Below are 281,215 nucleotides of genomic sequence, written 5' to 3' on the forward strand. Positions count from 1 at the left end.
TATACCGCAGGCTCTGGGAGCAGGGCAGGGGGGCAGGCACTGAAGAATTTTAAGGAGGGATGTCATGGTTAATCTGATGTGTCAATTCGACGAAGCCATAGGCTGCCCAGATATTTGGGCAAACATTATTCCGAGTGTGTCTGTGAGGGTGTTTCTGGATGAGATTTCCATTTGAGTCAGTAGACTGAGTAACGTAGATTGCCGTCCCCGACATGGGTGGGCCTCATCCCATCAGTTGGAGGCCTGAAGAGAACAAAAGATGGAGGAAGGGAGAATTTTCTCTCTGCCTATCTTCCGCATTTGCATTGGAATTTACACCATTGGTTCTCCAATAATCTTGCACTCAGCAGATCTTGGGACTTCTCAGCCTTCATAATTATGTGAGCTAATTCCTTATAATAAATCTGTCTATCCATCTCCTATCTCTCCTTTGGTTCCTCTGGAGAACCCAGACTAATACAAGGTGGAACATGGCCAGTTTTAGAAAGATCTCTTTGATACCTTTTAACCCAATAATTCTACTTTTGTAATTTATCCCAAGGGGGAAAAAATTCAAGATTAGCATGGTATTCGCATAACAGAAAAGTAACAAATGGTTACGTTCTTCCTTTTCCTAAGGCAGAGAGCAGGGGGATTTAGCTCCCCAGCCCAGCCCAGCGCAGAGCTTGGAGAGCCCCCACCTGCTGAGGAGCCACACCTGAACCATTTCTTGGAACCCACGGGAGAGATTGTCCTGGCCTCCGCGTGCATTGTCCTGGCCTCTGCGTGCACACAGGATGAACTAACAGGGAGGGGCTAAGTGCTACACGAAGCTCAGTGCAGCCTAGCAACGCAGAAAACTTTTCAATCGATTTATTTACTCCTATGGCTTTATGGACAGTTACACCCTCTTTATTTCAATAATGATTTACCTCTTTGGAATACAGCCATGTGAAGCACAGTTGGGGTTTAAGTTAAGATCTCTTCACGCTAACGTACACAACCTCTCTGGGTAGGTGTGCCTTTAGCGTTCATCGTTGGATCTCACACACCACAGCACATAGCAGGGAGACCTGCTAGCAGGTGACGGGGTTGAGAGAAGAAGGTGGGCTGGGCCGGGGTGTGGTAGCAGAGGGGGCCAGAAGGGGCCAGATGTGGGGCACAGTTTGAAGGTAAAGCCAATAGCATTTGCTGAGGACGTGCAGGTCAAACGTGAAAGCCAAGGAGAGGTCAAAGCCGACTCTGGGGTTTTTTGGCCTCAGAGAACAGAAGAGTGACATTGCCATATCCTGAGATGCAGGAAGACCAGGAGAGGAACAGGACTGCCGAGGAAAGTCAGGAATTTGATGCGAAGCATGTTCTGTTTGAGATGTCCCTTAGACAGCCCAGGGAAGACAGTGAGTATGGATGGAGCCCATGATTCTGGGGTTCAGAGGGAGATCACGCCTGGAAGGCTGTCAAGCCATGGGCCTGGGTGACACATCTATGGAATAGTGAATAGAGAGAGATACCCAAGCCGTGGGCCTCTCGAATGTTCAGGGGCTGAGAAACAAGGCAGATCCATCAAAGGACATTGAGAAGGAGTTTCTAGAAGTTAAGAGGGAAACCAAAGAAGAATCTGAAGCGGATACAGACTCAAGAAGGAGAGGGTGGTCAGCTGTGCCAAATGCTGCTGAGAAGCCAGGTAAGAAGGACCAGGAGCCGGCCTCTGTGTTATCAACACGGACATGAACGGCAGCCTCACGGGGAGGCATTCCAGGGAAATGTGAGGGGCGGAAATCTGAAAACAATGGTGCCAAAGAAAATGGAGAGCTCTAGGATCCTGGGGGAGAATGGGCAGGAGATGAAAACAGTTCACAGAAGAGGTGTGAGTGACCCAGACATGTGAGAAGATGCTCATGGGTCACAGCGATGCGCACCTTCGCACTGGCCACGCTGTCTCCCTCCGACCATGGAGATCCTTCTCCCAGCCCTCAGATCGATGTCCTGGGTGTTCCAAGTGATCTGACCTCAATACAGCTGTGTTCCAGGGACAAGGAAAGCCCAGGGTCCCCCTACTGCTCCGCCATTTTAACTCGTCCCCCCAGGAATGCTCACCTTCACTCTGAGGAAGCCCACACGGGTATACCATTTGTAAGTCTTAGATTGACGAAAATAATAATAATAATAATAATCGTAACATCATGTGGGCAAAGCTGAAGAAACAAGCACTCCTACCTTGCTGTTTGGAGTACAAAATGATAACACCCCTACAAAAGTGAGTCTGGCAGTTTCCATCAAAATTACAAGTATGTGCACTCTGGGATGCAGCAATCCCACCACGAGCAATTTTTCTTCCCGTCATGCTTGCACACCGCCAAATGAACGAGCCTGCCTAAAGCTATTCATTGCGGCACTGGGTGACAGCAAAAGATTGGAGAACACCAAGTGTCCATAAATAGGAAACTGGTGAAATCAAGCAGCGCACAGCCCGAGCATTGGACGCTGTGCAGCTGTAGGAAGGATTCTCCTGATGCACTGATATGAAAAGGTACCCGTGAGATTATATAGGGAGAATGCAACACGCAGAGTAGGTTAGCATTCATAAAAAGGGACGGGAAGGAGTATATATTTACATTTGCTTATGTTACATTAAAAATCTCTTTAAAACCTTAAAAACATTTAAAAATACACAAAAACCTAATAATAATAGTTAACTGGGTGAACAGAGAAAGACTTTCGGTCTTGGTGCCATGCAACAGGTCACCTATTCAAGAATGAAGTTAATTTTCAAAATTTAACGCACACAGGGAGAAAGCATATATCTGAGAATCTGAGGGGAGAGGGCTTCCAATTTCTAGCTGTGGGAGATTTCCCTGCAGGTGGGATGGCTGGACAGGATCTGTATATTCTCAATTTCACAGAATATTGCAATGTTGCTTTCTAGAATGATCGTACCACAGTGTGCTCCCGCAACAGGATTCATGGGTCCCCAAATCCTTGACAAGACTTAGCATCTCAGGATGTGTTCTGCTGCAAGATATGTGCACCAAAATGAAGAAATAAATCAAGAAAGATGATGAGGATCAGCCATTGTAGGATCCAACGCAGGAAGAGGACAAGGGAAGTCCTAGGGGGACAAATGGGCAGTGTCAAGAGAGGACCCGGGATCGACTGGAGCGAGCAGGGGGCTCCAGGCTCCGGGAAGAGCCTAGCACTGAAAGAAGGCTGGCAGAGGTGACCATCCTAGCCATCAGTCCAGACTGCCTCTGGCCAGTGGAAAAAAAAAAAAAAAAACAGGGGAGGGAAGACGAGGGATGACTGGCTTCTGTTACAAAGCCTTTAACACTGGGGACGCCTGGGTGGCTCAGTGGGTTAAGCAGCTGCCTTCGGCTCAGGTCATGATCCCGGGGTCCTGGGATTGAGTCCCGCATCGGGCTCCCTGCTCAGCAGGGAGTCTGCTTCTCCCTCTGCCTGCCGCTCCCCTTGCTTGTGCTCTCTCTCTCTCTGTCTCTCTCTCTGACAAATAAATAAAATCTTTAAAAAGAATAAAACAAAAAAAAAGCCTTTAACACTGAATTATTTTCAAGTCAGACCTTGATTTTAAATTTTAATTTTAAAAATAATTTCTAAAGCCAAATCATAAAATTCCATTCAAGCATTTTCAAAGAATTACAGTAATTCCCAGTGGGAGGTAGGGTCGGGTTTGCAAATCTGAGAGGTCTGCACCCAGAGGAATGAGCAGGGCCATGGGGAAGTGCAGGGACAGCAAATGATGGATAGATGTCTCAAAGGTTATCTCCTTCCAAAATAATATGATCCCAAATGCACAGGGCTACCAGGAAGAACACCTGGGGAGGACAGGGAGAGGTGACCAGATAGATGCTCTACTCCAGGTGGATAAGACCAAAAACACAGGGCTCCCTCTCCCCACCCCCCACCCAGATCAAAGTCAGGGGTTACCATATCTCCTCAAGAGGAGCAAACTGCCTTCCAGCTACATGTTGCAAAAGGTAAGGCTTGAGTGAGTGCTGCTGAGTGGTTGGGGACCCCTTCCCTCCACCTAGTCCCCGTTCAGAATGGAAACTCTACCCCAGGGTAGAATCAGGGAATATTGAGGCCCAGATCCACCTCAGCCCAGCTGATTGTAGGGTGTTCTATAGTGGGAGAAGCAAGCCAAGAAGACCAGAGGCTATACCCTGTGCTCTGCTCATGAGGCAAGGATGTCATTCTGAGAAAGTGAGCCACTGTCCCACTATGGAGTGGTGGCTCAGAAGTTTTGTTCAGTAGGGAGAGGCAAGCTGTAAGAACAGAGAACTCCCAAGCTCTACCCAAAGAAAATGACTTTACTTGAAACAGAGTGTAGGGGAGCTCCAACTTAAGGGTACTCTCGAAAACAATAAATTTTGGAGGTAAGCAATTAATAGGAGACTGGTAGCTTCTTGAGAACAATCTAAGCCATAAATCAGCTAGCTTCCCAGAGAGAACCATGGAAAAGGACAGTCATGAGTCTTCTTTTCCCCAGCCTCCAGTAGTAGGAAGGACCTCACTGTCCGTCGGGTGCTCATAACCATATATCGTCAAGGCCACCAACCACTCCCAAAGCCAAAGTCACATGTTTCAGGCTTCCACTGAGACAGTGCCCCACTTCCCACAAACTGACATTTCGTGCAGTTAGCTATTGCTACATAAGAAATCACCCCCAAGGGCACCTGGGTGGCTCAGTTGGTTAAGCGACTGCCTTCAGCTCAGGTCATGATCCTGGAGTCCCGGGATCGAGTCCCGCATCGGGCTCTCTGCTCAGCAGGGAGTCTGCTTCTCCCTCTCCCGCTCCCCCCTCTTGTGCTCTCTCTCTCTCTCTCTCACTCTCTTTCTCAAATAAATAAAATCTTTTAAAAATAAATAAATAAATAAAAATAAAAAATAAAAAAATAAAAAATAAAATCACCCCCAAAATTAGTGGCTTCCTAAAAACAATCACTTTATTTTGTCTCACACTTTTGTTGGTGGTAAATTCAAGGGCTCAGTTGAAGATTCTCCTGCTCCATGCAACATCAACAGAGGTCACTTGGTGGTATTCAACTAATAGATGGGTTGGTCTAAGAGAATCTCACCGTAAAAGGAAAAACCCAGATTTTTTCTTCCTATGTAGGGAAAAACCCAGTTCTTCCCTACCATGAGTTTCTTCCCTATGAGTCTCCTTCACTCACTCACACAGAACACTTTACTTCTGACATTTCTGGTCACCAAATGTATGGAGGTTTTTCCCCACAGCAAGCAATTCTCTGTGACACCAGCTGGGTGTCCTACAAATTAACTCAATTCTGACACTATCTACCAGGAGATAGTGTTAGATGACACAGGTTAAGGGCTCAGTCCCACGAGACTGTCCCCACCATCACAACTTCAGGTGTGAAATTGCAAGACCAGGTTGTGACCTGTGCTTCTGGCCAATCAGCTATAGATTGAAGATTCCAGTGACCCCTTCCCTGAGTTCTATTAATTTGCTAGAGCAGTTCACAGAGTTCAGAGAAATACTTGCATTTACCAGTTTATTAAAGGATATAATAAAGCATACAGAAGAACAGCCATATGAAGAGATGCATAGGGTGAGTCTGGGAGGGCTCTAAGCACGAGACCTTCTGTCCCCATGGAGTAGGTGTGTGTCATCCTCCCAAAGTGGATGTACTCGCCAACCTGGAAGCCCTCTGAGCCCCCTCCTATTAGAATTTTATGGAGTCTTCTTCCTGTAGGCATGATCAATTATTAAATCCATTTCTAGCTCCTCTTCTCTCTTTGGAGAACGGCAGGGGTGGGGGTTGCTGAAAATTCCAAGCTTCTGATCAAGGGCTTGGTCTTTCTGGTGACCAGCCTCCAGCCAGGAGCCATCCAGGAGCCCACACAGAGTCACCTAAATAGAACAATAGATGCTCCTAGAGCTCTTATCACTTAGGAATTTGCAAGGGTCTTAGAAGCTCTGTATCAGGGATGGAGTCAAAGGCCAAATATTAAAACAAGAGATATTCCTAGTATCCTTATCACTGAGGAAATTACAAAGGTTTCAGGAGCTCTGTGCCACGTACCAGAATTAGAGACTATTTTCTGTTATGTCACACTCATTCATATGACTAGCACATTGGTGGGGGGAATGACAGTAAGGTTGAACTCAGTTGAGACTATTAACTGGAGCACCTATGGTTGTCCTCTATGTACGATTAGCTCAACACTCCTCAGAGAATGGCAATCCCAGGGTGATCAGGCTTTTTGCATGGTGGCTGAATTGCTCCACAGTGAGAAAGTGCCTGATTTCTTATGACCTAGCCTCAAAAGTCCCAGAATATTACCTCCACAGCATTCTGTTGCTCAGGTGGGTTCTAAACCCAGCCCAGGTGCAAGAAAGGAAGAGGAATAGATTTTAATTCTTTTTTTTTTTTTTTTTTTTGAGAGGGGGATCTAGGGTGGGGGGAACAAAGGGAGAGGAGAGAAAGAGAATCTTAAGCAGGCTCCATGCCCAGCATAGAGCCCAACACAGGGCTGGATCTCATGATGCTGAGATCATGACCTGAGCCAAAATCAAGAGTCAGACGCTTAACCAACTGAGCCATCCAGGCGCCCCAGAATTTACTTCTTAATGGAGAAATACCTTAGTATTCAGGGCAGGAAATAATTAATGATAGACATCATGGAGACAAATTACCACAAATAGAAAATATCCAAATTGAAATAGAGATTTTTTTTAATGAAAGAAAATACAGAAAGTGTAAGAGATATGTGGAACACAGGAATGAAAGTAAAACATGAGAATTAGAGTCCTATAAAGTGCGGAGAGAGAAATGGAGCAGAAGCAATATTTGAAGAGATAATTATTGAGAATTTTCCAAAATTAATTAAAGACATCAAAGCACAGATTCAAGTAACACTGCAAACCCCAGCAAGATAAATACAAAGAAAACCACACTTAGGCACATTATAGTAAGAATGTTAAAACCAAAGGGAAAGAAGTGGAAATCTTAAAAACATTCAAAGAAAAAGGATATGTTGCCTTCAAAGAAACAAAGATAAGACTGATGACTGACTTCTCAAAAGAAATTACGAAAACCAGAATATAATGAAACAACATCTTTAAAACATTGAAACAAAATAATTACTAACCTAGAATTTTAGAGCCAGAGAAAATGTCCTCCAAAAATGGAGGGAAATAGGGGTGCCTGGGTGGCTCAGTCAGTTAAGCAACCGACTCTTGATTTCCGCTCAGGTCATGATCTCAAGGTCATGAGATCCAGCCCCAAGAAGGGCTCCGCACTCAGAGGGAAGTCTTCTTGAGGTTCTCTCTCTCTCTTCCCCTCTGTCCCTACCCCCACTCATGCTCGCTCTCTCTAAAATTAATTAATTAATTAATTAATTAATTTTTTAAATGGAAGGAAATAGACTTTTCAAACTTACAAAAACAGAAAGAATTCACTGTCAGTGAACTTATCGTAAAACCTAAAACCTCAAAAAAATTCTTAAAACAGAAGAAAAGTGATCCCAGAGAGAATTACAGAATTGAAGAAAGGAATGGAAAGTACAAATAGGGTAAATATATGGGTTAAAATGAATGAATATTGACTGAGTAGTGACTACAAAACGATAATGGCAATGTCATGTGGGGTTAAAAATACATGTAGAAATCAACTGTATTGCAAAATCCAGAAAGAGTCTATGGAATGGAGATGTTTTGTTTTGTTTTAAAGATTTATCTATTTATTTTTAGAGAGAGAGAAAGAGTGGGGAGAGGCAGAGGGTGAGAATCTTTCAAGCAGTCTCCCTGCTGAGCATGGAGGCTGACATGGGGCTTGATCCCACGACCCATGAGATCATGACCTGAGCTGAAACCAAGAGTCAGACACTTAACCAACTAAGCCACCCAGGCACCCTGGAATTAAAATGTTTTAAGCATCTAACATTAATAGAGAAATGATAAAAAGTAACATTTTGTATTAGGAAATGGTAAAAAGTAATAATTTGTAACAAGAATGCTTGTTGCAGTCTCTAGGTTAAAAGAATGATAAAAGAAATATAGCTAACGATAAAATGAAATAATCAAGAAGATTTAATTAGTCCAAAAGAAGACAATAGAGAAGAGAAAAAGAAATATAAAACAAGTAGGTCAAAGAGAAAAAAATTAATAAAGTGGTAGATATCAACACAATTATACATTAAATATGAATGAGCTAAATATTCCAAGTAAAAGATCACAATTGTCAGACTTGATTTTTAAAAATCAACCTTATACTGTTATAAAGAAATAAACCTTAAATATAAGGAGACTAAAAGGTTGGAATTAAAATAGTAGACAAAGATGTATTAGGCAAATATTCACCAAAAGAAATTTGGTCTAGCTGTACTAATACCAGACTTAGAAGAATTTAAGGCAAAAAAGCATTAGTAAAGGTAAAAAGAGATATATATAATGTCTAAATCCATTCAGGCTGCTATAACAAAATTTCATTAACTGGGTAGATTACAAACAATCAGAAATTTATGGCTGGGAAGTCCAAGATCAAGGCACCAGCATGTTTACCTTCTGGTGAAAGCCCCCTTCTGGGTTCATAGATGGTGCCTTCTCACTGTGTCCCCACATGGTAGAAGGGGCAAGGAATCCCTTTGGAGCCTCTTTTGTAAGACGTTAATCCTATTCATGAGGGTTCCACCCTCATGACCTAAGCACCTCTCAAATGCCCCACCACTTAATATCATGATCTTTGGGGGTTAGGATTTCAACATATGAATTTTGAGGGGACACAAATATTAAAACTATAGAGATATAATGATAAAGAACTCAGTTCAACAGCAAAATATCATAATTCAAAATCTGTATGAATCCAATAACATAGCTTCAAAATATAAAAAGCCAAACTGGAAAGAACCAAAAAGAGAAATCCAAAATCATAGAGGAAGACTTTAACATACCTCTCTCAATAGTTGATAAATACATATATAAGGTCACAAGAAAGTAAGAGAAATCCCCCTTGCCCAATCCTTAGCTTAGTGCCTTTTTAGATTTTGCTCCTAAGGTGAATCATCCCATTATTACTTATCCCAATAAAGCATTCCTAGAAATAGGAGAGAATAAGACCAAACATTCCAACAGAAAAATGGACAAAGAATGAACAAACAATTCATACATAAAAAGGAGGAATGAGAGGCCCTTAAATATATGAAACAGTGCACATTCTCGTTCATGATAAGAGAATTGCAAAGTAAAGTCACAACAACATATTTTCACCCATAATATTGGCAACACACTTTTAACAACTTGTCAAGTTTGTGGGGAAATAGGCACTTATATTAGCCTCCTCAGGCTGCCATAACAAAACAACATAGACTGAGTAGTTTAAACAGTAAAATTTGTTTTCTCACAGTTCTGGAGGCTAGGAATCTAAAACCAAGATGCCAGTTGATTTTGTTTCTGGTAAGATTCTATTCTTAGCTTGCAGGCAGATACCTGCCATCTTTCTGTGTGCTCACAGACCCCTTATTTGTGCACATATCTCTTCCCTCATTCCTGAAGTCCCGTGTCTCCCTCTGGTATCCTTTCTCTTCTACCCAAAGAACTTCTTTTAGTATTTCTTTGATTGTGTTTCTGCTGGTGACAAATCTCGGTTTCCTGAGACATGCCGGGAGCCCAACACAGGGCTTGAACTGATCCTGAGATCAAGACCTGAGCTGATATCAAGAGTCAGACACTCAGCCTACTGAGCCAGCCAGACGCCCCTTCCCTTCAGTACTTTAAGGATGTTGCCCCGCTGTCTTCTGACCTCCATGGTTTCTGATGAACAATCCACAATCATTTGTATTGTTGTGCCTCTGTATGCAATGTGCTGCTTTTCTCTGGCTGTTTTCCAGAATGCATTTCTTTTTTTCCCACAATTTTATTGAGTACAATTGACATATAACATTATGTTAGCTTAAGGTGTACAACATTATGATTTGATACACGTGTATACTATGATGTGATTACCACATTAAGGTTACTTAACACATCCGTTACCTCACATAATCACTCTTTGTGCATGTGTATGTGGTGAGAATACTTAATATTTGCTCTCTTAGGAGCTGTCTAGATTATAATACAGTATTATTAACTATAATCATGTTGTACATTGGGTTCCTAAAACTTACTCAAACTGAAATTTGTACCCTTTGACCAACATCTTCCCATTTCCTCCCACCCCCGGTAACCACCATTCTACTGTTTCTGAGTTCAGCTTTTTTCGATCGACATATGGTTTTTGTGTAACATATGGGTTTTTACTTTCTCTGTGTGACTTATTTCATTCAGCACAATGTCTTCAGTGTCCATCCATATTGTCAAAAAACAAGCAAGATTGTGGCACCTGTGTGGCTCAATCGGTTAAGCATCCAACTCTTGATCTCAGCTCAAGTGTTGATCTCAGGGTCAGAGTTCAAGCCCCACATACTGGGCTCCACACTGGGTGTAGAGCGTACTTAACAACAACAACAAAGGGGCAAGATTTCCTCTTTTATGCCTGAATAATATTCTAATATATATATCACATTTTCTTTATCCATTCATCCTTTGATGGACATTTTGGTTGTTTCCATGTCTTGGCTATTGTGAATAATGTTGCAGTGAACATGGTGGGGGGCAATGCAGATATCTCTTCAAGATACTGATTTCAGGGCGCCTGGGTGGCTCAGTTGGTTAAGCGACTGCCTTCGGCTCAGGTCATGATCCTGGAGTCCCTGGATCGAGTCCCGCATCGGTCTCCCTGCTCGGCAGGGAGTCTGCTTCTCCCTCTGACCCTCCTCCCTCTCATGCTCTCTGTCTCTCATTCTCTCTCTCAAATAAATAAATAAAATCTTTAAAAAAAAAAAAAAAAAAAAAAGATACTGATTTCATTTCCTTCAGATATATACACAGAAATGGGACTTCTGGATCATATGGTGGCTCTATTTTGGAATTTAAATGAATTTTTTGAAGAACCTCCATACTGTTTCCCATAGTGGCTACACCAATTCAGAGTCCCACCAAAAGTGCTCCATATCCTCACCCACACTTATTTCTTGCCTTTTTTTATAATAACCATTCTAATAAGTGTGAGGCGAGATCCCTTTGTGGTTTTGATTTGCATTTCCCTGATTATTGTAATGTTGAGCACCTTTTCATGTACCTGTTGGCCATTTGTATGTCTTTGGGAAAATGTCTATTCGGGTCCTCTGCCCATTTTTTAAAATTTGAGTATCTGGGGTTTTTTGTTTTGTTTTTGTTTTGCTATTGAGTTGTGTGAGTTCCTTATGTATTTTAACCCCTTATCAAATGTGTGGTTTGCAAATATCTTCTCCCACTCTACAGGATGCATTTTTATTTGTTGAGTGTTTCTTTTGCTGTGCAGAAGCATTTTAGTTTGATGTAGTCCCACTTACTTATTTTTTGCTTTTGTTGCTTGTACTTTTGGTGTCATAGCCAAAAAACTGTTGCAAAGGCCCATGTCAAGAAGCTTTTTCCTATGTTCTAGGAGTTGTGCAGTTTCAGGTCTTATATTCGGGTCTTTAATCCACTTGTTGTATAGTACAGGAGTCTAATTTCATCCTTTTGCATATGAATATCCAATTTGCCCAACACCATTTATTGAAGAGACTATCTTTACTCTTTGAATATTTTAGGCTCCCTTATCAAATATTAGTTGACCGTGTAAGAGGGAGTTTGTTTCTGGATTCTTGATTCTGTTCCATTGGTCTGTGTGTCTGTTTTTATGCCACTACCATATTGTTTTGATTACTATAGCTTTGTAATATAGTTTGAAATCAGGAAGTTTAATGCCTCTGGCTTTGTTCTTTCTCAGAATTGCTTTGGTTATTCAGGGTCTTTTGTGGGTCCACACAAATTTTCAGATTGCTTTTCTGCTTCTGTGAAAAATGCTACTGGAATTTTGAGAGGGAATGCATTGAATCTGTAGGTGACCTTGAGTAGTATGAATATTTGAAGAATATTAGTTCTTCCCATCCATTAACGCAGCATATAAGATTTACTCCTTACTTTTAGTTTTCATTGGCTTGACTATGATGCATTTGAGCGTAGTTTCCTTTGAGTTTATCCTATTGATATTTACTTAGCTTCTTGAATCTGTAAATGGTGTCTTTCATCAAATTTGGGAAAATTTCAGCCATTATTTCTTTAATTTTTTTTCTCTACCAATCACTTCCTCCTCTCTCTCTGAGACTCCAATAACATGAATCATGAACCTTTTAATATTATCCCACGTTCCCTCAGGATTCTTTTGTTTTGCACTTTCTGCTTCTCTGTATTATTCAAATTGGATCACTTCTAGTTGTCTACCATGAAATCCACTATTTCCTCTGTCATCTCCCTTTTGCCACATATCTCATTCAGTGAATTTTTAATTCAGAAGCTATAATTTTTTGGTTCTAAAATCTTCATTTGGCTGTTTCCATTTTTTTCTGAGAATATCTATCTTTCCATTTTTTTCAAGAGTATTTACTTTTACCTCCTAGAGCATAGTTCTAATAGCTGCTTGAACATCTGGGTTATCTGGGGGTTGGCATCTTTTGTTGGTTGTCTTTCTACTTGAGAATTGGTCACATTCTCCTTGTTATTGATACTTGAACAAATTTTGGATGGTGTCCTGGACATTTTGAATATCATGCTGTGAGATGCCGGGTACTATTAAAATCCCTTGGAGGATGAATTTTGTTACAGTGGTTTTAGCAATCAAGCAATCCTGGTTAGGTTCAGACCACAGGATTTGTCTTATCTTCTGTCACTAGTAGATTCAATGTCACCTTAGTTTTCAAAGGCTTTGCTTGGTGGGAATGTGAAATGGTACATCTGCTCTGGAAAATAGCTTACCAGTTTTTTATTTTTATTTTTTTATTTTTTAAGATTTTTATTTATTTATTTGAGAGAGAGAAACAGCATGAGAGGGGAGAGGGTCAGAGGGAGAAGAAGGCTCCCTGCTGAGCCGGGAGCCCGATGTGGGACTCGATCCCAGGACTCCGGGATCATGACATGAGCCAAAGGCAGTCGCTTAACCAACTGAGCCACCCTGGCGCCCGCTTACCAGTTTTTTATAAAACTAAATATGCACTTACCATATGACCCAGCAATTGCATTCTTGGGCATTTATCTCAGGGAAATGAAAACTTATGTTCACACAAAAACCTGTACATGAATCTTCACAGCAGCTTTATTTAGAATAGCCTCAAACTAGAAACAACCCAATGCCTTTCCTCAGGTAAATTGTTAAATTTACAACCATTCAATAGAATGGCACAACCATTCAATAGAATGCTGCTCAATGATAAAAAGGAACAGGCTATTGATACATGACACAATCTGGATGGATTTCATAGGAATTACACTTAGTGGAAAAAGCCAATCTTAAAAGGTTATGTACTGTATGATTCCATTTATATGACATTCTCAAAAGGATGAAACTACAGAAACGGAGACAAAGTTAGTGATTGCCAGAGGACAGGGAAGGGGATGGGGGTGGGTGCAACGGTAAAGGGACAGCAGGAGGGGGTTTATTTGCAGCAATGGAGGCATTCTGTGTCTTGATTGTGGTGTTGGTTACACAAATCTATACATGGGATAAAATTGCATAGAACTACACATACACACACTCACACACACACACATGTGAAAGCTGGTGAAATCTGCATAAGGTCTATAGTATGGTTAATAATATTGGACCACTGTCAACTTCCTAGTTATGATATTGCACTACAATTATTTAAGATGCACCATTGGGGGAGCTGGGTGAAGGGTACACTCCTATGAATCTATAATTATTTCAAAATAAAAACTTAAAAAAAAAAAACTTTGCCATACTGCTTTGGATCTGCTCTGTGCAGCTTGGAGGTGCACCTGGGATTTGTGTCAGTTCACCCACAGAAATAGGACTCCCTCTTCCAATTCTCTTCTCTCTAGGATTCACCCCATATTCTCTGGCTCACATGGGTTTCCTCTCAGAAGTGTAGTGTTTGTGCTGCTGGTACCATAGTGTAGCTCTTCAGCTGGGGCTGTCCTCAGGGCAGAGGCAAGAGAGGAAAGAAAGATGAAATAAAGTGAGCTCAAGGATTTTCCTACACACACTTCATCTTGCAGAGGCCCCTATCCCAGTCCTCTGGCTAAAGAGATGGTTTCTCTGCACATTCTATCTTGGAGCTGACCTCTATTCAAAACTGGGAAACTAGGGGCGCCTGGGTGGCTCAGTCGTTAAGCATCTGCCTTCAGCTCAGGTCATGGTCCCAGGGTCCTGGGATTGAGCCCCGCATTGGGCTCCCTGCTCGGCGGGAAACCTGCTTCTCCCTCTCCTACTCCTCCTGCTTGTGTTCCCTCTCTCACTATGTCTCTGTCAAATAAATAAAATCTTAAAAAAAAAAACAACTAGGAAACCAGGGAGAAAGGAGAAACTTGGAATCTCACCCTATTGACAGGTCATTCTTTGAGTTTTGGTTCTTCTCTCCAACCTGCCTTCCATTGTTAACAGGTCAAAGTCCTCAGCTGGTTACTTGTTTACTTTGTTGAGAGTTCTTAGTTGTAATCAGTGGGATAGATAGATTGCAGTGGTCTTATTTCATCTTGACCAGCATCAGAACCCAAAAATACAACTTTCAACGTTCCCAAGTACCACGTTAGATCAATATTAATTCCTTTATTTTAAAGATAAAGAACTTGAGGCTTAAAAGAGATATAGCCACCTGCCCAAACCAATGTAGCCAATGCTAAGGTGAAGTATATACACTATTAAAATTACGTCATGGAACAGGCATGTGGAGTAGAGTTGGAAAACAGGAGAAGGCAAAAAAAGCAGCAGGAAGTGGAAGAATAGAGTGGTGGGGAAAGAGAGGCTGAAATGGAAGAGAAACAGAAGAAGAGGCAGAGAAGGAGAGAATAGGGAAGGCAAGGAGGTCTCTTCCGCATGTCAGAGCAGTATTAAGCAACAGCAGCTCTGCACTGAGGGTACCCACCCAGAACTCACCCCCCCTTATAGGCAACCCCTTCCTCCATGAAGTTAGTGCAAGCAAATCACCAGTCAAAGCAATGATGTAATCCTATCTCCCTTTCCCATCAGGACCCAGGCTTAACCCAATGAGCTTTGGAATTTCCTTGTTAACCTTATTTGTCCAGGGGCAACTGTGCAGGTCACCACAATTGGCTGAAGATGAGGATTTTTATTCTACAGTTGAGGGAATGTTTTCTGTCTCCCCACCCAACAGGAACAAGGAAATATGTTGTTCCAGTTATCACGGGCGTTCATCTACAGCTAGGAGAGAAGAGAGCCTGGGGACAAAGCCCATGCAGGACAGCCTGCCAGGGACCTCCTTTTCCTCCAGATTTCCTTCTCGAGTGAGGCGGTTTAAGTCAAGGCTTTTGTTACTTGCAGCCCAAAGCATCTTAATTGACCCCTCCCAGCCTGAGCTCCTCTGAGATGTGTGGCAGGAGCCACCTGTCCCTAGGTTGGTGCTGGAGAACAGCCTGACTCTGTGCCTAGGATAAGAGCAAGCCTACCTCTGGTCACAGGTAAGGAATCCGTGTGCATCTATTATTGTCCCTGCCCAGACCTGTATCCTATATGCTTGTAAGTGCATCCTTGGGAAACCTCTCTGTGCTTGTTTGTTTGTTTGTTTGTTTCCACACCAATAACCAATTCTTCAACTCTCTGGACACCAACCAACTGGGTGTCCTATGGTCCAATTCAACTCTGACACTAACTACCTGGAGTTACATCAGGCTCCACAAGTCCAAGGCTCAGTCACACAAGACTGTCCCCACTTCAGATGAGTCACAAGTGTCAGAGCCCAAGGTCACCCACACTTCAGTCTCACTTGGCTACAAAGTCAGGTGTTCCCACAACACTCCTCTTCAGGTTTAATATTTTGCTAGAATGACTCATAGGATTGGGAATATACTATTACTAGTTTATTATGAAGGTTATAACTCAGGAACAGCCAAACGGAAAAAGTGCATAGGACAAGATATGGGGACATGTGCGGAGCTTCCATGCTCTCTCTAGGTGCACTACCCTTCTAATACCCCGATGTGCTCACCCACCTGGGAGCTCTCCAAACTCTGTTGTTTAGGAGTTTAATGGAGGTTCCAGTATGTAAGCATGACTGATAGAATCATTGGCCATTGGTGATTAACTCAATATCCTCCCTGGAGGTTTGTGGGGGGTGTGTGTGAAAGTTCCAACACTTTAAACATGCCTTCGTCTTTCTGGCAACCAGCCCCCATCCTGAAGCTGTTTAGGGGCCCCCAGCCATCTCATCTCCTTAGCATACAAAAGACACTCTACTAGGGACGCCTTGGTGGCTGAGTCAGTTAAACGGCCAGCTCTTGTTTTCTGCTCAGGTTGTGATATCAGGGTCATGGGATGGAGCCCCATGCGGGGCTCCATGCTCGGTGGGGAGTCTGCTTGAGATTCTCTCTCTGCCTCCCCCTGTGCCCCTCCCTCTCGTTCTCTCTCTCTCCAAAATAAATAAATAGGGGCACCTGGGTGGCTCAGTCAGTTAAGTGTCTGCCTTCGGCTCAGGTCATAATCCCAGGGTCCTGGGATCGAGCCCCGTGTCCAGCTCCCTGCTCAGCAGGGAGTCAGCTTTCCCTCTCCCTCTGCCCCTCCCACCCTGCTCATACTCTGACTCTCACTTTCTCTCTCTCTCAAATAAATAAAATCTTTAAAAACTAAATACATAAATAAATCTTTTTTTAAAAAAAGATTCCACAACTCTACAGATGCCAATGGTTTTATGAGCTGTGTGCCAGGAACTGGGGACAAAGACCAAATATTTATTTTTTATTATACACATTTTCATTCTCAGTCCACAGCATTGGGTCAAGGAGACTCCATCTGCCTCCAGGGGTAAGCATATGGTAAGGTCTGGCCAGTCAGAGCATTTTATGCCCTTGGTCACAGTGGTTGGCTTAGTGTTGAACTCATGATATGAGGTGGACCAATGAGACTCAGAATACGGAATTGAAAGTCCACTGAGAAAGAAAAGGACTTTCTCTCCTGCTGTGCTCTTTTGGGATTCTGGAAGAACAGAATAGAATGTACCCCTTGGATCTGCTGGGCGGTATCTTGCATCCATATGGGGAGAGCCCACCTGAAAACGAATGAAGGAGAACAAGGTCGAGAGAGGGTCAGAGGAATCCCAACTCTGATTACTTGACCTCCTAGATTCATTTGTGCCTGAGCAACCCCTGACTTTTCATAAGTGACCATATATAAAATTCTCCTTCACATTGAGTTGGGACTTCTGATACTTGCCACTAAAATGGCCCCGATTAGTACATGCCACCCAGTGACTACAGGGCCACCGACTGCTGCAGGGCCCTCCTCAAACTTCCGTCTTCACATATACCCCAAATCCTAAACTCCTTCTTCATTCTTAGAGTTGTGTCCCCTCCATCAGGAGGAGCTCCCTTCTCTAGGCAGGGCTTAATTTGGGAATCTTTTAAAATGAACTGTATGGGGGATATTTCAGGATGCCAAGACACCCAGAGCCCAGGAATAAAGTTTTACCCTGCCCCCTCTTCTCTCTCTCTCTCTCTCTCTCTGTGTATGTGTATATATATACATATATATATGTATATATATATATCAGTTAGGGCTTCATTCAGATGCAAATAAGGGGAAATCTTTCACACAGTGGTTTAAACAAAGAAATGCAGAAGGCAGAGGGCTCAGACCCACACTCCTTCACCCTAGCTTCTCCATCACCCTTGGTGTGTGGTTTCCATGCTTATGATCCCATGTGGGCAGGAGGAAGGGGAAGATGTGGTAACAGCAACCTTCCATCCCAGCATACTGGCCAGAAAGGCATCTTGGCTGGAATGTTTCCTGAGGGTGGGGATCTTTGATTGTTTGCTTAGGTATTCCAAGTGCCTAGAACTGATACCCAATAAACATGCAGAGAGAATGAGTGGATGGATGGGTGGGTGGATGGGTGGGTGGATGGATGAATCGGTGGATGGGTGGGGGGATGGCTGAATGGGTGGGAGGATGGGTGGATGGACAGGTGGATAGATAGGTGGATGGGTGGATGGATGAATGGGTGGGGGAATGGGTGGGGGGATGGACAGGTGGATAGATATGTGGATGGGTGGTTGGATGAATGGATGGATGAGTGGATAGGTGGATGGATGGATAGGTGGATGGATGGGTGGATGGAAAGGTGGATGGACGGTGGATGGATGGGTGGGCGGATGAATGAATGGGTAGGAAGGTGGATGGGTGGATGGGTGGGTGGATGGATGCCCTTAAGGGAAAATTGACTTTTTATCTCCTTATAGCCCCTGCCATGGAATCAGGCAAGAGAAGGGACTGGAATGGCCACTGAGTGATCCCTCACATCATCTGCTCCCCAGCCCCCACACTGGCATATAGTATCCTGGAATTCCTCATGGGCCTTCATCCTCCACAGGCAGGATCTCCTGTAAGAATTCTTTTTTCACAAGACAAAACCAGGGAGGGAGACAAACCATAAGAGACTCTTAATCTCAGGAAACAAACTGAGGGTTGCTGGAGGGGAAGGGGGTGGCCGGGATGGGGTGGCTGGGTGATGGACATTGGGGAGGGTATGGGCTATGGTGAGCGCTGTGAATTGTGTAAGACTGATGAATCACAGACCTGTACCCCTGAAACAAATAATACATATGTTAAATAAATAATTTATTTAAATAAATAAATAAATAAATAAATAATTCCTTTTTCATATATCTGAGCAGATCTGGCTACCCCCACCCCAATCTTTCTTAGGAGATTCTTACCCACCACAGGGCATATGCTTCACTAGGGAGATGTATTCTCCACTTTTTATAACTTCTCCTGGGACACAAATGATGACAGGAATGAGATCCAGCTGTGACTCCAGTGGGGGTAACGGGCTGGCCCCCTCTGCTTTCAGTAACAACAAGCTGGCATCACTTTTGAGCAAAGACTTTTTATAAGAACATCGCCACCATTCATATCCATGAGCTGCCATAATGCGAGATTTCTTTTTAGCAATCCTGCATACAGTCAATAGGCCAAATTTATGTCTATTTTTTCCCCAAGAGATGGGGATACAATCATTAAATGTATACAGAATATTAGGCCTGTAAAGGAGAATTTGAGGGCCACCAGGAGCCACCCCCCCAATTCTGCCAGCCTGACCCTCCATAATACTCAATCTCCCTACAGTTGGCTCCACCTGCCACAGTCCCTACTACTTCAAATAGGTTCCTCAGTGGTCTCCTGACGGATCACCAGAGAGAGCTTCGTTATATTTGCAAAAAGAACACTGCATTTTTGGAGAATAAAAAAAAAAGGAAAGTAAAAACAGTCACCCATAATCCTCCAAACAAACCAAACTCTTTTCAGCTTGCTAGTTCCATTCTTGGCCTTATTCACATATGTGGACTCACTTTACAGAGTGACAGCCAGAGATTTCTTTTTTATTCTGCATCTGCACTCAACAGTACATCATAAGTGTTCTTCCCACTGCCACAGCTTGTTTGATATATTAATAGCTGCATAATCATCCTCAAATTTGTTGGGCCATAATTTACGTAACAAATACATGAGTTTACCTCCAACTTCTTGCCTCTGTAGCTAAGGCTGCAATAAACATCCCTGGGCACATAGTTTGTTTTCTTGTTCTTGTGTGGAGTGTTGGTTTAAAAGCAGCATGAAGGCTGGTGTCAGCCCTGGGCTGGCGGCTCGTGGTGCCTTGCTCCCCCTGAATCCCCAGGCTGCTGGCCAGAGAGAAGCTGCTGAGCCTCCACCGTCAGTCTCTTCGCTGGCCACAAATGAACTGGAAGCAGCTCGTCCTCCCACTCGATGACATGTCTGCAGAGAGCGGTTTGGAATCCCACCTCTACCTGTGAAAGAAACCAGCGGGGTTCACCTGGCAGGAAGGGGGACCTGGCAGCCTGTGTGGGATCCCTGGAGCAGACGAGCTGTCCCTGCCTCCCATGCTTACTGGGCTATGTCAGTTCTTCGGTGCTATTCTCCCTCCATCAGATGCTCCCAGACAGGCTGACAGTCAAGGTCAGTGTGTTTCTAGGATCAAGGTGTGGGCACCTGACTCAAACTAGACAGGTCAGATGCTTTCTTTCCGGAGGAAAGCAGCAACACTGATTCAGCCCAACAGCTGGGCCCTGATGAAGTCACTCCTCTGTTCCAGTGCCCAGATCCCCAGAGCCAGCTGGGTGCTGTCCTTTTCTGAGCCCAGCCTTGTCACCTTGCCCTCACCTGCAGCCTTCCAAAAGAGTCTCTTTCTGTACATGTCTCTCCACCTGTGAACAGAGAGCCCTCCCAGATACAGCCAGCCCCCTTGGCAGAGGGGCCCTGGGGACCTCAGGGACCACCATTCCAGGTCAGCCTGAGGGTCAGCAGTCAGACCTGTGGGCCAGCCTGCCCCAGCCAGCTCAGCCCGGCCAGCGCCTCCTCTCTCGGCTCTCTGGCTCAGTAATTCATCACTCTAACCAAACAAAACCTGACAAAGGACAAAGTGATGCCTTCGATCCTGCTAAGAGGCAGCCATCCCAGCAGCCTGTGCCCACTCAGCATCGGCCCCAAGCCCCACCCGAATTCCTGGACAGAGCCTTTGGCTTCCCAGGCTGGCTAAGTATCAGGAAATTGAGACGTCGCCAGAATCCTGAGCCTGGCGCCAAGTAGCGGGAGCGAGATGAGTGAGGGGCCTGGAGCCCATGGGGACTGGGCTTCCACCCCAGCACCACGGCTCACTCCTCATTAGCTGGAGCAAGTTCACTGGGCAAAGTGTTCACTCCTGAACTTCAGTTTCCTCATCTGCAAAATGGGTGCAAGAATCCCTATGCCTGGGGCTCGGTCCTTGGAGAGAGTTGCATCCCAGCGTCTGGACCACGACAGATTCCAAATCCAAGCCAATTTGTCTCTCCTCGTGCCTCTGTTGACAGGAGTTTTCACCATGACACCTCACTGGACCCCAAGCCTGCTCTCACCTCGGTGGGCTCCAGGCTGGGAGGACTGCCAGCGCCACGGGCCCACACTCCCCATGCCCCCCCCACGACTTCCCTAATGCCATACCACCAGGAGAAGGGGGGGAGGGCATGGCATCTGCTTCCTTCCTCTAGTGCGCCCAGAGTGGGGAGGAACCTGGGTTACTTTCATTTTTGAGCTTCCCAGTAGATTAAAAATGAGGAAAGTTGCAGTAATTTTAGTGTAATTTACGTGTCTACACACAAAAAAGTATGAGACAATGTAGCTGCGGGATTGACAAGCTAATGGCAGAACTCAGTCCATTTTCTGGTGAACTACTAGGGGTGCTGTCTGCAAGGGACACAAACTCAAAGTCGCCCAACAGCCACCTACTTGTGATCTGCAGGAGCTGGGGTTGCACCCTCAATGACCGAGTTTCTAGAAAAGAAACATCACCAAATCCAAGGCAGAACCCTCACTGGATCCCATTAAAAAAAAAAAATCTGTGGTGGGGGGACATTTTTAGATGTTTGGGAACGTATGAATAGGGTAGGATATGGGATCGTTTTACAGAATTACAGTGCATTGTCTTGTTCGTGGTCATACAGGAGAACAGCCCAAAGGGTCATAAAATGGTTCAGAAAAAAAATTCTAGAAATAAAAGCAATAGGCAGGTAAAGGATTTATGACCAAATGTGGACCACAACTGAACCCAGGTGGGTTCATTGTGCCATTCTTTCTACTCGAAGCTTTTCATTAAGCAAGATGAAAAGGGGGTGTACCTGGGTGGCTCTGTCGATTAAGTGTCTGCCTTTGGCTCACGTCGTGATCCCGGGGTCCTGGGATTGAGCCCCGCATCGGGCTCTCTGTTCAGCAAGGAGCCTGCTTCTCCCTCTGCCTGCAGCTCCCCCTGCTTGCACTCTCTCTCTGTCAAGTAAATAAATAAAATCTAGAAAGAAAGAAAGAAAGAAAGAAAGAAAGAAAGAAAGAAAGAAAGAAAGAAAGAAAGAGAAAGGGAAAGGAAGAAAGAGAAAGAAAGAAAGAGAAAGGGAAAGGAAGGAAGGAAGGAAGGAAGGAAGGAAGGAAGGAAGGAAGAAAGAAAGAAAGAAAGAAAGAAAGAAAGAAAGAAAGAAAGAAAGAAAGAAAGAAAGAAAGAAAAGAAAAAGAAAGAAAGAAAAAGAAAGAAAGAAAGAAAGAAAAGAAAAAGGGAAAGGAAGAAAGAAAGAAAGAGAAAGGGAAAGGAAGAAAGAGAAAGGGAAAGGAAGAAAGAAAGAAAGAAAGGGAAAGGAAGAAAGAGAAAGAAAGAAAGAGAAAGGGAAAGGAAGAAAGAGAAAGAAAGAAAGAGAAAGAAAGGAAGAAAGATGAAAAGGTTGGAACTGCCAATTCAAATGTTTTGTACATTTTTCTAAATAAGATGCTATTACGTCGTGTCCCCGCTGGCTGTGAGGCACCTCCTGGTGCCTGAATGTGCAGGACGCTGGCCGGCCTGGACATCCACCCATCCAGGACGACCTGCTTTGGGTCATGTCTGGTTGGGGTGGGAGGTGCACTGCAGTCCTCACTCAGGCCACCACTCAAACCCTTCACGGGTCCCTGCGTGTCCAGTGACAGGTCACAGGGAAAGGGGGAGTGACGGTAGTAGCTACAGCTTCTGGGCACCCATCATCCAATTTGCATGGCAGAGCTAGAGAGGGAGAGGTCATTAGGTCCATTTCGCAGAGGAAAACTGACCCCAGAGGGGTCATGTGTCACAAAGCAGGGACCTTCTAGTAAACCACCCTCTGAAAAATAAAAAAAGGAGACAGACACAGTTGGAGGGGTAGGAAGGTGTAAATATTACCTACCACAACGGTCAATTTCAAGGGATCAGTGGTTTAACAAATGACTTGCAAAATTCCTGAACACTTAACAGGCACCATGGATTTGAACCCGGTCCTGGGCATCTATCTCAGAAGCCCCCACTATCTTCTCTGTCAGCATTTGCTACACCTTGTTCATCTACTCACCACTTGTACAATTTTGCCATACCTGTGTTCCACCTATTATTAAATATTTTTCCCTAAGACATCTCACTTTCAAAAAAAAGATTTTTATTTATTATTTATTTGAGAGAGAGAGAGCAAGCACATGCAAGGGGAGGGAGCAGAGGGAGAGGGAGAAGCAGACTCCCCGCTGAGCAGGGAGCCCGACGTGGGGCTTGATTCCAGGACCCTGAGATCATGCCCTGAGCTGAAGGCAGACACTTAATCCACTGAGCCACCCAGGTGCCCCAACACCTCACTTTTTAAAGACGGTTGACATTACTACGGCTGAAAAGCAAAATCACTTGCTATAAAGAATAAGGTAATACTAAAATGAACATTTAATTATTAAAATAAAAACATTCTTTGCATTTCCCAAAATACCGTTTCCATGTGCTGGCCCGGGTGACCCAGAGGCTGCACTCTGGGGACCTGGGACCTGTCTTTCTGCCACCTTCCATAACAGCCATCATATGAAAGGGCTATGGCATGTCACTGGGTCCTTCAAAAGGAGGAGACAGCAAACTGATACGAATGTGAAAATGCTCAGCCAGTGTTCAGACATGTGTCTTATACAGTCTTGATGTCCCCACAGGGCTCTTCACCTGCAGCCTTTCTTAGGACCTCAGGATCCTCTAGGAGAGCCTGCCCCCATGGGGATTGGACTGGGTTTCCATAATCATTTCACCTGCGGCCACCGTTTGGTGGGAGGGAGGGACAGGGTATTGATCAGCAGCAGCGGTGGTGGGTACAGTCAATACAGACCAAGACCTCCAAGGGACAGAGCCCCAGGGAGGAAACAAAAACAGAGACTCCTACAGAGGGCAGCTAGTACAGGGCTAGTATCCACCAAGGCTAGATACGTGCCTACCCTGCAAAGCAGCCATTCCATTCCAGAACATATACTCTCAGAGAGGCGTGCACATGTTCACCAAAAGACACACAGAGTCTTCATAACAGCTCTGCTCATGGCAGTCCCAAGTGGAAACCAATACACATACCCATCAACAGGAAAATGGACAGATTAGTTGTGGAATAGTATACAGCAAAGAAAAAGGGCGCGCACACACACACACACACACACACACACACACACACACACAATTACTATATGCAAGGAAGGAAAGAATCTCACAGACATAATGTCAAGAAAAAGAAACCAGACCCCAAAGAGTATGTGTTGCGTGGTTCTATTTCTATAAAGTCCAAAAACAGGCAAACTCATCTATGGTTAAGAGAAATCAGAATATGGGGTGCTAATGACTGAGAAGCCCAGGAAAGCTTCAGGGGTGCTGGTAAGGTTTTCCACCTTGATCTAGATGGTGGTTACAGTTATGTTCACTTACTAAACATCTGTTGAGCTGTATATGTAAGATTTTTTTTTTTTGCGCTTTAGTATAGGTATATTATATTTCAATATAAAATGTAATAAATAAATATAAGAAGAAGGTATACAAAATACCAGCATAGCGCTAGATGACGAGAGTAAGAACCAGAATGCCATCTGTAACCAACACTGTTGAATAATTAAGAAGCCCGTGAACATAAAGCCTACCACACATTTTGGGAGAACACAAAAGATATACATTAAGCACATTCATATAGTTGCCTGTGGGGAGGGAATGGGAGTGAGGGGTAGTGATAAAAGGGAAACCATAAATAATAAAATAGGATCAGGGCCTCACTAGCACCAGAGGGATCCCATGCCATTTCATAAAGAAAAGGAAGAAGAAGAGGGGAAGGGGGGGGAGGAGGAGACATTAAATTTTGGACAATCCTTTGAGGTTTCCAACACTGCCCAAGGAACCCAGCTTGGGCTCTGATCCCTGGAACCCCCCCAGCACCCCAGTGCTAGGTAGCATGCTTTACACACAGGCTTCCCCTGTTCATGGCCCTGGGAGGATAGACATTGTTCCCAGAGGAATCAGATCAGTTTCTGAAGGACTGAACCCCTTCCCAGGACCTGGAGCTGGGAGACTGGCACGTGGGCCCACTGGAGATCTGAGGAGAAGGGGCATTTCAGATGGGGCTCACAGGTGACCTGGAATTTCTCAGGAGGTGGGAGATGAGAGCAGGGGTAAGGGAGAGTCATGTGTGGTGGAGTCAGAGCAATAGAGGAGGGAGGCTGGAGGCTGGTGGGCAGCTCACTCCCAGACCAGCGTGGCCCTCAGTCAGCCCTCAACACATGTCCTTCATGAGATCTGCCATAGCCAAGTACCACCTGTGCTTTTACTAATACTTTTAAGCAAAAAAAATTTTTTTACTTAAATGTTTTAGAAGGTAGTTTTGTCCAAAGGGTTGATGTGGATGTGGAGAAATGGAGCCCTGGTGCACTGGTGGTGGGAATGTAAATGCTGCAGCCACTGTGGAAAATGGTATGGCAGTTCCTCGAAACATTAAACATAGGGGACGCCTGGGTGGATCAGTCGGTTAAGCGTCTGCCTTCAGCTCAGGTCTCAGGTCATGATCCCAGGGTCCTGGGATCGAGCCCCACGTTGGGCTCCCTGCTCAGCGGGGAGCCTGCTTCTCCCTCTGCCTGCCACTCCCCCTGCTTGCGCTCGCTTGCTCTCTCTCTCTCTCTCTCTAACAAATAAATCAATCTTAAAAAAAAAAAAGTCAAACATAGAACTACCCTATGATCCAGCAATCCCACTTCTGGGCATTTATGCAAAAGAACTGAAATCAGGATCTTGATGAGGTATTTAAACACTCATGTTCATTTGAACACCCATGTTCATTATTCAGAATAACTAAAAGGTGGAAGCAATTCAAGTGTCCATCAATGGTTGGATAAGCAAAATGTGCTGTATACATACAATGGAATATTATTCATCCTTAAAAAGGAAAGAAATTCTGATACACGCTACAACGTGGATGAACCTGGAGGACATTATGCTAAGTAAAATAAACCAGTCACAAAAGGTCAAATACTAAAAACCAAACCAAACCAAACCAAAAAACCCCAAAAGGTCAAATACTATGTGACTCCACATATGTATGTATATAAATGACTGTATGTATACACTTGGAGGAGTGAAATTCATTGAAACAGAAAGTAGAGTGGTGGCGACAATGGGCTGGGGGAGGGGGCCGGGGGAACTTATTATGTAATGGGTACAGAAATTCAGCTTTACAAGATGAAAAGAGTTCCAGAGATGGATGGTGGTGATGGTTGCACGATGGCGTGAATATACTAAATGCCACTGAACGCTTAAAAATGGTTAAGATATAAATTTTGTTTTGGGTGTTTCATGGCAATTTTTAAAAGGTAGCTTTGTGGGGCACCTGGGTAGCTCAGTCGGTTGAGCATCTGTCTGTGGCTCAGGTCATGATCTCAGGGTCCTGGGATCGAGTCCCACATCATTGGGTCCCTGCTCAGCAGGTAGTCTGCTTCTCCCTCTCCCTCTGCCTCTCCCCCTGCCTGTGCTCTCTCACTCTCTGTCAAATAAATAAAATCTTTTAAAAATAAATAAATAAAAATAAAAAGTAGCTTTGTATCACTACTATAAATGAAAAAACTCTTGCGCTAAAGGAAAGATGTCCATAAAATTAAAAACAATTACTAATTGAAGGCAGTGTTAATGTTGCCCTAGATGCTGGTATCTGCTGAGGCTATGCATGGAGACCTCATCCCACTCTGTAGCCCATGCTTTGAAAGACCCTTGTAAGGACAAAGGAGAAGGGGGCATGAGCATGTCAGGCAGAGGCAGGCCAGGGCATGCCAAGTAAGAAAAGCAGAGCAGAGAGACCCCCACCAGGCCCGGGGCTGTCTGGGCAGGGAATTCCAGGTCTCAGGTGCCTGAACATGGGGTACCTTAGTTCCAAGAACTTCTTAGTCTGTGAGGAGGGGGTTCTGCAGCAGGAGGGCTAGAGTAGATCCCTCTTTAAGCGCTAGACCCAGGGAGAGGGCCTGGTTACTTTGGTCTAGGGGCTGTACTTTCTGGAGACAAGTAAATAAATACATCCAGCCTCAATATGGCCAGGGCATAGACAGATGATGGCCAGTGAGGGTGGAAGGGAAGGGTCTAGAGGGAGAAATTGTGAAGGCTGTTGCTAAGAGTCACCCGTGGACATCTTGATATTTTAGCCAGCACTGCATCCAGACCCTTTTCCTGGAAACAGTGCCTCGGTTTTCCTTTGAGAAGCTGCCTATTTCTGGGATGAATATTCAGTACATTTTGTTGGGCAAGGCTGACTCCACCCCTACCCACTATGGGATTCAGAGGATCCAGGCCTGGCCAGTCAGAAGATGCTATCCTTCCTCCTCACCTCAGAGCAATAATGACTCCAGAGCTCCGAAATACTCTATAGCTCTCAATACTCTCTAAGCTCCCGGATTCAGCCACACCTGACGCAAGCACCTCCCCTTCGTTTATGCTTTGGAAGGGTCCTCAGCTTAACTGACAAGGTGTGTGTGCTGGGGGCTGGGTAAGTCTCACCACAATCTGCTCCTTGTCCAGGGACTCCGGAGGTTTCATCTAGTCTGTAGAGATCCTTCTCGAGCACACAAGTGCCTTACAGTTCTGGGTGTTGCGGGCCCCCCCATCCGCTTACGGAGACACATCCCCTCGCCCGCGCTCCATGATGTCAATTACATGACTTGCAGCTGACCGGCTGAAATGTGAAATCTCATAGACATTTTTTTTAATTAATTGTAAAGTTTTAACTTTTTCTTTTGCATTCTCGTTGCAAGCTTTTCCACAGCCTTTGGAAAGCTCCCAGGCTCCAGGCCCCGTGCCCACGACGCCCGACGCACGGACAGGGCCCCGCGCGCCTCGGACCCTCGTGCAGGCGGGCGGGAGCGGGCTGGGGCTCGCACGCATGCGCGCGGAGGCGGGCCTGCGCCCCGAGGCCTGCGCGTTGCCGTTCGGCCGCCGGGGAGGGGGGGTTTGGGTGGAGTGGCAGCGAGCGCGTGCTGGAGGCGGCCGCCGGGCTAGCGAGACTTTGTGCTCCACAGACCCTCCTTCGGGCGCATCCTCCCGGAGCCGCCCCCCAAACCCCCGCCGCTTCCAAGCAAGGCGCCCCCGACTCGGCGGGACCGGCCCCGGGGGATGGAGCGGGCCCGTCCCCACGGCCCCAGAGGGGCCCCGAGGAGACGACCGCGCGCGGCCTGACCCGCCGTCCTGGCCCAGGGGCCCATGGGCGCGTCCCCGCGGGCGGGCCGCGGACGTGAGGGCGGCGAGCGGCGGGGCCGCGACGCCGAGGAGGGCCGTGCTCGTGCCCGGCCCCGCGCAGGCCGCGCGCGCGCGCTCCCGCCGCAGCGCCGGCCGCGCCCGCCCCGCCTCTCGGCGCCGGCCCTGGAGCCCGGTCCGCGAGCGGCGGCGGCGGCGGCCGGAGGGACGATGAGCGGCGCGGCGCGGGCGGGCCCGGCCCGGCTCGCCGCGCTCGCTCTGCTGACCTGCAGCCTGTGGCCGGCGCGGGCGGACAACGCGAGCCAGGAGTACTACACGGCGCTCATCAACGTGACGGTGCAGGAGCCCGGCCGCGGCGCCCCGCTCACGTTCCGCATCGACCGCGGGCGCTACGGGCTCGACTCGCCCAAGGCCGAGGTCCGCGGCCAGGTGCTGGCGCCGCTGCCCATCCACGGAGGTGAGTGCGGGGCCGCGGAGAGAGCAGCCGGCGCGGGGGGCGGGCGGCGGCCCCCTGGGGAGCCGGGGCGCGGGGGCGGCGGGCGCGGCGCCCCCACCCCGGCCGGGCTCGCCGCTGCGTTCCGCGCCGCTCGGCCGGCGGCCCCGGGGCCGAGCTTTCCGTCGTGTGCCCCCGGCCTGCTCCGCGGCTGGCAGGGGGGCTCCAGACGCGTCCGGGGGGCTTCCTCTTCTTGTCGGAGGACTTAGAAAACGTTCCTTTTCGTTTAGGTAGCTTGTTTACGGGAGGGCATTGCACTGCGAGTTTGCGGGGACAGTTGAGACAAAGGAGGTGGCGGAGGAGCGCAGAACTAATTCATGGTGGATGAGGTTCTAACCTGTCTTTTGGGGATCGGCAGGTTTGTTCCCGAAATCCCAGACTTAACGCTGCCTTGGATCTCGGAGGATGAGGCCCTTTTCGAACGGGAAAACGTGCCGTTTTTCTTAAGTGGCAAGTGGGAGGAGGGTGCAAGAGGAAAATGGGCATCTTCCCTGTTGCTTTTGGCTCTTGTTCTGCCCCAGTAGTTTGACTGTAATTTGACTCCTGAAAAATCTCACATTATGAAGAATCTGATACCGATTGGGACTAGGAGCCAAGTCTTCAGGGCACCGGTGCTGAGCAAAGGGGAAATGGATAAAATTTTCAAGAATTGTCTTATCCTCATGTCTTCCTAAAAACACGGGTTCTGTCTCATTATTTGGTATAAAACATATATTTGTATACGTCACTGGCCATGTTTTAAAGGAACCATTCTCCCTTTTGATATTTTCTGTGGGGTTTTTTTTTTTCTTTTTCTTTTCCCACTGCTAACTTTTTGGAAAATGTCTGCTATCTTCTCCACCCCCACACTCATCCTGAGAATGCTGAGAGGGTTGTTTTTTTTTTTAAGCTGCTATTCATGTTAAAATGACCTAAGCAAGGCAGCCTAAATAAGGTAATGGTGTTTGTTTTTATACTCTAAATATTAAAGCATCATGCCTCTTCTGAGATCTGTATTTGTGATCTCAGATCTGCTGAAGTGCTAAGCTGTTTGTATACTGACTGAGGAAAGAGAATCCTGCAAGGCTTTCACTGTAGCTTGCCCCCAGTGTAGACCTGCCCTTTAAAACTTCATTTGTACACCAACAATCAGGTGCTTAAAGGGCATTCTTATCTCCACTTTGTTAAAAATGGCAGTTAGGGTCCCAGCGTGCCCGCAGAAACGACTTTGGTCTTTGGTTCATTTAGTAAATGTTTGTGTCCCTGTTCTGTGCCAGTCACTGGAGTTGGATCCCATCGTGTTGCCAAACTATGGCCCTAACAATGGTAGCCTCTTTTCTGGTGCTGAGAACCAGGAGGGTCACGGGGAGGGGAAGGAAGAGGAAGAGAGAGAGGCAAGCTGTTGTGGAGCAAGAGCTGGCCCTGTGCAGTGTTTTGAAATCTGTGGTTTTTCTTTGGGGCTTGGTTCCCTCTAGCACCCTAAATCCATGATCCTCACTTTTAGATTCTTGCCTCCAGAGTGTTCCATGTTTTAAAACTACTTGTTGCTTTCCTGTCACCCCAAACAAAAGCCCCCTCTTTGAGAAAGCTTGTTTTAGGTGTTGGAATAGAAGGGTATTGGGAGCTCACATGCAGCTGCTGTGTGGATGAGGGTTAGTCCTATTCCTTTGTCCCTGGGGAGGTAGCATCACTGTGGGATTCAAGGTTCTGAGTCCTGCTGTACATATACATACTTTGTGACACTAGGAACGTAAATTGGCTGCGTAACCTCAGTTTCATCGGCAAAGTGGAAGGATGACAGTAAGGTTGTTGAGGTATAAATGGTTCCTGCTTTTTTTTAAATTTTTTTTTAAGTAGGCTCCACGCCCAGCATGGACCCCAACATGGGCCTTGAACTCACGACCCTGAGATCAAGACTTGAAATCAAGAATCAGATGCTTTTAACGGACTGAGCCACCCAGGCATCCCCTGGTTCCTCCATTCTTAAAAAGACCAGACTTGTTAACCTAAATGAGTGTCTAAATTGGTGAGGTTTTAGACACCCTGTTGAAGTGAACACATTGGGGCAGTGTGTAAAGGCTGGGTCTGGGGTCAGTTTCCTTAAGTGTCTGTCTTCCCCTTCTCCATTCTCTAGGAGCTCATTTTCTTTTTGTACGTGAGATTGCTCTACGTTCTCTCATGGTGTGAGAGGTGAGACCCTACAGGTGGTTTGGATCTGACTTCCTACTAAGGGATCTGCAGACATAGGTGCTTTCAGTCCGGCAAATACTAATCGAAATCCTTTACCACTGGGGAGACAGGGGTAACAGCAGTGAACAAAACAGATAAAAATCTCTCTTCCTGAAGTGCTAGTAAGGGCCTTTATAAATCAGTTCACCTGTAAATCGTGAAATCCAAGGCATTTTCCTGCTCTTGTAGAAGGAACTTAGGAATGTATCTTAAAAACAACAGTGGTGGTATAAACCTGTTAAAATTACTCATGTTTAAGGAGTAGCTTACATCAGTTATACCTCAGTAAAAAAAAGGAGAGAGAGAGAAAATGGCTATTCTTGATTTAGTGAGTTTCAAAATTTTATATTTTAAGAAAAAATACTGCAATTCTAGTGATCTTTATGCCTTATAATTTTGAATTGAAGAGAATTCTTAGCATGTTTGTGGAGGACTTACTGTGTATTGACAGTAAACAAAGTGATATTCAAATTACACATACAAAAAAGTTACGAGACAGAATTCCTGGCAAAAGCAGCTGTGGGCAGTAGATGTGAATCAATCTTCCTGTCCTTTCCTTTTCCTTTCCTTTTCCTTTTCCTTTTCCTTTCCTTTCTTCTCTACACCCAATGTGGGGCTTGAATTCAACATCTGCTCCCCCCCCCGCCCCCCAGCCAGCCAGGAGCCCCTAGATGTGAAATTAATGAAAATGCATTTTGAGGATAAATGTTTGGTAGTAATGAACATAAAGACAAAATAACTTCGCATTTTCCTAGAGCTTAACATGGTGACTCATTTTATATCTATGACTTGATGGGTGAAATATTAGAAACCTTTCATATTTTGAAGTGCTACTATCAATTAGGCATGTATGAATTTCTGAGTAAAATTTATTTGCCTTATGTCCTTAAAGGATAAACAGGCAACTTTTTCTTTAGATGCTTTGGTATTTTAAAAGTACATTTTGGGGGCGCCTGTGTGGCTCAGCTGGTTAAGCCTCTGCCTTCGGCTCAGGTCATGATCCCAGGGTCCTGGGATCGAGCCCCGCATCCGGCTCCCTGCTCGGCTTGAAGCCTGCTTCTCCCTCTCCCTCTGCTCCTGCTTGTGTTCCCTCTCTTGCTGTGTCTCTCTCTGTCAAATAAATAAAATCTTAAAAAAAAAAAGTACATTTTGGAAAGTGTTAAACTCTATAAAACAGTAAGTGTTCCACTTTGAAAATCCATTCTTTTTCATTAAATAGAATGCATTTGTAAATGGAGATTTCATTTGTCTGGTGCTAACGAATTTCACATTTTAACTGAGAATTCATTTGTAGATATGGGCTTTTGAAGAGACGTATTTATTTGCAGATTCCAGTAGCTTTCTTACTACTAATTTACTCAAAGGGGGAGCTTAGAGCTAGAAACAAATGTAAACCAGCTAGTGCCTACTGTGGAGCAGACATTGTAACTGCTCTGTGCGCGCACACTAACTTTTTGTCTGAGCCTGGAGTGGGGGGTTGGGAAGGAGAAGGCCCTGTGTTGATGATGTCATTGTGTCTGCAGATGGGGGAAGAATCTGGTGTCAGCCACTTTTTGCTTTGCATAGAAATTTTGAGGATTGGATGTTTCAGCCTGAGAGAACAATTTTACCAAATGTTCAGCTTGGGGGGGGGGGGTGTTATCTTACCGTACAGATGCAATAAAAAATTTTTTTAATAGCTTAGGTTTAAGAAAGTGATTCTATGGGATGAATCCATTAAACCTGAACATGGTTTTTAAAATTCTGATAGAGTGAAGGAGATTGATGTGGAAATAAGACCTTGGCTGAAAGCGGTCATATACTGTTGGAATTCATTCACAATGGCAAAGGCAGGGGCTACTGGAGATAGTTAGAGATTTCAAAATATTCAGAGAAAAAATAGGTATGATCCTGGGAGCAGGGACTCTGAAAGGAAAGAGAATTCAAAAGGAGCTGGAGGTTCTAAAAACCAGATTTTAACATAATTAAGCAAGCAAGCAGATAAAGGAGATATATACAATAAATTATATTTATATTGAATTTTACAATTTTTTACAGATTTTATTTGGGAGAGAGCAAGAGGGGAGGGGGAGTGGGGGGAGGCAGACTCTCCATTGATCAGGGAGCCCAGTGCAGGGCTCGATCCCAGGACCCTGGCTGGGATCATTACATGAGCTGAAGGCAGATGCTTAACTGACTGAGCCACTCAGGCGCCCCTATATTGAATTTTATAATTTAGAAAATGGTTTTACATACTCTATTTTTCCTTCACTTTTGGATGATCCATTGGCATATAAATATTCGAATATTTTTTAGAAAACATTTGACCTTCTCACCAAATATCCATCCTGCTACCATTCCATTTCTCTGTTTCTCTTCAGTGTTTCCTCCTGCTGTTCACATTGTGGGGATCTTTGATTGCTCTGCCGGTGATGTTGATAAAGAATGGCATATTTAAAAGATTTTTTTTTAAAGATTTTATTTATTTATTTATTTGAGAGAGAGAGAGAGACTGAGAGAGAGAGCACATGAGAGGGGGGAGGGTCGGGAGGGTCAGAGGGAGAAGCAGACTCCCCGCCGAGCAGGGAGCCCGATGCGGGACTCGATCCCGGGACTCCAGGATCATGACCTGAGCCGAAGGCAGTCGCTTAACCAACTGAGCCACCCAGGTGCCCAAGAATGGCATATTTAAATGATGTATTGGCCTACAGAATCCCTAGGGTCTCAATGTGTGGAATGGTGGATTGGAACTAAGAAAAAAGTTAATAGGAGTGAATAAATAGTCCTGAATTCCAGTAAAACAAAACAAAACAAAACAAAAACAAAAAACCCGCCCGCATTAAAAGGTGTTGAAGGGAGATAAGGCTTAGCTGCCTTTCGCAGGATGGACCCTCTCTAGTTTCCATGCATCTGGGCACCTGGATCCTGGCCAGCGCTGGTCCTGCTTCGTAGAGGCCAGGCCCACCTCTAGTTTATGTTTAGTTCTGCATATGAGTTTTAAAAGGTGGACAGACCACAGAGCATTATTTTGAACATTATAAAAGAGAAACCCTTCATTTGCAGGAAGGTCAGATTAAATGACTTCTCAGATTCCTCCACCTTTATCAAAGTGTGACTGCAAAGTAGTAAGATAAATCTTTTTGAACAAACCTGCCAGAATACACCTATGAAGGAGAGTGATTCTTTTCACACCAGTCCCATGGCTTCATGTGTGTACATATATATACACACATACTGCTTAGTGATGAAAACATACGTTGAAACAATTTTTAGAATTTGTAAGATTATCTTTTCCATTGAACAGTTTTAAAAAAGATGTGCAGTGTATCAAATCTTTGTCTTTCCTAGTAGATAGATTTGAATTTTGACAACAATTGAAAGTTATTTTGAGGCAGTTCTTTTTTATGTGCTCCTGAGCTCTCTCTTTAGGTAATTCTCAAGAGAGAAAATCTGGTGTGTTTTAGGCCATGTCCGTGACATCTGTGGGATGAATGGGTGGTCCTCAGAGCTGATTCTTTTGAGTATTTAAGTATAACAGTCTTGACTTATTTACAAAATAAAACTGCTCTTTAAGATCATCAACATTTGTTTTATCATCTTTAGAATATTTTATACAGTAGACATTATTTTCCATAAATGTATAGCTTTCTTTATTGTTAGAAGCAGTTTTGAATAAAACAAAGGGAGCTCTTTAAATGCAAAATGGCATAAGTACAAAAGTACTTAAGTACCTACTCTGGGGGCCCCTGGGTGGCACAGTGAAGCGTCTGCCTTCGGCTCAGGTCATGATCCCAGGGTCCTGGGATCGAGCCCCACATCGGGCTCTCTGCTCCTGCAGGAAGCCTGCTTCTCCCTCTCCTCCCTGCCTATGTGCTCTGTCGCGCTAGCTCTGTCACTATCTCTGTCTCTCTCAGATAAATAAAATCTTAAAAAAAGAAGACCTACTCTGTGCTTGTCCTACAGTGTGTGCGGAAGGTGCAGTATGCACTTCCCGCCTGGGGGAGCTTAGCCTTCTTGCTGAGGTCACCTTTGTCTGGGTGTGCCGTTGTGCAAGATGGTGCCGGCTGTCTTCCACCTATCGGTGGGCGTTTTTCTAAACAGGGGTCTGCAGACTACAGCCACCTGTTACTGTGAACAGATAATGGAAGACGACTGTGGCCGTTTGTTCACATGTCTTTGGTGGCTTTTGAATTGGGTGGTTGTGACAGGATCTGTGGCCTGCAAGCCTAAACTGCTTAGTCTCTGGCCCTTTAAGAAAACGTTTGACAATCTGTGTTCCAAAAGTTCATTTATACCTTAGTTTTTCCCTTGAAAAACCATGTTACGGATTTATGGATGAGGGTTTGATTCCTAAATGGCCCCAGACTATGACTCCTGGCAGTTAGGGACAGTGTGTTCTTTGTCTCAGCCCGGCACCTACGACTGTGCCTGGTACTAGCTAGCAAGCCACTGGAATATATGATTGCATTTAATCCTGTGCTGTTTGGTCTGGTAGTGGAACTGATGGCAGGCTTTGTAAGAAGGTGGGCGGGGGCGGCGGGTGACGGACAGAGTGTACTGTAGGGCCTCTGTTAGTGTGCTACGTTGTAAATGGCACGAAGACCAGAAAAACAAAAAAATGGTTTGGACGTGTAGCATGGAAAGGTTTCGTTGAAAATGTGGAATTTGAAGTCAACCTTGATTAGTTCTCTTTCCAGCCATAATGGAGTTAAAAGGGACCAGGTTTACATCCCCACCTAAAATGACTAGAAAACCTGACAAAGTTATGAAACAGCAGTTTTAGAAATAGGTCAACAAAGAGTACAAGACAGTGATCCCTGAGAGAAAGGAAATAAACAGTGGAGCCGTATGACTGCCCCAGCTTACAGCCTGGAGAGTTCTGTGTTGCAGTGCAAGGAAGGGGAATCCAGAAGGAACCCAGTGGGCTCCTTGAGTTGCTGAGACAGAGGTCAGAGCTCAAGGAGGCCAAGGCAGTTGGAATGGGCTTGGATATGCAGGAGGTAAAGTACCAGAGAGGAGGGAGCACCACAGAGCGTGAGCTCTGCAGAGCTGCAACGGCTCCCCTCAAGTCTTTGGTTGAGTACTGATCTGTACATTTTACAAAGAACGGTCAGAAATGAGCAGATGGAAGAACTCTCAGAGTTCCCACGAGGCTGGGGATCATTCATATTCTCATCGATCAGTGTAGGGAGACCCTCTAATGCACAGGGCATGGAGCGAGGCCACATTAGCCCTAAATAAAAACCTGTTCTGGACCCTACCTAACAAAGCTTAGAAGCACACTTTAAAAGGATCAGACTGATTCCAAGTAACTGGTCCAGAACAAAGCCCAACAATATTTAAAGGGATGCAACGATATCTGGGTCCCAAAAACATAAAATCCAAGACCCAATATCCAGTCAGAAATTACCAGGCATGCTAAGAAACAGACAAAAACGATCCATAGCAACAGGCCCAGAAATGGAACAAATGAGAGAGTTGCAGATAAGGATGTTAAATCAGCTATTACAGATCTACCCAGTTTGTGCAAGGAGATAAAAGAAACTATGGACACGATGAGGAGAGAAATGGATACAGAAAAGACCCACGTCAGACTTCTAGCCATGAACTCAAACTTGAAAAAGTGTAGGGTTTATATTGATAGAGAAGAGAAGAGTAATGAGTCTACCAAGAGGATGTTTGCTGCTCTCATGCTCTCAGCGTATCCCAGGCAGAGACGTGTAGTTGACACACGCTGTGTCCCACACTGTGGACTGAGGATGGGGCTGGAACTGTACAGCCCTAGGTGGTTACGGGTTTTGGGAATTTGGGGTTCTCCAGTCTCTCACTTAGTATCCTTCTTTAGAGCCCTCTACGCAGTCGGAAATTATATTTCTGGTTGGTTTGTTTCTGAGGGCAGGGGTGCAGTTTCTGTGTCCACTCTTGTATACTCAGTGCTTAGTGTGGTACCTGGCGCAGAGTAGGCTATCAGCGTTGGGTAGTTAGCGCTGGATGGATTAAAGTGGGTGAGGGAACCCGCCAGCCGTGTGGCTGTAGGGATTCATCAGAGCTGGGATGTGATGTAGGTCTCTCTGACTGCAGCATCCATACTTTAACCACTTTTTTGTACTGCTTCCCAAGTGGGTTTAATAAATTATGATCTGTCCACTCAGTGGAATGTTACACAGCCATTAAAGGGGATCGTGAAAGTTGTGTATATCCTACAAAAATAAATGTGCAGTGATTGAACTGTGACTGTGTAAAATCTGTTTACAGTGGACAAGGACTCAAAGTAATGTGCAAAAATAAAACCGGTTGGGTTATATTGATTGGATGGTGGGTGATATTTCTTATTTTCTTTTCTCTCTCTTTTTGTGAAATCGTTAATTTTCAGTACAAAACCTTCATAGGGGAAAGGCACTCCCCAAAGGGAACAAGTCCGTGTCAACAGGTTGGTTTTCTATTTGTTTATTCCCTAGTTTCAAGAAGAATGGAATGAATTCCAAGCCGTGGTCAGAAAGAGTAGGAAACTAGAAGATACCAGCCATATATTGAAAAGGGCATGTTTTGGGGCACCTGGGTGGCTCAGTCATTAAGCGTCTGCCTTCGGCTCAGGTCATGATCCCAGGGTCCTGGGATCGAGCCCCACATCGGGCTCCCTGCTCAGCAGGAAGCCTGCTTCTCCCTCTCCCACTCTCCCACTCTCTCTCTCTCTCTCTCTCTCTCTGTCAAATAAATAAAATCTTTTTTTTTTTAAGATTTTATTTATTTATTTGAGAGAGAGAATAAGAGAGAGAGAGCATGAGAGAGGGAGGGTCAGAGGGAGAAGCAGACTCCCTGCTGAGCAGGGAGCCTGATGTGGGACTCAATCCTGGGACTCCAGGATCATGACCTGAGCCGAAGGCAGTCGCTTAACCAACTGAGCCACCCAGGCGTCCCAAATAAATAAAATCTTAAAAAAAAAGGGGGGGAGGCATGTTTTTCCCTAGTAAGAAAAAGGGAACTCCAAGACCAGATGTGAAACAAGTAAAATGTGGCATGATTCTGAACGGTTAGCAGATCCTAGGAAGAGAAGTGGAATCCTAGCACCGGGCCCAGCTGTTCTGTAACATTTCTGTAATGATGATGTTAACACTTCAGTGGTTTTGTTGGTTTTCACTGTTTAAAACGAATCTGCAGTTAAAGCATAGAAGGCTCTATTAGTTGTAGGACAGAAAGTAAACATTACCAACCTTAAGAACATACCACTATAAATAGATGACAAAGGTGGAGAAATGGAAGAGAGAAAAGACGTATCAGGAGCAGGTGAGGACCCCTGTCTTCGTCTCTCCACACAAGGTAAGCATTCAGGAGGGCGTCTGGAGTTGTAGCCACCGGGAGGGTTTAACCACAAGAAAATCAGGAAATAACAAAATCGATGGCAAAGCCTCGGTGAGCAAAATCTTGATTTGTGACCTCGTAAATCCACGGTATCTAACGGTGACATAATAGCTGTAAGCCTTCCTGGAACCGTGGAGGGTAACCACCAGAAGAACCAGAAACAGAAGTTAAAAGTGGATGCCTTTTGGGACTTGGGACAATGGGGTGGATGGGGCAGGTGCACTTCCCTGTATGCCATTGGGTGAATTTTTCTTTGCTGCGTGTGGACACTGAGATCCCCACTCTTTCCCCTGTCCACACTACAAATGAATTCTGCTCCCGCCCCTTTTTTCCTTTGCTGAAACTCCCTGCTTTCCCAGCATCTGCGGTCTTCTGCAGCTCCATGGCCCTGCTGTAGAACGTAGGGTTCTGCAGAAACCAAGCACTGTCTCCAGAGCGTTCCTGCTTCGTTGGCACCAACAGACTCTGAAATCGGGAGACACTACCATTGAATTACCTGATTTTATTTCATAAGCAGCTCTACGTCTATAGACCCTAAAGTAATTTATTACAGTAGCTGTTACATTGGCTCATCATATTTCCCTTTTCTCTGGCAACTACCTTCCTCCTCAGTCAGTTGTAATGAGGCCTCATCATTGATTGAGCATAGGATGACCCCATGCCTTGGCCCCTATTGGAGCTTTTTCAGCCCCCTTAGGGCTTCTCACTTCTCTCCTTATTTGATGTAGATTCCATGAGTCTTCATGATAATCACCCCTTTTTCCTCTATTCTATATCACACTCACTTGGCAGAATCTCAGTCCTGGGTGAGCCACGTATCATTCATCTTCTCTGCGCTTCCTGTCGCCCCACAGCTGAATGTTGCTAGAGAAAATCTGAACAGCCCAGCGGACCAAGGTTTGAAAACATAAAATTTAAGCAAAAACAAATGGGCACTTAATGTTCAGTAATCCAAAAACATTTTTTTTTTTAAGTTTTTTATTTATTTAAGTAAGCTCTACACCCAACATAGGCTCAGACTCATGACCCTGAGATCAAGAGTCACACGTTCTTCCAACCGAGCCAGCCAGGCCACCCCCCCCCCCAAAATATTTTCTTCTAAAGAAGTGAGACAGCTCTCTGAGGCAACAATTTTCTCTCTCTGCAGTGCCTGCTATTGTCTCTTTCTCTTTACCATCAGCCTGGTCTTCTCTTCTGAGCCCTGGAGTCGCACATTCAACTCTCCCTGCTTGGTATCTTCAACCTAAATGTCTCAAGGACATCTCCGGGTTGAAGAGTCTCAGATGGAGCTTTTGATATATTTTTTGCCTTCCTGTCTGCTCCCCCTGCTCCCTAGTCTTCCTCATCTCAGTAAATGACATCACTGTCCGCTCTTAATATTTAAACAAATTTAGGAGTCATCCTTGCTGCTTTTCCTCACATTCCACATCGGATCTTTCCTCCACAGTTCACTTTCAGGTCTTCAGAATATACACATCTCTCTGTTGCTTGCCATTCTCCCTCCTGCCACCCCAGTGTAGGCAACTCTCACCTCTTACCCTTTCCTGGTTTCTCTGCCTCTTCTCTTCTCTGCCATCAATCTTTTCTCCCTGCAGTAGCCCAAATTATCTTGAAGCTTCTACACGAAATCATAACACTCCCTGTGTAACCCCCTTCAGTGTCTTCTCGTCGTCCTTAGAATGGAAACCTGAACTCCGTGCTGTGGTGTGCTCCCTTCACTCCTGCCGCTCAGCTCACCGCTGGTCACCATGCCGAGGCTCTTCTGATGTTCTTTACTTCCCAGAGCTTCTGAGTTTTCTTCACAATGTGTACCTCCTGGCTGCCGTCCCACCCACCTCCACTTCCTACTCCCCCATACGGTGTTTGCCGTACTAGTGGAGATTTACAGTTCTTTGGTTCTGTATAATGGCCGATTAAAGGGGCAGACAGAGGCACGGGAGAAGAATTACAGAGTGTCCGAACTCAGTGGTCGCCAGTGATTCTCAAGTCTAGCCACCCATCCAAAGCCTCAGCATTCTTGTCTGGTGATTGTACAGCTCCGGCGTGAACACATGAGCCACAGAAATCCACCACGTTCAGCTCTGGAAAACAGTGTTAGGAAGTTTTTCAGCTGGGAAAAAAAATTGGTTCACATATTTGTAGGCAGTAGTTGATTTCCTTGTTTGACTCAAATCCTCTAACCCTTCGGCTGTATGTCCCTATTTCTTTGGACCATTCTTAAGAATATGGTGTCGTAAACGTCAAAATGCATTTGTCTGTCAGTACTCCACTTAAAGGATGTGGTGGGCTGAGTAGTGTCCCATAAAAGTTCATGTCCACCTGGAATCTCGGAGTGTGACCTTATTTGGAAATAGGATCTTGACAAATGTTAAGTAGTTACGGATCAAGATAAGATCCTAGTGGTTTGGGGTGGGCCCTAAATCCAACGTGGGCATCCTTATAAGGAGAGGAGAGGATTCAGAGAGGCACCGAGGGAAAAAGGCCACAGGGAGAGAGAAGGAAGCAGGTCACAGTGACGCTGCCACGGCCAGCCGAGGATCGCTGGCGAGCCCCAGAGGCTCAGAGAGACGTGGGACCATCGCTCCCTGGGAGCCTCCAGAAGGAGCCAAGCCTGTGACCCTTTGATTTCAGCGTCTGGCCTCCAGCACTGCCGGGCAACACAGTTCTTGTTTGAAGCCACCAAGTCTGTGGTCTTTTGTTCTGGGAGCCCTAGGAAATGGGTACACGAGAAACCCCCGACTGGGCACAGTAAATGTGTTTGCTGTCACCATCTCCGTACTGCTGGACACCTGCCTCCAGGCCCATAACTTGTCTTGGCTCTAATCACTCACTCATACTGAGCTTACCGTTGATTAAACCTTCTGAATCTTTTTCAGTGGCTGCCTTGAGCTGTGTGATTTTATCTTCACTGGACGCAACCTGTTCACTCAGCCTTTCAAGATACTCTTTGAATCCTGATTTGTCACCCACAGTCTTTACTCTTTCCAGCGGCTTTGTGTCAACAGTGAATGTGATGAGCATACTTTCTGGATCTTCATCTAAGTCAGGTCTTAACCTTCCGGGCTTATGGATCCCCTTTAAGGTTTTAATGAAAGCCATGGAGCTTTCTGCCAAAAAATACATATTTATGTAGATAACACAGAAAATTTTTTAGTAAGGTTTAGAAGGTTCAGATACCTCTTGAAGCCCCAAGTGGTCCACGAACACAAAGTTAAGGATCCCTGCTCTATGTAATTGATGCAGTATTGAAGGATGTGAATGAGCAGACCCTCATAGTGTGTTGCTCAAGACCTTCTAAGATGGTTGACCTTGTTCCGTTCATCAGCACTTGGCCCGGGCACGCCACAGAGTTTTCTAATTTACTTCGTTGGCTTTGCATTTGGTGCTGTTTCTTAGTCTTATGATATCATAAAAGACATGATCAGGTGTTTTGATGGAAAGAACAAAGGTATTTATGGACTCTGTTCTGGATTTGCTAGGTCAGGAGCTATGGCAAGGAAGGAAAAGAAGTGGCTCTTTCATGGCTCCACCGTAGTATGTTAGTTTCCTGTTGCCACTGGAACCAATTGCCACAAACCAGCTGGCTTAAAACAACAACAGATTTATTGTCTTATAGTTCTGGAAGTGAGAAGCCCAAAATCAGGTCTCACCAGGCTAAAATCAAGGCACTGGCAATGCTGCACTCTTCCCGGGGGCTCTAAGGGAGAATCGGTTCTCGTCCCTTTCCCAGCTTCTAGAGCCTGCCTGCATTCCTTGGCTCATGGCCCTTCTTCTGTCCTCAGAAGCTATAGTGAGGGTGAGGCATCTGCCTGCTCGCTCTATCTGATCTCCTGCCTCTCTCTTGCACATTTCAAAGACCCCATGATTACCTTAGGCCCACACACGCAGTCCAGGGTAATCTCTTTATTTTAAAGTCAGCTGAAGAGCAACCTTAATTCCCTCGTGCCGTGTAACCTAACATATTCACAGGTCCCAGGGATTAGGATGGGATCATGCAGGGGAGGGGGGGAGCGGCATTAGTCTGCCTTTCGTACATCATGGACTTGTGCTAGCACCCCATGATTACACCCTTCTCTTCTCAGGCTCTGCACTTACTCTTTTAATAATAACTTCTGAAATTTTGCCAAGGATCAGCAGTTCCCTACCACGTCCATAATTTGCACAATCCACCTTCATCACTTTGTAAACATTGGAGTGCTATTTACCTAGGTTACTTTTCTAATGTCACTCGTCCGGGATTCACCAGACTGTGATTCATCCAGATCAGAAATCCTGAACTCAAGTCGGGCAGCTGCTTCAAACACTCATTCAGCAAATACTCATTCAGTACCTACTGTGTGGCAGGCAGGGACAAGAAGGTCCTGCACGCTGTCTGGGCGGGGAGGCAAGGTGAGTCAGCACCTGTGTATTGTCCAGTGGTGAAAACAGACATTGAACAGATGCTAACACACAAGTAACTGTTCATTACTGATTCTTGGGGAAAGTACCAGGATGCCAAGAGGGCATAAATGAGAGCTAACCCAGTCCAGGATGGTCAGGGAAGGCTCCTCTAAAGAAGTGTTAACACTGAGACTAACGCATGAGCAGATACTAAACTAAGAAGGGGCACAGAAAGGAAGCCCATTCCAGGGCCAGGGATCCTATAGAATCCTATATGAAGACCGAAAGGTACAAAAAACCCTTGGTGTGCTGGAGGAACGGAAAGGAGTAATTTAGAGACTAAGGGGAAATTGGTGTACAGTAGAGGTGAAAGGGTGGGTCAGTACTTTCTAGGCTGTGTCAGGATTTTTTACTTGATCTCAAGAAGAATAGAAAACTTTTGAAGGGTTTGCTGGTTTGTTAAATGTTTGGTTATGGTAAAATACAGAGAATACAAAACTTACCATCTTAACCATTTTTTAAATGTACAGTTCAGTAGTGTTACGTGTATTCACATTGTTGTATAACCGATCTCTGGAACTCTTTATCTTGCAAAACTGAAACTCCCCGTTTTTCCTCCACCAGCCCCTGGCAACCACCCTTCTACTTTCTGTCTCGAAATCTGACTGCTCTGGGAACCTCCTATAAGTAGAATCACACAGTATTTGTCATTTTGCGACTGACTTCTTTTCACTTAGCATAATGTCCTCAGGGTCCATCCATGTTGTGGCGTGTGTCAGAGCGCGGTTGCAGGGTTTTAACCTGAGGAGTGAGCTAGCCAGATTTTTTTTTTTTTTGAATTAACATTTTTAGCTATAACCTACACAGAAAAATACACAATCCTAATTCTGTAGCTTGATGAGTTACCATAGTGTACACGCTGATGTAACCCCAAACCTGGTCACGAATGCGAGCATCACCAGCTCCATGGGGTTCCCCAGAAAGCCCCTTCCAGTCCCCACACCCCCTCTCCCCCTCCCCAGACTGAACACCACAGATGGCGCCAGTCGTTTCACTTTATGCACATAGGTCTTGGCATGCGTGCTTTTGTATTCCTGGGACGAGTTTTCTTTGCTCCCATCACTAACGTGTGAGGTAAACTCACGTTACTGTCTGTAGAATGGTTTTGCCAGTGGCAGCAAACGTGAGTAGGTCACAGTTTATCCATGCCTCTGTGGATGGGCATGTGGATTGCCTGCTTTGTGGCTGTTAAACTAATGCTGGCGTGCACACGTTTTATGGGGTGTGTGCTCAGGAGGGGGCTGTTCACTCCCTCTCAGTTTTCTTTCAGGCCCAGTGTGTCCGAGACAGTTCACCGTCTCTCCTCCAGAGCCCTGTTCCTCCTCCGATGGGTGCTGTTTCAATCAATAGCACCGCACCGCCTTCTACCCAGGCTGTTAGGCCAGAAACTGAGACATCTTCGTTAGGCCTCCAGCCCCCGTATCTAATTACTTACCACGTCCTGTTGATCCAGATCCCTAAGTGTCTCTAAAATGTGTCCACTTCTCCCCACATCTACCGCAGACTACTCTAATCTCCTATCTAGACTGTGGCCTCCTGACAGGCTTCCTTGTGTCCGCTGTCACCCACTCTAACCCATTCCCTATGGAACGGGAACACGGACTCTCTTGGTTGCGCATATACATGTATCCCCGGTATTATACTTATGAATGTTACGCCGTGCCCTTGGAGTGCTCTGATAGAGCATCTGAAGGCCCAGCACTTAGGTCAACAGCTGTAATAAATCTGTATTTCTAATAGTCTTCATGTTAATTTCTAACTTTTTTGCTTTATTTTCCAAATCCGATTAGTTGGGTTTTGGGTTTTTGGGGGTTTTTTTTTGTTTGGTTTTTCCCCCCCTTTCATGGTGACTAAGAAGAGCTTGCACAGCAGTAGAAATGTCAGTTCTGCCAATTTTTTTTGTTTTGCTTTTTTTTGCAGGGTTTTTTTTTTAAAGGCATTTGTCTACTATTTGAGGGACAGTTTAGTTAAAAGTAGATGGTCTCATCTGTAAATCCATGTAACTCAGCTGTTTTACAGTAAAGTGAAAACAAACACGTGTGCGAGGGAGTCCCTGCTACCCTCTTTACATTTGTGGGATCCCACTCAGGACACCTCAGATACAGTAGGAGACATGACAGTGAGACGCGGATTGGGAAAAGCAGCCAGTGTTAATCCATAATGAAACATCAGTAAAGCTTCATTTCTTATTACCTATAACAGAATGATTTTCTTTTTTTAACTCAAGTAAACTTAGGTCAGTGGATATAAGATCAATTCAAATACAAAGAAGAAGTTAATTGTGCTTCTATATGCCAAGAACAAGCAATTAGACAATAAATTTTTTAAAATACCCTTTAAAATGGCATTGGCATCGAAAACCACAAAACATTGTCACAAGAAATTAAAGATCTAAATGAGTGGAGGGTCATCCCATATTCATGGATCCAAAGACTTACTACTGTTAATACAGCCAGTTGACCTTCAGGTTCAACATGATCCTAAGAAAACACCAGCTGGATTTTTGCAGAGATTGACAGGCTGATTCTAAAATTCACAGGGACCCTGAATAGTCAAAACAATCTTGAACAAGAAGAACAAGACCAAAGGGCTCCCATTTCCCGATTTCTGAACTTACCACAAGACGGTGTGGTGGTGCTGGCCCAGACCTGCAGATCAATGGACTAGAAGTGGGATCCAAAAAACCTTACATTTGTGATCAATTGATTGTTGACCAAGATGCCAAGACAATTCAGTGGGGGAAAAGAACTGTATTTTCAACAGAAGGTGCTGGGAAGACTGGACAGCCAAGAAGACTCCGAGGGGGAGAGAGGAGGCCAAAGAAATGTGCATTGTCTCAGAGTTAAGTGGTTCACCCCCCACTGACACTGCTGAGGAGGGTGAGGAGGGTGTGTGCCGAGGCCTGGAAAATTTGCTCTGCATTTGGTGACGTAGAAGCACAGTGACTGGAAATTTGGAAGAAAGCAGCTGTATTATTTTCTAAGTTCACCAACCCCAGGGCAAAGAAAGCTGGGTAATTACAGATCATCTTAATGGAATGAGAGATTTCTTGAAGAAATGAGCATGAGTGCACCAGGTACAAAGCGGTTTTACTGAGATAAGAGTGTGTCACAGAGAAGCGTAACCTGAGGATCTGTAGATGGGCTTTCTCACAACCTCTGCACCCAGTTGCAGTGTCCTTTAGTCTTACTCTGATGGTCGCCCTTCTCAGGTTCTTCTCCTTGATAGAGGAAACGAAAGCAAAAAAAAGGTTTTGGGAAATGTTTTCATCCACTGTTTTGTTGACCCTGCAATAGACCCATTTCTTTCCTACTTCTCTTGCTCTGAAAAAAAAACTTGTAAGGAAATCTTTTGGGAAGGGGGTGAGAGAAGCCACTTTGCTTGTTCCTGTCGTTATTTGCAATCTTTAACTCTTCCTCGGCTTTTTAATTTTTGGAAAAATAATTTATAAGTCTGCACTGTCATCCTGCATTTGCCTCTACAGCTTTTGTGTGAGTCTTTCTTAAAGTTTAATTTATCTCGTGCATTCTTCCTGGTTTCATTATCTTTATCTATCAGGATGATTTGTAATTGCCCAGCTATCTTTGCCTGGGTTTTGCAAACTGTAATGATGGGTTGCTTTCTTCCAAGTTCCTAGTCACTCCGCATTCTGAGCATGTGTTGGGTTCTGGGTCACAGTTGCCCCTGGTTATCCCTAGCCATTATCTTGTTGCAGACAAAGCAAATGGTAAAGCAGATCACGAACTTGTTAGACACCCTGCTTTTAGCTGAACAAGATCTCTGCAGTCCTGCAGGTCGTTGACACCCATCAGTACTCTCTCTTGTCTGCCGGCTCGGTGACCTGGTAAGAACTTTCGTATTTACTCTGTTTGGCTGGTGACATAGGTATATTGCCCCCATCAAAGTTTCATTTCTGTCTCTTAGACAGGTTCTTGAGTTCTGTTCTCTTGGATTTCCCTAAAGGACGTCTATTATCTTGATACAAAATATCTGCTTCTTTTTTCCCTCTGAATAATAGTTCCTTAGATATACTTTTCCATCATTACAGCCTAATCTTGAGATCGACTTCAACAAGTCCCGTTGATTAGTTGTTATTTAAGGTAAACTAAAGGTTTTTCTTATTACTTATATTTATTAGTTTACGGACATATCAGATTATGAAAACTTTAAACCCATTCTCAATTTGTTCATGTGAGTAGTCTCTCACAATGGGGTTTTTTTTTTTCCCTAATTGTCCTCCACAAGGACTGACTTCATGATTTTTTTTTTCATGTTCTCCTACCTCCTTCCTCAGCAGTTAGCTATTCCTAGCCCATCATTTTTTTTTTTTCCCATACGGATGAGTCATTTCTTTTAACTCACATATTATTTATTCAAAGGTTAACAACAGCATTACACACTTAGCACCTGTCAAATGTAAGGAATGGTGGAGAACTGTGTGGATAGAAATTTGCATAAAGCAAGGACCCTAAGATGAAGAAATGTTCTTGCTGTATTTGTTCTTTATATATTTTGCATATTAGCTCCTTATCAGATAGATACATGAATTACAAATATTTTCTCCCATTCGATAGGTTGCTTCTTCATTTTGTGGATGGTTTCCTTAGCTGTGCAGCAGCTTTTTACTTCGATGCAGTCCCACTTGCGCATTTTTGCTTCTGGTGCCTTTACTTCTTACTCAAATCCAAAAAGTCACCACCAAATCAAGGAAATTACTGCCTGTGTTTTGTTCTAGGAGTTTTGTGGTTCCAGGTATTATGTTTAAGTCTTTAATCCATTTTGGGTTGATTTTTGTTTATGGTATAAGATAGTGGTCCAGTTTCATTCTTTTGCATGTTGCTGTCCGTTTTTCCCAAAACACCATTTATTGAATTAGGCCATCCCTTTCCCGTTGTATATTATTGACTCCTTTGTTGTAAATTAATTGACCATATTTGTGTGGATTTCTGAGCTCGCTATTCTGTTCCATTAATCTGTGTGTGTGTGTGTGTTTGTTTTGGAGGGGAGTGCAGGGGGAGGGCAGAGGGAGAGAGAGAATTTTAAGCAGGCTCCACACCCAGTGTGGAACCCAGTACAGGGTTCAGTCTCACAACCCTGCGATCATGACCTGACCCGAAATCAGGAGTCAGATGCTTAATTGACTGAGCCACCCCGGTATCCCTGAGTGTCTGTTTTTATGCCAATACTATGCAGTTTTGATTAGTATAGTTTTGTAATATAGTTTGAAATAAGGAAGCCGGATATCTTTAGCTTTGTCTGAAGATTGCTTTGGCTATTCAGGCCATTTTGTGGTTCCATGCAAATTTTAGGATTATTTATTCTATTTTGGTGAAAAGTGCCATTGGAATTTTGATAGGGATTGCATTGAATCTGTAGATTGCTTTGGGTAGTATGGGCATTTTAACAGTATTGATTCTTCCAATCAGAATATCTTTCCATTTATTTGTTTCTTCTTTAGTTTCTCTCATCGAGGTCTTATAATTTTAAATATACAGCTCTTCCACCTCTTTGGTTAAATTTATACCTTAGATATTTCATTCTTTTTTTTTTTAAGATTTTATTTATTTATTTGAGAGAGAGCGAGCAGGAGCAGAGAGGGGGCAGAGGAGGGGCAGACTCCCTGATGAGCAGGGAGCCCGATGCAGAACTCGATCCCAGGACCCCAGGATCATGACCGGAGCTGAAGGCAGATGCTTAACGACTGAGCCACCCAAGTGCCCTATTTCATTCCTTTTGATGCAATTGTGAATGAGATTGTTTTCTTAACTTCTATTTCCAGTAATTCATTATTAGTGTCTGGAAATGCGACAGATTTATGTGCATTGATTTTGCATCCTGTAACTTTACTGAATTTGCTTATTAGTTGTAACAGCTTTTTGGTGGAATCTTTAGGGTTTTATATATATAATGTCATGTCCTCTACAGATAGAGACAGTTTTACTTCTTTTCAGATTTGGATGCCTCTTTTTTTTTTTCTTGTCTTATTGCTCTGGCTAGGACTTGCAGTGCTATATTGAATAAAAGTAGTGAGAGTGGACATCCTTGTCTTATTCCTGATCTTAGAGGAAATGGGTTTAGCTTCTCATTGTGGAGTATGATGTTAGCTATGGGCTTGTCTTATATAGCCTTCATTATGTTGAGGTACATACCCTCTATACCCATTTTGTTGAGAGTTTTTATCATAAATAGATGTTGAATTTTTTCAAATGCTTTTCTTGCATCTGTTGAGATGATCATATGGTACTTCATTTTGTTAACATAGGGCATCACATTCACTTGTGGGGGTTGAACCATCATTGTATCTGTGGAATAAATCCCACTTGATATGGTGTGTGATCCTTTAAATGTATTGTTGAATCCATTATTCTTATGTTTGAAAGTATGTTTCAGGGGCGCCTGGGTGGCTCAGTCGTTAAGTGTCTGCCTTCAGCTCAGGTCATGATCCCAGGGTCCTGGGATCGAGCCCTGTGTCAGGCTCCTTGCTCGACGGGAAGCCTGCTTCTCCCTCTCCCACTCCCCCTGCTTGTGTTCCCTCTCTCGCTGTCTCTCTCTCTCTGTCAAATAAATAAATAAAATCTTAAAAAAAAAAAAAAGAAAAGAAAGAATGTTTCAGATAACCTAGTCTTTGTTAACACTGTCACTGTGTCCGAGTCATTAGTACTGTAACTACTAGTACTAGAAGAAAGAAGTGATAAATAAAACAGGAATGCTTCCATATCCTTTACTTTTCTGCCCAAGGATTTTTTTTTTTTAATTTTATTTATTTATTTGAAGGAGAGAGAGACACAACGAGAGAGGGAACACAAGCAGGGGGAGTGGGAGAGGGAGAAGCAGGCTTCCCGCCGAGCAGGGAGTCCGACGTGGGGCTCGATCCCAGGACCCTGGGACCGTGACCTGAGCCGAAGGCAGATGCTTAACGACTGAGCCACCCAGGCGCCCCTCTGCCCGAGGATTAATGATGCCTTCCAGTGTTGCCAGCTTTCAGTTATAAGATGAATAAGTTCTGGCGATATACGTACAGCATGTGACTAAACCTAATGATACTGTAGTGCATACTTGATATTTGCTAAGAGACTAGATCTTAAGTGTTTTCACCAGATATAAAAAAAGTAAGTGAGGTGATGGATATATGAACTCACTTGATTGTGGTAATCATTTCACAATGCATATCAAATCACAGTGTATACTTTAAATATATCTAGTTTTTATTTGTTAATTACACCTCAGTAAAGCTGGGGTGGGGGAGGGAATAATGCCTTTCAAAGACTCTTCTGCCCAGCGGTGTCCTTACGTCCTCCTGTGCATCAGCAGTTTGAGCTATAGTCGGTGGCTTTGCTCTGCCCTGGTGGGTTTTTGGTGGCAGCCAAGAAAACTGAACACTATTTAGTCTTGTCTCTTAATCGTCACTTCCTTATTTTTCAACAGGGATTTCAGTCTTGTGTGTTTACGTAAATGATGATGCTGTCGGTCAGGAATTCCATAGTGGGAAGATCACATTTGAAGGGGGAAAATAATGAGTTTGAGATACTCAGTATTCATGGAGAAATATCTAGCAGACAGTTGAAAATTACAGAATAAAACACAAGAGAGAGATTTAGACATTACGTACATACAGGTGATGGTTGAAGCCATGGGAGTGGATGAGATTGGCCACTGAGAAGAGAGGGCCCAGGGCAGATGCTTGATGAAACCCCTCCAGCTAAGAGGCTAGCAACGGGAAAATGAGAAAGAGTAGGCAGAGAGGGGAGAGGAAAGTGTGGTGGACCGGAGTCAACAGAAAAGAGAGCTGTAGAAAAACTCGTACTCAATGCTGTAATGCTTTGGTGGAATGAGGAGTGGTACGGATTAAATGATTAGCACCCCCTTGGGCTGCACTGTGGCACCACTTCTGTGCAGGGACCTAGCACGCTTCTTGGTTACCTGGATTTGTAGCGTCTCTCTTGCACTGAAGTGTTGGTTGTATCAGTTGTAGTAGAAAATATTTCTGAACGTGACTTTTCAGGTGAAGTGAATTGTATTAGCCATCATTTAAAACTACTTCTAAGATGCTTTTTATTATGTCATGGAGAACATCCAGCAGATATATTTAAGTTGTGTAAGGATGTGAAAAATAATCAAAATCCATTTGAGATATACAGTGACTATAGAAGACAAATGATAATGGATAGCTATTGACAATTGAACTTGCTGACCGTTCGGCTACGGATGACCCTTCTTGCAATGCTGACTGATAATATCCAGCACTCTAGGTGAACAGAAGAGATCTTATTGTTGCCCTCTTGTTAAAAACTCTATACTAAAAGGTAATGACTTGTAAAAATCTGTTTCTTTAGAATAAATATAACCAAAGAAGTAAAGCTTGCCAGTTAGGAGAAAAATAAGGGACACATTTTACTTTTTAAAGATACTAGATTCAAAGCTGAAAAGTGATACAATAACATTTGAGAACCTAGTGAACGCGCCCGATCTCGTCTGATCTCAGAAGCTAAGCAGGGTCGGGCCTGGTTAGTACTTGGATGGGAGAACCTACACAATTAAAATGTTTTCTTCAGATTCTTCTCTTCATAAGAGGCAGAAGACAATGGAATAATATCTTTAAAGTGCTGAGAGAAAAGTAACTGTCTAGAATTTTTTACCTAATTAAGCTGTCATTCAAGAATGAGATCATATGGAAGATGTTTTCAGATATAAAAAGACAAGTTTACTCAAAAACCTGACTTTACCCTGAACAGATCCTCATTTGAAGGAACATCAAAGGGATGTTATTATTCTCATAAGGAAGGAGGAAATGAAACACAGAAGGAAAAAGTGAGATGTGAGGAGGACAGTGATGATTAATTTTTTTTTAAGATTTATTTATTAGAGGGGCACCTGGGTGGCTCAGTTGGTGAAGCGTCTGCCTTCGGCTCAGGTCATGATCCCAGGGTCCTGGGCTTGAGCCCGGCGTCAGGCTCCCTGCTCGGCAAGGGAGCCCACTTCTCCCTCTCCCTCTGTCTGCCACTCCCCCTGCTTGCACGCATGTGCGCACTCTCTCTCTCTGTCAAATGAATAAATAAAATATTTAAAAAAAAAAAAGATTTGGGCGCCTGGGTGGCTCAGTCGTTAAGCGTCTCTGCCTTTGGCTCAGGTCATGATCCCAGGGTGCTGGGATCGAGTCCCACATCGGGCTCCCTGCTCGACAGGAAGCCTGCTTCTCCCTCTCCCACTCCCCCTGCTTGTGTTCCTGCTCTCACTATTTCTCTCTCTGTCAAATAAATAAATAAATAAAATCTTTAAAAAAAAAAGATTTATTTATTAGAGAGAGCACGGGCACATGCGAGTCAGAGTGAGTGGTGGAGGGAGAGAATCTTCAAGCAGACTCCCTGCTGAGTGCAGAGCTTGACGCGGGGCTTGATCTCACGACCCTGAGATCATGACCTGAGGTGAAACCAAGAGTCAGAGGCTTAACCTGCTGGGCCAGAGGGTGTCCAGATAATTTGATCAGATATTCTGGGTGTTTCTGTGAGGGTGTGTTTAGATGAGATTAACATTTAGGTCAGTAGACCGGATAAAGCAGGTCAAAGTAGATTGCCATCCCCAATGTGGGTGGGCCTCATCCAATCAGTTGAAGGCCTTCATGAAACAAAAGAGCTGATTTTCCTTCCAGTAAGAGAGAATTCCTCTTGCCAGACTGCTTTTGAATTGGGACATTGGCCCTTCCCTGCCTGCAGACTCAAACTGAAACATTAGCTCTTCCTGGGTCTCAAGCTGCTAGGCTTTGGCCTAGAACCACACCATCAGCTCTCCAGCTTGCTGACTTACCCTGGAGATCTAGGGACTTGTCAGCCTCCATAATCCCATGAGCACATTCCTTACACAAAATCTCTTTATACAGACACGTGTCTTCTTGGTGTGTTTCTCTGGCGATCCCGGATTAACGTAAAGACTAATAAGAATCTGTAGGTAACATTTAACAAGCACTGACCGTATGAAACATTAACTATTAGGGATGGGGTAATTAGAGAAAGGTAGAACTGAGTACTGGTAATTACACATAAGATGGAAGGGGTGGTTGGAGCTCTATTCGGCAGTAGGTTGAATGGTGGCCTCCCAGAAGATGTGTCCATGCCCTAATCCCCAGAACCTGTGAATGTGGAAACCTTATTTGGAAAAAATGACATTTGCAGATGTAATTAAATTAAGATCCTGAGATGAGAGCACCCTGCATTACCCAAGTGGGCCTTAAATCCAACAGTAAGTGTCCTTAGAGACAGAAATGAAGGCACAGACATGGTGGAGAAGGCCACATGCAGACGGAGGAAGAGGTTGGAATGATGCAGCCAGAAGCCAAGGTCACCTGGGGCCACCAGATGCTGGGAGAGACAAGGAAGGGTTCTCCACCGATGCCTTCAGAGGGGACGTGACCCTGCCAGCACCCTGATTGCAGACATCTGTCATTCACAACAGTGAGAGAATCAATTTCTGTTGTTTAAGCCACCAGGTCTTATAGGGCTTTGTTGGGGTAGCCGTATGAAACCAATACATATTTTAAGAGCCCGTGTTCTTCAGGAAGGAACTAGAGACATTGATTAAATGTAAACTCTTTATCAGGTATGCATGTTAAGAGAAAATGTGATCACTGCTTTCAGAAGTAGAGAAGGATGGGGGAGAGTACAAAGAAGCTTAGGAGTAACAGGATACATGAGAACAAAGTAAAGTAATAGGAACGGACCCAGGTACACCCTGTAAGTGAGGCACGTTCACGGAGCCTGGCGGTTGATCCTCTTGCAGTCTAGTGGAGGAGAGACCCTCAGAGTAGTGATAACGTGCAGAAGTAAATGAGTCTTCTGAAACGCAGGAGCACTATTTAAAATAACTCGGCTTTCTTATGATCATATTAAGTAACAAGATCTAGCAGTGGGTCTGATCATCTTGATTACCAGTGTTGGGTCTACGAAGTTTAATCGCGGGTATGTTTTCATGTGTTTCCGAATCTGCAGTAGCTAATGTTAGTTACAGAGGTGCAGATGTTTTGTTGCCTACCTTCAGAGGGGAAGAAAACGCTAGATTTCATTTAGTGTAGTGAAAATAAAGATGGTTTTCCGTCATTCAAATTCCACCAACCTTTTGGGTTCTGCCTACATGGATGCTTCTCAAGAGTCCTTGCTGGAGATGTTAGTCTTCCAACAACTCTCCCCTCTCCCAGATACATACCACGTCCCTTAAGTGAGGGAAGGAGGCAAAGGCTTGACGTCCTGGCTGCCTCCCTGTGTCAAAGGACTTTCCCAGGGACGCTTTCTCCTTAGGTCTGGTCTTCTTCTTGGTGGGCTTGCGTAGCCAAGCGTGGATCTTTGTGGACTAAGAAAGCCCCTCAGCAGGGATAAAGTCCCCAACTCAGTCATTGCTGCTTGATACACAAGAAGCGTGAATGCTCCAAGTAACAAATCCCCACTTAGATTGCTTACAGTGTTTTGTGTCAGAACTGGAAGGTCAAAGCTAGGGCCGCTTTCAGGGTTCAGGGATTCAACACTTAGCAGAGTTACTAAGGATCTTGTTCCTTTTGATCTCTCCCCTTTGCCATCCTAGTTTTAACTTCATCCCAAGATTGCTCCCTCTTTATCACAAAATGGCTGCCAGCAGCAGCTGTAGTCACATGTCTCCTTATTCGCTTTCCTGTGGCTCATCTTAGAGTGGACGTCTACTTTCCTCCCCCTGGAGTTTGAGCTCAAATAGGTGTCACTGAAAGCATATGGTTGGGTAGAGGTGGTCTGTAGATGCCCAAAATAAATAAGGTCTCTGTTTTTGTTTTTGTTTTTTGGGGGCAATTAACAGAATCTACTCCAGACCCTGGGGTGATCCCATGGTCATGCCTGGAAGCAGGGCAAAGTCACCTAGAAAGAAACAAACCAGAAAGAGTGACAGTGTGTCCACACCTGCCTCCCTCCCGTGCCTCACTCCATGTGAACCAGTGGAGACATTCAGAAATGCCTGTTAGCTCATCAGGGTCAAGTCCAGTTTCTGCTTGGAGTGGGAGAGAAAGGACCCTTTCCCTGTGTATAATTTTCCATATTTCTCTCCTGATTCTTAGCATGCTGTCGACCTGCTTTAGTTGAATATACTGGAAACTGCGGATTTATAGAAGTAAAAAATGAAAAATAGTTTTTCAGGAAAGGGCTGATTGGCACAAGATGTTAGTAAACATCGTCCTTCCAGTAAGAAAACATACCATCAGTGTGGGGAGAAATTCTAGCCCTGGAGAGTCCTCGACCTACATCGGGGTGGGGTCCCAGTGCTCGGTAACGTCAACACTGAACATTCAAGTGTAGGGAAAGGCGACCAGGGAGGAGGAGGAGGAGGAAGGGAGGAGGAAGGCCAGGAGGCCGAGGGCCCTAAGAGCCAGGAGAGGAGAGTACTCAGCTGAGGTGGATGTCACTGAGAGTCAGTGCAGAGGACACAGTGTCCCAGCAAATGCAGAGGCTATTGGTGCCTTTTAGCCGGAGCGGCTGGGTGCAGAGATGAAGATGTGATGTGTGAGTGGACACTGAGGAGGTGGGAGCAGAAGGAACAGGCAGCTCTTGACAACGGTGACGGTAAGCGGGAGACTTTGGACATATCTGCTTTCTTTTCTTCTTTATTTTTAAGATGGAAAGGACCGGCAGGTTTAATTGAGAGGGAAAAAGACAAAGAGGGAATGATCATTAATATAAGGTTCCTGAAAAATCAAGAAAGGCTGGGGTCCGTCCAGATGATTTTTCCTGGCCGTTATGACAACAAATCCTACCAGAAAAGAAAAACATGAACAGAAGTGGAAGGGGGTGGGGGGAGGGGATAAGAAAATTAGAGGAACAAAGTAGATACAAGGTTAAGAGAAAAATTGAACTAACAAGTGAGTTAACAAGAAATTAAGACAAAAGGAAAGCAGAGCGTTTCAACAAGATTAAACAAACACTGAAGATAAGTAATAATAAAAAGATGTTAGATTTAAGTGAAAGTATAGAAGTGGTAAGAGAATAAGTTATCTGTGGATGTGGATGAAGGGATGAAAGCTAGACATTTAAATCCAGTCACTGAACATTAAAAATTAAGAAACTGGCAACACAAATAAGGAATTCCCTTTTGTCCTTTGAATCATAAAATTAGAATTTAACAGAGGGAAAATAAGGAAAGTCGGGATAAGAAGCAGGAAACCTAAAGATGAAAGAGATTATAATCTAATGTGGAACTAGGAAGCAAGGAACCTACCTCTTTCGTAGGGACATCACGCCAGGAGAACATCACCCCCGTCAGAACACTGCCACGGTAAACAGTGGTCTTTGGCACGGACTCGTTCTTTGTGTCAGTTCTTGCTCAGTCTCCCTCTGTCATTCTCCCATTTCTCCCTTCACCTGGGAGGTCAAGTACTTCCTCTGTGCCACACATGCTGGAGGACATTCTCACACATGAGGAGAGACTCAGAATAAACATCCAGTTGCTGGTACAGTAGGATGAAAGCTAAAGTGTGTGTCATCTCGGGCTGCCATGGAAACACAAAGCACCCAGCTCAGCCTCGGGAGGCCGGGAGGGTGTTCCGGGGAAGATACTTTAGCAGAATCCTGAGGTTTAGGAGGTGGTCAGCAAGGAAGCGTTGGGCTTGGCATTTCAGTTGGAGGAGCCAAGACGCCCAGGCTCTGAGAGCGTGAGGCGCCCCGGGGGAGCTGGGCTGTGCCACGGCTGCAGATTGGTGGTTCTCGGCCGTGGAAGGAGACATGACCCACACAGTAATGTGGTGACCACTACACGCTAGATGGGGTGTTTGCGTTTTCATGCAATGAGGTCTAAGTCAGGTGAACCAAAGTGGGAGTTTCGGGCTGCTTGGGGAAGAGAGATTTTATTTATTGACTGACTTCTTCACTCACAGAACCCTTTAAATATTTATATACTCTGTGCCAGAATATTCTTCCTCTGTTCCCATTGCAGATGGGTTCTTCTTTTTAGAACTTGATTATCTTACATTGGTATAGCATTGTAACTTGGGTTATGTGCCATCTTGATTTTCGTGAGAGTTCGAGAGAAGGGCTTCGTCTTTGTTCTCTGTTCTCGTGCTGGTCACTTCTGCACCCCCTCCTCTCTGGCTAGTGGTTTTCCAGCGTTCCATCTGGGTTTCAGCCCCCACGAGACCTTTACCATCCTGTTGCTCTTTTCCTGGATTTCTAAGCACCCTTCATGTTGGTAAGGTATACTACCAACCAGTATTGCTGAGATTTCATTTCTGTGTCAGGCATGGCCTTCTCAATATATTTAGAGGTTCCTTAACATTCAAGACCAAGGTGTTCAGTTGTTGCTGAGCTTCTGTGTTCGTTGAGGTGAGGATTCCATAATTGTTCCTGTCGGTGATTGTTTTGGTTCTTGTCAAGGAATAAATAAAATTCTCGTTACTGTTTCTGGATTCAACAGGAAAGGCCGTACAGAAAAAAAAAAAACTGATGTTCAGCCTCTCTGTAATATAACATTTTTTCAGGTTTATCAAAGTATAATTCACAAAATTGTAAGATATTGTAATACAGTATTGTATATCATCTGTAATTTCACGTTTTCATGATAACTTCCTAGAAGTTTTTCCTGACACCATAACTAATAAATGCAAAGAAGTCAGAGATGAAGTCCTCCTCTAGATTTGGCAGGTTAAAAAAAAAAAGAAAATGATTTTGAATTTGAGCAAAATTGCTATTGATAGATTTTAATGGTTCCTAATTGCATAGATATTTTATGCCATACTGCGTCTTCACTTAATAAATTGCTTCAAGTATAAACAACTGGTATTAAATTGCGAAGTAGGGCCACTGAACTGGTTCATCTTCAGTCCTCTTGGGAAGTTGTTTTAGAGCTGTTCACATTTTCACCGTTCAAGTTATTTTTTAATTATAGGAAGGAATGAATAGACAAAATAAACATGCGACCAAGTGGTTATGGAAACCTCTTATTTTCTTTTTCTGAATAATGGAAACTCCTTCCTTGAACAGGAACTTGAATATCTTATTCTCGCTTATTATTGCATATTCTTGCTGACATAAATGTTTGCAGAGACCTTCTATGGATGATGACTTGGGTGAAATTTGGGAATAAGGACATTCTTCCTCTCATATAGTCTGTTGTTGGAATTTATTTGGATCCTGCGTTATGGGTAGAATCTGTTCTTAGTGGGTGGGGATTCCTTAAGAGAATTTTAAAGTTCTCCTTCAGTATGTTTGATAGATTTTGCTCCGTGGTTGCATCCTTTCCCGTGTCTTTTCGGTCTTGGAAATGATGACTGTTATCTTCTAAGAGGATGATGACCCTGTCAGCACAACGGGGAGAGGGAACAAGACGGGGACGGGAGGTGTTAGGAGCCGGGGATGTGGGGCAGACATGTGCTCCAAGCTGTGGGTGGATTTCACACACATCGGTGCAGAAAACCCCCACAGCACCAAACTGGAACACTAGGACCCGATAAGATGAAACCCATAAAACTAAAGAAAAGGGAATTGATTTTTTTTAATATTGTACATATGTATGTATGGATGGATGGATGGATTTATTGAAAGCACGCACATAAGCGGGGGAGGGGCAGAAGGAGAGGGAGAGAGAATCTCCAGCAGACTCCCCACTAAGCACAGGGCTCAATCTCACGACCCTGAGATCATGACCTGAACCGAAATCAGGAGTCAGACGCTTAACCGCCTGAGCCATCCAGGCGCCCCAAGGGAATTAATCTTTTAAAGCACTTAAGAGTAGAGGAATTATTATAGCCTTTTGACATATAAAACTCTCGTGAGGTAAGAATTTTAACTTCGTCTTAGTAAGTAAAAGTTGAAGATGAGATCATTGAACCCAGGCGGTTGTTCAGCTAGTGAATAATTGATCTAGAATGTAAGCCCCACGTCTTCCTTATTCCATGACCATTGTGTTGCTTCCTCCTTACTGCCCTCTGAATATGCATGAAATCATAGGGAGCACAGGATAAGTCACAGAAAAATGATTATTTTGCTGAAGACAAGTGTACACGTCCTTTTGGGTATTCTTGATTCTGCGTTTTCTTCCAGGGTTTGTGCAGCAGTGTGTTATGAAAAATAACAAATGAAACACTTAAGACCAGCTCTTTGATTGCTCTCTGTATATAGCATTGGAGGTTTTTCCAAGACACTGAGGTTATCTTAACACTTAGCCTAAATGCTTCTATTTTAAAGCAGCATAATTATCTGGGAAACAGCACTGCAAGTAAACAGTCTGTTTCAGGATTTCAGAGTTTCACAATGCCTTCAATGTGTCTTTCAATAAATAGTTGACTTACTGGGACGCCTGGGTGGCTCAGTCAGTTAAGCATCTGCCTTCAGCTCAGGTCATGATCCTGGGGGTCCTGGGGTCGAGCCCCGTGTCGGGCTCCCTGCTCATCGGGGAGTCTGCTTCTCCCTCTGCCCTTCCCCCCACTTGTGTGCACATGCACGTGTGTGCTCTCTCTCTCTCTCAAGCAAATAAAATCTTTAAAAATAAATAAAATAGTTGGCTACTAAAATTATGATATAGGCTTTTTTTTCCCGCCCATTTGAGAAAGGACTAAAGTTTCGGAGTGCAGAATTCGTTTAAGGAAAAGGGTGATAGTTGTCAACAATATAAATCATGACGTGAAATTATTTATGTTTCAGTTGGGTCAGGAGACCTCTGGTAGCAAATACACTCTCATTATAATCCTTCACCGCGATAGTAAGAGAATTCGGGGGAAAGATACGGTCTAAGTAGGAAAGATAGCTGTACCATTTCTCCGAAGTTAGCTGGCATCGCTACACCGTGCAGTTTAAGTAGCGTGAACGTTTCTTCTGCTAAGTAGGTGTATTTCTGGGGTGTGGAAAGCATGTATTTCCCCACTGGTGTCATCTTTTCCTACAGTCTATTATTAATACTGATCTGGTATTTTTATTATTTATTTGCTTTTAGTGTTCCCCTTTGTCCTCCCCCCGCCCCAGCCAGTGCAGAGCCTGGGTCTGGCCATCCTCTGGCACTGCGGATGGATGGCGGTCTGCGGACTTCACCTCTGTGACTCCTTCCCGGTCTGGACCACCCTGCCCATTCACTTTCACCTGTTAGAAGCGTGACGCGGTGGGGAGAGGGAAGAGCTGCCGGCGGGGCTTCTTTAGACTTGCGAAAGGGGACAGCGCTTTGATGACCATGTCTGCAGACTGGGATAGAGGAGCCTGGCCTTACATAAAGGTTCCCGTGTACTTACGGGAATCCGGAACAGACTGTCCCCCACATCCACAACAGTGGCCCTGTAACTAGTGTCCCCAGGGAGTGTGCTGGGGCTTCATCTTGTCAGACAGGTGCATATAGTAAAGTTAATACGTGTATCTTAACGGGGAATTGTAGTTTTTACCGGTAAATGTAAATTAGAGGAATAATCTATTCTAGTTTCTGGTTTCATGTTATTTTAACTATTTGAACTTCCAGTACAGGCCAAAACTTACCTTTCTGATTTCCTTTAGACACTTACTAAGAAATTTGTTCAAACATGCTTGAATGTCAGCAAGCCACTTGGTAACCGAAGCAAAAGTTAGTTTGGCTGCCTTGTTTACCTCAAGCAAAATCAGTCTCTTTCAGCAACGTGGGGGTGGGGTGAGAAGGGGTGGGGGTGTGGGGATAGGGTAGGGGTGTGGAGAGAAGAGTAAGTGCAATGAGCAGAAGTCAGGGGTAGATGAGTCACCTGGGTGTTGGGGGACGGGGGCGTCTGCGTTTGCTTTTTCGTCCTCCTCTCTTAACCAGACTGCACTGCGTATTGTCAGTCTGTGAAGTTAAATGGGATTTTTCACGGTTTTCATTTGCATCACAGGTAACATGTTAATGGAGCCTCTCTCTCCCTGTACAGATACGGGTTCAGGTTCATGGGTATATTCATTGCTCTGCTGGCCCCGAGCTGCTCGAAGTGCTTTGGATACACAGAGTGTTCGGGAAACAGTTGAGCACTTTGATAAAGACTGATTTAATTTATCTTGAGAAAAAATGTTTTTTTTTCTTTTCTATTTAGTTGCTGATCATCTGGGCTGTGATCCTCAAACACGGTTCTTTGTCCCTCCTAATATCAAACAGTGGATTGCCTTGCTGCAGCGGGGAAATTGCACATTTAAAGAGAAAATATCACGGGCTGCTTTCCACAATGCCGTTGCCGTAGTTATCTACAATAATAAATCCAAAGAGGAGCCCGTCACCATGACTCATCCAGGTAAACAAAACAAGGGGGGCTTGTAAATTTTGTTTTTCCTTCTAGAAATTAGTGCTTTGTAGGTAAGCATTCTACCACCACTGAACCACATCATTCACAACCTAATTCTGTGATTATATTCGTTTTTGATGTTCATTTTTGGTATTACCATTTGTTTCTTGAGATGCATGTCTTTTTCCTTTAGTGGAATTTGTTTCTTAAATAAGAGTCTGTAAAACTTGCACTTACTAAATAACTGGCTGTGACCGAATCCTGAGTCATTTTGCATTTCTACATTCCACTTAATAACTTTGAAAAATAACGTGTTCCATTGAGAATCATTCGTCTAGGTTATGGACTCTCAAGGATGACCTCTTCGAGGAGGATGCTTTTTATCTTATCAGGATAAATGTCAAAACGGACTCAGTAGTAACTGTATTTCTTCATTTCTTGTGGGAGCATTTGAGGATATCTCTAATTTAAACTGCTTTAATAACAACAGTTGCAATTTATTGAGCACTTACTATAAATGCCAGGCACTGGACTATGAGGTTTTGGGGGGTGGGGGTTAATAGGCTTTATTCTTTAGAGCAGTTTTATGTTCCCAGCAAAGTTGAGTGGAAAGTACAGAGATTTCCCGTACAGCCCCACAAATGCAGAGCCCCCCTCACTATCAGCGTCCCCCTCCAGAGCGCGGCATTCGTTACAGTTGGTGAACCTACAGTGACCTCTTACAGTCACCCACGGTCCCTAGTTTACTCTGGGGGTCACTGCCGCTGTTGACCTTCTGTGGGTTTGGACAGATACGTACCCACCGTGACGGTATCATACAGAGTATGTTCACTGCCCCAAAGATCCTCAGTGCTCTGCCTGTTCACCCCTTCACCCATCCCTCCCATTTCTCCACCCCTTGGCAACCACTATTTTTTTTTTTGGTGGTGGTGTTTTTTTTACTATTTCCATAGTTTTGCCTTTTCCAGAATGTCCTGTAGTTGGAATCATACAGTGTCTAGCTTTTGTGGCCTGGCTTCGTTCACTTAGTAATACACATTTAGGTTTCCTCCTTGTCTTTTCATGGCTTGATAGTGCATTTCTTTTGAGTGATGAATAATACTCCATTTTCTAGATATACCACAGTTTATCTGCTCACCTACTGAAGGACATCTTGGTAACTTCCAAGTTTTGGCATTTATGAATTAAGCTGCTATAAATATTCATGTTTTTGTGTGGATGTAAGTTTTCAGATCCTTTGGGTGCGTGATTGCTGAGTTGTATGGTAGGAGCACGTTTCATTTATAAACTGCCAAACCATCCTCCCCAGTGACTGTGCCATTTTGCGGGTCTGCCAGCAATAAATGAGAGTTCCTGTTGTTCCACGTCATCTCCAGCATTTGCTGCTGTCCGTGTTCTGGATTGTGGCCATTCGAATGAGTCGTTTTATTTTGTGTTTCCCTGCTGACCTGATGTGGTGCTTTTCAATACATGTTTTCATAGTCCTCCCCACAGCCGTGCATGGTGCCCTTCTAGACGGGGAGAGCGCAGCAGGGGTCAGACCAGCGGGCTCACCAGTGGTCTCTCCTCTCTCAGGGTTGAAACCTAGATAAAGTTAAGTTCTGCGTTCATAAAGCTTTTAAAGTTTAATGACATGTTTGAAGAATGTTAATGACATACTCAGTTTTAGACATTAATCTTGCAAAGGCCTCTGCACCCTAATTGAGGGTCACCTTTTGTGTCTATTTTGACAGAATAATGAGATGGATTTAAATTTTATTGTTAGGTGACTTGTTTTCTTCCTTTCAAATTAAGCCTTTTAGAACAAAACTATATTTTTTCTAGTTGCAAAAGTAACACATGCTCACTGTAGAAAAACTGAAACAATAGTAAAACACAAGGAATAAAATAGAATGAGTGATTTTCACTATCCAGAGATCACTGGAGTCCTGTAGCTTTTAATTTCTTCAGGGAGACCATAAGGAGATTAAGGGACAGTCTATTTCAGCTGGCCATCGGTGTGGGAACACTGGATCAGAGACAGTGGCTTTTCTGCTCTAGGTCTCAGAGCAGGTGCTAATTTGTTCTTGGATGTTTTAGAGCGAAGAGAAACTATTTGAAATTTTGGACCTGATCTTCCCGTACTGATTTCTTCTTACTGGAAACATGAAGAAACCTGGAGAGGGAGAAATTCATCTGAGCAAAATGTATTTTTCTTTCCTGGTGGTGTTATTTTACATACATAAAACTGCAAAGAAGTAGCTAGAATGAGCCTTTTAGATATGAGACGATCTGGGGAATATAAGAGAGGAAATTGATGTTCTTTTTTTTTTTTTTTTTTTAATGATTTTTGTTTTAAAAAGGAGGGAGGCCTCTATAAATTATCACAGATTTCCCCCCATCTGTATTCCTTAAAACATTAATATATTCAGATCTGTTCATAGATGACCCATGGCCAAAAAAAGGTAAGTGGTAAAATAAGTTTAGGAAAATGCTTAAAATGTAGTCTACTTTCAGAGGCTCCTGAGAGACATACTGAGATTCTGAGAGCTTTAGGATTAAGACCTTGTTCTACGTAGATTAACCTGTGGTTTCCCAAATTCATTTGACCATGTAACCCTTTCATCACAGCTTAGTGTGTAACAGCACAAGGGAGGAACTTTAGGGCCAGATTTGGGGATATAGTGTTAGGAAGTGGAACCTTAGTGAGGCAAATGGAATCAAAGCAGACATGAGAACAGTGAGCAATGGCTTTATGTTGTAAGTAGACACATAAAAAATCCGAGTAATCTGGGAAACTAAATTGGTATAGTACTTTGGAGAGAAATTTGGCATTATGTGGTATCATTAAAGAACTCCTACATTGTGATCCAGGAATTTCATGCCTGTATGCATCCTCTAGAGTACTTCCCAGGCTCTAGTGTGCACGCAGTACAGAGCACCTGGGCATTTTGTTAAAATGCAGATTCCAATTCAGCATATCTGGGGTACAGCCTGAGATTCTGTATTTTTAACAAATTCCCAGGTGATGCTAATGCCTCTAGTCCACAGCTATTGCTTTGAGAAACAAGGAAGACAGGAAACCTAGGTTTCAGTCCCCGATTTTTCCACTGACTTCTTCGGTGACATAGGACAAGTTGCCTCCTGTCTAGGAAGGCCTCTTGTGACTCTAAACCTCGGTTCTGTGGAAGGCCTTGAATCCCCGTCGTGGAGGACAACCACTGTTAGCCCTTCCTACGAGATCTCCCACTTTCTGCCTCCAGCCGTATGGGAGCCAATGGGGAGATTTCATGTACTTACACAAGCATTTGTGGCCCCTCTCTGTCATCCTCCAGGCCCTTGTTACTCTTGTGTGTGCATGGGAAACACACAAGAGTATTCATGGCAGCATCGTAACAGCAAATTACTGGAAATACCCAGCTGTCCATCCCAGGAGAATGGAGTGATTGTGGTGTATTTATTCAGCAGTTAACGGTCAATGAATTAAAGCCACATGTATTTACATGACTAAATCCCAAACACATAATAATGAGCATGAAAGAGTAAGTCGTAGAAGAATATGTACAAATAGCATTTGAATGAAGTTAAAAAATGCAAAACAGTAGTTGCCATATAAGCATATATATATATATATATATATATATATATATATATATATATATGAATAAAATAACAAAAGCATGTATTAGATTAACAAATACCAAATTTTGGAATAATGGGTCTTCCTGGAAAGGGGATTTTTGGGGGAGGGGAATTTAGGACCAGAGAGAAGTAAATGAGGCGGTTCGGACATGTCTGTCATGTGTCACTTCTTAAGCTGAGGGTTGAGTACATAGATGTTCATTACATTCTCTCTAATTCTTGGGCTTTGAAAGATTCCAAAGTAAAAATCGTAAGAAAACCTCTGTAAAGGATTAAAAAGTAAACAGAAGAGTGGCACTTCTGGGCTGTGACCAAGCGAGGAGATCACCGGATTCTCTTCTCAAAAGAAAGCAACTCTAAAACTGGACAAAACTGACAAAGCAACCACTTCAGTGTTCTGGAAATCAGCCAGAGGCAGACAGCAGTCTGAGGCTCATTTATGCCTTGAACAACTGCCAGACTTTGGGTAGGAACAATGAGAAGCTGTGGTGTTTGGCCCTGGGCTGCTTCCCACACGCCCCGAGCCGTGTCGTATGGAGTTTCTGCCAGGGCAGGGTGGGTGGCAAGGACGGAGGGCTTGCCCTGCAGTGACGGAAGGGTGGGTGACACCCGTGCCCAACATTGTTGTCTCTAGAAGTGATGTCTCAGGGACAGGAGGGTGGAGAAAGGCCAGGGTCTGTCTCTCCCAGCCCAGGGCTGCAGCCAAGTGTGTTCTTGTCTGAGACCACATGCTCCGTGGTGGTCTCGGAGCTGAAGCTGTTTACACCCCTGGGTGACCTTGAGACTGTGTGCATGCAGGTAGGAGACAGATGGGACTTGCAGAAGTAGCCCAGGCGGGATTGGAAGAGGCCACAGCTTTGAACACTGTTCTCTCCCTACACCCAGATCCATTAGCAGATGGTATCAGCCTTACTGATCAGAGATGTTTGAGCACCCGTGTCCAGTAACTGGCTGACAGCTAGTCTTGAAAGAATATTAAATAAACGGAGCAGAGACATCATCGATGGCTGCACACGACAGAGGAAGCAGACCTCACAGGTCTAACCTGGCCATGCTACTAAACAAAGCAGGCAAACAAGGTAACAGCAACAAACTTAAGGGCAAAAAATGCAGAGTTGTGACATTTTATTGTCTGAAATGTCTGGTTCTCAGCAAAAGATGACAAGCTATACAAAGAAATATGACAGTGTGACTCATACTCAGAAAAAGAGTCTGCAGGGGCAGGTGGCTCATTCGGTTAAACATCTGACTCTTGATCTCAGCTCAGGTCTTGATCTCAGGGTCGTGAGTTCAAGCCCCTCTTTGGGCTCTGCACTGGGCATGGAGCCTATTTAGAAAATAAATAAATAAAAGAAAAGTCGGCAGAAGCTGCTGCTGAGTATTCCCAGATGCTGAATTTAGCAGAGAAAGACCTCAATTAATGTATGTTCAGAGAACTAAAGGAAATGATATTTAAAGAATTAAAAAGGAAAATATGACAACATGAATGGTACCAGAAGCCAACACTTAGAGATTCTCAATAAAGGATAGAAAAATTATCGAAAAGAGCCACATGGAAATCATGGAATTGAAGAGTACAATACTGGAAATGGAAAACATCACTTGAGGACTTGAACAGTGGATTCAAAACAGCAGAAGAATCTGTGAGTTTGAAGATAGAGCAATAGAAATTATTGCTCTGAAGAACAAGTAAAAAAAAAAAAAAAAACCTGAAGAAAATGAACAGAGCCTTAAAGGCCTGTGGGACACTGTCACATCCCAGAGAAGAGGAGAGAAAGTGGCAGAAAAAATATTTCAAGAAATAATAGCTGAAACTTCCCAAATAAGATGTTTTGTAGACATGGGTAAGGTAATCCTAAAATCAAAGTACCTAGGATAGCCCAAAGAATTTTGAAAAAGAACAACGTCAGAAGACTTCATGCTACTTGATTTCAAAACTTCAGTAATCAGGGCGGTGTGACATTGGCGTAAGGATGGGCACATAGACTGATGGGTCAGAATTGAGAGTCTAGAAATAAATCCTTCTTTTATACTCAGTTGATTTTTGGCAAAGGTGCCATGACATTTCCGTGGGGAAAAGACAGTCTTTTCAACAAGCAGTGCTAGAACAGTTGTTCTCCAGATGCAAAAGACAAAAAAGAACTAAGACCCTTACCTTACGATGTGTAAGAATGACTTCACAATAGATAATAGACAAAAATGTAAGAAGTAAAACTACATAAACTTCTAGAAGAAATCGTAGGAGAGACTCTTAGTCATTTGGGACAGAAAGTTCTTACTCCAAAGACACTATCCATAAAAGACAAGAACAGTGTTAGTCTTCAAAAGTAAAATACCTTGTTATTCAGAAGACACCATGAAGAAAATGAAAAGATAAACCCACAAGCTGGGAGAAAATATTTCCAGCTCATAGATCTGATATATGACTGGTATATGAAGAATTCTTAAAAATCAGTGGTAATAAGATAACTTAATTTTACAATGGGCAGAGGATGTAATGACTTAATATTTCATCAATTATTAGAAAACAAAACAATGAGATATTACTTCACACTCACTAGAATGACTACAATAAAAAAATTCAGATATGACCATGTTTTGTTGAGGATGTGGGTAAACGGGAATCCTCACCCGTTGTTGGTAGGAGTGTGAAATAGTACAGCCAGTTTGGAAAACAGTTAGGCAGGGTGTTTTAAAGTGGGGCACGTATTTACCATATGACTCCGCAGTCCTCCCAGGAATCTACCTAAGAGAAATGAAAAGAATGAAATGTCCACACAAAAACTTGTGCATGAATACTCACTGCCTTATTTACAGTAGTCCAAATAGTGGAAACAACACGAATGTCCGTCAGTGAGTGAGTGGAAAAACAAAACTTGGCCTATCCACAGAATACAGTTCAGCAGTTACACGGAATTGACTACCAATACCTGCAACAACATGGATAAACCTCGAAAGCCTGACGCTCGGTGAAAGCCGGCAGTTAGAAACATCTGCCTGTGGCATGATTTCATGTATGTAGAATGTCTAGGGAAGTCACATTCATAGCGACACAAGGCAGGTTAGCAGGTGTGCGGGCTGGGGGCTGGGTATGCAGATCACCTGCGGTGGGTACGAGAGAACTTTTGGGAGTAATGAAAACATTCTAAAACTGGCTTGTGGTGGTTGTACACCCCCTGTAAATTTACCAAAATCATTGAATTTACACTTACAGAAAGTGAATGTTACGGCATGTAAATTAACCTTTCATTAAACTGTTGTTCAAAAGTGTGATGTGGAGGCACCTAACTGGCTCAGTCAGTGGAGCATGTGACTCTTGATCTTGGGGCCATGAGTTTGAGCCCCACGTTGGGTGTAGAAATTACTTTTTTTTTAAAAGTGTAATGCAGGCTAAAGTTCAGAAGCAGCACAAAAATTCTTAAACTGGAAGCTTCGTTTGAGTTGTCTGCCCCTAACTACTCTTACTTTGAGAGATTTACAGCAAGTACTCATGAGGTGATCTCTTGTGACTTTGGTTCTCATCTTAAGTATTCAGGGCAGAATGATGTTAAAATGTGAGCAAGAAAAATGTAAAAATAAAGACAGTCACTTGCTTTATGATGAGTAGAGACATGCTAAGTGCCCGTGTGTGTGAGACGGAAAGATTAACTCTCAAGTCATGACGTAAACACAGAGGTTAAATATTTTAGAATTACGAAGTCTCTGTCTAAACCAAACTGCTCTAGGTTGGTGCGGCTTATTTTATTTAACCTGAAAAGTTACACAGATTATTTAAATGAAAGCATGGATGTATTGTTAACAAAAGCAATGGAAATAAATCCATTCATTGAAAAGATTTCTGAAATACACTTTTAATTTTTACTTTTAATTAGAGAAAAATTAAAATGCCATTTTGTTTGGGAATTTGTGGATTATGTGCAAACAGGCTCATTTTAGGGTGTGAAAGGGTCCGGGTTGTTTCTTGATAGAAGAACTTTTGCCCTTTCCTCTTTGAACCCCTAAGCTATTGTTCATCATCTCCTGTTTTCCAAGCAGAATTCTGTCTTGGTTTCAGTCTGTTCTCCGTGGTGGTGCACCTGTTAACATATTCATCACCCCAGAAAATTGTCATGGAGTATTTTGTCTGGCTCACAGATCTCTGCTTCTTTAGCAATCCCACTCTGTTCTGCTTTCTGCATCTTTCAGAATCATACTTAAGGGTGTGTCACTGACCTGTAATTTGCCACAGGATTCTGCATCATCTTTTTAGTTATAAAAACAAAATTAAATCTCTGTCGGATAATAGAGCACCTCTAAAATAGTGAAAAGAGTTTGGCGTTGACAGTCACAAGGCTGGAATTGGAATCCCAGACCCAGTGATGACTAGCCTTGGGACTTTAGGGGAATGAGTCTTTAAACCATTGGCTCTCATGCGAGAGCATCTGCCTAATTGCCTGACAGGATGATTTTAACTTTATTGAGATAATGAATTTGTTAAGTTGTATAGTTGTTGTTATTTATTATTCTTGTGCCTTGAATGAGCACTACCTCTTTTATAATTATGGAATCAGTTGTACTTATTTTTCTAACTTTAAGCTAGTACTTATTTTTTTTAATTTCCAAATATACTTTTTCTTTGTTCTTCTGGTCTTTTTTCCATATGACGTAATTGTTTCAAATGCATTTAGTGTAAAATAGTTCATCAACAGGCATTAAATTACATGTGCTCTATGTCAAGCATTCTGTGAGAGACCCTGTAGGGATCTACAGAAGAAGTGTATGCGAGTGCATGTCCTTAAGGAACATTTTACTCCAATAGGGAGACAAACATGCGTGAAATAACTGGGACCCACACTGAGTGCTGACTTAGCAGGGCAGGCCTCAGTATTACCGAGAACGAGTTCCTGACTCTGAAGGCTGGCAGGAACTAATCAGAGGACTTCGCAGAGGAGGCTTTCATTGTGCTGGGCCCTACATCGTTGTCAGGATGGGACCAGAGAAGACCCTGTCCGTGGGGGAACCATGTGAGTCAGAGACCTGCTTGGAGGGGCAGGAGTCTGAGGGTGAGGGTAGAAAATGAGGCTGGGTGGGGTGACAGCAAGCATGGGGGTTTGGGTTCCATATGCTAATTCGTGAACAGGTATTTTTTTGAGCTCCTGTCAGGTCTCCAGGTGTAAACAAGGCCCACGTCATAGCTGCGCGATACCTGCTTTCGTGGAGTTATAATCAACATTGAATCAGAAATGATAATTATGAAAAGATCTTATGAAGCATACCTAGTTCCACGGAGTCAGAGAGGGCTGCCTGAGGAGATGGTGTTTGAATAGGAATTCACAGGTTGAGAAGAGTCTTCTAAGCAGGACAATCCTCAGGGTTGAAGGCTCAGAGGTGGGAGAAAGCAACGTGAAAGCCTTTTAGATACTGGGCAGGAAAGGTTGGGTTGAAGGGGTGGACAGGGAGATAGTAAGTTAAACTTCGAGGCCTCCTCCTCACAGCCGCTGTGTGCCCAAGGCAGGGACTAGTTACTAGTCACGGTGAGGATCTAGGGTTTTGAAAGACGTGGGAGGTGTAGCCCTTGGCCGGTGAGGCTGATGCCGCCTGACTCGATGGCCTCCTCGGGCGCAGCGCTGTGCTGGGGGCTCTGCGGGTGTGGGGCCACCACACCGGGCAGCTGAGCAGCTCTGCTACTCGACGGCTGCTGCTGGTAAGCAGCTAGAAAGTTGTTCCTGGCTTCTCTGCCTCCGAGTGTGGGCTCGGCAAACCCGGCAGGAAGCGTTGGGTGGGGGTGTGGTGGCCAAGCAAGCCCCACACAGTGTGGGCTCCCTCCGCCGCCCGCCAGGTGAAGAGCCTGGAAGCAGGAAGGACCTGGGACACTGGCCCCCTGGCTGAATTCCAGTGGTGTCCGCATTCAGGGTCAGGGAGACGCTGGTTATAAGAAGATCCTGTTTCAGGCCAGCCAAGTGACACTAGATGGAGGCCTGATAGCCTCTGGGGAATGGGGTGAGCTTAGACAGCACCGGCTTAGCACCCACATCATCTCAAGCCTCTCTGGCCCCCATCTTTTCAGCAGAGCAATCCTCAACATGCCGTAGCTCTCTGCTTGTACTCCAGAGAGAATTCTGCCCCGAGAAGCACTTGCTGTCCTGCCTCATTCCTGTGCTGCTCCTGCCCTCTCCCTCCCCAGATGCCCTTCTGTCCCTGTCGTCTGTCCACGTGAGGCTCAAGGACGCTCGCCTCAGTCACTGGATATCCCCCCCGCAACCTATAACTCATAATCTCAAGGAGTGGACCCAAAGATCCATGTCTCAGCCCTCCCCTGCTGGCCTGTCAGTTCTGCCCACCCTTCATTTTAGTCGAGAAACCTTAGATTAGCACCTCTCTATGCTGTGCATTGCGATGTGAACTGATATGAATTGGGAAGAGTCCAAAAAAAAACCCCCAAAGGCCTGGATACACCCTCAGTGCATTACAGTCCTGGGCCTCGCGGTCTCCAGAGCGCCTTGTTGCCCCTCCTAGACGGTATTGCCCTTCTCCTGTTAGGCTGTTACTTGCATACTTGACTGGCAGAGGGAAAAAGGGCTGCAGGTTTCTGTACGTGGAAGCGTGTGTTTTTCTGTTCTCTGCAGTGGCCAGCAGAATGCCTCGAGCAAAACAAGTGTGTACCGCACTGAAATGATTTTGTGAAGGTACTTAGTTCTATTGAGCTTTCCTGCCACTTAAGCATAGAGGGCTGACCGAAAAATTACACGTAGTTAAGTATAAGTATTTTGTGTTTTTGCTCTGTGAACGATGTTCCAAGAGCTTGCCTGTGTTTGTCCTACTGAATGCCCTTCATCTGATGCCTGAAGGACATCTCTCCCAGCGCGGTGTCCGTGACATCATTGACAGGAAAGTCAGCTCAATTTGTGGTTTTCTCCCTTACCTCTAGTTAGCAGGAGGAGTTCTTTGTAATGTAGTTAGCGGATGTGTGGTAGTATAAAAGGAAGTTACAGGCTCTTGGATAGTTTAAAATAATGTACATTTCTCTGAAAGTTAAGGATTTATTTTCTTGGATTTTAAAAATTTATATAGGCTTTACTGTTACTGTTTATCAGTCTTAGATTGTGTCAAACCGTTCTCAAGTTGGAAATCTCTTACGGTTTTATCTGTGGACATTCTTTCCATTGTTAGTAGAAAAATGTAATTTAGATGAAGATGCAACCAAGTAATAATGTTGCTTTTCAGTCTTGGTATCAATCTGCAGTATCAGGTGCTTCTTCCTGTTCCTTCGGCTGCTTGAACAGGATTACTTGAATGGCCCTTTACCTTCTTTTTTCCATCATATTCTCTTAAAGAAAAAGAAAACCTCTGTAGCTTTATATTATCAAGCAATAAATAGAAAAACATCACTTTGTACAAGATAGAAAATTCACTTTGTGAATATAAAAAAATCACTTTATGAAAGCAGTAAAGATAAATCATAAACATGTTGCAAAATATCTTTAAATAACAGTAATTTGGGCCACTTAGTGTCAATCTAGTATCTTTATCCTAAAAAAACCCATCAAGAAAATAAATAAGAGTCACACTGTTGTTTTACTGTTTAAAGTTTTTTTGTCCTAATTGAATATGGATTTAATTACCTCAGAAAAGATGGAGCCTACAGTTTAAATGTACTGCTGTGGCAGGAAATAAGAATTTAAGTCGTATGTATTTCTTTGCCTGAGTTGCAAATATTTCTCCTACTATCTTCCATGTGATCCATACACTTTTTAGAAAATGCGGAATTATCAAAAAATATATATATAAAACTGAAACACTCAATGGAACAGAGTAGAAAGCTCAGAAATAAACCCACAACTACGTGGTCAATTAATCTTTGACAGAGCAGAGAAGAATATCCAATGGGAAAAAGACAGTCTTTTCAACAAAGAGCATTGGGAAAACTGGACAGCAACGTGCAAAAGAAAGAAAGCGGACCACTTTCCTATACCACACACAAAAATAAATTCAAAATAGGTTAAAAAAGACCTAAATGTGATACCTACAACCATAAAAATCCTAGAAGAAGATACAGGCAGTAACCTCTTTGACATTGGCTGTAGCAGCTTTTTTCTAGATATTTCTCCTGAGGCAAGGGAAGCAAAAACAAACTATCGGGACTTCATCAAAGTAAAAATCTTCTGCACAGAGAAGGAAACAATCAACAAAACTAAAAGGCAACCTACAGAATGGGAGAAGATACTTGCAAATCATGTATTTGTTAAAGAACTAGTATCCAAAATATATAAAGAACCTATCAAACTCAACACCTAAAAAAAATCCAATTAAAAAATGGGCAGAAGACATGAACAGCCATTTCTCTAAAGAAGACGTCCAAATGGCCAACAGACACATGAAAAGATGCTCAACATCACTCATCATCAGAGAAATGCAAATCAAAACCACAATGAGATATCACCTCACACCTGTCAGAATGGCTAAAGTCAGAAACACAAGAAACAACAGGTGTTGGTGAGGATGTGGAGAAGGCAGAACCCTCTTGCACTGTTGGTGGGAATGCAAACTGGTGCAGCCATTCTGGAAAACAGTATGGAGGTTCCTCAAAAAGTTAAAAATAGAACTACCTTATGATCCAGCAATCACATTACTGGGTATTTACCCAAAGAATATAAAAACACTAACTCAGAGAGATACATGCAACCCTATGTTTATAGCAGCCGAGATAGGGAAGCAGCCCAAGTGTCCACTGACTGGTGAATGGATTAAGAGTAGTGGGGGGGGGGGGGGGAGGTGTATAATGGAATATTACTCAGCTATCAAAAAGAATGAAATCTTGCCATTATCAATAACATGGATGAAACTAGAGAGTATACTGCTAAGGGAAATGAGTCAGAGAAAGACAAATACCATGTGGAATTTAAGAAACAAACGAGCAAGGGAGGGTGGGGGGGGAAACAAACCAAGATACAGACTGTTAACTATAGAGAATAAGGTGATGATCACCAGAGGGGAGGGAGTGGGGAAACAGGTGATGGGGATTAAAGAGGGTGCTTATGGTGAGCACTGGGTGTTATATGGAATTCTTGAATCACTATTTTGTACACCTGAAACTAATAAACACTGTATGTTTACTGGAGTTAAAATAAAAACTTCAAAAAAATAAAACACTTAGGCCCTAGCTTCTTAAAAATAAAAATTGCTTATAAAGAATAACTGCTGATGGTTCTGTTCAGAAGCCTTCCCAGAAGCTCTGACGTTTTCCTTTGTGTCTCTGAATCCTTATTGAAGTAGAAGCGAGGAGCCCATCCATCTGCCAGAGACTTGAGACAGTCTCTATCCACTCACCTTCCTGTCTCACTCTGACCTTGCACGCTCTGTCTCCCGAGTGGGCTGCTTCAACTCCCCACTTTGTTTGCCGTTTTATCTTCCTTGTGCTTATCTTTCCCTCACTGGCAGCAGAAGGGAGGAAGAAGCCAAAGTAACGTAAAGGATCAGCAGAGGTTTAGAACACTGGCTTCAAAAGCAGGTCCATAGTTGACAGGATGGAAGACGCGGTTTCCTTGGTAGCTGTCCCTGGGCCGACCGGGAGGCCTGGTGGGGAGGCCTCACAGCTCTCCGCACTTGAGGTTTGTCAGAGCGGGGGGCCCCGGGGAGGCAGGAGAATGCTCTGTCCTGTGGGACTGTCCTCCGCATTGGATGAGAGCTGCGTCCCCAGTCCCATGCCTGCAGAGCCCAGTGACAGCTGTCCACGTGAACAGCCACATACAACCCGTCCCCGGAGTCTGCGGACAGGCTCTGCCCCACTGAGACCCAGTGTCACCTGCCAGGTCTGTGGTGCCTTTGGAGCAGGAATGCAGAGGGGTCCCTTGTGTGTGGGGGGGGGGGGCATGGGAATGGCCGAACGATGAAGGAAAGGGGACAGGCTTATGTAACTCCTGCTAGTTCCACCCTCCACCTGCTGTCCTTTCCCCCCTACCCGGGCCGACTTTTTCATCCTTTCTCCCAGTGCAGATCTGCTGGGCATGAGTTCTCGCATCACTCACCTATCTGAAAACGTCTTTTTTCTGCCATCGCTTTTCAGGGACATAGACACAGAGTTCTGAGCTGACAGCGCTTTCCGCACTTTAAAAAGTGTTGTTACTTTGTTTTCCAGCCTCTGTTCTTCCTGATGAAAGATGTTCTCTTTTATATAATGTCTTTTTTTTAATTGTATTTTTTTTAGAATGGTGTTACAGAAAAATTGCAAAGACGGTACAAAGAATGCCCCCAGGTTCCCCTGTTAACCTCTTACGTTAGTTTGGTACCTGTGTGATAACTAGCGACCCAGTCAGCACAGGTACGCTGTCATTAACCAACGTCCGTGCTTTATTCAGATTTCCTTAGTTTTTACATAATGTCCATTTTCTGTGCCAGGATCCAGCCCATGAGGGGGGGTCCCTATGTCTCCTTTGTCTCTGGCTGTGACAGTTTCGTAGACTTCCCTGTGACAGTTTCGTAGACAAACTGTTTTGACAGTTTTGAGGACTCCTGGTCAGGTATTGTGTAGCATGTCCTTCAACTGGGATTTGATGTCTTTCTCATGATTAGACTGAGGATATGGGGCGTTGAGAGGAAGATCACAGGGTCCACACTGTCAACATGAATGGTCACTGTCACCTGGCTGTTTGTCGGGCTTCTCCACCGTGAAGCTCCTCGTTTCTCTTGTCCATGCGGTACTCTCTAGAAGGAGGCCACTGTGCACAGCCCACACGTAAGGAGTAGGGAGTATTACTTGGAATTACTCTGCATGAATGATTTGTTTCTTCTCCATTTCTTAATTTATTCAGTCATTTATTTATATCAGTATGGACTTGTGGGTAGTTATTTTATACTTTGTGATAGAATACAGTGCTATTTTGCTTATTTCTGTTGCTCACACTATTCCATCTTTGGCCCTTGGGAGCACTTTCTCTTGGCTCCGGGTCCTTAGACATACACTCATTACCATTGGTATTGGGTTTTTTTATTTGTTTTGTTTTTGAGCACTTTCTTCCTTTCTGGTGCTCTGAGGTGCTCTAGGCTCATCTTGTATGACTTCCTGTCCCAGCCCGAGAATCGGCTGTTTTCTCCCAGGGACCCTGGTTTCCATTGATCGGAGAAGGGCATTAGAAACCAACTCCGGGCATTAAATGTGCTCATTACTGTTGTGGTTTTGTTGCGTCTGGGCCCTCTCAGCTGACAGAGCAAGGGAATATGTGTATGTATACCAACCCTTGTATGTACACGTATCCGTAAATACTTCTGTACGTAACCTTCCATATCTGTATTGAGCTAAGAATGAGTCCATACCCATGTCTCCAGCTCCAATCCATGACCACATGGATCATTCTAGCCTCCTCTGCGCTTGCCTGTAAAGTCCCACCCCGACTGAGAAGCCTGGCTCCCACCACCCACCATCCATTTCCTTGTTGAGTTCACTGAGCGCTCTCAGACTTACAGATTCTTAAACATAAATAACAGGTCTGCAGGCTTTTAGAGTGCTGGTGCTTGGTGCGTATCTTCTCTGGGTGGAATGCCTCAGTACTTAACCTTTCTCTCTCCTCCCATTTAAAATGCTTCTATCAAAAATTTGTAAGAGAAGTCTTCCTCTCTGGGCTCAGACCTAGTTCACGGCGACATGGCTAAACGCACCAAGAAGGTCGGAATCGTGGGTAAATACAGGACCCGTTAGGGTGCCTCCCTCAGGAAAATGGTGAAGAAGATTGAAATGAGCCAGCACGCCAAGGAAACTTGCTCCTTCTGTGGCAAAACAAGATGAAAAGACGAGCAGTGGGGATCTGGCGCTGTGGCTCCTGCATGAAAACCGTCGCTGGTGGTGCCTGGACCTACAGCACCGCTTCTGCCGTCACAGTGAAGTCGGCCATCAGACGACTGAAGGAGTGGAAAGGCCAGCAGAAGCTCCACCGTTTGAAACATAGCTAGCCTATAATAAATGGGTTCATTTATGTAACAACAACAAAACATTTTGTAAGAAAATACAAATGTAAGTATCTTAACTTGAAAATGACATGAAACTAGGTGGATCTTGGAATACACGAAACAACAGAAAGAAGGTATTCATTAAGTTAACCTGCAAATGCGTTCAAAAAATTAGTAACAAGGGTTTGTGGAGACTTGGGTTAAGTAACAGGTCCAGCAGAGAATCCCTGGGAACCTTCTATCCTGTAATCCCTACATGCCCTAACGTGTGCCATGGCTCCCAAAATACATATTGAAAGCTTGGGCCGTATCCTTGGGACATAATATTCATAATATTCATAATATTCATAATATTCAGATGTAGGAAGAGGTTAGCCTCATACTGCTCTTGATAATGGGTGTGTGTTATATTCATTTTCAGCATTTTATTTTTTTTTAAACTTTTTTAGATTTTATTTATTTGACAGAGACACAGCAAGAGAGGGAACACAAGCAGGGGGAGTGGGAGAGGGAGAAGCAGGCTTCCCGCAGAGCAGGGAGCCCGATGTGGGGCTCAATCCCAGGACCCTGGGATCACGACCTGAGCCAAAGGCAGACACTTAACGACTGAGCCACCCAGGCATCCCTATGTATCTATTTTGTTGTTTTGTTTTTTTTTTTAAGATTTTATTTATTTATTAGAGCACAAGTTGTGGCAGAGGGAGAGGGAGAAGCAGACTCCCCGCCCAGCAGGGAGCCCGATGCGGGGCTCGATCCCAGGACCCCGGGATCATGACCTGAGCCGAAGGCAGACGCTTAATGACTGAGCCACCCGGGCACCCCCACATTTTATTTTAATAAAGACATTGAAAAACTACTGTCCACAAGTGAACAGGATGGAAAAGATCTGTGAACAGTGTTTTACCATTTGGAAGTTGAGCATGAAAATGAATAATGACAGTAATGATTTTATTAGCCCATTAAATAATATAGGAACATGAGTTCATACTAATCTTTTTTTTATATAAGATTTTATTTATTTAAGAGAGAGAGAAAGCGAGCACATGAGCAGAGGGGAGGGGCAAAGGGAGAGGGAGAAGCAGAGCCTGATTCGGGACCCTGGGATCATGACCTGAGCTGAAGGCAGACGCTCACCTCACTGAGCCACCCAGGCGCCCCAAGTTCATACTAATCTAAAAAGTAAAAGTGTATTGAAATCTTGATGAGGAGTGGAGTATTTACCGAGTCTCAAAGTACCTCCGCACAGAATACTTAGGAGTTACAAAGAGGGGAAAGAGTGACTTCTCAGTGGAAATGCCTGGAGAGCATCCCTTTGGCAAACCACTCAATCAGGGTGAACTTCCGCTGTATTGGGCTGTGTCCTCACTGTGCCCCACCTGCTAGCACGTGCTGAAGAGAGCACAGCCTCACTTCTTCTGGTGTTGCTGCCAGGAGTGCATGACCTGAGTCTAGCCCCGTGGAGACACTGGCTCCGTCCAGACAGAGGGGCTGTATGTCATCTTCCCAAGTGTCGAGGTCAGGGACATCAGGGGGCGTCTGAGAGACTGTTCCAGACTGACAGAGAGCCACGAGATGTGACGGCTGAATGCAGTTCGTGCGGCTCTGATCCTGATCTGCTCTAGGACGTTGTTGGGAAACTGGGGACGCTTGAATGGACTCTGAGATTAGGCAGCAGTAATGCGTCAGCACGCACTTCCCAGTTTGCGTGGTTGTGCTCTGTTTATAAATGGTTTTTGTTTGTGGAAGACACACTGAATGTTTGGAGGGGATGACACATCATACCAGTAACTTCCTCTTGAATGGTTTGGGGGAAAAGAGGTTTTTATACCATACTTCCAGCTCTTCTGTGTTAGAGTCTTGAAAAATATTTATAAATGAATAATCTGGGGCTCTAGGAGGAGTTAGTGTGGAGAAAAGCCCGAGGTGGAGTCCCAGAGAAGAGGCCTTGGACTATCCGAATGAAGGACTGCTGCATGGGAGAGGAATTTCCCTCCATTCTGGGACGTTCAGCTTGAGGTTGGGGTGTTTGTTATATTTGGTGGCCAGTTTATTGGCAGGATTTTTCCTTCTTGATACATAACAGTAATGATGCACCTGACAGTTGATGGTATTTTACACCATTGATACATGAAATACAGTTTATTTGCTTGGTGGTGCTTTTCGAGCGAAGAGAACCAAGAGCCATGAATGGGCATTTAGGAATCAAGATTTTAATTATAAGGAAGACCTTTCTAATACTTAAAAGTGCCTGTGGATAGAGCTAGCTACCTCAGCCGGTCGGGAGTTACTTGTATTGTGTTGAAGATGACCCCTAAGAACTCTCGTAACTAAAACATTCTCTGACCTCTGCTGACTGGTGATTGTCTCCCCAGTTACCCCCTCCCTTCGTTTCTGCCTCTAGATGAAGGAAGAAAGTGGCTTTCTCTTTTGTGCGGGTCTTTGCTCCTGCCGTCTTTTCTTTTTTGACGTGGAAAAAACAGATCATATGATGAGTGCCTACACTCAGGAGATGGTATGAGAACCGAAACTGACGTTTGAGCTCTGGGTACTGAGCCCCTTTGCTCTACTTGGTCTGAGACTGAAGGAACGAGGGTTTAGTAGACCCTGGTTCTTGTTGAGAGTGGAGTATCGTCTGGAATTAATCACGTGACTTTGGAGTCCCTTGGTGGCTCACCATTGAGCTCCTGAATGTCAGCCTCGTGGCCGGGGAGTCAGGTTCAAGCTAATCAGCGTTGTGCAGCCGTGGGCACCACCCAGATGCCGTGGTGTTGGTGTTTTCTTGATTCAGTGACGGAACTTGACCCTTCACTCTTGTGCTCCACACACTTGCTTCCCCACGCTCCTCAGAGGCCTTGACTCCTGGCTGGCTTACCCACGCCGTCGTCCCGGCCAGCCTCCGCGTCCACGGGAAAGTGCACACCTGGCCTAAAACCCATCCTCAGTGTCTCCCAGAACTGGTACGTCTCTGGTCTCGAGTCTGGTGTCCTGTTCTCTGACCGATGCTTCTTCCCTTTCTCTCCTCTCCTCTCCTCTCCTCACCTCTCCTCTCCTCTCTTCTCCTCTCCTCTCCTCCTGACCTTTGGTTTTGCTGAAGCTTCCTGGTCCTTGAGCCTTCGCTCCGTTTTCTTCCGGTTCTCCTCCTCCAGGCGTGATGCCTCCATTCTGCTTGGACTGTATGAGCCACCGTTTCAGTCACTGTGATCAGCAGCATCGTTTGGGTACTGGAGTGTCTGCTGTCACACACCATTAGGCCCATTTGGCTCCCAAAATGCTTTGAATGTCAGGTTAAGGAGTTTGAACTTTATTTAGTTGACGTAAGGGATAAAGGCTTTTTCTTTCTTTTTTTTTTTTTTCTTTAATTTTTGTTGAAGTATGGTTGACACACAGTGTGATCTGAGTTTTGGGTGTACAACATAGGGGTCCGACGATTCTGTACACGACTCGGTGCTCACCACAGGGGTGGTCGTCATCTGTCCCCGTACAGAGTTCTGTATTCCCTATGGCGCACTTCTCATCTCTGTGACTCATCTTACCACCACGAGCTTGTACCTCTCAATCCCCTTCACCTACCTCGCCATCCCCCACCCCCTCTATTTAAGAGTCTGGTTTTTGTTGGTTGCTCATTTGTTTTGTTTTTTAGGTTCCACATATGAGTGAAATCATATGGCATTTGTCTTTCTCAGTCTGACTTATTTCACTTAGCATAATACCCTCTGGGCCCATCCGTGGTGTGGCAAATATCAGAGGCTTTGGACAGAGTGACGTGACAAATCAGGCTTTGGAAAAGCACTGGCAGGTCTCAGCAGGATGTCTATAACTGATACAACCTGTCGTCTACATTGTAGATCTGTAGAACTAAAGCTGTGTTCATTTCCTAAAAGAACGTAGCATATCTTCTTTTTTCCTCCCCCTTGAGTTCTTTTAAAGGGGGTCAAAGCAGAGGAGACTGAGGACTGGGTTTGAAGAAGCGCGAGTGTTACAGATAAACATCTGAGAAGGACCGAGGTCCGTGGAAGGGACAGTGGGGAGAGGGCCTCAGGCCATTTGCAAGCAGACTCACTGAGGCACAGGCATGGCGAGCGCCCCTGATCCGTGCAGCTTGATGAGAGAGTTACAGAAGCTCCCTGGGGCTCACCCACCTGTTCCATGCTGGAAGCTGGGAGAGGACTCCCGCATCTGGAGCACAAATCCCTGTGAAAGCCAGGGGGGCTGTGTTGGTCAGCAGGTGCGTGCGGTGGGGAGGAATGAACGAATGAGGGGGAGTTCCAGAATTCGGTCAGAACAGTTCTGTATCAGAGTTCAGTTTCTTGAAGGTGATAAACGAATCGTGTCCTTGTTCTTAGGAGAGAGTGCTGAAGTATTAAAGGAGGAAACGTCATGATTTGAAACTGTCCTGGGGTTTGAAAATTCTCCAAGGGAGAAGGAATTTTTTTTTTAAAGGCGGGAGGAGGGCAGAGAATAGAATTGTTTTAATAAAGTAGCCAAACTCAAGCAGTAGAAACATAGATTCACATTAAAGAACAGAAGTGGAGAAGGTTTTAAGAAAATAGGTGAAAGCAGGGATCGCACTGATTTTTACTGACTTGTCATCTCTGATAAATTAATCCTGGCTGCTGAGCATGTTGAAATGCATGGGATTCTGAGGCCGTATCCGTGATTAATTAGCAGTGTTGGCCAAGGGCTTAGGCTTCGGGTTAGTGGTGGTACCTGGGCCAAATATCTGTCATCTCTCCTGGAGTGTTTACATCATTATAGTCTAATAAGTCTTTACCTCTTACCAGTCACTACTTGACCTAACCCGACTGTTATCCTGAAGCTTACACCTTCTCTGGCCTTACTACCCCCCGGAAGCTGGGCCAGGGCTTCTCAGATCTTCAAAAGTCAAGTGCAAAGGCATCCTTCAATCAGGGTCTCTGAGCCCAGATCAGCTTTAGGGGTTGGGAGTGAGGAGATCCATGAACCTCTCCAGAGATCAGCAGAATGAGGGCTTTTCTTGTAGGAGGGGTCGCCTGTCCTCAGATTCTCTAAGTGATTGACAGGCAGAAATGGTTAAGAACCTAGTGGCTTGACTAGAATTCTCACAACCTGCTGTAATTCTTCTTCACTTTACTTGAGGAGCAGTGTCTTAGCCTCCTTCCCTGTCCTGCTAGCAATCTCCTCCTCTCTACTAGCCTGATGAGACTACCTGCTTGGGCTCCTCTCTCCAGCCCCTTTAAGATTCTCCTTTGCTTAGGACACCTGGCTGGCTCAGTCCATTAAGCGTCCGACTCTTGGTCTCAGCTCAGGTCATGATCTCAGGGTTGTGAGTTCAAGCCCCACATTGGGCTCCATGCTGGGCGTGGAACCTACTTTAAAAGGGAAAAAAAAAAAAAAAGATCCTCCTTTGGTCTTTTTTTTTTTAATAGGTATACCTTTTATCCATTACTTTGTTTAGCCTTTTTTTTTTTTTAATTGAATTGTAGTTGGATTCTCCTTTGCTCTTTGAGGATAAATGTAGTTTTCACATAATCAAGAACAGGTATAAAGGAAAAAATCCTCTTGTGTGTGTCAGCTGTGTTATTCACACAGAATGCTTCTGTGACAGTGTGTGGGGCTTCCCCTATATGAAGCAGTTGTCGGCCATACCAGCTGGGTGTCCTAGAATTCAGTTGGATTCTGACCCTGTCTGCCTGGAGTTCGCATCAGATCCCACGGGTTAATGGAGCAATCCCACAAGGCTGCCCCCTCCTTGCCCCACTTCAAAGCCAACCAAAAGTCCCAGGCTGTCACCTGTACTTCTGACCTGCTGGCTATAAATCAGGGTTCCCACAACCCCTCATAGTGTTCAAAACTTTGTTAGACTGGCTCACAGAACTCAAGGAAACACATTTCCTGGTTTAATATAAGGAATATAGTAAAAGATACAGATGAATGGCCAGCTGAAGATGCATGGGGCAAGGTATGTGGGAAGGGGCCTTCTGGCTTGCCACCCTCCCAGCCCCTGCACGTGTTCACCAACCCAGAAGTTCTCCAAACCCCACACTTTGGGGGTTTTTATGGAGAATTCATCACATAGGCATGATCGGTCATTAACTCGGTCTCCATCTCCTCTCCCCTCCCCAGGGGATGGAGGGCATGGGCTGAAAGTTCCAAGCTTCTCCTCATGGCCCACTGAGAGTCATCTCATTAGAACCAAAGACTTCTGTCACCCAGGAAGTTCCAAAGAATTTAGGAGCTCCGTGTCAGGATCCAAGACCAGATAGCAGAAGAAAAGATGCTCCTAATGCTCTTATCACTTAGGAAATCGCCAAGGGTTTTAGGAGCTCTGTGCCAGGAACCCGGGTGGGCCAATATATCTGTTTTCTCTTATTTCACAGCAGGTAAATTTTCTGTCTTTAAAAAAAGTGGACATTAGGACAGGGAGCACGTGGCTGGCTCAGTCGGTAGAGCATGCAACTCTTGATCTCGGGATTGTAAGTTCGAGCCCCACATTGGGTGTAGAGATCATCTAAAAATAAAATCTTTAAAAACAAAAAAAGGTAAACTTTAGGGAACCTTGATCATAGTATGTGCTCAATAAATATGGTTGAATGGATGGTTGAAATAATTAAATGCTTCTTTTCCCAAACAGCTTTCCTGTTGAAATTAGGTGATGTTCCCTTAGTGTTCTTTGAACGTGTGAAATTGCGTGGATCGGTTGCCCCGGCTACCTGTGCAGCCTTCCCTACTACTCTCCCAGCTTGAGTCTTCAAGAGGAAGCCTCAGAACTGGTTTCTAAAACCCTTTGTACCTGGTGCGATTATAAAGCAATGAGACTGATTGTCATGTGTCGCTTGTGGGATCCGTCTCAGTTACTTTATAGCCGTGCCCGGTACCCGACACCGCACACCGTTGCCTGCTGAAGAGCAGTCCAAAAGCACAGACCTCAGGTTTCTTAAATGGAAAATTTGAATGGTTTAGCATTATTTGATGATTTTTCTTTAACTCACTGACCAGAACTCTTATTTCAGAAAGATAAATTAGATGTTAACTTTGTTGCTTACTTTACTTTTGCAGTTTTCTTTTTGTGTTTTGGATTTTTTTAAATCAGTATTCTGATAAGCTGCTATTCTGATAAAGTGGCTGGCACGATTTTGCATAAGGTAATACAGAAGGTCTGTGTTCCACCGGGTTAAATTCTTCATGAAACTTTTAATTATTGAATTTCTTTTCAGTTGCCTGTGGCCTTTTGACTGCCTGGGATAACAAGGGTAGTTCTTTTAGTTAAATACGGTAAACACGTAAACCAAATACTTAGTAGTATTCACTGAGGAAGCCTTTGAAAGGGCAAGTTGTGGGGTGTTTGTTCATTTGGCTTTGGTGGTTTACATTGATGTGCAGACCTTATTCAGATTTGGATAAATAGTTCTAATTTTCTCTTTCCTGAAATAGAAATGTTTCCTCTCCTTCCTCCGACCCCCAGAGTCTTAGTCTTTGCTTTGAAGTGTGCTGGAATAGTGTGTGCCCGGTAGCTCGTCGCCACCAGCCTCAGCTGAGGAGGACGACCGCGGGCGGCCCGGGTGGCATAGCACAGCTGCCCTTTTTCCTGGAAAGGAGATGGGGACTGACTTCCCTTGTGGAGGAGGAAAGGAGTAATCTCACTCTCCACAGGAGAGAGAGTAGCTTGCGCTGACGGTAGTACTCCTCCTGGAAATTACGTAAGTGAACCAAGTGGATGAGTCGAGGAGCAACTTAGCATCCTGGCAGTTCGTGGCCTTCAGTAGCTTGTCGCTGTGGCAGGACGTCTGGACAGCTGCTGGAAGCTGCAAGGGTTTTGATGCCCAGCTAGTCCAGGGTGTTGACGCTTGGACGTGTCTCAGGGAGGGTTTGATTTCCAGAAGGATCCCGGGGTAAACAAGAAAGGAACCTTCCTCTCCTGAGGTCTAGACGCAAGACCAGAGGGAGTCTCTCGGTTACTAATGAAGGTCGCAACCACCACGGCGTTTGGCTTTGGCAGCTCCGTTAGCAGACGTGTGTCACGTCGGGGGTGTTATAAAGCTGCAGATCCTGTACCTCTTTCTGTTCCTTGTACTAGTTCTGCACACAACAGGTGCTCCGTAGATATTTCTAAGAAAGAGTAGTGCAAAAAGTACCAATTTTTTGTACTATAAATAATAGCGCTTTTTGTACTATAAATACTAGCGCTGTTCTCCTTTTCCTAAGGAGCTGGGACTTTCTAAGGAGCGTTTTAATGGAAAAGGTTTTACAGTAAAGACCTGCGGTGATTTTATCACATTATGTTGTTGTATCCTGTGTTTTATACTGTCTGCTGTCACATATGGCTGATTTAATCATTTGTTCTATAAATACAGTTGTAAGACAAGGTACTGTGGCTCCTAGCACTGCAGTCCTTCTACACTTTGTCCGAGTCTTAAGCACGCCACAAAGATTCTTGTTCCCACTTGGTGCCAGCATACCCAACTGCAGATTCATTCCATTTGAAAAGGTGAATCTGCAGACCCTTGCTATTAGCAGGAATCGTAGTCTTTTTTCTAAGTAGCATTTTCATATGTGTGATGTTCCTGTAAGTTTTAAAGGTCACTTGAGCATCTATATTTATTTTACATTACAGGCACTGGAGATATTATTGCTGTCATGATTACAGAATTGAGGGGTAAGGATATTTTGAGTTATCTGGAGAAAAACATCTCTGTACAAATGACAATAGCTGTTGGAACGCGAATGCCGCCAAAGAACTTCAGCCGTGGCTCTCTAGTCTTCGTGTCAATATCCTTTATTGTTCTGATGATTATTTCTTCAGCATGGCTCATATTCTACTTCATTCAGAAGATCAGGTACACGAATGCACGCGACAGGAACCAGGTGAGCTCCTGGCACTCTAATGATCCATGCTTACCAGCCGTAATTTGGAGATGTCTATTGTGGTCATACACAGTACAAAGTTTTTCACTTAAGAAAAAAGTCGTGACCCTCAGTCGTGTCCATATGTTGAAAACATATTTACATACATTATTTTCTGGATTTTTTTTAAATGCCTGAATGGGGAATTTACCTTTACAGTGATCACTTGGAATATCCTAGGTAAATGGTTAGCTTAGTATCATAATATGATCTGGCTAACTCTAGTAATTTGGAGAACTATCACGGAGTTGCATTTTTGAGCTGGTAGCCCTGGTTGTCGGTGGCAAGGGGAGCTGGGAGCCTTCACGTACTTTCATTCCCTGTGTGTTATCTATTCAGAAAAATAAGTCAATTAAAAATTACCTAACCCTGTTTAAGCTTGGCCGTGGGGTGACAGTGAGGTGGAAAAGGACCCATAGAAGAGAGGTATCTGGTCGTCCTAGAACTTCCATTGGTGAGCACAAACTGAGCTCAGCGGGTTTCAGCTCAATGACTAAAGACTCAGGAAGGACAAGACAGCGTGCCACCCTGTAGTGGAGGGCCTACAGGCGGTGACCTTGTCCGTTTGTTAGCTTGTTCGATGCCCTCTAGACAAAACGTGCACCCAAGGGGCCCGGTTGGAAGTGTGAGGTCCCAGCCCCAGTCAGAGGCTTCTCTGCTAGGAAACTAGCAAGGGAGCTGCTTGGAGGGTGGTTTGAAGCCAGTCTTCATGGAATGCCATCCAGACCCCTGTGGGAGAGCTGAAATTTTCAGCCTTCCTCATTCCAGTGAATGCACAGATACTGCTATGGAACAGATCCAAGTTCGAATCCCGACCTTATCACCAGTTTGACGTGGTCTTTCCTTTTTTTTTTTTTTTTTTAAAAGATTTTATTTATTTATTTATTTGAGAGAGAGAATGAGATAGAGAGAGAGAGCATGAGAGGGGGGAGGGTCAGAGGGCGAAGCAGGCTCCCCGCTGAGCAGGGAGCCCGATGCGGGACTCGATCCCGGGACTCCAGGATCATGACCTGAGCCGAAGGCAGTGGCTTAACCAACTGAGCCACCCAGGCGCCCCTGCGGTGGTCTTTCTTAGAGAGTTTATTTTACTTCCCAGTTTGTGTCTTCATCTGAAAATAGGTATAAAATATCTGAAAACTGTAATTTATTGCACATTTATGTGCCCTGCTCTGTGCAGTATCCTATGTACCTTTAAAGTTTTTTATTATGATAATTTTTATTATTTATAATTTCATACCTCGAGAAGCTGTGAGAAGAGTATAAAGTATTCCCTTCCCCAGATTCTTCAACTGTTAACATTTTACCCTAGTTCCTTTTCTGTGCATACATACTTTTTTTAACCATTTGAGAGTCAATTTGAGATATGATGTCCCTTTACCCTTTAAATACCTCAATGTGTATTTTTAAAAAGCAAGAACATTTCTCACATAATCACAGTACGATTATCAAGATCAGGAAGTTAACCTTGGTACAACACCAGATCTACAGATCTAAGATTCTGAGTTCTGTAAAACTGTCGTACTTAGAGCGGCGCTGGCTCAGCCGGCAGAGCATGGCCCTCTTGCTGTCAGGGTTATGAGTTTAGGCCCCACCTTGGGCACGGAGCCTACTTAATAATGTCCTATATAGCAAAGCGAACCCTGGATTGATCCAGATTGTACGTGGCATTCAGTTGCCATGTCCCTTTTTTTTTTATTTTTTTAAGTAAGCTCTGCACCCAATATGGGGCTTGAACTCACAACCCCAAGATAAAGAGTCGCGCGCTCTACCGACCCGAGCCGGCCAGGTGCCCCTGTTATGTCTCTTTCAATCTGTCTCATGGCATTGACATTTTTGAAGAGTCCGAGCCATTTGTTTTGTATTTGAGTTTGTCTGATATGTGATGTTTCTGCATCATCAGATCCAGGTTATGTGCATTTTTTAAGGAACATCAGTCCTTTACATTTGTTAAAGTTTTTATTTTGAGATAACTGTAGATTCACATGCCACTTGTAAGAAATAATAGGTCCCATCTTTCCCATTTGGACACTGGGGAGGGTATGTGTTCTGGTAAGCGCTGTGAATTGTGCAAGACTGTTGAATCTCAGATCTGTACCTCTGAAACAAATAATGCAATATATGTTAAGAAAGAAAAAAAGAAGAAGAATGTAGCAGGAGGGGAAGAATGAAGGGGGGGAAATCGGAGGGGGAGAAGAACCATGAGAGACGATGGACTCTGAAAAACAAACTGAGGGTTCTAGAGGGGAGGGGGGTGGGAGGATGGGTTAGCCTGGTGATGGGTATTGAGGAGGGCACGTTCTGCATGGAGCACTGGGTGTTATGCACAAACAATGAATCATGGAACACTATATCTAAAACTAATGATGTAATGTATGGGGATTAACATAACAATAAAAAAATTTAAAAAAAAAATAAAAATAATTAAAAAAAAAAAAAAAAAAAAGAAGTAATAGGTCCCAGATAGCCTTCATGCATTTCCCCCTGGGGGTAAAATCTTACATAACTATAGTAAATATTTCAACCAGGATCTTGACATGGATACCATCCACTGTCTTACTCCGATTTTTCCAGTTTAACCCGTACTCGTGTGTGTGTGTATATGGTTCTCTACAATGTCAGGTCACCACCATCATAGTCAAGACACAGAACAGTCCCCCACCAGGATCCCTCATGCTGTTCTTCTTTCATCCCAGCTCCCCCTCCCCCCTCTCGCCCAGCCCCTCTCGCCCAGCCCCTGACCTATCCCCACCTCTGCAGTTCCATCGGTTCAAGAATGCTGTCTGAATGGAATCCTACAGTACTTCACCTTTAGAGTTTGGGTGTCTTCACCTAACATGACTCCCTCGAGAGCCGTCTGAGTTGCTGTGTGGGTAGCTTATTAGTTCTTATTGCTGAGTAGAATTGTGTCGCTTGGGTGTACCACAGTGTGGTGAACCAAATTGTTTCAAGGTTTAGGCTATTTTAAAGTGGCTGTGAACATTTGTTACAGATGTTTGTGTTAACATGAGTTTGCATTTGCCTTGGGTAAATGTTCAAGAATGAAATATCTGGGTTATTCTGGTAAGCACCTACATGATTTTGTAAGAAACTGCCATACCCTTCCCCCAAGTGGCCTCAGTATCACACATTTGCACTAGATACGTATCCCTGACCCAGTTCCTCTGCATCCTGCACGGCATGTGTTGCACTCTTTTGTATTTTAGGTGTGTAGTCACATCTCTTCTGTGGTTTTCATTTGCATTCCTCTCATCGCTGCTGACGGGGAACATCTTTTCCTGTGCTTCTTAGCTGTATATCCTCTTCGGTGAAATGTCCATTCATGGCTTTTGCCCATTTCCTACCTGGGTTGTTTTGGGGTTTTTTTTACCGTTGAGTTTTGAGTGTTGCTACGTTCCAGATACAAGCCTTTGTCAGAATTGTGGTCGGCAGATATTTTCTCCCGGTTTGTATCTTGTCTTTTCAACCTCTTAACAGGGCCTTTTGAAGAGCAAACATTTTTAATTTTGATGAGGTTTAATTTATCAATTTTGCTATTGCTGCAAGTCTAAAAACTTTTTTGCCTAGCCCTAGATTCCAAAGACCTTCTCTTTTTTTTTCTGGAAGTTTTAGAGTTCTACATTGTACATTGAAGTCCATGACCCATTTTGAGTTAATCTTTGTATAAATAAGAGATTTGGGTTAAGGTGTTTTTTTTTTCTCATTTTATGTCTGATATTGCAAGTTTGCCAAAACTCAGTTGGGCATATTTATGTGGATCTGTGTCTGCTTTTCTGTTCTGTTCCACTGAACTATGTGTGTATCCCTCTGTCCATCCCACAGTGCCATGATGACTGTAGCCTCAGTCTTGGGTAGAGTGGTTCCTCCCACTTCATTCTTATTTTTCAAGATTATTTTATCTATTCTAGGTCCTAGAGTCTTTCCATATAAATTTTAGAATAAGCTTGTCTGTGTCTCTACCAAAAAAGAAAAAAACAAAACACCACACAGAACCTTGCTGAGATTTCTATATGAACACATTAAACCATAGATCAGTTGGGGGTAGAACTGATATATTTACTGTGTTGAATCTTCCAGTCCACGAACCTGTAATGTTTTTCCACTTACTCAGGTCCTTTTTATTCCTTTTGTCAGCATTTTGTAGTTTTTAGCATATAGATTCTGTACATGTTTTAAGTTTATACCTAAGTATATCGTTTTGTTTGGAGTGACTATAAATGGTAGTATAATGGTAAATGGACTGCAAAAGTGTTTTTAACTTCTTCAGGTTCCATATATTCATTGTTAGTAGATCAGAATGTGATCCAGTTGTGTGTTGACTTTTTACTCTGCAGTCTTGGTAAACTCACTTCCTGTAGATTGCTTGGGATTTTCTGTACAGACAATAACGTTATCTGCACATAGGGACTGTTTTACTTCTTCCTTTCCAGGCTCCCTTGCCCTTGTTTTTGCTTTGTTTGTTTGTTTTGCCTTAATTGCAGTGGCTAGAATCTTCAGTGCACTGTTGAATGACAGTGGTGAGAGTGGGCATCCTTGCCTGCACCCAGTCCTAGAGGAAAGGAAGGGATTCAGTCTTCCATCGTTAAGTGTGTTTTAGCTTGCAGGTTTTGAAGACGTTTGTTACCAACTTGACGAAGCTCCTCTGTGTTTCTAGTTTGCTGAGAGCTTTAATCATAAATAGGTGTTCCGTTTTGTCACATGTTTTTTTTGTGTCAGTTGATGTGATCAGGCGATATTTTTTGTTTTCTTCTTTATCCTGTTGACATGGTGGATTGCATCCATTGATTTTCTAAAGAGGGTAATAAATCCCACCTCATCGTGGTGTGTGATTTTTTGTGTATTGCTGAATTCGGCTGCTTAATTTTGTTGAGGATCTTTGTTGTCTAAGTTCATGAGAGATACCAGTCTGTAGGTTTTTTGGGGGGGGGGTAAAATTATGATTTCTTGATTGGTTAAAAGACTGTTCAGTTTCTCTATATCATCTTTTTTTTTTTTTAAAGATTTTATTTATTCATTTGAGACACAGAGATACAGAGAGAGAGAGAGAGAAAGCATGAGCAGGGAGAGAGGCAGAGGGAGAGGGAGAAGCAGGCTCCTCACTGAGCAGGGAGCCCGATGTGGGGCTCGATCCCAGGACTCCGGGATCATGACCTGAGCCGAAGGCAGACGCTTAACCATCTGAGCCACCCAGGTGCCCCTATATCGTCTTTATTGAATTTTGGTAATTTGTGGTTTTTGAGGAATTGGCCCATTTTTTAGATGTCAAGTCTACAAACATAAAGTTGTCTTTCAATGGCTGCAGTGTCTGTGGTGATATTCCCTCTTTGTTTCTGATTTGAAGGATTTGTATCTTCTCTTTTTATTTTTGTCAGTCTTGCTAGAAACTTCTCAATATTACTGATTTGAAGGATTTATATCTTCTCTTTTTATTTTTGTCAGTCCTGCTAGAAACTTCTCAATATTACTGATACTTTTCAAAGAACCAGCTGTTTTTTAATTTCATTTTTAAAGATGGGAACTTAGATTTATTTAATTGAAACCTTTCCTCTTTCTAACGTAAGCATTTAGTGTTATAAATTTCTTAGGACTACTTTAACTGTGTCCTGTATACTTTGATATCCTGTATTTTCCATTTTGTTCAGTTTTATGTAATTTTTTTCTTTTAAGACTTCCTCTTTGACCCCTGTGTTCTTCACTTTCCAGTAGTTTGGAGATTCTGCAGTGATCTCAGTGTTACTGATTTCTTTTTTGATTCCATTATCATCAGAGAAATACTCGTATGACTTCAGTTCTTTTAGATGTGTTGAGGTTGGTTTTATTAGCTAGCATATAGTCTGTCCTGGTGAATATTCTCTGGGTGGTTGGCAAAAAATGTGTATTCTGCCGTTGGGCAGAGCGTTCTGTAGATGGCAATTAGATCAGTGCACGGAGCTTGCTTCTGCGAGGAGGTGGGGTGGAAATGTCACCTTCCCACTGGGCCCCACTGAAACCAGCGTGGAAGGAGGAGTGCAGTTTTTCCATCGGTGTTTGGCTAGAGTGGGACGGGTGCAGGTACTCCACCCTGTGTTCCTCTGGTCTCAAGGTCCCTGAGCAGCCTACCTTGTCTTTCCACCATTCAGAAGATCCAGGGGGAGGGCCGAGCAGGAGGGGCTCCTGCCTTGTCAGAGCTGACAGTCCCCAGAGCATCTCCCGCACTTGGACGTGGATGTGGGTGATGAAGGCAATAAAGGAATATTAGGTGAAAGTGTTAACTGATCTAAAATATGCCTTTCCTAGAAAGATTATTAGACATGATGTGCAAAATCATATTTACAGCCTTCAAGTAGAAGGCACCAGTTTTATGAGGTTTTTGACAAAGCGAATAGATGTGAAATCCAGTTTTGATGAAATGAGGACTAGAGTCACCCCAGCACTAACAAAATGACGGCGTTTGTATATTTATCACTGAAGTCCTAACTGATGAGGTTGGAGGAAAATAGATGTCAGCCCAAGTTCTCAAGCGTCTTGAAGGACAGCACAGCACTGGAGTGGTTTTTAACAGCCCACTTTCGGTGATATAGCTTTCGTTTTTAAATTTAAATATTTCACCGATAGAACACGTGAACATGATTCTTTTTTTTTTTTTAGATTTTATTTATTTATTTGAGAGCGAGAGAGGGAACACAAGCAGGGGTAGTGGGAGAGGGAAAAGCAGGCTTCCCGCCAAGCAGGGAGCCCGGTGCGGGGCTCAATCCCAGGACCCTGGGATCATGACCTGAGCCAAAGGCAGACACTTAACGACTGAGCCACCCAGGCGCCCCTGCATGAACATGATTCTTAAAAATAAATAGCACCACAAGGCTTGGTTCCTTGCCCAGTCTTTTCCTAGTTCTTGTCTCCGGAGACGAGTGACCTCTTTCAACTCTTATCTCTTCCTTCTGTCATTAACTCCATATTGACATGGAGCACGCTATCTTCTTTTTTTTTTTTTTTTTTTTAATAAAGACTGGTGTTAAATATGTTGCCCTTATGAAACACTGCAAGTAAAATGATCGAGAGTTGCTCTGAGCTGGTGTTCCTGACAGGAAAACCCCATGCTTGGGGGTTGACTGGAGCACATCCCAAGGACTTTTGGAGAAGAGCGAGCGGTTGGTCCCAGGAGCCCGGCGTTGAGCGGCGGCGCTTGAATGAGCAGAATGAGCAGCCGGCGCGGGGCCTGCGTGTGATGAAGGTGGCAGCGCCCCCGCCGTCTGGCTGGCCTCCCAGCGCGCGCTCCTTCCAAAGCCTTCTCCAGACACTGCCGGAGCGGAAAGTGAGGTTCTGACCTTTTTCCCTCCTTCCGTTTTTTTCCGAAGGTGGAGAAACGCTTGATGAAATTTTTATGTGGCTTAAAAAGCTTAGCTTATTAAAGTTTAATAAGAAGGTGGCAGCAGCTCGACTGGTTGAAACCTTTGGCTATTTTAAACCAGATGTATTGGCAAAGGAGAAACAGTGAATTTCAGGAGAGAGGCTCATTTTCTCCCACAAACGATCATCAGGAAGCAGTGCTGGGTACAGAATATGCTACTAAAGAGGGCGATATATCGTAAATAACTTTCTAAGTACAACGTAATGTCCACAGTTGACACCGTTTTACATGTGCAGAAAGGACCTCATGCTTTGGCTGTTTTCTTCTCTTCCTGAGAAACGGTCCGAATGCATCTAAATACAGCATTTGGGCACAGGTAGCTCGGAGGAGGGCCGATGGCAGACGTGAGGGTCTCCTCCTGGTGAGTCCGTGATGGTTCCTTCACACGAGGCGATATGTGTTCAGTGTGTTTATATCGAAAGGGAGCCTCGGGTTAAACGTTTTCACAGTTAATGGTTCATGTTGCACCTTTAATCCTAAAGCGATCAGGTTTGATTCCTAAAACAGAACAATAATTTTTTGTTTTACTGTTGAGGAATAAGAGGGCAGATATAAAGAAGTTCCACAAGCTAAACCTGAGTTGAGGATATCTTTTATGAAAACTCCCTGTGAAAATGCGTACAGTTTCTAAGGTATTTAAAACTTAACGCTCCTTGCCAAAATATGTGTACATGATTCTAAGACTTTGTAAATATCTCGAGGTTACTGAAATGAAGCAGGCTTTTATTGCCTGTTTTCCTCTTGCAAGGTTGCTAAGTGGAGAGCACACTTGCCATGTGAGAGTGAGGAAGAATACCGAATGTCCTTCAGAGGAGGGCAAATACTAGCCTTATACACGGTTGGTCTTTGAAATACGGTGGGCTCGGTGTCTTCCTTCCAAAATGCGGGGACGAATATTGTGCATATTGTCAAGATTTTTCTCCTAGAGGGGGCGCCTGGGTGGCTCAGTCGTTAAGCGTCTGCTTTCAGCTCAGGTCATGATCCCGGGGTCCTGGGATTGAGCCCCGCATCGGGCTTCCTGCTCAGCGGGGAGCCTGCTTCTCCCTCTGCCTCTGCCACTCCCCCTGCTCATGCTCACTCCTCTCTCTCTCTCTCTGACAAATAAATAAAATCTTTTTTTTTTTAAGAATTTTTTTTTAAAGATTTGTTATTTATTTATTTGACACAGAGAGAGAGATAGAGAGCACAAGCAGGGGGAGCTGCAGGCAGAGGGAGAAGCAGGCTCCCCACAGAGCAAGGAGCTCAACTTGGGGCTCTATCCCAGGACCCTGGGATCATGACCTGAGCCAAAGTCGGTTAATGAGCCACCCAGGCACCCCCCAAAAAAGATTTTTTCCCCTAGGAAAAGATTATGTAGTCGAAAGAGGCAGACTTCTTTTGTCATTGTTGGATTGTACACTGAATTTTGCTTATTATGTCTATCAGGGGTTAATAATTCCAGAAAAACTGGAAAAAGAAAATAGATGTTTGAGCTAAGTATACATATTAATCATTTTTCTAATGTACCCCAAATAATGTTACCTTCTTTTTCATGTTCTGCTATTATGATCAGTTTACATAAATAAATACCACTGTATACAGGAAGCACATGGCTTCTAAAAGTTACACGTACATCAAGAGCTTAAGATTTTTTTTCTAGTATAAAATATGTTGTTGAGATCAGGGTGTTTCTGAGACATTCTTTCTACCTCCTCAAGGTTTAGCATGCGGCCTGGCACATCACACTGACTCAGTGAATGCTTCCGTGAATTAAAGAATGAGCTTACATTTTATGAGGAAGGCAGACAGGTGTAATCAAAATACTGTGTGGTGTGAGTTACTCTTTTGGGGGCAGAGTGATGTTACTCTGGTTGAGTCAGGGTACTTCACAGCAGAGGTAGTGACATTTGAGCTGAATTTTAAAGGATGAATAAGACTTCATCAAACAGGGACTAGGAGGAAAGTGGGAAAGGGATCATTTTCCATAGAGCTCTGGAGGGATAAAAGGAAGGACAGGAATCAGGAATCGTGGGGAGGAGACCAGAGCCTGCAAACCGCGCACCCACACGAGAAGATGAAGGGCTTGAATCACATACCGAAGCATTTAGACTTTATTCTCTAGGCAGGAAGGAGCCATGAAATGATGATTTTTAGCAGTGGAGTGATAGAAGATTTTTTTCTGTTGGGAGAGGCTTAGGGGAAGGAGCTCCTAGGGAAATATTGAAGAGCCAAGGAAAGTGATATTAATAGAGCAAGGTCATATAGAGGGCTGGGGGAGGGGTCAGGGCACGTGGTACTTTGGAAAAGCATTGGGGGGACTTCTTTTAAACAAAAGGGACAAAAAGTCATCATGACGAGAGGGAATGGCAGGCTGCAGATGACAGGGTGGTCTCAGTCAGGGAAAATTACCTTCCCAGCACCTGGATTCCCCAGAGTTTGGAAGAGAACCCTGCTCCGTGTCTGTCGGAGCGCTCGGAAGGCCAAAAAGGGAAGCCGGAGCTGAGTCCCATTACAGTGACCTGCCTCAGTACGCTGTGAACCAGCTGGCTTTGAACAAGTTACTCCTGCCCTATGAAACCAGAGGACTTGTTTTTGGTTCTGTCGGCCCCCTGCACCCACGTCTAGAATGGCGTTCACGTTGGCACTGTCATTGCCTTAAAGTGAAATGAGGTCACGTGACCCCTTCGTATTGTATAATAACGGGAAGTCCCCGCAGCGTTTAGAGTGGAAAGGGAGGCTCCGGTCCCAGCACTTGTACTCACTACACACATCACCTCAGCTGCGTCTGATTTGGGTTTTCTCCTTTGCAGAGTGATGCGTCCCTGTGGTTTTGCTCCGTTCTAAGGCTCTGTGTGTCCCGAGGTGCAGACTTGAGTCCTTTTACTGCCTAGTGAATAGAGCACAGTCAGAAGCAGAGAGACTGTGAGTGAGTGGGCGGAGTGTTACAGGAAAGGCTTAGGAAAGTAGGGCTGGGAGAGTATACGTAGTTCAGTGAATCTCAGACTTTAGTATGCAAAGGAATCGTGTGGGGGCACCTTTTTTTTTTTTTTGGTGGGGGAGGCACTTTAAAACTGCAAATTCCCAAGACACCTCCCCTCTCCAGGCTGATTCGGGAAGTCTAGACAGGACCTGCCTACCAGTTTTGGATTTGGGCAACTTAATCTTTCTGTGCCTCAATTTCCTCTTCTGTAAAATGGAAATACTGTAGTTCCTGTCTCATAAAGTGATTATGAGGATTGCACGAGTCAGTACCTCTGAAAGGCATAGAACAGTACCTAGCACATGGTGTGTACTGAATAAATCTTAGTTACTATAAATATCATTATTTCATATTATTACTAGGCCCCACGGGCCACACCTTGAAAACCAGTGACTTAACAGCATGGTGGTCAGATACAGATAAGGGACTTTGATGAAAAATGATCTTTGCAAAGGGAATTTGTGCTTCGTCTTAGATTTTGCAAGTCAGCAGAACACAAATAGTATCAAAAGCAAGAGGAAAAAAGCATTGGCTTTTAGACAGATTCAAGTAAAAGACCAAAACCGTGGTTGGCCGAGGTATACGTGTCAGAGTGATTGGGAACGTTGGGGGCAGGGTCGAGAAGAAGAAGTAACACAGAAGCCAAGTCCAGTGAAAAATACTACAATGAAGGTATGTGCCTGGGGGGCTCAGTCGTTAAGCGTCTGCCTTCGGCTCAGGTCATGATCCCAGGGTCCTGGGATCGAGTCCCCCATCGGGGAGCCTGCCCCTCTCTCTCTCTCTCTCTCTCTCTGTCTCTTATGAATAAATAAATAAAATCTTTAAAAAAAAAAGATACGTGACATTCGTATCAAATACAGAGAAAAGATGGGTTTTTTCCCTTTTGCCCCAGGAGATGTGGGAAGTTCAGAAGTAGAAGTGGGGGTAGATCCAGATATTTGCAGGCACTCTAATGACATGCCCTGCCTGTGTTGATTCTAGCTTGCCGACGGCTGAGCCCTTTCTCCCACCAGCACCTGCTTTCCTCTTTCTGAAACTCCCTGATGTGGTGCCACCCCCACAGAGCCAGGCGCCCAGCTAGAGAGCGGACACCCTTGACTCCCCACTGTTGTCATGCCCCCACGTCCGTCAGTGTTTAGGTTCTGCTGGTTTTACCTCCTAAATCTTCCTGGGTTCTGTCCTCGCCCTTTTCCCTGCCCCCACTTGCCTGATCCGGGTCCTGCTTCTCTCTCTGAAGCCCTCGACCCCACCGGGTCTCACTCCCCTACGCTTCCTTGTGTCCACATAGCATTTTTGCAGGAGGCCAGGCCTCAGTTCTCCAAAACTCCGATCTCAGGGAACTCCTGTTTACAGTTCTTCAGCAGAATCCCTAGCTGAGCAAGATGGGAGCAGTAGGGTTTGTTTTTTTTTTTTAATTTCCCTAAATGCCTTTAAAACAATAAACTCAGAGAGCAGGTAGGATAACAAAAGGACAAGTCCTCGGACAGCATCTCTGATGATACCAAGCTGCAGGCTGCCCCCCGAGAACTTAAGAAAAAGCCGTGGTCGGGCTGGGCCGTCAGCAGCGGCGCTGTCAGCCCAAGGAATGTAGCCGAGGGAAGACGAGGGGTGGTTCTGGTGGTCCTGAGAGTCAGGAGTCAGAAAGGGAGGGCAGAAGCCTCCGCAGAGGGAGCTGAGAACAGCGATGAAAGCACAGGCTGATTGGGAAGCCTGTTCAGGAGCATCGGGGAGCACGGGCGGGGCACCTTGGCCCGGAGGCATTCAGCACACCCCAGCACACACACAGCCTGGAGGCCCGTATCTTACTCAACAGATAAACGTGAAGACATTTCCCCTCCAGTGAGGCGGCAGCAGAGCTGCCCTGTTTCGTGTCGTGCTGCAGGTACTGACCCAGGCAGTTCGATAAGAGCAAGCAGTAAGATGCATGCGGCTTGGAGAAGTATCTCTATTTTCAGTTGATAGGAACGTCGATCTGAAAATCCCAAAAGGGTCAATGGAACCATACTAAAACAGGGGAATGACTTAATAAAGGAACAGGATATAAAATTAACATATAGAGGGGCGCCTGGGTGGCTCAGGCGGTGAAGCATCGCCTCGCCATCGAAACTTTTGGTTTCGGCTCGGGTTGTGATCTCAGGGTCGTGGGATTGATCCCTGCCTGGGCTCCATGCTCAGCCTGGGGTCTGCTTGTCCCTCTCCCTCTGCTCCTCCCCCCGCTCAGTGTGCACACTCTCTCTCTCTCTCTAAAATACATTTTTTTAAGGATTTTATTTATTTGAGAGGCCGAACACAAGTGGGGGAAGGGTCAGAGGGAGAGGGAGAAGGAGACTCCCCGCTGAGCAGGGAGCCCAACATGGGGCTCAATCCCAGGATCCTCAGATCATGACCTGAGCCGAAGGCAGATGCTTGACTCACTGAGCCACCCAGGTGCCCCTAAAATAAATTTTTTTTAATCAACGTATAGGAAAAAAATCAAAAGATACAATGGGATGGAAGGCAACATTTACAACTGGATGGGTGGGTAGCTCAATCTTTGTTTGAACTTCACAAATACTGTGTAAAACCTACGTGAAGAAAACTACAAAACACTCCTGACATACCTTGTTCCTGTTGAATATAAATATTCAATGCAGTGAAGATGTCAATTCTCCCAAAGTTCACTCATAAATTTAACTCAATCCAAATTAACTTACCAAATAAAATAAAATTGCCTTTACATATTTTTCTGGGGTTAAATAAGGTAATTATAAAAATCAAATGGAAGAATAAGTAATTAAGAATAATCAGAAAAGAACTTAAAAAGAAGAGCAGTGATGGGGGGGTAGCCACATCAAGTTTTATAATACATAATAAAGCCTCTTATTTAAAAGAAGGTTAAAAGTCAGCCCATGAATAAACAGACCAATAGAACAAAATGCAAAATCCAAAAATAAACACAACTGCCTGTAGAAATATAAGTACAGTATATAATAAAAAGCATCATCTCAAATCAGTGGAGAAAGATGAACTTTTTAATAAATGGTTGTGGAACAACTGGAAAAAGACAAAATTAGATCTATGACATTGCACAACAGGATAAATTTCAGATGAATCAGAGATCTATTTATAAACAGTAAAACTACGAGTATTAGAAGAAAACGTGGACTAAATTTTCCTTTATGACAGAGAACTTGGAAAACTTTGAATTATGGCTCAAAATACAGTAGAATAAAAAATGACTGATAAATTTGACTTCATGTTTTAATTTTTTTTAAAGGAAAACCAAAGATGAATGACAAACCAGAAAAAGATATTTACAATATTTACGATGTTTACTTATATTACACACAAAGGGCTAGTATCCATGAATATAAAGAAGACTAAAAACCTGATAGGAAAAAAATGGGCAAAAAAAATAAAATAAGAATAGATAGTTCACTTAGAAAAATGCAAATGGTACTTAAAATATTACAAGATGTTCAACCATACTGATAAGTTAAATGTGACTTAAAAACTATACTGAGATACTGTTTCTTATTGATCAAAAAGAAAAATTCTAAAATTTGACAGCGTTCCTGCTTGACCAAGTGGTGGGAAAACAAGCATTCTCATACATTGATGATAAGAATGCAGAATGGTACAGTTTGGTGGGGCGGCGGGGGGGGTGACTGGAATCTGTACTGTCTCACAAAAGTGAATCTGTGCTTATCCATTGTCTTAGTAACCTTGCTTGTAGCAATGTAGCCTCACAAAAGTGAAAAAAGACATATATACAGTACAGTTCATCTTGATATTCTCTAATGTCAAAAGACTTGAACCACCCAAATGTCCATCAGTAGGAGTCTGCTCGAACAAACTAGTACTCTCCACCATGAAAGATTCTGAATGCACTGGAGTAGCTGTAGAACAGAAGAACAATCTAAAGATCTCTGTCTGCTGCCCGTAGGGTTTTTTTTAAGATTTTATCCATTGATTTGAGAGGGAGAGCGAGGGAGCACATGAGCTGGAGGGAGAGGGAGCAGGAGAGAGAATCTGAAGCAGACTGCACTGAGCCGACATGGGGCTCCATCTCACGACGGTGAGATCATGACCTGAGCTGAAACCAAGATCAGCTGCTTAACCGACTGAGCCCCTCAGGCGCCCCTGTACAGAACAGTTCTGTGTACTAGTTTATGGTAAGAAAGAAGGGGGCTGTGAAAATACACCCATAAGTGGAGGAACGTAGCACATACACACGCACTACATGTGTGAGCTTTTACTTCCAGAAGGTAGCAATGTAAGGATAAAGCAGAATTCTCTTACTTCAGGAGAAAGAGAACAGGGTGGAGGAACCTAGGGATGGAAGTGAGATTTCATTCCTGGTTTTATAGCTTTGATTCTGAAGCCATGTGACTGTTTTAGATAGTTTAAAGAAAAAAAGAAGAAATCATCAAAATTGAAAATAAATAGAAACAAATGAACCTAAATATATTTCAAGATGGTGGCATACACACGTGGAGGAAGGAGTTACTTTAGGGCATTTTTTTTGGACAGTACATATCTACCAGGATGTAGTCTAAGGATATTAAAAAAAAAAGTCATCTGTATTTAATAATCTTATCATTAGTGGTATTGTTATTTAAAACTGTTGTATGGGGGCGCCTGGGTGGCTCAGTCCTTAAGCGTCTGCCTTCAGCTCAGGTCATGGTCCCGGAGTCCTGGGATCGAGCCCCGCATCGGGCTCCCCGCTCGGCGGGAGGCCTGCTTCTCCCTCTCCCACTCCTCCTGCTTGTGTTCCCTCTCTCACTGTGTCTCTATCAAATAAATAAAATCTTTAAAAATAAATAAATAAAAAATAAAACTGTTGTATGTGTATTGCGGGATAAAGCAAATAATTGTGTTAATGATACTAGAAACCAAGATTTTCACGGTAAGAAAAAATATTAAAATTAAAGACATTAAGTGATAACACTATAATTTTTGAATTGGAAATAATGTGAACGCCTGGTTTCTTTTCCTTTTTCTAAAATAATACAGAGCCCCTCTGTCCGTGGTAATGACAGCCCAGTAACAAAGAATACCCCTTGTTCATGGAAAAGTTCCAGCTACTAAATGCAGAAGGAATGGCAAAATTACAGTTTTACATCCTTAATAATGAATCTCTGTCCCATTCCATTCCACCCCCAGGCTGCTTGAGGGTTATCTTTAAATGCCATTTTCCACTCAAAGGAACCAGGGATTATTCCAGGTTTAAGGCAGCAAATGTAGAAGGTGAATGTTACGCCAGAAAACAAGTAAGCGATTGAAGACTGCTGAGGTGATGTCAAAAGGACCCAGGTTCCTTCTTAACGGAAGTCTCCATATTCGAAAGTGAGACAGGAGCACCAAGGAAACCGGACGCTGTGAAAGAGGCAACTTGCTCTTCAGAAAACCAAGTTTAAAAATTGATTGATCTTGCGGCTCCTGGGGGGGCTCTGTCGGTTAAGGATCTGACTCTGATCTCAGCTCAGGTTTGATCTCAGGGTCGTGAGTTCAAGCCCCACATTGGGCTCCACAATGGGTGTGGAACCTACTTAAAAAAAAAAATGACCTTAATGATTCATCTTGTGTTTTCTGTACACATTGTATTATTGCATAGTAACCAACCAGTTGGTGAAGGGAAGTTCTTATAAAAGAATTCCAGCTAATCGATGAATTACAGAATTAGAAAATCACTATTTTGTAACTGTTCATGAAATGACAGTCTTAGGCAGTGGTCACCAGTGGATGCTAAAATCAGCTGAAAGACATAGGGAGCTTTATAATGGATGGATGGAGCTGACAAAGCCTGAATTGACTGATCATGCTTGATGTCCATGAGAGCAGGAAAGGTGAACACTGCGTCCTCACGTTGGGGTGTGTTAGGAAGCACACAGCACCGTCTAGTATGTACTCTCACCAAAGCAGGTGGACCTAAATCTAACTGCTATTTCATAAGAAATGAACCAAGTAAAATGACACCAGGAGGAAACAAGCAGCCAAATTTAGAATGTGGGACATTCTATTAGACAAATAACCCAGTTTTGTCATTTTATGGCATTTTAAAAAAGTATGGTGGAGACTTCTGTTTTGGGCCAAAATAACATCAGATAATGAACTTGGTTTACTCTCCTGCCTGAAACAGTTAAGGAGAGACAACAGCAGAAATGCATGAAATCATGTTGTCAAGAAACAAGACAACAAGGGGCAGGGATCCCTGAGAAATGGCAAACAGAAGAGATGAGCTTAAAGTTTTAAGAGTTTCCTCTAGTGTCGGAAGCTTCTCTCTCCTCCTCCCCCCCTCCCCACCTCCCCGGGTTCCTGCCCTGCTCAGTCCAGGTCTTGTTTTCCTCAGGGAGGGAGGGCTTTTTCCTTTTGGGGGTTGTGGTGGGTGTTTCAGATCCTCAGGGCAGTGCGCCGCCCTGGATTATCTGATCTTCCCTCCCTCCTTATGTTTGGTTTGCTTATCTGTAGAGTGGAGCTGAGAAATGTCCCCAGGTCACTGGCTGTATCTCAGAGTCACCTGCCGAGGCTTCTGTTCAGTGAGCAGTCTCTCTTGGGGGTGTGGGGAGGTGTTTTATGGTGGTTTCTGGGTTCCCTGGCTCTTGGGACTGTCAGAACCCCTTCGCTCTTCCCTTTACCGCCTCCGCACAGCTGCTGAGTCTACGTCTGTTTAGAGTAACGCTACAGTTGGTGGTCTGACCCTACCTCGTTGTCGTCTGGGGTTTGTGGGACACCCTTCCCACCTGCCTTTGTTAAAGTTGGTCTGGGCCTTTTCCTGAGGAGAGTCGGTAAGATTTAAAAATTACCCTGCTCCCACCGCCTTGTCCCAGTTAAAGGCCCCTCCACTCAGGTTTTTCTTCCTGTCTTTCCACTGAGCGACTCGGGTCAAGGCCGCCATGACCTGTGTTTGCCGTCTCCAGTAGCCGGGTCTCAGGGCTCGTAATGCTTGACCTCAGACATCATACATCCCAGCCTGCACTCTTCCAGCCTGCTCTCCCTGCATCTTCCCCGCGGCGTGAGATGGTGGTTGACCCTCTGAGCTGCACAGCCAAAACAATCTTGAAGCAGAAGAACTAAGTTGGAAGTCTCACGTTCCCTGATTTAGTAACTTACTAAAAAGCTGCAGTAATCCAAACGGTGTGGTGTGGGCATAAAGACGACAGACCAATGGAATAGAGTAGAGAACCCAGAAATAAAGCCTCGTATGTATGGTCAAATGATTTTTGACAAGGGTGCCAAGACTGTTCAGTGGCGAAAGGAGCTTTTTTTTCCACAAATGGTTCTGGGGAAACTGGATATCCCCATGACAGAAAATGATATTGGGCCCTTACACAAAAATTAACTCAAAATGGACCAGAGATGTCAACTCAAGAGCTAAAACTGTAACTCTTAGAACAAAAAACATAGGGAGAAAACTTCATAACACTGGATTTGGCAGTGATTTCTTGGAAATGACACCAATAGCACAAGTAATAAAAAAAAAATAGGTAAATTGGACTACATGAAAATGCAAAACTTCTGTGCATCAAAGGTCATAAGAGAATGAAAAGGCAACCCACAGAATGGGAGAAAATATTTGCAAATCATGTCTCTGATAAAGGGTTAACCAGAATATATAAAGAACTACAACTTAACAGGTAAACAACCCATATTTAAAAAAAAAAAATACGGGCAAAGGATGTGAAGAGACATTTCTCCAAAGATCTATGAATGGCCAATTAGCACAAGAAAAGATGCTCCACATCACTAATCATTAGGAAAATGAAAATCAAAACTATGGTGAGACCACCTCATACACATTAAGATGGTTACTATCAAAAAAAAAAAAAAAAAAACAGTGCAAGAAACAGACTCTTAACTACAGAGAACACACTGCTGGTCACCAGAGGGGAGGTGGGTGGGGGGATGGGGGAAACAGGTGATGGGGAGGAAGGTGTGCACTTGTCTCAATGAGCACTGGGTGGTGTGTGGAAGTGTTGAATCACTACATTGTACACCTAAAACTAATATTACACTGTATGCTAACTAACTAGAATTTAAATAAAAAGTAAAAAAATAAGTGTTGGCAAGAATAGAGAGAAATTTGAGGCCTTGTGCACTGTTGGTGGGAATGTAAAATTGTACAACTGCTATGGAAAGAAGTATGGAGGTTCCTAAAATAATTAAAAGTAGAATTACCACATGACCCAGCATTCCACTTCTTGATATACCCAAAGAAACGAAAGAAGAGAGAGATTTGCACACCCATGTTGATAGCAGTTTTATTCGCAATAGCTGATACATGGAAGCAACCCAGGTGTCCACCGACAGATGAATGGATAAGCAGAATGTGGCATGTGCATACAATAGAATATCATTAGCCTTGAAAAGGAAGAGAACTCTGCGATACGCTACAACACTGATGGACCTTGAGGACATACGCTAAGTGAAATAAACCAGTCACAGAAAGACAAACACCTTATGGCTCCACTAACATGAGGTTCTTAGCGTAGTCAAAATCATAAAGACAGAAAGTAGAACAGTTCTTGTTCTCAGGGGACTTCCTGGGTGACTCAGTCACTTGGTGAGTGTCACTTCTTAATCAGAAATTGGTAGATTGGTAAGAAGACCTGCCACCTAAACATTTATGCTCCTAATAAGAAAGCTCCAAAATAATGTGAAGTGAAAACTAAGGGGATGCTGCAGAGAGAAGTAGACAGCCCTACAGTTACAGTCCAGGATTTCAGTATCCCTTTCTCAACAATTGAAAGGAATAAGTGGACAGAAAATCAGTGAGTATGTAAAAGATTTAAACAGACATCATCAATTAACTTGAACTGATTGACATTTAAAGAACATTCCATCCAATCTTTTTACATGTACTCTGAGCCATAAAACAGGTCTCAATGGATTTAACAGGATTTGAGTCCTACAGAATATGTTCTCTGACCACTTGGAATTAAATCAGAAATCAGGGGCACCTGGGCGGATCAGTCGGTTGAGCGTCTGCCTTCGGCTTGGGTCATGCACCCAGGGTCCTGGGATCGAGCCCTTCGTCAGGCTCTCTGCTCAGCGGGGAGCCTGCTTCTCCCTCTCCCTCTCTGCCTGCCGCTCCCCCTGCTTGTGCGCTCGCTCTCTCTCTCTGACAAAGTCTTAAAAAAATAAAAAATCAGAAATCGATAACAAAAATCTTGGGAAAACTCTTAAAAGTTTAGAAACTAACTTTTAAATAAGGCATGGGATAAAAGATAAAAGGGAGATGAATCATTTGAACCGACTGAAAATGAAAACACAGAATATCAAAATTTTCAAGATTCCACTAACACAGTGCCTCTAAGTTCTGAAATCAATACATCAGCTTATACCTTAAGAAACTGGGGAAGACGAGCAAATAAAATCCAAAGTAAACAGAAGAAAGGAAATAATAACATCAGAGCAGCAGTCAGTGAACTAGAAAAGAGAAAAATGGGGGCTCTAAGAAAAAATCAATAAAATTGATAAGCCTCTGGCCAAACTGATCAGGAGGAAAGAGAGAAGGCACAAATTAGCAAAATCAAAAATGACAGCAATGACTTCACTACAGATTATAAGGGTAGTAAGTGAGTATTATGAACAATTCTATGGCAACTAATACGAAATGGACAGACTCCATGAAAGACCCTAATGACCGAAACCTATTCAAGAAGAAAAGATAAACAGCCCTGTATCTATCAGGAAAACTGCATTTGTAGTCTAAAACCTTTCAAAAAAAAGAAACCTCAAGGCAGATGGTTTCTGTTGAGTTCTATCAAACATTTAAGGAAGAAAAATACAAAGGCCAGAAAATTGAAAAGGCAGGAATACCTCCCATTTCATCCTGTAAAGCCAGCAACATCCTGATACCAAAACTAGACAAAAACGTTAGAAAACAGAAAACTATACACCAGAATCCCTCTTGAACAAAAATGTAAAAATTCTAAAGAAAATTTTAGCAAATCATACCCAACAATATATAAGAAGGATAATTCATCATGACCAGGTGGTGTTGATCCCAGGAATGCAAGGCTGTTCTAACACTAAGAAATTAATCGATATAACTTACCATATTAACAAACCAAAAGAAAAGGAAAACTATACATCTCAGTAGATGGAGGAAAAAACACTTGCCAAAATCCAACATCTCCTCCTGATTTTAAAACTTTTTGCAAACTAGGCATAAAAGGTAACTTCCTTAAACTGACGAGGGGCAGCAATGGAAAGCTAGAAGCTGTACCGTCACAGTAAGTGGTGGAAGATGAGAGGCTTTTCAAGATTAGAAACAGTAGAAGGATTTGTGCTCTGATGACTTTTATTTCCACATTGTACTACAAGTTCTAACCAGCACAACAAGGAATAAAGAAAATAAATAGGGACACCTGGGTGGCTCAGTCGTTAAGCGTCTGCCTTCGGCTCAGGTCATGATCCCAGGGTGTTGGGATCGAGCCCCACATCGGGCTCCCTGCTCAGCTGGGAGTCTCCTTCTCCCTCTGACTCTGCCGCTCCCCCCGCTTGTGCGCACTCCCTCTCTCTCTCTGTCAAATAAATAAAATCTTAAAAATATATATATCAGGGGCACCTGGGTGGCTCAGTTGGTTAAGCGACTGCTTTCGGCTCGGGTCATGATCCTGGAGTCCCGGGATCGAGTTCTGCATTGGGCTCCCTGCTCGGCGGGGAGTCTGCTCCTCCCTCTGACCCTCACCCCTCTCATTCTCTCTCTCTGTCATTCTCTCTCTCTCAAAAGTAAATAAAACTAAAAAAAAAAATATATATATATATATATCAAATTGTACACTTCCAATATATGCAATTTAAGTCAATTCTATTTCCACAGGCTAAAGATACATATATGATAGAGGGGACTCTCACAGATTAAGAAAAACTTGATGGGAACAGCAACCAAATGCAATGTTTGGACTTTGTGTCCTGAGTCAAACAAGCCAGCTGTATAAAAAGACATTCTGGGGGCCCCTGGGTGGCTCAGTCGGTTAAGCAGCCAACTCTTGATTTCGGCTCAGGTCCTGATCTCAGGGTCATGAGATCAGGTCGGGCTCCACACTCTGCAGGGGTGTGGGGGGGGTCTCTCTCCCTCGGCTCCTCCCCCACTTGCACATGTGCAAGCTTACGCACTCTCAAATCTTTTTTAAATAATAGACATTTTCGAGAGAACTGGGGAAATTATAGTATAGTCTGAGTATTTGATAGTGTTGATTAACTATCGTTAATTTTGTTAGAGGGGACAGTGGCAGCGAACGAAAGCCCCTATCTGTAAGACACAGTGACAGTTTTATGGGTGAAATGCTTTGTTACATGCTTTGAAATCCTCTAGCACAGTTAAAGAGGCGGGGACAGATGGAAAATACTAGTAAAATATTGATTATCGAAGGTGGATGATGGATAGATACATAGAGGTTCATGGACTTATTTTCTTTTGTGTATTTTTAAATTCCCCCTAAAATTTTTATGTTTCTATGATTTTTTTTTAATTCTCAGGATATAAAATCCAAGGTCTCCCCTTCTCTTAGCCCCCACCGTCCCCCCTCCAGCCCACCATCTGCCTCTTCCCACAGTTCAAGATTTGCTTGTGTGTAGAGTGACCACCTGTCCCAGTGTGCCTGTTTGCACCCACTGTCCCGTGTAATTACTGATAGGGCCCTCTGACTCTCAGAACGTTCTGTTTTGCACCATCAAATGTATGCTCGTCCTAGCAATATCGAATAATTTCCTTCATAGTCCTGTGCTTCACACGTATTTATCTTTAATAGAGTTCCTTTGTCCAGAAGTCCCCCTCCTGCCCCCTGTGCTTTTCCTGATCGGATTCCTTCCCACTGGTGTTCCACATCTCAGCTCAGACATCCTCTCCCCAAGCCTTCCTCATGTTCCTCCTCTGCCCCGTCCCCCCCCCCAGCTCCCCGCCCAAGTTGGGTTGCCCGCCCTGTGCCGCCACACCACCCAGGCATTCTCTCCTGTACAACACTCAGTCACAGTGTGTTTACTGGGGGCGTCTGGGTGGCTCAGTCGTTAAGCATCTGCCTTCAGCTCAGGTCATGATCTCAGGGTCCTGGGATCGAGCCCTGCGTCGGGCTCCCTGCTCAGCAGGAGTCAGCTGTTCCCCCTCACTCTCCCTCTGTGCTCTCTCTCTCTCTCTCTCTCTCAAATAAATAAATAAAATGTTTTTTAAAAATAAAATAAAATGTATCTACTGGTCTGTTTCCCAATTCAGTTGGCTTTTCAAGATCCGGGGGCACTGTCTCTTCACCTGTGAGTCTTTGGTGTCTAGCAGCGTCTGCCAAAATGTGGGATCAAGTCTTTGAGATTCTGTGACTTAACCCTTTCACACAGCTCACCCCTGGAAAGATAAATGCACCTCCCTAAGCTCGCGGAGCATTGTAGCGGCAGAGACGGAAGGACAGCTTGTGACTGCCTCTCTCCTGCCGCACTTGGCACTGTGATGAGCAATCTTGGGGGCGCTGGAGGTTCCTTTTACTAAGACAGAGCTTATCCTTCTGATTGTCCCCAGAACTATTAGTGCAGTGGTTGTGGCTCTGACAGGTACAAGAAGTAGATTTCAATAATGCTGTAGTATTTCAAAGGTTTATTAAATACAGGAACGCAGCAGTGGTCATGACACCTGGTGGTTTTTTTTTTTCACTATATATACTTTTTAATTATTCAACCAGAATAATTCAGTAATTCAATTCAGAAGGCTGAATCTATGGAAAAACTGCCAGTTTTTCTCATTTTTTAATCGCTTTGTTAGAATCCTTTCCTATGGTACAACGTGGAGAATGTTGTGGGATAACAGGGGCTTTATACATTTAATGATTTTAAAATAAAGGATGTCATCCAGAGGTCTTGCATTAATGTCTGTTTTTCTTTGTAATTGTCATAGCGTCGTCTTGGAGATGCCGCCAAGAAAGCCATCAGCAAACTGACCACCAGAACAGTAAAAAAGGGTGATAAGGTATAGTAGTGAAATAACTTTAACACTATAAAAATGATAAAGTAGTTTTGCTTTTGATTTGGTGGAAGAGAACACACCCTAATCATTTGTGTCTCATGTTAGGTGATTCTTTTTCCAAGTATATGCTCTAATGCTTCATTTTAAACTAGCCTCCCTTTGAACTCTTACCCTTAGCATGCCTCATTTGGAGGCCTTCCCTAGAGTCTCTGACTTTCCTGGACTTCCAGGGCTCCTGCCATTATTAGCTGCACTGGTCTACTTACAGTCCCCTAGCTGTGGTGTCCCACTCGAGAGCTTTCTCCCCTGCAGCCAAGGATGCCTTCGGGCAGAACCCTAATTGGTCAGTTGGTGCACTCGGTGGCCAGGAATATGTGTTCTCTTCCCTGTGCTTCCTTTGTGTTTTAGTCCCTCGCCAGTTCGCCAGAGAGCAGGAGACTCACGTCTCGAGAGAGTGTCATTCACAAGGTGCTTTCTGTCCAGTGGGCCAGACAGTTGGAAGGAAGCTCCCGGTGTGTCCGGGTTGGGCCCTTGGCTTGCGGGGACCAAGTGAGAAAGCCAGTGACTGAGGCTGTGGCTGAGACGGCTCATCAGAGCTACCCGGTCGGGCCTCGCATTACGTGGAATCCGCTTCTGCTCCATAAGGACAAAACAGCAGCTTGATGTTAGGCCCTACATTCCATATACTCAGTTACGTAGAGGGGAAAAGTTGCACCTGTAAAGGCATAAACCCAAAGCTGTTTTCTACCCCACATCCAGCTCTCACATTTTGACAAGCAGCTCTGGGATGGTAATTTCAGACAATTCTCCATCCTCTGTAGTTTCACCACTTCCTTGACTTCACCCGTTTTTATTCCCACCGTCTTGACACAGCTCTGGAAGGTGGAGACATTTTCGGCGAACTTCAGTGAACACTAAGCAAAGAAACAAGTAAAAACATTTGGAGAAAATAAAAGCAGCACAGGAAAGCTGCCCTATAGCCCCAGAGAAGTGGTCACCCTCTTGGCCTGGTGGCCTTCAGCTGCCACATTAATTGGAAATTCCCCAGAATTTTTACCCATCCTACGTTGTCCTTCAGGCTAACACCAAACAATCTTTCCTTATTCAAACCAACACCTCTTCCAAGTTTGTGCCTCCTGGACCTACCCAGAGTTGTCCCACTGAGTTTCAGTCCACGTGGCCATGACACAGCAGATAGTCTCCCCTTTCCTGGCTTAGGTTCCTTGTAATGCTCTATTTTATGACAACTCGGGGGAGTCCCTTCCCGGCACAGACGAGGAAGGAAGCCAGTTAACCTGGATGACCGAACACCTAGCTGGCTCTTCCTGGCTCTTCATAAAGACCCAGTATTGAGTTGGGCCATGGCTGTTCTCTACCCCACACCTGTGACCAGCTCCCGTCACTGGGGCTTGGTCTTTTGGGGGCTCACCATCTTTTCTGCCTGTACTTAGATGAGTGATCAGAGGACGACCCACGCTGTGGAGGGTTGCTGTGAAGCCCACTGAACCAGAACAGTGATGCCGCGGTGGTGGGAGGGGGAGGAGGGTGTCCACGGTGACCGTGGATTTGAATCTTGAAAAACAAGTAAGAATTCTGACTTCTAAGACCTTTCACAAATAGAATTAGTACGTTACAGCATAGTTTAAACGAGGTAGAGTGGTGTCCATATCACTTGGGTCAGTGCAGGTAAGCAAACGAAAACCTCAAAGCTCTTCATCACTGTTCACTTGGGAGTCGCTTGCTTACCGTACTTGCCGCAGGAAGATGCCGAGCTGGATCGCCTCCTCCGTTCACGTATAGCTTCGGTTTGAGCCCGTGACTCGCGTGCCTGTGCTTGCCTTGCAGGAGACAGACCCCGACTTCGATCACTGCGCAGTCTGCATCGAGAGCTACAAGCAGAACGACGTGGTGCGGATCCTCCCCTGCAAGTATGTCAGGCTCCTGTGGTGTGTGTGTCTCCCCTTCAGGGGGGGGTCCCACTTGCCTTCGGGAGCCGCCTCACCCACGGCTCTGGCGGCAGGCGGAGGCGCGGTGGCCCGTTACCCATGGTGGGAGTGGCGGCTGGCACGAGCCCGCCTCGGCAAAAACGGACTGCAGAGCCTCCTCTGCTTGTGAGAAACACGGGGAAACCCAGGGCTACATCGTAGCCTAAGACCATTGCGGGCAGGAATGTTCAATTCTATGAGAGGGCGCGTGAAGGACGCTGGGGTCGCGCGGTCCAGAAATGGCAGAGTCGAAGTAAAGGTCCACCTCTACTGCTCCTTGTATCGGGCCCCGCTCACCTGCGTGTGGTGCTCTAGAAAGAGCAGATGTTCTTTAGAAATGTGCTGATTGGAAAAATACGAAATCGCCTACTGAGAAGCCTAAAAATCAAAGACTTTTCCTCTTCTTTCTCCCCTCCCTTAAAACACATGCACACCACTCTGACCACCTAGTAACACAGAACACGTGAACAAATAAAATAACTGTCAGTGGTTGTCTCCCTGAGGCTACCAGTACCATTTTATTCCCAAAGTCATCTATTTTGAACCTAGAAAGATCTGTGAGGAGTTTTCTTTTTCTTTAATCAGAGAACCTAAGAATAATTCCATATGCTGAAACAGAAAACCAGATTCTAGAAGTCAAGTCAATCTAGTTTACATTTAAAGGAAAATCTACAAAACTAACAGGAAGCTGTCCTGTAGAAAATTGCGTAATTACCAGATTTCCTTCAGCTGCCGTCATTTATGGTTTAAAACATGAGGCTGAAGGAAATACACATCCAAACACAAACCAGGAAGATCAGTAGGTACATTATAAAGCATTATCCACCCTTAGCTGCTTTTTAAACATGTTTTCACCTGCACGGATCTCTGACACCAGAATCACCAGGAAGCAGCCAAGTCTTTCCAAATTCTGTCTTCTATTTCAGGCCAGGGTCCCCCCTCCAGAGGAACCATCTGGACCCAAGAACAAAGGCCTCTGAAACCATTCGTGGTTGTTGGTAACGAGAGAGTGTCTTCCTCAGGGGAGCCTCGGCCAAAAATAGACTACTCTGGAAGCTTGCCCCCCGTCCTCCCCGCCCCCTGAGCATTGGCTATTCCAAAGTTTCATTCTTAGTTCTCTTTTTTTCTTAACTTAGTCCAGTGCTCTCCAAACCGGACGGTGTGTCGGAATCAGTGGGTGGCGTTCAGAAACACATCCCGGAGCCCAGGCATGTGGCTTTTAATAGTCACCTGAGCAGCGCTGCAATGGCGTGCCCCTCCGTCGGAGTCCTCGCGTTTCTGGGGCTGCACCTGTGTCCGCGGTCTGCTTTTGGATATTAGAATTTTGGCAAACTTAAGGACATTTCTCTGTGCCCACGGTTAGGGCACGGCGCCCTCGGTTGGTTGTGTTCCGTTGCCGGGTCCCTGTCTGACTCTGTTAGAGTCCCCCTTCTGCTCTGGAGCAGGGTGCTGTCTGGTACGCGTGCACCTTAAGCCTCAGCAGTTGTAGCTCTCGCTGAGGTGTGTCACACACCCTGCTCAGCAAAACCGTTCACCTCGCTGAAATGGTACCAACCACTCGATTCTCAGGTATAGTAAAAATTAACTTTGCCCATTGAGCAACGTTCTGTGGGACCGGAATCGACAACTTTTCACCTAGAACAAGGTTTCTGAGCCTTGGTACTGTTGATGTTTGGGACCAGATAATCGTTTGTGGGGGCTGGGGGCGGGGCGGCCATCCTGGGCATCACAGGGTCTTTAGCGGTGTCCCTGGCCGCACCCACTAGATGCCCATAGCAGCCCAGCCCCACACACAGTTGTGACGACCACTGACCTAGAGGATGGTCTCGCCCAGATCTCCATCTTCACTTCAGATCTTCCCCACACCTCTGGTTTCCGGGGGACCCCCTCTAGGATACTTCCAAATGAATTCTGGCCTTGAGCTGCTACCTCCTTTCTTCCCCGGGACACCCTGCCCTTCCTCTTTTGTCTGTAGGGCTTTGAAACCGAGCAGAGGGGTGACTCCGCTACCTCTCCCTTGAGCTCTCGTGCCCAACAGTGCCAGAGCCTCCTTGCCTCCCAGGGGACTCCCGGCGGCCCCTCAGCCACACCTGGAGTGCTGCCCAGAGCCCGTCTGTTTCCCTGGTTGGCTCTCCTTGTTCATTCTCCTTTAAACACCTTAGCTCATCTCTTTGTTCCTCACTCTGGCTGGATAGCTTCCCCAGCTGCTTTCTCTGCTCTCCCCACAGAGAAAGTCGTGGTTGTTTGACCCTGAAATTCCCTCCGCTTCCCGGCCCTGAGCTTTCGGGTGCACCTGCCTCCCCACCCAGCCTTGCAGCATCCCCCATCGGGAGGGAGGAGGGCTCCCTTTGTTCCGGTGTGTTCTTTCCACCTCGGCCTCCACGTGTCAATCCCGTCCCGTCCTCAGGGACCTTGCTCTGTTGACTCTCTGCTCCTGCCAGTTTTTGTTCCTTCTGTCTCTGACATTTCGTCATACTCAAGCCCATCCTATGCCAGTTTCATAAGCCATCGCCAAACACCACCCTGTGGCTCCTCCCTTCACAGCCAGACTTGGGGAAGGAGATGTGCTCGCTGTCCCTTCTTCACCTGAGTGAGGGACCAAGGAAAGCCCAGGTGCCTTTGTTTCTGTCCGTCCTTAACTTTGAACAAGCCTATCTGGAGACTGAACTGAGACTTTCTATCTATAGAGAGCAGCTCTCTATAGATTGCTGCCTTTTTGCTGCATGACCTTTCCTTTTCCTCTTCTGTCACATTAATTTACTGTGGACAGATGGCACTTGGCATTGCTTGGGACCTCCTCCTCGTGTCCTTTGATTACAGCTGATCATCCTTGGACATTAGCCAGCACGTCCTAGAAGCTATCACCTTATTTAGACCTCTTATTTAAAGCTCAGCCACAGCATTTTTTTTTTTAGTAGTTAGAAATACTTTTCAGGGGACGCCTGGGTGGCTCAGTCCGTTAAGCGTCTGCCTTCAGCTCAGGTCATGATCTCAGGGTCCTGGGATCGAGCCTCATGTCGGGCTCCCTGCTCAGCGGGGAGCCTGCTTCTCCCTCTCCCTCTGCTGCTCCCCCTGCTTGTGCTTTCTCTCTGTGTCAAATAAATGGATAAAATCTTTAAAAAAACAAAAAAAGTACTTTTCAGAAGTAGAGTGCCACCGTTCAGATCAACGTGTGTCCAGGATGCCACTTTGGGGGCCTAAAAGGGGTCCATCCTGTGGCCGCTGCCGGAGGCGTCGCTGGGGTGCCCCCACCTCGAGGGAGGGCCTGTTCAAACAGCGTCTGCTGCCGGCCCAGCGATGGGGAAGAGTTCTCGTCTCTGACCTTTCGTAATCCTGGATCCTTTTATGTTTGCCAGGTTCTTGCACGTCACCAAGAGGCTTTGGAGCTGTGAGAACAGCTCTGCTTCAGTGTACCCTCCTGTCCCCACCCCCAGCCACCGCTCTGCTCTCTCTAGTTCGTGACGTGTGCGGGAAGGAGGAAAGGGGAGGGCGCCCTACTACTGGTTTCGTTCCACATTCTGTACCCTAGAGTATTTCTTGCAGGAATAAAGAACTTTTGTGTCGAAGTTCCGATCTGCTTGTCCTTTCCACGTTCCACTGGTCCTCAGCACATCATCTGCTTTCCATCCCAATACACCACTCGGCCCCAAATTCGTCAGGCCCTTTTCTGCTTTCATGTGTGCTTTGATGACTCGAGTCTTTTGTAACCGTGGGAAGGGCTTCTCTTCAAGGTCTGGCTGGCCGCACGTGCCGCCCACTGAGGTGTCCGTGGGGGCCCGGGGTACACCTGCGAGCTAGTCAGAGGTCACTGATGCTGGCACTGCCGGCGCCGGAGGCCTGCGCGCACGTTCTGACCGTTTATTGGGATAGCGTGGGAAACATTAACGTTACTTCGCCTGAGTGTGTGTTTAGTAGTACCTTGCATTTGCGTGCTGCTGAGGGTTTTCTGAGTGTCCACGACGGCTCGCCACCGGCTGCTCCGAGCAGCCTCACAGGATAGCGCGCGCCTTCCCCACCACTCCGCCTGGCAGCTTGTTGCTGACACAGCCGGGAGGCGGGCTGAGTCTGCAGCTGCAGAAAGTGTGTCTGGGAGGAAGGGGGTGGCACCGCCGAGCTTCGTGCACCAGTGATGGAAGAGGGTACGGGAATGGGTGAGGAGGACGGGAAGGCGCACAGGGCAGTTACCCACCAAGATCGTAGCAGCAACCCCCCAGAGGGCCCATAGGTGAACAAGGAAGCTGCCAGACCGTTTTCAGACGAGAGGGGCATGCATGGGAGCCAGGCCGACAACCTCCCCATCTTCCCCCCAGGTGAGCTGCAGGAACCGGGCTGTTGGGGAATCTGTCAAAGGAGGGAGGGGGCAGGTAGCCGACTGGGGTGGGGGTCAATAGTAGGAGAGCCATGGCGTCGACACATAGTCGAAAGGATTTTTTTGTTTTAAGAAAAACTATTTTCTTCAGATTTTGAGCTAGCTAGGGAAGGGACACATTCTTGGTGTGACCCTGGAGACCCAGTTAGTCTGTTGTCCATTACAGTACCGCAAGGGGGGTGGAGGGACACTGTCTTCCACATCGACAAACCTCTAAGGGAGCAGTTTAGAAGCCCAACATAGGAAAAATCCACCCTACGCTAACCAGACCCTGAGAGCTCTACGGGCCAGAGGTTAGGCAGACGCACCCTTGTAAGGGGGGGTGGGGATCCTGTCACTTAGTCAACGTAAAGAGGTCAGCATCCCCAGAAAGATTAGAAGCCTTGTGCTAGTCTTGGCCAGACTATAGTGAGCACTGGCACAGTTGACTGCTGCTGGGGTGTAGACCCTGGCTCTGAAAGCACCCGCCCAGTGGGACCCTGTAGGCAGGAGCCCTTCCCCCGCCCCCCTTGGAGCACTCTCCTACGAGGATAGAGGAACAAGAAGTGGACGTGCCTGGTGTGTACTGAATGAATTTCGGGCTCACCTACGGTTTGGTGATTTTTGCCCCTTAAGTAAAAACCTGCAGGTTTAAATACAAGCCTTCCAGGATGAGGAGGTTCTAGTTCACTGCACTGATAAATTCAGTCTTCAAGATCTTTATTCTTACCCGAAGAAATGAGTGCAGGGTCACCAAGTGGCAGTAGGTAGGCGCATATGCATTGTTGAGGTTGAAGCTGTAAGCCTGCATGTTTCTTCCAAATCCCAGTTAAAATCAGCGAGATGTTTAGACCTCCTACTTTTTTGGATCAAAACTGCATTTTTAAACAGCTGTATATAACTATTTATAAGCCACATGTAAATTATAAATTCATAAAGTTGCAAAGGCATACCATGTTTCAATTTGATATCTTTCTTAAAATTTCTTTTATCAATAACCGAGACTCCAAGCATAGTTCCTCTGAGGTGCCCAGACTGTGTGTCCTGGCACCCGCCTCTCTCCCTCTCTAGCCAGGACGCTGAGGCTTCATTTTTAGCTTCCACCACAGCCCCCTCAAAGTGTCTCCCTTCCGCAAGGCACAGGTCCCTTTTCTAAGAATGCAAGACTCTCCATGACTGACTTCTTTTCTGTCGCAAGGATGTGACTTTCCACTCTCCTGAATAAAAAAAAAATCACCCATCCTCTCTCTCCCCTTCACATTTCCACTGAAAACTGTTGACTCGGTGTCACCTGATTCCTAGGTACCTTTCATCTCCAAAATACTCCCAACCACCCTGTAACTTTCACAAACATTTAACATAGATTACTTAGAAGTCTTTTTAAATAATGTTCTAAATGACATTGAAACCAAGTTCCGTGAAACCAATTCATGGTTGTGCAGAAAACTCTTTTCATTCAACCCTTGCTTCATATCTTCTTGAATTTCCCTTCTTCCTACTCTAGCTGTTGTAGAAAGCAAAACTGATTGATAAGGTGTGGTTTGTTTCCTGGGCATCTGCCTCAGGCTCAGGTCATGGTCCCAGAGTCTGAGTACTGCATCGGGCTCTCTGCTCAGTGGGGAGTCTGCTTCTCCCTCTCCCTCTGCCTGCCGCTCTGCCTACTTGTGTGCGCTCTCTCTCTCTTTGTTAAATAAATAAAATGTTTAATGAAAAAAAGGTATAGTTTGTTTCATTCTTAATAAATATCCTAAGTTTCTTCAAGTGCTGAAATAAAAAGACCGAACTGCCAAGTACCACTTATCAGTTCTCATCATACAGATTGGGGTCAGGAGGTTTTCTGCCAGCTATATTTTAAGACATCCCCAATATTTGTCTCTTGGAACTTGCCAGTATGTCCAAAAAGGGGGAGAAACAGGCTAACTAAAAATTCCATTTCTTTGGATCTAATAGTTGTTCAGTATATGATCTGTGATACAATGCTCTGTGTTTTTTTTTTCATAGGCATGTTTTCCACAAGTCCTGCGTGGATCCCTGGCTTAGTGAACATTGTACCTGTCCAATGTGCAAACTTAATATTTTGAAGGCCCTGGGAATTGTGGTATGTTTCCTATATGGTCACTACTTTTTGCGTGTGAGCTAGCATCGCAGAGGTGGGTGGTTAAGTCTCCCACGAGAGCATGGGCTTTCTCTGCCACATGGCCTTTCTTCCACATTCCTTAGAGTCCAGCCCGTCTTGGGGAACTCCCAGAAGAGAAGATAAAGAACTGAACTAGTCCACTCAGAAGTGTGCTTCCATTGGGTGGTGGAAATACGAAGAATGGCAGTGGAGAGAGGGACAGGGTTTGCTTTTGTTCCGGTATTATCTTTTTTTTTTTAAGGACTAGAAATACAGACTTTTTACTTTGGTCCAGTAGTAAATTTTTTCTGCATTCAGCATCTTATAAAACTGTGTCATCACTGTGTTCCTTTCTCTGGAACCTGGCTTAGCTCCCCGGGGCGTTGGTCAGCTGCAGGCAGCAAAGGTGGGCGGTACCAGCCTGCTGGGGCTTTGGTCCGAGGCCACACCGAGCACACACTGCTTCATTCAGCTCTGGCCAGGCCGGTCAGCACTGACTGACCGAGGGCCTTGGAGACTTCCTACAGGTCTCCCTTAAGAGACCTACTGTCCAAAATGAACACCTCTTAGAGGAAAATAAAATACTTTCTGATCTCAAGAAAGAGTGGATGAATGATTTCCTTGTGGAACCAGAAGTTTAATGTGTCCAGCAGATGAACTGCTCCTTTTAGCTTTGCAACCCAAAGCACGTCCAAGACGTCCTATTTGAAATGTGCTGTCGTCAGCTGACAAATGAGCGGTCCCGGGTGGCTCCTTCCAGCTCCGGAGATCACGTCAGTGACACAGCTGAACATAGGGTCACTCCACCTCAGCCCCACTGACACTGTAGACCAGATAATTCCACTGGGGTGGGGGCGGGAGGCCGTCTTGTGCCCTGTCGAGTGTCTCCCACATCCTTGGCTGCTCCCAAAGGCTAGGGGCATGACTCATCAGATGCAAGGTCAGAATGTCTCCAGACGTTGCCAGATGTCCCTTGGGGAACAGTCACCCCCGTGGGGAGGGTTTACCGTAGAGCGTCTGCCATGATGTCGGGCATGTGGCAGACACTTCCGGAAGTATTACCTTGGCCTCTTATGTTGCCTCCAGCCTTGGTGGTGCTTTGGTTTGTTTGCCTTCAGTCCAATCTTGGACGTGCAGACACTTCTCCCTTTTGTTTGTAAAGAACATCCTTCTAGAGTCTATTACAAGCTACCATGGTTTTAAATATAAAAACCACAGTAAAGCTCTTCTGACAGGGTATCGTTCTAAGCATCTTACTTTGGCTGTGGGGCGATCTAGAACAGTTCTCCCGCCGAGGAAGCCGTTGCTGTGGGTCGGGTTGGCTGTCACTTCTCCATACTTGTGCCTCTGCCCACCATCCTTCCCAGCTCTGCTTCCAGCACTCTGTCTGCCAGACCTAAAGGTTCTAGGGAAACCAGATAACCGTCTTGTTACCCCAGGAGACTTTCCACCCATTTTTAGCTGGCAGGCTTTGGCCTCAGAGCAGCTCTGTACCTCCTTCAGGGCTAGATGCTTAGATTGTGAAACCGATGGTTTACTCAAAGCTCAAAGGTCTTTTCAACGTCGATCTGCTCTTGGGCATGTGCTTTCCTTGTGTCTAAAGGTAGAAGACATTTAAAAACTGACTGCCAGCTAAGTGGGGCATTATAGAGAAGTTAATAGGAGGAACGCAGTATTTTATGTTCTCTGCTCTCCTTCAACATTAATGGAAGAGCCGGAGTGATGCATTTTCCTGTTTGTCAGCTTTAGAATAATGATAGTGACTCCCTCTGCCCGTGATCTGTGTCCGCCAGAGGTGGTCGTTTCTTCATGAAGATGAAGTACCCAGTTTTCTCAGCTCTGCGATGGATTTTGGTTTTCTTTTGTATCATGTTTGGGAGGAAATCATCTGTTTCTTTTAAAGGAAAACTCTTGGGTGAGAAAGGGTAAATGGGGAAAGAAATGAGAGGAAATCACATGGAAAAAAAACTTGAAGTCTTTTCAACAGGGTGTCAGACATTTAGAATTTTATCAGAGATTTGTTTTTTTCTAATACGTACTCTTAATCTGGAAATGTTTTGCAGCCAAATTTGCCATGTACTGATAACGTAGCATTTGACATGGAAAGGCTCACCAGAACCCAGGCCGTTAACCGAAGATCAGCCCTCGGTGACCTCGCCAGCGACAACTCCCTTGGCCTCGAGCCACTTCGAACTTCGGGGATCTCGCCTCTTCCTCAGGACGGGGAGCTCACTCCCAGAACGGGAGAGATCAACATTGCAGTAACAAGTAAGTGGGGCCCTGTACCCAGGCGCAGGGCAGGTTTGCCGCTGTGCTTGGTGCGTGTTCACTGCTCCAGAGGGCAGTGGAGGCAGTCACCTGGGCCAGGGAGTTAGTCCGTCACGGAGGAAGCGACAGGTTCCTCTGTTAAAACAGGAATTTGGGGAGACAAAACTTTCCTGATAGTAAAGAGCTTGTGTACTTGTGTATAATAAGTAGGCCATCTGACAAGTTGTCTCAGTAGCCGTGTAGACACCTGCTTTGATGGCCGCCTTGCAGACGGGCATTTTAAAGGGTCCCGCTGGGATGCGACGCGGGGCATCGTGTTGTGTAACCAGCCGCGAGCACCAGGCTCCAGGCAGCTTAGCGGAAACCCAGGGCAGAATCTGAACACACTCCCTAGAGTTGCTCCCTCTGGGGAGACTCGAGACGCCCTGTTGCTGCTCACTTCACTTTACGGAGTCTGGGGTCTTGGCACTTCGTCTTTGGGGTCACTGGACGCGGGGCGGGAGAAAAGCCAAAGCGTGATGTGCGTTTGACAGTGCTCTCGCTAGTCTGGGGCGTCTGGATGGGTGACGTGTTGCCGAGGAGAGCCGCGGTGCTCGGAGTGTGTCGACGGCCGCCCGAGGACGGTGTGCGTGCGGCGGGCGGCGTGTGTGTGGGCCTCTGGGCGGTCACCCTGTCACGAGCCAGCTGCCCCCTCAGCTCCATCCTCCACGTGGTCTCTCCATCTAACCGCCTCTCTCCAGCCTCCCTGTCACCTCTGCGGTGCTGCCTTGCCCAGTGCGTGCTGTCGCTTGCCGTAGCTTCCAGCCCTCAGCCCCGCGAGGCCGCGGCGCGGAGAACGCCGTCACGAAAGACTTCTCCTCCACGTAGTGAGGCTCGAGGGGGCTGTTCAGTTGAAGTACACACGTTTTCCACCGACCAGAGATCAGTAGTCATCAGCAGTTTCCCAGGTTTTGTTCTATCATTTGTCTGAACTCGAGGAGACTTCATTCAGTTATAAAACAAGGAAGAGTATTCTTCGATGCAGTTTGACTCATTTCCTGCCACATCCCGGCGAGTTGTTTTAATAGCTTTTCATGTTTTCAGGTTTTAGGGTGTAGATTTTTTTAAATACTGATCCAGTAGCAATAAAGGAAACAGAGGTTATTTGTTTAGCAGTGACTTTTTGTCGGCTCTTCATTGATCGACATTTATTGAGCACCTACTACTACATTCAGTTCTGATCCCATTATAGTCTATGCAGAAACGTCCTTTCAAAATCTTACGTTTTGATGATTAAAAAAAAAAAAAAGTCACTTCCTATATCAAATGAATCACCTTTAGTGGAATTGACGCATGTTAATGAATACATTCGTGCGGTTAAATTAACCCAAAGCGACCTCTCCTTTTCCCTCACAGCCCTGTAGTGTCTCAGCAAGCACAGCACTTTCGCCCGGCATCCCCTGTGCAAGGCACTGTGCTAAGTACCCAGCGGGGTGGGCAGAGCTGACCGGGGCCGGCTGCTGCCGGAGTACCCTGGGGCCCACTGGGGATCGGCACGGCAGTGCTTGCTTCTTTTTGGTTGCTAGTTTTTATAGCCGAAATGCCATACATCTGCAGATGCTCTGCTCAGAATGCAGAAACACACACGTAACTGCAGTTCTAAAACTTAGTCTGCTTATCCCGTCTAAAGGTCTCGGAGAAGGAAGAAATAAATAAATAAAGAACGCCGGGTTAAGCTTCTTGATCCTGATGACCAGTCAGCTCTTAACTTTTTTTAAATGCCAGGGTACATTTTTCCTAACTTAAAATCTGTGCAGGGTAAAAATGGTGAATTTGGTATGGGTTCTGAAATGTTCATTTTTGACTTAAGACCTTAATAAATTCACTGTACTCGTGAGGAATTTGTAATCCAGGAAGCAGTGGCGGCACTGTTACTGAAAAAGAAAGAGTTTGCTAAGCATTTTAATAATATGAATCAAGATGGCCAAGACATGCTCGTAGAACAAAAACATCGTCCTGGAATCCTGAAGAACAGTTCTCAACCTTCGGAAGATCACCACCTTTAAAACCCAATGAAAATACAATCACCTTTTTCTAGAAAAGTTCCTAGGCACACATAGTTTTGCGTATTTGTGGGATTCGTGGAAACCAGATTGAGAAACATTCATGTGACCATGGCTTTTGCCGATTAAACATGTGGCATTCCAAGTATAAATGTCTTCCCGCCGCCTCCCTGCAGATACAGCGGGGGCTTCGCCGTGTACCACTTGGTTAAACCAGCCCAAGGTAGCGTATGCTCTGGGAAATATTTTCTAGGTAAGCCTTTCTAGGAAGCCAGGATTGGTTCACAGGTTATTTTTGAGGTTCTCAATAAATAGTGTTTTTGGAACGTTACCTTGACAGTTCAGACTTTGAAAAGAAGGGAAAATACTAACGACGACGTCCTGGATTGAGAGAGAGACTAACTGAAAACCCTAGAGTTCTGGGTACCAGAGCTTCTCAGCCCTCTGACGGGCCAGGTACCTGGTGAATTGCCTGCTTGACACGGCCAGAGCCGCTTCCCGCCGGTGGGGGTGTGAAGGGTAGTCCTTTCCAAGGAACACCAATCAGATGTCCGTTTTCCATAAAGACTGTAAGTAAACCCACGCCTAGGACAAAAGAAAGCAGACTGGAAGGCCAGCCTCCAGACTGTGCGGAGTGCCCGCAAGACCTTTGGGACCCCTGCTCCGTACTTAACAAGTCTTCCTCTGAGAACGAGTGACACAACCGTGCAGAAGCGACAGAAGGAAGAAGGAAAGGTTATAGAAGTGTGGCAGGTCTGCTGTACTGTCATCTAAAGCAGTGATTTTAAAAGTCCCTGTCCACATGCAACTTGATAGACCTCTTCCTCCTGCGTGCTTTTTGGTGGCCACACTCCTCACAGACCTCAGGACCTTAACTGGAAGAAATGTTTGGGCCGCGCTTTCCTTTCTCCCTTGCAGCTCTCACCACTACTTCCACTAACCTTCTCCAGTTAGTAGCTCTCTGGCAAACCTCCTCCTGCTTCACCTCCTTGGGCCAGCCTTGGCTTACACCTCCGTTGACGTCTGCTTCGTTGCATTTGAGGGAAGTGTTGACACCGAGTTGACTTAAGTCTTCTCCCCAGAGTGATTTGCTCCCTTTCCTTTGTCAACAGAAGAATGGTTTATTATTGCCAGTTTTGGCCTCCTCAGCGCCCTCACGCTCTGCTACATGATCGTCAGAGCCACGGCTAGCTTGAGTGCTAATGAGTAAGTAACCAGTTATTCTTGGATTGCATGTACCACATGACCCCAAGAAAACCTGTAGAGTACTTTTCATAAAGATGTGAAAATTGGCTTCCACCGGTTTCGTACTGATCCTGATGAGGTCATACCTAGCAAAGTAATGCATTTCGTGAACATGTATTTGTAGTCAGTACACAGATCGGGAGGTCACCTTGCGCAGCAACAACAGCTCCCTTGAGAAAAGATCTAGGGGCTTCCGTTAGCCGCGGGCTTAGAGTACAGCAGCCACGTGATGCAGACGCCAAGGGGCCCGTACAGTGACGGGATGTAAAGAAGGTCCGTGTCCTGATCGTTGGCAGGAATAGTCCCACTGTCCTGTGTGCCCACCAGACTTTACCCGGATTCTTACATATTTAGCTTTTGACGGAACACTGGCACCCTGGCCTGGGGTCAAGGGACAGTGACTTGGATGTGTAGCCTGCAAGAAAGAAGCAATCAGCAAGACCCGCTGTTTCCAGAGATTGGGAAGACTGTCAGGGACTGTTGGGAAAACAAAATAAGTGTCATCTGTATTTCCATGGGGCAAAATGAGGACCAGAGGGCAGGGGACAGGAAGGCGAATTTCATCTCAGTGAAAGGAAGACCATCTGTCAGCGAGGCCCCCCCACCAGAGAGACGGTTTGCCGTGGGGAGAGCTCAGGATGAGGCATGCAGGCGGACGCCGTGCATTACCTCTCAGGGCTGCTGGAGGTCAGAGGTTTTCCAGGGTAGGCGAAACTGGGCTAGCTGGCTGCTGAGGTCCATTTTGATCCAGTGATTTCCCTGGAGTTGCTTTCCACAGGGCTAAGATACAGGAAGGGTTTTTGGTTTTGTTTTGTTTTAAATTTAGGGTGTTTACCATAAGGTGTTATTTAGTCCTTTCTTTTACCAGTATTCACGAAAACTCATTGGAGATAAAAGTGTCTCTAGGACGCAGCCCAGATATGGACCTAATGTGGCACAGGGGGAATTCACGTGCTCTCCACACACACATGTCCTGGCATCTTAACGGATGAATAATAACCGGCCAAGCCCATGTAATTGATTTAATTGAACACTCATTGTCCAGCTGTGAAAACAAATGGGCAAGTAACCTCCAGTTACAGTGACGTGATTTTATCATCTCTAACCTGACCTGTTGGCTCGATACTTGTAAGAAGTGCCCGTGGGCACCCCTGGCCCCTAGCACACATTGGGAGGATGCCGGGGTCAGTTGGCGTCCTTCAGCCTGCAGGGGAGTAGTCTCGGCTGCTCATCCAACAGGTCAACCCAGCTGATGCAGGTTGACTTCACATAACACAGTGTTCATTGCTCAGACCCTAGAATCAGACGTAACCTGGAGTTGACTCTTTGTTCTTCCGTTTTCTGCTTGGGAGACCTGGGCAGCTATATTTCTCGGGAAGTTCATTTTAGTCATGCAGAAAGCAAGAATAATGGCAGGCATACATCATAGGTTGTACGAAGTAACATATAAAGTGCTTAGCACAGCGCCTGGTACATGATAAGTGCTCAATAAATGTTAGCTGAACAGTTCCACTGAGAATCTTCCAAAGTCCTGTGAACAAGGTGACCATCTATCTGCCTCTATCATTTGACAAATGAATTTCATTTTCTTCCATGAAATAACACAGAATCACCGGAGCTCTGTGAGTCCTGTGATTCAGACCTCAGTTTGGAGGGAAATACTGATTTCACCTGCAGTCACCTCTTTTGCTTACTCTCACAGTGACCCCATCAGACTAGATGATGGTGTAAGCCCACTCCTTAAACCTCACAAATGAGCGAAAGCCAATTACAGCGAATAGAGACACTCTGGGCACTTGTAGAGAACTGTTAAGTGAACTAATGGTCATCTCGCTGCCACCCAGGATCTGCTAGATGCTCAGGTCATGCGGCCGGTGTTTTAGAGAAGGTTCAGTAGACATGTTACCTTTTAGAAATCAAAGTCCCTGGGCCATAGTATTTCGGTTCCAAGCATAAATGCCTGCATGACTCAGCCTGAGCATTGATCTTAGATCCACGTCTTAGGCCAGCCCTTCTCCCATTAGCCTGTGTAGAGGGCGGATACAGCAGTTGTTCATCGAGGTATTATTTCTGTGCCTTCAGTCAGAACTACTCTGAAGGACGATTTTCATGATCCCATGGAGAGAAAGAGGGAGAGAGTGTGTGTATGTGTCTGTGTGTGGACATATGGATGCATGAAAGAATGGTCACCAAAATATGAATGGTTATTGTCTTAATTTAGTAGCATTTTGGGTGATGTTTTTCTCTCCTATTGTGCTTTTATGTGTTGACTTTTTTATATAACATGAATTACTTAAGATTTTAAAGGCCATTTTAATTGTGGAGGATAAAAGAAAGACAGTCACTCTTACTCAGTGTCTCCTTCCCAAGAATGTTGATGAAAAATCCCTAGGTGATTTTAATTCCAGAGAAAAGTCTATATTAGTAAATAAATCTATAATTATTCTTCATTAATGAATTCTTTAAATCTATCTTACCTCCCTTTTTGCCTTTACCAAAAACTTACAGCCAAAATGAGATTGCCTTTTCAATCGAATTGCTGTTTTAATTTTCTAGGTGACCTCATCCAAGTGTGAGATAGTCTATAGGAGTAGAATTCCACCTTCTCCCATGTGAGCGATTTATCTTGGAAGTTGCTAGTAAAATTCACCTCTCCACATATTACCTACTATCCTAGTTTGCTCTTCTGACAGCGTTGCACTGAACTTGTGTATTGTGATTGCGGCAAGACCTTGACCCAGTCTGGTCACTGGTGAAAGCCTGTGGGCAAGAGGCAGCAGTGTGGGGCACGTGTAAGGGCAGGCACGGGGAGGCCAGGCGCGTGCAGCGCTGCCCCGCTGGGGGTCAGGGCACGGCCGCCTCCCTCACCACGCTCCGCACCTGCACCGTTACCCAGGGCGGACGCCGTTGTCTGATCTGAAGTCACGCCCCTTCTGGTGTGTCGAAATACTGTTGAAAGACTCAACCGTGACTGACTGTGCTTTAATTTTTTAATACGGCAAACAAATCTAGTGAATGTTGAGGCTTGGTAGGTATAAACAGGATAGTAGTCAAGGAAGCAAATACATGCAAGGTAAATACATTTATCATCTTCTCATACCCCATTTCTTAGTACTTAAGTAGGCAAGGTTAGTGAACTTCAGTTCCCAAAGGAGGTTTGCTGCTCTACTTCACTATTCAGAAAACCTCATTAGATCCCAGCATTTACCAGCTTACATTTGTATCAGTCCGTTTTTCCCTCAACATAAGAAAAGTAAATGTTTTCATTGTTGTTTTTATTTGAGGCACAAGTAGTGAGACAAGGAAGGTGATGTAGGTGGATTTTGAGCTGAATGGGAAGTTGGGTTAGGTATCCTCCACTGTCCTTTCTCGGTTCCTAGGTTCTGATTCCTAGAACTCGTGCCCGAGGATCTGCCCAGGAGTGTAACCCAGACATTCAGGACCCAAAACCGTCTCAGCAGGAGGAAGTGAACCTGACACGGTTCACGCACAACAACTGGAACAAATGTAAAGTCCTGTAGCATAACCCGAGGCCAGGAAACCCCAGCTCTGCCCCAGGTCAGAGTCGTCCCCGCCAGTATGCCTGGGGAGCTCGAGCCCAGTGATAGAGACTTACAAGCCCCATCAAAGGAATGTTTCTATTTGACTCTCTTTTCAGTATTTCTGAATTGTCCTGCTCACATTCTTTTTTTTTTTTTTTAAGGTTTATTTATTTTGGAGACAGCATGAGAGCGAGCAGGGAGGGGGAGAGAGAGAATTTCAAACAGACACCCCAACGCAGGGCTCGATCTCACGACCCTGAGATCATGACCTGAGCCAAAACCAAGAGTCGATGCTCAACCAGCTGAGCCCCCCCAGGCGCCCCATTCTCCTCACGCTCTTAAGAGGAACATTGACATATTTCAGTATAAAAGGATCTGAAAACATCACCATTTTGATGTCTTGGGGATGCTTGGCTTAGAAGAGAGGAGTTGAGGGTGATGTGAGCGATGTCTCCAAGTATCTGAAGGGCTCCCAGAGATGATGAGAACAGCTGCTGTTCACTGAGCGCCTCCCAACAACTTACTCCTGGGTGCGGCCCCGTGTGACACTCATCAGAGTCCCGTGGGGACTAGCCAGTGCGTACAGAGGGTGGTCTTATTGTGTAGTTCGGGAGCTCTGCAGGCATCCACAGGGAGGTAGAGCACCACCGAAGACAAAGAAGACCTTTGTGCCGGTCGGCAGTGTCCACCCATGACATGGGATGCCTTGAAAGCTAGTGAGTTGCCAGGACCTGCTTAGGCAGACAGAAACGAGCCACGAGGCTGCCGCTGTTCGGAGGCAGACCCTGCGGCCGGTGGAGGTCGGAGGCTCCTTCCAGTTCTGAGAGCCCCTCTTTGGTTGTCTGTCCTAAATGGTCCTTTCCTAGGACGGGAGGCGTTGTGTGCCCTGGCAGCTGGCTGCCTCTTTTAGAACCTTAAGTATCAAAACCAGTGATTTTTAAGCTTTTTTTTTTTTTTTTTTTAACCGCCTGCCACTGTAAGAACTGCATTGTACATTGGGACACGTATCCACACGTGTGTAACTGAAACGGGCTTCACAGATATTTTCCTCAGCATGTGCAGTATTCGCTGATCTCTTCTCTGCACCTTGTTGTTAAGGCTGGTCGGGAACTCCATGTTGCTCTCACGGTTCAGTAATAGACAGCAGCCTGCGGTTTGAGAAATGCAGATCTAAAACATTCTGAATTTCTGGTTCTCAACCGAGTACCTCTGGCTTCCTCCAGCACCCATCGTGGATTGTTTATTTTTCCGAGGCAGCCTTCCTTGTAGCAATGCCAGCGAAGCTTTGAACTTGCCCCCGGTTTAATCGTGAATCCTCTTCCTTCTGTTAGTATTGACTTCTCCTTTTAGCCACTCTGAGCATAAGATACATACACAAAATAACCTGGGGCCCAGAGGGGCTGGGGGACCCCCTGAGAAATGCCATAGGAAGAGGGGCATGGTGTTCAAGCCCGTATCTCTGGGTCCACCTCTTTACAGTGCTTGTCTGTGACTACTCCAGAGAGACATTTAAGGGTTCCACATCACATGGTGGAAGAAGACAGTTGACTTTCTGGAAACGTGATGACACAAAGAAGATTAAAGGCAACGGGGACCTTTGATGGGACTTCTGCCCTGTCTCCGTCATGGTCTTTGTGGTGTTCACAAGTACCTTTAATCTTGTGGCTGCCTTAGTTTATAGTTCCTTAGAAGAGCAGCCAAATAAAGTTAAGTGTAAAAATCTCGACGCACCCATTGGAAGTTCTGACCTCTAATATCTGATTTCTCTGAGGAAGTTTTATAAAATCAGTGCATTATCTTTAGCAGGACCGAAGGAACAGCCTGGTCCAGAGCTCTGTGTGAAGTTGTGAATGGCCTTCCTGCCAGGCCTCTCATTCATTCAGTGTCCCCAGCAGCCCCCCAGGCGCCAGGCCTCGCCCTGCAGGGTGCTGTGGGGAAGGGGCGGCCGTGCACAGGGCTCAGGCTCACGGCGCCCGCCGAAGGGACAGGAGAGCCTGCGGACCGAGCACCAGCTCACAGACGCCGCGGCACTGCCGCTCTGGTCCCGGGGGGGTCAACAGAGGCTTCCTGGAGGGGGTGACTCAGGAACCAGGCCGGGCATAAGTAGGACACAAAGAGGAAAAGGCAGAGCAGGTTCAGGGAGTTCTGGGTTTGATGTGTCGGCCGGAAGCGGTGGTTGTCGGTAGGCCGACTGCAGAATTTGGACTGGGTTCTTGCAAACAGCCGGTAGTGTGTAAGGCTTTTCAGCAAAAAAGAGGATTCCTGTGGCTGAGAAGTTGCTCTGGCTGGTAGAGACCTGAGGCAGGAAGATGGGTTAGGTGGAAATGTGGAGCTGAAGGAGGAAGTCAGGGGGAAGAGAGGAAATCAAGAGGTGCTAGAGAGTTGTGTGATGACCAGAGATGAAGCAGTCAGGAACGTGGATCTGGAAGTGAGCAGAGAGAAGAGAAAGCACCACTACAGACATGAATTGGGAACCAAGGAAGTGAACCAGCTGTGCAAGGCTTCGGGGAGCTAGGGCAGTCCCATAGAGCCAGGCTGGGGGTGGGGGGCAGTGTTAGCCCAAGACCCCAGGCTCCGTCAGGCTCCTGATTGAGGGACACGCACGCACGCAGTCTGGGCGAGTCCAGTGAGAGAGCCGCACCCCCTGGAAGTCTGTACTCTGCAAAGTTCATTCCACAGTAAAGACTGACATTCTTGTTTGAGGCATAAAGGGGGATCCTATTGCAAAGACACGGATGTAGATTTCAGGACACGCAGCCCTGTGAACATGCATTCAAACCAGGAAAAGTTGTAAATTGTATGATAACTGTCCCTACATTGTTAAACAAGATGCTGTTAGCCTGGGCTTTTCCCTGCAGTCCTTTTGGGAGGACACACACACCTGTAAGGTGACTGAGCCCACTTGACCACAGATGTGAAGCTGCTGAGTTCAGGAAAATGCCAGGGGCTAACTAGCTTTACCCATTGGGGCTAGGAAGTAGTTGGGGACAGGCCCCAGGCCACCCTGGAGTGAGGATCACTTTCTCTTGTTATTTTAAAATACTGGCAACTCCCCTTTAACTAATTCTTGACCTCTGTCTTTTTTTTTTCCTTTCATTCCACAGGGTAGAGTGGTTTTGAAGAAGAAAAAAAAAAACTGCTTTCTGACTGATTGCCTTGAAGGAAAAAAGAACCTATTTTTGTGCATCATTTACCAATCATGCCACACAAGCGTTTATTTTTAGTACATTTTATTTTTTCATAAAATTGCTAATGCCAAAGCTTTGTATTAAAATAAATAAATAATAAAATAAAAAGACCATGTCGTCGAGTATTCTTGACCCACTTGTGTCCGGAAGGCCGACCTGGAGATCCCATACCCAGATTTCACGTGTGTGTGTTTCGGAGACAGAATGTACTCATGAGTCCCCCCTGGGAGGAACAGTGACGCTGTTGGTACTTTCACCCGGGCCCCTGCTGCGCCCCAGTATGACCAGAGCGTGGGCACATCCTGCGCGGTGACACATGCCCAGACCCTCGGTGGGGTTCCTCCATCTCACTTTCTTCAGGGTCAGCGTCCTCTCTGAGAATCTCTTGCTCCTTCATCAGCCCCATGGCAGCAGGGACATTTAGCCATGTGGCTCACCGCTGCGTCCCCCGTGCCTGGTAGAGTGCTTTGCACATAGTAAGTGCTCAATAAATATTGGTGGGATGAAAGAATGAGTCTAAGGGAAATTTCCCAGAATACACCCTGATTAGTAATAAATTACATCTGTCCGAGATGGGTTTCCACCTGATTTTAAAAAACAGCAAATTCTAAAAAGTTGAAACAGAACAATTTGACAAGTGTAAATGAGATGTTTTTTGCTGTATTGAGGAGGAAAATGTTGAAATATTTTATGTTCTATTGAATTCTATGCTTGAAGGATCATCTGTATGTGTGAACATTTTGAGCAATGAATTCTCCGCCTTTTACTTCAGCAACCCTGAGAGATGAGAACTTACTCCCACTGGTAATGGGTTCACTGCCGCAGTCATTCTCCAATCAGTAGGAGGTTGAAGATTTTTATCTTTTCGATTGAATATAATTCACATACCATAAAAATTTACCCTTGTGAAGGATAAGCCATTTCAGTGGTTTTTAGCATATTCACGAGGTCGTACACCATCACAACTGCCTAATTCCAGAACATTTGCATCACCCCCGAAAGAAGCCCTGTACCCATGAACAGTAACTTCTCACCCCTCCCATCCCCCCGCCAGCCTGGAAAGCACAGATCTGCTCTCTGTCTCTCTGGATCCACCCATTTCTGGACATTTCATATAAGTGGAATCATACAGTATGTAGCCCTTTGCGTCTGGCTCCTTTCACGGAGGAGAACATCTTCAAGTTCTCCCATGTTGTAGCATGAATCACGCTCATTCTTTTTTGTGGCTGAGTAATATTCCATCATATGGACGCATACCACATTTTGTTCGTCCACTCATCCAGTGATGGACATTTGTTGTTTCCACCTCTTGGCTATCATGACTTATGCTGCTGTGAACATCGGTGGACAAGTTTCTGTGAAAGTTGTCTTTTCCGTTCTCTCGGGTCTGTCCCTAGGAGTGGAATTGCTGGGTCATGTGGTAGCTCTGACTTGTTGAAAAACGGCCAAAGTGTTCTCCAAAGCAACTGCAGTTTCACGTTCCCACCAGCCGTGTACAAAGGTTCCAGTTTCTCCACATTCTCAATAGCACTTACTTTTTTCCTTTTTAAAACCATCTCGTTATGGTTTTGATTTGCATTTCCCTAATGACTAATGATGTTGGGCAGCTTTTCATGTGTTTGTTGGCCCCTTGAATGTCTTTAGAGAAAAGTCTATTTGAGTCCTTTGACCATTTTTTTTAATTAGGTGGTCTTTTTGTTGTTGAGTTGTAAGCGTTCTTTATATATTCTAGATTACTAGGCCCTTATCATATATATGATTTACAAATATTTTATCCTATTCTTTAAGTTGTTCACTTTCTTGATAGTATCTTTCAAAATACAAGTTTTTAATTTTGATGGAGCCCAGTTTATCTGTTTTTTTCCTTTGGTTTGTGTTTTAGGGATCATATCTGAGAAACCATTGCCTAATTCAAGGTGACAAAACCTTCCAACAGTTTTATCATTTAGTTCATATATTTGGGTCTTTGACCCATTTTGAGTTAATATATGTATTTAGTGTGAGGTAGGGATCCACCTTCATTCTTTGCATTTGTCCCAGTACCGTTCGTTGGACAGATTATTCTTTCCCCCCATTGAGTGGTCTTGGTACCCTTGTCAAAACTCAGTTACACATAATATATGAGTTTACTTCTGGACTCTCAATTCTGTTCCACTGGCCTCCCTTTCTGTCCTTGTGCCAGTATCACATGATATTGATTACTGTTGCTTTGTAGAAAGTTTTAAAATTGGGAAGTGTGACTCCTCCCAACTTTGTTCTTTTTCAGGATTGTTCTGGCTATCCAGGGTCCATTGCGTTTCCATATAAATTTTAAGATCAGTTTTTCAGTCTATGCAAAAATGCCAGCTGGCATTTCGATAGGGATTATGCTGAATCTGCAGATCATTTTAGGTAGTAGTGCATCTTAATACTGTCTTTTGGGGTGCCTGGGTGGCTCAGTCGGTTAAGCGTCCATCTCTTGTTCTCATCTCTCGTCTTGATCTCAGGGTTGTAAGTTCAAGTCCATGCTGGATGTGGAGCCTACTTAAAAAAAAAATTTTTTTAGGGGCACCTGGGTGGCCCAGTTGTTAAGCGTCTGCCTTCAGCTCAGGTCATGATCCCAGAGTCCTGGGATCAAGCTCTGCATTGGGCTCCCTGCTCCTCGGGAAGCCTGCTTCTCCTTCTTCCACTTCCCCTGCTTATATTTCCTCTCTCGCTGTGTCTCTCTCTGTCAAATAAATAAATAAAATCTTCAAAAATAAAAAAATTAAAATAATTTTTTTTAGTTAAAAAAATATATATTGGGGCACCTGGGTGGCTCGGTCAGTTAAGCATCTGACTTCGGCTCAGGTCATGATCTCAGGACCCTGGGATTGAACCCCGCTTCAGGGTACCTGCTCAGCAGGGAGTCTGATTCTCCCTCTCCCTCTCCTTCCCCCTCTCCCTCTGCCCCTTGCCCCACTCATGCTCTCTGTCTCTCTTTCAAATAAATAAATAAAATCTTTGAAAAATAGTAAAATTAAAAATAGTCTTTCAGTCCATGAACAAAGGATGTCTTTCTCCATTTATTTAATTTCTGTAGAAATATTACTGATTTTTGTACATTGATCTTTTATTCTTACAACCTTGCTGAACTCATTTACTAAGTCTAATAGTCTTTTAGTGGATGACTTAAAATTTTCTATATAAAAGGTCATCTCTTCATCAAATAGAAATAGTTTTAACTTCTTTCTTTCCAATCTGGATGGCTTTTATTTTATTTTCTTGCTTAATTGGCCCTGGCTAGACCCTCCATTAGTAGAATGTTCAAGAGAAGTAGGAGCAAACAGATTTCCATGTGTTGTTTCTGATCTTTCTGATCTTCTCCCATGTTGTAGCATGAATCATGCTCATTCTTTTTTGTGGCTGAGTAATATTCCATCGTATGGACGCATACCACATTTTGTTCATCCACTCAATAACCTAGATAAAAACTTCCCAGCAGGGAATACCAGCAGCCTGAAATCTGCAACATATAAAAACATAATCCCATTGTGACCAATTGGGATTTATCCCAGGAATGGGATATCACAAGAATCACAAGAAAATTACAGGCCAATACCTCTTATGAGTATAGATGCATAGATCCTCAGCAAATACCAGCAGACTTTCAGGGGAAGCTTTCAGACTATGATGTTAGCTGTGGGATTTTCATAGATGCCCTTTATCAGATTGAAAAAGTTCCCTTCTATTTCTAGGTTATTGAGTGTTTTTATCATGGGTTTTGGATTTTGTCAAATGCTTTTTCTGTGCCTATTGTGATGATTGTGTGAGTTTTGTCCTGTATCATATTAATATGGTATATTGTATTGATCGATTTTCATGTGTTGAACCAACCTTGCATTCCTGGGATAAATCCCAATTGGTCACAATGGGATTATGTTTTTATATGTTGCAGATTTCAGGCTGCTGGTATTTGCTGAGGATCTATGCATCTATACTCATAAGAGGTATTGGCCTGTAATTTTCTTGTGATGTCTTTCTCTGGCTTTAGTATCAGTGTAATGCTGGCCTCATATAATGAATTATGAAGTAATTCCTCCTCTGCTGTATTTTGAAAGAGTTTGAGGATTGATGTTAATTCTATATAATTATTTGGTAGAATTCACTAGTGAAACCATCTGGCCCTGGACTTTTTCCTGTGGGAAGTTTTTTGACTGCTGACTCTCTCTCTCTCTTTACGTGTTATAGGTCTATTCATATTTTCTATTACTAATTAAGTCAGTTTCTATAGTTTTATCTTGGTAGTAATTTGTCCATTTCATCAAGGTTGTCTCACTCTTGGCATACGACTGTAAGATTCCCTTATAATCTCTTTTTATTCCTGCAATGTTGGTAGTAATGTCCCCTCTTTCATTCCTGATTTTAGTAACTTGAGTCTTCTTTTTTACCTAGTCAAGCTAGCTAAAGGTTTGTAAATTTTGACCTTTTCAAAGAACTAACTTTTGGTTTCATTGATTTGTCTATTGTTCTATTTTCTATTTCATTAATTTTTGCTCAGATCTTTGTTACTTTCTTCCTCTGCTTGCTTTGGGTCTTTTTTATTATTATTATTTTTATTTTTTCTTAAAGTAGAAAATTAGGTCATTAATTTCAGGTTTTTCTTACAAGCATTTACAACTATAAATTTTCATCTAAGCACAATTTTGCCCATCCGTAAGTTTTGGTATGTTGTGGTTTTTGTATCATTTATCCTAGAGTATTTTCTACTTTCCCCTGTGATTTCTCTTTTGACCCACTGGTTATTTAGGAATATGTTGTTTAAACCGCACATGTTGGAGTGCCTGGGTAGCTCAGTTGGTTAAGCGTCCAACTATTGATTTCAGCTCAGGTCATGATCTCAGGGTTGTGGGATCGGGCCCCTCATCGGGCTACACACTCAGTGCCGAGTCTGCATGTCCCTCTCCCTCTGATCTTCCCTCCACTTGTGCTTGCTCTCTCACTCTCTCTCAAATAAATTAAATCTTTAAAAAATATATATATACCTTAAAAAAATACGTTTCTGATTTCCAAAATTTCCTTCTCTTATAGGTTTCTAATTTCATTACCTTGTGGTAGGAGAACATACCTTTGTATGATTTTGATCATTTTAAATACATTTTGGCTTGTTTTATGGCCTGACATATGGTCTAACCTGGAGAATATTGCATGTGCACCTTGAGAAAAATATATATTCTGCTATTGAATAGAGTGCTCTGTAATGTCTGTTAGGTCTGGCTTGTTAATAGTGTTGTTCAAATCTTCTTGTTCCTCTTTTATCTGCTATATAGTTCTATCTATTATTGAAAATGGGGGGCGCCTGGGTGGTTCAGTTGGTTAAGCATCTGCCTTTAGCTCAGGTCATGATCCCAGGATCCTGGGATTGAGCCCCTCATTGGGCTCCTTGCTTGGTGGGGAGCCTGCTTTTCCCTCTCCTTCTGCCTGCCGCTCCCCCTGTTTGTGCTCTCTCTCTTCAAATAAATAAATAAAATCTTTAAAAAAAACAAAAGAAAGTGGGGGATTGAAGGCTCCAGTGATTATTATTGAATTTTCTGTTTCTCCCTTCAGTTGTGTAAGTTTTTGCTTTATGTATTCTGGGGCTCTGTTGTTAGGTGCATATGGGGTTAAAGGATTTCTAGAAGCTGCAGTGGTTATTCAGTACATCTTTATCCCTGGAGATTGACTGGGTCAGTGGCTCTCCTGATATTTCCAGCCAACTCTGTGCTAGAGAGTTCAGCTGAGTGTTTGATCTTATTCTCTAGAGTGGGCTGTGTTGAGGTTGGCTTCTTCCTCAATAGATTTTCATAAATCAGTAGGATAGTTCCTCCCCACCTCACTTTATTCCAGTGAAAATTAACTTAGTTTGTTCTCTTTGCTCTCCTTCCCATTTATGGTGAGTTCTTATTTTCCTTCATCAGCAGTCAGGAGATGTAGGACTGTTTAATGACCATACCACAGTCTCTATTAGTGTACTTTCACCCTTTTCACATTATTTCAAACCCTAGCAGAGAGTAAGACTTTTTTAAAATAGTAGGGTTCTGCTGTTCAGGGCCAAATATAGAATTTTTACAAGAGCTAAGAAATGAAATGAGTGAATTAAGAGGATAGAACTTTACATCAATCTTAGGGAAGATTTATCAGCCGTTGAATTTGAACCTGCCATTTTGTGGCTTTGAGATTTAACTGGCATCATTAAGTTTTTATGTTTCAATTAGTAATGGTCTCCATAGCTATGAAAGTGGTGTGTCATGTATGTGCACACGTGTTATCCTTTAAGTGGGCTTTTTGGTTCCTTAGAACCAGAATTCAAATTTTCATCAAAACGTAGTCACTTATTTCTTCATGGTCACAGTGCTACCAGCTAAGAAGTCAGCTTTATGAATAGAAGCAACGTAGGAAGTTGAGTAATTTCTTGTTTACGATGTTAAAAATTAGAAAATGACTAGAAGTTAGGGCGCCTGGGTGGCTCAGATGGTTAAGCGTCTGCCTTCGGCTCAGGTCATGATCTCAGGGTCCTGGGATCGAGTCCCGCATCAGGCTCCCTGCTCCTTGGGAGCCTGCTTCTCCCTCTGCCTCTCTCTCTCTCTCTCTCTCTCTCTCTGTCTCTCATGAATAAATAAATAAAATCTTTATAAAAAAAAAAAAAAGAAAGAAAATGACTAGAAGTTAGTCTGGAACAGATTGATATTTCAGTTTTAAACCCTTCTTGGAAAAACTTTGTAATCCTTAAGACATAGGTTGTTTCTGTTTTTTGTTTTCTACACATACCACAAAAAAAAAAAAAAAAGTGTTATTCAAGAGTTTTATTTCAAGGCAGCCGCAGTGTTTACAACAGACCAGTGGTGTGTAGGAATACAGTCTAATCCAAGGGCCCTCCACAGGAAAGCAGCCCACTGATCCTACCTGATAACCAGGCTTCAGGCATTTATAGCCACTGAAGCCTGGTGGAATGAAATCTAATTTCTCTTTGGCCAGCTGGGCTGTAACTGTAGACTTTTTCAATAGTTGAGGAGAAAGATCCTGAAGGTTCTTTGACTTTTTATCTAGAAAAATATTTGGTTATAGTAAATTCCTTATCAAGACAGTTTAAGAATAGAACCTAATGGCAACAAACAGAACAAAGAATCCAGCAGAAATGGCAACTGCCATTCTAGATGTCTGCTGAGTGGTTTATATACATGATAATTTTTATCTTGGCAATATCCAAGTCAGAGAAGAGAGAGTTACTTTCCCCTTTTACAAGTGAAGAAATAAGGTTTAGAGAATGTCCAGAAACTGGGCCAAGATCGCTCACCTATTAAGTAGCAAAGTGAGAAGGAAACCGAGGCAGCCCAGGGGCCATGTTCCTGACCCCCAGCCACCCTCCAGCCCTGAGATGATTGGGCCAGCATTTGCTACGGTGTGCATTGTTCTCACCCTTCAGGAATTCACAGGTTCAGGGAAAAACCAGGACCATGAATAACTATTTGAGGGCTGAGCTAGCACATGCACGCACGTTCTCTTTCTGTACACATGTGCGTATGTGTATTTTTAAAGTGAATTATTGATCATAATAATAGCTTATTATGTGGTAGGCACTCTTGAAAGCATTTCACACATGAACTCATTTAATCCTCACAACACCCTATTATTAACCCCCATTTTACAGACAAGGAAACAAGCTTAGAGAAATCCAGTAACCTGCCAGCGCCACATTCTAAACCCCATTCTGTTTTGCCTTAGAGAAGAAGCTCACCAAGTGGAAGAGCAGATCGCGGGACGTCCTGACCATGGGCCCCGTGTGCACAAAGCTTGGTGGTAGGAATGGCTGAGAAGTGTGATGGGCTTGCATTTAGGACACAAAGCAGGGTTGGGGAGAGAGAGGTGTCCTGGGGCTGTCACAAGATTGGTGGCTTTTCCAGCGAGGAGCTGCAAGGAGGCTTGTGCATTCCGGGAGGTGTGAATTAGCTGCAGACTGGCTCCTGAAATTAAAATAACGGGGTCACTAAAGAAAGTAGGTAGAGGTGTTGGCTTAGAACAATATCCCAGCTGAGAAGGTGCCTTAACAAGCCAGCAGGCAAGAAGTAGGGTGGAAACCGTGGGGCTGATGAGAAGATTCTAGAAACCCATGGGCAAAGAAAGGGAGAATTCACCCAGCACGGGAGAGAGCCGCATCAGTGCATTTAGACCCACTCAGCAGGCAGCTCAGAGAGAGATGGGGGCAGCACTGTTTGAGGAGTGGAAAAGACAGGTACAAATCACAAGAGCTAGGGCGGCCGCTGAACCCGAGCTCAGGCTGAGGATGGGGAGGGTAAAGGCAAACCCGGGTGATGAAAAGAGGCCCAGGACAGGTGTGCACAGCTGGTGGCAACAGCCTGGCCAGTCACTGATGGGGCTGCTCCAGGAAAGCCAGGAGAACCCTAGCAAATCCGTAAAACGTATCCAGTCCCCTTACTCTTGTTTTCTTTACCTTACAGCTTCTCACAAAAGTTCCTTCTGAGGAAAATTCAAGGTCGGTCTTGCTTAACCAAAGGGAAAGGGGTCACTGCCCCCCCTTCCCCGCCGAGGCCGCCCCTAAGCCCAGGGTGCAGAGGCCGAAGGGGGGCGCTCGGCCGAGGCTGGACCTGACCCCCCCCTTCCAGAGGCTTCTTTCCTCATGCCTCCCCCCCCCCCCCGCCACGCCACACACCACACACCACCCACGGCTGAAACAAGAGCAGCCGAGGCAGGTGGACCGTGAGGGGTCCCTCAGAACTCAAAGGCACAAACCGTTGCCTTTGGTTCAGGCCCAGAGAGGGGCGTTTGCAGCCCCTCGCTTCCGGTGACTGGCGCGGCCGCAGCTACGGCAGAGAGCAGGGGCATCTTAGGGGTTGGGGAGGTCTATGAAGGCGAAAGCCAAAGTGGAGAGCGAATGACACTTGAAAAATCACTCCGATCACAGTGCGGCGCTGACCCGTGGGCCCAGGCACGGCAGCTTCCTGCGGGGACATCAGAGTCCTGCGGGGACATCAGAGTCCCGCGGCCGCATCACCGCAGCGCAGCCAGGCTGAGACTCGGGCTCCCACCCTGAGCTGGGCTTCGGCCGAGTCCTCCCGGGTTGGAGGTCGGCGTGAAGACCCCGGGCGGCGAGGAAGTTCGCAGCCACGGCACACACAGAATTCAGGTCCCTGCGGACGCCCGGCGCCGCTAAGCTTTGGGCAGAACACAGCGCCTGTGCAGCGCCCCTCCGCGGACGTGACCTACCCCGCGGACTAACTGAACCGACCGGCGAAGCACGGCTGGGAGGCGCGTTCACATGTGTGGCGCGGCCCCGGGCTGGGAACCCAATGTGTGACCTCTCCCGGCCTCGGCGTCTCACCCGTGGAGTGAGTCCCCGTGGCATCTGGGCGTGCACCTGCCGTGTAGTGTTGCCCAGTAGTGTTACTCGTTGCTCCCTTCCTTGGATGGAAAGAACTGACCCCTAAAAGTCCTTCCTGGTGTTGATGATGGGAAAGCCTTGCTCGGGCGTCCCCCAGCCCAGGAAGGCCCCCACCCCGTGAGGTTTAGCGGCTGGACTTCTGCTCAGCGTTCGGGTCCACTGGGCACCGCTGTCTTTCCCCGCGTTCCTCCAGCACACACTCATCTTCCAGGCGCTTCTCGGCCTTTCGGCTAAGATCAAGTGGCGCGCGGCCCTTTGAAAGGTCTCTTGGAAAGGCCATCTTGCCTCAAGCACCATATGCCGGCTTTCCAACAGGAAAGCTTTACTTGAAAATTCTAGTTGTTTATCACTTGCAACGGGTGCGGCCGCCATGAAGCCTAAGGCGGAGCGATAAAACCAAGCTTTGCCCCCTGTGAGCAAGTAACAGGTGCCGGATCCGGACATAGGGCCTGCGGGGAGGCTAGAAATTATATGGAGAAAATAGGAGAAAAGGCCTCTCAGAAGGGGGATAGGAGCCTCTACCCTCAGCCGGGCACCGGGGAATGCTTGCTGCCTCAGGATAAAGCAGGCATGAGCGTTGTCTGATTTCTTGAGGAAGGCACAAGATGCGCATTTATAGATTATACTGTTCCATTAATTATAGGAACACAGGGAGGTAGAGTAATCCTCATAATTTGCCAGGTCCTTCAGTTACCTAGTTGGGCCTATCGGTCATAGAATAGCACTGAGCATTGAAGACTTGTCTGTCTTCGCTGATATAATCTTTTTTAAATTTCCGGAAAAGAAACAGAAGCATAGGAACATTGTGATTTTTTAAAATCAAAGTCCTTGGAAAGCCTTTGATTTTTTTTTTTTTTTTTTTTTTTTTTTTGGCAGAGGGAGAGCATCTTTTTATTTTTTAAAGATTTTATTTATTTATTTGACAGAGAGATAGAGAGAGAGCACAAGTAGGCAGAGCGGCAGGCAGAGGGAGAGGGAGAAGCCGGCTCTCCGCTGAGCAGGGAGCCGGACATGGGGCTCGATCCCAGGACCCCAGGATCATGACCTGAGCCGAAGGCAGCCGCTTAACTGACTGAGCCACCCAAGCGTCCCTGAGGGAGAGAATCTTAAGCCGCCCAGTGAGCCCAATGGAGTGCACGATGCCACGACCCTGAGATCATGACCTGAGCCAAAATCAAGAGTCAGACGCTTAATCGACTGAGCCACCCAGGCGTCCTGGAAAGTCTTTTAATTTTAATTGAATTTTGATTGCCTTAGAAAAAGTATACCTTCTCATTTACTGTAGCCATTTATTATATATCATAAAAAAAAAAACCTCTTAGATCAGTCAATAGTGTTGTATCTAGCAAGTTTAAATTAAATTGTATAAATTAACTATATCAATTATATTTGATTGTTAAATTTTTTTGCAGTTTGATCATAACAATAATCCAGGGTACTTAACGTGTCGAGAGTATAAAACTAAAAGATACCTTTGCTTTGGATTCAGCTTTACCTGGATTCTACTTCTAGCTTGATGATTTTGAGCCAGTTATTTCCTCTCTCTGTAATAACACATCTATCTTGCAGGGCTGTTGCAAAATTATATAGAAATTGGAAGTTTTTCCCCTTCAACTCTTATTCCTTATACTTAGAAATCATCTTAAATTATTTTCCTGAATAAGATGCTAATGGTAAAAAGAAAGAAAAAGTCAAAATAGTACAAAAGTGTAAGGTGAAAATACATCTCCCTCCCACCCTGATGACATCCCTGGGCTTCTCCCAGCAACTTCTGTTGCCTAGGTATGGTGTGTGCAGGGGCAGAGAGGTTTCGTGCATATATGAGCATATTCTTTCATACATACCTTTATAATTGTTAGCATAATATACACATTGTCCTTCCCCCAGCAAAAATCTCTTCTGCACATAGTTTTAAAACGAGTTATTGATTGGTCACCAATCTCTTAAATTTCCTTTAGCCCAAAAGTTAAAAAAAAAAAAAAAAAAGGACATTTTTTGGGCTTTCTGCCAAACGAAAGAACCCGTACCTTTATATCCACAGAAGAGGGCCACAGGTGACAGTGGGAATCTGGTTAACCATAGCAACAAATTAGCACAGGGTATTTTAAGAATAAATGTAACATCATTGAAGAAAAGTTTATACCATTTAAGTCCAGAAACCTCATAAAGGGACTTCACAAATACTGTCACAAGATGCCCTAACAGTTACATTTGTAAGCAGTTGAAACTTGTACTTTTGTGAATGCTTCCTGTCTTCACCTTAACCTGACAAGTTTCTCCTTAAGTGGCTCTACTCTACAGAACTCTGGTCCCGTTTTGCATCTGCATGAACAATTCCCTTAATTTTATCTAAAATTTCTCCTCACAAAAGCTTGCACTTTCAGAGCATAGACAGGTCTCCGTTTGCTTTTTGCTAGAATTGAATCAGAAAATAAGTACTTAACACAATTTGAGACCAAGAATACAGGAAGCAGGGGCGCCTGGGTGGCTCAGTCGTTAAGCGTCTGCCTTCAGCTCAGGTCATGATCCCGGGGTCCTCGGATCGAGCCCCGCATCAGGCTCCCTGCTCGGCGGGAAGCCGCTTCTCCCTCCTCCACTCCTCCTGTTTGTGTTCCCTCTCTCACTGTCTGTCTCTCTCTCTGTCAGATAAATAAATAAAATCTTTAAAAAAAAAAATTAAAAATGTAACTACTCTACCTTAAAAAAAAAAAAAAAAAGAATATAGGAAGCAATACGTTTGCCAAAAAAGAATATGTGGACCACAATTTTCTTCCTGCCCAGTATTTGGAGATTATTCCACATCAGTGCATATGGATCTGTCTGCCTCATTCTCTTTAATATTGATAAATGCATTGTATATTAAATCAGTTCTTAGTTGATGGACATTTCAGTAGTTTTAAGTCTTTTATAATCCTTACAAAGGCTGTATAACTACCAAAACGTGATACACGGAAGTAGCAAGTGGTGGTTAATTTCTAGCTTCTTCTCTTTGTCTGTTTCCCTTTTTTTTTTTTTTTGAGTTTATTCACTTTTTTTAGTAATCTTTACATCCAACGTAGCGCTCAAACTCATGATGTCGAGATCAAAAGTCACACACTCGGGCGCCTGGGTGGCTCAGTCGGTTGAGCGACTGCCTTCGGCTCAGGTCATGATCCCGGAGTCCTGGGATGGAGCCCCACATCGGGCTCCTGGCTCGGCGGGAAGCCTGCTTCTCCCTCTGGCCCTCCCCCCTCTCATGCTGTTTCTCTCTCGCTCGCTCTCTAATAAATAAATAAATAAAATCTTTAAAAAAAAAAAAGAAAAAAGTCACACACTCTTCCAACTGAGCCAGCCAGGCACCCCCTCATCTGTTTCTTAGTGGAAAAACCTTCTTTATGTCCTGTTAGGGGAGTTCCAAGTTAAAACTATCTGGAGACAGGGGCGCCTGGGTGGCTCAGTCAGTTGAGCGTCTGCCTTCAGCTCAGGTCATGATCCCAGGGTCCTGGGATCGAGCCCCACGTCAGGCTCCCTGCTCAGCGGAGAGCCTGCTTCTCCCTCTCCCTCTACCTGCCTGCTTGTGTGTGCGCTCTCTCTCTCTTTGTCTCTCTCTCTCTCTTTGTCTCTCTCTCTCTCTCTGTCAAATAAATGAATAAAATCTTAAAAAGAAAACTATCTGGATACAAATTAGTGATGTGATTGGGATAGTATGCATCCTCATCAGTTCAGTTCTATGGAGTGTTTGGTGGCATAATGTGAAAAGACAGAGATAAAATATATCTGAGTTGTACCCATAAATGTATGGTCTAATTGGGGAAGAAAGACAGAAAACAGCAAATAGGGCAGCACACATAATCAAGTACTTATATTTTTCAGAGAATTACAAAGTCTTCTCTATTTTATGTTTTAATTGCTTTAATCAATTTCAAGATTCTTAAGCCACACGAAGGGGAGCTCTAAGCCATTGGTAATAAGTTGATCACATTTCTGCTTCTGGTAATGTCATACTAGCTTGTTTTAGTTAAACATCATATCAAGCACAACCATAAAATATGGAAAAAGCATTTTTTTAATGTTCTGTTTTAAGGTATTGAAGAGTTATCAATGCGGTGAGGACCTGAGAAGCCAAGAGCCCAGAAGAAAGGGAAGTGCAGGAGTATGAACCCAATGTTCAACATGGCTTTTCTTTTTGAGGCATTTGCCAATTCATAAACAATGGCTGAGAAGTGACCAGAATGTGGGGGCTGAATGACTGATGAGGAGAGCTCAGACAGTCTTACTGGACTTGTGAGACATAACCTGGAGTTCAGAGCCCACCAAGAGCAATGAGCCCTGATAAACACCGTAGGCTTTCCACTGGGACCCCCAAAGGGCTATACCCTTGAACTAGATAGAGGTTGAACCAGAATTTAACTAACCCTCTCAAAGACTGAAGCCTAACTTTGAATCTGCTTAATTTCTAATTGGATTGAAAGATATGCCATAGACTAAAGGTGATATGTGGAAATCCTCCAGAGGAAGACACCACCACCAGCAGCCTCAGATCTCTACAGTCTTCATATGTGCTGCCCAACAAACCGTCAAAAACACCAGGCATACTAGAAGACCAAACAACCAAAAAAGAGGAAAAATGAATAGAAATAGACCCACAGAAATACAAATATCAGAAATATCAAACAGACTTTAAAATAACTTTAAGTACGCTCAGGAAACTGATGACAAGATGGATAATTTCAGAAATAAATGGAAACGCTGGGGCGCCTGGGTGGCTCAGTTGGTTAAGCGACTGCCTTCGGCTCAGGTCATGATCCTGGAGTCCTGGGATCGAGTCCCATATCGGGCTCCCTGCTCAGCAGGGGGTCTGCTTCTCCCTCTGCCCTCTTCCCTCTCGTGCTCTCTGTCTCTCATTCTCTCTCTCTCAAATAAATAAATAAAATCTTTAAAAAAAAAAAAAAAAAAAGAAAGAAATGGAAACGCAAAAAAAGTGAATGGAATGTGAGGACTGACAGTAAGAACCCCATAGAAGGTTTAACATCAACTTGAACATCGCTGAAGAAAAGATCTGTCAACTGGAATACAGGTCAGGGGAAAATATTCAACCTGAAGCACAAAAGGAAAAGGGAAGGAAAATTTTTTAAAAAAGGAAAAAATAAAACCACACAAGAGAATTTAGATCATGATGAAAAAAAATCTAACATACATGTAATTCAGGTCGGGTCATAGAAGGAAAGAAGATTGAAGCAGAAGCAATATTTAAAGACAAAATGGCTGAGAATTTTCAAAAACTGACAAAAAACATCAAACCACAGATTCAAGAAAAATGCACCAAGATACATCATAGTAAAACTCAACAAAAAAAAAAAAGAAAGAAGAAAAGAAAAGAAAAACTTTAAAGCAGTTAGAGAAAAAAAGATTCATCTTTTTAATTGAGAAAAAAATTCACACAGCATAACCACTTTAAAGTGACAGTTGGCATTCAGGGGCGCCTGGGTGGCTCAGTCGGTTAAGCGTCTGCCTTCAGCTCAGGTCATGATCCCAGAGTCCCGGGATCGAGTCCCGCATTGGGCTCCCTGCTCAGTGAGGAGTCTGCTTCTCCCTCTGACCCTCCCCCTTCTCATGTGCTCTCTCTCTCTCTCATTCTCTCTCTCAAATAAAGTCTTTAAAAGAAAAAAGTGACAAATGGCATTCAGTATATTCACAGTGTTGTAAGACCACCACCTCTATCCAGTTCTAAGAAGTCTTTATCACCCCAAAAAGCAAACCCCTACCTCATTCTACCCTCCCCTCCAGCCCTTGGAAAATATCTGTGTTCTGTCTGTGGATCTACCTAGTCTAGATATTTCATATAACTGGAATCATAGAAATTATGTGATCTTTTGGTCTGTCTCCTTTCACTTAGCATAATGTTTTCGGGGATGATCCATATGGTAGCATGTATCAGTATTTCATGCCTTTTTATGGCTAATAGTCCAATGTGTGTGTGTATGTATGTGTGTATACACACCACAATTTGTTCATCCATTCACCCATTGATGGACATTTGAGCTGCTTCCACCTTTTGGCTATTGTGAATAATGCTGCTATGAATTGGTGTACAAGAATCTGTTTGCATCTCTCTTTTCATTTAAGCATATACCTAGGTGTGAAATTGCTGGATCCTATGGTAATTCTGTGTTTAACTTTTGGAGAAACTTCCAAAATGTTTCCCACAGTGGCTGAACCATTTTACATTCCCACCAGCAGTGTACAAGGGTTCTCAGTTTTTCTACATCCTCACCAATGCTTCCTATTTTCCTTTAAAAAAAAAATTAGAGGGGCACCTGGGTGGCTCAGTTGGTTAAGCTTCTGTCTTTGGCTGAGATCATGATCTCAGGGACCTGGGCTCGAGCCCTATGTCAGGCTCCATGCTAGCAGTGAGTCTGCTTCTCCCTCTCCCTCTGTGATCTCTCTTGCTCTCACTCTCTCTCAAATAAATGAATAAATAAATCTTTTTTAAAAATTAAAAAAGGGCGCCTGGGCGGCTCAGTCATTATGCGTCTGCCTTCGGCTCAGGTCATGATCCCAGGGTCCTGGGATAGAGAGAGCCCTGCATAGAGCCCCCCACTCAGTGGGGAGTCTGCTTCTCCCTCTGCCCTTCCCCTCACCTCATGTGCACGTGCTCTGTCTCTCTCAAATAAATAAATACATAAAATATTTTTAAAATAAATAAATACATTTTAAAAATCAAAGATACATGTTGTAATCAGGGTGATGACTAAAAAAGTAGGAAAATAGTCTCTAGGCTAGCATAGCCACTAAAAGAATAGGAAAATAATATATAATAAACTTTAGAGGGGTGCCTGGGTGGCTCAGTCGGTTAAGAGTCTGCCTTTGGCTCAGGTCATGATCTCAAGGTCCTGGGATCGAGCCCCACATCGGGCTCCCTGCTCTGTGGGAGTCTGCTTCTTCCTCTCCTTTTGCCTCTCCCTAGCCCTGCCCCCCCTTGTGCGCACACTCTCTCTCTCTCTCTCTCTCTGCGCTGTCTGTCACAAATAAAAAAAAATAAAATCTTTTAAAAAAAAATTTAGAGGAAAAAACAGAATAATAAAATTATCCAAAAGAAGAAGAAACATTTTTTTTTTAAGATTTTATTTATTCATTTGAGACACAGAGATAGAGAGAGAGAGAGAAAGCATGAGCAGGGAGAGAGGCAGAGGGAGAGGGAGAAGCAGGCTCCTCCCTGAGCCAGGAGCCCGATGTGGGGCTCGATCTCAGGATCCTGGGATCATGACCTGAGCTGAAGGCAGATGCTTAACCATCTGAGCCACCCAGGCGCCCCAAGAAACATTTTTTTAAAAGCACAAAAGAACATGGAACAGGAGGGACAAATAGAAAGCATTAATATCATACATTTAAATCCCAATATGTCAGTAATGAATATAAAATGATGATTAAATATTCAAATATAAAGATAGACAATTTAAAATTTATAAACACACACATACACACATACATCTACGTATATGTGACACTTCTTTAATATAAGGAGACAGGAGCGTTGAAAGTAAAATAATAGAAAAATATATTCCATGTAAACACTAACCAAAAGAAAATCATTGTTGTATAAATATCATACAAAATGTGCTTTAAGACAAAGAAGGACATTTCATAATGATGAAAAAGTTAATCCATCATGAAGAAAACAATTCTAAATTTTGTGTACCTAATATATCCTCAAAACATATGAAACAAAAATTGACAGACCTCAAAGGACAAATAATTCCAGCATCATAGTGGGAAATTTAAACACATCTTTTTTTTTTTAAGATTTTATTTATTTATTTGAGAAAGAGAGAATGAGAGACAGAGAGCACAAGAGGGAAGAGGGTCAGAGGGAGAAGCAGACTCCCCGATGAGCAGGGAGCCCGATGCAGAACTCGATCCCGGGACTCCAGGATCATGACCTGAGCCGAAGGCAGTCACTTAACCAACTGAGCCACCTAGGCACCCTAAACACACCTTTTTTTTAACAAGCACACAAATACTCATCAAGGATCTGGACTTGAACAACACAATTAGCAAAGATGTAATTGACTTGTCTATATAGCACCATCAACTACAGGTTATATATTATTTTCAGATGCATATACTAAAATAGACCATAAACTGGGTGATAAAGCAAATTTCAACAAATATATAAGGATTGAAATCATACAGAGTATGTTTTCTCACCAGTGGAATTAAGTTAGAAATCAATAGTGAAAAGGTAATTAAAATGATCCCTAAATGTTTGTAATCAAGTAAAATTCTTCCTTTTTGTGTTTTGTTTTGTTTTGTTTTGCCTTTTTTTTTAAGATTTTAATTTATTTTGACAGAGAGATAGAGAGCACAAATAGGCAGAGCGGCAAGCAGAGGGAGAGGGAGAAGCAGACTCCCCGCTGAGCAGGGAGCCCAATGCGGGGCTCAATCCCAGGACTCTGGGATCATGACCTGAGCCGAAGGCAGACGCTTAACGACTGAGCCACCCAGATGCCCCTTCTTTTTTGTTTTTAAGATTTTATTTTTTTAACTAATCTCTACACCCAACTCGGGGCTCGAACCCACAACCCCAAGATCAAGAGTCACATGCCCCACCAACTAGCCAACAAGGCACCCCTCAGGTAATATATTTCTAAAAAGCTTACAAGTCAGAGGTGCCTGGGTAGTTCAGTAGGGAGAGCATCTGACTCTTGACCTCAGGGTCATGAATTCAAGCCCCACATTGGGCATGGAACCTACTTTAAAAAAAAAAAAAAAAAAAGCTTATAAGTCAGAGAAGAAATTGCAGTGGAAATTATTAAAACTTGTGTGATGCAGCTAAAGCCGTTTAGAGGAAAGTCTGTGACCTTAAATGCATATATTAGAAAAAAGGCTACAAGTCAATGTTCTAAGCATTCCTCCCAAATAAAGACCAGCAAACTAAATCAAATGAAGGAAATAATAAAGATCACAAATGAACTCGGTGGGAAACAAATATACAATAGAAAAAAAATCAACCAAGGACAAAGTTATTTCTTAAAAAAGACTATTCATAAAGCTAACAAATCTCTGCGATCAAGAAAAAAGACCCAGGGGCGCCTGGGTGGCTCAGTTGGTTAAGCGACTGCCTTCGGCTCAGGTCATGATCCTGGAGTCCCTGGATCAAGTCCCGCATCGGGCTCCCTGCTCGGCAGGGAGTCTGCTTCTCCCTCTGACCCTCCCCCCTCTCATGTGCTTGCTCTCTCTCATTCTCTCTCTCTCAAATAAATAAATAAAAAATCAAAAAAAAAAGAAAAAAGACCCAAATGACCAATATCAGGGTTGAAAAGGGGCATCACTATAGAGCCTACACACATTAAAAGAAGTAATAATACAAAGTTTATAAAAATAGAAAGTAGAACGGTGGTTATTAGGGACTAGTGGAAGGAGGGAGAAGGAAGTTGTTTAATGGGTATAGAGTTTCAGATTTGCAAGATGAAAAAGTTCTGGAAATGTATATCACAACAATGGGAATATACTCAACACTACTGACCTATACACTTAAAAATGGTTAAGATGAGAGGCGCCTGGGTGGCTCAGTCAGTTAAGCATCTGCCTTCGGCTCAGGTCATGATCCCAGGGTGGTCCTGGAATGGAGCCCCACACCAGGCTCTTTCCTCAGTGCGGAGCCTGCTTCTCCCTCTGTCCCTCCCTCATTCGTGCGCTCGAGCACGCTCTCACCCTCTCTCTCTCTCTCTAACAAATAAAATCTTTTTAAAAAATGGTTAAGATGGCAAATTTCATGTTCTGTGTTTTTTAGAACAGTAAAAATAAACTATAAAAGGATATTATGACAAATTTATGTTAGTAAATTCTGATATTTAAATGAAATAGACAAATCCCTCAAAAAATGCAAAGTACCAAAATTGACAAAAGAAGAAATAGGAAAGCTGAATTCTACATCTAGGCAATAAATTAAATCAACAGTTTAAAATCTTCCCTCAGGGGCGCCTGGGTGGCTCAGATGGTTAAGCGTCTGCCTTCAGCTCAGGTCTTGATCTCAGGGTCCTGGGATCGAGTCCCGCATCGGGCTCCCTGCTCCTTGGGAACCTGCTTCTCCCTCTGCCTCTCTCTCTCTCTGTCTCTCATGAATAAATAAATAAAATCTTTAAAAAATAAAAAAATAAAAATAAATAAAATAAAATCTTCCCTCAGGGCTCAGTGGAGTCTGCTTAAAGATTCTCTCCCTCTGCCCCTCCCCCCACTTGCATGTGCTCTCTCATGCGCTCTCACTCTAAAATAAATAAATCAATTATATCTACAAAAATTACTTAAGAGATACACAGAATAGGAGTGCCTAGGTGGCTCAGTCGGTTAAGTGCATCTGCCTTTGGCTCAGGTCGTGATCCTGGGGTCCTGGGATCGAGCCCCACATCAGGTTCCCTGTTCAGGGGAGAGTCTGCTTCTCCCTCTGCCCCTCCCCCTACTTGTGCTCTCTCTCTCTCTCTCTCTCTCTCTATCTCTCTCTCTCTCTCAAATAAATAAATAAAATCTTTAAAAAAAAAAAAAAGAGGGGCACCTGGGTGGCTCAGTCAGTTAAGCATCTGCCTTCAGCTCAGGTCATAATCCCAGGGCCCTGGGATCGAGCCTCTCATCGGGCTCCCTGCTCAGCAGGGAGCCTGCTTCTCCTTCTCCTTCTGCTGCTCCCCCTGCTTGCGCTCTCTCACTCTCTGTCAAATAAATAAATAAAATCTTTTTTAAATAAATAAATAAATAGAGATACACAGAATAGAAAGATATAAAATGTGACATCATGTACATCAAATGTGGCCTGGGGGGTAAACATGTGCTTCTAGAATGTGTTCTAATGTAAGTGACTGTCAATAAAGACCACTACATAAATACGATATCATATAGGAAATTCATGGTAATCACAAACCAAAAACTTGTAATAGATATACAAAAAATAGAGAAAGGAGGGGCGCCTGGGTGACTCAGTTGGTTAAGCGTCTGCCTTCGGCTCAGGTCATGATTCCAGGGTCCTGGGATCCAGCACCACGTCGGGCTCCCGGCTCGGCAGGGAGCCTGCTTCTCCCTCTCCCACTCCCCCTGCTTGTGTTCCCTCTCTCGCTGTTTCTCTCTCTGTCAAATAAATAAAATCTTAAAAAAATAGAGAGAAAGGAATCCTAGCATGACATTAAGGGAAGTCATCAATTCACAAGGGAAGAAAGCAAGAGAGGAAGAAAGGAAAAGGGAAGAATTATAAAAACAACCAGAAAACAATGAACAAAATGGCAGTAAGTACATACCTATCAGTAATTACTTTAAATGTAAGTGGACTAAATGCTCCAATCAAAAGACTTTGGGTGACAGAATGGATAAAAAACAAGGCCCATCTATATGCTGCCTACAAGAGATTCACTTGAGATCTAAAGAGACATATAATTAAACCAATGGATGGATCATTCAGACAGAAAATCAATAAGGGAGCAGTGGCTTTGAATGACACATTAGACCAGATGTACTAAATGGATACATACAGAACATTCCATCCAAAAATAGCAGAATACACATTCTTTTCAAGTGCACATCGGACATTCTCCAGGATGGATCACATGTTAGGCCAAAAAACGGTCTCAATAAATTTTAAAAGATTGAAATCATGGGGTGCCTGGGGGGCTCAGTGGGTTAAGTGTCTGCCTTTGGCTCAGGTCATGATCCCAGGGTCCTGGGATCAAGTCCCGCATCGGGCTCCCTGCTCAGCCGGGAGTCTGCTTCTCCCTCTCCCTCTGCCTCTTCCCCCTCCTCATGCTCTCACTCGCTCTCTCTCAAATGAGTAAATAAATTTATTTTTTTAAAAAGATTGAAATCATATCAAGCATGAAATGCGTGAAACTGGAAATCAAATACAAGAAAAAAAAATACTGGAAGAAACACAAACGTGTAGCCTAAACAACATAGTACAAAGCTATAGTCATCAAGACAGTATGGTTCTGGCATAAAAATAGACACAGAGATCAATGGAGCAGAATAGAGTCTAGAAGTAAATCCATGCTTATACGGTCAATTCATCTATGACAAAGGAGGCAAGAATATACAATGGGGAAGAGACAGTCTCTTCAATAAATAGGTCTGGGAAAACTGGACAGCTACCTGCAAAAGAATGAAACTGGACCAATTTCTTACACCATACACAAAAATAAAATGGATTAAAGACCTAAATCTAAGACCTGACACCATAAAACTAAGAGAAAACATAGTAATCTCTTAGACCTTAGCTTTAGCAACATTTTTTTAGCTATGTCTCCCCAGGCAAGAGAAATAAAAGCAAAAATAAACAATTGGGACTCCATCAAACTGAAAAGCTTTTGCACAGTGAAGGAAACCATCAACAAAACAAAAAGGCAACCTCCTGAATGGGAGAAGATAGTTGCAAATCATACATCTGATAAGTAGTTAATATTCAAAATATATCAACAGCTCATACAATTCAAAATCAAGAAAACAATCCAATTTAAAATGGGCAGAGGAGGTGAATAAACATTTTCCCAAAGAAGACATCCAGATGGCTAACAGACACAATGAAAAAATGCTCAACATCACTCATCATCAGGGAAATGCAAATCAAAACCACAATGAGATATCACCTCACACTAGTCAGAATGGCTAAAATCAACAACATGAGAGACAACAGGTATTGGTGAGGATGTGGAGAAAGGGGAATCTTTTTTTTTTTTAAGATTTTATTTATTTGAGAGAGAGAGAGAGTATGAGTGGGGGAAGGGGCAGACAGAGGGGGAGAAGCAGACTCCGCACTGAGCAGGGAACCCAACAGGGGTGATCCTAGGACCCCGAGATCATGACCTGAGCCGAAGGCAGATGCTTAACCGATTGGTTCCTGAAAGGGGAACCTTCTTATACTGTTGGAGGGAATACAAACGTGCAGCCGTGGTGGAAAACAATATGGAGCTTCCTCAAAAAGTTAAAACTAGAGCTACCATAAGACCTAGCAATTCCACTCCTGGGTATTTATGTGAGAAAAACGAAAACACTAACTCTAAAAGATACATGTACCCTAATGTTCATCGCAGCATTATTTACAATAGCCAAGATATGGAAACAGCATCTATGGATGAATGGATAAGGAAAATGTGGTGTGTGTGTGTACTCATGTGCATGTGCTATTCAGCCATAAAAAAAGAAGGAAATCTTGCTATTTGTGACAACATGGATGGGCCTTGAGGGCATCATGCTAAGTGAAATAAGTCAGAAAAAGACAAATACATTATGATCTCATTTACATGTGGAATTTAAAAACAAAAACCAATACCAAGTTCACAGGTACAGAGAACAGATTGGTGGTTCCCAGAGGTGGGGTGGTTAGGGGTGCGCGATATAGGTAAAAAGGGGTCAAAAGGTACAAACTCCCTGTTATAAAACAAAGAAGTCATATAACCAAAACAAAACAAATAAAATAAAACAATAGGTCATGGGGATGTAATGTGCAACATGGTTGCTGCAATTAATAATCCTGTATCATATATTTGAAAGTTGCTGAGAGAGTAGATGTTAAAAGTTCTCATCACAACAAAAGGGATTTTGTGGGGCGCCTGGGTGGCTCAGTTGGTTAAGCGTCTGCCTTCGGCTCAGGTTATGATCCCAGGGTCCTGGGATCGAGCCCTGCAACGGGCTCCCTGCTCAGCCGGGAGCCTGCTTCTCCCTCTCCCTCTGCCCCCCCACCCCCCGCTTGTGATCTCTCTCTCTGTGTGTCAAATAAATAAATAAAATCTTTAAAAAGAAAAAAGAGAAAAAAAAAGAAAAGGGATTTTGTAGCTATGTGTGGTGATTGATGTTAACTGGACTTCTTGTGATCATTCCAGGATATACAAAAATATTGAACCATTATGTTGTGGTAAAACTAATATAATGTTATATGTCATTTACACCACAACTTTTAAAAAAGAAATAAACAGATACTTCAGGAGGAACAGGATGTACAAATAGCCTAAAAACATATGAAAAAGTGTTCATCTTTTTTGGTATCAGAGGAATGAAAATTAAAACCACTATGAAATACCATTATATACCCACCAGAAGTGCTAAAATGAAAAATACAGAAAATATCAAGTCTTGGTGCAGATATAAAGCAATTGGAATTCTCATCTACTGGTGGAGGTAAAAATCGGTCCATCCACTTTGGAATACAGCCAACATGTGCTGCAACTTGACATATTCAGACCCCAAGATCCAGCAATTCCAAGAGAATTTCATGTGCATGTGTACAAAAGATACACACAAGTCTAACAGCAATATTCATAGGAGCTCCAAAATGGAAACAATTCAAATGTACATCAGGAGAAGCTCAGATATACAAATGGTGAGGTAGTCATACAATGGAATGTCATGCCACAGTGAAAACGAACCAATTCCTGATATATTTCATGACATGGATAAATGTCATAACATAACATTGTCTGAAAGAATCAAGACACAAGGGGCGCCTGGGTGGCTCAGTCGCTAAGCGCCTGCCTTCGGCTCAGGTCATGATCCCAGGGTCCTGGGATCGAGCCCCGCATCAGGCTCCCTGCTCAGTGGGAAGCCTGCTTCTCCCTCTCCCTCTGCCTGCCGCTCCCCCTGCTTGTGCTTTCTCTCTCTCCGGCAAATAAATAAAATCTTAAAAAAAAAAAAAAGGGAAGAAAAGCTCCAGCGGTTAATCTCTTAGGGACCCGAACATTGGGATTTACATGTTTATATTGTGCTTAAGTTGAGGGAATGCCTGAATTCTTTCCATTTGTCTCATGATAAGAGCCCAAAATGGAGATATGTGAGAAAATGTGATGCTTTGAAGAGAAATCCGTGTGCTTTCCTCCAAGCTGCGTGGGAAGGGGAGGCCTGATGACCTGATTAAGTCTGTTTTTTCTTGTCCCTTTTCCAGGTGGTCACTTCTTTCACCGAAACTCCTTGTCTCCTCGGAGCCTGGTGTACGAAAGTGAATTCTCCACAACTGAACCTTCTTTGGACATGTATGATGAGAACAAAACCTGATTTTTTCTAAACGGGCTCTGGGGGGGTCACCTCTTTTGTGATTTGATTTATGATCACCTTTCTTATGTTGTATCCTTCTGTCAGCGTCCATTTTTGGAAGAATGGCAGGGCTTTCCAAGCACAGGTTGGGGCTCAGGGTTAAATTGCAAGGTCCCCCCAAGGGGAGGCTTTGGGTAAAGCATTATCACCCAGGTGGCTTGGCAGTCCCGAAACCGCCCAGAGCCGGCGGGAGAACATGGGCCCCAACAAGCTTGGCTGTTCCCAGAGACGGGCGGGGCCCGGTTGGGGGGGGGGGAGGGCACATGAGGCTTGCGTGGCAAACGTGTCTCTGAATAATCACATGCTATTCTGTGTCAGGGTGACAGTTGGGGTTTTTTTAATACCTTTTGTGCTCCCCACTTAACAACGCGTACTAAAGCTTGCAGGCGCTGCTTCTTACTGACGTGGGGCCCAAGTTGCTGCTACGTGGCCCGCTCCGTATTTTCCAGTCTCTTATTCTACTTTCTGTTAAAGAGCCTGTTTCTAAAGTTTCCTGAAAGAAAGGCTTGCCTTTCGTCCCTCCCCTGAGACTGACCACCCAGAGCAGCACAAGGGGGGGTGGTCTGCTGGCTACACAGGACAGGGGCTCATCCCTGTGGCCTCCTCCGGCCTCCCTCATAGAGCAGAGAGCCGAGTGCTTATGTGACCACCGAAACACTGAAGGCCTTGACCCTGAGGCCTGCGGACTCGTCTGCTTAGCATCTGCTGAGGTGTGCGTGGAGGTGGTCCCTGGGAGGCCGGTCTTCTCTGGGCATGATGGTCAGCGGGCGTCAAAATCAGAATGACTCTGAGTGCTTTCTTGAGAAGATCAAACCACATCCTTGCTGTTAGAGACCAGATGAACACCCCTCTTCCGCCTTCCCGAGCCAATCCAGGCCCCTTCCCACCAGCCTCAGCATCAGCACCAAGAAGCTCAGGAGCTTCCGGAAAAAGACATGGTGGCCAGCATGGGGGACATTCGGGGACACACACGCTCCTCCCACGCACCTGGGATGACATGACGCTAACATCACGAGAAACATGTATCTGGAGAGTAATCCCGACCCAGCACCACGATGAGCAAGTTTATAAAACAAATCGACGCATCCTTCTTGCCCAAGGACACAGCCACAGTTCCGCCTGTTTCTCCCACCATAGGAGCTCTGTGCACATGGAAATGCATGCAGGTCCTCAGAGCCCTGGTATGAGAATGGAGACTCCAGCGTCCATATTCTGGAGCTAGATCTGGCAGCAAACCGCGCAGACCCGGGACCCCCCCACCCCGCCCAGGCCCCCCACACCCTGTGACTTTTATCAACCCCGTAGAACACAACTTGGAGGGGAACCCTTGCCCTGTTCCCGCGCGCGGCTGGCTTCTCCTCCTGCCATGTCTGTTCTCATCATGCGTTGCTAAGCTGCCTCAAACACGGTTGTGCCCCTGAGCAAAGCCCCTCGGAGAACCACGGTGGAGACGGCCATCAGGAATGTCGCCTCACAGGGACGTCTTGTGTTGCCAGTCACCGGAGGCCGGAACAGCGCAGAATCTGTAAGGCCTTAGCAGCTTTTTCTGTTCTACCTGTCACCAAGGGCTTCTGGTTGAGGTTTGGTTTTGGTTTTGGTTTTGGCTTTCCCCCTTTTTATTGTCTTTGTACTAGAAAAATATTTTTGATAACCAGTTTCAAGAGGGCCCTGTTCAGGAAGGGCAGCGCTGCGCCCCCGGCTTTGCGGCGAGGGAAAGCCTCCCGAGGAGACGAGCACCCCGTGTGCCGCACTCCAGAGCCACACACCCAGCCTCTGTTTGGCTTGGCTCCTCCAACAGGGAAGACCGCTCACTTCTGACCACGGTGTCCCCGCCCTGGCCTTGATCCCCCCCGCCCCCCGCACAGAACTGGGATCCCCTCCGAGCAGTCTCTCCTGATTTGTACGGCCTCGCAAAGGCATATCCGTTACATTTCCCTCGAGACGCTTCCTTTTGCAGAAAAGGAATGAAATCACATGACAAGAAAGTAAAGATCCGGGCCCCTAAAAAAAAAACTCTACCCATGACACAGTATCTGGGTTTCTGGTGAATCTAGGGCACATCTTCACTGTCAAAGAGCCAACGAGGCATTTCTCACAGGGGCGTTCCCTCGCAAGAGTGGCCCCAGGTCCCAGCTCGTGACGTCTGCTCCCTAGACGTCGAGGCCACTTTCGTGCTCAGCCGCAGAATGTCCTGCCTTTGTCAGGAGGGTCGGCACCTTCTGCCTGGGGGTCATATACTCCGGGAATAGCAACATGCGTCCCCCGTAACAGCCTCTCTGCTGGCTGGGGTGCTGCGCACGCCTCTGGGGAGCCGCGCCAGGGACCCTGGAGGGCGGGGAAGCTTGGTGAGGGCATCCTTCTCAGCACCCCTGCCTCGGGGAAGTTCGAGGTTTAGGAGCAGGTCATTGCCCAGACAGGCACGGTAGGGGTTCTGGAGAGACGCTTCTTCCCCGACAGATGAGCATCTCAGCTGCGGCAAGGCTTACGGTCTCGGTGGTCATCAGCCCGGACGTGTAGCTAACTTCCAATCGGTTCTTTTTTGGGGGGCGGAGGTTACTATTTGAAGAACAGAAGGGGCAGAGGAAGAAGCTGCTTCCACCACAAACCCCTCTGTCCCTCTGGCGGACTGCTCTGAGCTGGGCCTGGCTCCAGCTGGGCCTGGCTTCCCCCTCTGCCTCCCCCCTTCCCCTCTGCCTCCCTCCTTCCCCCTGCCTCCCCCTTCTCCCCCCTGCAGCCTCTCCATCCTGTCCCCGGCCAAGCTGGGTGCAGACCTCTCAGCAAGCACCACAGGATGGCCATAACCATCACCTGATCACCTAGAAATTGGGTTAAATTGGGTGAAAGAGTTTAAAAGGCAAACACAACTGGGTTATTTTTAACTCCCTAAGTGAAGAACTGCCCATCAGCCCTCCTTTGCTGACCTGTCGGAAGAGGGAAGAGGCTACCAGCCAGAACGCCACAGGAAGGCCAGGCCGGGGTCTGCGGGCGGTGGGCGCGGTGGGCGCGGTGGGCCGGCCTGTCTGTCGGGGCTGCCTGCCTCTGCGCCCCCTGCGGGGCAAGACGAGCTCTACTCCCCGGGGGGTGGGGGAGACACCTCCGCAAGCCCGGGGAGCCCTGCTTGCCAAGGGAGGCTCCACCTCCCAGCCGCTCCTCGGGCCGGGCTCAGGGAAACCGCCACCATCTGCCCCCCGGGCCGAGCCTGTGCCGCCCGCCTCCCCGAGGCCCCCGACAGCCCCGCTTCCAAAGCATGGCGGGCTCCTGATACTTCCATGGGCTTCGTAAACCCCTCTCGGGTCGTTAGGACCCCTCCCCTCACCTCAGCTCAGCCCCAGTTCTTTCCATGAGCTCCGTGTTAAGTGAAACTGGTTTTAACTGAAGGCAAATCAAAAAATGCCCTGATTGCTCAGGCTCGGGTTCTGCTGCGGGAAAGCAAGCAGGTGGTGCTCGCGTCAGGTCACCTTGTCACGCGATCGCTGCTCCTAAATGTCATCAGACACAAACACTGATTTCCAGGAGTAGAATTGGAAGGGAAAAGGCAGGCTTCTGAGGCCACTCTCGCCGAGAGCCCTTTATCAAGTGCTCACCGTGGGCTAAACCCACACACTCGGAGCTCGGGTGACCCCAGTGAGCCTTAAGACTTAGGCTGCGATAGAAAACGGGCACGTTAACAGCCACTGCGGTGGGAGACCTGACGCCATGGGGGTGAGTCATGAAGGGGGGGGCTTCCTGGGTGCGGAGGGAGGGCGCAGGGCAGCCGTGGAGAGGTGTGACTGGCCTCAGGGCCCCGAGACCGGCGAGGGCGGGGGTCTCACTCCCGGGGGGCAGTGTGGACCGGAGAGCGGGCAGAGCAGAGCACCGCAGGGAGGCTGACCCTGGCGGCCCGCTGAAGGCCGAAAAGGTGGCTGCCAGGAGGCTGAAGTGGAAGCCCAGCTTGGCAGTCTCGGTGACCCCGGGGGGTGTTGTCTGTCGGGGGCTGCCTGCCTCTGCGCCCCCCCAGGGCAAGACGAGCTCTACTGCCCGGGGGTGCGACCTCCGCAAGCCCGGGGACCCAGAGAAAGCCCCTGTGGGGACACTTTCCATCTCAGGCTGGCCGCGCCTCTAGAGGGAGGCCTGGAGATGCAGCTCTGGGTCTCAGGCAGAGGTTTGGTGGGATAAGGGGGGGTCGGGGGGGCCCCTCGGCATCGGAATCCCTGGGAAGCTGTGTTTTAAATGAACTTGTCACCCGGACCTACCAAAGTAGGCCCCATGTAATCCCAGTCCCTGAGATGCCCCAAACCTTCTCCCTCCTTCCCCCTTTCTCCCTGTATCCCCCCTTCCCCCTGCCTCAACCCTTCTCCCCTCTCTGTTTCCCCCCTTCTCCCTGTCTCCCCCTTCTCCCCTCCCTGTCTCCCCTTCTCCCCTCCCTATCTCCCCCCTTCTCCCCTCCCTGTCTCCCCTTCTCCCCTCCCTCCCACCCTCTTCTCCCCTCTCTCTCCCCCTTCTCCCCTCCCTGTCTCCCCCTTTCTCCCCTGTCTCCCCCACTCCACCTGTCTGCCCCCTGCCCTCTCTGTTTCCCCCTTCTGCCCTCCCACCCTTCCCTCTTCCCTGTCTTCCCCCTTCTCCCCTCTCCTATGTCCCCCTCCTCCCCTCCCTGTGTCCCTTCTCCCCTCCCTATCTCCCCCCTTCTCCCCTCCCTGTCTCCCCCTTCTCCCCTCCCTCCCACCCTCTTCTCCTCTCTCTCTCCCCCTTCTCCCCTCCCTGTCTCCCCCCTTCTCCCCTCTGTCTCCCCCACTCCACCTGTCTGCCCCCTGCCCTCTCTGTTTCCCCCTTCTCCCCTCCCACCCTTCCCTCTTCCCTCTCTGTCTTCCCCCTTCTCCCCTCTCCTGTCTCCCCTTCTCCCCCCCATGTCCCCTTCTCCCCCCCATGTCCCCTTCTCCCCTCCCTATCTCCCCCTTCTCCCCTCCCTGTCTCCCCCTTCTCCCCTCCCTGTCTCCCCCTTCTCCCCTCCCTCCCACTCTCTTCTCCCCTCTCTCTCCCCCTTCTCCCTTCCCTGTCTCCCCCTTTCTCCCCTGTCTCCCCCACTTCACCTGTCTGCCCCCTGCCCTCTCTGTTTCCCCCTTCTCCCCTCCCACCCTTCCCTCTTTCCTCTGTCTTCCCCCTTCTCCCCTCCCCTGTCTCCCCCTTCTCCCCTCCCTCTCACCCTCTTCTCCTCTCTCTCTCCCCCTTCTCCCCTCCTTATCTCCCCCCTTCTCCCCTTCCTGTCTCCCCTCCTTCTCCCCCCCTTCTCCCCTCTCTGCTTCCCCCCTTCCCCCTCTGTCTCCCCCCCCCACACACACAGGCATATACACAAGGCACATGCACTCACACACACACACACACACACACACACAAGCTCACAGGAGTTAGAATCCCCCAGAGGGGTGTCCAGCTGGGCCTGGCGTTCCCTTAATTTCCGATGATGGAGGAGGCCAGAGGGGGCCAGAGTGGGGCCAGAGTGGGGCTACCACTGCCCAATGCGGTGAGAGCCAAGCTCGGGAAAAAGCCCTGGGGACACCAACATTTAAGGTATGAGCAGGAGTTCCTGACAGGGACCAATTTAGAAAAACCACCGAGTGCCACTTCCCTCTTCAAGAAAGGAGGCGTTCGCCTGAACGCAGTGCCAGAGGCAGGGGGGATGACCCTCGCTCACTCCCAGAAGCGGAATTTGGAATGATTCAACGGAGCGTTCACTCCCGACTCCACACCCGAATGAGGGATCATTACCACAGGACGACCATTGTGACACCGGCAGCTTAAAAGAAGCGTCCTCCCTGCTAAGGGCAGTTGTGCCCTTCCTTGTGGCCTCGTCAGTAAATCATTCCAAAGCCCACTGGGAAGAGGATAAAATGAGTGTATAAGTTCACATAACATCCACGGATATTTCACCAGGACCGGAAAACTTACATGTTTTCAGTATCATAACATCAGAGGAAATATGGAAAGAAGGATCCAGAGGGAAGGTGCCTGTGTTGGGTGCATGGACCTATGCTTTTCTGCTTTTCTTACTGTCCAGCGAAACAGCAGGAAGAACCTGGCACAGCAGAAGGAGAAAGTTTTCTCCCCCAGAGGCTGAGCCCCTTCTCCCCACTCTGGGGCTCCCAGCCCCCTTGTGGCCATGGGGCCCCTCTTGCCGGTTGAGTCAGGGAGTGTGCTGTCTTTCTTAGGGGTGTCCTGAAAGATCCCAACCAACTGAGCCTTGAAGAAGAGAGTCTGGTGGACCCCTCGCAGGTGTGGGATGCAAGCAGTCACCTGCGTTCCCCAGAGCAACGTCCCACCGGCCTCCAGTGACTGTGGAGGGGAAGGGGTGCCAGGGGGTTCGGCTGCTCAAAGGACAACATGTCTCTCCTCAGACTTGACTCTCATGGTCTAATGAAACCCTGTGGGGACCCCCAGTCCATGACCTGGGACTTATCGGAGTTTTCCCTCTTGCTGTTCACTCTAGCTCAAGCCATTTGTTGTTTTCTTCACTCTGACTCGGGGAAGAAGGAAGATACTTTAAGACAAACAAAAAAAACAAAAACAAATTTTTTTTAAACTTTGAATTTCACGCAAATTTGAGTATTAAACTTCCAGAAGGATTCAGTGCTGCTGGAATCACACAGACCTCCCTCTTGGGCTTTCATAGTTCCTCCCTTTGAATTTTCTACATGCATATACCACAAAAGACAGAGATTCGAGGTGGCACTGACCTGGCTCGGCATCCTGAAAGGAATGACTTTCTCTGTTCCAGCAGGCCTGGGGAGCATTGCTGGGGGCCCAGAGGCAGCTGCCAGAGCCCCCAGTGCACAAGCCAAGGGTGGTCGTCAAAATCAGGGTAAGCGCCTTTATAAACCACATGCATTGTCCTTGGGTGGAGAAGCCGAGAGCTGGAGGATGTCACTAGCACCCTCTTCTCAGCTGCAGTGGATCCTTAATCCCCTGGGACACAGCTTCAAAGGCCCTCCCCCTCCCCCCTGCCCGCCCAGTAGAATGCTGGCCCGAAACCAGGCTCATTTCCCACCAGTCCACTGTCGCCCACTTGGATGGGCACGTGTGCAGGGAAGACACACGTCATGTCGGTCGGTCATCTGGTAAGCCCGACTGGCCTTCATCAGCAACCTACCCCCTCAGCGGACTGTCACCCTCTCTCCCCAGCTCTCTTTAGAGCTACTGGCTACTGTCGAAAGCTACAGATGATTGTTCTGAGCTATATTTTTACAAATTTAACCCAATGCCAAGTGAATTTGAATTTGTTTTCAGACTTATCCTTCATCCACAATTAAATCCAAGGGTATTCACGCTGTGTGATATTAAAGGACTATACTGGTGACTGGTAGGTACTGAGCAGGGATGTTTGTAAAAACAAAAGGTGGGGGTGGGGGATAGGTAGACTCTAACACCCGGGCCGTTTCTTTCCCTTCACTCATGTACGCTGTTCCTAAGCAGGTTAGCTGCCTACTGAGTGCCAGCATGCAGTGTGGACGGAGTCACTAGCTGTGGCCAGAGTCAGGGTGGCAGCGTCTTTACTGGGTGCCCTGCCTGAAATGACACATGCCTTCCTGGAGAGGGCGCTGTGTCCTTCATTCCCACCCCCATCAGCTGGAGGAGGGGCGCCCTTGGCTGGTGCTTGGGGTCAGAATGCGTGATCACAGAAACAGGAAAAAGACTCCAAGCTAGGAAATGCTATTTGGGGTATGGAGAACGGCCCTCACCTACCAGAACAGTCCTGTTCCTAAACAAGAGAAGGAGTCGGTTGGTCCAAACCGTAGGCTACACATGTCACAATTGTTTTTGACCCTCAATAGCTTTTGTACTCATCTAAAATATTCAAGTTACCCCTTTCACATTTGGGTCATTCACAGAGCTCCTCTCATTCTGGGTTCCTGCTAACTATGCACAACATCTCAGAGGATGGCATACAAAACTATTTTTCTAACTGTAGTACAGGTAATTTGGGGGTGGGGGAGGCTTGGGATATACTAAATGTGGCAAATGACTTCCTTCCACCTTGAGGGATGAAAGGGAAACTATGCACTTGAATTTTAATTCACCAATGGATAGCTCGTGCCAGAAAGAACACACATCAAATAGCCAAAAAAGCAAAATCGATCATTTGCTTAGTTTGGGGGCTCACTGTAGGGGGGAGTTACCTTGTCTAGAACACAGATACCTGCGGCTAGAATGTGAGCTGAGTTCTTGGCAATCAGATCTTATTAGCCCTTTGAAATGTCCTGGGCAGCACAATGCCCAGGTCCACATGGTTAATGTAAGTATAATTAAGTAGTGAAATGGTATGGTATATACCTATATGCCGATAGTGTATACCTGTATGTGTGGGATTTGCTAATATAACCATTCCAATAAAAACCTATTGAAAAAGCTCCTTTGGCCACGTGGTAATCTGTATCCATGAGGGCCCCCTTGGTTGAAGTGACAGAAACCCCAACCCAAACTGGCTTGAGCAAAAGGGGAACTTAGTGGCTCCCGAAAGCTAAAATGCCAGGGGCTATGCTCGTGTCCCTTGTGGCATGGGTTGGCCCTCAAACACGGACACCGGGTCACACATCCTAGCTATGCTTCCTCCGGGGAAGCTCCAGGATCAGGCTTAGGGTGGCGGTAGCCCCATCAGCACGGGAGCTGGTCTCCTTCCCCAGGAGGTAACCCAGACCAGAATGGGCATCTCTCTGAGCCTGCCTGGCTTGGTTGGAGGCCCGTGGCTATCTCGCTGAACCAGCCACTGTGGTCACAGAGATAGTGTGTGCCAGTGGCCAAGGCCAGCATGGGCTTCACTTCTGCAGCCATGGAGTGAATGTGGCTTCCCCTGAAAGACAGGAGCTGAGAGTTCTAAAGGTGTGGTTTCCTCAACAAAATCGTGATGCTGCACAGGAAGAAGTGGATGTGGGGACAAAGGCAGCAAATGCCAACATGTGTAGAAAAGAGTTAGTACCCAAAAAGGTCTGGACATTAGTACCACTTCTGCCACTTACTAGTATGAACTCGGCAAATAATTTCTTCTGTCTGGATTTCAGTTGTATTGTCTCTCACGTAAGGCTCATAAAATACCTCGTAGGGTTAACACGTGGAGATTAGATTTTAAAGAATGTAAGAAGAAGGCTTAATATCATTTAGCTAGTAACAGTCTAGTATTTAGAATATATATGGGGCACCTGGCTGGCTCAGTCAGTTGGGCGTCTGCCTTCAGCTCAGGTCACGATCCCGGAATCTCAGGATCGGGCCCCACATTGGGCTCCCTGCTCAGTGGGGAGTCTGCTTCTCCCTCTCTCTCTGTCCCTCACCCCTGCTCGAGTCTGCTTCTCCTTCTGCTCCTTACCCCACTTATGCTCTCTCTCAAATAAATGAAGAAAATCTTTTAAAAAAAAAAAGAATATATAAATAACTCTTACAATTCAACAATAAAAAAGACACCCCAATCGAAAAATGGGCAAAGCATACGAATAGGCATTTCTCCATTGAAGATATGCAAATGACCATCAAGCACGTGGAAAGATACCCAACATCATAAGTCATTAGGGAAAGGCAGATCCAAACCAAATGAGATACTGCTTCATACCCACTAAGGTGGCTATGATAAAAAAGACAGACGATAACAAATGTGGAGATACGAGAAACTGCAGCCCTCACACATCACTGGTGGGAATGTGAAATGGTGCAGCTGCTTTGGAGAACAGTTTGGTGGTTTCTCAAAAAGTTAAACATAGGGGCGCCTGGGTGGCTCAGTTGGTTAAGCATCCGACTCTTGATCTCAGCTCAGATCTTGATCCCAGGGTCGTGAGTTCAAGCCCCACGTTGGGCTCCACACTAGACATGGAACGTACTTAAAAAAAAAAAAAAAAGTTACACAGCCTTACCATAGGACCCAGCAGTTCCTCTCCTAGAAATGTATCCAAGAGAACTGAAAACACGTCCCCACAAAACTGATGTTCACCGCAGCATTATTCATAATCGCCAAAAAGGGGAAACAACCTGAATGTCCAACTGATGAATGGCTAAACAAAATAGGGCGTATTTCTACAATGGAATATTACTCAGCCATAAAAAGGAATGAAGGATTGATACCTGCTACAACATGAACCTTGAACACATTCCAGTAAGTGGAAGAAGCCAGACACAAAGGCCACATAGTGCGTATGATTTCATTTATACAAAATGTCCAGAATGGGCAAATCCGGAGGGACAGAAATAGATTAGTGGTTGACGGGTGCGGAGGCAGTTGGGGAATGGGGACTGATTGCTAATAGGTAAGAGACTTCTTTTTGGAGTGATGGAAATGTTCTGGAATTAGTGGTAATAATTGCAACAACTATGTGAATATACTAATACTGAATTGTGCACTTTAAAAGGATGTCTTTTATGGAACATGAATTATATCTTAGAAGAAGGGGAAAAATGAAGTAGGCTTAGCACAGCCTAAGTGCTCAATAAATGTTTGTTCCTTTCCTTCTTATAAAGCAAAGTTATCAAAAGGTGGTCTCCACGTCAGCAGCATCAGCATCACCTAGGAACTTGTTAGAAATGCAAACCCTCTGAGGTGGGGCCCAGCAAAGTGTGTTTTAAAAAGCCTTGCAGGTGATTCTGATACATGCTCAAGCTTGAGAAGGAACAAAATAACCCTTTACCACCTCCCAGGGTGTTAACAAGTACTCCAGATTCCTGAGGGTAGCTGACTCCCCAGAGAGCACATTATCAGTTTCAGCTTCCAAGGCCTTAGAGAAAAATGGCCTCTGCATGTTGATTCAGTCTCACCCAAGATTTCAGAAGACTTTTGATCACTCTGGCTGTCAGCCATGAAAATTGCCTACTTTACATCTATCATCTATCATACTGGATTCTTAAAGGCCAGTGACAGAAACCCAACTGTTTGGGTTAAGCCAGCTTAAGCCTCCCGGGATGATCCCAAAGTGCTCCCTTCCCTCTGCCCTCCTGCGGGGTCCTGGCGGGCTCAGGCCAGCAGCATGATCCTGCCACCCAACAGGCCCTGGACATTCTGGACGGCCCCAGATGTAGATCACAGCTCCCCCTTTCCCTCAAAAGGGTCAGTGTTTGAACTGTGAGGGGGTCAACCCCTACAGGCCAGCCCTGGGAGAGCAGGGGCGTCTGGGTGGCTCAGTTGGTTAAGCGACTGCCTTCGGCTCAGGTCATGATCCTGGAGTCCCGGGATCGAGTCCCACATCGGGCTCCCTGCTCGGCAGGGAGTCTGCTTCTCCCTCTCCCGCTCCCCCCTCCTGTGCACTCTCTCAAATAAATAAAAACAAAAATCTAAAAAAAAAAAAAAAAAGGTCAGTGTTTGAACGGTGAGGGGGTCAACCCCTACAGGCCGGCCCTGGGAGAGCAGGGACCCCCCCATCCCCTGCCCAGGGGGCTGCTGCCCATGCCTATGCAGAAAACCCCAATGTCCCAGGGCCAGCCCTGTCCCTGAACCCTAGACCAGCAAGCCCCAGTGTCCCCATCTGTCAGGTATGTGGACCGCAGGATTTCTGAGGATCCTGCCAGCTTCGGGGCTCCCGGAGGTTCTCCTAGCCTCAGGCCCCTGTGTCCGAATTCTGAGAATGACGACAATCGTCTCTAGCCCTCTCCAGCCGCCCTTTGCCAAGTTAACACGCCCTGGGGTGCCCAGCACAATCCGCCGAAAGTGTTTTTTGCAAACGCTGTTTCTTTTTTCTTTTTTTTTTTTTTACATTTCCTCCCTCCCCCACAAAACACTCTCACAAAACGCCAGGGGCCCGGCTCTCCGCACGACCAGCTCCTCTGGCCTGGGCACTCGGCCATTCTGGCCAGGTGCCCGCGTCCCCGGGGCTGGCCCGTCGCTCCTAGATGAGCCTGCAGCGCCGGGGCCCGGGCGGGAGGGAGGCGGACGCAGCGGGGCCGGGCGGCGGGCCAGTGACGGAGGCCGGCGGCGGGCGGGGCCGGGAGCTGCGCGCGCCCCGCGGGCCCGGAGCCGGCGTGTGCTGTCCGCGCGCCCGCCAGGGGGCGCCGCCCGCCCCGCCCCGCCCGCTCGGCTCCGGCGCGGCGGCGGCGACGGCGGCGGCGGCGGCGGCGCTTCCGCCTGGCCGGCCTCGGCCCGGTGCGAGCGGCCCCACGATGTGGCTGGGCCCGGAGGAGGTGCTGGTGGCCAACGCGCTGTGGGTGACGGAGCGGGCCAACCCCTTCTTCGTGCTGCAGCGGCGCCGCGGCCACGGCAAGGGCGGCGGCCTCACGGGTGAGGGGCGCGCGGAGGCCGGGCCTGAGGACGCGGCCGCGGGCCGGGCGGGGAGGGCGCGCCGGCGGGGGGGGCCGGGCCGGGCCGCGGGGCGCGAGGGGGAGGGCGGGGGTCATGGAGGCGAGGAGGGGGCCGGGGGGGCAGCGGGGAGGCGGGGGCGGGGGGCGGGCGCGCCGGGAGCGCGGGCCTAGGACCCGGGCAGGGCGACGGCGCTGGCGTTAGGAGGCCGGTCGGTGACTTCGGCCGGCCCCGGGCGGCGCGGGGACAGCTGGCAGCGGCTCTGCCCAGACGCGGTGCCCGTGAGCTTCCCGGGGCTGAGCCCAGGCGCGAGCAGCCTCCTGGAGTGGGAGTCACAGCTGAAAGTCGGCGACACCTCCTGGTCCTCGTCCTCTGCCTCAGTTTCCCCAAGTGCCTCCGGGGACCAAGTGACACAAGCACACGTTTTCTTTTGCCTCTTCCCCGCCCAATTGCCCTTGTAGCGAGATCGGAGGTGGCCCGAGCTGCTGCTGGCCTCAGCCCCCATCCTTCCGGTCTCTCCTCGCCCACCTTTCCTGCTCCTTGGTGCCCTGGAGCTGCAGAGAGGAGAGCCCTGGAGGCTGTGCCTAATTACCAGTGTAGGCTGTTCTGGGGAGCCAGCCAAGGGGCCCCTCTGTCCGCCTGGGCAGCACCGCTGTCGGTGGACAGGCACCTCCCGGAGTCGTGGGGTATCTGGGACCCAGGGCAAGGCCACCGGGCGTTCCCTCTGCAGCTGTGGTCCGAGGTCCCACCTGCTCCAAGCCTGTGCGGGCAGCCCGCCGAGCTGGCGCGGGCTCGGGGCTGGACCAGCGTCTGTGCTTCCGGTGGCCCACTGTGGCCGAACAAGACCGCGGGCCCAACGCTCACAGATGTGACAAGTTACCAACAGCGATTTCTGTGAAGCATCCTGATTTGAAACATTAGCAGCGAAGATAGTCCTGCCAGATGCAGCAGAAGTTTCCCCCAGACGTCCTCTGTCACCCTCTCCTGGGCCACACCTCCTAATGTGGAAGACACTGTCCCTTTCCTAAGAAAACTGTGTTCCCTTCAGTGCCCCGGCTGCCTCCCAACAGCCTCAGGAAGCCCAGGAGCCAGCGCTGCACCTGCGGCCTGGACTAGCTGTTCGGCAGCCCCTCTGGAGAGTCGGACTGATGGTCAGCCCCAGAAGCGACTGCCGGCCGGTGCAGGACGGCGAGGCACGGTGCCCAGAACCTTCTGTCGCACCAGCACACCAGCGTGTCCAGTCTGGTCCAGCGGCTTGTTCTGTGCTCTGTGCTTCTGAAGATCATCTCAGAGGGTGGCTGGGACCCTCTGTGCTCCGCCTTCCTGTGCACAGAAGGGCCTTTCCACCTCATGCATCTGTCTGTGTCCCCCCAGGACAGAGCCCACCCACCCCCACCCCAGGAACCACTCCTTCAGCTCCCTGTTCCAGCGAGGTTTGGTGAGTCCTGCCGTGGCCCCTGCCTGGCCTTCCCGGTGCTGTCATAGGCAGCATGGCCTCCTGAACCCTGTCTCCCCAAGGGAGGAACAGTTAGTGATGTGGTTTTGTTCAGGCTGGCTTTTAAAAACAGATAACAGCCTGGATCTTTCCTTGAAGAGTCTGAGTATAAGGGGCTCCTGGGAGGCTCAGTCAGTTAAGCCTTCGGTTCAGGTCATGATCCTGGGGTCCTGGAATCGAGCCCCACGTCGGGCTCCTTGCTCAGCGGGGAGTCTGCTTCTCCTTCTCCCTCTGTTGCTCCCCCTGCTTGTGCTCTCTCTCTGTCAAATAAATAAATAAAATCTTAAAAAAAAGAAGAAGAAGAAGAAGGAAGAGTCTGCGTGTGATGAGATGGTCTGCCCGCAGAAAAGCTTTCAGGTCTCGAAACATGGATATGGCAACAGAATAAGCATTAAAATAAAGTTTCCAAGACCAGAAGAGAAACCCCAACAGGAACTATGAAAAAAAAGTTTATTCCAAACGCTGATAAAGCTTGAATATGTGCCACTTGAACTGCAATTTAGAGAGACATTTTAGAACATTTCAGTAAAACAAGTGAGAGATTACAGACTCCTAACTTGGGTGTATGTGATGGGTACCTTCTTTTGTAATCAGTAATTTTATTTGTTCAAGATTGGGGAGGGAAAAAAAATAGTTTAAAATGGAATATGAAACAAAAGTGTTACAGTCGAGTTAATACAATCAGTAGAAGTTATTCTGACATCAACAGGAAAATGGTAACAGGCTATTTCCAGAGCATACCAAAAGCAGCACTTCATTAAAAAGGAAAACATAAATTCCGAATAGGAACAGTGAACAGATTATTAGGTAGCTTGATAATTCATTTAACGAAGAGGAGAGACTCAAACACGGGTAAAAGGCAGACATTTCCTCTGATTTGTCGGGGAAATGGTGTCATCGACAAAGGCTATATGTGATGAGAAGGAAAATTTGAAATGCCCTAAAATGCTTCAGAGATGGAAAAAACTGGATGAGTGTTTTCCCAAATTGGACAGTTATAAAAATTGCTGTGTCCTCTTCAGTCATGACTTCTGAAGCCACAAGGAACTTCCTTAACACTTCCCAGAATAAAAATTTGTGATTACTTGGCAGAGGAAAGACTATATTATCATCCTGTTGTTGATAACGGAAAGTGATCTTACAAAAATCATTGTCTTACTTTTTTTAAAAAGTGGCAGAGTACATGGCCAAAAATGTCAGGGGAAAATGTACCTTAAGAGATGTGTCTGGCAGTTAATAAAACACATTGTACTATTTGTCTGAATTTTGTCATACTTGTGGTATTGTTTTTGTTTTTAATTTGTGACGGTTGTACTTTCTCATTTTTGAGAATTTTGAAAAAATTTTTTTGACAAAAATTAAAAATAAGTTAAAAACAGAAGACAACCTAATTTTGTATTTTTCCTAAAGAGGGCCTCCCAGAATTGTTTAAGCTTATAAACAAGGCCTTCTAAAACCTGCAGCAGCCCCTGCCTACAAGTGTTTGTGAGTCTGGGGAATGAGCAGAAGCTGCCAGGAAGTGGGAGGGGATTTTTCGATAGGCCTTTGAGGAAAAAGAAGTCATTTGGTGGACGAGGGGGATGCCAGACGTGCCTCCGTCTGGGCCGGGGCATCGAGGACGGTGCTGCCGTTCTGGGCGGCCTCCAGGGCTCGGCTGTGAGCGTGGCCCTCCCTCACCCTCCTCTCTCTGCCCTGCCCCCAGGTCTTCTCGTGGGCACCCTGGACGTGGTGTTGGACTCCAGTGCCCGCGTGGCCCCTTACCGAATCCTGCACCAGACCCAGGACTCACAGGTCTACTGGACAGTGGCATGTGGTAGGTGCTGGGCAGGGCCTGCCCTGGACGAGCGGGGGGGGACCCCAGGAGGGAGGGGACACAGCCTGCATTCCTGGGCTGGATGTTGTCTCTGGAGAACCCGATGCTGCCTTTCCTTCAGCCCACACGGCCCAGGCCGGCATCTCACTTAGGAAGGCAGCTCAGATGTTCACGGGTGCCCTGGACGCCGTGGGGATTATCTGTGGACAGTCGTGGACATGTGCAATGAAAATTTTGAGCCGCCCGACACTCAGGTTCCCAGCCAAAGAGGGACGAGGCGTCCTTCTGCCTCCTTCTGGTGGCTGTCAAACGGTAAACGAGGGTCCTTTCTGCGGTCTACAGGCCCACACTTTGGGCATTTTTGTGGGTTTGGTTGGTGATTTTGCTGGTGCAAGTGGCCCCAAGTGGGGTGCCGAGGGGCAGGCTGTGTTCCTAAGCACAGACGCGGCGATGTGCCTCGTGGGGAGGGTACGCGTGTTCGAGGAGCTCCGTTCAGGCCTGAGTTCCGGCCGATGCTGGCCTTGAGTGTGGTGTTAGGGAGTTAACATATATGAAATAAGGGGCCTTTAAACAGCTGCGTGAAACAGTCACGCACTGATCGATTGATGATGATGTTTACAGGAGCGTAGCCCTCCCCGTAGCTCCCCTGGGATCAGTCTTGGCCCGTTCCGTGTTCCAGGACACGTGGTAGAACGTAACTGCCGCCAAAATGACAGTCAGCCGTGGCCGTCCTCCCGGGAGGAGACACACGCGACCCTCCCAGAGTCTGGGAGGAGGTCCCTGTCAGTGGGTACCAGCCTGGCTGAGGTCACTTGGACACATTCACGGATACACTCAGATAGCACTTCCTGCCGGCCAGGCACTTGCGCAAACCTCCCAAGAACTCCAGAAGGTGGAACTTTGGGGTTTGTTTTTTTTCTATTTTGAAGATGAGGAAGCAGTGGCCCAGAAGGGGTTAGGAGGCCTGAGAAAGGTGATAAGAGCGTGCACAGCTGAGACCCTGGCTTTAGAAGTCCACTTCCTCCCAGGGGGCCTGAACGGAGTTGCCCTTTCCTCTGGGTATGAATCCATAGACAGAGGCTTCTAAGTCTGGGTGTGCCCAAGGCCAAGTGGGGCACGGTAGGACCCCGGCCCTGCTGGTTCCAGAGCGTGTGGGAGAGAGGGGCTTCTGTGGGGTGGGGTGCAGGGAGGTCGCTATGTGCCTGGGCTGGGGCGAGACACGTGACTCTAAAATGGGCCCTCAAGATTTTCCTATCTCAGCGATGTTCTTTCTCAGGGAGCAGATGGGGAGGAGGCAGGAGTGGCAGTGAGGGGAGGGAGGAGGGTGGCCACGCTGGTGGCAGCTGGGCCTGATGCTGGGGAGGAGGTGGGGAGGAGCCCGGCCAGAGCTGGGGAGCCTTAGTCCTTAGCCTCGGGCCACACGCTTTGAGCTGCTCCAGCTTCTGCCCTGACCTCTGCTGGGCACGCCCCTCCCCTTCAGCTCTGCCAAACCAGATGTGGTCATGCCCACACCTGCCCAGTGCATCCCGACTCCTTAGCCCGCCCCTGAAGGCCTTTCCGGGTCAGCCCCCCTCCGTTTCTGTCCTCCCCTCAGGTCACACCTGGCCTGCAGCCAGACCAGACACTCACAGGGCCCAAAGTCCCCAGCCACCCCTGTCCCGATCCATGTGCCTGGCATCCCCCCCGCCCCCCAGCCACCCAGCCTCCCACTCTGTTGAGACCCCGCCCAGGTGTCGGCTCCTATGGAAAACCAGATTCCCCAGACCCAGACAGCCACCTTTCCTTCTGGCTCCTTGAGACTCGCCCTGTCTTTACCAGCACCTTATACACTGCAGGCTCACTGGCTGTCCCCCTAGACTGGCAGCTCCCGGAGGGCCAAGGTAGGCAGCCTGGGTTAGGATCGTGGTTTGGTGACTTCCCGGCTCTGTGACACTGGGCCACTTACTTAACCTCTCTGTGCCTCAGTTTCCTCCTGTGAAATGAAAATAATGGTACTGTCTCCACGATTCTCTAAGAAGTAAATAAGAGACTCCACAAAAAGGTCTGAAAGCAGAAATAGCACTTCATAATAATTAGCGATTACATTCTTTTTAGTCCCTAAACCCAACACAAAGATGGCACAGTTTGTGTTTACTTAGTGCTAAATGAAGACTGAGTTACTTCTAACTAATAATTCCTTTAAATGCACACATGTGAGTATTTGTACAAAGCACACACAGATCCGCACAGATCGCGTGGACAAGATTTCTTCTGCTTGAGGTTGCCAGGAGTTGCCTCACTTGCAGATTTAACTTCCAAATTCAAAAGGGGGTTCTTGGCAGAAAGGAGAGAAAGAGAGAAATCCCTTCTCCTACCAGCTAGACCTTGGTCTCTGTACACCAGGAAAAAGAGGCCACGTGAGAAGCCCAAAGAAAAATGGGGGGAAAGGTCGTTAATGGATGCTTGAAGGCGCCTGCAGGGGTCCTTTGGATTGTGTGTTATGGCTCGCTGTAAGTCGTACGGTCCTGGGTTTACTTGCCTTCACAGAGGCAGCCTCACGCTGGCCCACGGGGGAGGGGGAGGGCCCTGACTCAGAACTGATTGTCAGAGCAGTGAGCTCCTTGGGTAAGGGTAAAGAAACAGTCACCCCTCACCCAGCCCAGCTGGGCTGTGACATGTGCCAGAGCAACGAGCCGGGGACGGAGGAGGTGGTGGGACCCAACCCGGCCTGGCCAGGACGGCCGCAGGACGGAGTCTCCAGCCGGTGGAAGAGTGTAGCCAGGCAGGGAAGGACGGGGTGCCTGATTCTCTGGGCACAAATGTCTGTGGGCCACAGCCATGTTGGTCTTGTGTCTTCGCTCGGGCTCCCTCCATGGCCAGTGTGCAGGCATGGGTCACAGGGGGTCAGCTGGGCCTTCTGGGCACTCTCAGTCCATAAACTGTCCCACCCTGGGTCAGCTGGAAGGAGGCAGGCCCTTCCCCCTTCTTCTTGTGTTCATTTGTTCAGAAAGCAGTTCTTGAGGGCAAAGCCCCCGCCAGGCACAAGGAAAACCCCAGAGAGGCAGGGCAAGCAGGCCAGGCAGAAGACTTCCCTTATCCCTTTGCTTCTCCTCCCGGGGGACCCTTTTCCCAGTTCCTGGGGGCAGGGGGGGTGCGCGAGAAAACAGCCGCCCTGCCCTTGGGAGTGGTGGTGAACTGCCTTCTCTAAGTGTTTCCATTACCGCTGGACTTGCTGTGCCCTGCAGGGTCCCTCCCTGAGGAGCCCAGGGACCACCTCCAAGGCAGGGCAGATACTGGGGGCCAGCCAGAAGCTGACGGGGTCAGGCAGGGGTTCCCGGAGGAGGCAGGGCTGGGATGTGAGCAGGGATGGGGAGGAGGGGCCTGCAGGCAAAGGCCTGGGTGGCTGCAGCAGGCTTCAGAGAGAGGGGTGAGAGCCTCTGGCGTGCCCAGCAGGAGACCAGCCGGCCAGGGGCCTGGAGTCCTGCAGGAAGGCATCCTCTGGAGGACCGCAGTCACTTAGTCCCCTGTATATCAGAGACCACATGAAATCCTTTATCCCCAAGGAACATCGTGACAACCAGGCAAACGGGCAGATCTATAGACTGCTTCTGGAAGGACACAGAGGAAAGTCGTGGTCAGTCTGTCTTGGTGTTAGCGGAGGTGCGGGCCTTCCTTCCGCATGACCCGCTGCGGTTCTGCCAGAGTTACTTTCGGGTTCACCGGGACCATGCGTGACTGTTGTTACATTACCTGTACTCAACGTCGAGAAGGAAAACAGCAAGCAGCCTGAAGATTGCAGTCTCCTGGGTAGAGCAAATCAGGTCATCCGTGTTATTAGCCTCTGAACTTACGTTTAAGGCCTGTGATTGTAACGATTTTCCTCTTCTTCACTCCACCAAACCCCCCTCCCCACAGGTTCTTCCCGCAAAGAGATCACCAAGCACTGGGAATGGCTGGAAAGTAACTTACTCCAGACGCTGTCCATCTTCGACAATGAGGAGGACATCACCACCTTCGTCAAGGGCAAGATCCACGTAAGGTCCCCCTTCCACTTCCGGTTCCCGGGTGGGCAGTGTTGGCCTGTGTCATCTCATTCACTCGGCAGACATCTCCCTTTGGCAGAGGGGGAAGGCAAGCATGCACCCTGTCCTCCTGCTCTTGAAAGGGGCGTTTGATGGAACTCATTGCCAGGCAGGACCCCGCCTCTCCAGGCTGGCGCCGGGCTCAGACCACGCGGAGCCCCGGCTTCCCGTGCCCTGCAAAGGGCCTCAGAGCAAATAGGTGGGCGCACACCGCTGACGGCCAGTCCCTTGGCTCACATCACAGGAAGATGCTGGAAGGGCTAGGCCAGCCGGAGGCACATTTCATTTAGGAAACCCACACGACTTACAACTGCGTGTGCCCCCTGACACAGCACTTCCCTTCCCTGGCGTCGGTCATATGGCGTAGGCGCACGTGCAGAGTGACGCGTGGGTCCCACGATGCTCCCTGCAGCACCATCAGCGGAAACAGGCCGAGGGTGGGAGGGGAAGCAGCACCGTTTGTTCTGCAAAATGAGAGCCGTGCTACTTGCTAGCCTGGCATTGACCGAGCACTTCCTCCTGAGTCCTGCGCTGCGCGCGTCGGGCTCAGGGGACTTGCGAAGTCACGCGTGGTACACTCCGTGGGGTGTGTTACAGCTCTGAAAACTGGAGCCGTGTGTCAAAACCCATAGCGCAGAGATGCTTCGGCTTTTCCTCTTCGGGGGCTGATTCACGCTGTAATGAGCATCTACCTGAGCGCATGCGCACGTGTGTCGTCTTCTTTCTGTCTGGTGATTTTGCCTTAGATTAGGTTTCTCAGAGGGCTCTTACTGGGTCCAAGTCTAGCCGTTCAGGGCTGCTTTGGGCAGGCCCCCGTGACTTTGTTACTCCAGAACTTTCTAGACGTGGGCAGACGGCGCTGAGAGTTCCTTGGCTCCTCCCCGTGGGCTTTGAGGCTCTGAGCAGGACCCGATTGCCTTTCTGGCTCCGCGAGAAAAGGCAAGGAGAGCAGAGGCAAGTCTCCACTGTCCCAGTGAGCAAGCTGGGCAATAATAATAATAATGATGAAGCAACGTTGTGAATGCTTCCTACCCACCAGACCCAAACAAAGCAAGCAACAAAACAGGACAAAAACTTCACGATGCATGGGTTAGAGAAGAAATGCGCATTAGAAAATATTTAGAACAGAATGATCATCAGAATGCTCCTACGTATCCGAATTTGTGGGCTGTAGCGAAAGCAGTACACAGCAGGAAATTCGAAGGCTTAAATCTTATGAGGAGAGGACGTTAATGAGCCAAGCGTCGAGTTCAGTAAGTTAGCCTGTCTGAGCCCAGAAATGAGGAAATCAGAAGGAAATAGTCAAGGGACTCTTGTTAGAGAACAATGCAGAAAGGCAGCGGGTCCAGGGAACGACCTAAGATACAAACAAACCTGTGGCAAAAGGGACCCAGGACCAAAGCAGGAGGCCTCAGATGAGCAGGGTTGGGAAGGAACTGGGAGGAGCACCTATAAAAAAGCAGAGTTTTAGAAAAGAGAGAGAGATGCCATGAACAGCTTTGAACGAGTAAATCGAAGAGTTTAGACAGTGCGGACACTTTCTCCCACTAGGATGCATTCGCTTCCATCGCTGCTGCAACAAGTTCCCATAAACTTCGTGGCCTCACACAGGCCCGTTATCTGGGAGTTCTGGAAGTCAGCAGTCCACAGCGGGTCTCGCAGGCTGAACGCCAGGTGTGGGCAGGCCGTGCTCCTTCCGGAGGCCCGTTTCCTCACCGGTTCCGGCTTTTAGGGGCCGCTGGTCTTCCTCGGTCTGGGCCCCTTCCTTCACCTGCGATGCTGGCAGCGTGGCGTCTTCAGATCACGCCCTCTCTCTCCCCACTCGTGTCCTCTCATTCCCTTCATGGCTCTGACCCTCTAGTCTCCTCTTCACAAGGCCCCTTGTGATGACATATTGGGCTCACCTGAATAATCCAGGACCCTCTCTCTGGGTCAGAATCCGTACTTTATCTCATCCGCAGAGTCCCTTTTGCCACATAAGGTAATCTATGCCCAGGCTCTGGGGTTTGGGATGTGGACATCTTTGGGGGACTCTTATTTGGCCTACCACGTAATATAACTGAAGCTGGGACTCAGGAAGAAATAAGAAACCCGAATATGCCTGAAACTATGGACTCAATCATTTAAAATCTGTCCAGTGATTTTTACAGTCCCGTTCTGTCGGCCAGCAAACCGAATCCCAACCCTGTGAGCCAGGCCAGCTCATTCCCATTGGTAGGGACAGTTCCTCCTGCCACACGTTCCTAAAGGACAGTGAAGATGCTAGCAGAACACAGCATGGACATGCCCTGAGCTGGGAGGGGCCTGCAGCTGGTCTGAGGACCCTGAGCTGGGAGGGGCCTGCAGCTGGTCTGGGGGGCCCTTAGCTGGGAGGGGTCTAGAGCTGGTCTGGGGGGCCTGTAGCTGGTCTGGGGGCCCTGAGCTGGGAGGGCCCTAGAGCTGGCTGAGGGCCCCGAGCTGGGAGGGGTCTAGAGCTGGCTGAGGGCCCTGAGCTGGGAGGGGTCTAGAGCTGGCTGAGGGCCCTGTGCTGGGATGGGTCTAGAGCTGGTCTGGGGACCCTGAGCTGGGAGGGGTCTAGAACTGGTCTGTGGGGCCTATAGGTGGTCTGGGGGCCCTGAGCTAGGAGGGGTCTAAAGCTGGCTGAGGGCCCTGAGCTGGGAGGGGTCTAGAGCTGGTCTGGGGGCCCTGAGCTGGGAGGGGTCTAGAGCTGGTCTGGGGGCCCTGAGCTGGGAGGGGTCTAGAGCTGGTCTGGGGGCCCTGAGCTGGGAGGGGTCTAGAGCTGGTCTGGGGGCCCTGAGCTGGGAGGGGTCTAGAGCTGGTCTGGAGTCCCTGAGCTGGGAGGGGTCTAGAGCTGGTCTGGAGTCCCTGAGCTGGGAGGGGTCTAGAGCTGGTCTGGGGGCCCTGAGCTGGGAGGGGCCTGCAGCAGGTCTGGGGGTCCCTGAGCTGGGAGGGGTCTAGAGCTGGTCTGGGGGCCCTGAGCTGGGAGGGGTCTAGAGCTGGTCTGGGGGCCCTGAGCTGGGAGGGGTCTAGAGCTGGTCTGGAGTCCCTGAGCTGGGAGGGGTCTAGAGCTGGTCTGGAGTCCTTGAGCTGGGAGGGGTCTAGAGCTGGTCTGGGGGCCCTGAGCTGGGAGGGGCCTGCAGCAGGTCTGGGGGTCCCTGAGCTGGGAGGGGTCTAGAGCTGGTCTGGGGGCCCTGAGCTGGGAGGGGTCTAGAGCTGGTCTGGAGTCCCTGAGCTGGGAGGGCTCTAGAGCTGGTCTGGAGTCCCTGAGCTGGGAGGGCTCTAGAGCTGGTCTGGGGGCCCTGGGCTGGGAGGGGTCTAGAGCTGGTCTGGGGGCCCTGAGCTGGGAGGGGCCTGCAGCTGGTCTGTGGTGGGATCAAGAAGCAGGAGCCCCTGGTATATTGAGGGAGAGGGGAGAAAGTCAAATAAATACAGAACATCCCCGTTGTGAGAACAGCACTTTACAGAACATTGCCATAGCTGGATGCCATTTGGGTAAAGAAAGAAGGAAAGAGAAAACCACGTGTTTGCTCAGAGGCACATCAGTGCCTGTAGCCCTGCAGGAAACCAGCAGCGTGGCTACAGTGGGCAAGGGGGAGACTCTGTGCTTCCTGAACACACTGCTCTACTGTGTGGGGTTTTTAGCATGTTTATTATATTTTCCAGAAATTTTACGTGGAAATAAATGTTTATTTTAAAAGTCCCTACTTCCAGGCAGCCATGCTTGAGGTATTATTAGCTAAGGAGTTGAGGGAACCTGCCTGGCATCTGTCTGACCACGTGCCTCAGCCTCGCCAGCTTGTGGCCCTGGGGCCAGTGGCCAGGAGTCCAGGGTCGCAGCGCCTGCCCACCCCCGCCCCAGGCCTGCCAGGAATCAGGCCCCTCATCCCCCTGCAGGGCATCATCGCGGAAGAGAACAAGAACCTGCAGCCCCAGGGAGACGAGGACCCTGGGAAATTCAAGGAGGCCGAGTTGAAGATGCGGAAGCAGTTCGGGATGCCGGAGGGGGAGAAGCTGGTCAACTACTATTCCTGCAGCTTCTGGAAGGGCCGCGTGCCCCGGCAGGGCTGGCTCTACCTGACCGTCAACCACCTGTGCTTCTACTCCTTCCTGCTGGGGAAGGAAGGTGAGCCGCCCCCAGACCCCCGCCCCCAGAACGGTCCCCGCCTCTCCAGGCCACCAGAGTTCCTCAGGCGCTTCCTCCAGCGCGGTCCCCCGATATTCTGCGCGCACACACACCCCCCGGGGGATCTCCCCGAAACCCAGTGTGCCTCTGAGGTCCGCAGCAAGGAGACCTGGACTTGAGGCGGGCACGCACCTGGCTCTTGGGGGCTCCTGGCCCTCCTTCGTCCACCAACCTGGTTCTTCCCAGAGCCATGGGTCAGGGGCTCCCTTCCCTCCTTTAAGTTGAACATTCTAGGGCAGATGCCATCCCCTAGCGGCTCCAGGTTACGTGGTGCTGCGGGAAGCCCTAGGCCTCTGGGCACAAGGCTGACTTCCCAGGGGCAGCCGGCGCGCTCTGCTGCCACGCCACCCCCAGAAAGAGCCCCTCAGGGCTTCAGCCCTTCTGAGCGCAGCGAGGCCATGCCCCACCGTGCACACACGTGCCACATCCTTTGCCCTGCCCTCCTCCCGCCTGGCACCTCCTCACCAGGCAGGGTACCCGCCAGCTCACCTCCCCGCATGCATTTGTGTCGTCCCTCAGCCATTTGTGGGGCAGATAGTCACCAGGACGTTCTCAGGGCGGGGTGCCGGCTTGGCCTGGGACACAGTGGAGACCCCCATGGCCCGGGCCCTCCTCGTGGAGCCCCTGTCCCAGCACAGCCAGGCTCAGACACGGGCGGGGGGCGGGTGGCATACGGTCCGTGATGCCCTCGGGGCACGGCTTTCCCAGTGGGTTTCGGGCACAGGTGCTGTCCAGCCCTCCGGCCCGTGTGACCCACTGGCTTGTGTGTCCCTGCTGGTGTCCAGTGAGCCTGGTGGTCCAGTGGGTGGACGTCACAAGGCTGGAGAAGAATGCCACGTTGCTCTTCCCGGAGAGCATCCGTGTGGACACCCGGGACCAGGAGCTGTTCTTCTCCATGTTCCTCAACATCGGCGAGACCTTCAAGCTCATGGAGCAGCTGGCCAATCTGGCCATGCGGCAGCTGCTGGACAGCGAGGGCTTCCTGGAGGACAAGGCGCTGCCCCGGCCTGCCCGGCCACACAGAAACATCTCGGCTCTGAAGCGGTGCGCAGCCGCCTGGGGTGGGAGGGGCTGGCCCTCCTCTCCCTTCCAGGTGCCCTGTGGGAGGAAGGCCCCAGAAAAGGGCTGGTTGCACATAGTTACAAGAGGGCACCATCCAAGGATGTCACTCTCCCCATGCCTTTGATTGGGTGCTTTTGGAACCTTCCAGAAAGGAAACAAGCAAGGGCCAGGACTTGACACCATCCATCAGGGTATGCCCTCCAGGCCCTGCTTAGGCTGCCGGCAGCCCCCGTGCGGCTGGGGGAAGAGATGTTTACAAGGAAAGAGCCACCAAGGGGGCCAGGAGCAGGGTGCCAGGCGGCCGCCTCACATGGTCATCGGGCAAGCCTGCCTTTGTGTTCATCCACAGAGTCACGTGTTTAAGTTCAGGAGGTCCTTGTCTGGGTGTCCAGGTGGGGCTGGGTCTTCCCGGGCAACAGCAACCTCAGGGCAGAGGTGTGCGGGACAGGTGTAGGAACCTCCAGGCCCCAGGGCCCTGTCCGCCCTCAGCACCAAGCAGGTGACATGTCAAACCCTGTCAAGCTTCTGGGTGTCCCCCAGAGCCCTCAGGGCTCCAGGGCATGCTGTTTGCTGGTCCTACAAATGTGTCTCGTGGTACCTGGCCATCTGCTGTGTGTGTTTTATTGAACTCTGAGATCCCCTGGCCATGACTTGCTCATGGGAGGACCCCAAAGAGCCCAATCCCACGTGGAAGCCCGCTTGCAGGCGCACTGGCCCTAACTACTGTCCCCTTTCCTCCCACCCCCCGGCCTTTCCCAGAGACCTGGACGCCCGAGCCAAGAATGAGTGCTACCGGGCCACCTTCCGCCTGCCCAGGGACGAGCGTCTGGATGGCCACACGGGCTGTACCCTGTGGACCCCGTTCAACAAGCTGCACATCCCTGGCCAGATGTTCATCTCCAGCAACTACATCTGCTTCGCCAGCAAAGAGGAAGATGCCTGCCACCTCATCATACCCCTGCGGGAGGTGAGCCCCCGGTCCCCCCACCAGCTCTGCCCTGACCCGCTGCGGCACCTGGTGGGGGTCGCCAGCCCAGGGCAGCCCCCCGGCGTTCGGTGGTGAGTCAGCAACTTCCCTGAGCCCCTGCCTTGTGCCGGGCCCCTCCAGGCGGGTGAGCTGGATGCTGCCTCAGGGGTCACCTTACCTGGTGGGGAGACAGGCTGGGGTTTGGCATGCTGGGAGAGCTCAGGTAACTCCAGGAAAGTCCTGTGCTTCCCTGAGCAGATCCCAGAGGCCTCCTGTGGGTGAGTGTCCCTGAGGCCTGCCTTCCTGGTCCAGCAGTTGGACTTTAGCAAAGGCCTGCTTTAGCTGGGAGGACTTTGACCCCTGACCAGCCCCACCATGTCACTCTCAGAGGCCACCTCACTGTTCCTCTCCTGACACTTGCCTTGGCTGTGACTCAGACTCCAGCAGGGCCACTGGAAGTCCACTCTCACTCGTCAGGGATGGGGACAGCTCTCACCTGTCACAGGTAGGGGGTCAGCTCTCACCTGTCAGGGATGGGGACGGCTCTCACCTGTCACAGGTAGGAGTCAGCTCTCACCTGTGTTAGGGATGGGGACAGCTCTCACCTGTCAGGGATGGGGACGGCTCTCACCTGTCACAGGTAGGGGTCAGCTCTCACCCATCAGGGGGTGGGGATGGCTCTCACCTGTGTTAGGGATGGGGACGGCTCTCACCTGTCACAGGTAGGGGTCAGCTCTCACCTGTCAGGGATGGGGATGGCTCTCACCTGTGTTAGGGATGGGGACGGCTCTCACCTGTCACAGGTAGGGGTCAGCTCTCACCCATCAGGGGTGGGGATGGCTCTCACCTGTGTTAGGGATGGGGACGGCTCTCACCTGTCACAGGTAGGGGTCAGCTCTCACCCATCAGGGATGGGGATGGCTCTCACCTGTGTTAGGGATGGGGACGGCTCTCACCTGTCACAGGTAGGGGTCAGCTCTCACCTATCAGGGGTGGGGATGGCTCTCACCTGTGTTAGGGATGGGGACGGCTCTCACCTGTCACAGGTAGGGGTCAGCTCTCACCTGTCAAGGATGGGGACAGCTCTCACCTGTCACAGGTAGGGGTCAGCTCTCACCCGTCAGGGATGGGGATGGCTCTCACCTGTCCAGGTAGGGGTCAGCTCTCACCCATCAAGGATTGGGACGGCTCTCACCTGTGTTAGGGATGGGGATGGCTCTCACCTGTCACAGGTAGGGGTCAGCTCTCACCCGTCAGGGATGGGGACGGCTCTCATCTGTCAGAGATAATTTTTTCTCAGGTTTCTTAGGCTTCCACAGTGACCCTGACGGAAGCAAGGCCGTTTGTCCTATGCTGCAGTGAAGGGTGTGGAAGTGAGGGAGAGGGCCCCCATAAGGTGGAAAGCACTGACAGACCCCCCCGCAGAAGGTCAGAGCAGGTCCTCAGGCCTCCTTTTCCTCGTGGCCCAGCAGGGCAGAGTGGCTGTTCAGCTCTGTGAAGCACAGTGAGGTTCTTAAGTTATAACCTAGATCGCAGTATCTTGATTTTATTAACAGCCTGGAGTTGTGAGGCCCCCCTGCATTTACAAAGCCCTCCAGTTGTGGGTGCAGCGGTGGTAGGTGTCGGGGGAGGGGGGTTCTTCTGTGTGCTGCCTCGTTTCCCCAAGGCAAGTCCGAGGCAAGGGACTTAAAAGAGCCACAGCTCCAGAAGCTTCCGGCTGAGGGCTCAGGTAACCCCTGACCCCACATTCCCTGTTCCTGCTGGGCCGTGAGTCTGTCCTGGGCCAAGGCCTGGGGGTGGGTGCAGAGGTCTCCATAGGCCTCAGCTCTGTTTCTCCCGATGATCCCGGTGTTTCTGATGGCAGAGAGCCTGGCTGAGGCGGGGAGCAGGACGGACTCGGGCTCTGGGGTCAGGACAGAGGCCCTGGCCTGGTGCCAATGATCCCCAGTGTGCCCACCAGGGGCCTTCACAGGGCTTCCCCCTCAGAGCAGGCTGCAGAGCGGACATTGCGCCCCGCCTCAGGAAGCAGCATTCCTGCTGTCCGTTGGCTCAGCTGGCAAGCAGAAGCTGGCTTGGACCCTCACCGGGCCTTGTTCCCGCGTCCCCCCCGCACGTCCCTTCCTGTCCACGGCCGCCCCCTCAGGAGGGTGCTACCTGCACCTGAGCCTTTCGTCCCCTCCCCCCGCGTAGTTGAGAATGTCCGTCAGCGCATGTCGATGCCCCGCCGGGACCCGTGGGACCTTCAGTGGACCGTTCCCCCCTTCTTAGATCTTAGCTCACGTGCGTGCAGACCTGTGTGCACACGTGCACACACATGCTCACATGCATCTGCACACACACGCACACCTGCACACACTCGTTGCCCGCCCCTGCTCGCTCTTGCCCCAGCTTCTCCAGCCTTTCCTCGTGTGTCAGGCCAGTCCCTGCCTGTCTGTTGTCTGTCCACCCCCTGGGCCACAGGCTCCGCAGAGGCATCCCTTGAAAGCCCATTCTGCACCCTCCACACCTATGATGCTGCCCACACGCCTCAGGGTCAGAGCCGGGCCCGGGACGCCCCTGTTGGCAAGTACCCGGGGAGCCGGTGCTTAGGACAGCGTGCAGGCAGGGCTGCTCCCCGTGCTTTAGAGTAAGAGAGTAACTGGACGTCTTTGGGAAGCCGGATGGGCCGCCAGCGGGGCTGAGCACTTCTGCATCATCATCCTCACAGTGGTCCCGCGAGGCCGGCGGGCTCACCGCCCCCATCAGCAGGGGGAAGCCAGGCTTGCGCGTGCAGGTGACTTGCTCAGAGTCCCATGGCGATAAGCGGCAGACTCAGCACGGGAACGCGGTGGGGCCCAGCCAGTGCCCTTGGCCCGGAGAGAACTGCGTGAGGCCACTGTGCTCCCACACACCCAGGGCCGGTCAGCTTCCCATCCCCAGACACCCACCCCCAGTGCTCGCTTTGCCTTCTCAGGTGACCATTGTCGAAAAAGCTGACAGCTCCAGTGTCCTGCCCAGCCCCCTGTCCATTAGCACCAAGAGCAAAATGACCTTCCTGTTCGCCAACCTGAAAGACCGCGATTTCTTAGTTCAGAGGATCTCTGACTTCCTCCAGAAAATGCCGTCCAAGCAGCCAGGAGGCAACGGTGGGGGAAGGAAAGCCAGCACCGCAGACCCAGCCCCGGAGGTGAGAGGCCCCCATGGGAGCGGTGGGGCGGGGCGGTCAGGGCCAGGAGGAGAGCCCGGGCGGCCATCAGCCTCCATGCTGGTGCCTGCCGTGGCCTCAGGTGGGAGGGCCCCCTCTGGGTGCAGGATGGCGAGCCTAACCTAGCCCGACGTGGGTGTCCCGGCCACACGTGCTGCCCGAGCTCACAGGCCCCTCTGTACCCCGCCGCGGCCCCCCAGTCCTCCTGAGCACCCCCGCCTGCCTCAAGCCCCGTTGCATGTAAGAAACCTTCTCGGGCTTGACCAGCCAGCCTCACTTCCATCCCACAGGAACTTCTGCCATAGTCGAGGCCTATCCAGCGTCGGTTCATTTACTGGTACTTCTCTGGTCAATCTTCAGTCTTTCAGGGATTTTTACAGGGAAAGACCTGGATTTTTTTTGGAGGAGGGAAGACCCTCTTTTTAAAGACTTAACTTCAATATCATTATTACACCAAAATTAACAGTAATTCCTTAATATCAAATACAGTTGACCTTTGAACAATGCAAGGGTTAGGGGCGCCAACCCCTCACGCAGTCAGAAATCCACGTAGAGGGGCGCCTGGGTGGCTCAGTTGGTTAAGCGACTGCCTTCGGCTCAGGTCATGATCCTGGAGTCCCAGGATCGAGTCCCGCATCGGGCTCCCTGCTCGGCAGGGAGTCTACTTCTCCCTCTGACCCTCCCCCTCTCATGCTCTCTCTCTCTCTCTCATTCTCTCTCTCAAATAAATAAATAAAATCTTTAAAAATAAAATAAAAATAAAATTAAATTAAAAAAAGAAATCCACGTAGAACTTTTAGCTCTTCCAAAACTTTAACTACTAAGAGTTTACCCTGGACTGGAAGCCTTACTCAGCATAAACAGCTGATTAACCTGGATTTGGTATGTTACATGTATTATATACCGTATTCTTAACAGTAACAGAAAAGAAAATGTTATTAATAAAATCTTAAGGGAAGGAAAATACATTTACAGTGCTGTGTTTATCCAAAACATCCACACATAAGTGAGCCTGCGCATCCAGAACCCGGGTTGCTCAGTGGTCAACTGTACTTGTATTCGCGTTTCCCCAAACGTAGATGTACTTTTTACTGTCTGAGCATCATTGGCATTGAAGTACACATAGGTCATATGTGGTCAGTCAATATGTCTCTTAAATTCCTTTTGATCTGGAGATGTCTGCTCCGTCTCTCTTTCTTCTTGCGGCATTTTGTTGAAGGAACGGGGTCATTTGTGCTGTAGAGGGTCTCACGGTCTGGTTCTGCCTGCTGGCATCCCTCTGGAGGCGTTTACAGTATTCTTCTGTCCCCTGTCTCCTGTAGGTTGGTGGTTGAATAGTGAGACCCAGATCAGATTCAGGTTCAGTTGTTTGCGTGTTTAGGGGCGAGTCTGCTTGTACGTGGGATTGAGGAGCTATGTACTTCCACCAAGAGCTATATACAACACCCGGTCATCCTGTCATGTACTGTTCTCAGTCCCTGATGGGCTTTGCATAGATCAGGGGTTGCAAGATGGCGGCAGTCTACTGTCAATCCTTCTGTTGATGAGCCTGGAATATGTCCCTAGAGAGAACCCCCTTCATCAACTACTTCGCTACTGAGGCATAGTTCACCTAGGAAAGGCAAATGAAATCTTTTATCCCCTGCTTTTATTTTATTTTTTTATTTTTTATTTTTTTTATTTATTTGACAGAGACACAGCAAGAGAGGGAACACAAGCAGGGGGAGTGGGAGAGGGAGAAGCAGGCTTCCTGCGGAGCAGGGAGCCCGATGCGGGGCTTGATCCCAGGACCCTGGGATCATGACCCGAGCCAAAGGCAGACGCCCAACGGCTGAGCCATCCAGGCGCCCCTATCCCCTGCTTTTATTCACCAGTTGTTAAAACGATGAGCTGCATTTCTAGTATCCTCCAGATATGATCGAGGCATTTGTGATGTTCGTTTTGTCATTATAATTATGAACTTACAGACTTAGGCAGCTGTTTCGGTCCATGACAGTTATTCCCCTCAGTCCATCTGTGACCAGAGGGAGCTCACTGAGGTTGGCACAGCCATGGCCATATTTGATTACTTCCTGGTATAACAAGATATGTGTGCTGTGGGTCAATCTGAGTTTGCAAAAACACTTCATGATTAGAAGAGTCCATGTAAAAATCCACATATCTGGCTTCTCTGGAAAAATTAGCAACCCTGGCATTACGGGGCCCACACTCCCGCCAGGTGGCCCTGGAGCCAAGCGGTGGCACATGCCCTCCAGCTCCCCAAAGCCCCACCTGGTCTGGCCCACGGAGGCCTTTATATTTTCCACCCCCGTAGTCAATGCTCAGTAAGTAGATAGGGAAGGATGGGAAGGGGCTGGACAGACTCTGATCATTGGAGACATTTAGGAAGGTTTCTTAGAGGAAATTGGGCTTGATCTGGGATTTCAAGAGAGAGTGAGTTTAGGTTGGGTGAAAAGAATGTTGAGCTGCCTTCATGAGGCCCAACACGACAAATGACAGGGCCTACCAGGCCAGAGTAAGCATAGACCCCTGGCCCCTTCTGAACGCTCACTGTTCACCCAGCATAGTTTTGGGGGCTTTTTTTAAGATTTTATTTATTTATTTTGAGAGAGAACGAGCATGAGCCCGGGGGGGTGGGGTGGGGAGGAGCAGAGGGAGAGGGACAAGCAGACTCTGCGCTGAGCAGGGAGCCTGATGTGGGACTCAATCCCACGACCCTGAGATCACGACCTGAGCTGAAACCAAGAGTTAGACGCTCAGCCCACTGAGCCACCCAGGTGTCCCCCCCAAGATGTTTTTATTGCATTTCCATTAGGTGCCAGGTGCTATCCCAGGCACTGGGAATAGGGCAGTGAACAGATTAGACAGAGCTTATATTCTAGTGGGAGACAGACAATAAGCAAACAAACATCTGAGGTATGGCAGGTGGTGATAAGATCTATGGATAAAAATAGAGCAGGATAAAGGGATCAGGGGAAAGGAGGGGCTCCCAAGGGAACAAGCCATGAAGTACCTGGGGAAAGGGTGTTGGAGGCAGAGGGAATAGCAGGTGCAAAGGCCCAGAGGTGGGGTTTTGCTTGGCACAAGCCGCAGAGGCAAGTGAAGACCAGTGCAGAAGGTGAGTTAGAAGGAAGCAGGAAGCCAGATCATGGAAGCCTGTGGGCCTTGTCGGCACTTCAGCTTTGACTCTGAGTGAGATGGGAAGCCGTTGGCGAGTTCTGGCCGGAGGAGGGACACGATCTGTGCATGTTCTAATAGAATTAGTCTGGCCTGTCAGGTTGGGAACGGGTGAGAGGCACAGCTGCTCAGCAGAGGAGCTGCACGTAGCTGTTGGGCACTGGAAAACGTGGCTGGTCCAAACTGCAGTGTGCCATGGGCATAAACTCCGCGCCAGAGGTCGAACGTGTACTATGAGAAAAGAGAACATAAAAGATCTCAGTAACTTTCTATAGTAATTCCATGTTGAAATAACCATATGTTGGCTAGAGTGCATTAAATAAAATCTGTTATTAGAACTCATCTCACCAATTTCTCTCCTGTATTTTAATGTGGCTACTAGAACGGGTTAAATTACATATGCTGCTCTCATTCTGTGTCCCTTGGGCAGTGCTGGACTAGGGAGTGGCCCGGGTAGAAGCAGACAGGAGTGGAAAGGCTGCTAAAGTAATCAGGACATGGAACGTTAGAGCCTTGGTCGAGGGTAGGAGCAGTGGAGCTCATGAGAAGTGGTCAAATTCAGGATGTCCTTTTTTTTTTTTAATTGTGGTAAAAGTCACATAACATGAAATCCACCATCTAACCCATTTTGAAGTATACAGTTCAGTGGCGCGATGTCCATTCACCTCTTGTGCAACCACAGGGTTTGTCCTCATGGTAGCAGTGTCAGAATTTCCTTCCATTTTAAGGCTGAATAATATCGCACTGTAGACGTATACCATATTTGTTTATCCATTCATCCTTTTTCTGAGAGAGAGAGCGCGTGAGCAGGGGCCTGGGGGATAGATGGAGAGACAGAATCTTAAGCAGGCTCCACATTCAGCATGGAGCCCAACGCGGGCCTCGATCTCACAAACCTAAGATCATGACCTGAGCCGAAATCAAGAGTCTGATGCTTAACAGGCGCCACCGTCCATCTTTTGAGGGACACTTGGGTTGCTTGTACCTTTGGGCTATTGTATAATGCTGCTATGAATGTAGGTGTACACACATCTCTTCAAGACCCTGCTTTCAGTTCTTAGAGGGAGATACCCGGAAGTAGAATTGCTGGCAAGAAGTCAATGGGTAATTCAGTGTTTAATGTTTTGAGGAATTGCCATACCTTCTTCCCCTGTGACTGCACCATTTCACATTCCCACCAGCAGTGCACAAGGGTCCCAGTTCCTCCCCATCCTTGCCAACGCGTATTATCTTCCAGGTTTTTTACAATAACCATTCTAATGGGTGTGAAGTGGTATCTCATTGTGGTTTTGATTTGCATTTCCCCAGTGATCAGTGATATTGGTCATCTTTTCATATCCTATTGACCGTTTGTCCAGCTTCTTTGGAGAAATGTCTATTCAAGTTCTTCACCTTTTTTTTTGAGTTGGGTTGTTTGTTGTCAAGTTGTAGAAGCTCTGTATATATTCTGGATATTAACCCATCGGATATATAATTGGCAAATATTTTCTCTCGTTCCCATGGATTGCCTTCTCATTTTGATGATTGTGTCCTTTGATGTACAGAAGTTTTACATTTTTATGTAGTCCAGTTTATTTTTCTTTCATTTCTTGTGCTTTTAGTGTCATATCCAAGAAATGATTGCCAATCCAAAGTCATAAAGCTTTTCCTCTGTGTTTTGTTCTAAGAGTTTTATAGCCTTAGCTCTTACATTTATGTCTTTGTTCCATTTTTTAGTTAATGTTCATGTATGGTGTGAGGTAAGGGTCCATCTTCATCATTTTGCAGTTGGATACCCGGTTCTCAGCACCATTTGTTACAAAACTCTGTCCGTTCCCCATTGAACAGTCTTGGCACCCTTGTCAGAAATCACTTACCACATATTCGAGGCTCAGTTCTGGGCTCTCAGTTCTGTTCTGTTGGTCTGTTGTCTTCATGCCAGTACAGCTTTATAGCAGACTTTTAAATCAACAAGTATGAGACCCCCTCCCCCAGTTTCATCCTCTTTGGCTATTGTTTTCACTATTTGTGGTCCTGCCCTTGAGATTCCATGTGAATTTTAATATAGATTTTTTTTTCTGCAAACAAAGTCATTGGGATTTTGACAGGGAGTTACACTGAATTTGTAGGTCACTTTGGGGAGTATTGACATTTTAACAATGTTAAGTCTTCTAATCCACGAACACAGAATGTCTTTCCGTTTATTTATGCCTTCTTTAATTTCTTTCAGCAATATTCTGTAGTCTTGAGCTTACAAGTCTCCCCCTCCTTGGTTCGGTTTATCCCTAAGCACTTGATTCTTTTCCATGCTGTCATAAATGGAATTGTCTTGTTAATTTCCTTCTTGGATTGTTCAGTGTTAGTGTATAGGACATGGTCTGGAAGTAGATCTGAGATCATGGATGGGTTCCGTACATTCAGTATTGGGTCTGGGCGAAAGAGAGGGGTTTACAAGGTGATGACACTGGTGTCATCTGTGATGTTGGCTGTGCAGCTCAGAGGGTCAACCACCATCTCACGCCGCGGGGAAGATGCAGGGAGAGCAGGCTGGAAGAGTGCAGGCTGGGATGTATGATGTCGGAGGTCAAGCATTACGAGCACCGAGACCCGGCTACTGGAGACAGCAAACACAGGTCATGGCGGCCTTGACCCGAGTCGCTCAGTGGAAAGACAGGAAGAAAAACCTGAGTGGAGGGGCCTTTAACTGGGACAAGGCGGTGGGAGCAGGGTAATTTTTAAATCTTACCGACTCTCCTCAGGAAAAGGCCCAGACCAACTTTAACAAAGGCAGGTGGGAAGGGTGTCCCACAAACCCCAGACGACGACGAGGTAGGGTCAGACCACCAACTGTAGCGTTACTCTAAACGGACGTAGACTCAGCAGCTGTGCGGAGGCGGTAAAGGGAAGAGTGAAGGGGTTCTGACAGTCCCAAGAGCCAGGGAACCCAGAAACCACCATAAAACACCTCCCCACACCCCCAAGAGAGACTGCTCACTGAACAGAAGCCTCGGCAGGTGACTCTGAGATACAGCCAGTGACCTGGGGACATTTCTCAGCTCCACTCTACAGATAAGCAAACCAAACATAAGGAGGGAGGGAAGATCAGATAATTCAGGGCGGCGCACTGCCCTGAGGATCTGAAACACCCACCACAACCCCCAAAAGGAAAGAGCCCTCCCTCCCTGAGGAAAACAAGACCTGGACTGAGCAGGGCAGGAACCCGGGGGGGGGGGGGGGGGGGAGAGAAGCTTCTGACACTAGAGAAAACGGATAGGAAATCTTGAGAGGAGGGGGATACGCTGAGAGGTGCAGCAGAAGACGGGTCCCCAGATGTTCAGTGTGGAAAGCTACCCTGACCCACCTCTTCCCAACACGTACATAATCCTCCCGAAAGTACAGAAGAATTCATGTCATTTAAACCCGAGCAACAGAGGATTATGATCACACCCCATACAAAGGTATCATAGGGGAAAAAAACAAACCAGGTAACCTTCCACAGACAATGAAAGTCCATCAGAACAGTATTCCCCCAAAGCAGATGAAAACCACACCCTAATATTTCAAAATGATCTAAAAAGAATTCAAAAAATAATAGAAACTACTAAAGAATGGTATAAATAAAAATTTTTAGAAAGCTCAGAAACAAAGTGACCAGTCAACAGAAAAGAGTTGATGGGACTCAGGAGAAATTTTTCAGAATTAAGTATTGCACAAGGAGAACACAACAATGAATAGACTTGAAGGGATAAGGAAGGGATGGGGGTCAAGGGAGGGCCAAACAAGAAAGAGAAAAAAATGGTCAGGAGCTGTGATAAAGAAGTCAGACAAAGAAGATCCAACTTATGTATAAGAGCGTAGAATAGCAAAGACCGTAAAATAATAGAAACAGAAAACCGAAGAGCGTAGAATAACAACTGATAGAAACTACCAATCGAGAAAACTTTTCTGAGCGTAAAAAGACTTGACTGTGCATGGTGGAAGGGCACGTCGTACTTCTGGGAAAACCAGTCCAGAATAGTCAATATTGTTAACAGAATGCAGTAAAAACTAAAGATTAAAAAAAAAAATCTTTGGGGCAACCAGTCAAAAAAGACCCAAGTCATTTATGAAAGAAGAAAATCAGAGTAGGTTCAGACTTTTAGATAGCAACATTTTATACAGAGTAACATTTTATTTATTTTTAATTTTTTTAAATAAGCATCAGAGATGTCTTTTTTTCTTAAGGTTTATTTTTTTTTTGAGAGAGAGAGAGAGAGCACAAAACCCTGGGGGCGGGGGGGAGTGGCAGAGGGCGAGAGAGAGAGAAAATCTCAAGCAGACTCCGTGCAGAGCCTGATGTGGGGCTTGATCCCAGGACCCTGAGATCATGACCTGAGCCAAAATCAAAAGTCAGACGCTCAATCGACTGAGCCACCCAGGCGCCCCAAGAGTAACATTTTAAAGATATATAATTTTAAAAAACCATGATCAAAGAATTTTATATGGGAAAAATAAGATTCAGGAGTGAAGACCACAGGCAGTAAGTAAAGAACATGGAGGAATTTAAGAAATCTAACCGCTTTAAGTGGCACCCGGGTGGCTCAGTCGGTTGAACTTCTGGCTTCCGCTCGGGTCATGATCTCAGGGTCCGGGGATCGAGCCCCGCGTCGGGCTCCCTGCTCTGCGGGGAGTCTGCTTCTCCCTCTCCCTCTACCCATTCCCTGCTCGTGCACGTGCTCACTTGCTCTCTCTCTCTCAAATAAATAAATAAAATCTTTTTTTAAAAAAGGCATGGAAAGTAGAATAAGCTCATCGATTGCCTCCTTACCTGGGAGTGAAAGTGTATCACTGTACATTGGCAGGGAGAGCAGGGAGGGCGAGAAGAGGCGCGCTCGTGAATTTCAGCGTTGCCCACAGGAGGGATCGACAGGGTCTGGGGGGACGGACCGGGGTGCTGGATGTTAGATACCAAAACGAGAAGGTGTACTTCCTGGCAGGCTGGGGGAAAGGAAGCAGTGAGTTTCAACAACTCTTTTGAGGAGTTTGTTATAAAGGTCAGCCGAGCAGAACGGGTCACTTTAGTTGAGGTGTAACACACACTAAAGCGCAGGGAGCATAGGTGGACAGCTCAGTGCACATGGTGTGTGAGCGCCCCCCGTGGAAGCACGAGGAGGGTTTGTAGGGACGGCGCCCGCTGGATCTCGTCCGTGGACCCACTGCGGGGGCAGTCGCCTAGAGGAGGGTCCCCGTCCCAGAGGTGGAAGGCTGGGCCTGTGGGCCACGGACACAGGAAGGCTGGCTGATGGCCGTGGCCGCGACGGGCCTCAGATTGCTCCCGCTCGCTCGCTCAGTCTAGCAGGAGGCCAGAGGTTCTGTTGAGCAGGAGGTGAGGTGGGGAGGTGGGTCGGCAGGTTTGCACTGGACGGATGTGTGAGGCGGTCACCTGCAGGCACGGGAGGGACAGGCCCAGGAAAACGCAGGACTCCCAGGCGGCATGGCCCGTGAGCTCCCCGTCTCGCACGCAGCCGTCACACTGGACGGCGTCGCCAAGGCCACACCCTGGAGTCCGTGCCCTTCTGCAGCACTGAGAGCCTGATTCTCGGAGGTGCTCTGGGGCCTGCAGGTCCATCTGTGTCCCGGTCCCTTTGGGGAACCTCAGGCGGGCAGCAGAATCTCCATGTCGGTCTGGTCTGGGGTTGTGCCCACACAGACTGCGCAGTTCGTCATGAAAATCCACCTCCGGAACACCAGCCGGGGGCAGAGGGATGGACTGTGGATGGGACCTAGCAGAGTTCTCTTCCTTTTCTTTCTTTCTCCACCCCCCCCCCCGCCTTTTTATTAAAGACAGCATCTCCGGGGCAAAACTGACATACAATATGCCATTTATATTCAAAGAGTACTGTTCGGTGGGTTTCACACGTACTCTCTGTGGACCCTTCACTACAGCCGAGAAGAGGGCTCTCTTACAAGGACCACAGAGAGGGTGAGGTCCTGCAGGAAGCCAACCAGCATCCCCTGCCCCTGCCACTTGGAGGATGGGACCGTGGCCGGGGTAGGGGTGGCGGTGGGGGGATCTGAGATGACAAGACCCAGGCTGGAGCACGACATGCAAAGGTGGGGCTTACTGGCCCACAAGCCAAGAAGTCCTCACGGTGGGCCGCCTGACGTCACAGGGACCCCTCCCCACTGGACTGGGCTTTCCGCCAGGAGGGCTTAGTTCCCGGGCCGTGTGTGGGACCCGGATGCTGGTGGCAACCCCCGCATCCTCGGCTCATCCCAGCGTTCCCTGCAGAGTCACCCCTGCACGTCCTCGGTGGCGACCAGGTGACACAGTGCCTCCAGCCCCGCCCCCCTGAGCCCTGGGGTGGGAACAGCTAATTATTAGTTCAGGGCTTCACCCTGGTTCTCAGTGGAGCCCACAAAGTGCCAAGCCAAGAGCGGAGAGAAATGTGCCCCCCCCCCCCGAGAAATGGGGAGCTGGCTGCTGGCAGAAGGGGAAGTGGGTTGCAGGGAGCCAGTGACGAATGTCCACTCAGAGCAGTGTTGTTCCTGCCGGTGGGTGCTCAGGGAGGGAGCCGAGGGGAGAACAGGCACCAGCTGTGGCCCTCCTGAGCCCCTGGGCCAGGGGACGAGACAAGCTCCCTGCGCAGGCCATTACCCACGGCAAGCTCACCTGGAAGGCCGCAGGGACAGTGCTCGAGCAGGGGACGGATGTCACGCATCAGCCACGCTGGGCCTGAAGGGTCAGGGCTGCCAGGGCTCCCCTGAGGAGATGCGTTTGCCAGGGGAGGGTTCCAGAAAACCAGGGGAAGAGCCCTGAAAGGCAGGGCTCCCCCGCAGACCTCTGTCCCTGATCCCTCCTTCCCTCCGCCAGCCCCATGCTGCCCCCCACCCCGGCACGTTCCCCGAGCCACTGCACGGTCCATTTCTCTTGCCCTTCAGCTGGCTGTGCGGTGGGAAAGCAGATCCCTGGGCTCCCACCTGGGGCCCCCTCTCACGCGAGGCCCTGTTCAGGGCGAGGCCCCGTGGGGGAAGTAGCCCGTGGTGCCCGTGGCAGAGATGGTCTGCAGGCGGGGAGCCCGCCTCACACACACAGTTCTAGTTCGCTGGATGCCACAGCACCCAGTCTTGAGCTGACACGAGTGTCCAGAGCCAAGAGGTTATGTGACCGCTGTGGGGTGCACCACACACACCAGACGTGGGGGCCAGAGGAAGACAGAAACTCGGGGAGCTCTGGGGGCAACATCCAGCCCTGTGGGAGCCCCTTCTTCTTGGAAGGGCCCTTGAGGGCACAGTGGACAGGTCGCCTGAGGGAGAGGGGATAGGAGAGGACTCGTTCCCTGGCTCAGCAGTCATCAAGGGCTCCCGCGGGACGATTGCCTCAGTTAGGACTCTGTCCATCTGCAAAGGGCTGGGCGGGCCGGTCTGGCCCCGGTGTCGCCCCACCTCCGCTCCACTTTGTGGCTCAGCACTTGGGCTCTGTGGGGCCCGCTGCTCTTTCCCGACAGTCCCGACCGGAGCCAATCCCGAGGCCGGGGGCCACGTGCTCAAACAGCTGACAGGCTTGCACATCAGAGACCCCGCTCTGGGCAGCTCACTCACCGGGTGCTTTCCCTCCTGTGTTGTGTTTTTCAGCACTCCCCAGCTCCTGCAGAGGCCTCAGATCAGCCCGCCAGCCCCACCACACCCCTGGGGGGCCGCCAGAGCTCCAGCGTGCAGGAGGCCCCGACCGCATCGCAGGGGCTGCTTAAACTCTTCCAGGGAAACTCGCCCATGGAGGACCTGGGGGCCAAGGGGGTAAGCCCAGAGCGCGGACCCCATCACCATGCAGGACCCGGGCCTGGGAGGGGGCTTCGTGCCTGCACGCCACCTCAGGTCCTCGGGCCCCCGAAGGACAGTGTCCAGGGGCACCCTGCCTGACCCGCGGGGCAGGGCCGGTCACCCCAGACTCTAGGCCTCTGCACGGAGGCTCATTTCGCTGCTGCCTCGGGGTGGTGCTGTGCCCCGCCCGGCCTGGGCTCTCATAGACATGCGCCGCAGATGGAGGAGGGCCCCGGCGCGCACACCCAGACCCAGTGCTTGCTTTTCCCCAGGCCAAGGAGAAGATGAAAGAGGAGTCGTGGAACATTCACTTCTTTGAATACGGGCGCGGTGTGTGCATGTACCGCACGGCCAAAACGCGGGAGCTGGTGCTGAAGGGCATCCCTGAGAGCCTCCGCGGGGAACTGTGGCTCCTCTTCTCTGGTGAGCTGCCCCGGCGTTGGCCCGGCCCCCCAGGGCTGCTGGGTGAGAGCCCCCCTGACCCGGCCTCCCGAGTCAGCCAGACAGGAGCTGCTAGCCCTTTCCAAGGCCAAAATGGGGCTCTCAGCGGTGAGGGGCCTGAGCCGGGGGCACCGTCCTGGGGCGCAGACACCAAGGGTAGGGCTCTGTCGCCCAGACGGTGCCTTCCCACTGCGGGCCTCCTTTCCTTGGGACTGGCTCTGCCAGCACGCACGCCCTTGGCCACTTGGACAGTTTCACGAGAAGGCCATTCAAACTGGGGCGGGGGGGGCGACCCCTCCCAGGACTGGTCACCAGGGAACCCTTGCCTCACGCCTCCTAACGGACCCCAGGGCCCCCGCGGGAGGGGAGGGCAAGGGAGACGGCTGCCAGCTGTGTGTCCACAGGGGCCTGGAACGAGATGGTGACGCACCCTGGTTACTATGCTGACCTGGTGGAGAAGTCCACGGGGAAGTCCAGCCTGGCCACGGAGGAGATCGAGCGGGACCTCCACCGCTCCATGCCCGAGCACCCCGCCTTCCAGAACGAGCTGGGCATCGCTGCCCTCCGGCGGGTGCTGACTGCCTATGCTTTCCGAAACCCCACCATCGGCTACTGTCAGGTAAAGGGGGCGAGCCGGGCCTAGAGGCCGCACCTCCTGCCAGTGGCTTGCTCGGCAGAGGCCTGAGTGACTGTGCCCTGTGCCCCCTGGAAAAGCCTGACCCCCAAGAGAGCTGTACCTAGGGACAGCGTTCACCGCTCACGTCCCCCCATAGCACATACTGCCTTCTGTGTGCCGCGGCCGGGGGCTGGGGCGTTTGGGTGTTGAGGGTCTGCAGACATCCCCCCTGCTGCTCCCCGTTCTGCACGGATTTGCCCGCCTTCTGTACCTCCTGGAAGCAGAGTCGCACAGGATCCGCCTTTTGGTGACCGGCTTACTCCCTTAGCGCAGCGTCCTCGGGGCTCGTCCCTGTCGCGTCCTGTGTTAGAATTTCTCCCCTTTTAAGGCCGAACCGTATTGCCCTCCGCGTATAGGCCACACTCGGTTCACCCGTGCATCTTCAGCTGTACGCTTGCGTGGCTTCTGCCTCGGGCTCTTGTGAGGAGCGCCGCCGTGAGCGGGCACGTGCGGTGTCTGTTCCCGTCCCGGCTTTCATTTCTCCTGAGTCCGTACCCACAAGTGAAACTGCTGGACCGTGTGGTGATCCGACCTTCCATTTTGTGTGTGTGGAATCCCTATAGTGCTGTTCACGGCGGCGGCACCATTTTACGTGCCCCCCCAGCAATGCACAAGGGTTCCACTTGCCCCCCACCCTTGCCACGCTGGCTCTCCGGTCCGTGGGCAGTAGCCACCCTGCTGGCGTGAGGTGGCATCTCATCGTGGTTTCAAGTTGCACTTCCAGCAGCATCCGATTTTACATCCGGGGGGCACTTCCCCGGCCCAGTCCGATGGCGTTCTGTTTCCCGGAGCCCACGTCTGGGTTTCCCAGAAGCGTGCCGCCCCCTCTGAAGTCCCTTTCCGTACGGCCAGTGTTCTGCGTGACCTGTTCCCGGGGCAGGGCAAGTCCGTGTGCTGGCTTTAGAGAATTTTTAAGAGAAGCTCCGCCAGCAAAAGCTTTTTCTGAGAAGCCTTGCTATCGGCTCAGGCTGTGCGCCGCCCCCCCCCCCCCCCCCCCCGTTTCACTGCAGCCGTGTAGCTGTTGCATGGGGCTCACGTTCCCATCCGCCTGGCCCCCTGTCACACCTCCAACACCAGAAACCGCTCTGAAGAAGGGCCACATGCTCATACCCTCCCTCTCGGCTTTCCAAGTGCCCACTGGCCCAACGGGAGGGGTCTGGCTGATGGTTTTTGTCAAATTGGTTTCCTGCAAATGGCCTTTTGGCAAATGGCCTGGAGTTGGGTGGGATAGTTTGTCGTTGTGGGACTTGCTTGGAGAGTGAGGCCATGCAGGCCCCTTGGGGGCACGGGGCAGTCTTACTTGGCAGCCCAGCCCCGTGAGCCTCCCCCTTGCCGTCTCTGTGCCCACAGGCCATGAACATCGTCACGTCCGTGCTTCTGCTCTATGGCAGTGAGGAGGAGGCCTTCTGGCTGCTGGTGGCCCTCTGTGAGCGCACGCTGCCCGACTACTACAACACCAGGGTGGTGGGTGAGTGCTGGGGCCCCACGGCTCCCCGCGGGGTGGCGGCTCTCCCTGGGCCAGCCTCCGCACCAGGCACATTGCACGGGTGAGCTCTCAGAGCCTCTCAGATGCGCAGCGGGCTGCAGACACTCACGGTCCCCATTCCCCAGATGAGGAGGCTGAGAAATCAGCACGCAGCTAGAAGGTGGAGACCCAACGCAGACTCCCGGCCGTCTGCCCAGACTGCATGCAGCTCCCCGGGAGCCGGCAGTGAGAGGCCTGGGGCCTCTGTTCTCGCTCCTATAACTCTCCGCAAGGCTTTTTACTGTGCAAGATCTCCATATCGCAGCCAGGGCAGGGAGTCCATACATCCCCGGGTGCCTGTCACCCGGCCTCAGCAACCAGGAACGGCAGCCCGTAGAGTCTGCGTGATTAAGTGGAGATGTGTTGGCAAACATACTTAATTATGTACGTGACTCAGTCTGTGGCTCTGAGATGTCCTTCCCCCACCATTTGGTTCTGGGGGTCTCCCTCTCTCGGGGTCCTTTATAATCACACATCTGTTCACAAGCTTCAGGGCAGGACACACGGCAGACACTTCTAGAAGGGAGAGATTTGTATTTCCCCAAAAGCAGATCCAAGCACAGTGGGGGCAAGTATTCTTTTCACACAGTGGTTTGGACGCCGTAGAGGGAAACCCGCACACTGTTTCCCGTTTCCTCCAGCCCTGCGAGTGAGCGGAGCTGGCCGGGGATCAGGTGGGCTCCCCACACCCACCCTGGGGCCCAAGCCAGAGGCGTGGGCCCGGCGTTCAGACTTCTTCGTCCTCTCTCTAGGGGCCCTGGTGGACCAAGGCATCTTCGAGGAGCTCACAAGAGACTTCCTGCCACAGCTGTCCGAGAAGATGCAGGACCTGGGGGTGATCTCCAGCATCTCCCTGTCCTGGTTCCTGACCCTCTTCCTCAGCGTCATGCCCTTCGAGAGCGCTGTGGTCATCGTTGACTGCTTCTTCTACGAGGGCATCAAGGTGATCCTGCAGGTGGCCTTGGCCATCCTGGATGCCAACATGGAGCAGCTGCTGGGCTGCAGCGACGAGGGCGAGGCCATGACCGTCCTGGGCAGGTGACCGAGCCGGCCCCCCTCCTCCCGCCAGGCCGCTGGCTGGCGCCCCCGTGGATGGCAGAGCCCAGCCCATCTCCGGCCTTGGGCACTCCTCGCTCAGCATGCACCGCCGCGAACACTCGGTGGGGGGCGGTGCAGGAGAGAGGCTTCCTGGTGGGACGTGCCAGCTAAACAGCCCTGGGTCCTGACAGCTCTGGGAGCCGATAAAATGGGCCCGAGCACCCGGGAGGGGGCAGGGGGGCGGCAGCCGGAGCCTCCTAGTCCAGCCCCTAGCGGACACTGGGTATCCTGCTCTTGTCTCCGAGCAGTCCTGACGCTGCTCTCCCCAGCTCAGCAACATCCCTCCCCCTCCCCGTCACCGTCACCTAGATGGAGGGGCCCGCGCCAGCTTGCTCTCACAGCTGAATGGGCCACCACCTGCCCCCTAGGTCCCCACATCCAGCCCTCGCAGACTATCTGGGATCCAGCCCCTTCCCCCCACCCCCACCGCCTCTGTGCCGCCCACAGTCCCTCTGCTCTAGTCCCAGCCAGCAGTAGCCCACAGGGCTCTTTCTCCTCAGAATCTGACCCTGGGACTCCCCGTGCACTCATGGTTCTCTGGACGGAGAAGCTGAGTCCCCCCCCATCCAGGGTCCCCGGCGCAGCCTCACACTGGCCCAGGCCCTGAGCTCTGTAGGGTCCTGCTGGCCGTGTGTGCATATTCACCTGGCCTGGAACACTCCCAGAGACCCTGGCCTGCCAGGAATGCTGCCGCCTGCCCGCCGAGCCAACCCAGGACCCTGTCATCCCTCCCACTGGGACAGACCTTTCTCCTGGTGTGGTAGGGTCTGGGCTTAAAAAGGGTCCGAACCCGGGTACCTGGGTGGCTCAGTCGTTAAGCGTCTGCCTTCAGCTCAGGTCATGATCCCGGGGTCCTGGGATCGAGTCCCACATCGGGCTCCCTGCTCGGCAGGAAGCCTGCTTCTCCCTCTCCCACTCCCCCTGCTTGTGTTCCTGCTCTTGCTATCTCTCTCTCTCTGTCAAATAAATAAATAAAATCTTTAAAAAAAAAAAAAAAAAAAGGGTCCCGACCCAAGGGACCCCCAGAGGACAGCCTGGCTTCCCAGAGTTAGTGCTCAGGCCTCATGAGGGGTGAGGCCTCTCTCCTGCCTCCAGGGGGACCCCCGACTTGCCAGGGCACCCTCCTGGGCATGCCTCTGCCCGCCCTCCTGGAGGATGCCCCGTCCTCAGCACCCTCGCTTCCTGATTGGGAGTCTAGGCAGATCAGGTCCCTCCACGTCACGTAGTAGGAGAGAGCCCCCGTTGCCTGTGGGGGTCCAGCCTTCTGTCCTTTAACCCTTGCAGATACCTGGATAACGTGGTCAACAGGCAGAGTGTCTCTCCTCCTGTCCCACACCTCCATGCCCTGCTGACTAGTGGGGATGACCCGCCAGCAGAAGTGGACATCTTCGACCTCCTGAGAGTGTCCTATGAGGTCAGCACCCTCTGGGGCTCTTTGGCCGGCCTGCCCCAGCTGGGCCTGTGGGGGTGGGCGGCCGTGCCTGGGGCAGTTCTCTGCTCTGTGGTTCTGCCTTATCTCACTGAGTCCCCTCCGGCCGGTAGAAATTCAGCAGCCTGAGGGCTGACGACATCGAACAGATGCGGTTTAAACAGAGGCTGAAAGTGATCCAGTCCTTGGAGGACACAGCCAAGCGGAGCGTGGTATGGACGGGGCTGGGCTCTGACGGCTGCAGGTTGCTGGGGGAGGGGGGGGGGGCGGGGGTCGTGACCCAGGTGGGCTGCTCCTGCCCACATGGCCAGGTACAGAGCCCCCTAGTCCAGTCGTGTGGGACTGGAATCCAGGAGTGAAGGTGCAAATTTGAGGAAGTGGGAGAGGCCTGGTCACTGTTTTCTGCTCCTGGGCTGGTCACTGCGAAGCTTCTCTGACCCCCCCAGCGCCTAAAGGCCAAGAGTCTTCCTGCTGTGGGCTGAACCCTGCAGCCTGCTGGCTTCGCCCCTGCCCCTGGGTAGCGGCGCTCGGCCACCCTCCACCTATCCAGCCCACTGTGCCTCTGCTATAAGCCTTTGTCCTCCCCAACTCTGGAGAGAGCATTTATTGGGAAGTTCTAGGACACCTTCCAGAGAGCCAGTGCCAGAGTCTTTCCAAGGATCCAGATGGCAGTCACTACAGGATTGCCCCTCACCTTGTGTCCCTGACTGGGTGTTCAGGACAGAAAGGCCCCCCCAGCGCTCACCAAGAAGGACCTTGGAGAGTGTGGACTGAGTGGCGGGATGGGTGACCAGGGATAAGCGTGTGGTCCATACCTCCTTCCCTGAATGGACTGCCGTCGAGGGCTTGGCCAGCCGGCAACCTCACCAGGATGGTCTGTGTTAGCCTTTGTCCCGTGGGGATTCTCTCAGAGACCTGGAACTTGAGAATCCGTCAGTACACGCTGTTTCTCTTTTCTTCTAGGTCCGAGCTATACCTGGGGACATTGGTTTCTCAATTGAAGAGCTGGAGGACCTTTACATGGTGTTTAAGGTGACAGCCAAGAGCGAGGGCAGGCCCAATACCCCATCCTAGTCCCCTAAGTGCATCCTTGGTGCAGCAAGCTCCTGCCAGAGGAGAAATCGATTTTTATTAGAGAGAGAGCACAAGCAGGGAAGAGAAGGAGAAGCAGGTTTCCTGTGAGCAGGGAACCCAATGCAGGGCTCGATCTCAGAACCCTGGGATCATGACCTGAGCCAAAGACAAACACTTAACAGACTGAGCCACCCAGGTGCTCCGAGAAATTGATTTAAAAGCATCTTCAGATGCAGTTGCCACAAACCTCATGTGGTAGAATTTAATCCTTCATGGAGTTTCGGCAGGACACTTTCTTAAGTGGCAGAAAATCCACTCAAGTCAGCTTACACAAGAGGGAATGCATTGGTTCATGTTACTGGAAAGCCTAGGAATTCACAGCTTCAGGCATGGCTGGATCAAGGGGCTTAAACATACTGCCAAGTTCCCCTACCTCAGATGTCCTCTGGACTGGTCTTCCTACAGAATGGCAGGACTGTCGTCCGCAGCTCCAGGGTCATCCCGCTCTCTCAGGGGAAAGAGCCTTTTCTTTCCAAGTGGTTTTAACAAAAAATCCAGGGTTAATTGTTGGACTAACTCAGGTTAGGTGCTGTGGCTATAGGAGGGTGTTTATTGTTGAGCCAAATCTAGGCCATGCGCCCATCCCACGGCCTGATGTGGACAGGAGGGGCTCTCCCAAAAAATTTCGGGTGCTGTTAACAGAAGAAGGGGAACAGGTGTGAAGAGCAGGCAGAAACAGCTAAGTCCAGACCGCCTGTTGTCGGTTCCCCGTGGCCTCTGGTTTGGCAGCCGTACCTGAGCCTTACGGTGGGAATGGTCCAGGCAGTGCCGCCTCTCCCCACTGTGACCTGCTGTGGCCAGCAGCCCTGGGCTGTGTCTCCGCTCCTGCGTCTGTCAGCAAGAGGCTGATGGTGCTCGTGTGGGCGGTTCTGGGAGATGCTGGGTCGGGCCCGGTGCTCCCAGCCCCGGGACTGTGCGGACTCGGGACAGCGGAGGGGGGAGGACACACTGACCAGCCGGGCGGTCCTAAGCGCCGGGGCGCTGGGAGGCCCGGCCGTCTCACCACGTTGTGCCGCCTGCAGGCCAAGCACCTGGCAAGTCAGTACTGGGGGGGCAGCCGGCCCACAGCTGTGCATCGGGACCCCAGCCTGCCCTACCTGGAGCAGTACCGCATTGACGCAAGCCAGTTCCGAGAGCTCTTCGCCAGCCTGACGCCCTGGGCCTGCGGCGCCCACACGCCAGTCTTGGCCGGGCGCATGTTCCGGCTCCTGGATGAAAACAAGGACTCTCTGATCAACTTCAAGGAGTTCGTGATGGGGATGAGTGAGTAGCCCCAGGGCCCCTCCTCAAGAGGCCTCCAGATGCCAGCCCAGCCAGTCTTCCCCCTGCAACAGCACCCCTGATATGGAAAGGGCAGTTTTCCCACTGGGAACATGTGGGGGTGCCGTGGGGTCCTCCCCTCCACTTCACCTCCCCCGGGCCAGGGCTGCTCAGCGTGGGTCTGGCGACCCTGAGAAGGGCAAAGCTCCGGGGCAAGTGGGAGGCCTGGGGCTCCAAGGACCTGTCCAGGAGAGTCCGGCTGGGAAGGGGAGGGGCTCCAGTGCAGACTGGCCGGGGGGCTTTGGTGCCCTCTTGCAAGCAGGCCTCCTCACTGGCCTCCCTGTGCAGGTGGGCTGTACCACGGGGACCTGACAGAGAAGCTCAAGGCACTGTACAAGCTGCACCTGCCCCCAGGTGAGCCTCCTCCCCGACCCCCCGCAAGGGCCTCGTGTACCGAGTGGGGGCTGCAGCGTCCCAAGGCACAGGCCTCTGTGAGCTGCTGGGCCTCGGGCAGCCGGGGGGCTCCACATCCTGGCAGAGCGGGAGGGGCAGGGGCACAACCTGAGAGGGAATGTCTCAGGCGACTCGGCCTGGCTGAGGGGGACCCCGGTGGGTCACAGGCCGCTCCTGTTGATCCCCAGAGGCTCAGCCTGGGGGCACTGCCACGGCCCTCAGAATGGCTGGGTAGCCCTGTTGTGCAGCCATGAACAGGGGCTGCTCTCCCTTGGCTTCTCTACACTCTGCCTGAGCCTCCTGGGGACACTGAGAGGCCACAGGGTGGGGAGAAGGGTGACCGGCAGCTGGTCCTCAGGCCAGGTCCCATAATCTGTGGGTTCCCGCTGTGTGCGCCCAGCTCACCCTGCCCAGCATGGAGAGTTCTCCAAGATGAGGTTCCCTCGTTTTCAGGGGGAAGCTGAGACTCAGGCAGGTGAGAATTCTAGCCCGGGGCGCTCTGCTCTTGTTCACAAACTGCCCCAGGGAGTCAGCGGCTACGTCCACGGGGGCGGAATGGTGTTTGGAACACCGGTGCTGTGCGCACCCCAGAGGCCATCACTTCGTTGGCCTGGAATGCAGTTTTAAAGCTCCCCTGGGGGGTGGTTCTGTATGGCCAGAACTGGAAGCCCCAGGCCTGGACACAGGTGATCTCACCTGGAATCCAACACGGGACATTGGCCTCAGGGACGCCTCCAGGGAAGGTTGGTGCCCGCCATGTGTGACTCTGCTGAGGGAAAGGCCTGGGTTGGGCAGACCCCACTGGGCTGGGGTCCTCCAGGTGAGGGCACATGGGCCACCTGTGTCTGCCTCCCGTCGCCCACAGCCCACACCCTGCCACCTCCCCCAAGTGCCGCCTGTTCAACCCCTGTCATCCCCGACCGCACGGTGGGGAGAGTGAGTCCCCCCCACAGAACCATGTGGGTCTGAAACCCTGGGGACCACTTCATCACAAAGAACGTGCCAATGTGGAACGATGCCCAAGATGCATAGAGTGAGAAGAGCAAGTCCCTTGTGCGTGACTGGTGCCTGCGTGGCTGCCCGCAGGGGCCTGGTCCCCACAGAGTGCTCTGCACCCCACCAGTGGGGCGGTGGGGGGGAGGGGCTGGCCATTCACTGGACTCCCAGCTGCACTGATCAGGTGTTTAGATGGGCTACATGTGACGTTCTCAAACACAACATCAAAGTCAAGAAAGGAACACTACCCGGGATCCGTGATCATCGTTACCACTCTGACCCCACACCGTATCACGGGCCCTGGCAGGCGGCAGGGCACGCCACACGGGGAGCGGGGCCTGCCCTCACTCACCTTTCCCTCTGAGCACAGCCCTGAGCCCGGAGGAGGCCGAGTCAGCCCTGGAAGCGACCCACTACTTCACCGAGGACAGCTCCTCAGAAGGTGAGCGCCGCTGACCCCGGTGCGGGGGCCTCTGGCCTTGCAGCCGGGCTGTCGTGGGGCCCCGCACAGGTGGCCCGCAGCCCTCGGTGGGCTTGGGGAGCGTGCTGTGTTGGGGAGCCACGGGTGACGGCAATGGCCTCTCTCTGGGAGGGTGCCCCCCCCGGGTGTTCTCACTCCTGTTTCTCTTGTCTCTGCCTTCCTGGACCTTGGCTTCTCCCTCCCTCTCTCATCCACTCCTCTGCTCTCCCAGCATCTCCTCTGGCCTCAGATCTGGACCTTTTCCTGCCCTGGGAGGCTCAAGGTCAGTCCCTGGGGGTCAGGGGCACCCGCTTTGTGCTGGGCTGCGTCTGCCTAACCCCCCCACCCCCCACCCCACATGGTCAGGAGGCCTGGACTCGCTTGGTCCCAGGGATGCCTCCTGTGTGGATGACTCCCGAGGAGGACCCGGGACCAAGCCGCAGCTTACTGGGGAGGAGAGGGGCGGCCTCTGTGCTTGTCGAGGGGGCTAGTAAATGAGGACACATGGCACGGCACCGGGGCCTCAGCTCCGCGGCCACACGCAAACAGTATTCCATCATCACGCTCATGGGAGAAAGCCCAGATGCCATCGTGGCCACAGTGTGAAATGGACAGGTGGAGGAGGGCAGTGGAAAATGTCCTCATGGCCTACACAACTCTTCCCTTAAGGAAAGATACATTTGTTGAGTGCCTTTTCGGAGGCGTTCCTTTCTACATGTAAAGCCCATTGGGGGCATCAGATCCAGGGTGATGGGGCATTCCGGGCCTGGCGTTGACTAAAACCCCAGCCTGTAAGTCCTCGTGGCAGGTAGTACCCAGCAAGGATAATACACGGCCAAAAGAGAAACACAGTGCGTATCCAGATAGCCAAGGCAGGCCTGCTGGTCATGTCAGAAGGCTTAATTTGAACTTGATAGGAAGCCTCAGGTGTACGAACCAAAGAAACAGATGGGTATTCTGTTACACTCAGAATCTGGGAAAATCACGGGCCCTTCCCAGCTTTCCCCGGGGGTTCCAGTTAAGGCCAGGGCCCGGGGGTACAGAGCCCTGTCCTCAGACCGCACGCAGCCCCCGGCAGTGGGCCTCCACTCAGCAGTGAGAAGCCTGAGCCCAGAGAGACTCCCCGCCATCGCCAACAGCGCTGGGAGGCTGCCACCCACCAGGGTCCCCCGGCGGCCTTGTGGCCCGCAGGTCTGGGAGAGCTGGGCCACCTGCTGCTCCCCACGTTCATGGGCCCCACAGGGGACAGTGTGGGCCACCTCCAGCAAATGTGTCACTTTAAGAAATACGGTGCCCGGCACAGAATTCCCGTACACACAGTTCCTCATCAGTCAGTGCGGTGGTTGGTGGAGGGTTGAACTGAGAATCAGGACCGCCTTGGGTTTGACCCTTTTCAGCAGACACTAGAGAAACTAGTTCTCGGGCTTTTTCTCGGCGAGGGCCGAGACTTATATTCCTCTGGCAGAGAGGAAGGCGGGTCTGGCGGCGCCTTGGTTCCCCGTAAGCAGGCCAAGAAGGCGAGCAGGCCCTGGGCTTCTGCTTCTGCGGGAGATGGGACGGGGCTGCTCACAGGCCTCCGAGGTTTGCAGCCGCAACACGGGGGTATTCCCTGTGTGCTTTCTCTTTTCCGGTTGTCCAGAAACACTACGGCAGGAAGAGCAGGAGGGAGGCGGAAGTGACGACGGCCAAGAAAAAAGAGGTACAGGCAGGCCGTTGTTCCCAGTGCCGATGCAGATCCTGGGGCTCCTCCCTGCGGGCGGGGCCCCCACCCAGGGAAGCCAGCTGCCGGGGGAAGCCACTCGCATCAGCCCCAGGCCTGACTCTCTTGTGGCTGTGAATACCACCCCCACACCCCATTGCCACCTCATTCCAGGGCACCTGCTTTCTGCAGCCTCCACGTCCCTCCTTCGCCATCTTGGGGGAGACAGGTTGGGGCCCTCTTCGTCAGCTCAGGCCTTACTTTAGCATAAGAACTCAGGGGAGACATCCGGGTGTTCTGGAGTGTTCTTCCCACTGCCACCTCCCCAAATACCGGGGTGTTTCATAAAAGGGCCCAGGTAACCCCGTGCCAGACAACACTGAAACCCGCTCACCGCCTGCTACCGGCCCCCAGCTCGATCTGACAGATTTTTTTTTCTCCCAATACACAGAGGAGAAGGGGACCAGCCCTCCCGACTATCGGCACTACCTTCGCATGTGGGCCAAAGAGAAAGAGGTTCAGAAGGAGACGATTAAGGATCTTCCCAAAATGAACCAGGTAGGCCCATTCAGAGCCCACGACAGACACTTCCGAGGCTGGGTTCCCCCATCCAGTGGCTCCCCACCCTCCCTCCCAGTGCCCGCTGGAGGGTGGAAATTCGCCTGCCTACCTCCTGCACCTGCTAGTCAGACAGCAGTCAGGGACGATTCCAGAAGGACAGCAGGCCAGTTGCTTTGGGGCCTTATCCTGGGTGGTGGTTGCTGGCGATGGCTCGTTCACATTCCATCAGTATCTATGCAGCAGAGAGGCAGTAGGGAAGGTGAGCCTCTGACCCACGGGCCCACACGACCCCTTTACGAGTCAGCCCCCCAGCGCTCCTGTTCCTCCCAGGCCCTCCCAGCTGCCGTGCTCACGCAGGCCTGCTCCACCCACCGCCCCTTGTTCAAGCGCTGGCCTCTGGGTCGGGAGCCCGGCATCTTACCAAGGGTCTCAGCGCTGGGGCCGCAGCCTGACCACAGCCCTGCCCTGCCCAGAGAGGCACCTGCGGTCTGGGCGTCTCTCACCTGCATCCTGAAGAATGGGGTGCCCCGTGGAGCGAGGCAGGAGGCCTGAGTGCGGTGTCAGACCTCCCCACCCCCTCAACGGACCCAGGCTGTGCTTGTTTTGTCCTCACCCTCCATCCTGGTTGAAGATGAAAAACTCAAGGCGATTCTGAAACACACTGAAGAAGTCCTGTAGCCCCTGGGTCTGGGAAGTGGTGTAGAACTCGGTCTGGCTCGGCCAGCAGTGCAGTGATAGGGACAGGGAGAGGCTCCCAGCACTGTCTGTGCTGAAAGAAACGCAGCTGGAAGAGAAAGCTCTTCTAAGGCTGTGTGATATTGGTCACGTCGCTTTCCCTCTCTGCGCCTCCATGTCCCGGTCTGTGAAATGGGCACAGCAAGGCGCAGGCCTGGAGACCACGAACAAGACAACCCAGCACTGGCAGTCTGGCTGATCCCAGGCCAGTCTGACCATCTTTCACTGTCTCCCCACCCTTTCTCTGTGTCTCCCTGAAAAGGAACAGTTCATTGAGCTGTGCAAGACGCTGTACAATATGTTCAGCGAGGACCCCATGGAGCAGGACTTGTATCACGCCATCGCCACGGTGGCCAGCTTGCTGCTCCGCATCGGCGAGGTGGGGAAGAAGTTTTCCGCCCAGCCAGGCAGGAAGCCCAGGGATGGTGCCCCCGAGGATGACGAGCCACCAGCCCCAGACCCCGCACAGGACCCAGCCCCGGAGCTTCAGCCTCCAGCTGCCGGTGACCCCCAGGCCAAAGCGGGGGGAGACACCCACCTCGGGAAAGCGCCCCAGGAGAGCCAGGTGGTGGGTGACGGGGGCGGTGGCGAGGGCCGGGGCTCCCCCTCGCAGCTGCTGTCCGACGATGAAACCAAAGACGACATGTCCATGTCCTCCTACTCGGTGGTCAGCACAGGCTCCCTGCAGTGCGAGGACCTGGCTGACGACACAGTGCTGGTGGGCGCGGAGGCCCGCAGCCCCCCGGCCCCCACCCGCGGCGGGGGCACCGTCGACATAGACTGGTGCATCTCCTTCGAGCAGATCTTGGCCTCCATCCTGACAGAGTCCGTTCTGGTGAACTTCTTTGAGAAGAGGGTGGACATTGGACTCAAGATCAAGGACCAAAAGAAGGTGGAGAGACAGTTCAGCACGTCCAGTGACCTCGAACAGTCTGGAGTTTCAGGCTGACGGGGACCTGGCCTGTCTCTCCTCCTCGCCCCCTCCTCCCTCCTGTTCTGTTTTCTCCCTCAGGACGCACCCCTCCTGTTCTCCCCAGATGCAGTGAGTTGTAAATGGAAAAAAAGGCTGAACAGCCCCAGTTGGGCCCAGACAGAGGCTCCCAGCCCCCTCTTCCTGCCTGCCTGGTGGGACCCGCCTCAGTCGCTGTGTCCTGTCAGAGGCTGTCCGTCCTGGCCTGCTTGCCCAATGCCTCTGTGCCCCGTTCAGTGGCCAGGCCACACGGCACCTTCCACTCTGGCGGGGGGTGGGGGGTGGGGGGGGCGGTCCTGCAGCTGAGTACTCCGGGGGGGCTTTCCTGCCATTTGGCACCAGGCAGGGGTTCCCGTTGGGCATCAAGGTGCTCTCTAGGAGCCCCTGAGCCCCTGGCTGAGGGACACGGGCACAAAGTGTCTAGTGCACTGGGGCGGATGCCATGCGGGCGTTACTCTAAATGCTCTTTCAGCTCGTCAGCCTCACCATTAACCTTAAAAGCACATCCCTCAGGTCCTGATAGATTTCCTTATATTCATTTCAGTTGGCTGAAAATCACACTGTGCTCAATGCCTTAATAAACCCCTGAAAGAACTCAATACCATACTGTGTACAGAGCCTTAATGTGGCCTCAGCTACTGCTTGGGCTTCTGGCTTCTTCCCAGGCAGGTGGGGGCCCAGGCCATGTTCCAGAGGTTCTGGGCACTTAGACCCCCACAGGGGTGGGGCTTCAGGCCCCCAGGGAGAATGAGGGCACAGAAAGTACTGATGCAGGCCCAGTAGGGCTTGAGCCGACCTCTGCCGAGGGAGAGTCCCAAGCACCTCAGGTACAAGCAGCCTGGGTCCAGCGGGTGCAGGTGTGGGCCTGGGCTTGGGCTGCAGCAAGCACTTGGGCTCAGCAAGTTGCTGTGGGACCACAGGTGACAGGCTGAGCCATGAGCACCCCCTAGCTTTGTAGCAAGAGCTGATCATCAGTGTCTAGCGTTCGCCCCGCTCCCCACCCCAGTCACGTGGGACATCTCTCTACTGAAAGATAAATCTGAGGGGCGCCTGGGTGGCTCAGTCGGTTAAGCGTCTTCCTTCGGCTCAGGTCATGATCCCAGGGTCCTGGGATCAAGCCCCACTTCGGGCTCCTTGCTCGACGGGGAGCCTGCTTCTCCCTCTACCTGCAGTTCCCCCTGCTCACACGCTCTCTCTCTGACAAATAAATAAATAAAATCTTAAAAAAAAAAAAAGGTACATCTGGGGCTGGGGGTTTTTTCCTCTTTTTTTTTTTTTTTTTTTTTGTAAGTAGGCTCCCTGCCCAGCCTAGAGCCCAGTGTAGGGCTTGAACTCACGACCCTGCGATCAAGACCCTAGCTGAGATCAGAAGTCAGATGCTTAACCAGCTGAGCCACCCAGGTGCCTGTTTTTGTTTTTGTTTTTTAATTTAATAGCTTTATTGAGGCATTATTTACATGCCGTAAAATTCACTCGTTTTGAGTTATAATTCAATGATTTTGAGTAAATTTACAGAATTGAGCGACTATCACCACAATGCAATTTTAGAAAACTTCCATCACCCTCCTCCCCACGTGCAGCCAATCGCTGTTCCCACCCCCAGCCCCAAGCAACCGCTAATCTACTTTCTATCTATAGGTTTTGTGGCTGGTTTTTTAAATAATGGTCTCCATGATTTTACCTTGTTCACAACTGCTGGGTCCCATCTCAATAAATGCAGCAAAACAACATCAAGGAAACTGAATAACTGCTTTCTTAACAACAAAATGTCGTTAATCAATGTAATTTCATTCCTAGTATTTACAAAAACTGACCACATGCTTTGCCATAAAGTAATTTCAAAGGGTTCATATCAGAAAGACCATATTCTTGGCCATAATGAAATTAAGTAAAGATATACATAAAAATCCCACAAAGTTGGCAGTTTTAAGTCTTAAATCATAATAAATTAGATTTAAATAATGTGAAATTTGGATAAGTATTTTATATATCATGTAGAAGTCTAAATGTAAGAATATGCCAAAGAAATTAAACAGAAGAATATAAAACAGGAATCTAGCCTTTCATATGATAAAATAATATACAAAAATGTATAACAGTACTTTCATCTATTAATCATTCAACCTGCAATGACACTCAAAATAACCAGAACAGTAACACTAAAAAATAGATGGATAATACAAGTAAAGCTTTAAAAATACTTCTCTTCTGTAAGTAAACGTAATATTTTAAAACTGCTTACCAAGTGATGTTATGCCAAACCAAGTCAATTTTATAATTCCCAAGAAAAGTATATGAATTTTTAAAGATTACATATTTATTGTAGAAAGGGAAAAATACAGAAAAGTAGAAAAACAATTTTCCCAGTATTTAAGATTACTCAGTATTTTTGTGTTTATTTTTTTCTGTATCTTTTTCAAACCTGAACTCATACCACATACGAAAAAATTTTAAGATTTTAGAGAGTGCATGCACATGGGGGGGAGGGGCAGAGGGAGCAGGAGAGAAAGAATCTCAAGCGGACTCTGTGCTCTCGCTGGATCTCACAACCCCGAAGATCATGACCTGAGCCGAAATCAAGAATCATAGCTTCACTGCTTCACCAACTGAGTCATCCAGGCGCCCCATGAAATTTTTATTCTGCTCTTTTCATTAAGCATAAAACATTCTTTTCAGATGCCTTCTGCTTTCAGCCACAATAACTCGAACACGTGAAAATAAAGACCACCCAAATGGGAACAGGGACTATATATCTAGAGCTTGCTATAGAACAGGAGTCAGCCATCATTCCTTGCATTTGGCAGAGACTCAAAGGTAGAGGAGTAGGAAAGCCTTAGCGTGAAAACAAGGGAAGGCTTAAGGTGTGCTTTGATTAGAGGCTGTTGGCCTGGAAGTGGATGCTGGCTACCTTAGAAGGGTGTCTTTTGTGTTGGTGTGAGGAGCGTAATTGGCTTTCTCTGGTTGGTCCTGAGATGAAGAGGGAAGTGCAGAATATAGGGAAATGGGCAGTTATTGACCAAGTCCTGTCTGCTCTAGAGGTTGTAGGTTGGCTTGGGGGGCGTTGGGCATTGGTTGCTATAAAGGTTGTCATATGTGGTCTGGCCAGTCCGTTTGTAAATCCATCCTCTCATTTTTTTTTTTAAGATTTGATTTATTTGAGAGAACCACAAGAAAGCGAGTACGGGGCAGGGGGTGGGGGGGAGAGACAGAAGGAGAAGGGGGGCTGGATCCCAGGACCCCAGGATCATGATCTGAGCAGACGTCAGTTGCTTAACCGACTGAGCCACCCAGGAGCCAGCCCCTCAAACATAATTTGTTAAACTAATTTGTTTTTTTCTCATATAGGCTACTGTGCAAAATTTGGAAAATATAAACAATTTTAAATCCTCTATAACCGTAAACCCTCCACCCCGCTCCTGGAAATAAATAATGCCTGGTTTTACCTAACTCAAATTACGTGCTCTTTGTAACTTCTCTGCTTTCCATCAATACACATGCCGGCATTTGCACGTCGGACTCAGATTCTCTGTAATGGACCTGCATGATGGCCCATTTTGGGTTACAGTAAGCGACCATTCTTTAGCACGTCTATTTCCATTTTCCTGTTATACGTCAGTGAACACTCGTACACAAATGATAAATCTGGGTGAGTCAGATTATTTTCTTAGTGCAGGGTAACTGCCAGATCGTCTTCCGTAATGGTTTTTCCATCTGACCCTTCTCCCAGAATCCGGCAAGAGGGGTTCCTCTCCCACATCCTTGTCAGGATCCGGTGTTGTAACGCTAACCAGATGGTTTATGTTATGGGCACGCGGGCTGGCGTTAGGGTGCGTCCCAGAGCGGCTGGGACAGAAGGGCTCCTGCCCCCCAACCTTCCAGAGTGGGTCGCCGTGGGGCTTCCCCGGGGGGGACTGGTTTCGTTCACAGCCGCTTCTCGTCTCCGGGAAGCGTGGGGCTGGTGAGCCACCCCCCCGGGATCCTGGGTGCCGCAGCCCTCGGGGTTCAGGCTCAACGGCTACCAAAGGCCGCCTCCGCCCAGAGGTCCCGCGAATTCCAACCCCGAGCCCCAGGGGCTGGGCCGGGGCGGGGAGGCGCCCTCCCGCTCCCTGTCTGCGACCAGAAGCCGCCGAGGGAACGGCGCGGACAAAGGCCGGACCCGGAGTCGCGGCTGGACGACCTGCCCAACTTCAGTCTTCCCAGCGAGCCGCAGCGGAGACGCGGGCTTAGGAAGAGAGGGGGGCCGGCCCGGCCCAGACAGCAAGTCGGTGACCTGGCTGACGCAAACCCCAACAATGCCGCTGAGCTCCCGGGTCACAGCCACAGGTACCCCAACGAACCGCCGAGACGCTCGGCGGGCTAGAGAGGCCCGAACGCCTCGGTGGGAGGGGGCGGAGCGGGGGCGGGCCGAAGCGCAGAGCGCACGCGCACGCGAGGCGGCGCCGGGGCCTGGAGGACAGGGAATGCGTGCGGGAGACGACGCCGGGGCGGACAGGAGCGCAGCGCGCATGCGCAGCGGCGACGGGGCCCGCCATGGCGCCCTCACGGCGGGTGCGGGTGCTGCGCTGCTGTAGCTGTCGCCTCTTCCAGGCGCACCAGGTGGGGTGGGCACTGGCCTCCCCCTCCTCCGGGCGCGGGGAGGGCGGGCAGGATTTGGCGGGGCCGCGGGGGGCCGGGCCTCCTCCCGGTGCCTTGCCCCCAGGCGCGGGCGCCGTCCCGTGCGGTTGCTTGGGTCTCCCTGACGCCCGGACTCGTGACGTTGACTGGCTCCGAGGACTGGGTTTTGATACCTCTTCATAACGTCGTTCAGAGCTTTTTTAAAGGTTTTGGCATGGTGGTTGTAAGATTCGTAGAAACCAGGGGGGATGGTTTCTGCGGAGGCGGCCTCGTGACTTCGTGCAGATAGTTGGGAAAAGCAGGTTGAGGATAGCCTCTCCCAACGCGGCTCTTAATTTAACTCCTAGGGAGATGACAGTTTTTAAAACTGAGACACGACTGGGCGTGCCTTGCTGTGCACCCCTTCGCTCTGCGGCGTCTCCATGCTCGTGATGAGGGACTGTTCCGCTGACGGTAAACAGCCCGTGCATGGAGTGTTTTGAACAGGATAATCGGTATCTGCAAAACGTACTGCTTCCCTGACTTTCAAGACGCAAGATAGGGGAAGTCACTTAACCTGTTATCCTGGATTGCATTTCGTCTTTCTGCTTGATGTCACCTAACAGTGCCGTCGAGCGAATCTACTTCTGACAGTTCTCTCTACCCCCTAGTTAACTGCTTATCTGCTGTGCCCTGAAAAGGGATAACATCCACCTTCTTCAAAATGAATGTTTAAAAAAAAGTCAGATGCTGAGTATGCACCTGTAAGCTTACTGAGACCCTAAGGGCTATTTGGGGGCTCAGAAATTGTTTTTACTTACTTCACTTTTTGGACTGTGTTTTAGGAGTTGAGATTAAATGGATATCATTTCCATTTTTTAATTATTGTACACATGTAATGTAGTACGCACTCACGGTCATTTTCAACTATGAAAAGTGATTTGAAACTAGAGAAAAGAGTTAACAGTAATTGCAGATGTGACAATTTCACACATCCCATGTAATCTCAACAACCTCTGGATTAGGTATCTATCATTCTCATTTTACAGAGATGAGAATACAGAAATCCAGAGAAGTCAAGTGGTCTAATAATAAATGGCAGATCCAGGGTTGTCTGACTGCAAAGATCCTGTTAGCCCATACTGTCTCTCCAGACTCCAGACCCCCAGAGCTAGCCAGTTACTGTGTGTCCTTCCAGACCTTTTTTTTAAATAAGTGCATTTCTTACTTGCAGATATACCCAAAGAAAGCAGTATTTTTATGGTGCTTGAAGTTGGATGCTAGAGAATTAGAATTGCTGAATCGTAGGATATGCCCACATAAATTTGTAGTAGGTGCTTTAGGTGCTGCTGTCCTTAGAATCCTTTTGGGTACTTCACCAAAAAAACTGATGGTTTTTGTATTATGATCATACTCATATTAATTTTGATAAATCAACCCAGGCATCTTTTTGATGTTAAGCATGCTACTTCATTCCATTTTTTTAAGCAACTTTGTGGCCTTTGATAACACTTTCTTTGTTGCTGTTTTAAATGGACTCTTCCATTACCTTTTCTAACTAGGTATTTGCTTATATAAAGGCTCTATTAACTTTTGAAGCTATATTAACTTTGTACTCAGCCCCACTATATTAAATTATCTTACTGTTTTTAGTAGTTTTGCATTTGATTTTCTTGAGTTTTCCGGTAAAAAAAAAAAATCATATCTATAATGATAATTTTTTTCGTCCTCTCCAGTTTTCATACCTCTTATTACTTTTTCTTTTCCGATTCCATTGGCAGAAAAACAACAATAGTTGAATAGTAATGGGGATTTTTCGGCTTGTTCTTGATTTTCATGGGCGTGCTGGTAGTGATTTTCCAGTTTTAGAGCTGAATGTAAGGTATTTTTTCATGTTAAGAGAGAACCCATCTAGTTAAATTTATCAAGAATCGAAATTAAATGTTGTGGAAGTAGTAGAAATCTACTTGACTTTGTTTCATATGGACAGCCAGTTTTCCCAGCACCATTTATTGGTCTGTTTTTTTACTCCTAAAATGCCACCTTTATAATATACTAGGTTTTTTACATATATGTTGCTTGTTTTTAGACTTCTGTGCTTCTCCATTGATCTTTTAAAATCATTATTTTTGATTCAGCCCCACCTGTTTTAAATAATCATCTAAGCCAAATTTCTGGAATTTCATTGTAGGAGAAAAAGAGTCTCAAGTGGATATGCAAAGCTTGTGGAGAGAAGCAGTCATTTTTGCGGGTGAGTCCTGAGAAACAGGGCATCTAACAGCCCTGCAAAAGCGTGTTTCTGTGGAGTCCCAGCATTCCAGTATTGGGAACGAGTGCCCTAGATCTAGAACTTTTGCCCCCTGGGTTCCTGTTCCTTCAGGAAGTGAAATGGATGGAGCAGTGGCTGGAAAGTTACCTTCATTGTTTATTCAGTCAGCAAGTATTTATTGAGGACTTTCTGTGTGCAGGCACAGAAGAAACAAGGGAAGGCAAAGCTTTGTCATTCTTGCCCTCACAGATGGGCTTCACATAGAAGAGAAACTGATGCACACTTAAGCAGGTCACTTAAAACTAGACTGAGCAAATGCAAGGAAAGTGGAGGGCCTGTAAGGAGGTGACCAGGCAGTGAGACCCAGCCGGGTGGGTGTGTGTGGGTGCGTGCAGCGTGTGGGCGAGGTGGGCTCAGGAAGTGGAGGCCATCAGGAGACACTCGAGAGAGAGTGTATGGACTGAAGGAAGCTCAGGGGAAAAGCTCTTATTGAGGCCACTTCAGTTCTTTTCAAGTGGGTACCTGTTGTTCCACCTCATCTCTTTACACCCACAAACTGTCCTGCACCCTTTGCCTCATTGAGCCCCTCATTCACCTTCTCCGGCCCTTGATGCCACTTCTCCCACCTTAGCTCCTCGTTCTCCTCCTTCAGCCATAAAGCCTTTCCTTTCAGACCCTGAAACAATCCAGACATGCTGCACTCTGACGGCCTCTGTGCTCATTGTTGGGTCTTCCCCTAGCTCTTCTCATTATCCTGATTTAGATATTCTATCCGAGTGTGTTTACATGAGTATCGTTTATCTCATGGAAGATCCATGAGAGCAGAAGCTTTGCCTGGTTTGTTCACTGATACACCCTCTCATGTAGCCCAGTGCCTGGCACAGAAAGTGCTCGCCCAGTAAAGATTTGTTGAGTCAGGAATGACCAATCCCACAGTGATTGGCATTTAGGTCGGTTTTCGTTTTCATTGTTACGAACAACTCTGCAGTGCAGCTTCCTACAAAGACCTCTTTCTTCACTAGGCCAATTATTTCCTTAGGACAAATTCCTAGAAGTTAAATTGCTATTTCAAAGTAATCTTTTGACCAAAGTTCTTTTAGTTGCAAATAGTGGGGAAAAAAAAAAACCCACTTCAGAATGGCTTCAACAAAATTAAAAAAAAAAAAAAGTACTGGCAAGGTAATGGGGTATCTTGGGGAATGCAAGGGGGGAGTTTCATCCCTGAGCCCTTGAAGGACCAGCCCCGAGAACTGCAAAACTGCGGACAATGCAAGCATCATTTTTTCTTCCCCTTCTTTCCCTGCATCCAGGTTCTCCCTACATCTTCCTTCCCCTCTTCCTGCCCGTCCTTCCCTTCCTCTCTCTCCCCAGATAGTTCGTAGTCACAGACTCCACCCACAGAGCACAGACTCTCACTTCAAGCCAACTAGAATAGCTGAGTCCCAATTAATAAACTGGGAGAAGCGATCTGATTGGCCCCGTTGACCCAGATGTCCACATCTGGTTGAGCCAACTGGGACGGTGGGAGTAGGGAGGATCACATCATTGGTCAGCAGTACAGCTGCTGAGACCCACCCCGAGATTGGGTTTCCGAGGACAGGGAGCTGGCTCGTGAGCTAGTGACTGCTGCTTGTTTTTCACGTCAGCATATATTTCTAAATTCTCCAGGAGGAGGCTCCGCTTTCCTCTCGCACCTCCGTGCATGTGCAGTGGTGCCTGGCTTATGGTGGACTAGGCCACAGTGACAAATAGACAACAAAACGGTGGTAGCCTCACGCAACACAGATCGTCTCTCTTGCTCTTGTAACAGTCCTGGGAGGGATTGAGATCCACAGGGCGGCCGTCCTTGGTGCGGTCATTCAGGGACCCAGGCCCCCTTCATCTGGAGGTTCTGTTACTCCCCGAGGCCTGTCTCCTGCTGCCTGCAGCCACTGAAGGGTAAGAGCAGGAAGGAGCTACACAGGAGGCTTCTAGGGGTCAGGCCTGGAAGTGGCTCACATCCCATTAGAAAGAACGTCTCATGGCCACCCCCGACTGCAAGGAAGACTGGAAAACGTCATCCAGTTTGTGCCCAGATGAGGGGAGAAGGATATTAGCGTTCGGCTGCGGTCCCCGCCGTGCTGGCGAGCACACAGCTTGCCATTTATGCCAGATGTCAAGTAGCGTCTGGCAAAGCTTTGTCATTCCGTTCTTCAGTTCCTCTCTCCCATTCTCACTTGCACTTGTCCCAGCTGGGCTTTTATTCCCCACAGTGCAGTAAAATGGCTCCTGTCAAAGTCAGTGGTGCTCTCCATTTGCTAAAAACAGTAGGGAGTTCTCAGGCCTCCAGAGACTTGACCTATTGGCAGCGTCTGTTACAGTTTGTCATTTCCTCCCCCTCAAACACTGTGTTCACTTGGACTTCCAGTAATCCCACTCCTGGTTCTCCTGCTGTCTTTCTGGCTGTGTTTCAGTCCTCTTGGCTAGCTCTTTCCCATCCCGCCAACTTCTAAACATGAGAATTGCTCTGGTGCTCAGTTTGTTGGCCTCACTCCCTTAGTGGTCTGAGCGGAGATCATCTGACAGTTCTGGGATGTCTGTCTCAGACCCCAGGCCCAGCCCTGAACCACCCATTGAGCTCTCTGCTGGTTCTCTGACAGGCATCCAGAACCCCCCTTTCCAAACAGAAGGCCTCGCCTCCCCCCACCCACCTGCTCTCCCACAGTCCTCCTGGTCACATACGTGCCAAGTCCCTTGTTAGTTGTTTGGGCTAAAAACCTCGAAGTCATCCGTGACTCCTTTTTTTTAAACACTCTTCCTCCAGTCCATCAGGTCTATGAGGCTGCACCCAGACTGACCATTTGTTACTACAGTGGTCTGGGCCACACCACGGTTGGCAGCATCCTCCTGCCACCTGCCCTGTCGCTGCCCTGCAGCCTGCCCACAGCACCACAGCCTGAGTCCTGCTTCAGCGTGTGCGGGGCCGAGCCACTCTCCCCAGCCTTCCAGGTTAGAGCAAGATCCTGGTCCTGCACACAGGGCCAAGTGTGCCTGGTACCAAATGAAAATGGGAGGCCCCTTGTTCGAAAGCAGGAAAAAAAGCTGTGAAAAGTACTAAAATATTAAGTTTTTCCTTTCTTTCCTGGTTTCTCTTGACTTCTCATAATGTTTTTTATTTACTGTGGAATGTCTTCCTAAGTTAAGAAAAACCAATTTATTTTAAATTATTAGCATGAATTTTACCATTGCTATTGTGCAACACCAGTTTAAAATGCAAAGAGTGTGTAGTCCATATGCAGAGTAATACAAGAGCATTTACTGTATCTGCAGGATCATCTAAATTGCCCTACTTGTATTTTGGAGCTCATACATGCCTGTGTATTTCATCGTTACCAGGACAGTGGAAATGCTGCACAAAATTAATTCAGCTTTTTTCTACTTATTAATATGCACACTCTCTCCCCACACTATCCCCCATCAGCTCCCTGATGCGTAAGGAAGGACTGAAAGGGAAAGAAACAAGGGTCTCCCTGCCTTGCCTTTTCCTTCCGTGTCATCGTTTTCAGTATAAGTGATCAGCTGTTCTAAGCAAATAACAGGAATAAAAAAAAGATATGATAGGGTTCCTTGGTTGTTCGTGTGTGTTTAGAACACCATTTTCTCTGCATCTGAAGCAAGCTCTTGTTCTGTGGAAAGCCTGGCCTCTCAGGCTGTGGGTGCCTCCACCTACTCAGGTGTAGATGGCAAACACTCAGCGTCTGGACTCCCGACTCTCCGTGAATAGTCGCACTTGTTTGTGGTGAGTCCACTGGAATCCTGTGCTCCTGGGTCATTGAGCATGCTGTATGCAAATGGTGCAGCAAGGAACAATGGACATGTGTAGAGTGTATATCCCTGCTTACAGACATGACTCATTGTCCCATCAGACTTCACTTACACAAGTTCAAAGGTAAGATTATTAAGAATTTCAAATAAAAAATTAAACAAAAAAATGTTTTCAAGATGGCAGCAACAGAACAGGTCTCGTGCCCATGAGCCTGACTGCCTGTGGTTGGGACTACACTCAGACCTCATCTTGTACCATTTTCCCCCAGACCACTCAGCTCTAGCCATGTGGCCTCCTTACAGTTCCCCCAAAATGCCAGGCTCAGTGTCCTTGCTCTCATGTCCGTTTCATTGCTTCTGCCAGATGCTTTCCCCCAGGTGTCTACATGGCTTCGGCCCTCATATCTTCCTGTTTTGTGCTCAAATGTCACCTTAGTGATCTATTCCCTGAAAACCCTATATAAAATTGTCTACTCTGTCCCCACTCTACACCTTTCATTGCCTTATTTTCCTGGGTGGTACTTCTCATCTGATGGCCACATAGTTATATGTTTATATAACATATAGAATGTACACTCTAGTGTTCACTAGAATGTACACTCCACAATGACAGTGATTTTTGTCCACTCCTGTACTGTATTGTCCTTACCTAGTTCAGGGGCCTGGCACATAATAGGTGTGTGATAAATATTGTTAGACAAATAAGCGACTGCTAAGTGAAAAAAAAAAGTACTTCGTTTTATGTTCCTTTGATCATCAGTGAATACTAAGTATCCTATTGTATGTTTATTGGTGGTTCGTGTTACTTCTCTTCCACATTTCTTTTTTTTTTTTTAAGATTTTATTTATTTATTTGACACACAGAAAGCACAAGTAGGCAGAGAGGCAGGCAGAGAGAGGGAGAAGCAGGCTCTCCACTGAGCAGGGAGCTGGACGTGGGGCTCGATCCCAGGACCCAGGGATCATGACCTGAGCCAAAGGCAGCCACTTAACGACTGAGCCACCCAGGCCCCCCTCTCTTCCACATTTCTTATTCACATTCATTAACCATTTAGTGTGGGGCTTGGGGCTGAGTGTGTCTTTGATATGTAGAGTTCTGAGTGCTAGAAGGACAGCCAGATAGCCAAGAACTATTAGTCCCTGAGACTGTTAGTTTGTGAATAAATTACTCCAGAAACAGTGGTCAGTCATCAGGATTTCTGCATGGTGCTTCTGGGCCTTGCAGAGGACAGCGTTCCCCTTCCTGAGGTACCTCACTAACGGATCTGTTTCTCAGCATTTTTGTCAACACTTTTTACACTTACTATTTTTTGTTTTTCAGACTTATGGTGAGGGCTCTGGTGCTGAGTGTAGACGCCATGTCCAAAAATTAAATCTGCTGCAGGGACAGATTTCAGAGATGTCACCCAGGTACAGTTGTTTGAGAAGGGCATGGTTATCTTGTCTTGGCCTGTGTTCCCCTTGAGTGGTTAGTAGAAGTAGAAGATGGAGAAATCCCTTAGATTTCCGTATGGTGATTAGTTCCCCTGAATGGTCTTCCCACTGAAAATAACTAAAAATGCTAACTATAGTATTTTGAGTACACTGATGAAATGGCAAGGAAGTCAGCGAAATATCAGAAGTCAAAAATAAAGCAAAAGCCAAGATCCAGAGAGTAAGCTGCTCCAGAGCTTCCATTTAGATGGCTGGGAAGGGTGCGGGAGACAAAGGCAAGGCCTAGGGCCTGATCAGTGTGGGAGGGTCAGTAGGAGACCACCACAGAAAGCGGAGTCCCCAAAATACTACACCCTCGGTGGATGAACAAAATGAACTAGAAATGCACCCTCTCTGCAGCAGGGAGCATGTTGACCTTGGCATTGGCTAAGAAAGGGAACTCTCTCTCTAGGGTTTTATAAACACAAGAAAGCTGTCACATGGCTTTTCAGCCTTTTACATGCACTGTGTGAAAAGCCTCAAGCTGAGAATTTTTAAATTGTCCAAGGAAGCAAAGGTAAATGCAGCTCCTCTGGAGCATACATCCTCAACCCAGGCCTGAGAGAATTTCCACAGATAAAGTTCCAAGAAGCATCTACTCAGAGTTAAAAATCATTAAACACTCAAGGAGATATGTCACCATGAGCAAAAGACAACAGAAACAACAGAAAAGTGAGACACACAAAGACTTCAGAGTACAGAATGTATATTTAATACATTTAATGAGATAAAAGACAGGGTTGGTAATTTAAAAAGCAAAGGACTTCAGGCCACCTGTCTGGCTCAGTCAGTACAGCATTCAACTCTTGATCTCAGGGTCATGAACTCAAGCCCCACACTGGGGGTAGAGTACAAAAAAGAAGAAGAAGAAGAAGTAAAGGACTTTTAAAAATGACCAGGTAGGTTTAACGAACCAAAAAGAGTTTGTAGAAATGAAAAACATAATCATTGAAATTAAAAATTCAGTGGACAGGTTAAGCATTAAATGTAGCTGAAGAGAGAATCAGTGAAATGGAAGTTAAATCTGAAGAAAGTATTTACAATGCAACACAGAAATAAAAACATGGAAAATGTGAGTTGAGAAACATGGAAGCTACAGGAAGAGTTCCAGCAAGAGAGAATAAAGAAAGTGGGGCAAACGCAATATTTGAAGAGAAAAGACCAGAGCATTTTCCAGAATCAGAGGCTTACATTCTTAGATTTAATAAACAATAAATCTCAAACTGGATAAAGTCATTATTTTATTTGCAAACAACATGGTTGTGTATATAGGAAATCCTAACCAGCCTATACGAATGCTACTAGAGCTAATATTCTACCAAGATCACAAGGATACAAAGTCAGCATACAGGGGTGCATGGGTGGCTCAGTCGGTTAAGCGTTTGACTTCAGCTCAGGTCATGATCTCAGGGTCCTGGGACTGAGCTCACGTAGGGCTCCCTGCTCTCCCCTTCGTATAAATAAATTCTAAAAAAGTCAACATACAGAATTAAATTATTTCTATATAAATGCTATGAGCAATTGGAAATGATTTTTTAAATCAAATACCATTTAGAACAGCATCAAAAAATTAGATACTTAGGGATAAATGCAGCAAAAAATGTGCAAGATCTATTCAGTAAAACCTATAAAACATTGCTGAGAGAAATTAAAGAAGAGCTAAATTAATGAAGAGATGTAACATGTTCATGGATTGGAAAACTCAGTATCATGATGATTTCAGTTTATCCGAAATTGGTAGAGACAACCTAATCCAAATCAAAATTCCAGTGGGCTTTTTTTTTTTTTTGGTAGAAATTGACAAACTGATCCTAAATTTATATAAAAATACAGGTACCTAGAATTATCAAGACAGTTTTGAAAAGAACAGAGCTGGAGGACTTCTACAGCCTGATTTGAAGATCTACTATAATGCTGCAGTAATTGAGACAATGCAACATTGGTGAAAGGCTAGACATACAGATAAATCAGAAGGTAAATGGATAAACTGTGGTATGTTCATACAGTGGAGCGCTGCAACACTGAAAACAACATGGGCAAATCTCAAAAACACTGCTAAGTGAGAGAACCCGGACACAAAAGACTACATGCTGTAGGGATCAGGGGTTTTCTGGGGCAGAGGAGAATTGCCTCTAAAGACACATGAGAACTTTTAGGGGTGATGAAAATTTTCCACATCTTGTCCATTATATCTCAATTAAAATTTTTTTTCTAGATGTTGACTGGATGATAGTTTCAAAGATATCATTCATCAAAGCTCATCTAACTATACACTTAAATTTTAGTTTATTTCATACCTTAAGTTAATTTTCAAGGTTAAAAAAAAATCTGCCCTTAGACACAGCAACATAATGAAATCACAGAACACAGAAGACAAAGGGAAGAGCTGAAAAGTAGCTGGAGAGAAGAGAGAGCACCTACAAAGGAACAGCAGACGCCCAACTTCTCAGTGCTAACTTTTTTTTTTTTTTTAAGATTTTATTTATTTATTTGACAGAGTCAGTGAGAGAGGGAACACAAGCAGGGGGAGTGGGAGAGGGAGAAGCAGGCTTCCCGCCGAGCAGGGAGCCCGATGTGGGGCTCAATCCCAGGAGCTGGGATCATGACCTGAGCCGAAGGCAGACGTTTAACGACTGAGCCACCCAGCGCCCTCTCTGTGGTAACTTTAAAGCAAGAAGACAGACTGGTATCTTCAGACTGTTGCAAGCTGTCCTTTATTGATGGAGTTGAGTTCCTGAGTCAGAACGGTGAGCGGAGTTCTGGTCAGGTGCTGGTAGGACACCGCCCAAGTGAACGCCGGATTATCAACCACGTGGCCGGGTAGGTGTTGCACGTGCATGCCCTCATTGCCTCTTTGTAATCGCCCTGTGAGGATCGATGACTTCTACATACGGATGAAGAAACTGAGGAATAGATGCCCACATCCGGTTGCTCACTAGAGAGAGTCCCCATTTGATGGTGCCATGTAACCACCCTGTCAGATGCGGGTGGGCGTGGCTTTGCGCCAACCTCCAGCCCTCGCATGGTACGTGTTCTCATGGCCCGTCAGTCCCAGTAGAGGCCATGGAGGCCCTGGCCCCCCACACTTCTGCATGTGGCGAGAGAGCCCTGCTGCCGCGGGGAGGCTGGCGGAAGTCACTGTGACACACAGTGCCTCTCCTCTCTTGCAAGGGTTGAGGTAGAACTCTAAGGACTTGTGTAACTCTGTGCAGTGGTGACCTGGCCAGTGCTGATGGGAGGGACCCTGTGCTACGAGGCTTCAGCCGATGTTACTCTGTCTGTATCCCAGGCCCTCAGCAAGGCATGGGCACACGTCCTCCCTTTCATCTTCATAGTCACCCATACCATCTTGTCCCCATTTGTGGGTGAGGGAACTGGGGTATGTTGATGAACCCAAAGTCACACTGTGACAGTGACAGCCAGTCATTGGCAAAGCCGGGATGCAAACACGGGTCTGTCTAGGTGAAGAGTCAGCCCCTTCTGCCCTGTGTCGCCTTTCCCATTGATGGAGAGCTTGACCAGCCTAAATCTGAACAACAAATGGTCCCCCCTCGCAGGCCCTTCTGAACTGTTTGAAGATCACCAGATTACATCACAACAACAGACATAAGATCCTAAGATCTCTAGAGCAGTCCTTGATATCCACTGTCAAGTATTCATATCCTGCTGTCCCCATCTCCTTGCCCTCCATCTCCCTGGTGATTTCACTAAGGACACATGTACAATCTTTCACCAAGGTCTCTGGAAGAACCCGAAAATGTTGATGAAGAGGAAAATGCAGGGCCCGGGCAGGCTGAGCGTGGGAGTGTGCAGGTAAGTGTGTCCCAGAGGGGGTTCCATTTATTCATTTGTTGGTCTTTTGTGCAGCAAACGCGATCGATAACGGACACTTGGCTTAAAGCTGCAGGGAACACAAAAAGTAAACCCATCCTTTTGTGAGGCAGGAGACAGCCATGCGTAGCAGTAATTACAGGACTCTGAAAAGGGCGTTGTCTCTGGCTGGGAGAACTCCTCTGAACTTAGCTTGAACTTACCTCCCCGTGTTTCTCGCCTTGGCCCCGTCGCGCCCTGGGCACACCTCAGCTAGGGAAAGGATGCTCTGGCAGAGTACCTGGCTTTCGGGTTCCCTTTCTCCAGACCAAGCCTCCCGGCGGGGCTCACATCCAGTTTTCTGCCCCGGTGCCCAGTAACGTAGGTGCTCAGACCGCGTTGGGTGGGCGGTGTGTGTCGGAGCTTGAGTGACTGAGGAGGTGACCCCATGGGTACGTGTCCTGCCAGGGCCGGGGGGGTGCGAGCAGCTGTCTGAGGCTCCCCGCCCAGCTGAGGACAGAGCCCGCCTCTGCTCACAGAAGCGCGTTGGCAGTGCTCTCCCTCTCCCAGCTCTTCACATTTGTATTGTAAACGGGAGCGTTGCTCATACACCACTTTACACAGCAGCTCTCACATGGTTGGCACTATACGTTCAGTTTGTCCACTGAGGGACTCCATTTTACATCGTCACGATTATGACAAGTCCTGGTTTGCACCCCGGAGTTTTCACTCATGTCGTTCTTGCGTTGCTGTAGAGTTTGCAGTGATGCCCGTATCTACAGAATATAGTGGTGGTACCAGTATTTACCCCATGATGATTGGGCACGTACATTATTTCCAGATTTTTGCTACAGTGAGTATTCGGTATGATTTACCTCACTTTGTTGAGCATCTTTGTGCCTTTGCCTTCCTTTGGAACCCCTAGGTCGGGGAGCGTGGACATTTGGAAAGTTCCTTGATGAGTCGTGTCCAGCAGCTTTCCCAAGCTCTGTGCCAGTGTTCACGGTCCCCAGTGGTGCCTCAGGACGTCTGTCTCCCCAGTCCCCCCCTCCACCCGGCAAAATGCCTTTCCCGGTACCAGGGCGGATGTGGGTCCTGAGAATAAACTTACTCCCCAATCCCGTAGGAAAAACCTCAGTCCTCAGAGAACCGCTGGCTGAAGTATCTGGAAAGAGACTCGAAAGAGCTGGGGATAGAAAGAGGAGTGTGTTTCGAGAGACCGCCCTTGTGCAGGACAGAGAAGCCAGAGCCTCCCTTCAACACAGGCCCGCCTAGAAAAAGGTGCGGAGCCACTCATCAGTGCAGCCATCGCCCCACCCCCACGGTGCCGCCGGCGGGGGGAGCAGCCTGGCTGGCGCTGGCCGCCAGGGACCCGCACCACCAAGCCCTCCTTGGCCTTGCCGGGTGCCGGTGCTGTCGTGCAGCAGTCAGGGTTGGGCGGGATGTCAGCACGGGCACCTTGTGACTGCGCACAAAGTGAAGTGTGGCCGGAGTAGCTGGCGGTTCTGGGAGCTTGTCGCCTGCTGCCGGGAAGACTGACCTTTTGTAGGTCTCTTCTCTAGACTTACTCTGCATTTCAGTGAGTCTTCTGAGACATTACCTTCTCTAGATCCAGGGTAGCCCCTACAGGGCAAGTGAAAGTGACATGGGGAGGTAGATTCCAGTTCAAAATAAGAACTTTCTAGCAACTACAAGCTTGGGGCAGAGAAGCGGCCTGCCTTGGATGTTGTCGGGCAGCCTGCTGTTGGCAGTGGGGCAGAAGCTGAGCGGCCACCTGGGTGGGAAGCTGTGTGGGAGGACAAGGTCCCTACCTGTGCTGGCGTGACTGCCAGGTGTGGTGCTGGGACTGGATTCTCGACAGTGCTTTCCCTCCACCAGGAAATGCAGCCAGAGCGCAGTCTGGCCTCCACACAGCCCCGATGTCCAGAACCTAGGTGATTCTGAAGTTACCTTGGAGCCCCAGAAGGTCAGTGATTGAGTGATTGAAGTGTTTCTCTTCTGGTCCCAGTAACCATGAAACACACACAGAATTGTTTACTACCCGAGTGTTTGTCTGCTCTGACTTAAGCCAACTCCTTTCTCTGGCCTGACCATTTCCCTGCCATGCTCAATCTCAGTGATGTGAGCTTCCGGGCAAAAGGACAGCTTGATGCCTTGGAATCAACCAAGGTTGACCAGTAGGGCTTTTCTGAGTCAGAACCATTCTCTTCCCTCGACGTGGCGTGGCAGGTCTTTGTCAGACTGTCCAACATGGGACCTGCCCCGGACTTCTGAGGCGCTGTTCACAGCTTCACCTTCACTTACCCAGGTGTGTCCTTTCACACCGAGGCACTGTCTTCACCTAGGATCTGCTCTTGTTCTTTTTATTATTGAAGTATGGTTGACATATGATGGTATATTAGGTTTTAGGTGTACAACATAGTGATTTGGCAACTCAGTACATGAATCAGTGCTCACCATGATAGTCCTTGTCCGTCAGCATACGTTATTACAATATTATTGACTGTATTTCCTATGCTATATTTTTCATCTCTTTGAACTTTGTACCTCTTAATCCCTTTCATCTATTTTGCCCATCCCCTTGTACCCTTCCCAAGGACAATCACCGGTTCTCTGTATTTACGAGTTCCTTTTTTATGCCTGGGTAATATTCCATTATGTAGATATAGACCCCATCTTCTTTTTCCATTCACCCATCAGTGGACACTTGGGCTGCTCCCATATCTTGGCTATTATAAATAATGCTGCAGCAAATATGCATAGATCATTTCAAACTCGTGTTTTTGCTTTCCTTGGGTAAATATCCAGTAACGAAATTATTGGATCATATGGTTTTTCTATTTTTAATTTTTTGAAGAAATTCCATACAGTTTTCCACAATGGCTGCACCAATTCACACTTCCACCAACAGTGCACAAGAGTTCCCTTTTCTCCACATCTTCCCCAATACTTGTTATTTCTTACCTATTTGATACTACCCATTCTGACAGGTGTGAGGTGATATCCCATTGTGGTTTTGATGTGTATTTCCCTGATGCTGAGTGATGTTGAGCCTCTTCTCATATGTCTGTTAGCCATTGGTATGTCTTCTTTGGAAAAATGTCTATTTGGGTCCTCTGCCTGTTTTTTAATTGGATTATTTGGGTTTTTGGTGTTGAGTTGTATTGTAAGTTCTTTATATATTAAGGATATTAACCATCTTCAGATACATCATTCGTAAATACCTTTTTCCATTCAGTATGTTGCCTTTTCATTTTGCTAATGGCTTCCTTCACTGTGCAAAAGCTTTTTATTTTTATGTACTCCCAGTATTTTATTTTTGCTTTTGTTTCCCTTGCCTGAGGAGACATAACCATAAATACGTTGCCAAGGCCAGTGTCCAACAGCTTACTGGCTATGTTTTTTCTTAGGAGTTCTATGGTTTCAGTTCTCACATTTAGGTCTTTAATCCATTTTGAGTTTATTTTTTTGTATAGTCTAAGAAAATGGTCAAGTTTCCTCACCACCTTTCTTGGAGAGACTATCTTTTCCCCATTGTATGTTCTTGCTTCCTTTGTCCTTGATTATCTGGCCATATAATCATGGGTTTAATTCTGAACTTTCTGTTATGTTCCATTGATCTAGCTGTCTGTTTTTGTGCCAGTACCATACTGTTTTGATTACAGTACCTTTGTAGTATATCTTGAAATCTGGGATTATACCTCCAGGTTTTTTCTTTTGCAATTTAAGGATTATTTCTTCTAGTTCTGTGCAAAATACTATTGGTATTTTCATGTGGATTGCATTGAATTTCATAGATTGCTTAGGGTAGTATGGACATTTTAACAGCATTGATCCTTCCAATCCATGAGCATGGTTTATCTTTCCATTTGTTTGTGTCCTTTCAGTCTCTTTCATCAGTGTCTTACAGTTTTCAGAGTATAGGCCTTTCACCTCCTTGGTTAAATTTATTCCTCTGTATTTTATTCTTTTTTTAAAAAAAAAAGATTTTATTTGCGAGAGGCAAGAAAGAGCACGAGCAGGGGCGGGGAGAGGAAGAAGCAGACTCCCCGCTGAGCAGGGATCCTGACACTGGGCTCAATCCCAGGACCCCGGGATCATGACCTGAGCCAAAGGCAGATGCCTAACGACTGAGCCACCCAGGCGTCCCTTTTTGTTTTTGGGTTTTTTTGGTTTTTTGGGGGTTTTTTGGTTTTTTTGCTATTTTATTATTAGTGTATAGAAACACAATAGATTTCTATATATTCATTTTGTAACTTTACTGAATTCATTTATCAGTCCTAATAGTTTTTAGGTGGAGTCTTTAGGGTTTTCTATATAAAGTATCATGTCACCTGTAAACAGGGATGGTTTTACTTCTTCCTTACCAATTTGGGTGCCTTTTATTTCTTTTCCTTATCTGATTGCTGTGATAGGACTTCTAGTACTGTGTTGAATAAAACTAGATGAAGGCAGGCCCCTAGTCTGCCGGCCCGAGAGCAAGGCAGTAGGTGGAACAGAGAGCGAGAAGTGTGGGAGCCCCGAGGTGGAGAGGAGGCAGCAGCAGTGCAGGCAGGGGGACCTTCCCTCCCATCCCTTGGTCATGTCAGGACACGGTTCTCTTCTCTCGCTTCCATTGCAGGACCACGCTGGCCTGGCCGGGAAGGTCATGGAAGGCGGCAGCCACAAGGATGGGAGCACCGGGGAGCTTTCTGTTCCTCAGGGGGGTCCTCCACGTCCGGCCCCGCAGCTAAGAGCCACGTCATCCAAGTGGGATCGCTTCCTTCTGCTGCCTGGAAATGGCCCACGTGTGGACACAGAGCCCCCAGTACCCCTGCACAGAGACCCCAAGCCAGCCGGGGCAGCACTGGCTGAGCAGGGGATCCCAAGGGAAGGGCGCCCCAGCAGGCCCCTCAGTGTACCCAAGCTTCCCTGGCCCACACACACTCTCACATCGGGGTCCCAGAGGCCCTGCGGAAAGCCCCCCGGACAGCCACAGGACACTGGTCCTCTGGCAAAGGGCAGGCCTGCGGTCACAGGGGTACAAGAGCCCCCACTCGTGCGACTGTGTGACCTCTTTGAAACTGGTGAGGACTTTGAGGACGACCTGTGAACTGAAACTAGACAGTTACCGACACGGACACATGTTACATGAACCCTTCTCCCCTGGACCTCTCGGCCACTGCAAAGGGGGCTCCCTAATTAGTTTTTAAATAGGACTAGGGTGGGGGGGCACCTGGGAGGCTCAGTCGGTGAAGCATCTGCCTTCGGCTCAGGTCATGATCTCAGGGTCCTGGGATCAAACCCCGCATGGGGCTTCTTGCTCAGCGAGGGGAGTCTGCTTCTCCCTCTGCCCCTCCCACCTGCTTGTGCACGCTCGCACAGTCTTTCTCTCTCAAATAAAATCTTTAAAAAAAAAAAAAAAAAAAAAAGGACCGGGGATGACTTACGCAAACGGTCAAGAAGGACAAACACAACTATCAGGTCATCTGTGGTTGTAACGTCTTTGATTAAAGTGCTTATACCATTTAATTACTGATTGCAAAATAGCAACAGAATGGTTATAACAGGGTTTTCTTACTGTAAAAGCAACAGACGCGTATGGAAATGACAGAACTAGAGCGGTTATGGAACAAGCAGTATTCTGTGAGCTCCGGCCTCCTTCCCTCTCAGCCCCTCCTCATTCGCTAGAGCGGTTATGGAACAGGCAGTATTCTGTGAGGTCCGGCCTCCTTCCCTCTCAGCCCCTCCTCATTCGCAGATTCAAGAAGCCCAGTCCCGGACTGCCCTGTCCTCACTCCTCTCCCACCCAGCAGGATGTCAGCTGTACTCTTAAATTTGGAGCTGATCGGGTTTCTAGCAGAAAATCAACTACATGTCAGCCTACTATTAGTCATTAAAAAAAAAAAAAAGGCCATTAGGCAAGACATTCTGGACTGCTGGTGTGATCCTGGTGGGGGGAGGGCAGGAGAACACCACTGGGCCCCGCGTCCGCCCCTGGAAGCCAGCAGACGCTTCTCCGACATGGGCAGCCACACACGGGGCCCCCCCCCCGTCACTTGTTCCACTGCCCTGGATGGCTTGGTGCATCCCCGCCCCCCAGATTCTGGAAGAAGAATGCAGAGAAACTGGCCCTTAGAGAGGCCCTGCTGTTCTACACTAGCTCAACACAACTAGGAGACAAGAAGGGGGTGGGACAAGAGGGGGTGGGACAAGAAGGGGGTGGGACAAGGGGGCAGAAGCCGTCACAACGGGTGCTTCGAATACTGGATGGTGTCCAGCGCCGCCCCGATGTCGTAGTTCTTGGTCTGCAGGAGCCTGGTGAGCCAGCCGCCTTCGTCAGAGAAGCCCATGGACAGCATCTGGGAGAGGGACTCGATGAGCCGGGGGTCAGCTTCTGCCAGAGGGAGGATGAGAGTCATGAGGCAGGGGGAGGGGGGCAGCCAGCGCGCCCGTGCCTGTGGGGACCAGCCCTTCCACGGGCCCTCCACCCGGCGCAGCGACCCTCCCAGGCAGAGCCCCGGAAAAGGCCAGAGGGTGAGGATTTTGAGCGGCTCTGCAAGGCTGTACGGTCTCCTGACTCGCGTCTGCCATCACAAGGGAACACCGCGGAGAGCCTGTAAGCGACGGGGCACCGCCGGGCTCCGCTACGTCTATCCTGGACACTGACGTCTGGCCGTCATCCAATGTTCACATCTTGACCTTTTCCCAACCATCATCAAAATGAAAGAATCAGGGGCGCCTGGGTGGCTCGCTCAGTGAAGCGTCCGCCTTCGGCTCAGGTCATGGTCCCGGGGTCCTGGGATCGAGCCCCGCCTCGGGCCCCCTGCTCAGCGGGGAGCCTGCCTCTCCCTCTCCCTCTGCCGCTCCCCCTGCTTGGGCTCGCTCACTCTTGCAAATAAAATCTTAAAAAAAAAAAAAATCACTCTTGGCCCGTAAGTGACTGCTTGCCGCCCCTGCTCTGAGGCAGAGCAGACCAAGACCAGTAGCCCAAAGGGCCAAATGTGGCCCGCGGGGGGCTTTCCCGGTGTCGCTGCTTCCACACTGTTGTGACGGTGACGAGCCAGAGCGAGGCCTCAGCCGCCCCTGCCGCTCAGCTGTGCTCGGGCTGCCGCGGTCCCCCTGGCCTTCCTGCCCCGCACATGCCACCGCCCCACGTGGTGGCTTCCTGCCCGGGTCCCACGGGGACCCTGGCCGTGACCCCCGCTCAGAGATCGACGCTTTCCTCGGGGGGTGGCCTCTCAATCGCACTGCCCTTGGGATTCGGGGGTCCGGCTGCTGAAAGGAGGGGAGGGGATGTTCTGAGGGAAAAAGGTAGAAACACAGAACTGCGTGAATCACTCGCCTGGTGGCAGATGGGGGTACAACGCAGCTTCCTTCAGTCCCGTGGGCCCTTCCTGAGAAGAGTCGAGAGAGCCCGGCCCTTCGGATTCGGGCATCTGTAGAGACTGGAGTTCCCCCGTGGACGGGTCCACTTCTTTGGAAGACAAGTGAGTCCAGTCTTCGTCTGCCCCCGAGCAGTTATCCGACTCCATCTGCTCCTGCAACAGAAGCCCCGTGAGCACAGCCGCCCCCAGCTGCCCCCGCCGCACTCCTGCGGGCAAGCGAGGAACGTTCTAGCAGCGGGAAGGAAGCCCTCGAAGCTGGGAGGGCGGTCTGCTGGGCTGTGTCCTGTCCGGGGCGGGGCACTTGCCTCCGGTGGCACCGACTCCAGGGCCACCTTGTCCATCTGCTCCGCCAGGGACCGCGCCGCGCCCTCCGGGTCCGCGTCCGGCTTGCCGGGGTCCGAAGAGCAGCTGCTCGGCTGGGAGCCGCACTTCTCCTCGGTGCCGGAGCTGCCTGGAGAGACAGGGGCGAGGCGGCTCCTCTTCCCGCCGTGCTCCACGTCGATATCCACCTCGATGCCTGCAGCGACCGCGGAGGAAGCAAACACCTGTGAGCCCTCCGGAGGCCCTCCTGGCCAGGGACAGGGTGTGGGGGGGGGGGGGGGAGCAGCAGCATAGTCGGGGGGGGGGCAGGGCACGAGGCCAGCCCAGCAGCCACAAGGCAGATGGCCGCTCATCTGACCTTCAGGATCCCAAGGGCTCACTGCTCCCCATACCCTGGCCCCAGACTCTGGCTCCTAGAAAATGTCTGCTGACTTGTCCACCTTACTGGCCCTGCCTCTTCCAGCTTAATGAAACCTTAATCTCAGCAAACATCCCGGGTCAGCTCTGGAGCCAGAAAGCCCATCAAGAGCCCGTTTTGCCCTGTGTGGGCAGCAGGCTAGGAACAGGGAGCCACACAGCAGAGTGGCCACAGAGCCCCGGCCACAGCGCCCAGGACCGCACAAAGCCTCACATTAGTTGGGGGCGGCGGGGGGGAGGCAGTGATGGAAACTCGAGAATCCTGCTTGGCTTTGTGGGAGGCCCACGAGGCTTGAAGCCCCGGCCAGCGGGTCGCCCGCGGTCCCTCACACAGGCGCACGTGCCCACTGCGGGGACGGAGGGCAGTCACTGGTGCTGTTTCTGATTAATTTATCAGAGGACAACATGCCCACAGCTTAGAGTCCAACCGTTCCAGAAGGCTCCAGCGAAGATCCCTGGCCCCCACCACACAGCCCGCCCACTCCCCACAGACGGCTTCCAACCCACGCTGCCTTTTCTCCACGGCTCAAGTGCGCTGCTTATTCTAGATCAACACTTACCTCCCCTTCCCCTGTCCTTTCAAAAACTTTTCAGTGAAAACGTGCAGTGTTTAGGTGAACGCCACTATATATAGCTTTGTTCTGCCCTCAGACATGACCATTTCACCTGGGAATAGCCCTCTAGGTTGAGAAACCAGTTCAGCTCCACAGTCTTCCAGTGTTGGCCCTTGGAACTCTCGAGCTCTTACAGTAACCTGGAGCATTTCCAGAGCCTCCCCTTCTCCAAAGGGTTCCAGGACAGGACACCGAGCTCTGGGGCGGGATCTTTTTTGGTCACTGTCCAAGGCACTTGGGAGTCCCTTTCAATTGAGAGGTTAATGTCTTCTGTGCCGAGATGGTCTTATATTCTTTGTTCATTTCCTTCCTTCAGTTTTGTCTGTTCTCTTCCTAGAATTCCTTTTATTTGTCCTACCCTGGGCCTCCAGGATTAATCCTCAAATCTTCTCACCTTTTCTCTCTTCTCGCCTCTCTTTTGTTTTTGGAATATTTCCTTGAAATGACCTTAAAATCGAAGCCTTCTTTTGAAGTTTTCTTTATTCTGGCTATTTTTCTTCTTAATTTCTAAAAAAAACAGTCTGTTCTGATCTTATCTTAATCTGTTTTATCATTTTTATGGTATCCTGTTCTTTTTTTCAAGGATGGAAAAACTTTTCTTTGTATCTCACGGAGAACGCTGACATTCTCTTTTCTGTAAAGTCCTTCCCCAAGTTCCTTCTTGTCCCCATGGAGAGATGTTCCCAAATGGCTGGTGATCGTGGCCTTCTGATCCTAGCAAGGCACTAAGAAGAGGCTGCCAGGAAGCACTCTGAGGGGCCAGGGCCCTCATCTGTCTCCCTCTGTAGGGTGACCCGGTGGGTGTCTGGCCAGGCAGCGGGATCCCAGGCGGCAAAGCTGTGGGACCCGGCTCTGGCACATCCAGCCTCTCCTGAGCAGGGACGCCCCAGCCCCTGCTAAACCCACTGCCCACTCATGGTGCCCCATTTCAGGCTGGTGCCTCACCCTGCCCTGGGTCCCTAGGGCTGAAGCTTCCCTGGGTCAAATGCTCCAGCAGCTAACCATCAGGTCTCGTGCGTGGCTGGGCAAGGACGAGCATCTGGCTGACCAGCCAGTGATCGCTACATGATCCTGAAGAGTGGTCTTCAACCATCCCCTGGCCCTGGGCCTTCCCTGACCAGCCCTCCTGCCTCTCACCAGGACCCCTGTGCAGGCAGGCATGTGGCTTCTGATGCCTCCACGCTGTTGGTCACCACCCTCAACTGCATTTCCCACCGTTCAAAGTGTGAGGTCTTCCTACCTTGTCCTCTAGGACTTTTTTCCCCTTTTTCTTTGTTCACGTTGCTTTATACTCTTGTGTTTAATCCCTCTACTGTTACTTTGGTAGTGTGAGGAGCAAACAGATAAAAGCGGGCTTAGCTACCAGTACCCCCATCTGCAACATTTAAGTCCTTTTCCTCCTTCTATCCTCCCTCCAACTTTTCATCATGAAAGGTTCAAGCAGGGGCGCGTGGGTGGCTTAGTCAGTTGAGCTTCAGACTCTTGGTTTCAACTCAAGTCATGATATCAGGGTTGTGAGATCAAGCCCCACATGGGGCTCGGCGCTCAGTGGGGAGTCTGCTTGAGATGCTCTCCCTCCCTCTGCCCCTCCCCCATGTTCTCTCTCTAAATAAATAAATCTTTAAAAAAAAAAAAAAAGAAAGGTTCGAGCACACAGGAAAGTTGGAAGAACATCCAATGAACACCCATACACTGTCTCACTTTTCTATGGGGGCGAATGACAGGACTTCCATAAATGAGCCAGAGAGATTCTAGAATCCCAAGTTTCTCCAGCGGATGATAACCTGAGACCTAGGGGCTTGCAGACTGCGCCCTGCTTCCCCCAGAGCCTGTGAGGGGCAGTGTCTTCTGAAAACCCTAGGCCAAGGAAAGGACCTGCGGTTTGGGGTCCTAGAGGTCAGGGACTGCAAACTCAGGCTGGCGGCAGACCCGCTCAGCTGGTCCTCATGGCACCTACCAAACAAGGTCTTTGCTTTTAAAATCGCTGAGTCACTGCACATGGTCTGCCCTCTGGGAGGCATTACTGGCTGTCCCTTGGGGCCCCTGCTCTGGGAACAGTCCCTTCTAGGCCGTTAGCATGAGTCACCCTAGCTGTCAGTTCCTCATAAGAAAGGAAAATACCCGTTAACTCTAGAGTTTAATCAATTCCTCAAGTGGCTCTCCTCAACTGAAACTGCTTCAGAGGCATATTTACTGAAATTTTCCTTGTTGTTTTGGAGAGTTCTAGGCTCCTTCCCAGTTGGTACACAGCAACCCCCTCCACTTTGAAAGACCTGAGAAGGCCTTCACCCTTAGCCTACAACGCCTCTGAGCGCTGCCAAAATTACCCCCTCTGCCCTGAGTGGGGAATCCGGGTCAAGTTCTGAAACAGGCCACCGGCTCAGATGGGCCTCGGGATGGACAGCAAGTGGGACCCAGAGTCCCTGGCAAGCCTTCAAAACACATGGATCCCAGGCCCGACCCATGGCCAATTTACCAGAATCCAGAAGGTGGACCTGGGACTCTGCACGGTTCCAAGGTTCCCTACCTGAACCTAGACTGGGGTTCGGGACTTCCCAGCTTGTCTGGTTCGTTCTTTTAGCGAAAGACTTTGTTCTTCAGAATAATTTCAGTGAAATCTCCATACGTCAAAATTTATACCAAAAACAACCCATGTTGGTGATTCTGAGGCTCGGCCAGCCTTGAGAACCACGATCCACTAGTAGCTTCCAAAGAGCCGCTTCCCGTTGCCCCCAAAGCACAACTCTCATCACCGCGTCTTGTGAGGCAGCTGGGGTTTAGCACTAGCTTATCTCCTGCTTATAACCTGATCGCCGCTCCACTTTTATCCTCCTAGAAGGCATTAAGAACCCGTTCTTTTCTCTTTCTCTCGAAGGCCTTTAACTCCAAGCACGAAACTCCGCGGTACGTGGTCTGAGGGGTTTCACGGGTCCCTGCTGAGCTGTGTCCCGGCCTGGTGCAGCGGGAGCCAAAATGGCCTCAAGCTAGTGCTAAACTGCCTCCCCGTCCCGTCAGCATCCGTTCAGACAGTGGACACTTGCTGCCGCTGAAGTCACAAAGTGGAGCACGCTTCCAGCCAGAGATCACGGATCCACTGTCGCCTTGGACCAGAAGTCACAGTCGTAGCGGACTCCCACCGTCCCCGTCAGGGCGAGCGGATAGAGCAGGCGCCTTCTAAAGCCTTGGGCCATGGGCGCCTGGGTGGCTCAGTTGGTTAAGCGACTGCCTTTGGCTCAGGTCATGATCCTGGAGTCCCGGGATCGAGTCCCGCATCGGGCTCCCTGCTCGGCAGGGAGTCTGCTTCTCCCTCTGACCCTCCCCCTCTCATGCTCTCTCTCTCTCTCATTCTCTCTCTCAAATAAATAAATAAAAAATCTTTAAAAAAAATAAATAAATAAAGCCTTGGGCCAGTCCCACCACGAGGGGGGGCACCCGCTGCGGCTCACCCACCCATCCAGTGACCTCACATCGGACCCGAGGCTGCTGGAAACCCTCCATCACACCGGGCTCCCCAGCGCAGGCAATAAGCCGGGCACTCAGGAAGCCTCCAGAAAGGTTGGGGTTGCAAAAAAACAGAAGGGAAGCAAAGAGAAATGGCCTCTCAGCTAACTACTCCCCCAAGTCCTTGAGTAAACCCCAGGGCTCACAGTCAGGGGGGAAAGCAGACTGTCCTTTGTGGGAAGAAGAGTCAGAAGCCGACAGGCCAGCCCTGCAGCTGAGGCTACTGGGCTTATCCCAACCAAACACTCGCTGATTCCACTTCACTCCACAGGGAAAGCTCCAGAACGTGTCACAGAATTTAACTTTGAGCGGCCTGCGGTGCAGCGCATGGCAAAGGCCGGCCCCAAGGGCACGGCAGTCACCGTTCCTCCACGGTGACCCGGGGGGCAAGCCGCCCCCCAGCCACCCCCTCACCGAGTGATCGACACACTCCTGCTCTCGAAGGACAGAGGCCGCCACTTACCCAGAGGGCTCAGGGCGGCCGCCACACTCTCCCCTACGTTCTTGAGGAAATTCACACTGGGATCCTCCGACGGACCAGCAGCTTTGGTTTTCAAAAAAACAAAAACAAAAAATGTTCGATTCAAAGCAGGTTTCTCAATGACTTCGACACCTGTTATGGTCCTATCACCTTCCCCACAGGTGCCCTCCAGCCCCGGGGGTCCTGTCCCAGCAGCCTTCCCGAACTCTCTCCCGCTGCGGGCCCCCGTGTGCCCCTGGTGCTCAGAAGCCCATGGGGGATTCGCTACATGCGGTGTACAATGCTGACCACATTCTAGCTCAAACCACATCAGAATCAAACCAACATCCCCACCCTTGTTCCAAAGGAGGAGGTAAATCGGAGGACAGTAAGTTAATAAAATCAGACTACAACCAGAATCCTAAATTCTGGAACACAAGCCATCTGTTTTTAACTTTGTGCCTGGGTTTCAAAACACTTGAGCAGCCCGGCTGGCTCAGTCAGTAGAGCATGCAACTCTTGAGCTCAGGGTCGTGAGTTCAAGCCCCACATTGGGTATAGCGCACATTTTTAAAAAAGAAAAAAGCCTTGACAGGGGAGGGAGCTTTAGGGTTGAGCCACATCTGGGCCGAGCCTCGGTTTCGTGCGGGTGAGTTAGCGGCCCTGGGCACTGAGGTGCCTCCGTCTTGCTGGGTGTGGCATGAGGATGATGCTCCCCACTTTGCAGGGTTTTGTGAGGACCACGCACCCCGAATGGCTGTGAAGCACCCTCACCTGATTCGGCTGCGGAGCCGGGGCGGGCGTCCCCTGCCCGGGGAGGACGCGGGCTCCAGTGCCCTGGGGGGCCCATCTCCCAGCCGGGCCACACGAAGTGCCCGTGTTTCAGCTTCCGGAGCCAGCGGCTGTGAGCGACGCCCTGGGGAGGAGTGAGCAGAAGGGCCGGGTGACACCAGAGCAGGGGGCTCCTTCCTCCCCGAGCCCTGCCCGCTCCGTGCTCGCCCCAGCCTCACCTCGGAGAAGGGCCCGAAGGGGCCGGGGAACACGAGCTTGCTGTGCTCACGGTGCAGGCCCTTCCCCTCGCAGGCGGAGCACAGGTCGTAGTCCGGGCACACGCTGCACTTGTAGCGGGTCCCCACCACGGGCCCATTGCACCCGTCACAGATCACGCCGGGGTGCACCAGGCCGCGGGGCACCTCCTGAGCACACGGGGGGCGGTGGTCCCGCCGACACTCCTTCTTCTCTGCAGGTGGGACCCCACACGAACCGCTCGTCACGACTGGGGGGCTTTCAGTCAGCGGGCCCCTGGCCCTGCCCTCCAGACCTGGAGTCCGTGCACAACCCAGCTGTTCAAGTGACAGCAACAAGGGGACCCAAGAAGCTGCCAGGAGGGTCCCAGTCCCTGTGCCTGGTACAGTACATGGGGCCCAGGCAAGTGAGAAGTGGCAGGGAGCTGTGTCTGCATTGCTGGGGCCCTGCCCCCCGTTAAAATAAACCCCACTGCATCCCCAAAGCCGCCCCCAGCCCCCGGCCCTTGACAGAGTGAACCCAGAGGTCCCCAGGCCCCACCCCTTCGGGACTCCTCTCTCAGGCCCAGCACAGAGATGATGAAGTCTCGGTCTTAACCCACAGGCTCTTGCCCGCTCCTTGGAGGGGACTGCTCAGTAACCTCAAGCAGGTTTCACGCAGCAAGAAGCACCCGGCAGCGCCCAGAACAGACCTTTACCTTTAATGTAAATACGGACGAGGTCATCCTTCACATAGGACATTGCCATGGTCAGTTCCTCGTCACTGGAAAAGGCCACCAAGTCTCCATCCTCATCTAGATTGTTTACAAGACCGCATGTGAGTACCCGAGCCTTGTCAGTCATACCAGCTGCTGAGAAGGGCGCAGGCTGAGCTAGAGGGGCGTCTGCTCGCCTAGGAACGGACGCACACGTGTGTGAGCCAGGGGGCGGCGGAGGCCAGACCGCCCGTGCTCTGTAAGACCGCCTGGAAGGTAAGCACTCGGACGTGCGGCCCGGGCGCCCACGGAGGCAGAGCGTGCGGGGTGCCGCTCCTGTAGCCGAGCCAGCTGCCCCTTAAGCCGGTGCTGCCTCGGTCCACGGCTGACCGGGCTGAGACCCAACGTCAATGTAGGAGATCCCCACCTGCGACTGGCTCCTGGGGGCCCAGCCCCTCCAAAGGCCGTGGGCCTCCTGTGGTTTAGGAGAGTCAAGGAGATGAGTACATCTGCCTGCTTCCGCCCCCAGTGAAGCTACAGTATTTGTATGAACTCTCTGATTTTTAGATTTAGCAAATGGTGTGAAAGTCCCACCGTGCAGGCCAAACCAGCCCCTAACCCGCAGGCTGCGCCAGCCCTGTGGGCCACCCGAGGCAACACCCACCGGAAGAACAGGGGCAGCGTCAAAAGGTGGTAACCCAAACACGCATCCCCTAAGGAGCGGAAAAACAAAACGGGGTATGTCCGCAAAATGGAATGTTATTCAACCACAAAAAGGCATGAAGTCCGGACACAAGCTGCAACACAGCTAAACCTTGGAAATGTCATGCCGAGTACAAGAAGCCGGTTACAAAAGAATAGGAAAGTGTAGGGCTCCGTGTCTATGTTTCTAGGAAATGTCCAGAATAAGGAAATCCATCGGGAAAGAGATTAGCGGCTGCTTAGAGCTGAAGGGGACGAGGAGAGAGCTCAACCGTAGAGTTCCTCTCGCAGGTGATGCAAAGGTTCTAAACCCGTGAGGAGGACGGTCGCACAAGTCGCTCAAAACTGTTCACGTGAAATGGGTGAACTGCACGGGAAGTGGAGGATAGCTCCATAAAGTTGTCACAAAAACCAACCAAGCAGGAACGGGTCTGGCCAGTTGGCAGTGCTCCTAAGGGTGGGCCCGGCACTGCCCCTCCCAGGGGCCGGCCTTGGCTCCCGCCCCCCCGCGCCCCGCTTCCCTGCCCCGACCGGCTCCCCCCACACCCCCCCGCCACACCAGCGCAGCAAGAAACGGAGCGCGGTCCTGGGCTCCCGTCCCTCCGCCGACGCTGCTGCAGAACGTCCCGACTGGGTCCTTCTGTCCCCTGCCCGCGGGGGAACGTTCCCACTCAGGCCGGCCTCGGGCGCCCCGGGGCCGCTCCCGACCGCTCCTCCCCGCCGCCGCCGCCGCCGCCCCGGGCTCGCCCGCCAGGCCCCGCCGCGCTCATTGGCCCGCCTCCCCGCTCTCCCCCGCCAGCCCTTCCTCCGCGTCCGGCGGCGCTTCCGGGGCCCTCGCCAGCCCCGAGTCGGCAGCAGCGAGCCGTCAGCGTAACCCGAGCGCCCGCCGCCGGCCTGCGAGGACGCCCCAGCGCGCCCCGGGCCAAGACCTGCGACGTCACGGCGGGAGGAGGGCCGGCGCCCTGCGCCCCCGGGACCCCCGGGCCCGACACCCGCCGGCAGCGCCCGAGCCGACGCCGACCCCCTCCCCGGAGAGCGGCCGGAGTCGGCCCCCGCGGGCGCCCCAGGCCGGACGAGCAGCCGCCCCGCGGGGCAAGCCTGCGTCACGGCCCCGCGCAGCCCCCCGAGGGCGCCGGGCCCGCTCACCGCGGTAGTACGTCTGGAAGCCGCCGGGCCGCAGCACCGGGAACAGGGCGGCCACCCGGCTCAGCAGCCGCTCGCAGGGCCCGGGCCCGGCCGCGGCCTCCGCCTCGGCCTCCGCCTCGGCCTCGGGGCTGAAGCAGAAGCTGAAGCGGCGGATCTCGCGGGCCGCGTCCTCCTTGCCCAGAAGATAGGCCTTCACGGTGAGCGACGCCATCGCTACCGGTCGGAGAGCAGGAGACGGAGCCGGGCCGCGGCGGCGGCGGGCGCGCGGCTTTTGTAAAGAACGCGGGCAGCCCCGCCCCCGCCGGCCTCCTGGGGGCGTGGTCTCCGCGCCCCGCCCCGCCGCGCCGCCCCGCGCGAGCCGCCCTGCCGCGGCCCCGAGCCCGCTGCCCCGCCGTCCCCTCGTGGTGTCCCGCACCCCCTTAGCGCCGACCCCTCTCCTCACTGTCCTCGGTGCCCCCGAGACCCCAAGAGGCCGGCCCGGGACTCCGACATCTAGGGCTGGGCTCCGGCCTCCTCACCTGCGGGGAAAGCACCCACGGAGGTCCCCCCCAGAACCCTCCCAGGCCTGGGCCTGGCGGTGACTCAGCAAAGCACAACGGAGGCCGCGGGGGTGGGGGGCTGGGGGGAAGCCCAGCGCGGCGGGAGGGGGGCCACTGCGGGCCCGAAGCCCCAGGCCAGAGCCAACCGCTCCCGAGGCCCTGTCCGGGCCCTGCCACTCTCCGCAGCCTCCCATCCCGGTGGCAGCCCGCTCCAGCGCCCCCAGCGTCCTCCATGACGGCCCCTTACCGGGTTGAGGGGCGTACCCCCCATCAGGCCTGAGCCTCAGAGGAGCTCCCAGTGGGATAGGGGGTAAGGCTGAGGGGTGCCGGGGGAGCACGGGGTCCCCTCCCCCTCACCTGGCCAGAGGGCCGGCGGCCGCTTCCGGGAGCCTCAGTGGCCATCACGTGCTCCGCGTGGGAGCCGGACCCACACCTGTCAGCACAGAGTTCCGTTCCCAGGTGGTGCCCAAAGGGCCTGCGTGGTGTCAGGCCTGTTGGCCTCAAGGGCATCCCACGGGTCAGAGCAGCAGCCCTCCGGCTAGTAACCAAGAAACAGGGCTCTATGTGACAAAACCCGCCTGTTCACAAGGCCTGGAGGAAGGGGGGTCTGGGAAGGAGGTGGGCGGGAAGGGTAGGTCGCCCTCTGTAGTGTCCCAGGCGGGGTCCTGAGAGTAGAAGGCAGACCTGTTGAGTCGGAGTCATGTCCTCTGGTGGTGGGGTTTGTGCGATGGGAGAGCCAGAAGGGAAGGGTGGGTGGGTGGGCTTGGCTCCGAGCTGTGGAGGCCATCTGCTTATGGGAACACAGCAGGGACCTGTCCGCAGGTGTGGCTGGTCCTTCCCAGGGGGCTCCAGAGTAGGTGCACCTCGCCCCAAGCAGCCCTTTGAAGAGGCCATACCCTCTCAGGCCCCTCCCCGCATCCCTGTTGTGAGCCTGGGAAAGGGACCCGATGCTCACTGCCCTGCAGACGGGGTCAGAGGATGGACAAGGGGCAGGCTGGGCAGAGGCTGCCGGGGCCCACAGGTGTCCATGGGTGTGTGACTCAGCAGCCCCGGGGCCTCGCCACGCAGGGCAGCCTGGACCAAGAGCCCAGCTTCCCAGCCCCCCAAGTTTCAGGGGCCTCATCCGAGTGAGTGGGGTGTGCAGAAGGAAAGCCCTGGGGCTCTGGGGGACCTCGGGTCTCAGGAAGGGCTCGAGGTGCGGCCCCTGTCCAAACAAGCAGCGGAAACAGACGCGTGCAGGCAGAACCTCCTTTGCTTTCTGGCCCTTTAGCCCCACTGGAGACCACGGTGGGTCTGCAAGGAGGGATGGAGAGCTTAGGGGAAATGGGGGTGGCAGGAAATGGGGCCGGGGAAGCCAACCTGGAGGCCCCCACCCCTAGGAGAGTCCCCGCTCTGGCCTGCCCAGGATGCCCTCCCGCTGAGCGTGGCCCTGGCCCTGCCCTCCCCTCCTCCCCCAAGGCCAGTGAGAAGTAAACAAGGCGGCGGCTGGGGAACCCCCTGGCAGGGCCCTGTTGCCTGCCAGGAGAGGTCAGGTGGTCTGGCCGGCAGTGAGTCAGCATCCCATGACCACCGTCCTAACAGGGGGATCCCCGCCCCACTGCTACCTAGCTCAGTGACATTTTAACAGGCAGCCGGGGTGGGGAGCGGGACCCCAGAGCCGCAAGAGCCCACAGAGGCCCCCGAGGCAGCAGGGAGACCAGAGCCAAGCAGACCCTGTCCCCGGGGTCCAAAGCCCCCTTCTGACATCTGCTGCCTGGCCCCTCCCTGGACTTCAGGGACCTCCCCTGTGCCGGCTGGCACCTGAGTCAGAAGACCCACTATGCACCAGTCCCGCCATCTTCGGGCGTATGACAAGCCTCTGAGTCTCCCCATCTTTGGAATGGGGCCCTCCCAGATAGCTGGCTAGGGTTTGGCTGCCTTTGGGGGCATCAGCTGGCAGTGGGGGTGTCAGGAAGGAGACCAGAGTAGGGTTTGAGGTGAAACAGTGGGGAGCACAGAAGAGACATGAGTCAGGAGTTTCCGGGGGATGAGCAGGGGTGGCCGGGAGGTCATCTGATTCGGTTTATTGCTGTCTCATGTTGTAAGCACCTCAGTGCCTCGTTCCTTACAGAAGTAATCCCATCCCCTGACAATGGCTTTCTGAAGTTCTGTTTATTTTCTTTGGGGTATGGAGCCAAGCCTACAGGTGGGTGCTGGGGCCACCAGAGACAAGGCCACGGCAGGACTCAGGCCACCTCGAGGAAACTGAGGATCACAGGGGATCAGGCTCCTCCAGAACCCAGCACGGGTCCAAGGACTGACTTTGTTTCTCCACGGAGGAGCAGTGTGACTCGTGGGTGGGAGCTCCACACCGTCCTCCGCGCTCCCTTCTACTCCATCACAAGGGAGGGACACACCCCCACCTCGGTTCCTAACCTCACCGACTCATTCTACCTGATGACTTTCCCCTGGCTCCTCCCCCATCTGGAACTCTCCCTCCTCCTCCTGCATTGTCATCTCCTCCATGGGGCCTCTCCTGAGCACCCCCTTGCGAAAATCCCCAGACACTGGATGTTACCAGCCAAGAGGTGGGGGGCGCTGTGGCGGGGTGAGGGGGTGTTCTTAAAGAAAAGGGCTCGGGGCGCCTGAGTGGTGCAGTCGGTTAAGCATACGACTCTTGGTTTCGGCTCAGGTCGTGTTCTCGGGTCGAGAGATCGAGCCCCACGTCGGACTCCGCGCTCAGCGCAGAGTCTGCTTAGGAATCTCTCTCCCTCTCCCTTTGCCCCACCCGCTGTCTTAACAACAAATATATAAATCTTAAAAAAAAAAACAAAAAAAAAGGAAGAAAAGGGGCTGAAGGCGTGCATGATCAGGGAAATGCAGTAAAGCCACGAAGAGTCATGACTGGAGAGTTAGGGAAGGCTAAGTTGCCAGGGCGTGGTTGGAGGCCAGGAGCGGCAGTCTGGGCTCAGCTCTGCCTGCATACCATCCCGCGGGGCGGGACACTTGGGTCCTAGAGGGGGCACTGAGGGGCACCCTCTGCACCTGATGGTACCCTCTGTGGGCACTGGGCCGTGGAGGCAGCTCTCACCAACACTGAATGAGGAAAAGGAGGTGGGCCAGGCCTAATTCAGGCCATGTATATAAATGCGTATCAGAAAGCTCAGGGGCGCCTGGGGAGCTTAGTCGGTTAAACATCTGCCTTCAGCTCAGGTCATGATCCCGGGGTCCTGGGATCGAGCCCCGCATCAGGCTCCCTGCTCAGTGGGGAGTCTGCTTCTCCCTCTCCCTCTGCTGCTCCCCCTGCTCGTTCGCTTACGCGCTCTCTTTCTCTCACACGCTCTCTATCTCAAATAAATAAATAAAATCTTTAAAAAAAAAAGAAAGAAAGAAAGAAATCAAGCAAGCTCGGTGCCCAGGCCAGGCAGAAGCACTAAGCCCGATCGATGGGTGGCCCTAGGGACATCTCTAGCTGAGCCCTGCGTGCCTGGCCGGGAAGGAACGTGTGGCCAGAGCTTGGGCCAAGGCGGGGGGTCCCCGGAGGGAGCTGCAGGCCACCTGGGTAGAGGGTGGACCCGACTTCGTCCTCACCCCACCCTACTGGTGCCCACTGGCCAGCACCCTCTCGCGCATGTGTCCCTGGGCCCTTAGCCCTGGGGGTCCTTGCCCCATGGAGATGCCAGCAAGGGCACTGGTCTCCCCCCCGCCAGGGAGAACACCCCTGACACACACACATCAGATCTGGTGGTCCCCTAAGGCCGTTCATTAAGTGGGACCGTCCCATGCCCAGGAGGGAGGCTCAGACGAGGACCACCAGGGTCACGACTGGGATCCAACGGCGCTGCACCTCACAGACCTCTCCCATTCTTGGTCGAGACCTACCCCCATGTGCGCACTGTTGTGGGCCCCCAGAGGGCCAGCCTGACAGCAGATGGTTCTGGAATCGTAAATGGAGAAGCTTGGTGGTATGGGGGACGGGACCGTGATGAGACAGTGCAGCGACCCCGGACGGGTCAAGGCGCCCCAGGCCGATCCGAGCAAGAGCCCGGAGGAGGCATGTGGACCTGACAGAGCAGGTGCCAACAGCTGGAGGCAGAGGGGGAAGAGGGTGCGGGGGCTCCCAGCTCTGTGCTGGTTGGGAGAGAGGCCAGCATGGTCCTCTCCCCGGGGCTCCGGTCCCAGGCCAGGCAATGAGAGGGTGCCTGAAATGGGAGCCACGCTTTCTGGAGAGGGGGCGGGGGTCTGGGGTCAGTGGCTCAGGGCCACGTCCACCCCCACCTGCCCAGGTCCCGTCTGAAAACCTTCTGAAAAAGTTATCAGGCTTTCGTGTGCTCCCAAGTCCCAGCGCCCTGACAGCCCTCACCGCCGGGGTCTACCCAGCGCCTCGCGCACCCCTCCTCTCTGGCTGATGCAGGGGGACTCACCGCATGGCCCCAGGCCCTGTGTGCCCCGAGCCGGGGCTCCCCTCTTCCCAGCACGCCTGGCTCGGCTCCTCCTCCATGTCCCTGCGTGCCTCTGCGGCCAGGGCAGGCCGTGGGCACCTTCAGTCCTGCCCGTGTCCCCGTGCCTGGCATGTGCGGGAGCTCGGGTACCGTTTGTGGGGTGCATGGGGATGGTGTCCCACATCGCTGTCACCCTGACACTAGGGAACAGCTACGGCAGAAGGTCCCCCTTGGGACAGCCCTGGCTCACTGTGGAAAGAAGGCCCAGGCGACCCCCTCCCACGGGGGCCCAAGCAAAGACTCTGCAACCACCTTGCCCAGGTGCCGGGCTCCAGCCGTCCCCCAGACCCTGGGGCAGGAGAGGCGCAGGGCTCCCACCCGTGACCAGATGAGAGGACAGGAGAATGGCATCCCAGGGCCCTGGGGGCTGAGGCTGGATCCTTGGCACCCACCTCTGCCTGGAGCCCAGGACTTCCCGTCTGGCGGGCCCTGAGCTGAGGAGAGGGCCCGAAGCCCACAGGGCCTGGGCCGATGGGGGGGGGGGGGCAGGCCCAAGTTGGCAGGGTGGCCCCACTGTGACCCAGTTAAAAGCATGTCAGGTGGGAAGAAGTCAGTAGGGCGTGTTCTCAGCTCCTAATGAGAACACAGCCCCCCGGCCCTGGGCTATAGGGACCCGCACTCCTCCACTCTCAGGGTCTGTAGTTCTGGGGGGCCGGGTGAGAGGAGAGGGCTGAAGTTCCCCTTGACAAGAGTTAGCGGGTGAGAGAAGGAAGTTTACATCCCTCATTGTTGCATTTTACATGCATTCCCAGTTTCCTTTAAGGATGGAAATGGTCCCTTAAGGATTCATTTCTCCCCAGCGCGGAGGGTAGGGTGGGGCAGGTACGGGACCCAGGCTGGGCCAACCAGAGCACTGTGGCGCCCTGGGTCAGGATTGGCTGTGTAACCCAAGCGGGCCGCCGACCCTGACCTCGGCATCTGGGCTCCTCGGTCCCCGGCAGGCCCGACGCTGGGTCACGAGACGCCTTAAACCAGTTGATTTGGGTCTTGGTCAGCGGTAGCCACGAGTACTAAACCACCACGCCTCGTGCCTGCCCCGGGGTCCCCAATGGCAAGGACCCTCTGCATGATGCCGGCCAGCAACCCGGGGGGCCAGCTGGGACCCTGCGGTGCCCTCAAGAGCCCCAGCAGTTCCCGCTGGTCGTACGTGCCGATAATCACGGTAAAAATACTCGCAAAGCGCTTCTCTTATGCCAGGAGGCATTCCGAATACTTTATATATATGAACTCACCTGCTCCCCTGAGGTACCGTCACGGGATTTGTTCCGGCCCAGGACCTGAGAGAAGAGCCCCGGATCACTTACAGGCCAGCACATGTGTTTATTTGGCTGGAGCTTCTAGAGCTCTCTTTCCCCGTCGGGGAAGCCTGTGATGTTCAGACGGTCGCACCTGAAAGTCCGGGCAGGAACTACCGTGAGCAGGGTCCCCGAGGACCCTCGGGAGATACGTGGCTTTGAGAAATATACCTTTATTAAATCATGGAAATTTGGGGCTATTAAGCCTATTCTGACCATTATCCCCACTTTTCACCCCAGGGAAAGAGGCACAGAAAAGATGCGGTAACTTGCCCAAAGTCACACGGCTGTGTCACGTAGGGGTGGAGTGAGGATGACGAACCCAGGCAGGCTGCCTCTCTAGTCCACACTCTCGACCTCAACGATCTACAATCGCCTAAACGTTGTCCTGCACCTATGGACTTCTCTTCATCTCCAGCCCCCTGCCCCCCATTCCAGACCACCTCTCTCCCAGATGCCTACGTCAGGGCAGAACGGAAAACTTTTCCTCTACCCTTTTAGGTTCAGTGACTAGGGTCTGTGAATTAAACTGACCAAAAAAAAAAAAAAAAGAAAGAAAACAGATTAGCAAAATAAAAGACTGATTTTTATTCCAGTACTTAGAATTTGGGGGCTTATATACTAACTTAATAGGGAAAGCAGAGGAGGAGAAGGTACTTATGAGGAAAACAAAAATACTTTTAGGAAAGATAAAATGGGCCCTCAGGAGAACAGAGGAGAGGTATTATTGATGGTTTTGTGACAATGGGTTTATCAGGTAATAAAAGCCATGCTGGAGGGGATTTAGGACAATTGAGTTATTTTGGGAGGCCCTGCTTTTAGGCAGATAAGGAAGTTGAAGAAAAAGCCTATTTTCAAATGCTTTCAGCTTGATACAATTTTCATGCCACAGTGACGTATTCTGGACTCCTTCACCTACAACAGCCCCTGGTTCATCTCCCTGCTTCCTCTCTTACTCCCTCCGGCCCCTTCTCCCTGTCTGCTGTAGTGATATTTTCAAAATGTCCGTATGACTGTCTCAATCCCACGGCAGCCCAGACTCTTCTCCCTGTTTTGGACACTCCCCATAGCTCCAAGGGTAAAAACCCCCATCCCTGACGAGGTGTGCAAGGACCAGACCCCTGGGGGCCTGGGGACTCCTTCCACAGAGGCGTTTGATCCAGCCGGCCCCCTCTGCTGAGGCCAAGCCATCCTTCTCCACTGGGGCATATTACTAACCTCATTTTCCCAGGAAGGCCCACTGTCTTTGGACAAGGGAACTTCCGCCACTGTAAGCTTTCTGAGCCCCAGGGACTTTGCCTTTCCAGCCAGGGATAGGAGGCTGGCAGGGTAGTGTCCTAGGGAGGGTCCCTGGTGTTGCTGGTGACCCATGAGTGGCTGGCACATGGTGAACACTCAGAACGTGGGTTATGAATGAAAATGGAAATGAGGCATCCAAGGAAAGATGGGCCCCCCCGAGGGGGTGAGGTGAGGCTTAGGGCAGGACTTCCAAACTCTCTCAGGGGCAGGAGATTCCCTTAGTATCTGGAGAAGGCAAAGGATCCCTGCTTAGAACCAGGTTTTGAAATGCTTAAAATATATTGCATTACAAAAGGAGTGCTAATATCGAAATGCAAATATCAAAATATAAAAACACAGATTTGTGGGGCACCTGCCTGGCTGGCCCGGGTCTTGATCTCAGGGTCCTGAATTCAAGCCCGACGTTGGGCGTGGAGCCTACTTTTTCAAAATAAATAAATAAAAACAAAAAGCCCCACAAGTTTGTGATGTAGAAGCACCTGTGATCCTTTTTTTTTTTTTTTAAGTAAGTCCTACGCCCAGTGTGGGGCTTGAACTCAGGACCTTGAAATCAAGGGTCACATGCTTTACCGACTGAGCCAGGCACCCCACCCGTGATTCTTTATTAACTCATTCCATTATAACAGAGAGAGGCAGGGCTAATAAACACCAGAATTGCCAAGTAGGAGCATGTCACGCCTATTTGGAGGTGTCTGCAACACCCGTAGCCTGAAAATCCCTGTGATTTCTGTGCAATGATCTTAAGCACCACTAATTCTGCCGGACTTCCCTGCCTCCATTCATAATTGGAGGAAATGCCACGTTTCAGTTACAGATCAGTGAAAATAAAGATGGATTTTTTTTTCTTTCTCATCTTAACTCCTAGACCTCCCCAGTTCTGGGTCCCTGGACCACAGGTTGAGAAGCCCAGGAAAGAAGGATGGAAGGAAGAGCCACCACCAAGGGCCATCCCCCGGAAAATCTCCAGGGCTGGCAGGTGATTCCGACATGGGGGCATTTTCACTCTGTAGGAAGCAGGAACGAAGGAAGAAGGGTACACAGCCTGGGGTCTGGGGAGAAAGCAGGACTTTTCTGTGCCCGTTTGGCTCCATGCTCTCTCCTGGGTGGGGATCGGAGCTGTCATCCCCAATCCCGACACAGAAGCTGAACCCTTGGGGGAGGGGGTGCTGCTCCCCAGGCCTGGAAGGGAACGAATTATTGCAAGGGCACAGAGAGCAGTGGAAAACTGCACGGGAGCCCAGCAAGCGCTCCCCTGTTTCAAAGGAGAAAGTTGGGAGTCCTCCAGGAGCTGGGACGGCAGGACCAGGCCCCCCCTCCTCCGCCACAGTGGGCAGAATGAATGAACGTATGAATGCAGGAACAAATGAGTCACAGTGATGTCACTTCTGCAGGCCCCGTTAGGCTTCTGCTCTCTTGCCATGACCACCCCCTTAGCGCACGATCCCCAGCAGGACGTTCATTCGGGCATGGCGTTGACAAAGTGGCAGGTGCGTGGGGAATCCTTCCTGGGATTCTGATGGGGCAGTGGGGAAGAGGCACAGAAAGGCAGCTTGGCTAGCGGGGTCGGGAAAGACTGCCCCCAAAACGCCATAGCCTGGACCCCTTTGGCTGCCCAACCAGGGGGTGTGTGGCTCCCCCAGCCTACATCCCCCAGCCCCTCTCCCACTCCCCTTCACTCCAGACCTCCCACTTCCCAAAGTAGACCAGCACCCTTCTCCCCCACCGTGGCCCTGGATAGTCCCAATCCTGATAGAGGCCCTGCAATCGCCAGGATTCTGCCCACCTCCCCAGGGCGTCCCTGATTCCGGTTCCTCCTCCCCAAAGCCAGAGTGTCAGTGGGAGGGAACTCGGATGAGTTCCCCCAAACTTTCATCACAAACAGGCCATCTCTTTAATTTCTACTGGTTTAATCATTTTCCTTAAATCAACTCACTTTTAAACTTGAACACATATTTAGAAAAATTCAAAAACCTCTGTATCACAGCCCAGATGAAAAACCGTTATCCCCAGCCACAAACAGCAGATGCCCTGTGAAAACACAGGAACACAGTTTCCTTCAGAAGACGCCGACAATGGCTCAGTGGGTTAAGCGTCTGCCTTCGGCTCAGGTCATGATCCTAGGGTCTTGGGTTCCAGCCCCGCTTAGGGCTCCCCGCTCAGCCGGGAGTCTGCTTCTCCCTCTCCCCCTCCCTTTGCCCCTCCCCCCTGCTCATGCATGAGCGAGTTCTCTCTCTCTCTCTCTCAAATAAATAAAATCTTAAAAAGAAAGAGGAGGAGAAGAATCCAACAAGGCCTCGTGTCAGTTCATGAAGTTCATTAGGGGGCGCCTGGGTGGCTCAGTCAGTTAAGTGACCAGCTCTTGGTTTGGGCTCAGGTCATGATCTCAGGGTCTTGGGATGGGGCCCAGCGACAACGGGCTCCGCACTCAGCGTGGAATGTGCTTGAGCCTCTCTCTCCCTCTGCCCCTTCCTCCCCCTCTCTAAAATAAATCTTAAAAAAAAACCAGTTCATTACAAGTAGAGAGGGCAGTACCTGTACCAGCGCTGAAATCAGGTCTGCAGGGAAACTGAGGCCAGTCATTTCATCAGGCCCCAGGACGCCCGCCGCGGCCAGTGGCCCTGCCTCACCTGCTCCCGGCGTAAATCCCTCTGCAGAGGCTCACGCCCAGACCCTGCCGCGCTCCCGGCAGCACATCCTGCCCCCAGGTGTGGACCTGGGCTGGAGGAGAAAGGCAAATCCCCAGCGACTCCCAGTCTTAAAGCTCCACCGGGCGGAGCCTGCGGCCGATGCTGGGAACCAGAACTCCCAGGAATTGGACAAGGGCGCTCCCCAGATGTCTGCCCCGAACCTCGGTTGCACGAACCCCTTTAGGGTTTGTACCCTCTCCGCGTTCACAGAGGGCTGCGGAAAGAAGGAAGGTGGGAGCGCCCCGCGGGGAGGGGGGAGGCGCTGGGCGGCCAGGGGCCGCCGCCCGCCTCACCCTGCGGTGCCCGCTGCCTCCCGCCCACCCGCGCCAGCGCCCCGGGAGCCAGCCCCGCTCGGGACTGGTCGCTGTGCCCAACGCCCGCGTAACGGCGGCTCTTTGGCTCCTGAAAACGGCCCATTGTCCGTACTCGGCGGAGCAGGAGCGCCTCCGGGGCCCCCAGCGCGCCTCCACCCCGACGCCCAGAGAAAGGTCCCGGAAGGGGAAGCGCCGGGGGCGTCGGTGCGGGCGGCGGCCACTCGGGGCCGGCCTCCCGCCTCGAGGCACCGCCAGCCGCGCCGCACCCTGCCCCCTCCCACCGGCCTGAGGGTCCCGGGATAAAGGGGGCGTGGGGTCCGGGTCTCAGGTGGGGAGGGGAGGTGGGTCCTAATGGAGAGGTTAAGAAGCGGGGGTCCGGGCCCCCGACCCCCACCCCCGCCCCCGGCGCGCCGCCGGCACCGCAGCCCGAGCCGCCCTCGCGAGGCCCCGGCCTCGATCTACCCGAGGCGGCCCGAAGGCGGAGCCGCGCGAGCCCACGCGGGGGGCGGGGGAGGACACGGTCCCGGGCCGCGCGGGCGGGAGCCGGGGCGCCGATACCCCACCCCGCCCCCTCGCGGTGCTGGTGGCGGCAGCGGGTGATGCGGCCCCTTTAAATCCGGGCCGCCCCGCCCTGCGCTGCCGACTCCGCCGCGGCCCCGGATCCAGGCCGGGCCGCGGCTCTCGCCGCCCAGCCTCGCCTGGCCCAGCCCGGCCCGGCCCAGCCGCCCAGTCGAGGCCGCCCGCGCCGCCCGGCCCGCGCCGCTCCCCCCGACCCCGCAGCCGTCAGCGCGGCGGCCGCCCGCGTCCCCGCCCGGCCCCGGGCCCCCAGCCCCTCCCCGCCCCGGGGCCGGGGCCCCCCCGCAACCCCGCCGCCGCCTCCCGGCCCCCGCGCCCCGGCCCTGGCTCCCCGGGCCATGCGGCCTCGGCCCCGCCGGCGCCCGCCGCGCACCCGAGATGAGGCTCCGCAATGGCACCTTCCTGACGCTGCTGCTCTTCTGCCTGTGCGCCTTCCTCTCGCTCTCCTGGTACGCGGCGCTCAGCGGCCAGAAAGGTGAGCCCCCGGGCCCCGCGCGCGTCCCACAGCTGGCCGCACCTGGGCGCCGGCCGCCGGAGCAGGGTCCGGCCGCTGGGCGCGGGAGGCGGCCGGAAGCCGACGCAGGCGCCCCTTCCCCGCCCGGGCGGCGCGGGAGGACGCCCCTCCCTCCTCGCCCCCACTTGTTTGCTGCCGGAATAGCGAAATTCTCCTCCGGCCTGGGCTGGGCCGCCGGGGCCGAGCGGTCCGCGGGGGCCCGGGGCGGCGCTCGGGACCGCGGGACCGGCCTCCGTGAGGACGGCTGCGCCCATGCTCGGGCTGCTCGCTCCCACCGGCGACCCGGGGACCTTGGAGTTTCCAGAGAGGGACAGAGGCACAAGGTCAGGAGACGGTTGTGGCCAGGTGGCCCCCAAGGTACCTTCTCCGGGCACTGGGCAGGAGCAGGTACCGTGTTCCCGAGACAGGTGTGAGGGGGGCAGCCGGACGTCCGGGCAGCATCCTCCACCCCACCACCTCTCCGCGCCCCCCCACCAGCCTACCGTGGGGGGCTGCTCCCCGGGGCCTCCGCACCCCTCCTCCGTGACATCTGGCCCCAGGATTCCTCTGCGGGGACCTGGGCGCTGGCCCGCCGCCGGCCTCGCGACTAGCCCACCCGGCCCCCGGCTACCCGTCAACTTATTTTGTGTGGTCCCCTCGGACCTCCGGCCCCCACCTGAAGTTTGGGCAGGCTGGCCAGTCTACCAGCACGGTCCTCCGAGCTCGGTCTGCACACCTGGGGCTGGGCGTAGGGGCAGGCCCCAGCACTGGCTGGAGTCGCCTCGTGTTGGTTGGGACGGCGGGGGCTGAGGAGGCCCTCACAGGCCTTGTCCAGCCGGCCTGCACCATAGGAGCCTCCGGGAATAGCTGCTTCCTTCCTGCCTCCTGGCCTTCCTGCTGGAGGTCTAAGCAGGATCAGGCTGAGGCCAGCTGACCCCCTGCCTCCCTCCTACCTCCTGCTTCCCTCTTTCTCAACCCTGTGGCTACATGAAGCTGGAGGAGGAATGACTGAGGGAGGATCTGGAACCTTCCCGACCCTCCCAGCCCGAACGGAGCTGGGCCTGACCCTCCTGCCTGACCAGCCCAGCCTAGTGGAGTCCACCAACCTGTCTGGGTCGGGGCCTCAGGGCTCCAGGAGCCCTGAAGGGAGGTCCCTAGGGCTTGGCACAGGGAGGGAATGGCTGGGGCAAAGTTCTCTGGAAGTCTGTAGGTAGGGTGTGTCACCTGGGAGAAGGCATGAATGGGGCAGAGTCCTCTGTAGGGGGGTGTGTCACCAGGAGGAAGGCATGTTGGACCTTTGGGAGAGTAGCCACATAAGCCGACTGGCATGGAGACCAGGGTGGGGCTAGATCTAATGGGCGGGGGCACATCTGTCTGCTCGTGGGTAGGTTGATGAGCCCTTGCACCCCGTCCTCGGCCAGGCCGCAGTTCCTGTGTGCCTCCTGCAACAGCCACGTGCCCCCAGCCTGACGTCAGGAGTTGCAGTGCAGCTCACCCCCCCCAAGCCCTTCTCTGGGAGCCTGGCTGGCCCCAGGGAATGGACCTCCAGGAGGGCAGATACCAGGGGCTCCGCCTAGGGCTCACCGTCTCTGAGCGGGTCATCCAGGAGGCTGGCAATCCAAGGGCCTGGGGAGTGGGTAGAGCACCCCAGCCAAAGATGTGTGGGGCTCAGTGGCAGGGGTCCTCCCAGAAGCCCAAGAGCCCGTGAGGCATTGCGAGGGGGTGACCGGGCACTTCCCTGTCAACGGCTATCCCTGTTTTAGGGGGCCTGGCAAAGCCAGGTCTTCGGAGGCCTCAAGAAAAGCCTGAATCTGGGCCCTTAGGCAAACCCTTCTCCTTCGTACATGTAGGCACCTGCGTGGGGAAGCCGGACCTGACCCCAGCTTCCAGCTGCAGTGAGTGAGGGGTTTAGGATAGGGCCGGCACAGGCGCCAGTACTTAGGGGAAGGCCAGAGGGACCCAGATCTGTAAGAAAGGTGGGCTGGGAGCCAAACAGGAAGGAGGCAGCGGGAGCAGGTGGCTTCCCGGAAGCCCCGGGCCAAGGGCCAGGAAGGACACCCAGGCCTTGGCCAGCTGGACCCTGGATCCGGGTTTGGGACCCACTTTCATGTCCAGCCTGGACCAGATCTGTGCAACAGCCCCACTAGCCCTCAGACTCCGGCCCTCAGCCCAGCACCTGCTGAAGGCCCGTCCCCAGGGAGAGCAGCAGACCCTGCGGGCCGGCCTCAGCCCTCCCCCACATCCCAGCACGCCGGACTCCAGCGACCACCGACACCCTCCTTGACCCCTGCGAGGGGTGCTTTGCAAGGCCTGGAGAGGAGAGGGACAGCTGGCCCTCTCTACGCCCTGGCCCCACCTGCACGTTAACCCCACACCCTCACTGGGCCTGGCACCTGCTGAGCCCCTCTGAGCCTGCTTCCCCTTCCCTAAGTACATGGCACATGGTCTGTGCCCGGCTTGGCTCTTAAATCTGTTTCTTCCATCAAGAGGGAACCAGGGCAAGACTGTGGTCCATGGGCCTCAGGTGTCCTGATTACTCTGCCTTCGGGTGGGGGGAGGGGTGGGAAAGGTGCCACTAGTCTGGCCCCAGCTGCCCCAGCTGCCGGCCTTCCCTAGGGCCAGCTGCACCTGGGGCCCGGCCCTCCACCCTTCCTCCCTGGGTTGGGAAGGTGCGGAGAGAAAGAGAAGCCAAAGCGCCCTCAGCCCTAGCTCCCAGGACCTTCGGTCCCGCCCCCGAGAGGCCAGGGGCTCCCCAGGCCTTTGCCCCTCGCCTCCCTTGAGCTGCCTCCCCTGGCCCATCCAATGCGACAGTCCAGCCACCCAGCCCGAAAAGGTCGTAGGGGTGCCAGGATGGCTTGGCGGAGCCCTGGCACATAAGGCTCAGCCCCGGGAGCGGCAGGCACAGAGCTGGAGTTTCTGGCTTTGAGAGGCAGAGACAGTGGACCCAGGAGCAGAGAAGTCAGGGACGTCGGTCCGGCTGGGGGCCTCGCAGGCAGGGCAGGAGGGACAGGGCCTGCGGCGTGGAGGGAAATGGCAGAAGGGTTGGTGTGGGCAGGAGTCAGGGCCCATCCCCTCCCGATAAACAGAGGCAGTTCAGCACCTGGGTTGGGGAGAGGCCCCGAGGAAAGGAGGCCAGGGTAGGGGGCAGGCTGTGCCCAGGCCTCGGTGGCCAGGGTGACTCAGGTGCCCACGGCTGCCCACGTGGCTTGTGTGCCCAGGCAGGTGAAGGTGGAACTGAGCTCAGCCTACTTAACAGAGAAGACCAGGGAGGGGCAGCAGTCAGAGGGGAGAGAGGCCTCCCCCACCTTCACAGAGCAGCTCTGAACTCCCTCCTGGGGGCCTGGGCACCTCCAGTCCCCCTTCCCTGTGGGGCAGCTGCCCCAGAGGAGGACGCTCCTGGTGCCTGGTGCCACCCCACTCTGGGCTGGGTGGGTGAGGGTTTGATGGGGGTGGTTGGCTCCTGCTCAAGGGGTCAGGTTTCCAGGGTAACCCGGCCACTGAACCCAGCGCAGAGCCTCACAGATCTTGTAACCCGACTCTCGCCTCCCTCCCCCTGCAGGGCTGTGCCTATGGGGCAAGCAGATGAGTATGGAGTGCCTTAGAGAGGGCCTGCTTTGCTCACCTCCCTGGCCTCCCCCTCTGCATTCCCCCCACCCTGGGCTACCCCTCCCTCTTCCCCTGGGATTTAGCTCTTAGACCTCTGCCCCGTGCAGCTTAAGGGGGGGCGCGGTATTCTGAGATGACAGAACTTTGCCTTGGTCATGACCTTTGGTGCACATAGCGGCACTATCCCAGGGCATTCTGGGGGCTGGGATCCCACAGGGGAATCAAGGAACAGAAGAGCTGCCTAGGGAATGAGAGGGGAGTTCTTGAAGGTTTCCTAGACTTGAACAGTAGACTTTGAAACTAGGCCTCGAAGGCTACATGGGTTTTCATTAGACCCAGAAGAGAAAGGGGCTCGCAGGCAGAAGAGACGGCACATGCAAAGACACGGGAGACAAGGAAAAGCCGTTGTCCGGGATGGCAAATAGAGCAGAAGCGAGATGAGAACAGTCCTTGAGTGCACAGCCCCGTGGGACCGGCTGCACCGGCCTCAGGGGGCGGGGGGGGGGGGGGGAGGTGTTGTTTGTCTTATTCTTGCTCACTGGTCCTGGCCAGACCAGTGGAGCCAGGTGCTTGGCACCCTGCGGATCCCTTTCCACTGTCAGGAAGCCCCACCCTGGTGGTGCTCCTGGCCTGCCTACCATGCGGTAGCTGGGGCCCGGCTGGAGGTTCTGACACAGGTCCTCCGGGGAGGGGGGGCGTGCAGACGCCTCGAGGTGGCTCATGCCCAGGACAGGTCTCCAGAGAAGCAGGTCTGCGGGCGTTGGGAGCTGTGTCGCCCCACTGCTGCGGACTCACTGAGTGACCCGGGAGTAGTTCCTCCATTTCGTCTGCTCCTCGGAGCCCTGGGAGCCCTGGGAGGCCGTTACTGCAGCAGCCTCCCCCGGAGGGAGATGGAGAAGCCAGAGTCGGTGCTTAGCGCAGAATGGGCACCGGAGCCCTGTCCTACTTGGAGGACAGGATGAGCGCCCAGGGAGGGTTATCCCCAGAGGGCCCTGGGGGGAGGGTGAGCTGCCTGGGACCTCCTCTGTGAGCACGAGTGGGGAGCGAAGGGCAGAGGCCGAGGGGAGGGAGGGGCACAGGCCAGGGAGCTAAGAAGCCTCTTGAGGAAGGGCTGGGTCCTTGTGCCCTGGATGGGCCGTCGGGCATCGCACCTCCTGGAAGGAGCAGATACGGCAAAAAGAAGCAAGAGGGGGACTTTGGGAGCCACTGGGTGAAGATTCAGTCCAAGGATTGCCCCACCTGGGGCTGGAAGGATCCTGCAGCCCTCCCTCAGATGTCTCCTCAAAGGTGAAGATAGCAGGGTAGGGGGAGAGTACTGGAGAGTACCAATCGGACCAGTGAAGATTTTTCTCCCCCCAGTGTGTCAGTGTGACCTCAGAGTGACCTTTATGTACACTCCCCCCCACACACACACACGCGGAGCTGGCATGTGGGCAGCACAAGAACAGATGCAGATGGGCACGAAACTGTGGGCGCTGGTACACTCAAGGGGCAGTAGGTCAGTGCGCGGCTGCCCCCTGGTGACAGCCTGCGAACCACCCACAGGCGATGTGGTGGACGTGTACCAGCGGGAGTTCCTGGCGCTGCGTGACCGGCTGCATGCGGCTGAGCAAGAGAGCCTCAAGCGCTCCAAGGAGCTCAACCTGGTGCTGGACGAGATCAAGAGGGCCGTGTCGGAGAGGCAGGCGCTGCGAGAGGGGGAGGGCAATCGCACCTGGGGCCGCCTAACTGGTGAGCGCTGGAGCCGCGCCCGCCGCGGCCGGGGAGGCGGGGGCTGATGGCAGGCCGCCTCGTCTGACCCGTCCCTTCCCGACCCACCCAGAGGATCCGCGACTGAAGCCGTGGAACGTCTCCCACAAGCACGTGCTGCACCTGCCCACCGTCTTCCACCACCTGCCGCACCTGCTGGCCAAGGAAAGCAGCCTGCAGCCTGCAGTGCGCGTGGGCCAGGGCCGCACTGGAGGTAGGGGCGGGTCCCGGTAGGGGCCGGGGGCGGGGGGCGGTCCCTGGCATCCGGCCGGTACCGACTCTCCGCGCCCCCCCCGCAGTGTCGGTGGTGATGGGCATCCCCAGCGTGAGGCGCGAGGTGCACTCGTACCTGACGGACACGCTGCACTCGCTCATCTCGGAGCTGAGCCCGCAGGAGAAGGAGGACTCGGTCATCGTGGTGCTGATCGCCGAGGCGAGTGGGCTGGGGGGCGGGGGTGGGAGCATTCAGAGAACACAGGGCACAAAATAACAAGAAGGAGAAATGAAAACCGAGCAACATTCCGGAGGAAAAAACTATCAGAGGTTCAGTTGTCAAGTTTCATTCACAAATTTATGAAGACAAGTTAAAAAGAAAGAACCATTTCAGCGCCCCCTGGTGGAGACGCCAGTGACCTAGGTTGCCCCACCCCCAGGGCCCCAGGTGCACCTGTGCACCTGTGCCCTACCCCCCCCCCCCCCCCCCGGCCCAGACTTACTCGGCCCTCAGGATGGGGGGCTCACTCCCTCTGTGCATGGGGTCATCTGAAGCCTGCCCCCTTCCCCCCCAGCCCCTTCTTCCAGGCCCTTTGGGGTGGCAGCAGGCTTAGGGAGGGCACTTGGTCTCCCCACAGACTGACCCACAGTACACCTCGGTGGTGACAGAGAACATCAAAGCCTTGTGAGTACTGACGGACCCATAAAGCTGGTGGGGGGTGGGGCTCTGCGGGGTGCGGGGCAGGCAGGTCTGCTTCCCCTGCATGATCCTGCCTTCCCCCTGTGGGAAAGGGTGCTTCCCCTCTTTGCTGAAAGAGGGTGGGTGCGTAGAGGTGGCCCAGCCCCTCTGGAGCCTCACTGCCTCCGTAGGGTGGCTGTGCCGTTGGGTGATGGCTGCCTGCTGGGCCTGAGCAAAGGGACAGGGTCTGGCTAGCTCAGCGCTGCCCCAACTGCTGTGCCCCGAGGCTGCACACCCACTGGACTCCCGTCCCCCCAGGTTCCCCACGGAGATCCATTCCGGGCTCCTGGAAGTCATCTCCCCTTCCCCCCACTTCTACCCTGACTTCTCCCGCCTCCGAGAGTCCTTTGGGGACCCCAAGGAGAGAGTCAGGTACGAGCACTGCCCCCTTCCCCATGCCCCTGGCCACCTGCCCAGCTGTGTGAGAACCCGGTCTGTCGGTGCCCAAGTCCCAGGCACTTCATTGCAGTGCGTCCGTTTCTCCATCGGAGGACCGCTGCATGGGGTTGGGGCGGGGGGTCGGAGCTCCTGAGCCCCTGCCCCTGCCCCGCAGGTGGAGGACCAAACAGAACCTCGATTACTGCTTCCTCATGATGTATGCGCAGTCCAAAGGCATCTACTACGTGCAGGTCAGCACCGGGACCCTGCTTTGCCCCCACCGGCCCTGGACCCTGGCTGGGCCTGGGTGGTGAGCCCCGCCCTGTCCCTGTGCCCATCCTGAGTCCAGCCCCCCTTCTGCCCCCCCATGCAGCTGGAGGATGACATTGTCGCCAAGCCCAACTACCTGAGCACCATGAAGAACTTCGCACTCCAGCAGCCCTCGGAGGACTGGATGATCCTGGAATTCTCCCAGCTGGGCTTCATTGGTGCGCCACCCCCCGACGCCACCCCATGCCGCAGACCTGACCAGGGCCCCTCAGTTCAGCCGACATCTGCCTCTCTGTCCTTGTCCCTGCAGCCCTGGTACCACACAGGGTCATACTGGCAAGCTCTTCCGGGAGGGTCCCCTGCGGCCCCAGTGGGCCTGTTCCCACCCTCCCTCTGCCTCCAGATGTTGGGCTCACCACCCCCGTCCGTCCCCTAGTGCCCGCACCTGCCTGCAGCTGCCCATAGGGCTTGCTGCGCGAGCCTCCTTAGAGAACCCCCGCCACAGGGATTAAGGGGAAGTAGGGCAGGGCAGAGCTGCCCACCTAGCACCCTTTCCCCCCTTTTCCACCCCCAGGGAAGATGTTCAAGTCACTGGACCTGAGCCTGATTGTGGAGTTCATCCTCATGTTCTACCGGGACAAGCCCATTGACTGGCTCTTGGACCACATTCTGTGGGTGAAGGTCTGCAACCCCGAGAAGGATGCGGTGAGCAGGGGCAGCACCACCAAGTGCGGGGGCGGGGGGGGGGGCACGCAGCCTCCAGCATGGACCATCACGAGGAGACAGCGGAGCTGAGCCCTCGGCTATCCCCATCCCTCTGCAGAAGCACTGCGACCGGCAGAAGGCCAACCTGCGGATCCGCTTCAAGCCATCCCTCTTCCAGCACGTGGGCACGCACTCCTCGCTGGCGGGCAAGATCCAGAAACTGAAGGTGGGTTGCGCCACCCTCGGGCCTGGCTGGGGACAGGCTGGGGATGGGCAGAGCCCGGGGCTGCGGGGGGAGGGGGAGAGGGGGGGTGGGAGGGTGGGGCAGGGCAAGTCTCTCTCTAGAGGGGGCCCTCTCCAGCTGCGCTGTCCCTCCTGGGTGGCAGGACAAGGACTTTGGGAAGCAGGCACTGAGGAAGGAGCACATGAACCCACCCGCCGAGGTGAGCACAAGCCTCAAGACATACCAGCACTTCACTCTGGAGAAGGCCTACTTGCGTGAGGATTTCTTCTGGGCCTTCACGCCTGCTGCCGGGGACTTCATTCGCTTCCGCTTCTTCCAGCCGCTGCGTCTTGAGAGGTCAGTGCCCGCACCCATAGGTCCACCTTGGGGGAGGGGCAGGGTGGCCACCAGGGGATAGGCCTCACCACCTGCCCCTCTTGGGCCCCCAGCGAATCACTTAATCTCACCCTGCCTCAGTTTCCTTATCTGAAGAGTGGGGTTCATCATGGTAGCTACTAAGACTAAGGCAGTGCCCACAGGAGCTCTGTGACAGTGGCCCATCACCTTCGTCCCTGGTTGCACAGCCCAACGGCTGCCCCCCCACCCTGGGGTGGTCCCCAGCCTCACTCAGCACCCCAGGGCCCACCTGCTACACTCCTGGGCCCGGCCGGGCCTTTTCTCTGCCCCACCTGCACAGCAGCTCACGGGCCTGTCTGGCCGCAGGTTCTTCTTCCGCAGCGGGAACATCGAGCACCCAGAGGACAAGCTCTTCAACACGTCCGTGGAGGTGCTGCCCTTCGATGTGAGTGTGGTAGGGGGTGGATGTGCTTGAAGGCCCGCCCCTCCCACAGCCACTGGCTTCAGCCCCTTTATGTTGCCCCCAGAACCCCCAGTCAGACAAGGAGGCCCTGCAGGAGGGCCGCTCAGCCACGCTCCGGTACCCTCGGAGCCCTGACGGCTACCTCCAGATAGGTGAGTGGGGGGCCGGCAGGTGGAGATGGGGGGGAGGCTGGGCTGGGCGGGGGTCTGGGGGCAGTGGCTCAGCGCTGCCCTCCCCCAGGCTCCTTCTACAAGGGTGTGGCAGAGGGCGAGGTGGACCCTGCCTTTGGCCCCCTGGAAGCACTGCGCCTCTCCATCCAGACAGACTCCCCAGTGTGGGTCATTCTGAGCGAGGTAAGCGGGGCAGGTCAGGGACCTCTCCACGGAGCCCACCGGCCAAGCGCTGAGGCCCCCAGCTGACCCCGAGCCCCGCTCTTCTAGATCTTCCTGAAAAAGGCCGACTAAGCGGCGGGCTTCTGAGGGTGCACTTTGGCTGGCCCTGAAGCCCCCTGGGAGACCTGGGACGTCGTCGCTGCCGCCCCCGGAGGGCCCGGCGCCGCCGCCCCAAGCCTGAGGGGTTCTGCCCGGCGCCCCGCTCCGCAGGCCTGGGATCGCCGCTGGCCCGGAGGCCCCAGGAGCTGGTGCTGCCCCCGCCCGGCCGGCCGCGGGAGGAGGCAGGCGGCCCCCACACTGTGCCTGAGGCCGGCCCGTGCATCCCGGCCGGAACCGTTCGCATCCCCGGCCGGCTTGAGCCAGGCCGTTTTAGAAGAGCTTTTTCCTGGGCGCCCGCTGTCTCCGGCGCGAACACTGGAATGCATATACTACTTTATGTGCTGTGTTTTTTATTCTTGGATACATTTGATTTTTTCACGTAAGTCCACATATACTTCTATAAGAGCGTGACTTGTAATAAAGGGTTAATGAAGTGCGTGCCTCCAGTGTGAGTGTTCCGAGAGCTCCGGCTGGTGGCGGGAGGCCAGTGCCACCCGTGCCCGCTGCCACCTCGGCCCTCCGTGCAGCGCCGCACGACCTCGGCCGCCGGGTGGGTGCCTCGCGGGTGGAGGCGGCGCGGAATCGGGGGCCCGGCGCCCAAAGCCGCCTCTGCTTCCTGACCGCCGCCCCCCGCCCCAGCGCGCCCCCTAGCTCCCATCGTCCGGCCCCAACTGCCTGCTCCTCTCAAGCCCAAGGCATCCCGGATCTCCCACTTCGTGAGTCCCAGCCCTGCCCTCGTCCACGGTCCCCAAGGCCCCGCGCACCTTCCGCCACGCCCCCCACCCCCCAGTCCCTGACACGTTTCAGGGTCTGCCGTCCCCCTCGGAGGCCCGTGCACGCGCGGCTGCCCTGCCTGGAAAGCTCCTCTCCTCTGGCGTCTCGGCTAAAAATTCACCTCTTCAGGGACGCTCCGTCCGGCCAGCAGGCCCTGCCCAGGTCTGGTCCCCCAAGCACCAGGACGTTTCCCCCCCCGAGAGCGCCTGTCACAGCTCCACTGCCCGCACTGGTCGTCGCCCCCACGGCTCCGCCGCGGGGTGCCCTGAACACCCACACCGCGTGCTGCTGGACGCCGGGCACCGAGTGCGGACCGGAAAACGGCCCTGGTGTCAGCTGTGAAAGCCGGGGGACGAGGAAGAGGGCGGCTGGGGGACCGTGAGGAGGCGGCAGGCCTCAGAGGAGGGCACAGGCGAGGAGAGCGCTGAACGCAGGGAGGAGGCGCCGCGGGTGAGCCCCCGCGAGAAGGGCGGCCCCGGTTCTCCCGCAGCCCCGCCCCGGGGAGCGCACCCGACTGCCGCGGCCCCGGGCTGGGCACCCCTCCGACCCAGAGAATGCGCTCGGGGTCCGGTCATCGGCACTTTAATTGGAGATTGGGATGGGGCGAGCACCCCTCCCGTCCTCCCGGAAGCCCCGGCTCTTCTCCGGTTCCGCCGACCGGGCGTCCTCCGCCTCAGGCCCCGGGCAGCAGCTTCCCGAGCCGTCCGAGGAGCGCGGCGCGCAGCGCGCCGGGGAGAAAGTGCACGAGCAGGCCGAGCGCCGCCAGCGCCACGAGCAGCCAGAGCGCGCGCGCGCTCGCGTACAGCGGACTCAACCTGCGGGCGGGGCTCAGCGGGGAGGCGGGGCGACTTCGGCCCCGCCCCCCGGCCCGGGCCGTCAGGACCCCGCCCACAAGCCCCGCACGCCCTCCCGTTTCCCCGGCCCCTCTGACCTCCCCGGAGCCCCGCCCAGGCCCTCACCTCTGCTGCGCCGAGCGCGCGTAGCCCTGGAAGTAGCGGAGGCGCGCGAACAGGTAGACCAGCCCGCACAGGGCCGCCGTGCCTGCGGGAGGGGCAGGCTGAGCCGGCTGGCGCGGGACCCCGGGGCGGCGGGGCGCGCGCGCCTGTCCCGAGCGCAGACCTTCGTGAAAGAAGATGCCGGCGACCCAGAGCGTGGCGAGGAACAGCGGGAAGTACTCGCTGCAGTTCACTCTGCGGTGGGGGCGGGCGGCATGAGGGCGCCGGCGGGGCGTGGGGGGCTCGGACCCTGCCGCTACCCGGGCTCGCCCCCTTCCTGCCCCGCGCCCTCCCGCCCAGCCTCACTGGGCTCGGTAGACGCGCTCGAACTCCGGCGGCCCGGTGGTGAGCGGCGGCGACACGCGGAAGGCCCTGCGCGCCGAGATCACCTGCAGGGAGAAATAGGCTGGGGGGCGACGATGGGCGGGAGTCAGGTCTGGCTGCCCCGAGGCCCGCACCCTCCGTCGCGTCCCCACCTTTTCTCCTCCTTTCTCCACGCTGACCTTGTCACGACTCCCCTTGAAAGCCCTCCTGGAAAATAAAGTCCGGCCAAGGGGATCTCTCGCCCCCACCCCTTGTTTCTGGGCCTGCCCTGTATCCAAGATGCTCAAGAGGGAGGGCAGGGTGCGGGCCTGGGATGCCAAGAGACCCTGTTCCCCCACTCCCACCCCACCTCCCCAGGTACACCTGTACCCGGAAGGGACCTGCAAGCTCAGGACTTTGCCCCTGAATCATTTGACTTGCAAAACACAGGCAAATGACCGGCTCCCACTCTTTAGGCATGGACCTAGACTTCGGGGGTCCCTGAACAGGGCATACCACCAGGGCTTGAGGGCAGAGGTGGCTTCCCTACCAGGTACGGGGGAGCACACACCCTGTGATTTATAGTTCCTGGTCCCCACCTACAGGGCCCGCTAGGCGGGGAGGATCTCTTGACCCTACATCAGGCCAGGATCACTCAAGCCCGGGCCCTGTGCCTCCAAACTATGGTATGGGCTCCCACCTGAATTTCTCTGTTCGGGTGTTCGGACCCCGACCTAAATCTCACAGACATCCCCTCCCCTACCCCCAGGTGGTTGCTGCTGGGACTCTTCTAGGCCCACCCCGGGGCCTCCTGGGGCTCTGTCTCCCTCCATTCCAGCATGGGTGGGTGTGGAGGGTGGGCTGGCCCCAGAGGATCTAAGTGCACAGGGGCCTTCTCTTGGCCTCAGGCCAGGTCCCCACCACACACACACAGCCCCAGTGCTGGTTGTCTCCAGCTGCCTTCCAGCAAGGGCATGTGTATCATCAGTGTAGGACCTAGAGGGGGGCCTGTAGCTCCATGAGGAGGGGCTACGAGCCAAGCTTGCTCGTGCAGCAGGAGATCAAGTCAGCCTGTCTGCTCCGGCCCCCGGGGGGCCCGGCCCAGGCTGTGCTTTGTCCTAGCCCCTACAGCCTGGGGTAACGGTGGCCCAAGTGGCAAGAATATCTAGCCTGGGAATGTGTCCTTTAGGGCCAGTCTAAAAGGCCACCACACAGGCCCCTTTGGGGGCTCCGGGAGCAGGTTCCAACCCTGTGCAGCTCCATGTGGATCCCAGCATAGAGAGGATGCCTTTGAAGGCAGAGCTGGGCCCTGCTGGGACCAGTGGGAGAGGGCAGTATCAGCTGGAGTAGGGCTGCACCAGGTCCACGGCTGCCCCTCTTCTGGACCCACCGCCAGGACAGTGTAAGCTTCTCAGCCTTCAACTGGGGTGGGAAGAACTGGGGCCCCAGGAGACTGGGCTAGGGGCCCTGCCTCTGCCCCTCCCCCGCCCTGGGCCCTCCAGCCCCTCCCCAGGGCCTGCAGGGCAGAGGGCAGGCTGCAGGAGTCCAGGGCCCACCCCCCTCCCCAAACAGGAGCCAGCTCACCTTGCAGCAGGACTCCTAGGAGGGTGACAGTGGCCAGAAGAGCCACCTCGTCCTTCATGGTGCTGGCTGCTCCGCGGGGCCCCCGAGCTGGTGTGTGAAGAGAGTCACTGGGGAGCTCTTATCAGCTCAGAGGCTGGCCCGGAGGAAGGCTGGCCCTTCTCCCCGCCCCTTCTCAGTGGAGGGGGCCTGAGGGAGGGGTATGACCGGCCAGCGAAGTGCAGAAGCCTGAGCAGGCAAGGCAGGCGGAAACTAGGGCTAGGCAGAGCCCCGGGAAGGATGGAGCAGCAGGCTGGGGACAGCCCGGCCACTTCCTCCCAGTCATTCTTTTTTTTTTTATTTTTTTTATTTTTTATTTTTTAAAAGATTTATTTATTTGAGAGAGAATGAGAGAGCACATGAGAGGGGGGAGGGTCAGAGGGAGAAGCAGACTCCCTGCCTAGCAGGGAGCCCGATGCAGGACTCGATCCCGGGACTCCAGGATCATGACCTGAGCCGAAGGCAGTCGCTTAACCAACTGAGCCACCCAGGCGCCCATTCTTTTTTTTTTTAAAAAAATATTTTATTTATTTATTTGACAGAGAGAGACACAGCAAGAGAGGGAACACAAGCAGGGGGAGTGGCAGGCAGAGGGAGAGGGAGAAGCAGGCTTCCCACTGAGCAGGGAGCCCGACGCGGGGCTCGATCCCAGGACCCTGGGATCATGATCTGAGCCGAAGGCAGACGCCCAACGACTGAGCCACCCAAGCACCCTCTTTTTTTTTTTTTTAAGATTTTATTTATTTATTTGAGAGAGGGAGAGCAGAAGGAGAGGGACAAGCAGACTCTGCACTGAGCGCGGAGCCTGATGCAGGGCTCGATCCCACGACCCTGAGATCATGACCTGAGCCGAATCGAAGAGCCGGTTGCTTAAAGGACTGAGCCCCCACCCCCCAGGTGCCCCTTCCCGGTCGTTCTTACCCCTTCTGTGACCACAGCCTGTGCGGTCACCTGAGCACACTGCCGCCTTGTCGACCCTGCGTCCTCCAGGCCCTGCACCCTCAGCAGGTCCCAGTTGGCTCTCCGGACCTCCCCTTGTCCTGGGTCCGCTTTCAGGAAACCAGAGGCTCTGCCCTGAACCCTCCAGGCCCCCCCGCTGCTACCACTTTCCACTGATCTTCAAGTCCTGCTCATTCTCAAATCCACCCCCAGCGCCACCTTCCGAGCTTTGCCCTGTCCCGGTCATCTCTCCTCGGGGCACAGATCACGGGCTTCTCGAGGGTTCCCAGCCCCGACCCCACCCCCACCCATACATATGCCTGTTTCCCCGCGGCCCAACCAGGGCTGTTCTGGAACATGGAACCCTGATGCGGGGCGGTCCCCGCACCCAGACCACACTGGGCGCAGCCACATCCCTGTTCCCCTCAGGAAACCTGATGCCTGCCAGCCTCACAGCTGCCTGGGCTCCGTGCACACAGGCCGTCCCGAAGACGGCCCTGCCGGCCTGGCACGGGGCTCAGCCCACTCAGGATCGTCGTCGAGCCCAAGCTCTCCTGGGGCTCTGACCCCAGAAGGGTCACCTGCTGTTTCCACCTGCCCAGCGTCCCTCCCTCGGGAGGTCCCAACCCTTCCCCTTCCCAGGTCCTGTGGTGTGGACAGAGCTAGCTGCCTGCCACCCCTGCCCCCAAGGCCCGAGGGATGGACATGTGAGTCAGAACTGACTGTGCCGGCCAAGGCTAACTCAAGAGGGTGAGAAGCAGTTCTGGAAACTTCCGTAGAACTTTGGGAAAGGGAACTCAGAGCAGGGAGGAAGATTTCTGAGGGTCCTTTACGGCCACTGGCCACCCTGAGGAGGAGAGAGCCATCACGAGGCCACACTTGGAGAAGAGAGGTGGCTGATGTCCTGGAGAAGCTTACACTGTCCTGGCGGCGGGTCCAGGGGCCACCTTGCCTGGCACGGCCCTCTGGCCAGGCAGCCTTTCCGTTTTGTAAGATGGCCACTTCTCGGGGAAGGGGGTGGGAGGATGGGTTAGCCTGGTGATGGGTGTTAAAGAGGGCACGTTCTGCACGGAGCACTGGGTGTTATGCACAAACAATGAATCATGGAACACTACATCAGAAACTAATGATGTAATGTATGGTGATTAACATAACAACAACAAAAAGACAGCCACTTCTCCTTTCGGCTCAGGCTGGTTAGAGGGCTTTGGTCAGCAGTGGCAGAGTCCAGACTGATACACACGCACGGGCAGGCCAGGCTGCGGGAGGCTCGGAGCGGCTGGGTCTTTGGGGCGACCACCACTGCATTTAGTCTTGGGCCATTGTGATGCCCCGGCACCCTGTGCCTGGTCACTCTGGGGGAGTCTCCCCACATCAGCGTCCTGGGACCTCAGGAGCTCTGTCCTTGCCACCCAGGGTCGTGGCACCCTGAGATAAGGTTCTCAGTCAGCAATCTGATCGGCTGTGCAGGGCTGTCTATGCAAGGGAGAGATTCGGCGCCCCTGAATCCCGCACATAGCTTTTATTTTGTTTTTTTATCAGAAAAGCCAGGACAGATGCCTCCAAGCGTGGGAAAGGAGTACAAAGGGATGGCAAATACCTGGAAGCGGGCTTGCATTCTCCCCTGGGCATAGGCATGCAGGGAGTCAGACATGGGATAAGGGAGGAGCGGGATGTTCACGCTAGCGCCAGGTGCAGAAAGGGGGGACTGAGGTTACATTCCTTCCTGGCTCCTAACTCATGCCCTGCCCCCCGGGGATCGTGGGATCCTGCTCCTACCGGGCCACTGCGTTCAACGGCCCGAGAACAGGAACGCTGCCGCCCTTTCAGCTGCTCCCACACTCACCCCTTAGGGCTTACGATGTATTTCCTCAGAGTACCTCCACAGCCCAGCTGGCCTCCTTTCTGGCTGCCCCCCAAGCCTGGGTTCCAGCCTGAGAGCTTTGTACCCTGCTGGGCTCCCAAGAGCCCCTTTCCTCGCCCCTCTCCTGGCCTGGCCAGTGCCCAAGGAATGCCCTTTGCCATCAGGGCCCCCAGGGCCCCAGCTGCTCCCCAGGGGGCACTGCAGGGGTGGGGCGCCACGTCTGCGCCCCGCTTTACACCAGCTCCGCCGTCACCGCAGTAGATGCTCCGCGGTAGAGACGTGACCGACGGAAGCCCGGAAACAGACCGGAGACGCGCCCTGCAGCTCGCTCTCGCTCTCGCTCGCTCTCTGCCGCTCGGCCCCCTTCCTCCCTGAAAGCGGTCCTGGCCACAGCCCCCTTGCTCCGGCCTCCCGTCCAGCCCCCGCTGGGCCGTCTGCGTGGACCACGCGTGTCCCCTGCACTCATGGCCTGGGTCTCCCGGGGCCCCTGTGCTGGCCGCTTGTGGGAGCTCACATGTGTGTCTGGGGGTCTCCACACGTTCCAGGAGCTCCCCTCTGCCAAACCCTCATTTCCTTTGAGGCCTAGATAGCCTCCCTTCCAGGCCGATCCGCCGGCAACAGGAAGCTGAGGCCTAGCACAAGCAGCTTCTGAGGAAGTTCTTGGGCAGATGTCCAGGCCGTCAGTGGGGTCTCCACCCCTGGAGCTCTCCCCAGACCTTTCCATCTGCACCTCCCTCCCTCTGCCCGCGCCCAGCCTCTCAGGGCCCTGCCTGGGCTGGGCCTGCTCAGGCTGACCGAGGTCTCGCCCGAGGCCCCTCCGGGCCCGGCCCACCGAGCCACCCTCCTGTGCGGCCCTGAGGTGCTAATATCATGAAGGAAGCAGAAAAGTCCCTCCCTGAGCCCCTGCAGGATGCGCCGCTGTGACCCTGGACCATTCCCTCCATGCTGCAGTCCCTACAGGGCCCTGAGGAACATTCTGGAAGCTGAGCTCATCAAGGACCTCTGAGTGGAAGAGCTAGCAGAACCATTTTGTTGAGAAGAAACCACAACTTCAGAACAACAGACCATGATAAACAGTACAGAACTCAGACGATAAGCTAAATTTTAAAAAAATAATAAAAGGGGAGTTGGGGGGGGCACCTGGGTGGCTCCGTCGTTAAGCGTCTGCCTTCAGCTCGGGTCGTGATCCCAGGGTTCTGGGATCGAGGCCCGCATCGGGCTCCCTGCTCTGCGGGAAGCCTGCTTCTCCCTCTCCCACTCCCCCTGCTTGTGTTCCCTCTCTCGCTGTGTCTCTCTCTGTCAAATAAACAAAATCTTTTAAAAAAAAAAAACGGGGGGAGTGGCGGGGGGTGGGGGGTGTGTACCTGGCTGACTCAGTCGGTTGGAGCTCATGACTCTAAATCTTGGGACCCACACTGGGTGTGGAGATTACTTAAATAATAAACTTAAAAAAATGTTAAAATTATTTTACTTACCAAAAACGTTGCAAAAGTACACAGTTCCCAGATACCCTTTGCCCAGCTTCCTCTAATGTTAAAATCTGGTATGGCAGGGGGTACCTGGGTGGCTCAGTCGTTAAGCGTCTGCCTTTGGCTCGGGTCATGGTCCCAGGGTCCTGGGATCGAGCCCCACATCGGGCTCCCTGCTTCTCCCTCTCCCACCCCCCTGCTTGTGTTCCCTCTCTCGCTGTGTCTCTGTCAAATAAATAAAATCTTTAAAAAAAAATCATAAGGAAGAGAAAATACATTTACAGTCCTATACAGTATTTATTGAAAAAATTCCGTGTATAAGTGGACCTGCGCGGTTCAAACCCGTGTTTTTCAAAGGCCAACTGAATACCTCAATGAAGTTGTTTTTATGCATAGTACAAAGAATGTTTGTATATGCTTGACCGAGCGTCCTCAAATGCTAGCATGTTATGTAACAATGGTATAATGATTACGACCAGGAGAGTAACATTGATCCGGGACTATTAATCTATAGACCTTATCCAGATTTCAATAGTTGTCCCATAATGTCCTTTTACTGGTCCAGGATCCAATGGAGGATCATGTGTCCTTAGCCTCCTCTGGTCTGGGACAACTGGACGGTCCCTCAGCCTGTCTTTGTCTTTCATGATCCCGGCACTGTTGGGGACCGCCAGTCCATTCTGCTGTAGAATGGTTGGTTTGTCTGATGTTGTCACGTGGTTAGAATGAGATTAGACTCAGTTTTGACAAGAATGCACAGAAGTGTCGTGTGCCCTTCACATCAGAAGGGCCATGAATTCCACAGGTTACCACCGTAGGCTTTGGAAGAAAGGAAGGAAGGCAGGAAGGGAGGAAAGAGAGGGAGGGAGGGAGGAAGGAAGGAAGGAAAGGGAGGGAGGGAGGGAGGAAGGAAGGAAGGAAGGAAAGGGAGGGAGGGAGGAAGGAAGGAAAGGGAGGGAGGGAGGGAGGAAGGAAGGCAGGAAGGAAAGGGAGGGAGGGAGGGAGGAAGGAAGGAAGGAAAGGGAGGGAGGAAGGAAGGAAAGGGAGAGAGGAAGGAAGGAAGGAAGGGAGGAAAGGGAGGAAGGAAGGAAGGAAGGGGAGGGAGGGAGGGAGGAAAAGGAGGAAGGAAGGAAAGGGAAGGAGGGAGGGAGGAAGGAAGGAAGGAAAGGAAGGAAGGAAGGGAGGGAAGGAGGAAAGGGAGGGACGGAGGGAGGGAGGGAGGAAGGAAGGAAGGGAGGGAAGACCTCTGATGCTGGTACATCTTGCTCCTGACTTTCAGCCCAGCCTGCCCCCAGCCCACGCTCCACCAGCAGAGTCCCTCACTGATTCATGGCTCTGACCTTGGTCTTGCTCAGCCTAATGCCCTTCGGACACTGGGGCCCCTTAGGCACCCGCCAGGACTCCGGAGACCCTTCCCTGGCTGCCCTTTGTCCCTCTCTGTTTTCCTTGGTGGGTTTTCTAGCTCCGCACCCTTCCGGGAGGGCCTACAAGGAGAAGCCTGTGTTCCAGGCTCGGCATGGAGTGGATGCTCAAAGAACCAGACCCATGAAGGAGCAAACAAAGGGCAGCCCAGCTGGTCTGGCGGTCCTGCTCCCTCGCCCTGGAAACCACTGAGCTGATGGTGAGCAGACAGTGACCGGAGTACACAGGACACATCCCTTCAGGGGAGGATGGGGCGGGGGGCACTGGCCACAGTGTCACAGGTTTTCACAAGGACCCCTGGCCTCCGCTTCCGTCGGTCGGTTCTGGGTCTGAGCACTGATTTGGGTTTGGAAACGGGCAAGGGACGTGCATTCCCACTGGCTCGGCTAACTTGGCTTTCGGCTTGTCCGTTCTTGATCTCCTTTGGTTATATCTGAGTGTATCCCCATCAGCTGCCTGCTTCTCTCGTCACTAGGTACCCCACTTTCTGAGAGCTATCGCTCTAGACCCTGCCACTTTTTTTTTTTTTAAGATTTTATTTATTTATTTGAGGGGGGAGGGAGAAGCAGACTCCCAGCTGAGCAGGGAGCCCGATGCGGGGCTCGATCCCAGGACCCTGGGATCATGACCTGAGCCGAAGGCAGACGCCCAACTGACTGGGCCACCCCGGTGCCCCAGACCCTGCATTCTGATGGCGCCAACCATCATGGTTGTCATTGACACCTGGCTTCTGACAGGTGTGTGCTCTGCTTTATTATTACTGCCTCTTCCCGTCTCCATTGTTCCACAGGCACCCTCTTCTTTCGTCCGTCCCTTACCACCCATCCCAGAGCACAGCGGCCATGGGGAGTCGGGTAACAAGCCCAAGTGTGTTCTGGGCCTCCCAAAAAGAGTCCTAGCCAAGTTCCACTTCACAGTGAATGAGCCGGGCTCGAGAGCCCTGGGTCATTTCCCTTGTTCCTAGATGTATCCTTGGCCGGTCGCACTGGGCGGTTGGCATGGTGCGAAACAGAGTTTGCACAACGTGGCTGTCCTTGTAGGGTTGGCCCTTGGCTGACATCCGCTAACTTAGGTTTCGGGAGGGTTCCCACCATTAACTGATAAGAATGACCCCACTGTGCCTAACCTGTTGGGGTTTATGGGGAGCATCTGCTCTCCTCTGGGGCGTCTGGAACTGCGGTTCCTGCTAGATGGGCGGTACCTACATGACCAGCCCCCCAGTAAAAACCCGGGGTGCGGAGGCTCTGGTGAGCTTTCCCGGTCGGCCAGATTCACACGCGTCGTCACATCTTATTGCTGGAGGAATGACGCCTGTCCTGTGTGACTCCAGAAGCTTGCGCCTGCCTCCCTCGTCTCCACCCCACGGGCCTTCTGCCCTGTGCTGATTGCCCTGCACCCACCGGCCCGAATCCGGCATGGCCTTCCACTGAGTGTCGTACTCGGAGCCCCGCTACTGCTTAGTCCTGGGGCTTCTCCCAGCACATCACGGGCCCCGGGCTGGACTTGGGGACCCTGTGACACAGGCAGGTCCACACACTGGCTCCTTGACCTAGACAGTGGGAGGTACTGGGGGAGAAAAGCCAAGTGGCATCTCCTAGAACGGTTACCCAGTCACCAAGCGAGTACATTAAAGAACGAGGTTGCCTGGGAGGAAGCTGCCACACGGAAGGCCTTGGCTGTTGGAGGGCGGTGGCGCTCATCGAGTCCCCACGCTGTTCACCAGGCTGGCCCCTGCGGAGCCGAGGAGCCCGGCCCCCCAGCAGCGGCCCTACCAGGCGTGACAGTTACCAGCGCGCACTTCCCGGCTCGAGTGGCCGACGCGCGGCCCCGGCTGCTTCATTTCCTCTCCTGCGTGGAAAGAGGACGGGGAGCAGTTCGCACTCCCGGTGGATGGACAGCATTACACGTATAGTCTCGCCCCAGGACTATTTGAAGGGTCCCACTCTCTCTGCCATAACACAGTTCGGAGGGGCCCTGATGCTCTGGGCATTCCCCCCAAACCACCTGGGTCCAGTATTGGGCCGACGTCGTGCGATTGGTCAGAGGAGCAGGAAACGCCGAGTACATCGGTGGCCTTGCTGAGACATGCACACTGCGGGGTGGGGGGCGGCCAGGGACTCGTCCCCTCCGCGACCTGTCGCACATCCCCTCGGAAGTCAGTACAGGTCATTGCACTTTGCACCTCCTACCATGAGAAAAGGAACTTGGTAGGTCTCCTTGGGTTTGGGAAGCAGCATATTCCGCCCTGGGGGACCCTACTGTGACACATTTATTGGATGACACAGAAGGCTGCCGGCTGTGCTCAGGGCCTAGGGCAAGGAAGAGGCTTTGCAGTGGGGACTGCGGAGCAAGCACACCCCTTCTTGGTCCACCAGGCTCAGCAGATCCCCTGGGGCTGGAAGTATCTGTGATAGAGAAAGAGATGTATTGTATTTCCGGCAAGCACCAGTAAGGGTCTAGCACACAGCCCAGGGCCCTGGGGCGAGGCTGTGCCGTTCCCCCCAGGAAATGTACATCATTCCGAATATGAAGCGAAACTGGACCATGGGGCCATGGGACACTGGGGCACCAAGTGAGTATGTGGCCAGAGCAGCCTGTCATCTCAGCTGGTTCTAGGGGACCCAACAAGTCACAACAGAGGACCATCATGCAAGGGAAGAGACGCTTGGTATTGGCTGAGTGGGGGCCTGGGCACACAGAAGTGCCAGGGTCACCCACCACTGCAGCCCAGCACCTCGGACGCTTAACCGGGTGAGCCACCCTGGGGCCCCTATTGTCTGTTTTTTTTAAATTGAAATTAATAGGGGTGCCTGGGTGGCTCAGTCGGTTCAGCGTCTGCCTTTGGCTCAGGTCATGATCCCAGGGTCCTGGGATCGAGCCCCGCATCGGGCTCCCTGCTCAGCAGGGGGAGTCTGCTTCTGCCTCTCCTCTCCCTGCCGCTCCCCCTGCTTGTGCTCTCTCTCTCTCTCTCAAATAAATAAATAAATAGAATCTTTAAAAAATAAAATAAAAATAAAAAAGACAATAGCATTATCGAATCAACAGACTTTCACGAGGTATTGCCCGTCCTTATGGCAAAAGAAACCCCAGGATTCAGAGCTGTGTTGCACTGTCAAGGGCGTTTAGTCTCCTTTAGTCTGGAAGACTTCATCGGTTCACAGATCTTTGTCTTTCGGGAGAGCAGGCCAGTTATTTTGCAGAAATCTACTGATTTGGGTTTATCTGAGGTTTCCGCTGATGACAATCGATCATGCGCTCTGAGCAGGAGAGTCAGGGGAGAGGTGCTGTGTTCCTCTTGAGGAACTGTCAGGAAGATATGTGATGTCAGTGTGTCCTGTTCCTGAAGATAGGTTTGGTGTTTTCTTTTTTTCCCTCAGAAGACTTTAAGTAATCTCTACACCCCCGAGATCGAGTCGCATGCTCTATCGAGTGAGCCTTGTTCCTGGAAATGTTTCAATTGTGCTGTTAACATGGGGTGTGCTGGTTTCTCTACTGTAAAGTGAGATCTGCAAGCACTCTCCGCACCCCGACTCTGTCCAAACCCCTCGCACGAAGGGACTTTGCCCAAATTCTGCCATGGCTTCTGGCAGCCTAAGCCTAAGGCCACTGGGATGACCCAGCCCCTTTGAGTGCCAGTCTGGAAAAGCTAAAGGCTGACGAAAGAATTTACTCTTTGTTCCAGCCAACTCCAGATCAGCTCCTGACCCCCCGTTCTTAGAGCCTTTATATAAAAACCTTACACCTGTTTAAGTCCCTTCTCTGAAATGTCCCTTTGAAATGTCATCCTCAGGAAGGCTGGGGGGCCTCTGTCTCCCAGTCTCTGAAGGAGGGAGAAGCCTGATTCACGAAGCGCCTCATCGCTTTGACGATGACAATGACCAGCCCTCTTACCTGCTTCTTGTGATTTTTCAAGAAATCTGCTGGAGTCCCCAATCTGTTTTTACCTCCTGCACCTCAAGCCTGGCTTTGTTGATCTTTGACAAAAAATTACTCTCTGTCCCATTGAAACGTCTCTTTGTCGGGTCACACTTTGAGATTCTAGGGAAAAAATCCTGTTACTCCTCAAACTTTCACTGATGACTTTTTTTTTTTTAAAGATTTTTATTTATTTATTTGACAGAGAGAGACATAGGGAGAGAGGGAACACAAGCAGGGCGAGTGGGAGAGGGAGAAGCAGGCTTCCCACTGAGCAGGGAGCCCAATGCGGGGCTCGATCCCAGGACCCTGGGATCATGACCTGAGCCGAAGGCAGACGCCTAACGACTGAGCCACCCAGGCGCCCCTCATGGACTGCTTTTAACAACCATTAGTGATTCTTGCCCAAGTCACTTATTATGATGATGGTGGCCAAATGGTGATTTTCTAATTCCGTTCTTTTTACATTCATTGGTGAAAAAGAGCGTCCCCTTCTGGTCCACTTATTTCTTTGAATCACTGTGAATTCATAAATTCTTAAAAATAAATTCATATTTTACTCAATACGTTATACTTCTTCGTTATTATTTATTGGGATGTCCATGCTGTCCACGGCTGGCCAGTGGGCACCCCTTCTCACTGGTTCCTGTGTCCTTTGGACATGGCCCCACCTGCCTTGGAGCGTTTCCTTATTTTCGATCACAAGATTCCCAGAGTACGTCTCAGTACTTTCCCTACCCTGGCCCTGGACTCAGTCATGTGTCCAAGGGCAAGAAGCCCTGTTCTTTTATGGATGATGGAATTTAGAGACCAAGCAAGGTCTAGGCCCGGGTGTGCTCACTGCAACCAGGGTGTCACTCACAGCATCCACGCTCTCTTGATGGAGAGAACTGGGAAACAGATGTGTGTATGTATAAACATATGTCGAGGGGCGCCTGGGTGGCTCAGTTGATTAAGCGTCTGCCTTCTGCTCGGGTCATGATCCCGGAGTCTCAGGAATGGGTCCCGCATCGGGCTCCCCACCCAGCGAGGAGTCTGCTTCTCCTTCTGACCCTCCCCCTCTCATGCTCTCTCTCTCACTCTCTCAAATAAATAAATAAAATCTTTAAAAAATATATGTTGTTAAAAAAAAAATTCAAGGAAATGTGAAGATCTCAGTGGCTTTAATATTAAATGATTCATGAATCAGGAAGCATCCCCATCTAGCAAGTAGAGGGGAGCCCCAAAGTGCTGCAGAAAAGGAAAGGTTTTTATTTATTTTTATTTTAAAGATTTATTTATTTGACAGAGAGAGCGAGAGAAGGAACACAAGCAGGGGGAGTGGGAGGGGGAGAAGCAGGCTTCCCGCAGCGCAGGGAGCCCGATGTGGGGCTCCATCCCAGGACCCTGGGATCATGACCTGAGCAGAAGGCAGAGGCTTAACGACTGAGCCACCCAGGCGCCCCTAGGAAAGGTTTTTAAAGGCAGGACTTACAACTAATCTACGACTAACTTCCTGAGCACCTGCTTCTCCTGCGCAGGCCCCCACCCCGCCCCGACCCCTTTTCCTGAGCTTTCCCCTTTAAAACCCTCCGGCTTCCCTTGGGCGGAAAAAATGGTCTTTAAGACATTAGTCCACCGGCTTCCCAGGCTGCCGGCTTCCTGCATAAAGCCTTTCCTTTCCCACCATCATTTGTCTCTGGGATATTGATTTTCCAGCAGCGAGCAGCTTCCCACCCGGTTCTCTGTCCCGTAACAATATTATATAGATACTGATTTAAATATCATGGCCAATGAGACTTTTTGGTGACATTCTCTGAAATTCTCTACCTGTGTATTTACTTATTTTTTAAGTACCGTCTACACCCAAAGTGGGAAAAGATCGAGAGTTGCATGCTCTGCCCATGGAGCCAGCCAGGAGCCCCCTCCACCACATTTTTAGAAGAGCTTAAAGTCAGTTAGAAAGCGCCCCCCCCCCCCCCCCCGCCGCAACGCTGAAATTGCTAATTTTCCAGAAGCCCCATGCAGTGTGATAGGCCACGGGGGCTGGGGGGTGGGTGCGGAAGGACCCCTTTTCATTACCGCAGGCTCTTCCAAGAGACTGAAAGAGGGCGGGACCCCCAGTTTGGGGGCAGGAAAAAAAAAAAGCCTTTGAAATGCTGATGAACTTAACACTTAAACGCAAGACCTCTGGTTGGCACTGAGCGGGTTGCTCAGAAACAGAGGGTGTGGGGGTTGCGTCCGGATTTGGGGGTTGCGTCCGGAACGTGCAAGCTTGTAGGAGAGGCGAGGGAGGCGAGCAGGGCACGGGGCCCGCTGAGCTGGGACGCGGCGCAGCCGAGCCCCAGCCCGCCGCCCCGCGGCGCAGCCGAGCCCCAGCCCGCCGCCCCGCGGAGGGGGCCCCCCGCAGCTGGGCCGGCCCCCGGGGTGGTTCCCGAACCGGGGTGGCAGGTCGGGCCTCGGCACCCCCACAGCGACCAGGCATTGAACGCGGGCGGCGCGGCGTGGGGGAGTAGGGAGCCGCGCGGCCCCCGGGGCCCAGCCGAGTCCCTGGGAGGATCCCTCGGCCCCCCGCCGGCCGCACTGGGGGCGCGCCACAGCGCCGCCTAGAGTCCGCACCTTGCACCACTCGGGTCCTCTGCACAGCAACTGTAAGTCCGATTGCCCTCACCGTCAGCTAGCACGTCAGCTTACCTGGAGCGGCCGCCCAGACCCATTTCCCGGGAGGGGGACGAGGCCCTCGTCACCCAGCACTAGCAAAGCATGGTGGCCGCCCCTGTCCCCTCGCCGCCAAAATTGTACCAAGAGGCGCACCAAGGGGTCAGCGGGGTGGCATGCATTCTCTCTCTCCAGCGTGGAACCTCCCCCTCCTCCCTTGGTGGTCAGGTCAGGGCCAACCCCTCCTGCCAGGTCTCTGGACACAAGGAGCTCCAAGGCCCAGGAGGCAGCTGTAGCGTCGAGCCTAACAGGACTCCTGCTGCGTCTTCCGGCGGCTATGTTGTCCCTTCGGGAGCCAGGGTCCCCGGACACACACAGCCTGAAGTTGCAGGACGGAAAGCACAAGCTCTCCCGGGGGTCTCGGGAGTGACGGCATGCAAGGTCACTGCCTCCGCTGCCGGTTCCCCCTCCATGGCCCGGTCACTGATCTGGGGTGCATGCCCCTTCCTAGAGGATGGCACCCTCTCCTTGCAAGGTCTTATCACTGAGCTGGCCCCTGACCTGTCCTGCTCTCCTGCGCAGCAGCCCCTGGGTGTCCAGAGGGGACGGCACATTGGATCCTGTGCCGTGCTGCCCGAGGCGGCTTTGCTGTGCAGAGACGCTCCGGCCAAGGGGACAAAGGACAGACTCTGTAGTGGCAGGTCAAACACTCTGGACCCTCACCGGCAGGACAGCCAGAGCCACACCTGGACTCTGCATCCATTCCAGGGCGTGTGAATGGCTGCTGCCAAGGACCCCAAAGACAAAGACTGAGGAACCGGCACGGGTCAGGGGAGACGAAGGAGTCTGGACAGCTCAAATGCAGGGTGATCCTGGATGGGCTCCCACAGCAGGAAAAGGGGCATTACAGGACAGCTCTGGACGTCTGAATAAGTGACAGTCTTTGGTTCAATGTTAAGTTCCTATTTTTATTTTATTTTTTTATTTTTTTATTTTTAAGATTTTATTTATTTATTTGACAGAGAGAGACACAGCGAGAGAGGGAACACAAGCAGGGGAGTGGGAGAGGGAGAAGCAGGCTTCCCGTGGAGCAGGGAGCCCGATGCGGGGCTCGATCCCAGGACCCTGGGATCAGGACCTGAGGCGAAGGCAGACACTTAATGACTGAGCCACCCAGGAGCCCCTTAAGTTCCTATTTTTAATTTAATCTTTTTTAAGTAGGCTCCACACCCAGCGTGGAGCCCAGTGCGGGGCTTGAACTCACATCCCTGAGATCAAGACCTGAGCTGAGATCAGGAGTCGGATGCTTAACTGACTGAGCCAGCCAGGCGCCCCTAATTTCCTATTTTTAATAATTATACTGTTAGGGCGCCTAGGTGGCTCAGTTGGTTAAGCGTCTGCCTTCAGCTCAGGTCATGATCCCAGGGTCTTGGGATCTAGTCCCGCATCGGGCTCCCTGCTCAGTGGAGAGCCTGCTTCTCCCTCTCCCTCTGCCTCCGTGCTCTCTCTCTCTTTCAAATAAATAAATAAAATCTTTCAAAAAATAATTATACTGTTGCTATAAAGGATGGGGAAGCTGGGGGAACCATATCTAAATATTGTGAAAGACAACTTTGCTGAGGTATAAATTTACATACCATAAAATTCACCCATCTTAAATGTCCAATTCAACGACTTTTAGTAAATTTGCCCAGCTGTGCGAAGCATCCGCATGATCTGGTGTTAGAGTGATTTCATGGCCCCAGCAAGCCCCAGCCCCAGGCCGCCCGGATCTGTTTTCCGTCTTTATTGGTTTGCCTTTTCTGGATATTTCACATAAAGGGATTCATTCATTCCTGTGACACGTGGTCTTTTGTGTCTATCACAACTTAGCACGTTTTTGAGATCTTCGTCCTCTTTTCACAACTTTTTTTTGGTACATCTGAAGTTCTAAGTTCTAACTAAACCAAAAGCCAGAAAAGAAAAAAAGAAAGAAAAAAAAAAGATGAATCACCACCCTTTCCCAGCGTGGGAGGGACGAATGTAGTACCAAGGGGCTAGCGGGTCTCGAGGCGTGGGCTGACTCAGGTCTCTGTCGCTGGTGGGGTGGACCCTGAACAGTGACGGAGCTCGAGCTCCTGGGTGCGTCGGAGCCCTGCTGCGGGGATCCCGCAGAGATGCCCCCACCCCCCATAGCTAGTTCTTTCATAAGCCCCCTTTTCCAGCACAGGGAAGGGGGGCTGCAGTGGCAGAGGCTGACTGATGTCCCCTGAGGTTGTGGTTTTGGACTTGGTTGAGTCTGCAACTGCCAGGGGTGATCTGCCTTTTTTGAAGACCAGACTAGTGGATTAAATGGGCATATGTGAGGGAGACCGCCCCCCACCCCCACCCCGCTGAGCATCCTATAAGGCTTTTCAGGCGGCCCCCATCTCCGCCTTTCCCTCTGGAATGCAGCATTGCTTTTCTTTTTTTTTCTTGTCAGAGAGAGAGAGAGAGGCACAAGCAGGGAGAATGGCAGGCCGAGGGAGAAGCAGGCTCCCCGCTGAGCAGGGAGCCCGATGCGGGACTCGATTCCAGGACCCTGAGATCATGACCCGAGCCGAAGGCAGACGCTTCACCGACTGAGCCACCCAGGTGCCTCGCAACATCGTTTTTCATGGACTCTCTTGGCTCGGAGGGGCAGTCTCGGAGGCTTCCACTTGGCCAGTGGGAGGTTTCGACCATAAGCAAGGGTGTCCACTCTGATTAAAGATCAGGGCCAGGGAAATGACCAGGCCAGGCTGTGGACCCGGCTGTCCCACTGTGAGCTGGGCCTGGGTGGGACTCCCTTTGCTGTGTATCCACTGTTGCTCCCCTAACCTGAGTCAGGAGGACACTTGACATCCTCAGGGTCAAGGTCAGCTCGGACCGTGTGTCCAAGTGCAGTCCTAAAGCAATCAGGTATTCTTCTTCCCTGGGTTATGTACGGTGGGCTCTGAGTAAACGGTGGTAGGCCCCTCTGAGGAGGCCCCTCTGGGAAGGATGCATCGATGGGGGAGAGGCCTCCCTCATGGGGTCCCCTGTCTCCTTTGCTCAAGGGGCTCCGAGTCTGAGAACCGCCTCCTGTCTGGAACCTGGGTAATGTTTCGTGGCTTTGTCTTGGGGCAGCCATCCAATCAACGATCCACTGTTGAGTCCTCCTGCTTCTAGAAAGGAAGCCAACCCCCTGTTAGATGCCCAGCTATGTGCCCCCCGGCCACACCGTGGCCCACTAATGGCTCGCAGCTCTCTGTGGGCCTGGTCCTTCCACCCGGCCTCTGAAAGGCCCACACTCCCACCTGGCCCATGGCTATCGGGGGGCCCGGTTCTGTCACGCCTTCTACTGTCAGCATGGGCCTCCGAGGAATGGCCACCCGGCTTCTCGATGAGGTGTCCCTCAGGGTGTCCTCTTTCTGGTAAATGGATGTCCTCGGGTTCCCTTTATGGGACATATTTGGCTGCTGGGCCTATCTGGCTATCACAAATACAGAGGTACGTGCACTCTAGTGTGTAGAATGTAAGCAAAGTCTCTTTTACCGCACAAGCAAATATCAAAAAGAAATGGCGTGGGGGAGGCAGATATAACTAATAGATGGGATTTTGGTTTCTTTAAAATTTTTTTTACTACTCAGGGTCCAGGCCCCCCTTGATTCTCCATCACCGAGAGTACCATGACACAGTGATGGCGTATCTGAGGCTCTTGACCTTGAAGACGACAGTATGTGGTTGGGCTCTGCCCCCCACAGGGGGAGAAGCAGCTGGGAACTTAAGAAAATACGGAACCCCTCTGAAACCACCTTGGCATTCAAGATGAGAGACGGTGATGGTGTGTCAGGAGGGAGAGAGCTGAAGGTAGTTCAGAAGCTCTCACCTCGGCTGAGGCCAATGGAGCGCCATCCTCCATGACTTGAGTATAGAATTCCAGCTTTTCCTTCTGCGGTTCTGAAAAGTTCTGCTTTCCAGGGACAGGGACAAATGGAGGCTTCTGCACGGGCCGCGTGTGATGAGCTACCTCGGCTTCCGGCCCTTCCTGCCCACCGCCGGCTGGGCCCTGTGGCCTGGAGCGGGGAACACGCTGGCCCGCCCTCTCCCGGCCCCGGGGCTCCGGCTCTGTTTGTTGTCCTTATGTTTCTGCGGCAGACAGCACGTCCTTCCCCCCCCCCCCCCCCCCCCCCCCCCCCCCGGCGCAGGCCACCCCCCTCAGAGACTGCATTCCAGGACACAGATAGGAAGGCGGAGGAGTGAGTTCTGTCCTCGCCCTGCTGGTTTCTGACGTGGGAAACAAAGGCAGAAGAAAAATTATTAAATTTCCGTACTACCTAGAGCCCACTGACAAGTCCTTGAAACGGGCAGAGTGACATTCCTCTGGGGACTCGACTGCCTTGATGTTAATACTTCGCTAAGGGCAAAAGGGAACCTTAGGGGCGCCTGGGTGGCTCAGTCATTAAGCGTCTGCCTTCGGCTCAGGTCATGATCCCAGGGTCCTGGGATCGAGTCCCGCATCGGGCTCCCTGCTGGGCGGGAAGCCTGTTTCTCCCTCTCCCACTCCCCCTGCTTGTGTTCCTGCTCTCGCTGTCTCTGTCAAATAAATAAATTAAAAAAAAGGCAACCTTAGCCTGAGCCACACCAGGATCCTCTAAGTCTACTTTAACATGTAAAAATTCCTTTGGAGGGGCACCTGGGTGGCTCAGTCGTTAAGCGTCTGCCTTTGGCGCAGGTCGTGATCCCAGGGTCCTGGGATCGAGTCCCACATCGGGCTCCCTGCTCAGCAGGAAGCCTGCTTCTCCCTCTCCCGCTCCCCCTGCTTGTGCTGGCTCTCTCCCTGTCTCCCTGTCATATAAATAAATAAAATCTTTTAAGAAAAAAAAATTCCTTTGGAAACTTCCTTTATCCCTAAACCCCCCAAGATACGTGTTGGCAATCATCCCTCAAGCATATGGCCCACCGATATATATCCAAAGGGTCTCGTGATCAGGTTTTATTAGATGGTAATAAATGACCTTTTCCCAACAATAGCTAGCCCCCTCAGGGTCCTGGAAACCTTGCTTCCAAAATTCCTTAGAGACTTTCGCTATCCCTGACCCCGTCCCAACTGGAAAGTATTTAACGTCCCAACTTGAGAAAGTATTTAACGGGCCGCCCCTCATGACCCCAGTGCAGCTCTTTCTGCCCACGGGTCTGTCCCCCTGCTTT

General features: G+C 49.9%; 6 protein-coding genes, 2 long non-coding RNA genes and 1 pseudogene across 31 annotated transcripts; 6 read left to right on the forward strand and 3 right to left on the reverse strand.

The window, feature by feature from the left end:
- Positions 1–16,757: 16,757 nt before the first annotated feature.
- Positions 16,758–28,118, reverse strand: LOC118522276 (uncharacterized). The gene is made up of 4 exons (XR_004910556.2): positions 27,394–28,118; positions 21,716–21,882; positions 19,562–19,852; positions 16,758–17,094 (listed from the first exon to the last, which is right to left on the reverse strand). It is a non-coding gene; the product is annotated as an uncharacterized LOC118522276 (long non-coding RNA).
- Positions 28,119–28,218: 100 nt separating this feature from the next.
- On the forward strand, positions 28,219–156,136 carry RNF130 (ring finger protein 130). Of its 3 annotated transcripts, XM_036071190.2 has the most exons (9): positions 28,220–28,543; positions 60,576–60,770; positions 84,892–85,142; positions 108,390–108,461; positions 110,304–110,386; positions 116,793–116,889; positions 118,971–119,175; positions 122,330–122,423; positions 129,109–129,300. In XM_036071190.2, the coding sequence occupies exons 1-9, from the start codon at positions 28,297–28,299 to the stop codon at positions 129,122–129,124; spliced, it is 1,260 nt and encodes a 419-aa protein (XP_035927083.1). In that variant the 5' UTR covers positions 28,220–28,296; the 3' UTR covers positions 129,125–129,300. The 3 variants fall into 3 exon arrangements, with proteins under 3 accessions (XP_035927084.1, XP_035927083.1, XP_035927085.1); XM_036071191.2 differs by lacking the exons at positions 122,330–122,423; positions 129,109–129,300 and adding an exon at positions 153,474–156,136 and having other exon boundaries at positions 28,219–28,543; XM_036071192.2 differs by lacking the exon at positions 122,330–122,423.
- On the forward strand, positions 75,970–76,587 carry LOC118522275 (large ribosomal subunit protein eL43 pseudogene; annotated as a pseudogene).
- A 9,486-nt stretch (positions 156,137–165,622) lies between the features above and the next one.
- TBC1D9B (TBC1 domain family member 9B) lies at positions 165,623–208,751 on the forward strand. 2 transcript variants are annotated; one of them, XM_036071195.2, is made up of 22 exons: positions 165,623–165,836; positions 169,052–169,162; positions 173,057–173,175; positions 177,118–177,346; positions 178,192–178,450; positions 179,228–179,435; positions 182,389–182,601; positions 193,390–193,551; positions 193,848–193,998; positions 194,421–194,635; positions 196,043–196,160; positions 196,970–197,255; positions 198,600–198,729; positions 198,858–198,956; positions 199,708–199,776; positions 200,901–201,141; positions 201,487–201,552; positions 202,958–203,029; positions 203,280–203,330; positions 204,687–204,746; positions 205,198–205,304; positions 206,305–208,751. In XM_036071195.2, exons 1-22 carry the CDS (start codon positions 165,719–165,721, stop codon positions 206,989–206,991), a joined length of 3,771 nt encoding a protein of 1,256 aa, XP_035927088.2. In that variant the 5' UTR covers positions 165,623–165,718; the 3' UTR covers positions 206,992–208,751. The 2 variants fall into 2 exon arrangements, with proteins under 2 accessions (XP_035927088.2, XP_035927089.2); XM_036071196.2 differs by lacking the exon at positions 203,280–203,330.
- A 2,436-nt stretch (positions 208,752–211,187) lies between these two features.
- MRNIP (MRN complex interacting protein) lies at positions 211,188–235,046 on the forward strand. Of its 9 annotated transcripts, none has more exons than XM_036071209.2 (7): positions 211,255–211,335; positions 213,797–213,856; positions 219,000–219,088; positions 222,889–222,964; positions 224,088–224,242; positions 224,840–224,927; positions 227,583–228,372. In XM_036071209.2, exons 3-7 carry the CDS (start codon positions 219,078–219,080, stop codon positions 228,051–228,053), a joined length of 801 nt encoding a protein of 266 aa, XP_035927102.1. In that variant the 5' UTR covers positions 211,255–211,335; positions 213,797–213,856; positions 219,000–219,077; the 3' UTR covers positions 228,054–228,372. The 9 variants fall into 9 exon arrangements, with proteins under 9 accessions (XP_035927106.1, XP_035927102.1, XP_035927110.1 ...); XM_036071216.2 differs by lacking the exons at positions 211,255–211,335; positions 227,583–228,372 and adding exons at positions 211,443–211,608; positions 234,556–235,046; XM_036071208.2 differs by lacking the exon at positions 211,255–211,335 and adding an exon at positions 211,452–211,608.
- On the reverse strand, positions 228,431–250,908 carry SQSTM1 (sequestosome 1). 8 transcript variants are annotated; one of them, XR_013445880.1, is made up of 9 exons: positions 239,210–239,477; positions 237,365–237,460; positions 236,652–236,962; positions 236,416–236,557; positions 235,645–235,725; positions 230,634–230,845; positions 230,286–230,481; positions 228,670–229,337; positions 228,431–228,598 (listed from the first exon to the last, which is right to left on the reverse strand). XR_013445880.1 is itself a non-coding variant. In XM_036071205.2 (8 exons), the coding sequence occupies exons 2-8, from the start codon at positions 237,411–237,413 to the stop codon at positions 229,186–229,188; spliced, it is 1,062 nt and encodes a 353-aa protein (XP_035927098.1). In that variant the 5' UTR covers positions 237,414–237,460; positions 250,774–250,908; the 3' UTR covers positions 228,431–229,185. The 8 variants fall into 8 exon arrangements, 7 of the variants coding, with proteins under 7 accessions (XP_035927098.1, XP_035927096.1, XP_035927097.1 ...); XM_036071205.2 differs by lacking the exon at positions 239,210–239,477 and adding an exon at positions 250,774–250,908 and having other exon boundaries at positions 228,431–229,337; positions 236,652–236,881; XM_036071203.2 differs by lacking the exon at positions 239,210–239,477 and adding an exon at positions 250,774–250,908 and having other exon boundaries at positions 228,431–229,337.
- LOC144381159 (uncharacterized) lies at positions 239,855–248,860 on the forward strand. Of its 3 annotated transcripts, none has more exons than XR_013445882.1 (4): positions 239,855–240,058; positions 245,765–247,799; positions 248,215–248,310; positions 248,808–248,860. It is a non-coding gene; the product is annotated as an uncharacterized LOC144381159 (long non-coding RNA). The 3 variants fall into 3 exon arrangements; XR_013445883.1 differs by having other exon boundaries at positions 247,689–247,799; XR_013445881.1 differs by lacking the exon at positions 239,855–240,058 and having other exon boundaries at positions 245,465–247,799.
- On the forward strand, positions 250,741–260,521 carry MGAT4B (alpha-1,3-mannosyl-glycoprotein 4-beta-N-acetylglucosaminyltransferase B). 3 transcript variants are annotated; one of them, XM_036071197.2, is made up of 15 exons: positions 250,741–250,875; positions 256,045–256,230; positions 256,322–256,462; positions 256,548–256,681; positions 257,100–257,146; positions 257,459–257,572; positions 257,754–257,829; positions 257,952–258,066; positions 258,423–258,553; positions 258,672–258,779; positions 258,940–259,133; positions 259,500–259,578; positions 259,661–259,748; positions 259,837–259,949; positions 260,037–260,521. In XM_036071197.2, exons 1-15 carry the CDS (start codon positions 250,779–250,781, stop codon positions 260,058–260,060), a joined length of 1,647 nt encoding a protein of 548 aa, XP_035927090.1. In that variant the 5' UTR covers positions 250,741–250,778; the 3' UTR covers positions 260,061–260,521. The 3 variants fall into 3 exon arrangements, with proteins under 3 accessions (XP_035927090.1, XP_077923771.1, XP_077923772.1); XM_078067645.1 differs by having other exon boundaries at positions 250,779–251,271; XM_078067646.1 differs by having other exon boundaries at positions 250,779–251,271; positions 259,670–259,748.
- Positions 260,522–261,427: 906 nt separating this feature from the next.
- LTC4S (leukotriene C4 synthase) lies at positions 261,428–263,917 on the reverse strand. Of its 2 annotated transcripts, XM_036071220.2 has the most exons (5): positions 263,744–263,908; positions 262,163–262,262; positions 261,981–262,051; positions 261,821–261,902; positions 261,428–261,676 (listed from the first exon to the last, which is right to left on the reverse strand). In XM_036071220.2, the coding sequence occupies exons 1-5, from the start codon at positions 263,799–263,801 to the stop codon at positions 261,535–261,537; spliced, it is 453 nt and encodes a 150-aa protein (XP_035927113.1). In that variant the 5' UTR covers positions 263,802–263,908; the 3' UTR covers positions 261,428–261,534. The 2 variants fall into 2 exon arrangements, with proteins under 2 accessions (XP_035927113.1, XP_077923775.1); XM_078067649.1 differs by having other exon boundaries at positions 261,821–262,051; positions 263,744–263,917.
- Positions 263,918–281,215: the final 17,298 nt, after the last annotated feature.

This window comes from Halichoerus grypus, chromosome 2, assembly GCF_964656455.1.
Source record: "Halichoerus grypus chromosome 2, mHalGry1.hap1.1, whole genome shotgun sequence".
NCBI lineage: Eukaryota > Metazoa > Chordata > Mammalia > Carnivora > Phocidae > Halichoerus > Halichoerus grypus.

Coding starts and splice junctions, on each gene's coding strand:
- LTC4S (XM_078067649.1), bottom strand. CDS start 263,801: ATGAAGGACGAGGTGGCTCTTCTGGCCACTGTCACCCTCCTAGGAGTC. Junction 262,263..263,743: donor CCTAGGAGTCCTGCTGCAAG/GTGAGCTGGCTC, acceptor GTCGCCCCCCAG/CCTATTTCTCCCTGCAGGTG. Junction 261,677..261,820: donor GCGCGCTCGGCGCAGCAGAG/GTGAGGGCCTGG, acceptor CCCCGCCCGCAG/GTTGAGTCCGCTGTACGCGA.
- TBC1D9B (XM_036071195.2), top strand. CDS start 165,719: ATGTGGCTGGGCCCGGAGGAGGTGCTGGTGGCCAACGCGCTGTGGGTG. Junction 177,347..178,191: donor CTTCCTGCTGGGGAAGGAAG/GTGAGCCGCCCC, acceptor GCTGGTGTCCAG/TGAGCCTGGTGGTCCAGTGG. Junction 201,142..201,486: donor GGAGTTCGTGATGGGGATGA/GTGAGTAGCCCC, acceptor CTCCCTGTGCAG/GTGGGCTGTACCACGGGGAC.
- RNF130 (XM_036071191.2), top strand. CDS start 28,297: ATGAGCGGCGCGGCGCGGGCGGGCCCGGCCCGGCTCGCCGCGCTCGCT. Junction 28,544..60,575: donor GCCGCTGCCCATCCACGGAG/GTGAGTGCGGGG, acceptor TTTTCTATTTAG/TTGCTGATCATCTGGGCTGT. Junction 85,143..108,389: donor ATGCACGCGACAGGAACCAG/GTGAGCTCCTGG, acceptor TAATTGTCATAG/CGTCGTCTTGGAGATGCCGC.
- SQSTM1 (XM_036071200.2), bottom strand. CDS start 239,420: ATGGCGTCGCTCACCGTGAAGGCCTATCTTCTGGGCAAGGAGGACGCG. Junction 237,461..239,209: donor CTTCCAGACGTACTACCGCG/GTGAGCGGGCCC, acceptor TAAACAATCTAG/ATGAGGATGGAGACTTGGTG. Junction 230,846..235,644: donor GGCCGCCCTGAGCCCTCTGG/GTAAGTGGCGGC, acceptor CGGTCGCTGCAG/GCATCGAGGTGGATATCGAC.
- MGAT4B (XM_078067645.1), top strand. CDS start 250,779: ATGAGGCTCCGCAATGGCACCTTCCTGACGCTGCTGCTCTTCTGCCTG. Junction 256,463..256,547: donor GGGCCAGGGCCGCACTGGAG/GTAGGGGCGGGT, acceptor CCCCCCCCGCAG/TGTCGGTGGTGATGGGCATC. Junction 256,682..257,099: donor TCGTGGTGCTGATCGCCGAG/GCGAGTGGGCTG, acceptor GTCTCCCCACAG/ACTGACCCACAGTACACCTC.
- MRNIP (XM_036071208.2), top strand. CDS start 211,543: ATGGCGCCCTCACGGCGGGTGCGGGTGCTGCGCTGCTGTAGCTGTCGC. Junction 213,857..218,999: donor AGAAGCAGTCATTTTTGCGG/GTGAGTCCTGAG, acceptor TTTGTTTTTCAG/ACTTATGGTGAGGGCTCTGG. Junction 224,928..227,582: donor TTACCTTGGAGCCCCAGAAG/GTCAGTGATTGA, acceptor CTTCCATTGCAG/GACCACGCTGGCCTGGCCGG.